The sequence below is a fragment of the Python bivittatus genome, unplaced genomic scaffold (assembly GCF_059951505.1).
Source record: "Python bivittatus isolate LINGU-HERP-01145 unplaced genomic scaffold, Pbiv_v1 ctg000850_np1212, whole genome shotgun sequence".
Classification (NCBI taxonomy): Eukaryota; Metazoa; Chordata; class Lepidosauria; order Squamata; family Pythonidae; genus Python; species Python bivittatus.
This window is the reverse complement of record NW_028277112.1, coordinates 38,880,671-39,169,028: the sequence shown is the minus strand read 5'-3', so window position 1 is coordinate 39,169,028 and position 288,358 is coordinate 38,880,671. Positions and strand designations below refer to the sequence as shown.

Here is a 288,358-nt window from a genome sequence, read left to right as displayed (position 1 = left end):
CAGTAAAAATTTCTTTAAAATATAAAAAGCAAACATAACTATTTAGTTTATATGGGGAAAATCATTAGTGATACTCTTTTTTAAGACTGATCAAATCAATCAAAAGTTAAACACAAGGTTTCACATATCCAGGAAACTTAAGCAGACGATGCAGTTGCTATAACAAGCAAAGTGGGAATTAAAAAAAAATCTAAAGCCATTGTGTCTTTGCTGGTAAATGAGCAAAATAAAGAGACTTGACTTGACTTCATTGTGTCAATCCCAAAATGGAGCCAGAGGACTTCTTGCCGGAAATATAGCTGCTGTAAGTATCTGATGCCACCAATTCATAAGAGACAAAGGAAACAGGTTTCCAGCTCTGATAACTTAAATGAGCATAAAGTGTCAAGTTATGGTCAGACATTCAGTCTAGTTCTCTGCAAAATTACCCATTTAAATGAATGGAGGTATGGTTTAAGATTATGGCCTTTTGACAGCTAAGATTTTTATGTGGTCCACCCTTTTTTATTTATGGTTTACAATAAAATAATAGACTAAAATGCCCAGTTGCTATCCTTTTATCCTAGGTAGGAGTTTAAATGTAGCATGAAATGTACCTTTGCAACCAAAACAATTTTCTTCTTAGCAAGATTTCCAGTTTGCTTTTTTTTTTGCTTTGCCCTTCCTTCCTTCCTTCCTTCCTTCCTTCCTTCCTTCCTGCCTGCCTGCCTGCCTGCCTGCCTGCCTGCCTGCCTGCCTTCCTTCCTTCCTTCCTTCCTTCCTTCCTTCCTTCCTTCCTTCCTTCCTTCCTTCCTTCCTTCCTTCCTTCCTTCCCAAATGGCCACATAAATGTACACAATAAATACTGAAATTGTGGATAGGGAAGCACTTTTGTTACCCTTTTGCATGGAGTTGAGATGGGAGGCTATTGTTACTCCACACTGCTTAGGTAATATTTTTTCCTTCACTGTCTTAATGATGAGCTAAACGTAAGCATTGATTCCTCTTAGTAAACCCTGTATATTCTCAGTTTCAAGGTCAGTAGGAATGAACATGAACAGGTTGGGTTCAAACATGCTTTGCCGGGGAACGGAGAAGGAAGTAGGGTGGATATGCTTTGGCCTGATCAATATAGAGCCAGCAGCTCTCTGTGAAAGGAAAACTTCTTGAAGTCCAGTTCTAATCAGTCGAGACAGCCTGGTCCTTGGTCAGGGATGATGGGTGATGATATCCCACAACTTCTGGAGAACTACAAGTTCCCACTTCCACCTAGTCCATAAAACCATCATCTGTCTCTGGCTGGAGGACCCCAGCCTGAAGAACACACTGGGGGAACAAAAGCATCTGTGGTTTCATCATTATAATTTCTATATTTCAGGCCTGGTTGACACTAAACCTGTATTTCTGAGATGAGCCCAGGAAGCCCCTGAATCAGGACCATCTCCTCTTACATTACCTTTTTGTAATAACTTGTATTCCTTATCAGCACTTATAGAGAATGTTGTGAATTATTCTTCTATAAGAGGAATTCCATCTAGGAGAAACGATAAAACAGTCTGGAGAAATTTCAGTACATCAATCTCTCTAAATGTGGTGGTTATTCAGCCCCAGGCATCCAGTATAAGCCATGAGGATGTCATGAGGATGTCACAAATTAAATTTGTGTGATTATGCACATCATGTCATTTGCGTTATTACTCCATGGGATGGGAAATGAAACAAGGATGAATAGATAGATAGATAGATAGATAGATAGATAGATAGATAGATAGATAGATAGATAGACATATTAAAGATAGACATTAAAAAAATAATGCCAGAAAAGTTTCGTTTTTTTTTTAAGTTCTAAGAGGCAGTTTTAGGTTTCATTTCTCTCACATGTTCTTTTTTTCAAATCTTTTCTCTCAGAGCAGGAGACTTTTCTATTATTAAGCAATATTTCACAGACACTATTGCAGAATGGCCTTTGTGTTATTTCCTTCAAATTCACACCTCAACTAAAAGCGCAGTATTACCAACTTGCTTCTTTGGAGTGAAAATGTGTGAAGAGAAAACAATACAGCTGACAGTAGCAGCAGGTGTTGGACTTCCGTTCCTGGGTTTGGGGCAAAGGGGTGTCTCTGATGCAGATTATGCAAGGGATCAGTCTTGCCTGAGCTGAGTACCAGTTGTACTTCAATGGTGGAGTATGCTCACTTGCACTAGATCTTGCCTTAGGAGTGGACAGTCATATCAGCACATTTTTATTCGGGCCCAAATCCCACTGAGTTCAATGGATCCTTCACCCAAGCTGGCAAGCAGAGGTTCTGTCCCCTTACTTGTCATGGCAACCATACTACCAGTTCTTCAGCTGTTGTGAATTATTCAGACCAAGCTAAAGGTGTTATCTCACACATGAAAAGGGAAGGAAGGAAGGAAGGAAGGAAGGAAGGAAGGAAGGAAGGAAGGAAGGAAGGAAGGAAGGAAGGAAGGAAGGAAGGAAGGAAGGAAGGAAGGAAGGAGTTGCTATTCTCCTCTGTGTCAAAGAGATTATTGATGCTCACAAATATAATTCTGATGTACTATTTCATGAATGAGGTTTAGTTAGACAAGCCTTTTCTGCCATGGCACCCACCTTTTGGAACTTCATTCCCCCAAAAGTGAGATTAGCCCCGACCCTATTAGCATTTAGGAAATCCCTGAAAACTTGTTTTTTTTCAGCAGGCTGGCAGATCCCAGAGAAATGGGGAGCCCGTGAGATGGTTACACTGTATGTAAGATGCTGGTCTGTTCTCCCACGGTTTTATTTTTACCTTATTTTTATTTTTATTTGTGTAACTGTTCTTCACTGTTGTTTTAATTGTTTTAACTGGTTGTTTACTATACACCAACCAGAGTTATATTTGTGAAATGGGCAGCTATATAAATCTGATAAATAAAATAAAAATAAAAGAAAACTACTTCATGAAAACATGAAGAGGAAATTATTTCATTTTAAGGTAAATATAGTTATGTTCAAACCTAGAAAATTACAGTCTAGTCTAGAGGTTTAGACCCTATGATCACTAACCATATGTGGTCCATGCACAGTCTTTGATACAACCTCCAAAGTAAATCCAAACTGTATTTTAAAGGAAGAAAATCCTGGCTTCTTTCTTAAAACATCATTCATGTCAGCTCCACTAGACCAAACCAGGAAATAAACTCCACAGGAAGGCTAAAATGACTTTTATTGAGATTGACTATAATAACAGGATATTGCAAGTCTGATTGTGCTGTACCTCTTCCCCCTTCTTATAGTCCGGTAAATTAGGGAAGCATCTGCCTGTTTCCAAATGTTATTTCATCCTGGACTTAAAAAATGCTTCAGCCCCTTTTGCTTAGGTAACAGTTCCTGCATATCTCCATCAAGGTCATCTTTCAGATAGTTTAGGTTCAGATAGGAGATAGAAAGATGTATAAGTACACAGATTGTGCACCTAATTATATACCGAAGCTTGCTGTGATTGTGAACTAGATTGTTTTCTTCTTCCACTCTGAGTTTACATTAACTACCTGCAGAAATCATGTGAATAAATTTGACCCTGTCACCTGGACTATCTCTAAAATGGAGTGGTTTTAGGTAGTTTCAGATGAAAGTTACCTGAATCCTAAATCAGAACATATTTATCATACTTGAAAAGACAGTAATTTATTTTGTAAAAAGAACATCTATCTAAAATCATAGAAAACAAGAGAAATGTAAACACACACACACACACACAGAGGCACATATTTTATAGAAATACATGAACTACATATGGTAGATATGATTCCTGCAAAAATGAGTCTTCTGTAAAAACTATTTGTCTACCGAAGATCTCAATGAAATATTTACTCCAGGAAACTCATTATTTATTAAAATAGCTTTGTGCAACCAAACAACTGGTTCTTCAAGTTCCTTTCTTGTATGCTGTGGAAAAATACATTTTGTGGCTCAGGTTGATGGTCATACTGTTTGGAAGTCCAAATGGATTGGCCAGTGAATTGAGAGGCCAGGGTGCCTGGGCAAGACCACAAGTTAATGAAAGCTGCTGGTTGTCTATCAACAGAACTGCTTGCTAACATAGATGATTTAAAATATTCCAAACACCTTTTTTTGCAACAAAATGCAGGCAATTGACTAGGAATAAATGGCATAATAATTCATTGGCTGACTTTTTTAGTTTAGAAGTCCTTGTCAATTAATATTTTTAAAGGACCAAATATACAGAACATGCCTCTAATCCATTACATTTCAAAGCAGATTTTTTGAGTTTGATACAAAATATAAAATATATAGTGTGGTATATTTTTCTATGCAATAAGACATGACTAGCATGCTTCAGGCTTTAGTACTAGGGCATGGTAGCAATTTAGTGGTAGGTCTAACTATTAAAGCAGAGTACAGTACATATTTAGTTGTGCTACCAGACAGTCAAGATGATTAAGTGAGAAGGATTTTGTGCACGTATTCCCTTTTCATATCCTAAGCAAATGCCCCATGTCCATGGATTCAGAGGTAGATGTTACTCTGCCTTTCCTCAGACTGCAGATTGGTTTAGCAGTAGTTCACTATCAGCATAAGCAAGTAAAAAAGGCTGCTCTAAGTATCAATTTTTCCCTTTGGAACCACTGTTGATTATGGATCTTAAAGGAATAGAATTCAGCAGATTCATGGTACAAGCAGTTTCCATAACTGACCTGTATGGTGAATACGGCCCTCTATTCTTTTAAAATCTACAAATTGCATGCTTCCCACTGTGCAGTAAACCCTAACTGCCATCCATTGCATCAGAAATTAGAAACTGCAGCATGAACTTAAAAGGCCTCTGATTATAATATGATGAGAATCTGATTTTTCCCAAAGCCTCAGAATCTGAGCTCTAGCCAATCTTGTTCAGAGATTTTCAATAAACTCTAAATGCAGCCAGTTTTCCACTCATTTTTTATATCTGCAATTCTTCTTCATTTTTTCATCATAAATGTGAGGTTCAAAGGGATTTTTTTTCAAAGGATAGGCTAAAAATTAATTTATGTTAGTTTATCTGGAATTATATTTGCATTAGTTACTGTTTTATCCATGTTGTAGCTGTCAGTGATGAAAAGGTAAATCTGAATGAATCCAATGTTTATATTTATTTATGGGTCCTAAGTTGTTGAGAGAATGTCAGATATCTCTGTGACAGGCCCAAGCAGTGTATTTTTATATTTGGATATCATGTTAGTTGAAAAATATGTACAATTTTATATCAACTGGCAGCTCTCTATTAAGAATGCATTTGATAAACATATAGACTTTACACCATTCAGGCATCTGCTGGTGAAACAGTAATTTAAAAAGGCAATAGTTGGATATAGTTCATTTACTGTATCTCTTCAAAGACATCAGTAACACACCTGCAGTTTTTGCCTAATATCCCTGTATAAGTGAATAAATATGCCTTTACCTAGCCATACATACAGGGACACATTATAGTGCAATTTAGGCATATTTGCATTCATGAGATAAAAAATATATAATGTAAAGAGTATCTGTCTGCTCAATATGCCATCCTTGTGGCTAGGTGCAATCTGTAACTACCTATCTAACAATAAGCCCCTTGAACTGGAAGTAAACGTTGCCTATGAATACACCATTATGGAACTAAAAATATAATGACTTCAGTGGAATAGCTTAAACTTTATTAATTTTTAAGTGACTGATTAAAGAGTGGAACAATGCAGCTGAAAATACATGGCTTGATAAATAAGGTAGGGAAGACACAACTAGCGTGCCTTTTGGAATGCTGTCCATTCCCTTAACAGCAGCCCTGCTCTCGGTCATGTGACCAGGAAGGATGCAGGTTTAAAATGGAGAAGTTGGCAACATTCTGAGTTGGCAGGGGTGGGGAGAGGTGGTCCCCCCCCCCTAATCTGGTCCATTTGCAAACTCATATTTTCTTTTGCCAGCTTCTCTTCCCATAGCAAATTTGGCTCCATTCTGTGTAATGAGAGACAGCAGAGAGTCTCCGCCCCATTACAATAATTTCTTTTCAACATCCTGTTGACTTGGAAAAAATAAAAAAGACTAGTAAACTTCCTTTGGTGTATAAGTGAAAAATCTCAATAATAAAGAATCTAACTGTGGTAAGTAGTTCTTGAAATTGAATTTAAATCATACTTCTCTATCTTAGTTTCAAGCCTTTTTAATTGATGTTAACTTATTTTTTAAAACAACAAATATTTATCAAGAAGCATTTTATGACAGTATTATCAGCTACCATAGCTGATAATACACAGCTACCAAGCAATGGAAGGGGGCATAACAAATATTTGAAGACCTGTTGTCCTCCTGAAAGTGACTATTTTAAAGTGACTTTCTAATTCTTCATTTTATCAAAACATCCAGACTTACTACTATTCTAGTATGGTCGCATTTCAGATGGGTAAATGTGTAGATAGATGCCATCTTCATGCATTCTAAAGCATAATGAGGGGGAAGCAAGAAGAAGCATACTCTCTAGAATATTTTCACTCATTTTCAGGCCATCTGTCTACAGGAGTTTGCTGTGCGAGGCTGAGCCTTAGAAAATCATGCATCTTCTTTCTAGTGAGACATGCATATTCTTATTGTGAACATTTACATTCATCCACTTCCAGTGTCCATAATTTCTCTCATTTAGCATGCATCTCTACAATTCTGACTCTTTTCCATAGTTTTTCATTGCCTTCCTATGGATCTTTTGCTGTCTTGCTATAGCCAGTGACTCCGTCTCTGAACTTTATCTCTGGACTGTTGCAGTCTTAAAAGTCAGTTCCTAGACTAAAACCATGGCCTCAGATTTCTTTATCTTTCTGTTTTTGCTGTCACCAATGGGACTCTATTTCTTCCTACAATGCTTTCAGCTATTCTTTTGTCCCATTTTTCATCACTAGATGATGCTATTTTAATGTAAAGCAAATGGCATTACAAAGCCAAATGTCCTTAATTCATGTCACTCATGCTGTTATGCAAAAGAAGATTTTGCAATTTCCATTTTGTACATATAGTGAGCCTAATGGTATGGCCTTGTATGTGTATCCTCTGAAAGTATTACCGCATTCTCTGTGAATTTCAATGGTTTTGCTTGGTGAAAAATGTCAAAGTTAAGTGCATATTTGAAGTATCAAGTTTTCTAAAGGTTATACAGTTCCAGGTTTAAAGTAAAATTTCACAGTTGTTAAAGTACTATACATGGATGTTTAATAAATATCTAGTGCAATGTGTTTCTAAATTTGCACAAACATAATGAAATGATCCAGAATGAAATGTTTGAACTGGACTTCTAAAACTTGCAGAAAAACTTGCAGACCTTATTTATGAGAATGTATCATAAGTATCTCTGATGCAACAGTTGTTAGAGAAGTATTGTCAGATCTCATTTACATGTAGACAGTTGAACAGTGGTGGCAAGCTAAAACATTTGCCTTTCTTCATCACTGAATTAGTTTTCCCCAAAGTTCTGTTTCTGGAAGTGTTGAGATTACAAATGCCAGAACCTCCAGTCAACATGGACTCCATGCTATGCTTCAAAACGTTCAAAGGATATCAAGAGAGGAAAGGCTAATGTTGAGTTCTCCAGCTGAAAAGATAATCTATAATACCTTGCATCTGGATTTTTCAGTTCTGAATAGGGTGCAACCAGGGGCTGGGGAAACCTGGACTGTAGATTTGCAAAGAATGCTATAAGCTGCCAGTTATCTTTGCGAACAAATAGTAGCTCCACATATCAATGGGGACAAGCTTAAATGTAGGTATACTGAAATGTGTTCATGCTATTAATTAAATAAAAGGCAAGGATATTGTAAGAGAATCTGGCAGTTTGAATCTGCTATGAAATAAGCTTCTGTGGCAAAGCATTTATTAATCTTGTTAATAAATAGGTGTAATGTGAAGCATTGGTTAAACACTGGAAGTGATGCACTTTGAACATCACATTTTGCAAACCTTATCTGAAAAAAAAAAGAAAAAAAAAGAAATTGCTTATGGAGGCAGATAATTTTTCCCCAGAATTAGAAGAAAGAAAAGGACATAATGACTCAAAAAGTTTAGATCTGAAGTCTTCAGTTATACTTCTAAGTTATAAAAACACTCTGTATGGCAAGGAAAATGATCAATACAAAATGCAATTGGTTTGTGCAGATTCTTCACAGTTGTTCAGCTGATGCCCTCCAAAAGTGTTGTCCCAGAACATTTGGAGGGCACTAAGTTTGAGGAGGTTGCTGGGTTTGATCTATAAAGCCCTAGAGGGCTGTTTTCTCTGAACGGAATCTGTCCTGTGCACGCTTTGGATCGTCTCCCCCCAAAAGGTATATGGCAGATCTTCTCGGCTGCTGCCCCACCCTTAGGGAACAGCCTCTCCCCAGTGGTTCAGGCTGCTCAGATGAATTGTCTTTAAGGAGGGCAGTTAAAACTGTGCCGTTGCTCTGTAACTTTGGGGATTCAGGGTTAGTTCCTTTGGTTGTTGCAATTCATTGGAATTATGAGGGCTCTTGTTGTTTTAAGATTTTTTTTAATCTGCTTTTTAATATGAATGTCCTTGCTGTGGGTTTTATGGAATGGTTTTATGATTTTTACGTTGATTATGGTTTATTCAGTTTTATTACTGTCATCTGAACTTGGCATGCATAAGCACCATAATAAAGAAAGAAAGAAAGAAAGAAAGAAAGAAAGAAAGAAAGAAAGAAAGAAAGAAAGAAAGAAAGAAAGTCTGTAATATGGATACCAGAGAATTGCAGAAATAGTCTAGAGTGTAAGATATTGGTTAGAGACCTGGAAAAGCTTCTCCTTGTTTTCATGAAGTCTTCCACTGATTTGCCTGATGCTATTGACTGTGCTCCCTTCGATAATGTGAAACTGGTTTTTTATGTGAATATTTTAGTTCCTATCGAGCAGACAAATATTCCTTCTTTTCTACTTTTCAGGATTCCCTCCCCCCCCCCCAAATCACTACCACTGGAGAATTGTTCCAGGAACTGGATTCATGAGCATTTGTACATAATGCTCAGAGAGACGGGAAGCATTTGATTCTTTTAGAGGCAAATCATTATGCACAAATTTGGAGATCTGTGTAAAGAATGGAATTTAAAAGGCCAGTAGAGAAACTGTCAAACATTGGCAAGCACTATATCCATGACAGACAAAGGTGTTTAAAGCTTTTAACAATTCTACCCTTATAATGAAGGTGAATTATGAAAGAAGCTTTCTTGACTTGTTTAAGATGAAGAGAAAGTTAAATACACCATTGCTTTTTACCAGTTCTAAGCACCCATCTTTGAATTTGTGCAAGATGTTACTTATCATCACTCATCTTTTTTTTAAAGTAGCATGTGCAAAAGCTTGCACAGTTAGCCCCTGATCATTTTTCTCTGACATAAGAAGAGTCCAGGATATTTGTCTGCTGCAGCAGAACTATAAATATCTATGTCAGAAATTGAATCTTGCAGATGACCACAGCCTTGCTATCATGAGCCAGTAATTTTGTCATCAGCAGTATATCATCTGAGCAAGCGCCTGAAGAATCCACATGAACAGAATGATCCAATGTAACAATTCCCATCCTTCCCTCTTATTTTATTTTGCTTGTTTCTGTTTATGCTTTCTCAACATTGGCTTTTCAGAGAGAACCATTTCCCAAGCCAACAGGTTTTCATGCTAGGTTGTCGACATTTCAGAGTGGTGGGCAAAAGGGAAATCTTGAAATCCACACTAACAAGTTAGTGGTGGCATTTGACATACATTCCAAGTAAAAACACTGCTGTTCCTAGTAATAATCCCCTTTTGCTGGGTGGAGAATCGGAGTCACTTGAAGACAACTGCAGTTTCTTCACAGACATATCCTTTTTCTGTACACACACTTTAAAGATTAAACTGTATAAAGCAGAATTGACATGATGTCATTACTTGGCTTTTACACTGTGCTAACTTAATTTGCTTTTCATTTCCAGGTATTTAAAAGACTATTATTTTCACTTCAGACTTTACTAACTGCCAATTAAATGATTAGATTGTTGAAACAGAGATAGAAAAGAGAGAATCTTGTTACAGATTTTCCAGGTAGTTGCAGTGCTATGAAAAAAAAAGGGGGGGGGATTCTCCCTTGTGCAACTCCATATCATATATATGTGTTTCATAAATATATTTCATATCATAAATTTCATAAATAAATATATGTTCCACATTGCCCAAGTAAGATGTCTCCATTGGATAGGAATGGAGGATACTTTGTTGTCCAGCAGGTACTAATGGAAAAGTAGTAAGAACTGAGTCAAATAGCTATAGATTTTTAAAAAGTTCCCTTGCCCTTTTGGATGTATCAGTAAAAATTGCACCAAGTAAGATTGCATTATCACACACTGCCAAAATGCCACTGCTTGACATGGGTTCAGTGGTAATCTTGAATTTCCAGTGGCTGGTGAGGTTATTCTTACAAGGACTCATATTATCACATCCTCTGAATCTTTTCAGCTGCTTTATAAGAAATCATTAGCGTCCAAGGAAATATGAGGCTACAAATGGATAATAAGCTATAGCCAAAGAAGATGAAAAAGCAGGCACAGTCTCTTGCCATTCACTATTATTTTAAGTAATAATATAGAACTAAGTACTAAGATCTGCCTGTGATGTATAGTACTTTGAATTAAGGCTCCCTCACCCTACCTCAGTGAATAGTTGTTACGGAAGATGTTTGCACTTTGGAGATGCAGAAAGTTAGTAACAGAAATGGGATCTTGTTGTTTTTTTTCCCCCTTCTATGCAAACATTGCATTAAAGGACATTACAAGAAGACCACTAAGGTATTTCGTTGGATCTAATATTTCTGAAAACTGTAATGGTGAGTATAATAGAAGGTCCCAGAACTTTGATGGTAGTCTCCAGAGCCTTCCAGAAATTGTCATCAAATTATTGTTTATAATGTGTAGAAGTGGAAAATTAATAAATACGCAGAGGATAATCCATGAGACTGTGAGTTCTAGTCCCACCTTAGGCACAGAGCCAGCTGGGTGACCTTGGGCCAGTCTCTCTCTCTCAGCCCTAGGAAGGAGGCAACAGCAAACCACTTCTGAAATCTTGCAAAGAAAACTGCAGGGACTAGTCCAGGCAATTGCTAGGAGTCAAAAATTGACTCAAAGGCACCAAAAAAAAAAAAAAAAAAATTCCTGCTAACCAGATTAACTAATTACAGTGTAAACGAAACTGTCATTATTATTATTATTTACATTATTATTGTTTTGTTTCTTTATTTTTCTATACATTACAGACCATAGCTTCAACATTAAACAGGCCAATTTATATTTCCATACATCATGATAGGTATTAATTTTATCATGTATAAAACAAATGAAATCCTGCCAATATAATGCATCCTTTGCTTAAGGTTTAATTAAATTTATTCCATTTTATTTTGCTTCCCCCCCCCCTTGGCTGAGCTTTCTTTTTGGAGTGTGGCCCCTGGACATGCAAAGGCTAAGCACAGCCTCTGGCCTTAAGAAAACTGTCCACCCTTAGTCTGGATCCAAAGAAATACAATAGATCCTGGTTTCAGATTGACAGGTTACTTTAAAGCACTTTTAATGTGACTTGGACTATACCATCCAAAGGAAGAAGAAACAGCTCTTTGAATCCTGGTCTTTTCTTCTTACCTGTCATATTTTATTTCAGCAGCACTTCACCAGCTGTCACCCTCTTATATTTTGATCTGCTTTTCAAAATAATGATATATATGATGATCCTACAGGATGTGGTTTTCCAGCATGTTTACGTTGTGGGCTGGATGCTAGAAAGTATGGGACTTACGTGAGTTATGGATGCATTTTCAAACTGATTTCAGTGGGACCCAAATGTAACTATCATCGAGTGGTAAAGATCCAGCCTATGTAGTACTGCCATGTATTACTTCAAATGCATGACAGCCAGATAGAATTCTATAAATACATAAGTTAATTCTCTGTAGTTTTTGTCAAAGGGGATATGCTCTTTTTCATGCTGGAAGCTATTATTCAGTTTCATTTCCAAAAAGAAAAAAAAAATCCCAACTCCTACCTAAAAACTCTATACAGAGGGTGTCCACACACTGATTATTTTTGTGATACGAAAGTGAGCTATTCTTTTAAACAAGCAATTAGTTTTCAATGTTGCACCACTGTTTAATTCCACCAATTGTATCTACAATGACAATTTTAAATACACAGATATTTGAATCCCTGCATTGCATATTATCAACCATTCTGTTTCCATTCTGCTTTGTAAAGTGTCTTCCTTTCTGTTATACAGAAATATGTAAAGCCCATTACAGACTTTTCATAAAAATCAAATAAGGTTATTACTGATACTTTGGCTTTTTCTTTTTTCTTTTTTTTACAATACTGTAAATCACATTTAGCAATTGCTTAATTTGAGAACTTGGAATGGTAAGCCATTATTAGACAAACTCCCAGAGAAGGCCTGATAATCAGTGCCACAGATGAGTATTTCTGTTTCTACAATTATAGCATCTAGTCAGCTTAACAAATTTAGATCTGCCTGTCCTGTAGAATAATCTAAATACCCTCTTACTCTGCAAAGTTCCCTTCATTTCACCACGTTAAGAACATAAACAGAGCCTGCTGGATTAAATCACCAGCTGCTAACCAAATATCTATCCAAAGCTCACATGAAAGATTCAGGAAATAAGGTCTATGTTGCCTTTAAACCTGTAGGTAACACCATGATAAGTAGCTTTGATAACATTGTCCTTCATAAATCTACCAAATATCATTTCTCATCCATCATTCACTTCGTCCCAGATTCTAGAATTCTGAGAAAGGGAAAAACCCTTTCTATATGCATTCTCTGCACCATGCATAATCTTATATATATTTATCATGTCAACTTTTATTCAGCCATTTCCCCTAAACTAAATATTGCAACCTTCCCTTGCAGGGCAGTTTTTCCAGTCCCCTGATAATCTGATTGCCCTTTCTTGTATCCTTTCTAGTCTGTGCTTTTCTTTTTGAGATAAAGTGACTGCAACTGAGCCTGCTACATAAAAAGACTTCACAAGGAAGGCAGTCTCCCACAGTGATAACAAATGCTGAAGGAGAAGCATCCCATTACAAGCTAAATGTGATATAAAGATGGTTCCTGTTGTGTGTATCAAAATACTATGTACTAACTTGTCATGATATTTTCAAAATCTGTATTTTTACAAAGCAATCAGTAGTGCTGAGAGACCTGAACTAACAGGACTTGAATGCTCTTGAATCTTATTTTTAAGGGTTTTACCACCAGATATTCTAAGAATTGATTGGGAGACCTATTCGTGTTATCATCACATCCAAACCCTTGCCTGTTAATAACATGCTAGAACAAAAGATGAGGTTATTTTTTTCTTCTTCTGATCGTCCTGATGTGTCATTGAAGTGTCCTTTGAAAATGAATGGAATTATTAAGTCTCTTGCTGAATGCATCTATCAGTCAATGTTCTTGGAGCAAGGAAGATCAATGAAGCAAGAAAGAAGAATTCACTGGGACTTCCTAATTCAGTCCATGCTAGAGCTGATCAGTGTACAGTAGATTATCTTTAGGCCAGTCGTCCTCCATGTGCTGTCCTTCAAATATGAGAGGATAAGATAGATGTTGATAAGATAAGATAAGATAAGATAAGATAAGATAAGATAAGATAAGATAAGATAAGATAAGATAAGATAAGATGATAAGATGCTGGCTGAGACTTCTAGGAACAGTAGTTCCAACACTTCTGGAAGTGTGGTTTGGGGAAAGATGATTTAGGTATTTGGTCTTCATAGGGGATTAAGGCAAAATTGTTTTTGCCACTAGTTCTATTTAACATTATTTTCTTTAATCTGAGAAATTATTTTCCCTTGATTTTATTCCAGGAATGATTTTAAAGATACATTCTACATTAGGCAATTAGCTATACTGAAGCCATGCATATTAAATACATACTTTCAGGTACTCAGGGACATCATGGACTGTAATAAACTACTGTATTGCTATTCTTGTTCCCTATCTCCAGTTAAATTTATTTCCCAGATCACAACAGTGAACTTTCAAACACTAAAATATTTTCCTTTCTTCCTTACATTAACAGAAGTCACATTTTGCCTGCATTATTTACTCAGAAACAGAAACCTTTGACGGGTTTAGAAGAATGACTTAAAATGTGGATTATTATTTTTTTTAGCTAAGCACAGTCTTTGTCTCTGACAAGGAAAAAGTGCTGATTAAAGTAAAGTTCTTGGCCTGTTGTTTTAGAAAGGACTGATGTTGTATTTTGTCTTATTAATGAGCAAAAGGCCTAAGATGAGGAACCAACAGAGAAGGTTTTTGTTTGCAGCTACCTTGCAACTTGCTGATTTTTCCAAAGCTCCATTCACTACCTTTGGGGGAGGATTCATTGACCACTAGGGCATGACATTCTTCCCCCACCTTCCCCAAATTCCTTGCACTCCATCTCTATGTACCTTAGATCAGCATTTCCCAAAATGCTGACTGGAAATTCTGGAAATTGCAGTCCCAACAATTGAAGGTCACCAGATTTGGGATCAACTCTATTTCTTGTGTCATTTTATTTCTATTTATTTCCTAGAATCATAGATCAGAAGCACCCATTAGCCCATTGAATCCAACTCTCAGTTGGGGCAAGCTAAACTGGAAACTACCCACAGTCATTTTCCCACAAATTCAAAGGGTTTCTAATATGTCTTGGACATTACTTTGACCTGTCTTTTTATCAGAAAGGACTGTCTGCTTAATATGAAATTACAGGATAAGATAATTTTCTCTTATCAGAATAAAATGTTTAACACAAAGAAATTAAACACCAATTATTTTTCAAGTCAGTAAGATTTATGTCCCATAACATCAAAGCCTTCTGTTTTATAACATAAAAGGCCATCCCTGTGCCATTTTGTTTCTGCTTATTTCCTAGAATCATAGAGTGGAAGCAGCCATTAGTCCTCCCAAATGCCTTTTGCCTCAAACCTGGTTCTTCCCCCAGGCCTTTAGCAAGAGTGATTGAAGTCCCCTTCTGGGTAATGGGGTTTGGCTTTGGTTGTTGCCCACTTTGTGTCATTTTTTGTTCTTTGTTTTTTATCATTGTATAACTTTATTGCTCTGTATGGGTGTGTCATGTGGCGTAAAAAATTATTAAATAAATACCTAATGTGAATACATGTGTATGCTGAAGTAGCTATAAATTCAATCTGTCAAATTTACACTACATGTTTTGACAATGTTTCCTATCTGCATTCAATTATTTTTGAATGTTAATGCTTTGAAATGCCAGACTGATGATAGATTGAACAAAAAGAGGTGAGTTCAGAAAAGCGGAGTAAGTATTCCACAAGTGCCTTCAGACTTTCCCCCAACTATCACCACAGACCGTTTCTTCCTTCTGTGGCATCGTGAGCTGCCCAGAGTTTTTTTTTATTAAGAAAAGCATACCATTAAAAAGCAGAAAATGAAACACTGGGGCAAAGTTCTTGTGTGTTCTGTTACTTTCCAAAACAGAGACAAGTAATCTAAGTTATATAAATGTGACTTTAATTCTTTTCAAGTGAATGGTTGGAAAACTAATTTGTATTTTTGATTACTGATATTTGTGCTATTAATAAGGGAAGTCATGTTTTGACATATTAAAAGTGTGTTTTAAAATTACTGGGAAATTCTTCCTAGATCCATATCAGGACAATATCTACAGTATATCTTATAACTGATAAAATCTGCTCCTTACTTATATAGTCATGAACTTTATCATTCAGAGGGACCAAGAATGTCTTTCAGTTTTGGTCTTTTTTGTCAATCTCTCAGATAATAACTGTCTTGCATCAGCCAAGTTCATTCTCTATATATATTTGTATGATTGTTCATTTAATGCAGGAGGGGATGTCCCAATTTTTATAATGTAATCCATACTGAAAGCACAAATATGACTCATTTGCCTAGAAGTCCCAGGAGCCAAAGCAACTTAAATGTCTCAGTGTAAGACTTACCATGGGATTTTCAGTTACACTCACAACAAAGGCATCAAATGTGTACTTAGAGGATACACAGGCACTTTTTTGGCTGAAAGAATATAGAATAGAGATCAATATAGGCTATAAGTTCAACGGATGGCATTCTTCAGAAATAAGACTTGCTTCCTATTGTACATGCATTTACCTTTTAAAATTGCATATGCTTCCATTTACCACTATTGGATTTCCTTTGGCAGACTCAAGTCAGTCAAGGTGTACTTCAAATGGAAGTTCTGCACTTAAACAGAGTTATCTTTTGTGAAGACCTGTGATATGGGGCTATGTGTTTAAAATCTATTCTACCAGCTGATAAAGGTATGATTGAGAAGAAAAGTCCACTTGCTGGTGTAAATTGACATCTTTCCTTGCTTCAAGAAGAGCTATACCAGATCTATATAGCAAGCATTGGGACCATGCTCAAAAAGAGACTAATATTCTTTATTTCCTTCAAAAAAAAAAGCTGTATCATGGAAAAGTCACCCAAGCACGTATGGAATCAAATTAGATCTATATCCTGCTACGGCTACAGATTACTTTTTATCTGGAAAAGTTATACCTTTCTTTAAGGTCTATATTTATTATTTAAAATGAGTCATCTCTATGTGCATGTTGGATTGACACAGATATTAGCCCAACTATTTCTTTTCTGAATCAATCATTCCATTTCTTATTGAACCAATCTGGTTTCGGTGTCCTGCTAGCCTAGCATCTAATTCCATGATTCTCCCAGGCTTCCTCCTCAAATTCTTCCAAGCAATGGTAGCATCGGAACCATAGAAAGAGATAAAGGACATCCTCCTTCCCCCTTTCCTTCCTTTCCATTCCTGAGAACTCATGGTTCAGGCAGGAAAACTCTTTGGAAAACTACAAGAAAGGGAGAGGAACACCTCCTGAAGAGGAAAGAGAGAACACTGTCTCATTCTTCTCACCCCACATGGAACACTGTTTTGGCAGACAGGCATAGGCTGCCTTGGACATGTAAACTTGGATTTTATTCTGAGCCAGAGAAGAATTAGGGGGTGGGAGAGTTTATAATGCTTGCATTTTCTTTGTAGTGTGCATTATGTGCTCCTAAGTCTGAAGTTTACCTGAATATAAAGTATCTCTGTGCTTTATGTTGCAGCAAAGTATGTAAAGCATTGGTTGCATTGTTCAGCTTTGTTCATTTTTCCATAACTTGTTTTCTGCTTGAAATACAGTGGAAGGCATTTTACTATCAAACATCCTCTGCTGGTGCCAGAAGAAGGCATATGATGAAAGACACAGGAATCCAGACCATGAAGCCCTCCTCAAGGTCCATGAAGGAGGATTGTTCATAGTTCATATTTGCGTTGACCTACCAGATTTACCTAATTTTTCTACAAATAATTTTCAAGCAGAAAAAATGTAACAAAGCTGTTGGAGATTCTTTAACCTGCTATTCATACTTTGTTTTGAAACTAATTATTTGATTCATTTTATACTGTACCTGTATGATTAAGATGTATGAACAATTTAGTTGAGAACTCTTTCTGGATCTATTTGGATTTTTTAAATGGCTTTCATTATTTAATTCTTTTTCAAAAGTTGAATTTTGCCATTTTTTCAACATTATCTGTTTTGCTTTAGCAGATCTGTATTTTAGCTGGCCAATTATTAGATATTTTGACTGTATCTGGCCTAAGAGCTCTAATAAACTTGACTGATTGAATGGCTAATGTTAGAAGCATTATCCCTGTCCCCAAATTGTTTCTTTAATGGTGAGAATAGAGGGAGGAATCACCCAATGTCCTACTTTCCATCTCTACTGAGCTGCCATTACATACATAAAAGAGTTAAGGATGGAAAAACTAAAGGCCATTCCCTTGGGGACTGTCCATGCTGATGTAATGATATGTAGGAAAGACCTTGGGAGAATGGGCCAAGAAACATTGCCTAGGGAACAATCAGATAAGAGACAGCATAGCCCACAGCTGGATAGTGGGTGGGGCAAGAGACTCAGAAGAGCTAATTATACACAGTTCTGTGTATAAAGGGCTCTGGAAAGTTCTGTTCCTTGTGATATAGATAGAATTATATCGATAATGTAAATTGTTGCCTGATGTTTATGTCTTTTTCTCTTTATCCCTGCTTTTGCCTACATTTTGTCCTGTTTTGCCAGTTAATTGGTTTTGATGTGTGCTGATGTTTAATAAATAAACATCAATCTATATTTTTTGCCAACTGTACAGAGTGATGTGAATGCTTGTTCTGATCTTGATATAGGGATTGACTGGGAATGGGCAGGGGCAAGCTAAACTGGAAACTACCCACAGCCATTTCCCCACAAATTCAAAGGGTTTCTAATATGTCTTGGACATTACTTTGACCTGTCTTTTTATCAAAAAGGAATATCTGCTTAATATGAAATTACAGGATAAGATAATTTTCTCTTACCAGAATAAAATGTTTCAACAGAAAGAAATCAAATACCAATTTTTTTTCAAGTCAGTAAGATTTATATTCAATAACATCAAAGCCTTCTGTTTTATAAAACAAACAGCCATCCCTATCCTCTTACACACTTTGCACCATCCATTCTTGTGATTAAAAAAAAAAAATCTAGCTTTCATTGTGATTCTAAGTACCCTTGGATTATATACCAATAAGATGAACCATTTCAGTCCAGTTTTCAGTTAAGATACACGATTATTTAACTACCTTAATCAACAGCCAGGCTATGGAACTGGTTTAATAATATACTAGGAATTATATGGGAAAATGTTGCCCTTTTAACTATAATGTGCCTCTCAATGGCTATTAATAACATCAATCATGGCATTCTTCTGGACTGCTAGATGCAGTTGGACATAAGGGTGCTATAATGCAGTGTTTACAGTCTTCTCTGTCTAATTGTTACCAGAAGAACGCAGCTTTCAAGCTAATGGTCTCACATGGGATTCAATTTTGTCCCTTTGGTTATTTAATATCTACCTGAAATTCCTGGAAGAACTCATTCAGAAATTTGGAATTAGTTAATGTTTATTTCAGAAATAGACCTGCATCTTGAAATAAAAATGTCAAAAAAGGAATACACACACACACACACACACACCACATATATACATACACACACACACATACACATCCAAAAAGGAGTAGCTGTCTGTCTGTCTGTCTATTTATCTATCTTTGGAGTATGGTGCCACCAATATGGTATTGTTCTTTGTCATTTAATACTAGGTTGTGCCTGGTTTACACAAGTTTGATAATGGAGGGGTGATGAGCTGGAGATTGATTACATACAAAATAGAAATGCTGTTGATCAGTACACAGTCTGGCTCAAAGGTTGGGATTCAATTTACAGTGAAACAGTCATACTCCTTCTAAAAGATCAGCTTTTGAATTTGGAAGTACTGCTTGATCCCATACTGGTTCTAGATTATTAACAGTGATGATGGCGTGGATTATATTTGCACAACTACATTTTGTTCTGTTTGGGTCTGATTTATCACACCTGGTTACATCCAATTTAGATACTGCAATGATTATATATGGTGTTACTCTTGGATAATTCATAAGCTTCCATTGGTACAAAAAGCAGAACCTAGGCTGCTAATTACCGGATGGTAGAAAGGTCATATTTTGCCAGTACTGAAGGATGAGCACTGATTACAACTTATTTTTCAGGATGAATTTAAGATGTTGGTTTTGATATCAAATGGTACGGCTCATACATTGAGAATTTATCATTAGGTAAACACAATGTGAATTTATTTGAGGAATTCATTCTGTGACAGAACTAGTCTACATAAGGGAGTTGACAAAGTACCCAATCTCAAATTAGTCACATGTAAGAATGATCAGTTTCAGTAGAAAAAACTTAACATATATTTAATTGTTGAAATAAAGCCAATAATAGTAAGCAGTAATAATCTTTGCTGTTGTTGTTGTTGACCAATATAACAAAACCAATAAGGCTTTAAATGATTATAGCTGAAATTAACCTCTGTAACTCTGGGAAAAATTAGCTCATTCCAAACCACTTCCTGTTATAAAATATATCTAAAGTGTTACAGGGCATATTAGCTCAGTTTTGTTAAGCATTTAAATTGCAGCTACATGAAGTGTAAGAGTACTCTGCAATCCTATCCTTGTTTACTAGAAAATAAATCTCCCTGTATTTAACAGAGCTTGCTCCTAGGAAGCAGAATGTTCAGGATTGCAGATTAGGGCTGTTTGAATAAAACAGAAATTTCTGGCAGAACCATTTAATCCCAAACAGTTAACATCTGCTTGTCTGCAAACATTTCTGGTTAGATCCCCCCTCCCCCTGCCTCCCCGAACAAATCATGCTATATTAAATGAAAAAGAAATATGTACCAAAAACATTCAAAGTGCTGCTTGTGAACAATTCTGGTGTTCACATATGTTCAGCAGACTCCGGCAGCCGATATGTTTTTTCCTCTTGCTTCTTCATTTTACAAAATATGATCCACCATCCCACCCACTTTTATTTTGCAATCCTTTGCTGAAGTGATTCCTATCAAGAAGTCTTTGCACGAAACCTTAAATGGTGATATTGTATCAAGTAGTGTTCTCTTCTGTTGTTAGAATTGCATTCTAACTATCCAGAATAAGAAAAGTTTATCAGTTACTTTGATTCAAGAAAGTGCTGAGTGTTTGCTTTGAACCTGAACTTTTTTTTTATTTGATTGCCTTAGCTTGCATTATTAAACAAAGACTTAATTAATGAGAGATTGTCATTGCATTTCTATTTTGGAATGACAAATCAGCCCTACACGTCCCAAAACTAGGGTGAATAGCTTTCTCAGTTAAAAAAAGCATACTAGTCAGATTCTGAATATAAGAAAACGCATTAAGAATTAGATGACATATTAGAAACACAGGTATGAGTTTCCCAACTGTTTTACATTTACTCAAAAATAAAATGTCTGAAGGAAGAGACACTTCCTTCTGCTCCCCAAAATGGCCCCTGCATGGGAGATCTGCTTTTTAAAAAGGTTCCCAATAAAAAGAATCTGGCCAGCTGCAGTCTGCAACCTTTACTCACTCCAGAAATATTACTAAATTGTATCACAATGATTTAGACCACATACACATGCTGAATTCAAAAAAGTGTGTTTCCTTCATCACTTTCTTGCCTTGTTTAATGAAATAGAGCAGGCTATTTAATCTTAGTGCAGTCTAATAAGATGCCAGATTTGGATCAGTTCAGGTGCAGCTTCCCATACATGGAGCAGCAATGGGAAAAGAAAAAAGCCTTCTAAACCCAGAGTTCATTTTTTAAAACATACCTTTTACTTTGTGGAAATGTGCAACAATCAGCTGTGCCAAAAGCAAAAGCAAGTGGTGGGATTGTCAGATTGAAAAAAGTGGCACCACCACGCCAAGGAACCGATGAAGAAAAAATAAATAAAGGACTTTGGTGTGTTTTTCCCCACATGGTAAAGCATCTTTTTACACTGTTCTTCTAATCTTTGTCTCTTTCTCTTTGGGTATGTGTGATTTTTAATGGAAGTTGCAAACATTAGAAAAACTATTAGCTATACTTTGATTTTACAACTATAATATGGTAAATCAAATTGACCAGAAGCCATTTGTTTCCAATGGTTAGATGTATACAGATCAAGGACAATTCTCTTGAGAATTCCAATACAACCAGCTGGATTAAGAAGTGATAACATAATAGAAAATAAAGAAGCTGTAAATAGGTATACTACTCTCAAAATTCTCCCCTGTATTTAATATTAGGAATATTGATGTTAAAATTCTAAAGAACATACAGGATTTTTGAGGCATGTATGCAAATAGTTGTATCACATAATTTGCTTATAAAGTTACAAAATATTACAACATTGAGTCCTTCTCTTTCAAGGAAATGAACTTTGTAACATACTATTATATTTAAAATATAATAGGAAAAAGCTAAATTTAGGTTTGAGGAGAATTCTGAATTTTGTTCAAAACTATACTCTGAAATGTTCATTCCTCTCTCCCACTCAGAAAGGGATAGCAAATTTTGATTAAGTTTTTAAAGTTACTAAGAGCTGATATGGAAATTTACAATAATAAGATTTTCAGATCCATGTTGTATTTGGACCTGCATTTATGATTATTGTACCTTGTGGCTCACAAACAGCTTTAATTTTTAAAAAGGTACTTTGGAGCATTAATTTCTATTCCATTTTAGGGAAGTTTCACTCTTTGCAGAATTGTATCATTTTGTGTATTTTGGAATAGAAGACAACCTGTGCTTGATTGACATTGCAGGGAGCCATACAGCTTAACTTCTTGGACATGCCAATAATGTGTATCAGCTGGAAATCCTGTGCAGTTGCTCAAATCTGCAGAAGGCCTGTTTGCATACTTTTCCCTATTTACATGTGATGCTCTCAGCAAATGACATTATTCATTTGCTGGAGAGGACTGATATTCACATCTTTCCTCTATGTAAAGCTCATCACTAGTCCAGACAGGCAAGACAAAGATTGAATTTCCTTATTCCCTAATGTGAGGCAAACACATGCTTTACCACTTCTACACTGAATGCTTATGCGGTAAAAACTAATTATAGATCTGATTCACACATCACACTAACTAGTGATCTGCTTAATCGTGGTTCATTGAATAAGTCACAATCACCTAGTTCATACAATTCATTAAGCCATAAACTATGGTTTTCCAACCACAGGCTAGATTTCCCCACCTACCCACCCCAAAGTACACCCCAACAACTCATAACGCTCATTTATATGCATCTACTTAACAGAAGCATTTTCATTTGTATCAGTTCAGCTGTACTGTGGAATTGTGGGAACAGATATAAAAACAGTCTTTTGAAAGTTAATTCTATATTCTATCATCCATAGTTAGGATGGCAGTTGTAGGCCAAATACTTTTGGAAAGCTCCAGGTTAGGAAAGACTACTGTATAATGACACTGTTTTAGAAGCTAAAGATTTAAGATAGAGGATGTTTGATGGAATAGGTTGCTGCTTTAGAACTGACCTGAAGCTAGTGCCCTCCAACTTCCAGAATTCCCAGGCAACATAGCCACAGAACCCCCTGGCGAGTTATTATGGAAAACATCTGGAAGGCATTCAATGGGGACTATGATTTTTAATGGCATGGACAGCAACATACAAGTTTCCATTTATCAGATAATATACATAATAGTATAAAAACAGTATAGACTATACTTTAATATAGTATAATGTAAATTGGCCCTTTCTGTGTTATGATACACATGAAAGTATAAAAAGGAAATTTCTAAGGACTCTAGATCTACCAGTCTCTCCACAGAAGCATCCACAGTAAGGAGCAAGGGGAGCAAGTGAAGAAACATGCATTGTAATGTCATGATGCATACCTGTGACTTAGGTTACTTGCATCCAAACTGTATGATGTTCTGCTGCCATTTTTTATAGCTGCAGTTTGATCAACATGGCTTAATTCAGTTCTGGATTCTGGATTTTGTTATGTATCTTTGCTTTCCATTTTTCCTATCATAAGCTACAATAGAGGGACATCTGGACATTGCATAAAATGATGCAGAAGACAACAGTAAGAAAATTAGGAAAATGTCATTCCTTCTCTATTATTCCAGAGATAAAAAGATCCCTTCTGATTATCCCTTCTTTAGAATCCAAGCCATTGTTCCACAAAACTTTTACAACATTCCAAATTTGTGTCTTTGGATAAATCTGGAAGAAGGTGTTCACTTTTCATCTAAGCTGAATGGAAAGAAGCATAGGCTAAACTAATTTATTAATTATCTGCCTACTTCCATGAGGGAAAGATGAGTATAAGAAAGAGGAGGGAAACCTCATTCTCAATTGTCAAACAAAGCTGCAGTGTCAACAAGATGTAGGAGATGCTGGCCATCATTAAATCTGCAAAGGAAACCTGGTACACTGTGTGTTAATTACAGTAATTCAAGATGTTTCAGGGAATACACTCACTTCTTTTTCTTTCAGCTGTTAATAGATTCAAGTTTCTGTTACGAGTCCTTAAACTGTGTTGCTGTCTTCTAGAAGAAAAGGCTAATGCCGCTGTCTGCATTTCCTAGCATATGTTTGCTATTGCAAAACCTGAAGCCTGCCTCTTTCTCCTTCCCCTTTTGGGTTAGTTGTCCCATATATTATTAGGAATATCCTGTAAAGATGCAGAACATGACAATTGTAACATTTCCAGTCACTACTGTCAAGAACAATATAAGACATTTCAACCAACCATTGGCTCTTAATTCATGTGACTCTCTGTGCTGAGGCTTGAAGTTTGAATAGATAATGAAGTTCAGATGTTATGGTGTCTCAAAAAGAAAGAATGGAAGTGGTGGTACCAGTGTGACCATGGCCTATGTTTGGTGTAGGAGCTGAAGATAACAGACTCGAGAACTTTTTAGTTCCTCTCTGGAAGGAAATAGCCTTGCTAACCATAGATCTCCATACATTAGGGCTTATTTCAAAAAAAAAAAAAAGCACAATACTCTGTAAAAGTGCTTTGAATATGTATTATATAAGCTTAACAAAAAGTTACTTCGTTCCTGAAGAACCTGTGTCTTGTCATATTCCAGATTCCAGTTTGTAATGCATTTGTTCGTAATGAATGCATTCATGTATATACAATATGTGCATATAAATCATTTATGGCTCTGGCTTATGAGTTAGCCCAAAAGCAATCATTGCTATACTCTATCATTTTATATAGTAATAAGCCTTCTCCATACATCCTGATTGTCATGCAATGTATTTGCATAATTATAGTATTTTTTTAATAGGCATTATTTCTTGAGTAGTCTATTAGGTAGCTGTGAAGCATAGTACCATGAGATTCCTTCTTTATGTAGGATGTACACAAAGGGCCTTGATCCATAGTACCTTTGAATGTCTTTGATTGAAGTCCTTAGGGCTGACTCATAAATGACTTTTTAACAGGGTAGAATTCTCATGTGGTGAGCTTTATCACCTAATTATGCATGTTTGTACAAAATGGTCCCCAAATGGAAAAAATCAAAAGTTAACAGCAGAAAAAGCTAGCTTCCAGCTATTTTCTCTAACACAGTATTTAATTTTTCTTATTGGAAACAATTTCAGATAGGGATACACAGACCACTTGAAATCCACTGATTATTCTATACCTTCTGATAAATCTTCATTTGCTGTTGTTCAAAACTTTCACTAATATACATTATTTTGTGCACATTGGTTCCTAATATATTGAGTTTTGCATACAATTTCTGAATTCAAGTAGTGTAGATAAATAGTGTCTTTTGGGATGCATGTACTGTATACATTTCTTTACAAGAATATTTGAGTGCTGAATAACTATATTCATTACTGTAAGTCTAAATCACATATTTATTTTACATCCTGAACTTCATTCAGACACCTCATAAAGGTGTCCTGAACCTGCTTTAGAGTAAATATGTTGCTGTTGCCATGGCATTTAGGCTTCTGTGAGTAATTTTATGTCTATATGGACAATACTTGTAATGCCAGGGTAAAATAAAGATTTATTCCATTAAAACCAATGCATGTCTTAAGGTCACCAAATGACTTAGGGCAATCATACACAGAATGGCTGCTCAGTGCTAGCCCTAGTCAGGTTTAAAAAGAGCTACAAGAAAATAGAATGTGAATCTGAAGTGTCCGATCAACAGTTTCCAACTGGAAAGCAGATTAAGAGACATACAGTACTGTAGTGACCTCTTAGACAACTTCATTCCCATTATTCACTTCTTACACATATCCCAACTTCCCTCCAAAAAGCTGAAGACAGTTGATACGGAACCACCCCTCATTTAATCCTCAGATCAACTTTGTGAGGTAGTTTGGACTGAAAGATGCTGACTGGCCCAAAGTCCCTGAGTGAGACCCATAGACAGGTAGGAGCCTGAAGATGGTCACCCAGAACTAAGCCTAACAGTCTAATGATTATATCATATCATGCTGAAATCTATACCAAACAGATAGATTATCATAGGCTGGTTTTAATGCAAACCTGCATCCTTTGTCTTGATAATGCTTAGATGGCCATTCTAATCCATATTAGTATATATGGAGAGAAGGAAGTGTGGGGAAATAGAATTTCACTAGTTTTCCATATACAAAGAATTGCAGTTTGGGTAAAAATCCATATATGCTTATAAATAGATTGGTGTCTTCGATGACCTGGATATCACTATTATAATATTTCATGGGGAAACTGTAGATCAGTAATGTTTGTAATGTGATCATGATATGAACTGTACCATATCAAGTGCAAGTGAGAGGAGTTGTTATTGCTCCACACATTATCCAGGGTTGTAGGAAAAATCAAGATCTCTGCCTGAAAAATTATTAGAAGATTGATGAGAAGTGAGAGGCTAATTTATAGAGAAGAATAGATTTCCATAAGAGTAATTATCAAAGGACGAATTTGGACTTACTGTCAAGATAAGTAAATGCAGGAAGAAATCTATGGAGCATGCTCTCTAGAGTGATGGGAGTTGTTTGAAAGGAGGAATTGGAGATTATTTAAAGTGAAGTGGGTGTTTGAGAATTCATAGCACTATAGAATAGAATTCCATAGTCACAACTGATGCAAAATCTAGGGAAAGAGAAAATGCATGCAGCAAACATGCACCAAATCTTTCTTTCTTTTCCAGCACAAATTGAAGTGATACCATGCAAAATTTGTGGTGACAAGTCCTCTGGAATACACTATGGAGTCATCACATGTGAAGGCTGCAAGGTATGAGATGTTTATATGTCTGTGTCATCACTGCATTCTATGACAGCTTCCATCATATCTGGATTAAACAAGAGCCTCCCATAAGTCATTTCAACAAGGATTTCCAGAATGGTACAAAAATGTCAGGTTTTCTCCATGGTCTCAGACTACACATGCAATTTTTCCAAAATGTTTTAGGACATGAATGAGTAGTGCAAAAAGAATACATTCCCTGTAAATATAAAATAGCCTGTCAACAAATATCAATACACACATCATTCTGGCTCAGTTTTCTTCTAACTCCTATTTCAAATGGGTGAGAGAAAATTTTGATATTTCAGTTAAAAAGACTTGGGTTTTTTAAGCAGGGTTAATCGGGGGAAATAAAAACTGTCGGTGCAGCAGGACTTCCAGTTTGCCACACTTGCCACGGATTGCAGGGTGGGGAGAGGGAAAACGTGTTTTAAAAAAATGGCACAGAAGCATCTATTTAAACCAAGAATGCATTGTATAGCATGCAGTGTCAAACTTTACATATCTGTTCTGAAATATCACTGCATTGAATAGGGTTTACTCCCAGGTAAGTATTTGTAAGATTACAAAAATTAAGATTTGAACGGTACTTCAGGAAGCTTAACAAACCTGTCCTCCCCTTCATATTCAGGGCACACTACTTCTTTTTTTCTTCTTTTTTTTAAGGACATCACTTTTCTAGAACCTCTGAAAATACAGTTAATAAAAGTCTTCCCTTTATCTATAGGAGTAGCTTCATCATTTTTATAGATTGTACAGCTGAGCACTGCCAGTCAAGAGGTTTTGGAGTGAAATCTTGACTTAAATCCAGTTACTCTACATCCGTGTTTCTCAACCTCAGCACCTTTAAGATGTGTGGACTTCAATTCCCAGAATTCCTCAGCCAGCATGCTGGCTGGGGAAATCTGGGAGTTAAAGTCCACACAGCTTAAAGGTGCTGTGGTTGAGAAACACTGCTCTACATGACATCATTAATTTATCACTTTTGCATCCTGCCAATCCCTCCAAACTCTTTGGAGCTGTTGGGGGAAAGGGGGAGCGGGTGTGTGGAAAATTCGATCTTTACAACAACTATGAGAGAAACTTTCAGTTGAGAATGCAGGCAGACTAGCATTACCCAGAGTACTGTAGCTGAGTAGGGGCTTGTGTTCAGGTACGGAGGCTAACGCTCATTATTATCCCAGCTTCATTTGTACCTGGCAAAAGCGGCTTTCAAAAATTATAGCACATTCAGAAACTATTTTAATTGCAAGGATGGTGCTGAGATGCTGCCTTAAATACAGAGATCTAGCTGTCTTTCTTTTTTCCCCTCGCTAGGGATTCTTCAGGAGGAGTCAGCAGAACAATGCCACATATTCCTGCCCAAGGCAGAGAAACTGTTTAATTGACAGAACCAACAGAAATCGTTGCCAACACTGTCGACTGCAGAAGTGTCTTGCCCTGGGAATGTCTCGAGATGGTAAAGACCTTGCTTTCTGATTCACAGATCAATCCTTTGAAACTGTTCTTCCTTGCAGTCTGTTTTCCCTTCCCCAAAGTAAAGCATCGCTCTGCTCTGTCACATGGATCCCTGCTGTTCCCAAAACATAAGGCTTTTTAACTAGGGGTTATAATGTCAAACAGAGAATAAAATTAATCCAAGTACAAGATGTCACAATGGAAATTTGGAACAGAATTGCTGATCAGCATTATACCAAATTTCTCAACAACTGTAATGTGATTTACTAGACTTTGGTTAAACGGACTTTGGAATGCAATAGACACATACAGCATTTGCTATTTTATGCATATGTAAAGCGGCATTATGCATTTAAGAGACTTTCAGATCTGTTAGGTCCCTTTCCCCCCATTTGTGTGTTAAATTGAGAGAATACTTTAATTTCAAAACTCAGGCATTGCTCACAACAGGCCCCAGAGCAGCCTATTATGATGAATGCTTTTGCAAGCCCCTAGACAATTATTATTCTTTAGATTTATAAGGCCACCAAGTCAAAAAAGACTCAAGACAGCATACAAAGTTAAAAACACCATAAGAAAACACAACCAGACACAGAAATACTAGTGCATTGAGTAAATACACAAAAAAGAAAATTTCAGCCACAATCATTATCAATTATCATTGATAATGTGGGCAAATCCCTGCACTGTCTCTGCATGTTCAGGGGACAAATGCTGGAAATATTTATTTATTTGCTTCTTGTTTTTATGAAAGAAAGGGGGAAGGACCAGAAGCATTACTAACTGGGAGACAGAGCATTTAGCAACTGGCAAATTTAAAGAGGAGAAAGCAAGCCAGGTTGGTCGTGTTCTCTGCACTCAGCTGTTCACTAGCACGGGCTGAGCAATGAATGGCTGAAAGTGCGCCAGTCAGAAGCAGTTTCCAGGACTCGTCAACCCTGAGCAGTATCATAATCAGCTTGAACGTTTTGGGAAGGAGGCAAAAGCAGCTTTATGTGAGACTGCCCCTAAAGAACACTCGGAAGTGTAGCTGTTCCACACTGTAGTAGCACAAGCGGTAATGGGCATTCCTTAGTATGCCCAGGTAATCCCTCTGCTTTGCAAGCTGCACTGGCTGCCAGTAAGATTCTGGGCACAATTCAAGGTGCTGCTTATTATCTATAAAGCCCTATAGTGTGTTTGAGTGTGTGCGCACATGCGTGCGTACACATACCTTTGAGTCAATCCATGCAGTTTTCTTGGCAAGATTTTCTAGAAGTGGTTTGTCATTGCTGCCTTCTTCCTAGGACTGAGAGAGGAGGACTGGCCCAAGGTCACCCAGCTGGCTCTGTGCCTAAGGCAGAACTAGAACTCAATATCCAGACTAGTGCCTTAACCACTAGACCAAACTGCCTCTCTATGCATGCCTACATGGCACGGGGCTTAGTTATTTGAAGGACTGTCTGTCTCCCATGGTTTCTGCCCATCCTGTCCATTCAGACAGAGTCAGCATGTTCCAGGTCCATCCATTAAGCAATGTCATCTGAAGCTTTCTCTGTGACAATGCTTGTCATTTGGAATAGCATTCCCCCAGAGGTTTGAACAGTCCCTACCTTGTTCTTCTTCAAGCAAGCCTTAAAGACTCAGCTATTCCCCCAGGCCTTGGACTAGAGTGAGCAGAGGGCTCCTCTGGGAAGCTGGGTACACAAGGCAGGTAGTGGGGTGTTCCTTCCTGGTTAACCATTGCTTTTTCATTGATTAATTGTTTCCATACTTTGTTTTTATTGTTGTTCAGCACCCAGAGTCAGCCTTACAAATATGGGGGAGAGAGAGGGAGGGGCAGAAAGGGATTGATTGACTGATTTCTGTTCAAGTACACTGTAGCTGAAAGCAAAATGATAACATGAAAATCAGTATGGTTAAATGCCCTTTGTGAAGGCAACTTAGGTGGACTTACTAGCTTGTTTTGGGGCTTTCTTTTTTTAAGGAGACAGGGCTAGAATCCAGTGTATATGATAAGGGAGCCTACCCCAGTTAATACCTTTTGCCTTGAAAATAAATGCAACTTCTTGAATGTTTTCAGCAACCTTTTAGGAAGAATGAAGGAAGAATGAAGGATAAGATTGAGGAAGGCTGGCATGTTAACATACAAGAAGCTGCATTTATTTTTTTGATGGAATTTGTGTTGATGTTAAAGGATTATCTCCATTATGTTCTTAAGGGTTTCAATGCAGCAAGCATCAAAAGATCTTGGGGTACAACTGCTAGTGGTGTGTCCTTGCTGTGTTCCATTTTTTTCCAATTTGAAAACATTTATCATGCATATTTTATTTATTTTATTTTAATTAAGAAGACCAAATCTCTGATCCCATAAAATTTTCCAGTCCTCATCTTGCAGCTGGTCAAAAAGGGATGATGAAATGAAGGATTCCAGAACATTTGAAATATTCCCTTTTCAGTAGTAACATGCTACTTCTTGAGTGCTTTCCAGAGAAAGGATATTATTTCCTACCAGATGTAATGTCACTTTTGGGGGGCCAAATATTATCTCAAGCTAGAAAGCAATGTCTATTCATACAGGGGTCTCCTATAGTACATATTGTAGACCAGAGGTGATGTCTCCAGATGTTTCTGGATTACAGATCAAATGAGTCCCAGTCAAGATAGCTAAAGGTTTGGATTGATAGGAGTTGCAATCCAGCAACTTCTATAGGGCTACATTTTCCATGGTCAATGGTATCCCAGATGTGTGTGTGAGAGAGAGACCAAAGGGGTTCAGAAGGATGAAAGCAATGTTGTGGCACCACAACATGAGTTCTGCCCCTTTGGTATGTGGGTCATGATGTCACTCACATGTAAGAAGGCAGCAAAACTTGCAATGCTCGACATTGCTTTCATCATTCTGACAAAAACAGCAAGCTTTCCCAGATGAGGCTGTCCCCAGCCCTGTTGAAAAAATAGCTAATGAAGATGGTGATATTCCTTTGCTTTGCCTAATACAAATGACAAAGATTTAGCTTTGCAGTATGACTGACAGTTTTCTCCCTTTTCTTCTCAGGAGAAATGAACCCTTTAATTATTTTAAGGTTATATGTGACAAATCTATTCTGGAATGTAATCCATGAAATGTGCTTCTTTAGAGGAAGTGAGATTCCTGTAGAGTGTTTTCCTTAGTCTGTTATTTCCCTTCATTGTAACCTGTAACATTCTCCCCCTTCCCCAAAAAGTGTGTGAAGATAACAGCCCCGTTGACAGATTGTGATAATAGGGATTTAGGGCTTGTTATCTTCCGAAAGTACTAATCCTGTTAGTGCACAGATTAAAGGTTTGGGGGAAATTGATAAATCACACAGGATACAAATCTGAAGCCTGTACATTTTTAGAGAGCCCTGGTTTGCTGTACAGTGAACACAGAGAAATGAAAAAGCAATTGCAAGCCTGCTCATTATGCACAGCAGGATGTTGGTTGCCTGGCACTCTTGGAAGAATATTCTCTTGATTTCAGTAGAACTTAGTCTAGGGTGAGCGATTGGCATGAGTGAGCATGGGAGCCTAGGCCAGGAAAAGGCAGCCGGCAAAAGAGTATATGTACAAGGACAACAGGTTGTCACTTTGTGTGACAATATCCTATGGTCTAACTGTCCCTGTCAGAGTCTATCTTTACGTGCTTTAAAAAAATAATACTTAAAATATTCTGCTTTTCATAAAAAAAAACTCAAGTTCAATTAAAAAGAATTTTTAATTTAAAGGACATCCTTATGACTTTTAAATAATTTGGAATAGTCTCTTGCAGAGGAAAATATCACATCATCATCTTCTACTGTATCATCAACAGGCCAATAAAGTAAGAATTAAAATACTCTCTTGACAATATAATGTCAGTAATGTTACAGTATAATACAGTATACAGTATAATACAATAATACTCTATTGTCAAGGATGAACATTAGCTGATAATGTTACAGTATAAAACAACCAACAGGTTAATTTAGAAAAAAAATATCCTATGGTCTAACTGTCCCTGTCAGAGTCTATCTTTACGTGCTTTAAAAAAATAATACTTAAAATATTCTGCTTTTCATAAAAAAAAACTCAAGTTCAATTAAAAAGAATTTTTAATTTAAAGGACATCCTTATGACTTTTAAATAATTTGGAATAGTCTCTTGCAGAGGAAAATATCACATCATCATCTTCTACTGTATCATCAACAGGCCAATAAAGTAAGAATTAAAATACTCTCTTGACAATATAATGTCAGTAATGTTACAGTATAATACAGTATACAGTATAATACAATAATACTCTATTGTCAAGGATGAACATTAGCTGATAATGTTACAGTATAAAACAACCAACAGGTTAATTTAGAAAAAAAATAATCAATTGCTTTACTAAACTTTTTTTAATGGAAGTATATCTCATCTATCAATTGAATTTGTAGGAGGATTAGACAGGGCAGACTACTTTGGCTGAAATTTCCAGGGCTTTAAAAGAGAAATCAACTGTAAAACAATCCCGATAACCTTGATATGTGAGTCTATGAGAGTAATGAGTTTGGAGGGTCATCTGTTAAATACAAATATCCATTAAATCCAAATTACATAATTTGCATCCATTTATATAATATCTGTAATTATGCAATAAATTATACAGTAAATGGCATCATTTTCAGTAAAACTTCGATTTAATGGACAGACCATTAATTTAACTAACAAACTATTTATTAAATGGAACAAAGTTCAAGCTAAGAAATGTCCTGTTTTATCAGAAATCAGTTAAACTTAGTTCCATTAAACTTAGCTTTTACTCTCTAGTAAATTAATGTCATGATTACCAATCTTAGGGTAAAATTGCTGGGATTTCCAGGGGACTGATGTGGAGACACCTTGACTCTGTACTTTAATAGGTATATGATGAGCAAAGCTTTTCCCACCATGGAGCTAAATGGACGGAAACAATACTGAATTACTTGAAGTATTAAATGAACAGATTTTCTCTCCCATTAAAAAAATGGATAAGATCACAATTGTTCAATATTAATTCTCTTTGAGTTCCTGCCCAGGTCATTTCCTTTCAGCCTCTGTGCAGTAAGGATCAAATATATACGACTGTGTTCCTACGTTGGTCTAATTGGGACAAAAGAATAGATTCAGTTGCAATGATTTTCAGGAAGATTGCATGCTAAAAGCAATCTCCCATGTGCCATGGAGCTTCTTGTACAAAAAAAACAAAAAAAAAAGACATGAGGAGTTCCAGTGATGGACATCTTATACCATATCAGTCATGAGCTTAATAATATCAACAAGTTCTGTCAAGAGATATGGCTTCTTAAGTTCCTTAGCTTTCTTATACATGGCATAAATCCAGTCAATTGTGCTTTATCCAATAACCATTGTTAAATCAGAGATTGTCATAGTCTTTAAAGATTAATGATCTCTAACCAGTTTGAAGCACTTTGTACTCTACACCTTGCATATAACTCAAACTGGTATTTTAAAATACCAATGCGTTTTTAAATTGTTATTGTTTCAGCTGTAAAGTTTGGAAGAATGTCCAAAAAACAGAGGGACAGTCTCTATGCTGAGGTACAGAAACATCAGCAGCGGCTGCAGGAGCAGCGCCAGCAGCAGAGCGGCGAGGCCGAAGCCTTAGCCCGAGTCTACAGCAGTAGCATCAGCAATGGCTTAAGCAACCTGAACAATGAAACTGATGGCACTTATTCAAACGGGCACGTCATTGACCTGCCGAAGTCAGAGGGTTATTACAGTGTGGATTCTGCTCAGCCCTCCCCAGATCAGTCTGGCTTAGACATGACCGGAATCAAACAGATCAAGCAAGAACCTATTTATGACCTCACTTCTGTACCAAACTTGTTTACCTATAGCTTTTGCAACAACGGACAATTAGCTCCAGGGATAACCATGGCAGAAATAGGTAAGACAATCCTGTCTTTAGTGGTCAACATAATTTTCACAATGGTTGTGTATCCATACCTCAAGCTGCAAGGTTTCATTTGAAATGGGTTGATCCTGAACATATGTCTGACTTGGGTTGTAGAGTCAGTTTACAGAATTCTAAAATGTTTACATTACTTAAATGGAGCAATTCATGATCTGTTTATGAAGCTGAACACCACAGTCAGTGATAAATCAATCAAATGATAATTACTAAATAGAGAGCTTGTATCAAAAGAGCTCATTATCAGGAGGGTTTAATGATCTTTTTGACAACTATACACATTCTTGTCAACAAATCGCTCTGAAAGTGGATCATTAATAGGACTGGCATAGAAATTAATTATAATGCAGAACTTTGTGCTCCTGTATTGAACACTCAAGATTTACATCAGTAAATCTCTACTCAGCATTTGGAATAGATGACTTCACACTGTCCCTGTTAATTCTCTGGAGAGTTTTATTTCATGTGTTAGGCATAATTTCTTCAGCTGTGACTCTGATAATTGGCAGTGTAACCTCGTTGTTAGGTGTCTTGCATAGCAAGAAAGGTGATGTCTTTATGGTGACCAACATTTTCTACTTGCAGCTACATTCAAAAGCCATAATTAGTTTTCAACCAATGATTGCTGTATTTATTATAATAATAATTTATTAAACTTGTATACTACCCCATAGAATGTGCTTTCTAAAAACTCTTCTACCCAGGCCAAACAGTTGACTCTCTAGCTAGAAAAATACAGCCACAATTATCTGTTCTGCTAGTATTTAAATAAATTTATGAAGAAGAATAAAATAGGCTATCTCTGGGCAATTAGTCTTGGTTTGATTTGGAGATGTACATTTGCAATTTGAGGGCAAACCAGTGTGATCCAAGCTACTTCAAAATTCAATTCAAAACAGATTTGTATATATTCAGTAATGGGAAAGCATCAAAATGCCTGCAGCTGCTTTTCTTCCTTCCTTCCTTCGGCAGAATAAAATGGTAGACCTTGTAGAAGGAATTGACCCTGCCACATTTCAGCCAGATGCAGTCAAGGGCTCCACTAAATGTCTGAAATATTTCTCTGGTGCCTCTTTTAAGGCAGAGATTAACAGGGATGAAAAAAGGAGAGCACAGCAAACTACAAATTGTCCCCCAAGGGGCCTGTAGAGATGTGTTTGAATCGATGCAGAAAGTATCCTACCTCCAAATGAAATATATTATTTTTCAGAAGCCATTTAAACAGTATGCCCTTAATTTTCTGAGATGCCAGGCTTCACATCATAGTGAAGAATTCCCATTGACCTGCCCTTCTGGTCAATGAATTTTCTGAAGGACCAGGTGGATTGGAATAGCTTGTGGCAAACTTGACTGCCCCTGGAGAGGGAAAAAAAACAACAACTCTCAGGATGGGATACCAGGCTGGAAAAGCATGTTGACAAGCTTGACCTCATAGAGCTTGGTTGCCTCAGGATTGTGGCTTGCTGGCACCACTCTGTCAATTCATTAGAACAAGTAGGCTAGTGCATTGTAGTTAAAAGCCATAGAGGTATGCAGGCCATGAATAGGTTGGCCCAAAGAAAATGGCCTTTGTAGGCTTGCTGCCCTCTTATTCTTAAAAACAATGAACATTCGGGCCAGCACTTGCGAATCTTGTCTGTTTCTTGATGTTAAATTTATATGCTGCCCTTAGTCATTGAAAGAAGCTGGGCAGCTTTAGAAATGTGAAAAATAAGTAAATAAATGTTAATCCATTCACTCATAACTGAGAGACTTAAACCTGCATGGATCATGCAGAATTTAAAAGTAAGACATTGCCCCAAAGGGCTCCTGGACTGGTCAGCTGTGAAACCATATTCAAAATGCTAAGAAATGAAGAGTGCTTCAAAGTGGCTGACAGGATCATCACAGACGTGTAGAATTCTGTTTGCACAGGAGAGAGCAAAGTTAAGCCTTCTTGCTGGCCACATTAATGAGCATTGAGTACTAAGAAAATGAATGAAGCCTGAAGCACTGCTAACCTTACCACCCCAACAGAGTTCTGATAGGCAGAGAATTTAATGAGGTGATAAACTCATTGGCTAGTCACTTACTAAATGTCAGGGAAAATGCTGACCCCCCCCCCCTCTTTTCCATATATGGAAATATAGAGGCAACATTGCATTTTCTCTGTAATAACCTCAAAAGCATCAGAAAAGCCACTGAGTCTGTAAACCACTTTGGAGCCATCTGATTCCGTTTGTTACATCAAAGCAGGTCCCCACTTCATTTTGTGAATCTGCTTCCATGGGAATTTAACTGAATCTTTGTCAGACTGAAGCACCCCTTTGAAGCTTTATATAGCCTTAAGCTCTAGAGCTTTCCTAAAACCACAGACTAATTAGAACAAAGCAATAGCTCTTCTGGGTCTGTCAGATCAGCTGGATGTTAGCTGATTACACTACACAGACTATACCTATCACTCTCTGGATGACCACTAGCTGGCATCAAAGAGATGGTTAACACTTTTAGTCTTTGCTGCCATGTGATAATCATCTGATTTTTTGTAACCTGAATCTGGCAGGGCTAGCAAAACCCTTAAGCTAACATTTCCCTTACTTCCATCCCTTGAAACACAGGAGTCAAAAGTAGGGAATTGGCAAGAGTTCCTTCCAGAGCAGCCCCAGCATCTCAAGGCTGCCATTCTAATGGTCATCTGGAGCTTTTCAACCCAGATATGGTAGCCCAAGCTTAGCAGTGATGTGATAATCCAGTCCTCGTGGTTTATAAACATAGTCTTTTAGTGTGAGGTAGCTGTGATAAATCTGATAAATACAAATACATGCATACATACATGATGTATGATATAGCATATTGTGTGAATTCAACCAATTTGCTTGAATTTATCATCATATTATAGGTAAGTGCAGTGTTTTTCAAACTTGGCAACTTTAAGATGTGTGGACTTCAACTCCCAGAATTCCCCAGCCAGTACTGGGCTAGCACAATGTACAAATCAGATCAGTGAATAAGAGATTGTATAGTCACCCATATGCATCTATCATAAGAATTATTTGGTAGGTACAGGAGATAGAGGAAGATTCTACCTCTGTCAACAGTATTTTTCTTAATGGAATGTTGGGATTTCCATATCCCCTAAATCCTAGGACTTCTACTCCCTCACCCAAGGAATCTTTAATGTAGGGCCAATGCAGATAAACTTATACAGGTAGCCCCCAGTTTAAGAACGAGTTCCGTTCCCAAGGTTGTTCTTAAGTTGAATTTGTATGTAAGCCAGAACAGTATTATTGTATAATACTGTATTATTGTGTAATTAACTCGAACCATTGTGTATTTAACTCGAATTTTGCTACAATAGGCTTCCTTCTGAACTATGAGTCATCTATGCACAGGGCATTCTTAACCCGGGGACTGACTGTGGACACATGGATACTGCTTTAGCAGCACAATCTTATTTACAAATTGTTTTTTCAGAAGCCCTGCTTTTTGATAACTGTATAAGACTGCAGTGTAACTTTATTACATAAGGCCAGTGGTTTGAATATTTTTAAAAATGACTTCAGGTTGTAGACATAAGTCTACCTCAGATTCTGATGGGGTTGACATATGCTAAGCCATAGTTTGGTTAACATCGTTTACTAAATAAACCATGCCTCTTCTCTTGCAGAATTAATTAGCTGAGGTCTACAGTATTAGCAAAGCTTAAGGTAACAGCTAAGTAACTGAATCCAAGAAACAGTTTCTGAATTTAGTCAGCAAATATTTTTCCTCTGTGTAACACCCAACCTGATGAAGAATTCTGGAGATTTCAAAATATTGCACAGTAGTTTTTTGGTTGGTCCTAATAAAGGTATTATTGTTAACCTGCAATTGTGGGAATATAATAACATATTGAGAATATATAAAATACATATGGCTGGCAGAATAATTTAAATATCCCATTCCTTAACAGCATACCAGAATTAAGAGTTATAATCAAAATGTTTCAAGAAAGATTATTGATCTTTAACTTATCACTGTAAAATTAATCATGAGAAATGAGAGGAAGCCAAGCATTGTGCTATTTTTCAATCTTACATTACAGCAGCTTAGAATGGAAAACAAAGTAGGAAAGATGGTTCCAGCATGGGAACAGAGTTACTGAGAATGCTTTTCATGTACTGAATTCTTCTTTGTCCGGCAGTTTGCTAATACCTCACAAATGGGACCAGCATTAAAAAAAGGAGTAAAAACGGTAGAAAGCATGGTCCCTGAAAACTGCAATTCCAAATAGAACATCAAAGAATGGCAAGCTTCTTAAAATGGAATAGTTATATTAATTTTTTGGTTTCTGGTTGCACTAGTGATAAACAAAGAATGACTCAGTAATTAAGGGAAGAGAGTGTACACAATGGCAACCCTGTTAGGTTGTAGGCTCTCCCATGAGAAAGACATGATCAAGAGTTTAAAAGGTTCTAACCACATTTTCCAGAGTGGGATCATAGCACTCAGATCCTTAAAGATCTAAACAAAGCTTCCTTATGCTTTAAAGCTGCAGAAAAGCCTTGACTACTCAGCTCACTATGCAAATTACCGCCTTTTAAGCAAGCCCAATAACTAAAGGATGTGCTACAGGATTGCTGAAACACAGAGCAACCAAGGACCCTGGTGCCTTGTTTTGTCATCCCTAAATGTTTGCAGCTACCCTTTTCAAAGAGGAGATGTTGGAAACATTGGTGCTTATTTAGCCGTACATGTATTTTTACTGAACATAAGTTGTTTTTCTGAATTTTTAATCTGAATGATTAAAAAGTTCTTAAATGCACTGAACCTAACTTAAACTATTTTCATTTTTCCTGCATGTATGTTTGCCCTGGCTGGGTGACTTGCACTCACAAGGAAACCTGAGAATTGCTGCTAGCTTCCTAAAATGCCAACATTAGAGATCCTGTAGCTGTTCACAGAAACAGACCTGGATTCTCACAGGAGGGGGAAGTGGAAGGGGGACAGAATGAGTGTTTTAACCATTTACATTTGTTGAACACAGAACAGAGAAGCTTGTGGAATTCTATACCAATATCAGTGATCCAGACTGGATATTCGCTGATTCACGGTCCTTTACAGAACTTTCCCAAAGCACAATCTGTCCCAACTTTGGATTTATTTACTAAGTGTCATTGAGCTCCAAAACATCTCTCTCTAATACAATTACTCTTATCCTAGACCTCTTCCCCATACACAAAAGGATTTGCCTAGGGACTTCTTATGGCACTGTCCTCTTTTATCTTCCTTACCCACAACCCATTTTAAGATCCCTCTTAGAGACTTGTATTTAATTATTCTGGCTTTAAAGATTTCTTGTATCTATCTCAGTTATACTTATGTAGATCAAGGTTGCCATCTAGTGAGTATTTAAGTCATCCGGTTCTTCACAGATGCAGTTGAAATACTGCTTCATATGTGGAATATATTGCAAAGATTGAAAATATGTAGGGGTTAATGCAGTGCTGTGCCTGAATCTGGTACTGAGGGCAGATGGGCAACCGCTGAGAACGCTGCTGATGGCCTCAGTCTGAGCATACCTCCCTCCTTTCTCCTGGTCACTTGGTTTCTGCTCCAGAGATTGCTGCCTGCCCAGTGCAGACATGCATCCCAACACATATGGGCACATAAGAATCTTCCTATGGCCGCTCCCGATAAGAGGCTTGGAAAGAATTCCAGAAGCCATGTTATTCCTACCTTGTTTTTAATAGTTATTTTAATTAAAATACTAATATGAGATGCTTACATTCTAAAGCACCATGTGTAAGGGTCTAGCGCCATTCTTATCTATAGAAATGGCTCTGGGCCTCTAAGTTCTTTAGGCAGTTATTTATTTATTTTTTATTCCAATATATAGAGTCGCCCATCTCAAAAACATGACTCTGGGCAATGTTTAGAAAAATGCAACCTAGTTTTTGTCCAGAGCTGCACTCACCCTGGTTCCAAACATCAAAGACTGAGAATACATTGCAGGGAAGGCTAAAGTGAGAGGGGCAAAGTAACTTTGTGAATTTATCTTCTAGTAAATTGGCTGGTGGAAAGATGTGTGAAGGGGACCACAACTAAGGCTCACAATCCTATGCATGCCTTCTCAGGAGTAAATCCCACAGAGTTCAGTGGAATTTACTACTAGGTAAGCAAGCTGAGGATTGTAGCCTAAATAATGAATCACAGAAGATGGGGCTCGTTAGCACATTAGTGCATTGGCAGTTAAAATCACCATAACTGCATTCAACTTTATTTGAAGGCTTGTGAAATAAAGTTCTTTAAAAGTTATTTCACTGCTTTTCGTTTTTCAGTAACTATTGCTATTTTAGATATTAAAGGTTACTTAAAACTTTATTTAGATATAAACGTAGATGAACATTCCTCAGAATATTACGATAATCTTCAAAAACTGTACTGTTTAAAATATTCAGATGAATAACTATTTTGACTTTTTGGAAGAAGGAAGATATTTTATGTAACCCGCAGTTTTAGCCATGTTTTGTTTTTGTTTTTGTTTTTTGTTTTTATTTGTCTTTATATCACATCCTGAGGCTATCATATCTGAGCTGAAAAAATCAGATGGCCATCAGATGACAGCAAACAGACACACACACACACACACACACACATATTTGTGTGTATGTATGTGTCTGCTGTCATCTAATGGCCATCTGATTTTTGTATTGTGTTTATACATACAGTATAAATTTTGAAAGAAAGAAAAGAAAGAAAAGTAATAAGGAAATGAAAAAAGTGCAAAGAAAGAGAGAGATTAAACAGACACTCTTAAGTCTTTCCTGCCATCTAGTGCTTGTCCAGAGATTTGCAGACAATATCAGATCAGGTAGCCCTGTCGTATCTATTACTCCTGGTCATGAGTGAAACGTTCCCCTGAGAAATAAGAGGGACATATTAGGATTCCATAAAGTATTTTGAAATGCACCAAGCTCAAAAGTTGCAAAAAGAAACTTTATACTTTTGGAGGAGTTTAAGAGAGAAGTAAAAATGAATCTGGTTAATTCCTTACATATTTGGGGAATGGAGATTTGCTCTTTCCTTCCTTCCTTCCTTCCTTCCTTCCTCTAAAGAAATGCAGATGTAATAAACCTCCTCCAATCAAGGACCATTCCCCCACAAAGACTCAGCTAGAGCACTGCGCATCCTTACCAGCATAGTATTGGATGTGGGTGCATGTTTGCTTACAAAAGAAGCATTCCAAGAGAGATTTTACTTCTCTTTAAAGACAAGTTTTTTTCCTTTCCCAAAACTAAAATGAAGAAGAGGAAGAAAATAAAACTTTGTATCATTTTAGCAGGCCTAATGAGCATTCTCAGCACAATTCTCCCTCCATGTGTTTGTAATGTCTCAGTATTGGAGTATTTTTCTATTCTAGAAATAGAAAAAAAAGGGGGTGGGTGGGAGCACACTGAGCCAAGCTTCTGGGAGAATCAACAATAGTAGGTGATCACACAGAAGCATGGCTAGGAGTAATAGGTTGATTTTACTTCTTCTCTAGCTTAAGATACTTGTGGAGCTTAGTTACAAATAGACATAGCCAAGACCAATTTATGGCAGATGTTAGCCCTGCATGAGCTAAAATCCTAGGCACTCCCAAGTAAATATGTAAGAAATATTGCATACTCTTCCGAGATTTATTGACAGGCATGTTCAGAATGAGTATGTGCAGGAAAAATTATCCAAAAGAAATCAGTTTTAAAATTATTATTTTAAAGGGGTTTTTTTCTTTTATTTAGATCAGTGTTTCTCAACTTTGGCTACTTTCAAATGTGTGGACTTCAGCTCCCAGAATTCCCCAGCCAGCAAGGGGAAACCCTGATTTAGACAATGGAACTATAAACTACAAGAGCTATGCAAGTTTCAAAGGAGCTTCATTTGATTAAGTTTAAAACAAAACACACCTTCAAAGCAGCTTCATGAAGCAATGGAGTCTTCTTCCATCTAAGAGTGAAGTGACAGTATTTTTTCATTTCACTGTGCTTCATGGCCCCTGTCAGCCTTTTCCCATAGAGCTTGCAGTACAAAAGGCCAAGAAGAGCCCTCTACTAAAGCATTAATCAAAGTTCTTCCAGTTTGAGGGCTTCTGTGCAGCGTAGAATTGCCCACAATGAGTTTTAAGGTGGCCAGCCTCAAATCCTTTCACGTTCTGAGGGCACTCCAAGCTGACTTCCTTCTGTGGAGAATGCAGACAGTTCTGAGGTCCTCATCAAAGTGCTTGGAAGCCCTTGGGTCAGCATTGCAGGAGACGAGCCTTCTCCATAACACTGACCCAAAACTGTTTGAGGTCTCATGAATTAATTTATTGAGGTTGATCACCTCATCTTTTCACTTAAATGAAGTGTCACTTCCAGGGGTCCACACACTACTTTATTTGAAGGTCATTCTCACATTTTTGTGGCAATATCAAACACTGGCGATGGGTCAAGGAAAATATATATTTGCACAGGGCAGGGATAGAAAGAGAAGAACAAAACTGAAGATGAGGTGAGGGAAACATGTAACTGAATAGAAAGGGAAAGAAAAAAGAGAGAAGCCCTGTTTAGTCATTATTAAGGGTGAAATTCAATAGGTAAGCAACACTTTACAAACAATTGCTAATGCTCAGGTCAGTTGTCAAAGGCATCCATGTTTTTCAGCAAGTGTCCATAGTGAATGCACTTCTTACTACTTTGTTTGTTTTCAACAATTTATTATGTTTTTATTCAGGAATGTAAGAATGTAATTGTTAAATTCCTGGTTAAAATATAAGACAGACAACTCCTCAATTCATAGGCAATTATTTGTGAAAAAATGCTTGTCTTCCTATATGTAAATACAATATTGAAGACCCTATTCAAGCAAATAATTGGTCCTGAATGAATAACATGTGGAATGGGACTGAAAGAGTAGGCCTAGCCCTTAACCTCTGTTTGTTATAACAGACACACTGCATATATAAATATGATAAATATGATATGATATGATATGATATGATATGATATGATATGATATGATATGATATGCAGCCTTGTCAAATATTTACAGAACGCATTAGATCAGGAACAAGGGCTCAACATTACTAAGCCATGGGAGGTGACTGCTTTGAGGCCTGCAGATAGAGTGGGCCTGAAAGTACTTTTTGCCCCACACCTGGTCATATGGGGCCCACACTTGATTACTACAGCTTGGGAAGGCAACTCAGCTTTTGATCTCTCCCACCATTGTGGGAGCCATCTAAAATGTTTGACAGGTCTTAAGAGTACTCTCCTTACATACCTGATCAGGAACATATCCTTCAGTTCAATCTTACTTCTTCTAACTCATTGATTTGTTTATTGTTGTAGGTATAAGCCATCTAATTCTTTAGATTCAGGGGCATCCAAAGAGGGGAGGGCTGGAAAAGGCAAAATAGCGGCCATAATCAAGTGGCAGGGCTTGATTTTTTTAACACTTCCCCCCATCCCCACCCTCACATTGCAGAGATCCATGAAAAGTTTTCAGACACCCTATATGAAAAATCCCAACAGCAAAAAGAACCATAAGAGAGAAGCAGAGTTATCAGTGAACTTAATTAAAATTCACTAAAAATAGTCCGAAAACAAAAATTAAGCCCCAAAGACATGGTGCAACAGATACTTTCTTAAAAGTCACCAGGACCTCAGGGGACAAAATATTCCATAGAGTTGGGGCAGCCACATATATTAACTCGTAAAGAGCCTGGAAGGGAAAAAATGCCTACGTTGCTATAATAGAATTTTTCTCCTATCCTGAATTCAGTAGGGCATTGTGGCAGTTTTTTGACATGTCTTGGCATGGCATTCTGAAGACCAACCATCCTTCACTGGCAGGAATCAATAGGAAAAGTAAAAAATCTGTCAGGCTTTCCTAGACTGATACTTGAATCAGAAGCCTTGCAGGCAGGGATTAAAAGGCACAATTCTGATCAGATTGTTCTTTTATAACAGCTACTAGAAAAGCTGTTAATGCAAAGAAAACCAGCAACTGCAAACTGTAAGGCTCCAGCCATATACACAGCAGGAGACTCAAGATTCAAACTTTATGCTTCTTTTCCCCCATGGGTTTTATAACAGGCCAAAAGCCACTTGGGAGGAGCATCTGGCATCTATGCAATGTTAACGTGATAGATCTCAGCCTGTTCTCAGGACCTTTCTTGCTGACCTTGCTCGATAGAGCCCTTAATCTTTGATAAGATTATGACCAAAGCCAGTGATGGATAGAAGAAGGGAGGAAGAGCAGAAAATAAAGCTTTATCCATACACCCAGCTGTCTTGTCACCAGAGTGAGACAGCAACCATTTTTTAAGTGCAGAGATGGAGGATGACAACCTTCACTCCCCTCCCTTCCATTGCAAATTCAGCCTCTGTTGTGCTTTGAAGGTGGGCTTTTTTCATCTTATGTCACATCAAGTGGACTTGTGCAAATTGGCTAGAGCACTTTACTTCTATACAGACTTTGTAGAGAAAGAAATACCCCATTGACTGAGGCTCTTTTCTTTACTATCTGCATCATAATTGCATGTATGTATGTATGTATATGTATATGTGTGTGTGTGTGTGTGTAATATAAATTTATATGAGTGTAGTTATAAATATAGGATTGATTCTTTCAGAAACAGATGATAAATGTGAATGTGCCCTAAGAAAAAGAATTGAAATGGGGTGGTGTAGAGCAAACTCTAAGTAGTGAAAGAAGAATGGTGCAGAGAGGTGCATATAAAAGCAAAAGTATTTGGCCTTGGGGCATAAAGAGAATAATAAAATTGACAGATGAGTTTAAAAATAACACAGTTAAAATTATAGTAAAATTATTTCTATATGGTTAATAATGCAATGCCCACTCTTATGTAGGTATAATTTTAAAAAACATTATACAACATAGAATGATTTTAAATTGCATATACTTGCTGTAAATAAATCCAGTTCATTATATTACATGGCCATCACATAAGGTCAATGTAAAATTGGGAAATAATGACTTTTGGCAGTATTCCCAATTGCGGGCTTACCAGTTTATGCTAGCATCAAAGCCCTTCAAATACCCTCCTTTTCATTTTGAACAATAATGACTGTTCCAAGGAGGAGTGGATCAACCATATCCTTACTGTGAGATGGATTTTTTTTCCTTTAATCGTTTTTTGTTTTTTATGCTGAATCACCCTGAGGGCAAAACATTTAGGGGGAAAAAATTCTTATGACAGTATTTTTGGGAAGCAATCAGAATAATTAACCATTATTTGGCATGACATGCATATGTGTGTGTATATTTGTGCGTGTATGTGTGTGTGTACATTTCTACCCCACTGCAATCAAAATGACTTCTCAGCAGCTTACACGGAATATAAATAGAACAATTTAAAACTTCCACAGTCATATATAAAACAAACAAAAACTAAGAAAGAATAATGGTTAAAAACAACAATCAGCCCTAAGGCCATAAAAAGGAAAGAGAAGGTAAACACTGCAGAAAGCCTTCGGAGAGATTTCCAAAAAGACAGTAAGGGGGTGACCACCCGATATCCACCTGTTTCATAGCATTGGCCCTGCCACAGAAAAGCAGGTTCTTTTTGTTTCAGCCCTCCAAACTTCTAAAATATGTGGGATTTGCAGCAGTTTTTCTAAAAGATTTCTAACAGCCAGTAGTGGTTGGAGTAGGCAGTCCTACAAAGGGGGGGAGATGCATTTGTCATGATTAGGCAGTACAGTTGCCAATCAAAGGAACCTCCTCCCATGTTATATTCCAGCAGAAAGTGTGGAGTGTAGCAGGGGGATCGGGGAGGAGAACAACTCTGAAGAAGAGTCAAGGTCCAAGCCTGGGAACACATCCCCCTGCCTGGAACACAGGATTGGGAATATTTTTAGTATTGAAGTAGACTAGTATTATTGGGATAAGTAAGCCTGTTTTTTTAAAAAAAAAATTATTTAATAAAAGTCAATTTGTTTGTTTAGTTCTACGGTAGCCAGGTCTCTATGATATCTTATGTCTTTCTCACATTCTACCCAATTACATTAGATTAGAGATTTAAAGAATTACTAATCCAGAAAAAGGGTTTAATGGAGCAACAGAATTAAAAGGTAATAAAAGGAAGACGCACCCTCCAAGAAGGAGGTTACGTGCAGCAGTGTACCAAATACCACATGGCATAACTGCATCTACTGTAGATGCCATCTATTTTTTGACTCTGCTGTTCCAAAACATTTCCTGTCTTTCAAGCCTGATAAAACCTATCAGGCTGGCATAGGAGATTTAAAAGAGGGTGTCATTGCAAAATCAGTATGTTTTTCAGCAGCAGCATTAAACTTTTGGAAAGGGCTTGAAGCTAGTGTTTAACAAGTGGCAGAAGACTGCTAATTTCAGAAATCTATAATTTGGCAAATGGCTGTATTTGTTTTTTTGATACCTGATGGCTTCTACAACATGACTTTTTTTTTTCCTTGCTAGCTGTCAGTAATTGATATTGACTCTCAACAGTATATATTATTTGATTTTCAGTACTTTCTGGTCTGTCAGTATCTGTTGCTCCAAGGACCCTTGTAGGACGGATGGGATATATGTGGCTTTCAAAAACAAAAACAAAAAAAGTTTCAACATTTAAGCCATTTTAAAGAAAGTTGATTGTTTTGCAAACTAAGGATAAAGATATCTTCTTTGGATAGTCAAATTGAGAGACATTCTTTACCCTAAAAAAAGAACTTAGACAATGTTGAGAAAAAATGAACAAATATAACATGTGAGTTTTATAACAAAGCCAGTTTTATTGGAAAGAGAAAGGAAATTTGTCTAAGGGATTAGATTGTTTGGGTTGAAGCACAGAAGCATAATCTCTGGAGATCAGAAGAAAACAGAATCACCCTAGATAATCAAGAGGAAGGACCTGGGTCGCTTCACTCTATATTTAAATACTTAAGAAAATTCAAGTGCTCATGATGAGAATGTGGTGTTCTTGCACTCAGTAACAAAATAGCTGAGTGGTAAATGTAGCTTCTGATACTTCAGACATAAACCCCGAGGGAAGACATCATGAGGATCCTCCTCTTATGGGTCTTTTTCAGTTTGAGAAATGTAGGAAGAAAACTTCAGAGTGGTGGAAGGATGTGCAATAGAAAGCAACATAACAATAGCACATTCATCATTTGTAACAATAAACTTAGCTCAAACTACCATCAGAAGAAAATCTTAAATAGTCAGATGGAAACACAGAAGCTTCAATTCACCAGGGCAGAAGACTTCTAAGAAACTGCAAAGCAGATTTTAGCAGAATATTGATTTAAAAACATTCTAGAAAGCATATGAAGAGATTCTGTATGTATGGAGTTTAAACAAGTACCTTTTTGAAAGTACATTTATGTGCATCAGAAGTGGTTTTAGAGGGCTGAGAGAGAATGAGCGGCCCAAAGTCATCTGGCTGGCTTTGCATTTAAGGCAGGAGTAGAAATCACAGACTCCTAGTTTCTAGCCTGATGCTGTTAGTCACTACACCAAACTGGCTCTCCTTTTTGAAATTAGTTTCTCAGTATGGTACTTTTTTTTACCAAATCTTTAAAAAATAGTCTTGGTGGTCACCATCATGATGATATGATGTGATATGATATGACACACATGCAGAGACTTGTACAGCTGGACTAGATGGCATGGTATACACATACCCAACTACTTTAGAGTGTTCCCCAATAAATAGATAAATTCAAGAGCTACCACCACAAGCTAATCCTGGACCATCTAGTTTAAAGCTTACTGAAAGCTCTAGAAATATTAAAGAACATAGAATTTTGCATTATTTCCCCTAACCTAAGGCATGCCTATGAGACAGATTTTATTTTTTAAAAAACACTATTTATTGCAAAATCCTTTTGAAAACTAAGTTAGATGTACATGCGTTTAAAGCAATTTAGATTATTATCTATTATTTAGAGAGGGAAAAAAGAAAGAGAAAGAAAGAGTCACATGCGCAAATGAATAAAATCATTAAAATAAATCTGATTTATTTTACTTTCTTGAATGTCTTATTTATTTATATTTCAAATTTGTCACTGCCCATCTCTCTGTGGGGCGACTCTGGGCGGTTTACAGTAAAAACAGAATAAGCATGAATTAAAATAGATAAATATTAATTAATTAATTAATTAATTAAAATATACTAAAAACATAGTCTCAGATATATATGCATTATTCTTTGTGGAGAAGTGAAGCTAAGAAAAAGCATCCTCAGATTTCTGGAGACAAAATGCTAAAGTGATGCTTTGCCTACTTACGGGAATTTCAAATTAAGTAAAACCTGGGCTTTTAATAGAGATTGTCTATTACTTTGTCAAATGGTAAAAGCAGCTAGATTTCTATGAGATAGAATGACAGTCTAAAATCTGAGTTTTGACTTTCTGTTTCCATCTTCCCATGAATTATGGAGTTATATTATAAGAGTATGTGCCAGTTTCGACAAACAGATGTATTCTAAAGAAACAAACTAAACGTATATAAGTTTTCTCTTTCTTTCTTTTGTATGTAATTTCTCTCTCCCCCTCTCTTATACACATATGAACATGCGCGCATACGAACCTTGAAAAATATTAAAGACTGCTTTTCTCCCAAGCAGAGAGTGGGACCTGTATTCACTTTATACTATTTGCATCTTTTCCGCATAGCCCCACAGTAATGACGTTCCCAAAGCCAAATTCATCTATTACCACTTTAGAAGTTGGTGTCTTCTGCTCTGCAGACTGTGGGGATATTTTCTTTCCTTTTGTGAGATGGAGAAGGGCTTGAGAGGTCCAATATTAAATTAAAATTAAAAATTAAGTTGAAATGAAATTGCAAGTGTATTAGAAAGATAGAATTCATGCATAGTATAGAATGCTATGATACTGTATAATACGAGCATACAATAAATTCCTTTTCATTCTACGGGTTTTTCCACCCTGCAGCTTTCAGCTACTTGATTCTAAGGCATAAAATAGCTGGACATGAAGGTGACTTAATAAATCCCTTTCCAAATTTTCAATCCTTTCCTCCACTTTGGCCACAGTAATGTTCAAGTAATGCATTTCAAATTTCTCTTGGTGAACCTGTTAAAACAAAAGAGCGCAAAAAACAGCCACATTTTAGCATTCCACTGCTAAAGGTGGCCATGAGTGGGCAGGGGGCAGGAACGGGGGAGGGGTGTCCACCAGAGCACTCATCAGCCAACTGGAGCAGGGATATTTGTGTCAGGAGGAATGAAGCACAGCAAGTGCACTAGACTGCCTTGCTTGCACTAGCAGAGATGGAAAAATACCACTTCTGATGTGGAGCAAAACAACTCAGGGGAGATTACCTTCCCAGCAGCCTAGGTGCCAGCTGATGACATCATCCATCCCCCCTCCCCCACACAATGATGGGTGGCCTGTCTTTATGCTGAGGTAATCAGAAAGTGTGGATTACCCCATCTCCTTTCCTCTTCACATGTTCCACAAGGTTGGTAAACTCAGGAAACAAGGGCCACAGCCTGGAAGGCCAGCACCATCAATTTAAACTGAGGGTGCTCCCCAAGATCCAACCACTGTAGAGACTGATGAAAAGAAGAAATAAGGATAAAGTTGGAGAAATCTAGGATCACCGGACCGCACTATTCTGCAAGCAGTGGCTGGAGAACAGAATCAAGAGGGCCTACCTACCACACTAATGCAGGCAGAAAACCACTATGGTGTGAACTAGCTGCTTAGCCATTTCTGAAGGCAGATATGAATGAATACCCCAGATATTCAGAAAGTAAACATTACAAGTTCTTGAAGTCTTCTCAGTGAAAGGCTTTTGAAGTAAGCTTCTCATTGATAGTAACTTCCAAATTATATATCACAGAAGGCACCTATCCATGATGTTCCTGAAAAATAAAAGGAACAAGGGAAACAGACTATCAGGATGAAAAAAAAAAAAAAACTTAAGCTCAGTCTTTTTGAGATTTAATAAGGCACTGGGAATGCATCCAATTGGAGATCCCAGTTAGGCAGTTAGAGAGTGTAGACCACAGAGATCATAATTGCATTTCTCCTAATACAGTCCTCCTTTTCCCTCCTGAAAAAGATGTTCACTAGCTTTTTTATTGATTCAGAAACATGCCGTTTGTAACAAAGAACCCAGATGTCAGTACTAGAAAATGCAGCAAAGGCAGAAGGTGTGTGAATTCAAAATGGATTCCTAAAAGAGCTTGGGCCAGGACAGTGTTTCTCACCCTTGGCAATTTTAAGATGTGTGGTCTTCAACCCCGAGCATGCTGGGTGGGCAATTCTGGGAGTTGAAGTCCATACCTCTTAAAGTTGCCAAGGTTGAGAAACACTGGGTTAAGATATAAACTGAAATGAGCTCTTAGCAATGTAACTATATCCTATGGGTAAGTACCAAATTAAAATTCATTACTAATTTTAATTGAGGATGATTATCAGTGTTTTAGGAGACATACTTCAAAGTTCTGCTATTCCCTGTGGATATGAAGTGGATGCTAAGAAGGCAAGATTCTCTCGAGAGAAAAACAAAACCAATTAAAGAAAAGGTGCTTTAGAGGAACATTTAGCATACTACTGGTGTGATCTGTTTATTCTTTAGTTGGACAAAAAGAAATGATTAAAAGACATCATGATCCTATGGTGAACTTCATTATGCAGACAAATATATCCTACATGCCTAATTCTTGGAGTCAGTTATCTTTTTCCTCTCCTGAAGCTCCTACTAGTGACATGTGAGAGGAAAACAAAGGACCCTTTCAAACCACTTCCATTTTGGGGATGCATCATTCCTGTGCCCCAAATTGTTTCCTGCATGGTGCAGAATACAGGACGTATCATCTACCATCTCTATTCAGCTGCCATTACATACCTAAAAGAGTTAAGGGTGGAATAATCCAAGGCCACTCCCTTGGAGACTGTCCATACTAATTATCCATAGTTCTGTTTCCGGTGGTTCTGGAAAGTTCTGTGTCTTTTGATATAGATACAGATATAAAATAATGTAAATTGTTGTCTGTTGTTCAGGTCTCCCTCTCTCTTCCTGATTTTGCCTGCCTTTTGTCCTGTTTTGTCAGTTAGCTGTTTTTGATATAATTAATAAACATCAAGCCATGTTTTTGCTAGTAGATCTGAGTGGCATGTGGGCTTGCTCTGATCTGGATATAGGGGTTGACTGGGAGTGTGCTGGGCACAAACTAAACTGGAAATTATCCACAGTGATTTTCTAACAAAAGGGTTATGGGCCCAGCAGGGAGACAGAGCACCCAGACCACCAAGTCACAAAACATCCCAATTTATGGCTGGTGTGGGTCTTCTGGGCTGTGTGGCCGTGTTCTTGAAGTTTTGTTTCCTAACATTTCGCCAGCACCTGTGACCGGCATCTTCAGAGTGCAGGAGCACAGACAGGAGCAGTTCTCTCTGTGCCCAGGGTGATGTGACCCTTCTGTGGGTATTTATAGAGATCTGAGGGGGGAAAGGGGGATTGGGGATGTGTGTGGGGGTTGAGTTACTGAGTGGCTGCTTGTTTTGGTGTCAGAATCTGTGTGTATCTTCCTGGGGATTAGGCAGGGTTTTTTCTTCTATTGAATTGTTAACGAGGGGCTGCAAAAGGTCAACGAACTCAGCTCAACCACCAGGACATGTGAACAGTTCACACAATGAACTTGCTAATCACCCCCAGCAGCCCCTCGTTAACAATTCAATAGAAGAAAAAATCCTGCCTAATCCCCAGGAAGATACACACAGATTCTGACACCAAAACAAGCAGCCACTCAGTAACCCAACCCCCCACACACCCCCAATCCCCCTCCCCCCTCATATCTCTATAAATACCCACAGAAGGGTCACATCACCCTGGGCACAGAGAGAACTGCTCCTGTCTGTGCTCCTGCACTCTGAAGATGCCGGTCACAGGTGCTGGCAAAACGTTAGGAAACAAAACTTCAAGAACACGGCCACACAGCCCGGAAGACCCACCCCAGCCATCGGATGCCGGCCGTGAAAACCTTCGACAATACATCCCAATTTATGTCCAGCATACCAGTGGACCAGCACTCAAAGCCTACACATTATGGATATTCATCAGGACTTAAAGCATACTAACTGAGGAACACTTGGTTCACACCTACAAAGCTGGCATAAAGGGTTTGAAAAAGGCAATGACATTGGGACCAGAAAATCTTGTGCTTAAAGATGGGAATGAATAATAGCATCTGAAATATGAAGTTGAAGGCACGGTTTGAAAAGTGGGACCTCTCAATTTTAGAGATGCCATGTCTAGAGCAAGCCCAGACCAGGATAGCTTAGATGAAAAAGGATAAATTACTTAATCTGAAATAATTCTGCAGTTGGACTTGACAAACTATAAATTGATTCAAAATTGTGCTTCAGGGAAAAAAATCTGGGGCAAGCTAAGACAGACATGCTCACATAGGAATGAACTTGGTTCTGGAAAGTTCTGTGCTTTTTGACAGATATAAATGTTAATTTTTGACAGTTGTGTTTCTCTCTCATGCTTTTGCCTGTCTTTTATCCCAGTTTCACCAGTTAACAGTTTTGGCATTTACTGGTGTTTAATAAATAAATATCAGCTATATTTTTGCTAGCTAAACTGAAGGCAGTGTGTGCTTGCTCTGATCTGTATATAAGGATTGACTGCTGGGTGCAAACTCAATTGGAAATTACTTACAGTAATTTTCCAACATAGTTGACTCCCTGCCTTCTCCACAAAAAACAATGTGAATCTGACCCACAATTGTGTTTCCTGAAATGTGGAGTTTAAAAGAGAAAGAGTAAGTGAGAGAAAGAGTTGCTGCTAGTGGGAAAGTCAGAGGTGGGATAACCTCAGAATTTCTAGCATTCAGGTTTCTAGATTGTAGACCTTCAGTGCTTTAGAAAAAGAAATCAGTGATCTAACTTTGTTACAGTTTCACCTACCCCACACCTGAATGAGTATTGAATTGATTTTTTCCCCCAGACTCTGCAAGACTATGAGAATGGGTAGATCCAGAGCTGATTTCTAGCTGCTAAAATGTTGCAGTGTTTTAAAGACTTTCCAATTTTCTTTAATTGTAATGTTTGTAAAGGAAAATGTAAGAAAGGGGAAGCAACACAGATTGCCCAGTTTTCTAGATCCCATCAAAAAAGTTTCATGTGTCCTTTCTCAATTTTTAAAATATTATTTAAGCTTTTACTTTTTTTGTGCTCTACTCTGTAAAGGGAGGTGGGGTAATACCATTCACTTCAGAAGAGGCAGATCCATGGCCAGTTGGCTGAGAAAACCATCACCGTTAAAAAATTATAATCCCAGCACTTATTGTACTTATAACTGCTGTAAAGAAGATTGAAAACTACTTCTTTGTCTTTCTTTTCTTTTTTTTCTTTTACTTTTTTTCCTTTATTGCACTTTTAGCTTTCTCTTTGATTTCTTTCTTTCTCTTACTTTATATTAGTTTGCATCAAAAAATCTTTATATATACATATTTATTATGTGTATGTATGTATTCATACATACACATAATAAAATCCCAGCATTATAAATCATCTTTTTCTCACCAAATGTTTCTTGGAGTTCAGTTCTGTGTTTTCCCCAAATGACTGTATTCTGGCATGTCAGAAATTTCATTTAATTTACTTCAAAGTTAGTCATGGCTAAATCTCCTCCCCATATTTCATGATTATCAATTTAAAATGGGAAGTATCAGATTGAACTGAATTGCCTAATAATAACAACAATAATTAAGAAGAAAATAGACCAAAATGTGTGAAAAATCAGTACTATTTTACCTTTTTTTTGTTCAAAAGCCTACATTCCCTTAATTTAGAAACTATCTAGACCTCTTAATTTAGGAAGTTTCTACATCAGTGAATAAGGAAAAAAAAAAGATAAATGAAAGGCTTTGGACAAAATGTTAGGGAAGTCTGTGACAGGAAATGGGATAGGCATACTCTGAAATAATGACTCCAACATACATTTGTACAACATTCTGTTCTCATCTATTTCAATCTTAGACTATTTTCACAATCTAAAACTCAGACTACATATTGTACAAACCACATACATTTTGAGATCAGTCAAGATCATACTATGCAGGCTGATAGTCGGTAAGACAGAAAGCAGATAATGAGAGACTATAGCATTTTTTTTTCCTCTATTCATCTTCAGCTGGAAATTTTTCACCTGCATGACTCAATTCCCTGCATTCTCACAGCAGCCAGAAAAAAAGCAGAAAAATATCAGGAACAAAAAAAATGTGCATCCTTTCTCCATTCAGCCTCCTTCTTCCCATTTCAAAATCTGACTAAGCTAATGTTGTCTTTGGAATAAATGTGAAAGAAGAAATATGTAGCTCTGTTTAATGTGGATTTTCCATCCATACTATGTGCTCATGTTTGTTTCCTATTTCAAGATTGTAGAAGAGGTATTATTGCTTATATAAGAAAAGCATATCAGTTATTTCCTAGGCTTGTAAGAAACAAACTATCTTTGGCAAAAGCATTCACACTTTCCAAGAGTTAAAAAATGAGAGAGTTGAGAAATGAGCAGCTGGTACTTCATAAAGCCAATAAAAGACAGAAGTGAAGTGTAAAAAAGAGAAATAAAGAATATTATGGATCAAGATTCCCCTACTGAACTAAGCAATAGTCCATTTTACAAAAGTCTAACTGGTTCTATCTCTCCAATATCTCCAAGTTCCAAGTATTTATTTAAACCTTCAGCAATATTCATAACTTAGTCATAAACCACTTTTGAAGATACTCTTGCCTTGAAAAGTATGCCATGGCTTAAAAATAAGATGTTGTAGTATCAGAAAAAGAAAATATGGAAATCAAAGGAAAGGCAAGTTGTTATTTTGAAAGTTATGTGCTACCTAATTCAACTTTTGTGCTATCAGCACTGTAAATGACACACTGCCATTTTCCCCAGCAAGTTATTTCATTATTAATACAAAGCAGATTTTAACTATCATTGGAAATCTAATAAATCACAAAGTGAATTGGACCATAGACTCGTTTTACTATTGTAAAGTGACATTTGCTGTATGATTGCATTGTGTGATCCCTATCAAACTGGAAGAGAACATTTTTCAATGAAGTCACTTCCATGACACAATCTTAATACAAGTAGGATATATGCTAAATCTACCTGCAGTTCAAGCAACAACCAGTGTACCAAGTGAGAGGTATGTCAAAAGCTCTAGTTACCCCTACTGCTATCATAATACAGAGATCTAGTTAATATGTATTTCACATGACATGGAAACACTCCTGCAGATCTGTATATTCTTAGTGTCAACTGACACTTACTTGAGGAACTTCCTTATAATGCAGAAGCATCTGTGGACTCCACACCATTATGCGTGTGTACTTTAAGCACTGAGAGCCAGTTTGGTGTAGTGGTTAAGGCACCAGGCTAGAAACTAGGTGGCTGAATTCCAGCCCTGCCTTAGGCATGAAGCCAGCTGGGTGATTCTGAGCCAGTCACTCTCTTTCAACCCTAAGAAGAAAGCAATAGAAAGCCACTTCGAAAAATGTTGCCAAGAAAACTGCAGGGATTTGTCCAGGCAGCCACCAGGAATCAAGAATGACTTGAAGAAACAAACAAAACCACTTTAAGCATTGGCCACATGCTAACTATAGCAGACCAAGTTATCTTGACTCACAAGTAGATGGAAGTACTAACTTTTGTATCTTGTTATTTAATATGTACACTTCTAAAGGGAAATCATAATGAAGGACTGATGTGGGGCTGAACTTTGAAAAAAAATGACACTTTCATTGACGTATGCCCTGTGAAAAAGACCACATTTATTTGTCCTATGCATCTTTAGCTTTTTCATTAAAACAAAACAAAGCTGATTTTCTGGAGACTTGCAGCCCATGGTTTTCTAGTCTCACACTAATCCCTCTTTCTCTACTTCATCAATGCATCTAAGGAAGCAAATAGTTTCTGATGCTTATGTTATCTGATTAGACTGCAGATGGGTCTCTCAGATTCTGGTTTCTAGAGCCTAAGAACAGCCTTTCTCCATGGGCTTGCAGCACAGCAAACTCAGATCTATCTGAGATAAATATCAGCATGGAGGACCTTCTCAGATGGCTGCTTCTGCCGGCCATCTCAAGGCATTGTACAGGAACATGAAAGGTTGCCATCTTTTTGAAAAACTCTGGGCATTTTGTGAAAAAAAGTGATGGTAGTTTCAACTGTGACTTCAAACATATCAGAACACAGAAATGTTTCTGAACCAACTTATTTATCCCGAATGCTGTAACACAATAGAATTGGCAGTGCTCTGAATCTGTTAACAAAATATTAGTGGTATCACTCTAGGGTATGACAAAACTGCTGAAGTAAATGGATGTTATACTGAAATGTCTAGTCCTCAAGTATCTTTCTTAGCCAATTTAGTTATTTTGGCTAGATTGTACAGACAGCTTAAAATGCAGTATTTATTACTGCTTGAAAATGTGTTTTCAGTGTGATAGCTTGGAGAATTGCTTCCTGGCCAGGATTTTAGAGGCCCGGTTAGAATTTTAACCTCTTTGCTTGCTTATTTATTTTATGTTGATTGCACCTTTATTTTTGGTCAGCTCAAGGCATACCTAATGCCCCCACCTACTTTCCCCACAGCAACAAACCTGTGAGATGGGTTGGGCTGAGACAGAATGACTGGCCCAAGGCCACTCACAGTCTCCTGGTTTCTAGCCCAGCACTTTAGCCACTACACTCTTAGTACACCAACAATTCTTGCAGCCAAAATTCAATAAGTAAATAAAATTCATTTTATTTATTTTTATATTTGAAGAAAAATCAGTTGAATTATTTGTGAAGCTAGTGAATGTGAAAACTGGGGTGTTGTCCTGCACTCTAGGGTTCTTCCATTTTACAGGAGGCACAGGATATAATCGATACCATGTTGCACAAGTAGACAATGTACATCTTAGCCTCCCACTGAAATGCCCAGGTTAAGAGAATTTCTTAAAAACACCTCTTGGTTTGCTTTGTGTATGGAGGAGGAGGAGGAGGAGGAGGAGAAGGAGAAGGAGAAGGAGGAGGAGGAGGAGGAGGAGGAGAAGAAGGAGAAGGAGAAGGAGAAGGAGAAGGAGAAGGAGAAGGAGAAGGAGAAGGAGAAGAAGAAGAAGAAGAAGAAGAAGAAGAAGAAGAAGAAGAAGAAGAAGAAGAAGAAGAAGAAGAAGAAGAAGAAGAAGAAGAAGAAGAAGAAGAAGAAGAAGAAGAGCCTATTCTGAAGCAACCAGACATGGTCTGCCAAAATCCAGAGGACCAGAGGATGGCAGCATAGAGTTATTTCTGTACCTGGATTTGGGCAGCCCAGATGTGGTAGCCATACTATGTAGTCAGAGAAGAGAGCAAAATCATAATATAAATACAGAGGGTCCAGGATGTTAGTGCTCAGGTTGACATATGGACACTTGCTAACATCAAATCCTTAAAATGGCTGGCCTAGGACAAAAAGACTTTTCAGCTAGAAAAATATCGAATTCTGGGTCTGACATAGGGCCAAAGAACCTCCCTAACAAGAGTGAGGTTTGAGCTCCTGGATTCTATGGTAAAACATGGGCGAGTTCATAAAATACCTTATTCAGAGAGGATGTGTACCTGCGGCGCACCCCAGCTACAGGACATCAGTCATATCCTCTTTGACTGCCAACTATATGCTTCAGCCAGAGCACAGCATTTAATATCACTAATTGACAGGACAGCCCATTGGGACCTCATCAACAGGCAGTCTTACCTCCTCCAAGGTACAAACACAAAAGGGCAGTAAGAAGGACTGCCAAGTTTATAACCAAAGTCACCCAACTGAGAGCTTCCTACCTATATCATAGTGGGTCAACTGCCAAGGGGATGTTATCTGATTATTCATTGAATATATTTATATATTTTGATACACTCTATTATTTTACCCTATTTTATTTAATATGGTCATTTGACTAATCAATAAACAAATAAAGCAAACAAAATTATAATTGATGCAGAAGCTAACTTGAGTTGATGAAAAAATCAATTGACTATAATCATAATTAAACATTTAAGAACAAACATCAGTGATTACATTGATATCTGTCTTGAGCAAAACTGTCTTGAGCAAAGCCTTGTTTTGCCCTGCAGAGGTTAAATTGACAGATTTATTGTTCCAGGATTACTTGCTTCACACTACATGCCCTATAAAGACCTCTCCAATTCTATAATTCTGTGTTGAATGCACAACGTATATCTCAGTTATCATACTGAATGGCTAATTCACTGTCATCTGTTTTATCAAGTTTAATAAAAAGGAAGTAAATTGCCTTTCAAATGCAGATGAGAAGACAACATCTTTACCTTTCTGGCACCAAAAGCTAGAATTCTATTATCATGAATAGTAAAAACCCTAGCAGTAATTCACCATGCAAAGAAGTCAAATATTGATACATCTGCCCCATCTACACATGATATACGTAATAATAATGCAAATTATTGGATCATTTGAATCATTGCTGTTGCACCCAAATATTCAGTAGAGAATATTATGTGACTTTTATCATATCTTACTGCTTACTCAGCAGTGCCATTACTTAACCCAGAAATAAGATATTCTGCCATAATTAAAAATGGCTGAAAAAGCAAGGTTATGTTATAGGCAACTCAGCATCCCAGGTCCTACTATTTGTGTGCAGCACTTGCCTTCTCTATCTGCAGCTCCAGGCAAGGTTTGGTGCAGTGCCTCCATCCTCTCATAATCCCTGAATTTATAATCTAAGCCCAAAGAAATTTCAAAGATTAATAATCACATTGTCCAATGATTGTAAAATTGTACGTTCCCCTGAATGTCTCCAAAAACGTATAAAATAAATGAATGGATAGCACAGTTAACCAACTTCAAAATCTTATATCACTTTAGACAGCCAATGTAATATCCCACTAAATGCAGTCATTGCAATGAACTACTGCTAGAAGCATCCAGGTGAAGGACAGTGATTCATGCCATCAGTTTTAGCTTATGATACTGTCACTGCCATGAAAAAATGGCCATAACAGATTGGGGCAGCCCATAGATTTCATAATATTATGATTTATTATTCTTATTTGATTTTTATCCTGTGTTTCTAAACACACACACACAAAAAAAACCCAATGTATATTATGACATGATTATTTATAAATCAAATGTTATAAGTTTCATCCTTTTTGTTCCTGTCTCTTAGATCGAATTGCACAGAATATAATTAAGTCCCATTTGGAGACGTGTCAGTATACAATGGAGGAGCTACACCAGCTAGCCTGGCAAACCCACACATATGAAGAAATCAAAATATACCAGAGCAAGGTACAAAAATCTAATAAAATGTCTTGTTTCTTTCTTTCTTACCACAAAGAACCATTCTCTGTATTACCTCTCTCAGTTCATGACTAAACCTACAGTGATTGCAAAATTGAATAATGATGTTTTAAAACAGAGGGCAAACTTTCCAATCTCCACATAATTTTTTGCGGTAACCTGTTGTGTCTATCACTCTGAATACCTACCCTCAGTTCTGTTTCTGCATTTTATTTATGCACTGTGGGGAAAAAATCCTTCCCCTTATATTTCCTGAATTTAATTTACTGGATGATCTGAGATTCTAACATTCTTCACACAATGCATGGTTTAGGTATATCTGTCATCCCTTTCTTTCTCTCCTTTTACTGTAAGGAAGAAGAATAAAGCCCCAGTACTACAACTCTTCCTTATAATAGAGTTGTCTCTTTCCCTTCTCTGAAAATAAACCCGCTTCAAGCAGAGTGGGAAGAAAGAGGTTTTCCAACAATCCTAAATCCCTGTCATATGGTTATGGCCTAAATCATTCTTTGAGTTGTTGAAAGCGGTTTTATTTCTGTTACTACAAGATTTCTGTACGCAGTTTGTATATTTGTTACCATGTATTTAATCATTCAAGTTTCCAGATGAATGTGCACTTAGAACAATTAATAAAGTGTGCACTACTGAACTTCTAATTCTCTATTCTTTTGTGACTTTCCATCTGTAATTAAAGAAATATCAAAAGTGAATTCAGATAATTTGGTTGTATTAGGAATTTGCAGGAGTAAGAGATGATTAGCATATTCAAAAACTCAGACTTGTTCATATTACATAGACCAAAAGACATTCCTGGGTTTAATTAATGAGGGGTATTTAAGATCCAAAGGGACAAATAATTTCATGATGATCATAATCTAAATCAAGGGTGGACAACTTTTATGGACCTAGGGGTTGCCCATTTGGGGACTGAGAATATCTTTTTAAGTGACCAAGAGCTACAGTGAATGGGACAATGACATTATTTATTTATTTATTTTATTTATACATAGACTTATCCCCGCCCATCTCCCTGCAATGGGGGACTCTGGGCGGTTTACATCAATTTAAAACAATAAATACATAATTAAAATTTATAAAAGACATAATTATGTTATGCAAGTGGGTAGGTAAAGCCAAGATTTTCTAACAGGATAGGTGTGGGAGTGAGTGTGAATGCATGGGGGTGGTGAGGGGAACTGGGTTTTTAAAAAACTTACCCAGATGCATTAAACATGAGATGTTTGGCAATTTGCTACCAAATTTCAACAGCACAATCTCTGCCTATCCCTGATCTAAAGGACATTCTCACTTTGGACTCCTTCTTTTTCATGTGATTTCTTCCTGAAGTCAAGAGAAGCATTATGGCAGCAGTGTGCAATCCAGATCACACATGCTATTCAATATGTCGTGGAATTCGCAAAACGGATAACAGGCTTCATGGAACTCTGTCAAAATGATCAGATTCTACTTCTCAAATCAGGTTTGTGGAGGAGATTATAATAAAGTCTAAAATACTGTACAGTTAATCTAGCATCAATATTCGATGAATAAAAGTAGAACAACACACAGGACCTGTTAGGCTCAGTAAAATTAAAAATTCTTAACATCATTTCTTTTTCTATATGAGTACACAAAATAGAAAAATGCACAGTGGCTGTCATATGGAAACACCAACAGTATATGTTTAGCTGTGTATAAATGTGATTGAAAGTATATATTAAACAATCACCATCACAGTGGGACAAAGTTCAAAAAATTATGTGACTCAACATCCTGCCAGAATAAAGATTTACTCTATCATTTGTTACAACATTCGCCAAATATCAGGCAGAGTGCGTCTGCAATATAGAGCTACAGAACTGGCTATACCGTCTTGTTGGGTTATTTCTGTGTAATACCTCATGCCTTTCTACCATTCCAGGCTGCTTGGAAGTTGTCCTAGTGAGAATGTGTCGTGCCTTCAATCCACTCAACAACACCGTTTTGTTTGAAGGAAAATACGGAGGAATGCAAATGTTCAAGGCTTTGGGTAGGCGGGTTGTTTTGTTTATTCAAACTGAACACTTTGTAAATAATTTGGATAAAGAGCTACATTTCACCTCATCACCACTTGCAAAATTTAGGGGAACAGGAATCTGCTAGATCCATTCTCTCAGATGAGTACTAAAATCCAGTTCCTATCAGAATTTTCTGCTTATCTCCCATATAACAGCAGTAAATCACAGCCCCTTATTTTTGAATCCTGTTTATTCAGTAATAAAGTTACGTGCTTTTGCCATGCCATCTGGGTAAGCAGAACTGAATTCCACTTCATTACTAGATTGATTAGCCACTACCAAATTATTATAAAATATCACAGGCTGAAAAATGTATACTAGGTTTGGAGAAAGTACAAGTTTGGATTTTAGATCAGAATAGGATTAATGTATAGAGTAGTATACATTAATACATACATACAGATGGAGGAGTCTAAAGATTCAGAGTGCCTAGGCATTCACATCAGGGAAAAGGAGGGGAGGTCGATCACACATGTGACTTCAAAAACCTGACTTCAGCTTTTATGTCTGACATCAGGATACAAGTATGAAAGGCCAGGGGTTGTTTCATGAGGTCACAAATTCTACTGTAGTCAGAAAGTTTTAAAAACATTCGGCCTTTTTCTGGACAGCTAACCTGAAAGGAGAAACTACTTCTGTATCAATTATATTAGTTGAATGAGTACATTAGATTTATAGTAAGAACTTCAGTGACAGGTCACAATTTGTCTCTATAGCCCTAAGTGGTTCAGATATGTGAATGACTGGCAGCTCCATTACAAACCTGGTTGATAACTGGTTCACTAAAGTTCCTCTTTCAGGTATTCCATCTCTAAAGGCGAGGTGGGTATTTAAGGTAGCAGCATACAGAATTGATGGGCAAATGATAGGTAGAGCCACCATGATTGTTCCCATAGTTGATGTGACTCCCTTGAGGGGAGCAGGGACTGAGAGTGATGGAAGGCTAGATCTCTTCAACCATAAAGTATACTGGTTTAACCACACTGGGAAATTGAAGCACGTGAGTGTGAGATCCATTCCCTGCTGCTCAAACCCACGCCCAGAAACTGCATGTAGGAGGTTGGGTAATAACTTGGCAGTAGTGCTTAATAGCTGAGCTGTACAAATCCTATACCCACCTAGAAGATATTTCCAGAACTTGCCTTTGTTATCTGTGCTGCCTACAGGTTCTGACGACCTTGTGAATGAAGCATTTGACTTTGCAAAGAATTTATGTTCACTGCAGCTGACTGAGGAAGAAATTGCCTTGTTTTCATCTGCTGTTCTGATATCACCAGGTAGCTTTCTTCAACTGATTTTCCTTTTTTACTCCCACATTCAAACCGACCACTGTCAGTCTTTCTCATCCTGTAGCTGCTATGCACATCATCCATGTAGGCATATTAACTTAATGAAGGAAGGTTGAATGGATTTGATCTGCTTTGTGTTTTATCTTTAATGGGGTATAAGTTATAAATTCAGAAGCTAGGCACAGAAAAGCATCATTTCTGACACACACACACACACACAGATCTCTCCTCTTGTAGCTCAAATGTTGAACCATCAACATCCCTCACTGAGATGAGTAAACTGGACAGATAGATGGTTACCTGGAGGAAGTGGTTTGCAAGTACTTCCTTTTCTTTGGAGAGTTCTTTAAATTCAGTGTCCTTTAAATTTATAGATCCACTTCTCAATCATAAAGTAAAGCTATGTTCCTTTGGGTTGGATGCCATTGCATGGCACAGCTATGGCATTAGTAGGTTGGTCCCTTTGGGAAGTGCATTGAGGATTTGCCTACAGGAGAAGGAAAGCCATAATTTGTTTAATTCGAAGTAATTAGATTTTGATTTGAAACTGAAATAGTGTATTTCCTCCACAAACTACAGTTACTATGTTGCTGAAAATTAAACCAATTACCATGAATCTTCTTTCCACCCACTAATGACTTAAGTTTATGCTTATTTTAATTTTCTGTTATTTTGTTTGGCCAGATCGAGCTTGGCTCTTAGAACCAAGGAAGGTTCAAAAACTTCAGGAAAAGATTTATTTTGCACTTCAACATGTGATTCAGAAGAATCATCTTGATGATGAGACTTTGGCAAAGGTAGATCATCAATACAAACTGACATTCACAGAGAAGCCAATGTCTAGAAATACAACTGCCTTAGGATATTTGTTTTTCCCCATTTGTAATTGCTCAGACCTAATGATTCCCAAACTTGGAAATGTTTCGTCAATTACATCAAAGGAAAGAACAGGCACATAGACATCCATGGGGAAGTTTGTTTAAACAACAGCTTAATTTATACATAATACCCTAACCAGGTTTTGGGCCCAATTCTGGCAGAAGCTACTTGTTCTTGAAACACTGTTCCCCATTTCTAACAAGCTATTTCCCTTTAACACTATATTTGTGGAACTCCAGTAGGTTTATGTAGAAGAGCAGGTGATATAGCTAAAAATGTGTTGCTGGAATTCCTCTGCAGCTTAGAAACACCATTGGAGTCAAACTGCAAGTTGCAGGGGATCTTCTCTGCAAGGCCCTTCTCACTCCAGTGCCCTCGTTGGCTCTACACTACCAGAGGCAGTGTTTGATTGGTTTTGCTTATGACTAAACTTTGGAGGGAAAGTTACTTTGAACGGCTGCTTGAAAAAGCAGCCTTGACTGTACTATAGTACAGTGGAACCTCGGTTTACGAACTTAATTCGTTCCGTGACTCTGGTCGCACCCCGAATTGGTCGCACCCCAAAGCAAATTTCCCCATAAAGTTAAATGTAATTACCGTTAATCCGTTCTGGCATGGAGGACAGGGAGACAGCTATTGCTTGGAGGGAGAGTCCCCCTCCCTACGACCACGTGTCAGGGGTGGAAAATGGCCGCGGACCACGTGTCAGGGGCGGAAAATGGCCGCGGACCACGTGTCAGGGACGGAAAATGGCCACGGACCACATGTCAGGGGCGGAAAAATGGCCGCGGACCACTTGTCAGGGGCGGAAAATGGCCGCGGACCACGTGTCAGGGGCAGAAAAATGGCCGCGGACCACGTGTCAGGGGCGGAAAATGGCCGCGGACCACGTGTCAGGGGCGGAAAATGGCCGCAGACCACGTGTCAGGGGCGGAAAAATGGCCGCGGACCACTTGTCAGGGGCGGAAAATGGCCGCGGACCACGTGTCAGGGGCGGAAAAATGGCCACGGACCACGTGTCAGGGGCGGAAAATGGCCGCGGACCACATGTCAGGGGCGGAAAAATGGCCGCGGACCACTTGTCAGGGGCGGAAAAATGGCCGCGGACCACGTGTCAGGGGCGGGAAATGGCCGCGGACCACGTGTCAGGGACGGAAAATGGCCGCAGACCACGTGTCAGGGGTGGAAAAATGGCCGCGGACCACGTGTCAGGGGCGGAAAAATGGCCGCGGACCGTGTCACAGGAGGGAAAATGGCTGCGTATCCTGTTTGTACCCCGATGCAGAGTTTGCAAACTAAAGCAAAATTTTGCGGCCGGAGCTGGTCGTAACCCAAAAAGTTCGTTAACAGAAGTGTTCGTAACCCGAGGTTCCACTGTACATTCTTCTGTACCAGCCTTGAGATTAGCTGGTAGGCTGAATGGCAGACAGGTGTCAAGGAGGTGAGGAAAACAAAGAGGAAGAGGAAGAGATTTTGCAAGGAAAAAAAAAGACAAAGATTGAAAGTTGAGTAACAGATTGTTGGCACAGCCAGGGAAGTGGGTCCCCAAAAGCCATCTTGCTTCTGGTTCCCCTCAGAACTGATGATGTCAGTGTTGCAAATTTTCTCCTGCTGTGCCCTCTCTAAGCAGCTGATCATGGGAGAGACAGACAGACAGACATTTACCATAAAATAAGATGTTTCCGTTTGAGCTTTCACACTTACACTTTCTCAAGTGTATTAATAAGGCCTTAACTGATTAATCTAGTTGACAGGATGTCTGTCACAGAAGTTCTGATTTTGTCTTTATAGCGAGTCACTTTTTGTTTCCTAAAATTGATTTTAGCTACTCTTTTGTTCTCTAAACTTTAGTTCAGTGATTTGAACCTTTAAAGCAGCATTTCTTTTGTTTTATGAACTTTTTAATGCACTGCTTTAGCTTTAGTTTGCAAAGAAGAGTCAGCAATTTTATTAAGCAGTACCAAATTAAATTCTACTGCAGTGCTTTTAAAAGTAAAAAAGAATGATGTTGGAAGAATTTGAAAGTATGCATTTATGCACCCTTTTATTTGGAATAAAATTTCTCTTGGTTTATATCTTTCTCTGTCTGCCTTCCAGTTAGTAGCCAAGATACCAACTATTACTGCACTTTGCAACCTGCATGGAGAAAAACTGCAGGTATTTAAACAATCTCATCCTGATATAGTGAACACACTTTTCCCTCCATTATACAAGGAACTCTTCAATCCAGATTCTACCACTGGTTGCAAGTGAAGGGAAAGCTATAGCTCCTGGAATGCATCACTGATCAGACAAAGGAATTGTTTTCATGAAGACTTTCTTTAAAACTTGTCACTACTGCAACACTAGGAATGTCCTGCACTTAATAGAATTATTTTTCACCGCTACAGTTTGAAGAATGTAAATATGCACTCCTGAGTGGAGCCTCTTTGGTTTCTCTTCTTTTTGTTAATTTTTCCTTTTTAATTTTTAACTGACCAGAAAATTGCAAGTATAGAGTACTGGGTGTTATCTTTATTTTTTATTTTATTTTATTTTATTTTATTGGGGCTATGTTCTGGGAGACAACTGTTTATAGATGTTTATTGTAGATATAAATGAAAGCAGAGGAGTAATTTACAATATTACTCTGTTTAGTCAAATATAATTTAAGGAAAATCCACTAAGCTAGGCTTACCTATTTCTATGTTTTAGCTAGTTAAATGCATGTGGCAATTTGTAGCTGTCTTGGAAACAGGTGTGTGTGTGTATGCAAAAAGTCATGGACTTTCCCTTTGTGTGTGCAGCATCAATACATTGAGGGTTTCATACAGACTTCAAAATGCCCTGCTTTCCCTGAACTATTGGCAGAAGAATGGGCAAAGCACATTTCAAAGCAGTAGAGTTGAGTATCCCAAAACTCTCCCTATTGCTTTTTCTCTACTCAGTCAGTTTACAGAGATGGTTGGGAACTGTCCATTACCATATGTGTTAACTGGGGGTGGGGGGAGGGGGAGAAGGGAAAGGCTGGGACCCAGAAGTCCCTTATGGATTCTCTGACACATGGGGAAACTTCATGTCCTGTCTCTATTTGAGCAGTATATATCAGGGAGGGCCAATGTTCATACTCTTGAAGCTGTTCTATCCTTCAGTCAGAGCCAGGAAAATATGTGTACGCACCATTCAATCTTCTCTCCATTGTAAATTCTAATAAAACCGAATCATCTAGGGCATTATGTAGAAAATCCAAAAAGAGATGCAATGTTAAATCTCTCATACACAGAGAGGCACAAACCTAGACATCTTTTGAAAAACAATTTTCTTTTCCTCCTTGAATAAAATTGCAGGAAATGTTTTAACCAAGAGTTGATTCAAATTTGACAATACCACTGGAGAGAGGATAAAATTGCTTTATGAGTCAACTGTTAGTCATCCCTGAAATGTACCAAATACAATACACTTATATACATATACATATATATATCTATATAAGGAATGTACACACACACACACATGCACACTTGTAGCATAAAATAAAATCCCTATTTTTAAGGATGTTCTCCTGCATTTTTAAATTCTCTTTGTAATGTGTTAAGTTTATGTTGGGCAAGTATGATTTTGCTCTGCCATCCATATATAATGACAAGATGGTACCATTTCTGATCAATTTGTATATAATGTTTATGCATACTCAGCCAGTGAATGAAAAGTCAGATTTGTGTAATTGGTGCCAAAGCCTTGTCTGGATAATTCAAATGGACAGAGAGAAAATTAATGGGAGAGTTTTCATTTCATCAACGATAGCGCTAAAGCCTATACTAAACATACTATTATCAGATATATTGCCAATAAAGTGTTTAAATTGCAGAGTAAACATACAACATCCCAAACGGTACATTTGTTTTATGGACCAGATAATTTATTTAACCTTTCCCAAAACAAAAACAATTAGAAGTTCAGTTTGTTCTGATATTCTTCAAGGGCCAACAGAGCAGGTCCAGCGATAAATAGCTTTGAAGAATGAAGTAAAAGTCACAAGGCCATCCAGTCATCAGCTAGAATCTTTTGTGAGAGTGGAGACTTCCCATATGCATAGCCACTATGTAACGATACTCCAATGTCTGGATCAACAGCTGTTTTCATTGGTTCATTTCATATCCAGAGCTCTGGTTGCTTAGCTTCTGTCTTGCAATAAAGTTGAAGAAGTACATCAATCTTCAGATTTTTTTCCCTACAGATGATCCTCAGTTAAAAGGAAAATGATTATACTATAAAATTTTACCCACTAGCCCCAGAAGACTTTGTATTAAAATTATTCTGCCATCCCCAAGGATTATAAAGGTGGAAAAATGCTCATAGGGACAGTTAATAAAACTGTCTTCTACCTATCATCACCCCTCTTTCTCTTAGGTTCTTCAAACCTATATTTTTGAATTACACCTTTAGGATTGTGTGATTCTTCAAAGGTATGCACTATATAGTTATTGAAGACCTTACAAAGACACAAGGTCTCCCATCCTCTCATAACTGGCCCTACATTATTGCTCTGTCTCACTTCTTGGAAATTCAGAGAACTATGGAATACTTCCATTCTTTTGCATTCCACCTGCAGTCAGATGTCTGCCAACCTGTAAAGTCATTCTTTTTAGCTTCTGACATTAACTTCCCTTATGGATTACAATGTTGAACACTATTCTTTTTAAACTGCATTATACACACAGTGTTCTGCACTCAGGTTTTCTTCTAGAAAATATATGACACAGCTGTGGTACAAGTACCATTTTTTAAAAAAGTTATTCAACATCTCTACCTCTAATTTTCCAAACCAGAAATACATTATCTTATAGTCCCCTTGAAGCTATCCTCTCCTAAAGTGTTAAATTAATCCACTGAGCTCTGAACAGTATAATGAGAGATCTAAAGAAGTTGAAACTCAAAACTACATAAGCAGACTCCCACTCATGTAAGACAGCTTCTTATCCCTCATACAATTCCTCAGGATTTGCTAGTTGGTCCCCAAGTCCTCCATTACAGATTTTGAAGGTGCTCCAAGTGTCAGTGGGGACTGAAAATTGCAATCATTGTTTCTGCTAACAAAAGCTTATTGCTGGAAGGGGTTAATTAGCTACTACCCATAATTTAGAGATGCCTGTCATCTGTTACAAATGGATGAAATGAAGAACAAAATATTATTTCCCCGTCTCACACACACCCACATATCACTACCATATTTCCAACTGTTTACTTTTGACACCTGTTTTTTTTTCTTGTAAGGCTCCTGTGCCTTTTAGAGACAGGCAGAAGCTGCCCACTAGCCATGCCACAGTGTTGTTGCACTGAAATATCACCATTCTTGCAAAAGAAATGTGTGAACTGCAACTAATTTTTTTTTTAAAAAAAAAAATTCTTGGGTCAATATGAACCACATCCTATTTTGTTTTATTTTAAATTCTACTGCTTTTCTTCTTCAAGTAACAGGAGAGACAAGAGAAACTGTCCCAGTAAACGATACCCTTCTTTTCTTTAGTTGATTTTTCTGTTCTGGAACCAACACAGCAATAACACTTTATATTGTATTCTGATAATGTACGAGCACTGGGCCACTTTATTCTCAGTGTCTGAGCAGACAGATGTAGACTGCTTGTTACACTTCTACAGGGACTTAATTTTGTATAAATGTCACTCCTGCTGGCTCTCTGTATAAAGAATTAATTCCAAGAGTCATATTTCCTTCTAATGGAAAGATTACTTTACTGATTGCTAGGAAAACAGGGTAATAGAAGACACTCAATTAAACCAGGCTGTTTCCAAATGCAATATATATTTGATGATTGGTTTGCATTAGGGACCTTGCAGGATTTGAGGCTGGGAGGTCTTGAGCTCTTTCAACTCTCATTTAACACAATCTTCTTGATTTCCTTCTTTGTACTCCATCTTGATTCTATATTGTGGGAAGATTGGACAACTTCCAAGCGGTAGGATTTAGACTGAATTTGTTTTATTCTCAGAGTTACATATACACAGACAGCTACTCAAGTTCATCACTCCTTTAATTCCATTTCTGTGCATGCTGTCAATATTTTTTAAGAGAAAGAAAGAAAACAATAACAGTATGATTTTTTAATTAGTAAAATTGGAGAACGCCTGGGGCCCAGATCAAGTATAAGGTCCGTTAAGTGTTTGCCTTCTTTCAGAAAGTCTTCACAGAGAATCAGATCTATGATACAAAGGGAGATTCGTGTCATGATTTCTTTGCACAATAGGATTTATTCTCTCCGTTTCAAATAACAGGAGAGCCCATTCAGCCAAGAATCCCATGTATACCATGGAGCAAATGTGGAGCTGTAGATTGGGATGCAATTATAGTCCCCAAAATGGCAATATGGGAGCAGTGGTGAAATGCATATGGACTTGAAACATTGAAACATGAGATTTCAATTTTTTTCCTTTACACTTAAAAGTTGTATGTATGACTGTGATGACCCAGCCATTTTGCCTCATTTCTGTAAGCTAACTAGTATATGCTACACCACAAACACGAGCGCCATCCTCTTCTTCTTTTGAAACCTTCACTCTTTGTAATTGACAATCACTGCTTAAAGCAGATGTTGCACTGTATGCCACTCAGGGATATTATTACCTTATTAAAAATAATAATATATAATATGACATTAATATGAAAGAAAAAATATTAGAAATGTGTTGAAAGGCACAAATTGAGATGCCAAAATGTGGAAAACCCAGACAAGGCTTTCAAGCCAGCTTTAGAAATGAATGGTTAGAAACTGAATTCACTGTTGTTATTCTTCAGCATTATTCACCACTGATTTTACATTTTCATTTGGAGCACAAAATCCATATTTTGAACTTATAGTACATCCTTTGGAATCAAACTTTTGTGCATATAAGCAAAATTTCAAACCATTGGCAAAAAAAATTGATTTGAAAGATTGACAAAGATGGATTTATTGCACTGCAGTTGTATATGCACTTACTTGAATATACATCCTCTGTAAATCAGTGAGACTTGGGATTTAATCTAGATAAATGGGTTAAGATCAAGGTCTGGGACTCTGAACATTTCAGTCTATTGGCAGTTAACTGTTATAGTTTTGCTGATTTACCACATGGAGAAATATGTAGGATAATGCTAGAAAAAGTGAGGAGGGGGGGAGTATCCATAGTCTCTTCTTATTTTAAAAGAGCCCTTTCATGGATTCTATGTGTTGGCAAACCAAAGTTTTCCATGGGCTACAGCACTCTTAACAAACTTATAGCCAGTTCACACAGTCACTTTTAGTACCAAATATTTTCTGGGGCTATCTACAGTAATGTAAATTACTGACATAGTTTTGGTACAATTATATGATTTGTGTGTGTGTGTGTGTGTGTGTGTGTGTGTGTTCAGCTGCCATTGCAAAACTGCTGTATAGTGTACCTTTGTGTTTTTACTTCTCATGATACGTTTTACTACCCAAGATCTGCTCATGCAGCAAAATGTATACCCAAGCTTCAAACTGGCTGAAGGATTGGTCCTTTGGAACAGCATACTGAAGCATTTTTTCACAGTTTGCAGTAGAGAAATCTGAAATGCAGCCTCTGGTATCTCACATTTAAAAAGGAATATTGTAACTGGTGACATTAAAGATCCCTGTGCTGGATCTGGAGATGTTTCCTGTCAGAGCAGACAATACTAGAGCAAATATACAATAGTTGGACTTGGTTAATAAACACTTTCTATGCTCCTTTTTTTCCATGTAGGGCCATAGTTCAGTGACAGAGCATAAACTTTGAATGAAAAAGCCCCAATTTTTTAGCTCTTAAGATCAAACAATCCAGCAATCAAAAAATTATTTACAGTCCAAGACCAAACATCTCTTAGGATTACCAGGGAGAGATTGAGAAACTATTGTCTGTAGCCATAAGGACTATTTAAAAAGCCAGTAAGTGTTCATAATGCTGGGATATATGAATCGGTGATGTCCCTTTTAACTTCCTATATTCCAGTGTATTCCTTTTTCCTTTCTACAGCCAAGAATTTAATGTGGGCTGGTTGACAAACAACTATTGCTATGTTTACTCGCCAAAATCCTTTAAGCCATCTTTTCACTGTGAAGTTTTACAAACAGCCTGTGAAAGATGAAAAGTGAATGTACCTTCAGTACTGAATGGCTATCCAATGCCATTCACCCACTACTTTAAGTAGTCACTCATGATTAATAACTTTCAAGAAGCCAATATGGTATACTCATTAATTTGTTGGACCAGAATCAAACAAACCCAGGTTCAAGGCCACCCTCAGCATTGGAAATTCACTGGGGTAATTGTTCTCTCTTAGTCTGGCCAAGCTCCTTGGTTCAGGTCTGAATTCCTGGAGAAGATGTGGGATATAAATATAACAAACAAATACAATAAATGACAGTAGATTTTAAAACAGGCAATAGAAACTCAGTAGGGAAATAAAAAGTGTCTTAAATGTGGAATTTTACATATCATATAAAAATTGTAAGCATAATACTACTCATTATTTTAAAATTTGCTCCTTATTTTAATAGCTTACCATGCCTTCTATGTGGATAAAATAAAGCTTTAACACACACACACCCAAATCTATTTAGTACACTCCTCTTGCAAACTAACCCTGTTCTAAAAAAATAAATTCTACATGAAGGAAAGATAAAGAGGAAAACAAATTCAAAGTATTTATTTAGTAGTAGTCAGTTTGGGATTTGAACTATTCAAATATAGAGCAAGAGTGACATGGAATTATTAAGTATTTTTGAAGTCCTTGATTGTAGAAGAAGAAGGAAGGGAGGGGCGGATGGAGGATGGATTTAGAATTATTTGCTGCATGGAGTCACTTGGTTGAGATGGGCAGTGATAGAAAATAAATAAATAAATAAATAAATAAATAAATAAATAAATAAATAAATAAATCTCCTTAACTCACTGCAACTGAAATATGTGGTAGAAAGTGCTTGCCCACATCACTCCCATTTAGAGAATGGGCAAAAACTGGAATTAAAAGGCCTTCTTACTCTTTCTTGGTTCTGGTTCTTCAGCAATGACGTTCCCTAAGAAGTTTGTTCTAGGCAATTATGGCTTTAATGTACTGCCTCCAACCTTAGTAGTCAGTCATAAGAGCTTTTGGATTAGAGGTCACAAGAGCTCTGTCAATACGTAGGGAGGACCTTATTTAAAGCATAGCCCAGGGATACAATTTATGCAAGATTTCCATTTTCAATCATCAGTCACCCTCAGTTACATTCTTTTTCCTTACTTTTGGTCAAATTCAGTCAGCAAGCCACAATTTCATAGACTTCTTTAGCAAAGTCCAATAATAGCAGGGTTAAATGTGCATAAATTTAATCCACTGAAATGACTGACATGTAAGAAGGGGCACACAGAAACAGCACTGCATTGCCTCATGTAGTTCCACTAGCCCAATATTGACTCACCACAGTCTCATGCAGAGGCCTTTCCTGTTGCGTAGTTGCAATCGGACCACTACTTATCCTAGTCTGATTGCAACAGTCAGTCTGGGCTGTGACAAACTTGTCCAACAGCGGACTTTCCCTTTTCGCAATGGCATTTGATGCAAGCAGCAAGCATTTGCCCCTTTCTATGGTACTTGCTGCAGAACCATAAGGAGAAAAAAAAATCTAGCAGGATCTTGAATCGGAAGAGGGCTGGTTAAGAGAGCTGTTCTCCCTCATGTAAACAACAGTTGTCCAGAACTGTACTGATACACTTCAAAATTCACACTTACTCTGAATCCACTGCATGCCCCTTTCTGCATCACATGAAAATATTATGATTGTACAAAGCATTCACAAGAGGTGCTTCCCAAAGTGTCTTTTCACAAGTAGGAAGATTATACCACAGTTTCATGCACAGGTATTTCACTTCTCTGGCAGTCGTCTGAGGGACAGTTTTCATAGCAGCAGTGAATGCTGTCCAAAAGACATAGTGGCTTTAAGCCTTCAAAGAGGATGTTCAGCATGCAAAGCTATAAAGGTATTCACAAAAAGGCACAATAGAGATTCATTTCTTGCAACTTATATGAGGGATACATCTATGTAATCTAATCTTTAGCCCTGATAAGACTAAAAATAGGAAAGGATTCTACCATCTGCTTGAATTGATTGTTTCATTATCCAAATATTCTTACACCTGGAAAACTCTTCCAGACACCTAATTCTGGACCATGTTTTGCCCTCAAAATAGTTGTTTCCCCTTACTTAAAGGATTCCTAATATTTCTCCAGTGGTAACTTCCAGAACTTTCTAAAAAATGCCCCAGCAATCTGAATGTATAGTGACATGGACTGATTGTGCTCATACACTAATGTTTTGTAGACAAACAAAAACATCCATCCTTTCAGTTTACATCAAAAGACTAAAGAAACGCACAAATATTTTTGAGGACTGCGATGTGGTGATCCAAAAATTTTCCCAGCATCACTACAGACCATGAGGTTAGAACTGCATACAGTGAGTTTAGTACCCTGAAATGTAATAGTTGTTTATTTTCCTCACCCCAGTGGTACAACCACTCATAGGATGAGTAAAAGATTGGATATAGCAGCAATAAAATCTGAAATTTCTTTTTTGTAAGAATATTTGCAGAAAATGTTTGTTTTGCATGTTGTCTTCTGTAAACTTTCAGAGAAAAAAAATCTACTGTAGTTATAATCGTATTGGTTTGTTGTTATTTTGGCATTCTCTTAGGTTATTTTTGAAAGATGGAACTGTTAATATGACGGAAGATACTGCTGTTGGTTGAGGGGGAATGTATGCTTCTTTCTAGAAAGACAGAGAACTTTTATGTAGGTAAAAATTGGCAGTTCAAACATGTTCAGTAGGAAAAGGAATTCAGACATAATTTAAGAAGAAAGTTATTATCTTGGATATTTTAAAATTATATTGCCTCATTGGATTCTTTGTTATTCAAGCAGCAGAAATCCAAATGGATGATAAAGTTAGGTTGCTGTAAAGAACAGATTTTATCCTGAAGATAAAATTCAAAAATGTTATCTTATTAAAACAGCTTATTTTTTAGAAAAGCACTTATATTTGTCTTTGATTAAATTCCTGACATAAAGAATCAAAGCAAAATAGATTAGTTTGCCAGCTTCTTCTAAGGATCAAATGCACTATGATTGTGTTCTTTTCAATGTATTACTTCAATGTCTGAATCAGGCAAAAACTATTTAATAAGATGTTCTACAATCTTTTGAAGTTCCATCATACAAACCAAGCATTCCTCTTCTGGTGATGGGAATCTGCTCCTGCGCTTATTTTGGAAAGCCATCAAATGGCATAACAGATATACTTCTCTTTATCTCATAGCATGACCTATAAGTCTACACGAGACATAGAGATGCAATTATTGCACTTGTGGCCATTATAAATAAAGCACAACTGAAATATATGGAGCTTTCCAAACCCCATTTAAAATACTGTGGATAGGAATGCTGTGATATTTTAGAATATTTTTTTTTCCTAGGATTGCTTCTTGCATTATTTTTCTGGTGTGTTAATATTTGCCCTAGGCCATCTCCTCTATTGCACAGAAAAGGAATAATTAACAGTCAAATATTCCTAGAGCAGTGGACTCTGTCAGGGCTAGTAAGCATAGTTGGCTTGGGTTCATTGTCCAGGTTAGAGGGATTCAGAAGTCACATAGTATTAAAAAAGTAAGTTGTCTTGCCTTCTGTTAGCCTTGCATGAGACACGCCTAAGTCTGAAGGCTATATCTATTTCTTATTGAAAGGCCATGCATTCTTTCAGTGCATACTGAAATATACAAGTTGAGATGGTAAGCAAAAGGAAGTTATTATGGGTTATACTTTGCTCTGTGAAAATAGACTTGAATCCACCAGTGCTTGGAGACCCTGCCTAGTGTCCTATTATGATTTCTGTGATTCACCAAAGGAACCACTTAATGAAGACATATAACTTGGATTCATTGGCTGTCCTGAAGTGGTGTGACCCACTTCTTTCTAATTCAGATTACAAACAACAAGCATAATATCATTCAGGGACAATCTCTTTTATTGCTTTTGGCAGTGATATTATGCCATCTCTTTGTCTGGGTCAGAATCTCCCTTTTCACAGTCATAAAGCATGACAATTCATTACTGGACTTCCTTTGAAATGTGGCTGAACCAGGATTTATGATGGATTGTTGGCCACATGAGAGCATTCACATCAAAACCATTGATCACTAAAAATTATTCCAAGATGGCTTTGCTGTTTCAGATGGTTGTTTTATTGAGCTTTTCCTAATTTTTTTCAGACATGAGCATGACCTGGAAGGGAACACTGTTCAAAAAATAATGCAAAAAGCTATTTTATGTGACTACCTTTCAAAAATAACTTATTCTGGCTGTACGTGAGAGTCAATTTACATACATCAGGAATTTAAATATCTGCAGAAACTCTGTGCTTATCACCCAACTTTCTAATATCTGCCTCATTTGATAAACACTGAAAAAAAAATCACACACATATACAAGAATAAAGCCTGAGTATGTATTGTAGAAATGTAGAAGACAAATGCAATATTTTTTCAAATGGAATTACTTTTAATATATACTGGCAGAAGATCTAATACTATGTATGCTGTTTCTGTAATTCTGTAAATACACTGTTGGTCTTTTTTTTTCTTTTTTTTTTTATGTCTGTGTTTAAGCATAAGACTTTGTAATGCTTTTTTAAAGAGAAATAACATCAAAGAGCAAATTATGTACTTGCTTCCTAAAAGTGTAATGTACTTCTCAGTTTTTTATGGAAACTGATTGTAATAGATAAAGCCTTTTGAACAGCCTTGGTGTTTAGTGTCATATTCCTGTTTTATAACAGGGAGGGGGGAAGAGTTGTCAGTAAATCATTTTTCAAGTAAGAGTGCAAATTGGAAAATACCTAGTGGAATAGAAATCCTATTTGCAAAATAATTGCTCAAATTATATTTCTAGACAGTATACTGTTTGGGCAGATCCTTTGGGAAGTTTTCCTGCAGAGATCCAACTGACCCAAAATTTGAACACCCAATACCTGGGCCACTCTGTATTCAGTTCAGTGGCATTTGGACAGGAAAACATTCTGATGGATGGCATTTCATGTCTTCTGACAAACCCTTCCAATGTAAATTAACAAAAATGAAGTTTTCTCTCAAATGAACAAAATATTTTTGTACATTTTTCATTTGTTATTTCAATTTGAGGTCAGATCACTCTATAGCTACAAGATGAAGCCATAACTGACCTTCTCCAAATAATATTTGAAGGATCCTAATAGGGGAAAATATCTTAATAGGGAAAAATATCTCTGGTATATAAACAGCTATGAAAGAAAAGCAGATGGGATCAAAAATACAAGTACAAATGATTTAGGCTGCCTTTGCAGGTTACCTAAATTGAATTTTCATGGGTAGTATTTTATGATGACCAATTTATTTTAAAAAATATATTTAGATTTAAATAAAACTTTCTAATATTTTTTGGAAAAATAAATCCCTTGAAATGCTTCCTTGCTTTTAGAATTATGAGATAAACTGATTTTCATATACTTCCAAGTTTCAGAACTTTAATATTTTTATTCTATTTCCAGTAACTTTTATTAAAGTGAAGTGAGATATAACATCTCTGACTGTGCCGTTGGAGCCAAAAATTATTTGGTGCCTGGCTGTAGCTGTTATTGTTGTAGGTTTAAGTTATCTCTCTGTACGGATAGTTCTCAGTTTTGATCAGACATTAATTGCCACTCTTGGAAAAAAAGAATCATCAGGTTTATGTTGTTGCCTGAAAATTGACATAGGAAAAATAAAACTATTTTCTAGAGGAATGCACTTCATAATCTCAAGATTAATTTTGCCCATGAAGTTTAATTGTATAATACTGATAATAATTATTGGCCTGTAGATGCTGAAGAAACAGGTGTCATAACATTTGTTTGATATCTGCAGTTTCCTTCTGACCTCTTTCTCTCTCTCTCTGCTCTTTCTCCCTTGTTTAATATTTATGTGAACGTGAGTTAAACAAAAAACAAAAAAACCCTACAGCCTGATTCATTTAGAAAGTGACCATTTTTTCTTACAAATATCTTAGGACCAGCATCCCCAACCCTCTCCCATTAAAGTTTTTAAAAGATTTTATATTTCTTTAGAATGTACTAGCTTTTTGTCTTATTTTATGTCCTGTAAGTTATTAGTTCAATACTGTTAGCATTCCATAATAATGCACACATGATTTTTGAATGTTTTCTGTAAATGACAATCAATGTTGATGAAGTTCCTTTCTTTAATGCTGAACAAAATTAAAAAAAAATATATAAGAAAACAGTACGCTGGCATGAGTGTCTTTTTTGATTAAATCGAGCCCTGTCCTTCAGGTAAAACAGTTCATGCCTCCCTGCAGATCTAAAACCCAGTTCCCATAATTCTGACACTGTTGCATGATCGATAAATGGAAGTGGGTAAGCTCCCTCTGCAAATGAAAGGGCAACTACAGCTAGATTTGTAAAAGGGTATTATTATAAAGACAATTTTGTTTTCAATCCCATTCCTGTCCTAATGATTCCTAGCTTGAAATTCACATTTCATATGAGAGAAAGAAACAGTTCTGAGAAAAAAATTACAGTTATAAGAATCTTAAGGAATAGTGACAGAGGAGGAACGTTGGAAAGCCATTTGGGCTGGTCACTTGCTCATTTTTATAAAGCCACTGTATAGCTGGACCTAATTATGTATTTAAAATGTATGGTAAGAAAAAGCTACAGTATTACACAGTAACACGGTATGCAGAATACCAGCTGTGACAGAAAACCAAATCAATATATGTGAACTGCTTTAAAACTACATTTTGGCAATTTCTGGGAAGTCAGTCAAGCTCACAGCTGCCCGCCCTTTGGTTTTAGTGAATCTCCTCTCCTTAAAAGTAGTTTTGTGGGGCGAGGCCTATTCCATTCCCACTCACCCCAGCTTCCCTCCCATGTCAAATAGCGGTTTCAAGGGGAAAAGAATTTCTTGGGACTAAAGTCCCTCTCAAATGCAGTAGCTGCTTCTTTATTTAAAAACAAACACAACTGAAAAAAGCCACACACTCTTAAACACAACTACAAAGCTTTGTTCAGTGTTCAGCCATTCAGTATCTTTGTGTGCACTTACTCTGGCTTTTCTGCATTGAGCAGCAAGTTCTGAAGGAGAGTTTTGTCTACATTTGTTTGAATGTGATTAAATCTCACCACGTTATCAGGGACTTTGCCTTAAATACCCCTTTTGGATACAACTGAAGAGGACTCTTTGAGTCATTTCAATCAGCTTAGGGACACTGAAATCAGAAGGATGTAAGCACTGCTGGCATGTTACTGGGGAAGTATCACAGGGGAACACTTTCAGATGATGAACCCATACAAAAGCCTATTCAAAGAATGATGCTTCATCTGTACAAGCTTATTTTCTGTTTTGAATTAATGATGTTTTACTTTATTAACTCCAGCTATAATCCTCAGTCATTTTCATCAAGATTCAAGTGGGAAGAATAAGTAAGAGTTAAGTTGCACATGAAATTCAATTAATTCAATGCATTTTAATCCAGAGAAACAAATAAAAAAAACCCAACAATAAAATGACATTTAAATACTAAAAATTGCAAAGAGAGAGAGGGGGGAGGGGGCCCATATGAGCATATTATTCAATATTTATTTATTTATTTATTTATTTATTTATATTTATTTATATTTATTTATTTATTTATATTTATTTATTTATTTATAGGGCCGCTCATCTCCCAAAAGGGACTCTGGGCACCATACAAGGATTAAAAACAGCAATTTGACAAACCAATCATAATATCCAATGTCACAAACAATCCTAACTCATAAGAAGACAACATTAATTAGCAGAACTCACCTACCCATCTAGCCCAAACACCAAGTTTTTTTTTTAATACATTACAGAAGGCTGACAGGGTTGGGGCCATCTGGATCTCCGGAGAGATATGGTTACAAGGGTACTCATTCCCACAGAGAAGGTATGACTCCAGGGTCCAATAAGATGACATTGTTTAATGGAAAGGACCCAGAACATGAGCTCCCAGCTAGTCTTGGTGGAATGAGCAGAAACAATGGGAGACAGGCATCCCTGCAAATAGCCTAGCCTTCTGCCATGCTTTATGGGTGACAACCAGCATCATAAATTACACCTGGAAGCCCTCTGGGAGCCATTGCAGCTCACAATGTTATATGGGCTTAACAAGAAACACAAAACCTCCCACACCGCTGCATTCTTGACTAGCTGCAACTTCTGCATGCTCTTCAAGGGCAGCCCCATGTAGATTGCATATAAGTAATCCAACCAAGAGCTGACAAAGGCATAAATTACTGTGAGCAGGGCTCCCCAGTCCAAAAATGGGCACAATTGACACACAAGATTAACCTATGCAAAGGCCCTCTTCAAGCAGAAGTCATGAGTCCAGAAGAACCCTCAAATTATGCAGCCACTCTCACTGGGAAAGTGCCACCACATAGAGAGTTAAGAATGTAAACTCTGTGGCCCCAGGGGGCGTTAAAACCCACAGTTATTCAATCTTGAGCTGAAGCCTGTTCTCCCCCATCCAAATCCACACAGTCTCCAAGCAGTGGGAAAAAACTTAATGGCATCCCTTGTTGACCCAGGTGTAATGGGCTATAAGAGTATCCTTGAGGAACAGGAGGAAGAGCCACAACCAAAATCTGACAAGAGTCAGATAAAAAAAATCTGAGTCCAAAGCAGAAAAGTAATTTGAAAAACCATCTCAGACTTAATCCTCCCTAGTTCTCATGAAGAAAAAGAAAGGGAGGGAGGAAGCATATTCAGACTTGCAGGATTGTGTTACTGTAACCATGTAATAAAAGTGGAATTAGAATTCATAACTTTAGTTTCCTACTCTGGTCTACCTCTACATTAGGGCAGAGATATATGACTGGGTACCATCAGCACATTGGTGATACTATATCCCGTGCTGGCAGATGAGCTCATCCAGCAGCTTCATATAGATGTTAAATAGGAATGGGAGGAGAGGAGAGCCCTGAGGTACTGCCAGACACTATGAAGACTGAAAGACAGGAAAAGAGGGATCAGTCCTGGGAGGAAATAAGGGCATTTATGTCAGTAACTGAATATTTCAGCAGTTATGCTTTTGCTTCAATTAATTTAAAGGATGAGGAGTGGATTTTGGCCCTCTAGATGTTGCTAGGTACGAGCTCACATAATTCTTGACCATCAGCCACAATGGCTGGAGCTGAGGGAGAGAAGAAGTGGAGGAGGAGGGGGGGAAGGGAAGGGAAGGGAAGGGAAGGGAAGGGAAGGGAAGGGAAGGGAAGGGAAGGGAAGGGAAGGGAAGGGAAGGGAAGGGAAGGGAAGGGAAGGGAAGGGAAGGGAAGGGAAGGGAAGGGGCCTGTGTACTTTAAATAACATGCAATTTGATTCTTGAAAGCAATTAAAGCAGATAGGTACTTTTATGTCATAAGTATATGGTACTATGTGTTATATAAACATATATAATCACATAGTAAATGTGATCCTTTTCTTTGTATCAGACTCTGTTGTAACTGGATAGAATAGAAATGCAGTTCTTATTCTTTAAAGAAGTGGAAAAAAATGGCTGGATATGGAAGGGGAAGAAAAAAAAAAATCCTGAAACAGAATGTGTCCTGAAGCCGCAAAAATTATTATCACACTCTGTATAATTTATAGATATTCAATTTACTTAAGCCAAGCTGTTCAGGATTTAAAATTCAATCATTGCTTTTCTAGCTATGGTTGATTACCATAGCAACCAATATAAAACTCCACAACACCTCACTGAGCACGTGCAACTTAAAGCATGTGTCCCTTACATTGTTCCATCCCAATGCTACAATGCCACAAAATTATAACAGCGACTTTTTGTACTGTTAAGACAAATACCTTTTTCAAGTATATTCAATTTGTGTATATAATTTTTTATTAAGGAGTTTGATTACAATAGAAAAAAGTAATACAAACTAAAGTTAAAGAAAGAAAAAAGATTAGTAAGAAAGAATAAAAGTGCAAGAAAAAAGAAAAAGAGAAAAGAGAAAAGAAAGAATATGATAAATAAAAAGAAAAGAAATATATAAAGCAGTGACTTCCAACCTTCATTACAACAAGTACAGATAAATTTAGTAACTTTTCATCCCTTTTAAGATTACAAACAAATTTCTCTTCATCCCATATTGCATCCCTTATCTATAAGCAAATCCATAACACATTAACTTTTCAGTCTTGGTGTCAGCAAAAAGTTTGTAAAGGATTTCCAGAACTTTGTATATAAATGACTTATTTTAATCTTGATCAAATAAACCAACTTTATATTCCTTACTTTTACTTCTAACAGCCTTAATCTTTAGTTCATTCAAATATTACAATCAAATATTATAGAATTTGATTTTTCTTCAATTCTTCTTTATCCCATCGCACAGACTTCTTCAAGGGTTTAACAAGCCTCTTTTGTAGATCCAGTAAGAAAATATTTTCCAAATCATTCTCTTGGTTTGTCATTTGTATTTCCCTTTTAATTTTTAAAACTTCAACCAGTTTCTTTTGTATATCCACCTTTTCCAAATCATTATCTTGTCTGTCATTTGTAATTCCAGTTTTGGTACTTTCTCTGTCTTGTCAGACAAAATTTGCTCCACATCTGTCATTCTCTCATTAACATCTTTTGGTCACAATCTATCCATAGAATCAGACATTTATTACTGACACTGTTGATATTGTAGCTATTAATTTCTGGCTCCATTCTTCAAAGATCTCCTTTAATATTTCCAATGTTATGAAGTTTTGTGTCATTTTGTATGTCCCAGGTACCTGACACCAAAAGCAGGCTTGTATTCTTTTTCTTTCTACTTGGAATCTTTAGTTCCCTCTAGTGTCCAGTTTCTACAACATAAAGTCACTTATCTTTGTTATGAGCCAAGATAGGTGCTATCCTGCAGTCTCCTTGCAAGCAGTAGCCATCTGGACAGTTGTTCAGGACTTCTGGGGAAGATGGAGGACTGAAGACAGATCCACGAAAAGCAGAGGTTATTTGCAGCCACAAATAGGGAGCCAACAAGTAGATTGACCCTCTCTGGATAAAAGAGGATGCGAGATCACCCAAGCTGTTCTCCTTATGGTCGCTCCTCATGAGGAGACCACATGACAGCCATATCCAGAGGGGAGAAGAATCGGGTGACAAAGGAATTAGTCATAATTGCTCCATCTGCAAACGGAGCATTTTTAAAGGATGCTAAGTTTGCACTTCCCTTGCTAACCACTTTCAGAAACTGCCTATTAACTGCTTCAAAGAAATGACAAGACTGCAGACACTAGGTGACTACCTTCAATCCTTAATATAAGAAAATGAAGATCTATCCTTACAATCTTTAAGAATTCAAAATAAACAGCAAAAAGGAAGACAACATTTTGGCTATAGAAAGTTTTAAATGGATTACGGGTTCAGAAAATGTTGCAATATTGGATTTTGAATATTAAGACTTTGAAATTAATCTTAAGGAATAAATGCACATTTGTAGGAAAGAAAAAATGTTTTTGATATTGGAGACATAACAAGACAAGTAACTTATAATGGTGTTCAAACTTATGTTTGAGGAACTGCAACAGGACTTTCAGTCAATTGTGTCAGCTATGTTGTGTCTTCTTGGGAGCTGTTACAGAAAAAGTTATGCAACAAATCTACCCGTCAACAACATAAAAGAGACTTTGAGTAAGAATTTGTCATCAGATATAAAGAAAAAATTGGATGAGGCTTTAAAAATTAAGAAGAAAATAAAAATGACAATACCAGGGAGCAATTGGAACAATTTCTTTTTGCTGGATTTACAAAAGAGGCTGTTTAAAGTATTGAAGACACTTGTAACTAAGAGCAACAACCATCTGAATGGATTACAGAGAAAGATTGTTCTGTATAAAAAAAGGAATACAAAGTTGGTTTATTTGACCAGGGTTAAAATGGGACATGTTGTCATTCTGGGTGGTTCTTTTTGGATGCTGATATCTGGACTGGAAAAATGTGTCATATTGGATTTGCTTACATTTAATATGGCGTTTAAGCTTTTTCCCCTATAGTTAATTTATGTATCCAAATTTGGTAGCATTTAAACTGGCTCTGTATCTGTCTTTTTACTTAAAGTAAGGAAGTGTTGTGAATTTGTTCTTTTTAAAGGAGAAATTATCCCACTTTGTTATGTTAAACTTTAATCTTTTGTTTATATTAGGGTACTGGGATTACTTTATATTTGCTAAATGTGGATTTGTTTATAGTTTATAGTTGAGATATGGAAATTTTATTTGAATGGGATATGTTGTTGTTTGTGGTGGGTTCTGTTGGAATTGTTGACATTTGGTATGGTAAAATGTTGTGTAATGGAGCTTGTCTTTTTTAAAGGAGAGATGGTCCTTCTTTGTCATGTTAAACTTTAGGTTTTTTTGTTTACACTAGGATATTGGATCATTTTATGCCTTTTAAATAAGGTTTTGCTTATAGCTAAGAGTTGAGATGTGGAATGTTGAGTTTTATATATATTAATTAATACTATTTTAGCGCTCTGGACTTTTTGCTGATAACTAGATTGGAGAAGACGTTACTTATTTGATTTGCTTATTGTTAAGAGATGAGTTATGGGATAAAGAGTTTTATATTTGTTAATTAAGAAGAGGTGAAGAGATTATGAAATTGTTTATACTTGTGATGAGGGTGGGAAGTTCCTCTCGGGGGGGGTTCTTTTTACTTTTTTGCTTTCTTACACTTTTTTCTTTTTTCTTTTTTAGTTTGTATTATCTTTTGTTTTTGTAACTAAAACTTTTAGTAAAATTATTACCAAAAAAAAAAAAAAAAAGGAGCAGCCACCTGGAGCACATGTGGGTGATCTCCTGTCCTCTCCTTATCCAGAGAGGTTCTGAAGAACAGTCTACTTACCAGGTCTTTGGCCGTGATCGTTGGTTCTGTTTTTGTGGAAATGTCTTCAGTTTGCTATGCCTCCCCTGGAAGTCCTCAAAAGCCACAATTTGTGAAGCAAGCTCGACTTGCTATATTTTTATATCTGAAAATGAGACTGTTTCACATTGTACATCTTTCAGCTGCTGAGATTATTGTCCATTTGAGGCAAAGTGTTAACATTCTGATATTCCATTTATTACTCATCAGTTCAGTATCTCCTCTGCAATTGTAATTCTGAAGTTTAAATTATAGCCATACCACCCTTGCAGTACAGTATCTGATTTCTGCTATGGATTCATTACATATTCTTCCAAAGTACTGTAATTACTTGAAAAGAAAATAAGAGGCTCCCATCCTTTCCCTCAAAAGTTTGCCTTTTAAAAATGGAAGGGTCTATTAGATTCACTGAGAATGTAGTAGTGGGAGCTGATAAGATTTTTCTGCCTAACCTTCTGTCTGGAGAGGGGGTTTGTTTGTTTGTTTATTTGTTTTTTTAATCAGGGTCATCTTCCTTTCTGTTAAATTAGGTGTTTTATTTGCCCAAATTTCCCAAGTGATGAGAAGTTCCAGAGGCAATAGCATGTTACTTGAGACTTAACATGTATGTGGGTTTTGCTGTAATACTTGTTATATTTACAAATATAAATGCAGAACCTAATTGAGGGAACGAGTGAGCATTCTTGTAAGGTAGCAGGTTCTTATTACATCAAGCAGATTCACGGAGAAAGCCCAAAGCAATATCCTCTTTCTTCACCAAGAAAATAGAAAGTAATGTCTTGGAGATGCCTTCACTGCATGAGCATCCTGATCTCAACATGAACAGGAACCAAGAGTCTGCACAGTGTGCACACACACCTAAGCTTAGCAAATGAATGAATCTCCATAAATGAAAGAGCACAAGAGAATGCAATGTACAGATTGCAAGAGGCTGAATGAATAGCACCAAAGTAAAAAGAACTGGAAGAGCTAATCAGTCAGAAGTACTCTTAAACCAATACCTTAATAGCACACCAACCAAGCCACCATATGCTAGCACTTTTTGCATGTATGTCACTTGTGTGTGCTTGGGTACTCACAAACACACACTTCCAATGTTACCTCCTGCTTTCTACCTGCTTTTCATTTGAAGGCCACATTAGCCCACCACTGAGGAGTCCAGTTTCCCCACAAAAATCTGTACAAAAAAAAATAGCACTAACTTACCTTCCAGACAGTCAGGCAATGGCATGACAGAAGAAAGAATAGACCTCTTTGGACTGGGTGGTGTGCCACTGGCTACCCTCCATGCTGTATATGTGTGTAGCCTAAAATCATCATTGTCATGTTCCTTTCAGTCCCCAGCTCTTGATATCCTAATTCTCCGTGACCCCTGCTTCTTCTCCTCCAGGTTCAAGACACAACAATCCTATAACCAACACAATACAATGAACACTACCAATCCATATTCTCCCTTAATAGGTTGATCAATTACCCCAGGACACATCTTACTGCCACTCAGCATCCTTTGCATGAATCATACCACCAACTTCGCCCTTCCAATGTCATCCACCCTCCCAACCCCTCTCCTCACCAGGAAGGCAGAGGTAAAATATAAAATACTATCAAAGGTAGGACAAGCCCCTACCCCATTCTATTTCTCACCAGGGCTAAGGGGAATAGACAGACAAAGCTGCAGTTGCTCATAAGCCATGCTAAAATCCACCCAAACCAAGTTTGTACTAAGAACTTCAATCCAAGAATCCATTCAGTCATTACCTGACATTTCAGGAGGTGGGACTGAAAAACCTCAAAGCTGCCACAAGATGTTATCTCCGGTGCCTGTTCTGGCTGCTCTGACACTGCTATGTCCCACCTCAGCATGAAACAGGTGAAACATCTGCTTTCCCCTTCCAGGGATTGGGTCACAACAAAGGCAAGGTGGCTACTGTTCTCATGACATCTCATCTCAGCCATAGGACACTGACTGGTTGTAGAGAGCAAGGGAGATGACCTTGTCAGACACAGGCCAGATTTGTTATGAAAGTGACCAAAAATAAAAATAAAAAATGGCTTAAGCCCAAAATAAACAGAAAGCATGCATAAGCAGTTCAGACAGACACATCCCTAATTCACAAGTGTATAAAAAAGGAGAGGAGGTACAACACAATCAGACTTGTAAGATTCTGTTATTATAGCCACTCTCAATAAAAGTAGTTTTAGCCTTCCTATGGAGTTGATTTTTGGTTTGGTCTACCTGGTGGGGCTGACTCTGGTTCTCTTTTAAGACCAGCAATGATCTCCCACTCCTGCCAAGACTTGATGCCAAAGATCAACCATATCAACTTGCCAGAACACTGAGGGCTGGTGAAGACAGACCCCCTAATTCACCCTCTGGACACCTAGAGAACAAAACACACAGGGCCCATTGGCACCATCACTGCCAGGAGGATAATCTTCTACAGCACTGCCATGACAGACATACCATCAAACAGCTGAGTCACAGCATTAGCAACAGTTGCTTGGCAGTTCCAGTGATGTTGTTGCCACTGTCACCATCATTGTCATTGTTATTACCTCTCTTTATTGCTGTGGCTTCCAGTACAGATTACTCAGTATAGATTAACTCAGCCAGGATACCAGCCAAAGGCCCCATTGCCATCACAGTTTTGCTGACCAGGAACTTCAAAAACTGGGCCAGCCAAAGCCACATTTGTCTGCTGATGATCAAGGAACTTTTTCTTAAGGCTTCCAAAACCTTCACACCTACCAGGCATTCCCACAATCACTGTCACAGACTCGGTCCACCTTAGAAAAATCCTGTCCTAACAAAACCTCTGCAGATCCATTGCCATGATAGAAGGGGGGGGGGGAATCTGATGGCACTTTTGGCACTTCAGTGCCAGTTGGGAAGATCCTGGTGCTTGCAAAATCCTTTATGCCCATGTGAGCAATGTAGCAAATGCCAGTAACTTGCCAATGGGTTGCCTTTGCATGATTGGTGAAAGCCATGATCATGAAACCACCATTGCAGTTTAGCTGCCGGCTCTTAAGCATGTAGGTTCATGGCTGCATTCTTCTCATCTGCCCTGTGAACCAGTCTGAAGCAGCACCCCATTTGCCTGGATCCTACATGCAAAGTGCTGGAGCCTACAGCAGGAGACATCACCCCAACCTCACCCAGTGTGCTATGTGAGAGAAGGGCCAGAATGAGTTAGAGTAAATGTTGGGGCCAGCTGTTCACACTAGTTCCAATCATTCTTTCTTGAATCAGTGATGCAGGGAAGGTACTATCTGCTTGCTTACATGAAGGTACATGAGGAGATCTGATCATCAGGGGCAACAGAATCAGACATTCTCCATAAGGCTGAATGGGCCATCATCCAAAGCCATTATCTGTGCCATTGAGTTTGACAGGTGGTGCCTTTGGACCACCCTGCCACTTCCTGCCTCTTGCTTGGTACAGCTATTGCACAGACATCTTGCTCTGCTTGAGAGTAGGTATCTTGCTGCCAGCCTAGTTGACAATGCAGGCTGCCTAATGCTGCAAGAATTGGGAAGGACACCTGGACAATGCCTAAATGGATGCTTCAGCTTCCCTGAAATCAAAAGATACCTGGTGTCCTCCTCCCTGCTGATCCATGCCTTGCAGTGGTTGCAGGCAGCATAGCATGAGTCTTCAAATGTATGATGGAGAAACTTCCCTACCACACTATCCTTGGGTGTACTGGCACAGCTGGGTCACCACTACTCTATATGCCATGGAATTTGACTCAGGAGGGGCAGCTAATGAACAAGTGTTTATTCCTTAAACTTAATGCAACTCTTAAAGAAGAAGCAGTTTCTGTTTAGGTTCAGGTGGAAACCTGATAAAAGACAGGCTATTTTAAGGAGTAGCAGACTGTGCTTGTGTTTATGCAAAGTCTGAAGCACTACTCTTCTTCAAAGCAGAGGTATCCACGGGGGTGTAAAAAATATTAAGATGGCACTGCACTTTTTGTGTGTGTGTGTGCAAGTAGCACCTTCCCACTGATGCCCCAATGCACAACTTTTGTATATCGTGACTCAACATCTATGGTCTTCACTGATCCCTCAAACAGTAGCCCAGGTCTATTCCCACAGCTGAACCCCACCCCACCCCGCCAATGACCAGGAAGTTTCAGGCAATCGGACATCCATAAAAGTGCTGGCCATTACAGTATTGGTTCATTCTTCTTTTCAAAAAGAACAGCTTTTTTGGTCAGGAATACAGGCAGTTTCATTATTTATTTATGGAATATGTACTATGCTTTCCTACAACAGCATGGATTTTATTTATATCCCATCTTTCATTCAGGACCTCAAGGCAGTATGTATAGCTTTGCTGCACCTGTTTTTCTCCACAACAACCCTCTGGAATGGGCTGGCCTCTCTGAGAGAAAATAACTAGCCCAAAGTCACTGGATGAACTTATGTGGCTGAGGGCTAATTAGACCTGGGCCTCTCCATTCAGAGCCCAACACCTTAACCCTAACAGCAATGTTTCTCAACCTTAGCTCAACCTTGAAGTCCATGCATGTTAAAGTTGTTAGGTTCAGAAACGTTGCCCTATACTATGCTGGCTGTATTTACTCCCAAATTAGTTCTCTGCATTACAGTTGAAGTAATGCCTAAAAAAGGAGAGAGGAAGTTTGAATCTATGAAGTCCAGAGCCAGCAAATATTGAGTTACACCACTACTTGCAAAATGTTATTTTTTTTTTTCCTAGACAGCACTTCTTCCATCTTGATATTCATGATCTCAGCACGAGCCTGACTGATTTATCACTGAAAAAGCTTATCAACCTCTTGTGGAGGAGTCAGTCTATCTCTTTAAAACTCTGACAATGTTTCTCTGATTCCTTTCAACAATGGCCACATGTTTTCAACCACAATTTATTCCATCACAGTTCCACATCAGTTGGCACATTAAAAAAAAAAAGTTGTATGAAAACTTGTATTTCTGCATACAAGAAACCTTGGATGATTTTTGCATGCTTTCCTCAAGTATACATATTTTTACAAGTGATTTCTTCTTAGGTTGGTTGCCCTTAATAGACACATTTTTGTATCCCTTTTTCCCTAATGTACACTTTTTTTTAAATCAGAGAACGGCTCATAAAATTCAAGGAATTGTAAAATTCACAGAAGTGCAAAGGCTAATTGTATTTCAGTTAGTTTGGGAAGTGTGAATTAGGTCAGTTCTTATTAAAATGCAAACCAAACTCATTCCTTCTCCAGCCTTATGGGTCAATTTCCCCATTCCCTACATGAGCTCCTTAGGACATGAGCCCTTTCCCAAAATATGAATAACGATGTTCATCTACCATATACTATACCAGCTCCCAGACTGAATGGTTGATCCCCAGAGTTGAAGACTTTCAAAATAAACTCACCTTGTAATGAATAAACAATTAAAGGAGATAATCAGGAGATTTCCAACCTCCAGGACCCTTAAAGGAACTAAGCTCCATTTCCAGGGTACGTTAATCAGGCTCAGACTATTTCCCCTCTTGCTGCAAATCACCGGAGTTTTCAACTAACAAGAATGGGTTGCCCTACTTGATCTGACAACCCCCATAAGAGAGGCACTTAGCATAACATTACCATCATTACATCCCCAGGTTAAAGGCAATGAAACTCCAGGAGCGGCAAAGTCAAATCAGTTCAATTGTCTGATTGTTCACGCTCACCAAGTAGGAAGGCCGGCAGGGTTCCGGCATAAAACTTAGGGGTTTTATAGAAGAGCTCCTTTAAGGTAATTCATTGCCCTCTGCAGTCACTTTAAATCAGACAGAATGTAAGGGTCACACTGAACATGGCTCTTCCTGTTCTTGGAAAGCTGTGGAGCAGATAGCCAGCTGCTAGGCCAGATGTCAAAGGTGCATTCAGAGCACTTAGTTTTGATCTAGCCCGCTCTGGAGAAGCACGTTGGGTTTGGCTCGAAGCCCTCCAATAATAAAAGATGGTGATTAATGAAGCAGTGCAACTTAATACAGCAAGTTGACTCCCGCTCCTTCTCCCAGGCATTTTCCCTGTCCACAAAGCAGTTCTTTTACTTACCAGCAGGGACGTGTAAAATGTTAATCATCAATCTGTGGGCCATTAAAGAAGTTGCTTTCCCTCTCACAACTTGAAAAACCAGGGGGAGAAAAGATAATAGGTTTGGTTAACAGAGCTCTTCAGATAATGGAAGATGTGCAGAGGGAGGCCCTGATGGAGTCAACAAGGGAGGAGGGCACATTTATCCAGCTTTCCCAGAGGATCTGTGAATTCAAAACTCTGGGCCTTGAAACTCAAGCCCGAGATTCAATACAGTCCATTTTGGTCACTTGATAAAAGCCTGGATTTTCTATACATGGAATGGAGAGAATTCTGTTGATGCCATCTGGCATTAACTGGCTTTACTAATGGCTATTACTTGGCTGTATAGGCGCCATCATTTTATATGGAGTCCATATAATCTTCTCTTCTAAGCAGCAGCAGTCCTCTGGTTTTTCTTCCAGCCTAGCTGCTGAGGACCTTTAACTGAAGATGAGAGGCATTAAAACGCTGGACAGATATGTGGCCAAGTATGACCTTTGGCTGTTCTCTTGAAATAGTAAAGATGCAACCTTATAGCACACTAGCCTTTTTTTCCCCCCTTTTTGATACATCAGCTTCCTAAGTATTTTCACAATCCTCTCCTAGTTTTAATCATCGGGTGATAAGCCTGAATTCAACCATTCATATTTTCTTTCCAATATCAGAGAAGGAATAGCTTCAGAATGGCAGAATCCAGTGAAATGAAATTGTCTGAAGGATTTTGCTCCCAGTCCTGATCTTACTCTCTTAATCTGATCTCTGACCTGAAACATATCTAGTGACCCTGGGATGCTGATCATAAGGAAGATCCACACATAGATTTACAAAATCTTGTTGGTTTATTTGCCTTATATAGCTTGTCCAGATAATGGAATAATGATTTGGATAATCTACAGCAATTTGATGACACTACAGAGGGACAGTAAAAGACAGTATTCACTAAAGAAAAAGTGTTTTCAAGAGTAAAGTGAAGTTCTGTTTTTATTTATTTGTCATATATATATATATATATACACACACACACACACACACACACACACCCATCTCACACAAAGTGACTCTGGTTCTATTGATTTCAATGAAATTAAAACTTAGCATGATTTTATGCAAATACAGAATCCCTCCCCAGATCTCTCCTGACTGATTCATCATCTTACAGGCATTTTATCTGACTTATATGTACTTCTTTAAAATAGATATGTATGGTATATGTAGTATATTATATTAGCATATTGGTTAACTAAGTACTGCATTAAATGTTAACCCTGGGCGTTAAAAATATAGCCAGGAAAAGTTTTAGGACAAGTTCTTTCACTCATTTTTTTTTTTAAAAAACTCCTCATGTTCTTAAGATCCATGAGACAAATAGGGTGGCAATGAAGCACCATATATGAAAGACTGCGCTATTTGGATGTCTTCCATTGACAGAATGACACTATGCAATTTATGATTATTTAAATGTTTATAAATCATATGGAGGAAGTACAATGCCCTTGTAATTGCTATTTCCAAGGAGATGGGAACAGTTGCCAGTAACACGGAAGCCGCACACACCCGAAAAAGGCCAAGCAATGGAAACCCCGCCTCCTGCGCTTGCCAGCTGGGCTCTGCTCTAGGAAGGAGGCAATGGCAAACCACTTCCAAAACACCTTGCCTTGAAAACTGCGGGGACTCGTCCAGGCAGTCACCGCAGAATCAGTCATGATTGAGTGCGGATAAAAAAATAAAAAATCCAGACAGCAAACAAATCTCCCGTTCATCACTGTACTGTATATGTGTTTGAACTGATAGCAATCACTTTTAAATAGGCATGATATAGATATATGAGCATATCCTAATTTTATGCACATTATTGTCCTTTTTCCTCTTTTCGGATGATATGTAAGTCACCACCCTTACTATTTTATTTATTTATTTATTAAATTTGTATGCCGCCCATCTCACCATAGTACCTCGAGTGACAGATACAGAAGAACTGTAATTTGATTTTCCCCTTTAGGCACCAGAATATCTAGATCCCCTATTCTCTGTCCAAACAGAATAAAATATTATGCAGTAACATGATGTATGAAAGTGATAATGAGGATATTTATTAGGTGTCACACAGTTGACATGCACCATACTGAAATTCCAACTTCCTTGAAGCAGGAGGATTTTTTTGATATCACTGCCAGGTCTTAAGCAACAATGCTGGGATGACTTTCATCCCCCTGTAGTCAAAGGCAGGCAAGTCCTACCCTTTATTCACTGACAGCCAGCCATGTCTCAGTTTCGATCCACGTTCAGAGCGACTGAGGGATTAGCTTGGAATCATGTAGATAGAGAGATATCCAATTTTTTCTTTTCTATTTAATCCCTTTATAACAAAGGCAGAAGTGGGTACCTGAGCCTAGTAAAGGAAAAAAGTAATATCCTTCTGAGCCCCTCATTAAAGGTTGGAATCTATAAAAAGCTGGAAAACCCAGACAAGCAAACTAATACTTGCTTCAGAAATCCATTTACTCAAAGGAAAAGGTAAACAAGACTAGGCAGAAAAGGATGTTAGGAATTTACTGTTTATTTGCTGTGTGTTACTATTTAAGCTTCATTGTCTTCAGCATTATTGTTTCTGTTCATGCTCTGTAGTTGTGTATTTTATGCAACTTGGAGTCTCTTTATGGCAGAGTTGCCTCTAAATAAGAAACAGGCCAACGTCATCTTATGATTTGCCCCAAACTTTGTATTTTTTTTTTAATGGGAGTCCCTGGTAGTTGCAGTTTGTGATTTGAACAATTCTATATTTCTATCTCCTTTTTCACTGAATAGTTATGCATGTGACTACTTAAAGCTTAAAAAAAAAAAAAAAAGAGGGGGCAGTTTACATTCTCTCTTTCCCCTTTTTTAAAAAATAAAGTGACTATATTTGCATCTTGTGAGATTGTTCTATCTGCCCAAGTGGAAGAAGGAAGAATGGCTGACTCCCATAGTTTCATGCCTCAGAATTACAAGGCCAGGAGGTTCTGCTATAGAATTTACTTCATTTTTTTTCAATTTCCCAGAAAAGGGTCACCATTTGTGGAAAGCCAGGAAGAGGGGGAGGACAGCAAGTGAAATGCTCCCCTGGCAGTGAGAACTACCAAGCCAATACCCCAGAGGGCAGGAAGGGGGACCAGGATGGGAAGATCCACAAGGCTATAAGAAAGGAGATTGGAGATCTGCATCCTTCTAACCTTTGGGCTTAGCTATGGGAAGATGCTCTTCAAAGAGACAAATTTGTGCCAAATTCTATGATTATGTTATTTTATAATGCTACTCTAAAGCTCTTCTTATCACATTGTAAAATGCTATGAATGGTTTCTCTGATCTTGCTGAAGCTGCTGGGGAAAAAAATGCTTAGAGACCCTTGTTAAAAATCTGGGTACAATATTTACCGTTGTATTAGTTCCTATTAAAATGGTTGTTCTGTAACACATTGTACAGGGGGAATCTATTTATGTGCTCCTGAAAGTTAATAGACTGTCAAATCTGAAGTCAAAGATAGTGCAACACCTCAGCTATATGGCAAAGCGTGGGTAAAGTGACCTCGAGCACGGCTGTTTAAAGGCAGGCAGGCTGAAATAATTAGAATCACACAGAGAGAGAATCTTAAGTGGTAACAATCAAAGGAGCACAATGGGGCTAAGAAAATCAAGGACCCTGACAAAAAGCTAGCAGTTCAGCTGGGATTTTGAATTGGAATCTGGATCTAAACTTCTCTGAAGTTCCCTGCATTAACTTTGACTCTTCGTTCAAACCTGTTGTGCTCAGAAAAGTACTCAGGCTTTCAGAATGACCTTTGCTTCCCCCGTACAGCTGGTTTACTAACTCTTTCAGCTTCTTTTCTTTGTATAATTTGCAGTTATTTACAATAACTTTTGTCAAGCTGGAGAAATAGGAAAGCAAAAGATGAATCATAAAATACTCCTTACGAACTATAGCTCAGGGTCTTACAACTCTGTCAAACCTTTTAATCAAAAAAAGTCTTCTCACATTCAGGTGTTGTGCCAATCCACAACCTGGAAAAATACAGATATATAAGTGTTCAGGAAAATTGAAAAGTGCGATGGCAACAGGTCCTGTCTTTCCCACTGACTCTATTTTTGCTTTTCTTCCATACTGAATTCTACAGCTGATTATAAGCTAAAATGAGCTCTCAATATTTATCTATCTTATTACAGAATTCAAACACAGGACCATAGCTGAAAGTACTGAAAAATGTACAACAATAGTTTAAATCTTAAGGTAATTATGGTGAAAGCATATTTATAATAAGTATAATTTTCAACATTCCAGAGAAAAAGTGGAGTATGAATGCCTAAATAAATAAATAAAGTTGGATTTGGGTTCTTCATCTCCTTTTAAAATGAAAAAATTCACCCACAGCTAGGATTTGCAATGATACCTAGTAAATGTCAAGTACAAATAATAAATAATGCTCAGATAGAAACTATTAGAGATAAGGGCAGATAGTTTAAATTTTTAAAAATACAAGTTTGCCCCAATGTGATACAAAGAACATTGCTGGAAAATCCATACTACAAGTAGATAAGAATTAAATAACTTCAGAAGTAATCTTATAGGCTTAGCATTTAGAACTAATAAACTTAACTTAAAAAATCTGAAAATGTATTGAAAAATTTTGTCTCTGCTTTTCTTTTTACATTTGACTGCATCAAAACACCTCCAAACACAAAGATACATAAATTATCAAAATAAAAAACAATTACATAACATGCTTAAAAATATGTGGAAAAAATACAACAGAAAAAAATAATAATAAAAAATAAACTGTACTCAACGGATTGAAGATGTGATTACACTTGCCACCTATGAGCAGATTACCTACAGAGGTAGATTTTGTTTGGATAAGTATAATGAAATATGGGACTTATTTATACAAAATACAGTGGGTTTAAAAAAAAAGCACAATAGTTATACAAATGTCTTAGAAATATATATTTTATTTATTAAAGCAATTTATATGGCCGCCCAACTCACTCAGAGTGACTCCGGGAGGCTTACAGAATAAATACATATATATTTGCATACTATTTGCATTAGATAAATATATATAGAATAGTTAGTTTATTGTTGTAACGACATATAATACTTTATCCTTCACTTCATCTTTTCTCTGCCCCATCATGCCTTGTTCTTTCCCTTCCTTAACCAACGATATTTTCAGCAAACCACAATGATGTCAAAATGATGACATACACATGGTGGTGTCAACACATAAATGATACCCTTATGTGGTAGTGTCTAGTTGTGTGAGGCAAATAAGTAAGCCATGGGATTTCCTTGAAGATGTCATCATGCATATTTCATTTGTCCATCTTGCCTCCTGCAGAGACCCATGATTCCTTACTGCTAGAACTCTTGAGCTTTCAAAATGGATGCCTCTTTACTGTCATAAAGGCAGGCTCTGCTAATTTCTAATGCATTTCTGACTGTCTGATGTTTAGTGGATCAAGATCATTATAAAGAATGCCCTTTTATTATTAGATTGATTTCCTTACTCCGTTTGGGCCATATTAATTTACAAGAACATCAGAATCAATGTCATAAACTAATGAAGGTTATCTAATTATGTAAAATGTTTTTGAGAACAATTGAGTACTGCTTGACACATAGACTTTGCTTCATCACAAGACATAAATAGGCCAAATGATGCATGAGACTAATCATTGGCATAGCTCTATTATCTAGCACTATGTGGTAGACTATAACACTTCACACAGCTTTGCAGAAGAAGCAATAATATCAGCAGTCTTGACCACAGCCAGTAGGCTTCTTGGAAATCTATCATCTTAAATGGAATGGAATGAATCATTCCACAGTAGTGAAACCCTGCAACTTTCAGTATTTAGGGAAGGGGGAGGCAGTGTGGTCCCTGAAGTCACCAATATGGCTGTGGGCAGCCCCTTGATGCCTATTGGGATCCTTATCTCACCTGACTTTTAATGGGAAGATGGCATGTACAGCAAAGCATCCACCTCCTACAGTATATCACCTTTATTTCTATGAATGTATCTGGGCCCTCCTGGGACAAAGTCCTTGGAAGGATTCATCTAAGTGCCTCTATGTGAATGGCTGTCAATAGCAGATGAGGCTCACTTGAACAGTGCTGCCATCTCATCCCTTCCTTCACGCAATTGTATATCTTCCTGAGCCCATGCAGGAAGGTCAGAAGAAGGTGCAGCTTCTTTAAGGAGCAGCCAATAGATAGAAAGAGGGTGCTCATACTGGAGGTGAACCACCCTTGTCCGCTTTAGATCCAAACACTGCACACCACTATTACATCCAGCCTTCCTGAGTGGCTCTTGGAATTCAGGGAGTTTTCTTGGCCAACTAACTTATTACTAGGAAAATCCTTATTTATTTCTTAGTTTAATTATTTTACTCCTTCAGACGATCCCTTTACTTGGTACTTCTACGCATTTTGCAGAACTAATGCTTGTATTTATGGATTGATTTTTATATTAGTTTATTGTAAACTGTCTTGATGAAAATATAATTGAAGAGTAGGACATTGATTTTTAAAATATTTTTAAGAAATATAAATTGCTTATTTAGGATCAACAATGTTGGTATCCACTAGGCCTGTATGAAGCTTCAAAGGGAAGGTCTGGTCTGAAGAAAGGTCAGCTGAATCTTGAGATGACAAAATTGACAGCTTTGATTAGAGAAAAGACATTGACTAATTTTAATGCTAATTGGAAGACCCTTTTGGACTTTTTGTGGGAAACAGAACAAAAAATGAAATTATGATATATGGATTTGATGATTAGTAAAATTAATAGATTATACAAAAAATGAATGTTAAGTTATAATCCTAGAGTAAGAGTTTAATGTAAGTTTTACTTATATCTGCTGTAAAAGAAGTTGGAAGTCATTCTTTTTGTATTTCGGTTTCTTTCTTTTCTTTATCTTTCTGCACTTCTGTTCTCCTTTTTCTTTATTCTTTCTTTTCTTCTACTCTTTTTCTTGATTATAAGTTCTTGTTAGTTTTCGTCTTTCTGTTTTTAAAATTTAATAAAGTTATTATATAAAAAAAGAAAGTTTACCTGAATCTTCTCTTCAAAGCAGGTTTATGAATCAAATTGGGACCTTCTGTCAAAGCAACAATCTGATAGCTCCAAACCCTTCTGTTCTGTTCTGTTCTGTTCTGTTCTGTTCTGTCTGTTCTACTCTACTCTACTCTATTCGCTTCTCACTGGTGTGTTCTTGAATATGTCCTCAAATCCATATACATTTAAAATCTTATTTGTCTGTAACCTGTCTGTGTGTCTGTCTAGTTTTGGTTCTTTTATTCTCTCTATTCATCACCTTTACACTATTCATCTCTCCCTGTCATGGGTGAGTCCTGAGTGAGTGAATCCAAAAAAGTGTTTTTGGATGTGGTACCTCAAAATACTTGAGGTTTGCATAGGTGGTCAAGCAGCAATAGACAATCTATGGGGTAACTTTGTATGGCACCTTTTATTTCCCAAGTCTCAATAAAGCCGAATAAAAAGACTTGAGACGAGGCTTCTTTAAGATAACAGATGTATTTTGATCAAGACACAGCTGGGTGACCCCAATCAACACATTCACAAGAGATGTTGATGAAATCACACCTCACAAAACAAACATCAAAGGCTTTATAGACATGTAAATCTGTAATCAGATAGTACATCCCCTCATACCCATACAAGGGATTTTTGGGACGGTCTGAGCAAGTGAAAGGTGGTTCTTTGGGAAGGTAAACTTAAATGTAACTTTTTCTTCTGGTTACCAAGAGAATGGCATACAAGATTTTTCTTATCTCTCTCTGGAATGCAGGGCCCCACAACTGTTGCAAAAGCTTGGTAAAACAAACAGCTTGTACTCAGCTAATTGCTTATTCGAAGCAAAGAGATAAGGGGGGGAGAAGAAACCAGTGCTCTTTACAAAGCAAAAGCAAGTTAACCCTTTAGAAATAAAATAGAGTGCACTGTTACAGGTATGGTTAAACATTATGTGAAGCATATATATACTGTATATATATAAAATATAAAATTGTGTATATATAGAATATAAAATTGTGTATCAAAATAATGCCCTTCACCTTCAATCAGGAAGATGCCAGTAGGTCACTGAACAGATAGGTGGGGACACTATCTTTCAGGTTCTGTTGGTTTTTCAAGTCATTCCTTCTGGCCACAATCTAACTGTGGGCACTCCGTCCTCAAACAGATTCTTCCCTTTGCAAAGTCTCTCAGCAGCAGATGGAAATCTTCCTTATGCCCCATTGTTCCAAGGCTGGGAACACCACTCGTGTCACCTCTACAAGGTGTAGTGAACACCCTAAGGAAGTAATCAAGAGGCAGTACAGATTCTTTTCAGGGAAAGATCATGTATCTTGGCAGGCATATGCATCCCTTGCCTGAATTAGCATGGGTAAAGCAAAAGCAATACCTCTCTGAAGAAGTGGAAAGATAGGTGGTCATCACTGTTTGGGAGGCACAGAATTAGTAACAGGCATGAGTGGAAAGGCAGGATCCACTGTTATCATTCAGCAGTCCTGAAAACAGGCTCTCAATTGCAACCAAACAGTAGACAAAGGCAGGCAGGGTACTTTAGGGCAGTAGCCATGAACTCTTCTACCAATGTCCTCACTATGAGCAAAGGGGGTGGCATCCTTGATTGGGGTTCAGGGCACCCAAACAAGGATAGTGGACATTAGTTGTCACCTGTTTATTGAAAGAATAAGACAGAGCCACAGTTACTTGGGAAGGCCTGTTACCTACGAGCATTACAAAAAAGGCCAGGTTCAGTATGGCAGATAAGCTTGTGGCATCCCATTACACTTCCTCAGTTGGTAGAGCAACAGATGTTCTTGAAAGTAAACCTCCCAATCAAGCCAGACCTGCATTAAAAATAAATGCTACACTCACACTGTTGCATGCTGTTGCTGCTTCTTTTATTTATACACACACACACACACACAAATTAATTAATTAATTGGCTTGCTTTGCATCTTTTTAATGTAAATCCTCAGCTCCAACTATGCAGGCTGTCCCGTTCTGGAGCAGACATCACTGTCACAGGTCTTTTAATTAATTAGAGGCCATGAAATTTCCTCCAAATTCTCAATCTTATTAATTGTAGGGTGGCTTGCATCCCTCCCCCCCTTCCCCTGCGGCAAAGATCAATTGTTCTGGGAATGAGGCAGGTGTAGAGACTAATTCACGATTTGTCAAAATAGCATTTCCTCTGTTGGAGACCACCATTTGGAGCTGTCTTCCTCATCCACGCTACACTGATTCTCCACCTTAAAAGAGGCTCAGTAAGCTGTTTAAAAGTTAAACATAGAGAAGAAGGGCTTCTCTTTGGTTTACCAGGGCAGATATAAAAATTGACACTGAGTGAATGGATTGCCCCCCAATGTGTGTTGTAGCTGTTAAGCAGGAAAGGGAGCAAGCTGTGTGAACTGTGAATGGCTCTTAATTGCTAATGCTAATGGTTGGCTTACTTTTAAGGAACAAGGCAATGGTGCTTATCTTGCCAAAGGTGCTCCAGTTAGGGCAGACTCTTGTCAAGTGTGTGGCTTTTAAAAAGACAAAAGTTATTGCTTTGGAAAAGGAGGCCAAGCTTGGTTAAAGTTTGCTTTCCTTCTTCTATTTCTATGGCAGCTTTTCCCTGCCTGCCTCCCTTTCTCTGTGCCCACAGTGCCATGAGGACTTTGGGGGGGTTGTTGACTGCTTGGGACCAGGAAATGAGTGTGTCACTTTCTGCTTCTTCAATGCTGGCCAGCCTGCCAGGCTTTCACAAACCTACTCTATCTGGGCATATTATTTCACCTTGGTAGATTGGCTCTGCTTCTCCCTCTCTCAGACTGACCGCACTGCCAAAGCCTGCTGACCTGCTAGAAACCAGATCAGCATTTCTGCAATCCTCTCTTGGAAAGGGAGCCTTGAAAATCACCAACATGGACTATTGTCAGCCAGTCATACCCTCTGAAGTTTCTCTTCTGCTGGGACTTGTAATGTAGTGTCCTTCAGGGTCATTCCCATAAGGTGTTGGGCTAAGAAACTAAGCACAGCTTAGTTTTATGCTACTTATTTATGCATATATAGGCATACAATGTTATACTATTCATATGATTTATAAAGGCAGGCTTTCAATGCTTCATTTGGAAATCCTGAGTTGCATAAGGCCAAGGAGCTATGTAAAGCTGCCTGCCTGCCCATAGAAAGCACTGATCTTAGGATGCCAACTCAGGACTTGGGCAGGTTTAAATCTCAGGTCAATGTGAATTGAACAGGGAGGCAAAGAAGCTCAACAAGTGGGCTTTCCACAACCATGATTATGGTTAGAGCAATGAATGGAGAGGTTATCTCCAGGTGAGGCTGCTGCTGACTGTTGGCTAATGCTATTTCTTCTATTGATTAGTGGAGACTTGTGCTATTCTCCAAATGAGCAAGACTGCAAATGGAGTGGTAGTAGAGCTAATGTTGCTTGGGCTTCATTCACTGTCTGAGTTTTTTTTTAAATTTATTTATTTTTAGATATAGAAATGAAGATGAAGGTTGAGTGGTATGGAGGCAACACTGATGTTGATGGGTAGTGGGTAGCCAGAAAGTTTTGTTGTTTTCATTAAACTCTGCCAACAGGATTCTGTTAGAGTGGTAAGGTTTATACTGCTTTGGACTTCATTCCTAAGTTTTCAACTTGCTTGATATGACAAACCAACAACTTTTAACTTTGTCTGCTCTTGTACTAATGGAATGTTACAGTTGTATCTGTTCTGCCATTACAAGTGGGAAGTTCAATTGGGCTCTCGGTGCTTTGAAAGTGGGCTCAAGGCTGACCAGTGCATTGTATCTCATCTGTTTCTGTAGCCTCTGCTAAACATTTAACTTAGAATATTGCTAGCAAGCTGCCCTTCTGATACAACTGACAGCATTGAGAAGTCATCAAGGTTTGCCAATGTGCCCTATTTCACCTAGCAGCACACCTAGGCCAACGTTGAAAAGATCTTCCTGGGACAGTTTCTGCTTTTCCTCCAGAAAACCCCATTTATTATCATGACCCCCCCCCAAAAAAATCACAGTACTTATAATAGGGCCCCATATGAAGTATAAGCAACTGAATCCAGAATCACCGTGGTGGATCCATGAAGGGATCAATATCAAAGAGTTATGACCTAAACTCCTGCTCAGACTAGTTATCTTAGATCAGTGTTGTCCAAACGTGTCCACTTTAAGATGAGTGGACTTCAACTCCCAGAATTCCCCAGCCAGCATGGCTGGCTGGGGAATTCTGGGAGTTGAAGTCCACTCATCTTAAAGTGGACAAGTTTGGACAACACTGTCTTAGATCAAAGGAAGGTTTGAATTGCAGCACATCAACTGTAACATCTCCACTATGTCACTGTTGACATGGCTACAATTTGTAGCATTTATGGCCACCCAGTGTAAGAAATGAATTAAAATTCTCCACGGTGCCTTTACTGGCACAGTGTATATTAAGACTAAAAGGCTACTTATGTAAAGAGTTACATCATGGTTATTTATTTGCCTGCTGCTGAGTTGCATCCAAGGTAACAAAGTGGTCACAAAATGTGTAATTTCACATGAGGCAGTTATCCAGTGGTGCTAAGGGGGCCTTCCTGGCATGTCTTTGTAACAGCAGATGCAAACGAAGTATGCAATACATACATACACACACACACACACCAAAAGTACTCTTGAAGATTATATACCTGGTTCCAAAATCCATGGTAATAAAACCCAGCCTTACTGATTTCAATAATTTTAAAAATGCTAGAAAATGTCTGGGGTTACAAATGATCCCCTCTCTTCCCCAAAACCCCTCCTATTCTCTAATGTACTAAATAACCAATCTGTTTTTTCTTGGCTTTTGAGCACACAGATTACTTCTATAAAGACAGTCACTTCCACATAATATATTTATTTCCATGTGCTTATAAGAAGAGAATAAATGCCAGCACAATTCATGTTAAATAGATCCATGCTTCCTCTCTCCTAAAATACACATAAAGATAGAGAGATCTTACACATTGTTTAAATACTGAGTAGAAGAACAGATTTATTCTTGGTTTGAGATTTTCCTTCCTTGCGCAGGTTTGTAAAAGTTGGAGGACTGAAGTGAAATTGAAGTAGAACCATTCAAACCGCTAAATTATACTGGCTCTTCAGGCAAGAAGGCAGGTTGGATAAATGCTGACAGTTACCATTGACAAGAGGGTTAAATTTGCATGCCATACAGTGTGTATTTTTTCTTCTTCTTTAGTTACCCCAACCCTCATTATGAAGATTGAGGAAAACATCTGTCAGATACATTCTTGTAGAAATTTTAGCTATCTTTCCTCTTTAATTTTATATCAGGGCAGCGCCATGCAGCACTGCTCAGAGCTGCATCTACTGCCTATTAATTTACACATTTTGACAAACAGGAGGAAAGCTTGTGGCTCTATCTGAAATGTTATCTCACACTTTTTCAGTACTAATATTCCACTCTTTTTTTTTTTTTTTTGCTAGGAAGGGCTGTAGCTCAGTGGGAGCTTCCATGTTTTTGTAAGGAAAGAGTTCTGTTCAGTCTGCTGTGTGTCTGTAGGACAGGGATAATCTATGTTTCAAGCCCTGGGAATCCAATTCCGGCTCAGTATAGAAAACATTAAACTAGCTGAGCCAGAAATGTGATTTGTAATAAGATCCTATGCCACAGTATTTCCAAGTTAAGTGATCACATGGATATCTTTCCTCAATCCTCCTAATTTTAATGTTTTATATTGTCCCAAGTGATTTACCGTACATTTATACATAAGATGATGTTCATTTACACGCACTCTTAAACACTCAATGAAAATCTAGATACTAAAAATGCTAGGAACAGGTCTGATGGGGAGCCAGGAAAAAAAAAAAAGGACATTCTCATTACAGTGGATTCAAATGTTAACAGATATCCACCAAATCAATGTTTAATAACTTGAAGCACTTTCCATGTGTGTGATCAGAACTCATTTGAAGTAAACCAAAACACCCAAAACTTTATTAAAATTGCCAGCCATAATTATAGGATACACTGTTAAAATAAAAAGATGAATAAAACATCCATGAAATATATATGCAGGAGGCCTTTTCTGTTGCAGCTCCTGGACTTTGAATCTCCTTGTCTTGGAAAATTTGAGCTTCACCTGTTATCTGGCCATTTTGTCAAGTACTTAACACTATTGGATTTTTGACCAGGATTGAATATTTCTGGTTGCCATCTGGGGGATTTCTGTGAGTCAAATTGTTTCTAGAAAATCTTCCAATTTCGCATAACCATTTGTTATTTTCCCATTTTAAGTGACATTTTTAAATATTCATAATTTGAAGCACTGTCACTAGCATCTCCATTATTCCAGTGAGCTTGGTGAATAACTTATACAAACCAAGGACACTCCTTGTTTTAGAAGAAATTTATTTGCAAACACTTTCACGTTAATGGTTTTTATTTTTATTTTTTTCTAGAAAAGTACAGACAGGAGAGGTAGTAGAACTCCTAGCAGTTGGCCCTTCAGAAAAAAATTCTAAGGATAAAATTAGGAACTCCTGTATCACAGTCGAGTATCATATTCCAGCGGTTCATCATTTCTATTGTTTGCAGTCTCATCTTCTGCTGCAGTTGGTATTTCAGCTTCAACTTCATAAGCTGGATTGACCCTCCCAGGCGCATAATAATTTCTTTTCAAATCTATGAAGAAAACAGGCAAAAGCTTTAACTTAGATAATACATATTTATTGCATTTGCATGCTGCTGTGATCTCCAAGGACTCCAACAGCAACAAACATCCAAGCAACATGCAACGTTAAAACATCCACCACCACCACCACCACTGATAATAATAATAATAATAATAATAACAACAACAACAACAACAACAACAACACAGAGCTGTAAACCATGGACAGTGTCATCCCAGGCTATCCCCAAATGCTGTCTATACAAGCTCTGTTTTAACTAAATTCTAGAAAACCTTAAGAGAGGGACCGAGTCTTGTTTCAGTGCATAGGTGCCATCACTGAGAAACAATATCTCCAGTCATCAGTCTACACCTCATCACAAATCCCCTATCACCACTTCACATGGTCCATGAAAAATGAAGATTTCACTGAAACAAAACTTGATCATCAACATGCTGAACAACAACAGCAGCAACAACAACAATCACAGCTGCCTGCTGGAAGATTCACCTTCCTCAAAACAGGAGTTGGCCACCCTCTACAGAGCTGCCAGCATGGTAAGATAAGTACTGGTACTTTGCTATACTCATCACCACAGTATAGGCTTGAACTTGAGCATGCTCAGTCAAGTTGATTGTCTGCCACCCCCAGTACTTCAGGCACCATGTCTGCTGCTTCATCTCCAGTAACTCCTTAGAGCCCCTTAAAATCAACCAATAGAAAAAGGCCACTTGAGAACATCAAGATCTCAAGTCACTTCCTGTTACCAGAAGTTGACTACCCAAATCAAAAGAACTGTCCACCAGATTATTGGAAAACTTCCCAAGCACCCTCTAGACTCCCTCCAGATCCATCAGTTACTCAGGACTGCCTCAGGAAAGTCCGGGTGGCAATCAATCTAATCTAAACTAAGATGTGATCAAACCACAGCAAAGGACTAAAGGGTAATGTTCTCCATATCCAGGTCACAGCAAGCAAATGCTAAAAGGAAAAATAAGATCTAACCTATGTTGTCCATGTGTATGAGCCAGAGATTATCTGGGACAAACCCATGATTGCCATCGAAGCCATGAATCTCTGACCCCACCCATAGGACATGAAGAGTGAAGTCCTCTAATATGAAAAGGCAAGGGTATTCCAACATCTGCCCAAAGACAAAGTCTAGGGGAAAAGGCAGGGTTTCTACCAGGCAAAAAGCAGATGATACACCATGAAAATTCCTAGCTTGTACCTGCAATCCAACTCAACACTCTGTAACCTTAACAGCAGGAATCCTAGTCATAAGAAAGATGTATTTTAAGATCAACACTATCATTCTGAAGTTTGCTGCAGATCCAAAATCTAGGTAGGCATATCTCCAAAAGAGTGACATCACAGCTATCCAAAGGGGTTTTTGTAATACACATCAATATTACTAAATGAAGAGACATCTCTTCAACTAAGCAGTGAGTCTGCATAAAAATACAGTAATTATCCAGAACAAAAATAAATACTTTCATTATTATTTCCTTCCTATAATCCATTAGGTTGTTAAAAAAAAAAGTTAAAAGCTCCTTACTTAACCTTTAAATATACTACTTTATTCACTCTACTAAAAAAACTAATCTAATATCCTGTTTAGGGAAGGGACATAATTGCATGTTTAATAAGACATTTTAATGCCCAAGTCCAAAACCTGAGGCCCCAAGGCCACATATGATCCCCATGTTTTTAAGTCCAGCCCTATGCCTCCTACAAAAATGGCCAATAAAGTGTAATTTCAATGTGATAATAGGGAATTTAATGTAATTTAAATTAAATTATGTTTTGTTTTTATCCATTTCTTTTCTTGTCCCTTCCATCCTTGAATGGATCATGAAAAGCCAAGTGGGATTCTTGGAATTAAAAAAAGTGCACCCTATATTTAAAGAGTTTGCCACATCAAGATTTGAAATATAGAACCAATAAATAAGGTTTAGTACTGCTCTTTCCTAGACATATGTTAGTATTATGTGGACCCTCAAAACATTTATGGAAAATCTTCATTTGTACACGTCCTTCTCAGAATTCTTTGTTACCAGGGTCAATACGATGAGCTCAGTCCTAGATTCAGAGATAGGCTCTAAGGCCAGATTTGTTCAAAAACATGCAGCTTTCCGAATGCATACCAGGAAGTTTGAGTTTCCTGCAACAAGAATTGCAGCGATGCTTTGAAATGAAGTTCTGAATGGCTTCTTCCCCAAGATTTGCTGGTCCAAATGCCATCCCTCTAAAGTTTGAAAATAATAAAGGACTAATTAATGTGACAATATTTGTACACACCAAAAAAATTAAAGCAATCTCCGTCAGGTACATATGTATATATGCATTCTCCTGAATTCTTCTACATAATTCAACCAGAAGTATTCCAATTCAGCAATGATTACATTCTATATCTTTATATGCTGCTCATTACATATAAATATATGTAAATTTGCTGAGATCCTCAAACGATAACATATTTATGAATTATTTGTGATTAACAAAAGATTTGTGACTAATAAAATATTGGCTAGCAGTCCTAAATTTACACTGAAATTCCTACATTTACACTGAAATGCAGGTCTACCTGCAGCCATCAGGATGCATTTTTGTGTAACTGGAACTGGTTGTGAATTTGGGAGTGGGAGAAACTGATAAACAACCTATTAAAAAAAAAAAATGCAGCAGCAAAATGTCTTCTCAATAGAACCCTGTTTTGTGGGCCTGCATTTTTTGGATAAGACTTCAAGATCTTCATTCTTCCTCCTTAGAAAGTTTAAGAAACTGTAACTACAAAATCATTTTTTAATTCATAATGTGATTCCATCGTACTTAAAGATGCTTCATAGTCAAGCAAAGGCATCTCTCATCTGTTCAATTTAGGACAGACATTTCTTATGTATACAGAACTGTACTTGTTCCATGGATTGTTCATAGGCAAGATCTAGAATCCAATAATCTTAATAAAAGTTACAGTACAGGTTGCCTATTTAAATGCATCCTTGAATTGCTGCAGCATGACACTCTTACAATAGCAATGTAACAAACAGAGAACTGATGAATTTATCTTCAGCTACCCAACTGACAGAATATCTGGATATGTTGCAGTACTGGTAAAATCCACACACACACACATACATGTTAAGGTGAATGCCTATTAATTTCTTTACTACAGAATTGATAATTTCCTGAAAACTGAATTAGAACTTGTACATATTAAAGAAAAGACTGCACAAAAAATATGCTGAGTGTACTATATTTATATGACATGTACTACATCTGAAAAAAAAAGCAGAGTGTAAAAATCTCCCCATGTATGCATTGCCATCAGAGAAAAATATGTCAATACTTGGATCCTCTGATCAAAATCTATACATTTTCTGGAAAGTGCTTTTTGAATCATTGTGAGGACTTTCTGGATTACATATTACATATTAAGAGATCAACCTTATTTGTACGCAATAAAAAATTCAAAGTCTAGCTAAATTGTTATGAGCAGAAAAATTGATATAATTACATTTATCTATCATATCTATCTATCTATCTATCTATCACATGGTATCTATCTGAGGCATTGAGAGTTGGGTGGCATACAAGTTGTTGTGATTTTTGTTGTTATTATTATTATCTATGAATTTGCAGAAATGCAATTACTCCAAAGCCTTCCCTGAGTATGCATCAATATAGTGTATGGAACTCCAAGTTGATGGAATGTGGGCAACAGTATGTTGGCTTAAAAGATAGTCTCAAGATTTAAGGCCCAGCCTTGCAAAGAGTAGCATGGTTGAGATAAAACAGCTTTGATTGGACTTGTGGCATAATGGCCAAAATGTGCCAGATTGACAGTACTGTGTCCTTACCATTAGCACAAAATGCTGTATATGGCACAGGTATGGCTAAGATTGGTAGCCCAGTATATACTTTCTCCATCTCACTAAAAAGCCAAGTGTCACTCGACCAAAACCATGAAGAATAGTGGAGGTCACTACTCGATCTGGTGATGACCATACCATATGGAAATATGTGCCTTGGAGTGAATAGTAAGGAGTGAATTGTTTACTAAAGGTTGGAAAATGGATGGAGAAATGTTAAAATGTTAAGACATTCAAATGCTGGTAGAAAATGAATAGGTACCTTACCTGCTGTAAGAAATGAATGTTGGCTGAAAGAATTGAAAATGGATGTGGAAAGGCCATGCTTTTTCCCCATCTGTTATGTGGAAGTGAGAGTTGGATATATCAGGAGAAACAAAAGTAAGTTGAATGCATGGGATACCGAAGTATATGGTAAAGCAAGAGGAAATGGTAGTCAAGAATGAATGTTTACTGAAGGAATGAGGATTGATACAAACGTGAGTAATCACCATGAGAGTTTGATCAGACAGAGAGAACTGAATTGCAGAACAAGTGTATATGCAGGAAAAATAAATGGGTTGAAAGGAGGGAAAAACCAAGAAGGTTTTGGTTGAATGTCGTTGATGAGATCCTCAAAAAGAAATAGGAAAGAAGTTCAGAGAACAAAACACAATATATGACAGCAATGTTTGGATGAGGTGGAAGCCAGGATGGTTTGCAAAGATAGGAAGGGATGGAGAGGTGCCATGAATGGTATGGCTGTAAACTAATTTTATCTATGTTTCCTTTTCTTCTTATCTCATGCTTTTAATTTCATTGTTTTGCTATTTATTAGAACTTTTCCACTCTGCATAATGTTGCTTACTCCAAAAGAAATTAATATAGTGCAGGCCTCCACAACAGAAGGCCTGCCAAGAGGCCTTGTGCAGCCCGCTGGCGTTTTTTATAAGTAATAAATTCATCACCACCATCACCCTGAAAGTCGTGCTGCTGAGCACCTCCAAGCCTGTCTGCTGCTGCCAGCTCCAGGGCTACTGCTGCTTTGCTAGCCACTGAGCAGCTGATCAGCATGCCAGGAATTACTTTGCAGCCCATGATGATTTTTAATTTATCAATGTGGCCCTTTTCCCTCTGCAGATTGTGTAGGCCTGGCATAGCGGCTACGTATGCATGTATATTATTGATGAAACACATATATGAATATGTATGTATAATATTTATGGAAACAACAGAGGAACAGCATCCACAGTGCTTGAATTCCTTTTCCACCTGCATATCACAGATATACTTAACTGGATGCCCAGTTTTGGGGGGACCTGCCTAAACAGGTTGAGTGCAGGAGGAATGGAGCAAGAAATGCTTCATTGTGTGAGCTCCTGTTAGCCCAGAGGATGTAATGCTTGTTAAAAAATTAACTTTCTAAACTCATAGCCAGAATCTAGTTTGACCCAGATATCACTTTGCAAAGTAGCTGGAGGGTAAACCTTAAAGTGATCTGCCAGACAATCCTTCAACTAGTGTCACGAACATTACTTACAAGAAACTGTGGTTAGATAGCATTTCATTAACTGTAGTCTATTTCTTGTGCATTCCTAAGATAAAATGGCCTATTTAATCTACAAGGTACTATATATTAAATTCAGCACCATCTTTTTTTTCTGAAATGACCTTGGAAATTAGATATGACCATTCAATATAGGTCAAATATTTGTCTCTTCTATTGCCAATCAGTAAATATTTGTATTCATAGCCTTATTAAGTTTTCTTCAGTGACCTTTATGTCAATGCATTACATTATTAATCAGTCGCTTAAAAAGATACAGATACAAAACTGCAATGATGACCAAAAACAGCATCACTCTCAGCAATGTGTAAAAATATGCACATGTACATTACAGTTAATATTGAAGATTAATTGAATCATGCAATACATGTCACATTTTATATGATAAATTTACATAAGATATTTACTGTTTGTCTTCAGGTTTAATAACAGATGGATCTGTAAGGTTTTCTCCAACACCTGCAGAAGTCAAATTTACAAAGGTTATTAGAAGGTAATTGTCTTCTTAAAAACCATTTGTGACATTATAACATATGCAATTATTATATAGTTATCTAATCTTTTGGTTTATAGAGTAGAAACGAAAAGGCAATATTAAAATTATAAAATGCATTAGACTTTGACAAACAAATGTTGCATATTCAACTGTTTTTTAAGCCATTTTTCCATTTTAATATAATGCAAAAAACTCAAAGGCTATAATTCAAAATATGTTGTGGATCCAAATGTATGTTGCTGGAACTATATATAAATATAGTTTATATATAAATATATATAAATATATATTTCAATATCAGAGAGAACTAAGATAACATTTTCCATACGGTGCAAGGAAACCTCCCTATCCTGAATAAAATAGATCAACAGACATATTCCACATATGTTCTAAAACCTTCATATGCTCAAGAACATCTAGTTCAAGGCAGAAAGATGGATCCTCGCACTTAGTCTACTGCTTAAGCTTGTTTTGCTGTCCTGAATTAATAGTTTACATGGAGCATATTAAAACGACTTTTTGGTTTGTTTATTTATGTCAAAGTTGGATAACCTTTATGGGCCAATTTGGAATTGTGAAAGCATTATGTCAGGCACACTCACAAAATGGCTGCCATAGAAAACTTCCCTAGTCACAAAATGGCTACTGTAGTAAGTGTAGCCAGTCACAAAACATCCATTTATCACAAGGCAAACTAGTTTTCAAGGATGCCTCCCATCATCTCTGTGGGACCTCATGGCATTCATGAAGTGCTTGAGGCTGGTGCTTTGCTTTAGAACAAGTCAGTTTCCTTTAAAATAGTATTTATTTTTTTTAAAAAAGAGGTATAAATCTGAAGCTGTTAATTAGGAAGACTGAACAGTTAGGTAAACATGGATCAGAAATCTCTGACTCTATTACATGATATATAAGTGATATATTTAGATGCTCAGTATTGTTTCTTATTCTGGTTTTTTTTTAAATTATTATTTATTCTGTTAACCAAATTGTGACACAGCTGGACCAGTTATTCCTGACAGTCAACCAGCTAGACGAGCATATGGATCAGAATCTATAACAACTCATGGTTTCCATAGCTGTTCTGGCCCTAAATCTGGCCCCTTCTCTCCTACACTAGCACTCCCCTCCTGGCAAATTTACTATTTTCCTCGCTCATTGTGAATTATGCATTTTGTTGAGGCCTGAGGATTTTCTGACAAACCAATTTCGTGTAGAATTTATTATCAGCTAATGTTAGAGGGAGCTGCAAGATAGGTAATCTTGGTCTTGAATAACTATGCCAATTCTGTGACACTCAAAAATGAAGCGGAGCCCAGATGTGTACAGCTAATCATCAACACTTAGTCCTTCCTGTTAATCTACAGATCCAGACAAGTACAGAAATACACATGCAAGTCCTAATATATTAATAATACAATATGAGACAGGAAAGACTTGAAACCAACCAGAATAATAGAAGCAGCTAGAAGCATATAACTGTACAATTCCATTAAAGAAAGGTAGCATGAAAACAAAAATATTATAGATGCATCTAACCTGTGCTTTTTATAAACATATTCTATACTAAGCAACCACACTTTTATTTTCCAGAAAGGTAAGTAATGGTAGTATGCTGTAGCAAAACAAAGAGCGTTGTAGTACCCTAAAGACTAATAAATATAGTATGAGCTTGCCAGGTTAACACAAGTGCTCCAAACATTTACTACTTTATGAATACAGGAGTGGCAAGGCTATGTTTGCTACCTCTCTCTGTGTCATCATAACTCCCCATATCAGCAAGAGGTCAAGCTTGTCAACCCAACCTCATCCCACCTCACCAGAGCCAGCAATGAGGCAGTCCTTAAGGGTAAAGCTTTCCAACCAGTTATGCCAACCTTAATGGCACCCCTAAAAACCAGTGATCAGAGGCAGCAAAGCTTCACTATCCCTTAAGGGCAACTCAGTGATTATTCCTCAGTATTATGCCAAGTCCAGCACTCCAGGAAAGCAAGTGAAAAATTACTTTGTATAGATTTTGGAGGTTTTTATTTTTTACTTGCAGCATGATCTTTGTGCTTTAGTTCAATGATCACAACTTCCTTCCTTCTTAAATATATATATATATATATTAGGAGCTATCCTTTCCTCATACCTTCTAAGATAAAGATGCCCTTTTGATGATCACTAGGCAATACTTGGTGACTCATTCTTGGAGCACTTCTGATCAGTTTGCTTGGCATCACCATGGAAGCGGTTTGTGATTCCCTTCTTCTGGGAAGAAAGAAGCTTTTTCAACTTCCAGTCTAGCCTACATCCAAGTACTAATCAGGCCCAATCCTACCTAGCTTTTATGCTAAGATAAATTCAGACAAGTGCTGATGCTTGCTGAGTCTCATAACTGTCAACTCAAAGAGATGCAGGGGGAATATTTCAAAAATTTATTGTGATGAAACCCTTGAACATCCAGCAGAACCTTCAAAGGGCTAATGCCCTCTGACAAGTCAATAAACGCTGTATTTTTACCTCATTCTGCCAAAAAATGAAGTAGCCACAGGGATTTTGAGACATTTTAATCTAAAGAAACAGCCAAGATCAAATTGATTGTCTTCAAATCTCTAAGCCCAACCTTAAAACAAATCACGCTTATTCTGAATCTCAAATATTCAGAGTGAATCAGAACTAATTCACCCAGGCCCAGTGGCATTCACGGTGTTGGGAGAATAGAGGGAAGGAGAGGAGAATGACAAAAGCAGAACTGCAACTTCATGTTGCTCACACGCTGAAAAAGGGACAGAACTTGTGGCATGACTGCCCAATCTTCTGTAGATGCCCACGAAGTCACTGTTAATCATTCACCCACCTAACAATAGATGGTTGTATGTATATGTATGTGGGTGTGGGTGTATACACACACACATAAGCATATGCATATGCATATGTATATTATATACTGTATGCATAGAACTCTTCTTATATCTGATAAAAGTATACTATAGTCCACAAATATTGACAACCAAATAAATGTGTTAGCCGTTCAAGTGTCACAAGCCATTTTCCTAGCTTTCATTTTCCTAACTTTCATGGCACAGTCTTTATTACTCACCTTGCAAATCTAGTACAAGAAGTTCTCCTCGAGTATATTCATAACTCCAGTGAGAAAAAGCCAGCATAACTTCTTCCAGCAAATTGCTAGGTATGATTTCATCCCCATTGTTGTTATTGTACTTGCGGAATTCTCCTGTCATGTACTTTTCTATTGTCAGCCACTGATTGGCTGAATGGCAATAAATTAAAAAGACTTCAAGGAATCTGAAAAGAAGGGATAATATCTTTTCAGGAAGTGTTTTTCACACTGCTATTGGTGAATAAAGATAATCTCATGCAAAACTTTCCTCTAACATCATAATTTTTAACAACATTTGAAAGCATAAGTGTGTGTACTGTATGTATGTAAATCACAGTGTAATCCTATTCATGTCTATGGAGAAATAAACCTAATTGAATTAAATGGAATTTATTCCCAAATAAGTAGGTACAGGACTATAGCCAAAAAAGATGGCCTGAGATAATTAACATAAGAGTCAATGAGGATCTAATCTTCAGACTGGGCTTCATAACATCTCCAAGCTTGATGGAAAAATTGGGCAAAACTCTTGAGAAAATCCATTCTCAAAATCCTGGCAAACAAATGGCAGAGGGCAATCACCACCTGCAGTTTAACAACAGAATAAAAGTATAATAATCAGCAAATAAGATTCATTAGTGATTCCAAGGTAGCTTGCTTGCAAAACTATACAAAACTACTGGCTCACACAAAGCTATTAATGTATCTCCCCCCCCTTTTTTTTTAAATTTTACAGTAATCAACAGTTTTCTGATATTTTTGTTATTTCTTACATATCTACTTTCTAGAGTGCTTGATCTAATGTAATCTTTTCTGCTATTTCTGAAGTTGGATATTCCAAATCATTGTTCATGGAATTAAATGCATGTCATTGTTTTTCTTCTTGTTAACTTGTAAATCAAATAATAAAATTTCATTTCAAATACTCAAAACAAAGTTTTGATCTTGCTCATCAAATGAATACAGATGAATGGAGAAGCTTGAAGTAGTGTCAGAATAAAATAATGTATACACTTTAAAAAATTTTCTATCCTGCTACATAATTATCTGACTTGAGCAACTTTATCAGCACTGAACTAAATAAAGGGCTTTAAAACAAAACATAAGGGTAGTTGAAACAAGCCCAGATTTAACTGTGCTATACTCCCTGAATAAGTAGAAACAGATGCCACTTTCAACAGCCCATGCAAGGAAATGTTTTGTGATTCAGTAAGGATATATTTCAATGCTAACAGAAGCAAAAAATAAGTCTCAGTGGCAATTATTCACTACTGGATTAGAACTCAAAGCCATGCTCTCATGAAATAAGGCTTAAGTGCAACTTGATGTGAGAAATCAGGACATAAGATGAAGAAAAGCAAATTTTGAATTTCCCTAAAATTTGAATTTCCCTAAAATTTGAATTTCCCTAAAATTGTTAATTCTTATATAGTGGTGAGCAGCAGTAAAACAAAATCAAAAACTGATTGGTCCTGTTGCTCCTATTGGACAACTGTTAAAAAGAACTGGCTGGCTCTGCCACATTTGAACCATGGTTTCCATGACTGTTCAGAAACATGAAGTCATTGGAAAGCTTAACATTAGTCATTGAAGACCACTGGGAAACAGATTATATGGTAAGACTCTCCCTTGAATTCTTCATCTAAATCAGTTTTTTTCCAACTTAGTGTCTTCTGGATGCACTGATGCACTGAAATTCAACTCCTATTACTTCCAGTCAGCCTCGAGAAGATCACATTGGCTAGGAATTATGAGAGCTAATCTTCAATACATCTGGAAGGTACCAAATAAGAGAAGGCCAGTCAATGTTATGATAAAAGTGCTTTCCCCCATTTTATAGCAATGTAAATGTCCATCTTCCAGAAGACTCTGTTGGATCTTGCTGAACTGGAGCAAATACTTCTTCCTCCCCACTACCTATTATGTATTTTGGGAGGGGGGGGAGGCAGGGGCTACAGTGTTGATTGCCAAAGAAGAATTCACAAATTATAATGATTGTATGATACTCGTATTCATTGATTATTAATTAAATTTCCTGGGCTCCTTCAGGAGGAAGAATATCATAAAATAAAACAAAAATCATCCCACTTTTCCCAGATATTAAGGTAGCTCAAAACAGAAACAGTCAATTAGAATTACCATTTGACAACTTAAACATGGAAGAACTGCTGATTTATCTATGAAATGATTACACATTAGGAATGATTGTTGGGTATTATATAGAACAGCCAGCAATAGGAACCCAGCCTTTAAGGAAATATTATATATTCCATATTTATTTACTTATTTATTTGATGTAGGCACTGCCCAACTCCAAACCAACTCTGGGTGGCTCACAATGTAACAAACAGGATAAAAATACAATATAAATTTTAAAAGCAAGATAAATAATGAACAGAAGGTAAATTCAGCCAACAACACAAGACATAAGCAAATTGGCGACCAGTGCAGCTTGTGGAGCAAAAATGTCACTTGGGCATACTGAAGTAAGCCCACCACTACTCAAGCTGCTGCATTCTGGACCACTTAAAGCTTCTGAGTGGTCTTCAAGGGCAGCCCTATGTAGAGCACATTGCAGCAGTCAAGCCATAAGATGACTAGGGCATGAATAAATAATTAATTTCATGCATAGCATATACTCTTATTTAAACCGAATGCATGAATTTATGCAGAGATACATGGATGCATGAGCATGAAACTGAGCAAACTCAGGGAGGCAGCGAAGGACAGGAAGGCCTGGCGCGATATGGTTCATGGGGTCACAAAGAGTCGGACACGACTTAACGACTGAACAACAACAACAACAACAACAACAACAACAACAACATGGATGCAAAGAGGTTTCAGTTCAGTTCAACTATCTAATGTTTGTTCTACAACAGATAGACGTCTCACGTAGGCCTACTTAGCATTTGAGTTGGTAAGTTTAAAGGCTATTTGCTTGAAACTGTCAACAGTTGTATGATATACATTTGTATTTAATATCTTATGTGAATAAAGCCTGCAGCCAGAACTGAGGTTAAGAGAAGGCCTCAACCATAATCAGAAACATTTGACAAGCAATGGGGCACAGAAGCCATTGTAAAATGGAGCTGCATCCATACCCTCTCGTTTGCCACCATCTCCTTCCTTCTTCTGAAAGGGCCACCATTCAGCAGCAGAATGTTGTTGTACAGACACATAAACAACAATGGAATTGTCAAATTTATTTCTGAAGAGTTGCCTATATGGCAAAACTAAATTATGAAGTGGCAAAATTTCTTCCAAGTTTATTTTAGGATAAATAAATGTAGTTTAAAATCTCTCTGACATCACTCCAAACTGATAGACTTGGCATCCTTGTGCTGACGTTGCATCCTCTCTTATTAGGACAGTAGCACAATATGGGGGAGGCATTTAGAATATTCTCTCTCTTGTAGATTCAGAGGACCAATTGGTTATGAACATTTATACACTTAACTAACTAAATTATATGGACAATTAGTGTAAGATATATGTTGTTTCTATTTAGAAGTTCAGAATTCCATGCTTATTTACAAAATAATAGTTTATTTTTCCATAAGGTCCACTAGTGCTTCTCTTTTCTTCTATTCATAGGGATGACCTTTTTCATTTCTTTTTCCACTCTCAGCTGCCTGACTCTGTTCTTTTTATCCTTCTCCCCCATTCTTAGCTTTCTCCCTTGTTTCCTTAATAAGTATCTACTTAACCCCAAACTCATATTCCATTATAACAACAATCTATCATTTTATCACAGCCTATTTTTAAAAAAAATTGCTGTGCAAAAACCTTTTACATACTGCATTACAGCAGTAGAAACAGATGTCTACTCCTAAGCTTTTCTTTCTAAAGTTCCTGCTGACCCTTATGTGAATAAAAAGTTGAAAGCTGTAATCACTAGGAGTTACTAATACTATACCTTAGTATTATCCCCAAATCTATTCTCTTCTTATTATACATCTAAGGTTTAAATGGTAACATTGTCAATACAGCATGGCAACACCCTAAATATCTCAGATAACATTAAAATTGGAGGACCTCTTGTAAAGGCATCTGCACTTCCTAGTCCCCAGGATGTTTATTTGGATTTCCACGAGTTCAGTAATTCCATGAAATAATATTTATTTGGCTTCCATGTTGTATACAGCTGTTTAAAGGACTGACAGGACATGTAAGACTGAAGTGGCAGACCATATTGCTTAAATCCATACTGTCTCCACTGCATATAAGAGGAAAATTGGGGAACCATGCATTATCTCCTGCTCTTTGGTCAATGAAGCTCTTAGCAACATGTCATCTGGTTCATCTCCCTACCTAATATGATGGATCAACCCCTTAGGATTTAACAGGGTTCTAAAAGGGGACATCTTGCTTGTAACGTCAGGTTTGGGTGATTACTATATATGGGGCGGGGGGGGGATGATGTAATATAAACTAAATTTAAAAATATGTGAATAAATAGTTGTCTGCTTCGCTAATAACTGTTGGAATTCTAGCCCAGGACTGAATCTGCCTGTCTTTTAATCACAGATATTAATATTCATTCAACCAGTACATAACTATATAGAATGAATAGGTTTAGTCTTTTAGATTTTATTCCTAAAAGAGCACAGTGAGATGGGCAGTGACAAATTTGAAATATAAATACATCTAAATAATTTTTTCATACCTTGGAGTATATGGAATGGTATGGGGCTTCATTTGATTGAAGGTATATATCAATTTCTGAGCTGCTCTTTGCTGTTGTATTTCCTAAAAATATTAACAGCAGATTTCACAAAAATAGTAGCAAAAAACCAAAAACCCTCTAGGTATATAATTCCAGTAATGTTTACAATAACACTTTAACAAGATAGTACTACTTCCAACCAAGTTATCCTTTTTAAGATTGTGATGAGAGAATATTATTTGACTAAGTCTACCCAATGACTCTTTCAGGGATGAAGCAAGAACTGAGTTCTGAAATTTCAGCTCAGAGATCATATCAGAAACTACTAATTGGCTTGGGTGGGGAAAACGTAAAAGCACTTATAAGCATCATTCAAAGGATATGAAGAAAAGATAATCTTCTTAGAAAATAAAATCACAAAATAACTTACAAAATAAGAGTGATCTGTTCACATTTATTTCCCTGACAAATAAGAAATACACTCTTTCTGATCCGTCCAGTCCCTACTACAAAGATATTAACAACTTTGTGATGCCTACTATCCAGAATAGACTGTAATATCTATCTGAGAATACAAGTACTGTAGTTACTGGTATTAGCTATTGGTATTAGCTATCAGTAATTAGCTATTAACAAGTGTATGGTACAATAAATCCATGTTAGCCATTGATCTATTCTCATGAATAGACCTACTGTTGGAGCACATGAGGAGGCAGGGCTGGGGCAGTGAGGGGGTTCTCACCTGCTAGCTGTTGGCAGAGTTGGGGCTGAGGTGACAAGCAGCTTTTGGCAGACCTAATGGTCGATTACCATGGAAGACACTGTGACAGTTTTTGTTGTACAGTCTTGCTAACCTCCTGTTGTTAGTATGTATTGCTGATCAGATTATACTCACTCTGAGACAGAGATGGAGGACTGTGCCTTCGTGGAAGATCTTCTGCCAAGTCTGAACTACTTCAGGAAGGAAAGATTTTACAATGAAAACTTCACCTAACTTTAGCACATTATTTTCAGACCAGGTGCAGACAGCTTTCATAGCTCTCCTCAGCCCTCCATCCATTTCCTCCTGAGACAAAACTTGAATCATGGCAGCCATGCCATGCTGTGACCAAGAGGACATGCTTTTATCAAGGTTCAAAGGTGAACTTTCTTCCAATCTATAGATTGTTACTTCTTCTCCAGCTAAATTAGAAATATTGTGAAAAACACAATGAGATTGATTAACAATAAAAGAAAAATGTAAACTTTTTTTTACAATAATGTTTTTCAGTTATTTCTTGGTATTATACAAAATAATATATAAGATAGATAGACAGACAGACAGACAGACAGACAGACAGACAGACAGACAGACAGACAGATAGATAGATAGATAGATAGATAGATAGATAGATAGATAGATAGATAGATAGATAGATATGCATCGTGACTTCATACAAATAACCAGGCAATAGCATAATTGTATATAAGTCTATCAGAAGACTTAAATAAAAAGTGGGACTACATTTGAAACCTAAATTATTATCAATTTTCTTAATGACTAAAATGTTTTTATACATCAGTATGAAATCTGGTACTCACCAAAAAACTGCACTGGTGTGAAAGGGATTGTTTGAGCCAGCCTCATTAAATTGTTTCTTTCAACAGCTGCAAAGAAGCAGGTTAATCATATGATCAGTAATTTTCATCCAGAAACATTTGAAAATATTTGTCCATTTTAAAAAAGAAAAGAGGAAAAAAGCTGCTACTCCTATATGGGTGGGAAACATAAAATATGGTAATTATTTGAAGTGATCAGAAGAATGTATTATTTTCATTCATGGAAGTAAAGCTAATTAGTTAGAACATCATCTTAAGAGTTATTTCAGCATTTTTAGTTTCCTTACTCTCCTATTTTCTGGGCCACTGGCTTGAATGGACAACAAATAATGGAGGAATAAATATGCTGGACCAAGATGCAATCAGAAGATGGGAAGGAACTCAAATAAACATTCTATCACTGGAAGACCCTTTAAAAAGGCCATTGAGATCAATTATTCAACCCTCAAATGCTACCCTCTGAATTCATTCTTCTGATTTAAATGGAATGGTTGATGACATAGTTGATGACATAATTTCAACCCTGCAACTGGTAAGACTTTAGGATCTCAGCATCCACTGGAGCTAATAAATAAAGTGAGGTACTGCCTTTTTTAGCAGATGACGCTGAAATCAGAAACTTTGAGGACAGGTGTTCTATTTGCAGTATTTTCTCTAGATAGGAATGTGAGAGGATACTCACTTTTAGAAAGTACTGATAAGAGTTTATCAAGATTCAAAGATGAGCTTCCTTCAAATCTTTGGCAAATTACTGAAACAATGTCTGAACTCAAAGATATCACCTCCTATATTTCCTCTCAAATATCAGGGCAGACCATATCATGGAATTTGTTTATTGCAGGATATTAATCAAAATGGGTTACAGGTAGTCCTTGACTTATGACCTCAATAGGGACCGGAAAATTCATTGTTAAGTGGTGCGGTCATTAAGTGAGGCATCACATGACTGCACCTACTTTTACGACATTTTTTGCAGTGGTCATTAAGTGAATCACAGTTTGCCATTGATTTTGCTTGTTGGAAGCCAGCTTGGAAGGTTGCAAATGGTGATCACATGACCCTGGGATGCTACAACTGTTGTAAATACATGCTGGTTGCCAAGTGCCCAAGTTTTGATCACATGAATGCAGGGACACTGCAACAGTCATAAGTGTGAGGTCCAGTCATATGTCACTTTTTTCAGTGCTGTCATAACTTCGAAAGGTCACTAAATGAATTATCATAAATCAAGGACTACCTGTAGTGGCATTCAGAAATTTCAGTATGTATTTTTATCACCAGGCATGATAAAATGATCCTTCATGTTGCCCACATTTCTAATAAATTTAAAGCCCCTTATACATTCTAGGCAATTTTTCTGGAACCATATACCAACGGTACATCATTTTATAAAAAAACTCTTTTAGATTAGAACATAATAGCTTATAACATAATTTCAATCCTTTTAACCCCATATTTTCCCACTGTTCCATCAGTATATTGTGTCCAAGTTCTTAGCCCATTTTATTATAGAGTCTTTCACTTGTTCTTCCATTTCAAATTGCAATAAAACTTTATACATTTTAGCAATTACATGTTCATCATTTGTACATAGTTCAACTTCAAATTCCGTCTCGTGCTGCTCAATTCCAAATGTCCTATTATCTACCTTAAATCTTTGTCTTAACTGTGCATACAAACACCATTGAAAACTAAATCACTCTGCAGACAATTGCTCTTTTGATTTCATCTGATATTCTCCATGTTCTTGTTCTAACAACTCTCAATAAATTAACCATTTTTCTTTACCTTCTGGTTCTTTCCTGTAAAATGCTTCTTGTACTGAGACCCATAAAGGCATTTTCAGGCACAATCTTGGTTTATATCTGTTCCATATTCTCAATATGGCACTTCTAATGTAATGATTCTTAAAATGTACATTAACCTTAACTTTATCGTACCATAGAAAACCATGCCATCTGAACCTCAGATCATGCTCTTCTAATTCTAAAATACTTTTATTTCTCAGCAAAATCCAAATTTCTTAGCAAAATCTCATCCAAACTAAGCAGCAGGCTGCAAAATACAATTTCAAATCAGGCAGTCCCAATCCTCCTCATTCCTTTGCATCTGGAAGTATTTTATATTTAAGTCTTGGTTTTTTCCCTTCCTATACAGACTTAGATATATCTTTCTGCCACTGTTTAAAAGGTACATCAATTGTCAGAATAGGTATTGTTTAAAACAAAAACATCATCTTGGCAAAACATTCATTTTTATTACAGAAATTCTCCACAATAATGACAATGTAATTTTTCCCATCTTAACATTTCCTTCTTAATTTCATTCCATGTCTTAACATAATTATTCTGGTATAACATACAATTCATAGTAGTCATAGTAGTATTTCACTTTTTTCTTAATCTTAAAACCAGTTTTCTATCAATTCCATTTGTTTTTCATTGCTCATATTGTTAACATCTTCACCTTTTGTTTATTAATTTTAAAGCCAACTAATACCCCAAAATCCATTAGTTTTTCCATTAATATTTCTATTCCTTCCAGAGGATCTGCCAAAATTATCACCAGGTTGTCAGCAAACACCCATAATTTATGAGTTTCTATTTTAATCTTCACTTCAGCAATTCTCTCATTTCACCTTTTATCTCAATTCAATACTTCCAAAACTAAAATAAATAGCAATGATGACATGTGGCATCCTTGTGTAGTCCCTTTCTGTATCTCACAAGGTTTGGTTAATTACCCAGTTACAATTATCTGCGTCTTTTGTGAAGTGTAATCAATTTTACCCATTTTATAAAATTCTCACCAAAGTCCATATCCTCCAAAATTTTAAACAAAAAAGTCCAGTTCAAATTGTCAAAAGCCTTTTCTGCTCAAGAAAATTCGGTGCTGCATGTTTTTCATTATGTTGTTCTAAGTATTCCAAAGTATCCAATATATTTCTAATATTGTCCCTCAGCTGTCTCTTAAGTAAAAACCCACACTGATCTTCATGCATAAAGTCCTATAAAACCATTTTTATTCTCTCAGCTAAAATTATTGTAAATATCTTATATATAATCTTTATTCAGTACAGTAATGATACAGGGTGGTAATATTTTGGTGAGGTGAAATCTTAATCTTCTTTAGGTATTAATGCTATATTAGCCTCTATCCAACTGTCCGGTATCTTTCCAGTCTGTAAAATAGTTCATCATGTGTTGCAATGGTTGTAGTAGTTCATCTTCAAAATGAAGATTTATAATAAGAGGCTGGTAAACCATCTGGTCCAGGCACTTTCCTTATTTTTACTTTTTTTTTTTTTTTAGATTTTTTATCCTGCCTTTATTATTTTTATGAATTACTCAAGGCGGCGAACATACCTAATACTCCTTCCTCCTCCTATTTTCCTCACAACAATAACTCTGTGAGGTAAGTTGGACTGAGAGAGAGTGACTGGTCCAAAGTCACCCAGCTGGTTTTCTTGCTTAAGGCGGGGCTAGAATTCAAGTCTCCTGCTTTCTAGCCTGGTACCTTAACCACTTTTTTATAGCTTCACAAACTTCCCTTATTGTTATAGGTCTATTCATTCATTGTTTCTGTTTTTCTGTGATCTTCAGTAAATGTTGCTTCTTTAAGTATCCATCAACCTTTGCCAGGGAAATTTCTTCTCCTTTATATAAAATACAGTAATATTGATTTTTTTTTTTTTTTTGCATCTTTAAATTATCAGTTGTTATGTTATTTCCATCTTGTAGTTTTAATATCATTTTCTCTCTCTCTCTCTCTCTTTATTTCCTCAGTTTATATGTTAACCATTTCCCTGGCTTATTTGCAAATTCAAAATTATTTTGTTTTTCATAATTCATTTTTACCTCCATTTTTCTTACTGTTAACAAAGACAATTATCATTGTAAAAGTTTTATTTGCTGTGAAATAATTTTCTCTTTTGGGAATTTCTTTAATTCTTTCATTTTTATCTGATCTAAAATTGTCTATGTTTTCTCTTCTCTCTTTTTTTTTAAGTTTGCTATGATGCTGTATGAAGTATGTCCTCATTAAAATTTTACTTGCGTCCCAAACCATTCTTATATCTGTATCTTCTTTTTACAGTCTTCCATTACTATTTCTTTTTGCAACAATGTTTCATTTAATCTCCATCTGAAGGAACTTGTTTTCCTTTGAAATACAAAAGTCACTGGATTGGGGGTTCAAATACATATATTGATTCAAAGAATTTTAAAGATCAACCCTCAATTGAAACCAGAACTTTTCTTGCTGGGATTAATGGACAGCCAATTAGAAAAGAGCCATGGGAGATTATTTTTATATATGATTGCTGTGGCGAAACTATTATATGCACAAAAATGGAAAGACTGTGAAATACCCACAAGGGAGGAATGGTTGGTGAAGATGACAGAACTAGCAGAGATGGCAAAATTAACTTGTTTGATTAGAGAAAGATCAACAATTACATTTATGAGTGACTGGAAACACCTTACGGACTTTTTGCTGAAAAAAAGAGGAAAATGAACTTGTGAATTATGGTTTGAAGATTAGAAAGTGTAGCTTACGGAAAGAAGGAAATTATGATGTAACTTTAGAGAGTTAACTGGTTATAGCTAGTATATATTATATAATATTATATATTATAATAAGTATGACAGCTATTCTATCATAATTGTCATATAATTGTTACCTACTGCAAACATTTTATTTAGCAATCTTATCCTGAACAATATTTGCAAAGACTGTACATATGTTCTTAAATGTGTGGACTGGAAGGACATCTGCTGGTAGGTTTCACAAATTTCATCATCTTGCAGAGAGGTAAAATCAGCTTTCAATGAAATATATGTAACAGAGCTTGGCATGTTCATATGTGTTCACTGATTCCAATACAGTGTGAAATCATTTTTAGGATGTAATTCATTAGGGATTGATACTGAAAACAGATTAATTTGATCAGAAACTGAATTAGATGATCTTCAATCTCCTCCATCTCCTTTTATTACATTTCCTAAATATTTTTCTTTCTGTGGCTTTTGATAATGGAACTATTATTATTCTTTCCGGTACCCAGTTTATTTTACCAACAACTAGTTGGCATGCAGAAAGCAGTGCTAACATAATAAATAATCTTAATCTTCCCAAGACACTCTCTTAGGAATTATTTTAATATACTGCTCTTGACAATGAGCTACTTCAAAGTAAGATAATTAGAAAATGATAGAGAGAAAGAATTAATATACTAAGCATACTCACTTAAATACTTAAATACTCACTACTTACCTGAGTAATGATGTTGCAAATCTTGAGGGGGTTTTAAGGAGTGTGAGATTTCTGAAATATTTTTAAAACATTATTTTAAATATGGAAAGAAAATATACTGTTGTGAGCACCATGTAGTCAAGACTGTCATAAAGGTGATCAGCTTAGCATTATATGAAAAAGAATGCATTTCAACAAGCTACAAAGCCCCTCATTGGGCTAATTAATAATAAATTTAAATACATTTTATTACATTATCAGTAAAAAAGCATATAATTATACTGGGGACCACAATATTTATTTGTTTATTTTACAATACCTATATCTTGCCCTATTCCTTGGACACTCTGGGCAGGATACAACAGGGTTAAAGCAATTTTTTTTTAAGTATATAAAATTAAAATATTATTTTAAAAAGTCAGTGATCAGTGTTGTAGGTGCCAATAAAACTAAACTAATGGCCAAACATACACCGAAATAAGATTACTTTCAATTCAATTTAAAATCTGTTCAATTGAAAGACGCTCTGTTTCCCTGCACCTGAACTTTTATCGTAGGTTTTATAAACAGATTTGCTTTCTCATAGCCAAATGCCAGCAGCTTAAAATAACATACTGGGACAAAGTGTCCAGGTGCAGTTCAAAATAAAAACACTCATTAATATAAGTAAAAAGGAAAAAAAAAGATGGGAGTTGAATAAAATAACTGAAGATGATCGAATACTGTATAACTTTTACAATAGGTAAATTCTAAGTGCATCCAGCGGTTACTGACAGCGTTAGCTACAGTGTAAAAGTTTGACACTTTCCTGGAAACTTCACTAATCACTTAATGAACTTCACTTTGTCGGAGGGTCTGTAAAGTATAAAAACAGGAATGCTTTACAGTTGGAAAACAGAAATATATAAGCAGATCCCTGTCATGCTTTCTTTATATGTTTGGAAGCTCATTCAGTGAATTGGGATGAAACAATAGTGCAAAATATATTAAGCTGTGTAAGATTTAAATATAAATTTAATAATAAAATAAATAATAAATAAGTAAGATTTTGATCAAATGTTACATCTGTCTGCAACTGCCATTCCAGGCTTTCTTTTAAAATAAGATTAATTATAGCTAAAATGATTGCCTGTATTCTATTTTCATGGTCTGGCAAATGTACTTTGTCAGAGTTATCATCATGATAAATAAATATATCTTTAATGATCATACAAATATTTTCATATTTTGGAGAGGAGACACACACTAATGCATACTGAACATTTTAATTTTTTCTGAATATTTTACAAATATGTTTATTGTTAAAATAATGATATACAAAGGGGGGAAAAGGTCCCCTGGATAGTAACAGTTGAATAACATGAAAAGAAACAACTGCTAAGCATAAATAAAACATAAATAAACACATTATGGGAAAACTTTCTAATAACACATTGTCCTTTTCCTTTCACTACTGAAGAATTTAAACCTGCTATACTAGTAGTAGGATTTCATTGCTCTCATTTAACATCAGTTGTGTGCTAGCTACTAAACAGAACACTGAACAGACTATTTGCATCAAAGGGACTTTCAAGCTAGGAAAAAAGACCAGTAAAAGAGTCATTATTAATAAGTAGATGCTCATTTGATACTAAGAAAAGAATAAGAAACACAAAAGTGTGCAAAATTCCCTTAAGACATTTTGCTATATTTCTTATGTATTTTTGTTTGTTTCCCTAAAATGTGCTTTTATAAATACATTATATATGTTGGGGGGGGGGGGTTGTGCGCTTCTTAAACTACCATATGTGATTCTACAGAATAATTTAATGGCCGCTCTTCGGAGAAGTTTAATTTATTTTTGGGTGCTCATGGAAACAGCACTTTCTTGAAGAAAAGATAGAAGATGCTGCTTCAAGTACAGGACCTATCAAAAGATGCAGCATGAGAAGTAGAGAGGAAAGTTAAACTGGGTGGAATAAAGGGAGTAAGAAAAGGTTACATGAAGGTCAAGTATAACAGGACAAAAAAAAATGAAAGTGAAAAGGCTAATGATATGAAATATGGATATGGAGAACAAAGGAAGCAAAGTTCTGACATTTGGGTTCTGAATTAAATGTAGGAAGTGTACTAAATAGATCTGTCAAGAAGCAAAACCCTTTTTTTAAAAAATAAAATTCATACATATGCATTATAGGCCTTCAACATGTTAATTTTTGAATTATTACAGAGCCCTTCAGATATATAATGAAGCACTAACGCCTGATTCATACTTTTTTTCTTTTTCAATCCCAATCTATTTTCCATATATTATATAATGTTTAAATGGTAAGACTAAGCAAAACACCTCAACAATCTCTATGAACGTATCTGGGAAATTATAGGTTATAGTAAATTTCCATATAGGAAAGTCTAAAAAAATTGTGGATTAGCATTGAGAGGCCCTTTTAGACTAACTTTGCTCTAAACATGCATTTCACTGTTTACAAATGAAATCAAAAACTTACTGCCATCTCCATCTAAACTTCTCAACCTATTTGAAACAAAAAATGGAGTTAGATTTTTATAATTGTCTCAGTTAATACACACACACACACACACACAGTATGTTTAATTGTATTGGAAAACTTACATAAATTTTCATTCATTTTAATTTTGCAAATGATAATACAGTAGCTGCAATAAGGACTGGGTTCATTCACCATTCATACCCTGACTTACATTTCTTAATATCTCATGATTACTGATAGAAAAACTGTTTTTCCAATAATTTGTACCCAGCATTTATCTGTTTTATGCTTGATGTATTGTAAGTGGTTCATGTAATGATACTTCTGTGCATTTTGGTACTAGTTTCAATGAGGACCACATGCAGATAGAATTCATATTTATATTAACTTATAAATATAATTAATATAACTCACAGTCCTTTGTGGTAATCTTTTAGAATGGGACATCTCAATGAGGTTATCAGCTAAAAATGATTAAAGGCCACAGAGGCATGGCAGATAATAGGAATAATATGGCCAAAAACCATCAAAAAAGCCATCTGCGATAAACCAGACAAGGGTACTTACGAATGGCTTCTGCTCAGATTATTCTTTCTATTTTTCCTAGTCCAAGCAATGCTGTTATTTAAATCCTGAAAAAAAGTTGTTTTTATTATTTTTTCTGAATAGGCATTTTAAATAAAACGATGTCCTTAGTTCATATTACAAGGTGCACATATTACACAAAATCATGACTTCTTTTAACTACAGTTTATTGAAACCACTCATAATACTAAACCATACTTGTGACTCATGAGCTACACTAGCTGGATACTTTGATCACGTTAAAACAAAATCAACCACTTCATGCAATCTGCAAACACAAATATTAATAGTTTCTCACTAAGGATGCTGGAAAGTCTGAGGGAAGGATATATACCATCCTTAAAGCTACAATTTTAGTTTTCATCTCAAAACTTTGTTAAAATACAGCTTTGTTATTAATACTTGATCATTATGGATTTGTACAATGGGCCAGAAAACAAAACTTAGCTTTCCACAACTGGAAATTATTCCTTGAGGCTTTTCATTTAGCTGTTCAACATGATTGGAATTTTTAATCAACATCAAAATATTTCTCTGGATCTAGTACAATAGTTTAGCAAAGTCAGTGGTATCAGGAAAGGAAAGGGGATTTTGGTCAGAAAAGCCCCAAAGTTCTAATTGCAAAATTCTTTCATCAGCAGTCTATAGTAGGGCTATGCAAGTTCTTCAAAAATGTTCATCAAAACATTCTGGAGTGTGTATTAAGCTTTTTTTTTTTTTTTTTTTGAATAAATAAAGCCATGTCTTTTTCCAGCTTCCACAACTGCTTCAGAAGTTATTTCTGGGAACAACCATGGAAACTGGCTTCCAAAATAGCAGTATGAGCCTGGGAAAAAAGGTAGCTGCTTTAACAGTTTGAAAAGATGTGCTCTCTAAATTCCCAAGGATCTCTTTTGAAAGATTGCACACCACAAATCTATATTACTCACTTATGTTATTTTCTTAACAGCCAACAATCATATAAAGCCTCAACTTTTAAAGTTATTCTCTTCATGCATCCTTTACTTTATGTTTTGATAAGTTCAAGTTTTTAATCATTAATCTTTTAAAAATATAAGTGATCAATAACTTATTTCTTCACCAGCATCTTCTGTGCTTGCTGCATAAAAAAGAAGTATCAAGAAAAGTCTCTTTATTGTACTCACTATAGGTTCAGTCTGAAATAATTGAAGAACTAATATAAATTACAGACCATAAAAAGCTGCCTTGTGCATCTTACCTCTTGCGATTGTCTCAAGTAGTCACAAATTTGTACTGTGTGCCTCACCAGTTCTTGATTTTTCATTTCCTGATGCATACAACTGATATGATCCAAATCTAGTCAAGTAAACAAATACAATAGCAGCATATCTGAAGTTATCGCAAGCATGTTGTTTCCAAAGAAGTGAAAGAGTCTTCACATAAATCCATTTAAAGCCAGATGGTTCTTATCTTCTACCTTTGGGAAATGTGACTTTCATAAGGGTTATGCAATGTCAACACAGGGCTATGACATGGTAGACTTGTTTCATCATGATAGACAGCCTTTCTGCTTCATCCTTTATTTGGCTGTCACTAGGATATTGTTGTCAGCCAAGGGACTGAAGGGAATGGTAAAGGAAATTTGCATAATTATGATTAATGATAAAGGATTTGTATAATCAAATAATTAATATGATCTGGGTAAAGTAGGTGAAAATCAAAGAATGTTGAGCATGGGAGTGAAGTATGCTAAATATTTTTCAGGTTTGGGGGTAAATTGCACACTGGAGAAAGGACATGGGTCCACCCCTGTCTTTCTCTACTACAGGAATGGGTAATCTACAGGTCGCATCATCTCACCAGCTTTATTTTTATAGTCCTGAGTGCCTTGCAGAACTGCATTGTCCAAGTTCACCAGCAAAATACTGATTTTTAGTGGTATGTTTTTGTGATTTCGTGATAAAATAGTGGTAAAATGCTTGTGTTAACTCTCTGCAATACTTAAGGCACCTATTTTGCATTAAAAAAAAACTTCCACAAATAAACATGGGCTAAAAATACCAGCTATTTGCCTTCTAGTCATATCACTACTTGGCCCCTGCAACACTCATAGGGAGGAGGAGGAAAAAAATATAGTTTTTGGCAAAATATAGTTAACTAATCCTGTTCTTCAGAAGTCATGAAAATTTTGCTAGTTCTGGGCAATTTCATATTCTCTTAGGCTCCTGACATCACAATATCTACAACAGAAACAACTCTATTACTCAAATGCCGCTGCCAAGAGGTAAAAAGAAATCTCCTACAGAAATAGACAAAAATGCCTAGTAATGGGCTTCTTACTGTACCACAAATGGAAATTAATATACTGATGATCAAGCCAACATGCATTATAATAGTAAACACTGTTAACTCTGTAGAACAGTTGCATGTTCCCCAGTGGTTCAAGATTTCCTGTAGGCTGTGCATCTGTAATGTGTTACTTATGATTTGAAAACATTAACATTCTATCCATCAGGGCAGACCTATAACTCTCCCCACCCTTGAAATAAGATTAGTGTATTCCTTTTCTTCAGATTCACAGTATTGTAATTTTTCACAAGAAATTTCTTAGCCTATCTTTATAACTTGTTCTTCTTAAAGAGGTTATTTTCAACAGTATGGATGGTTTTCTTAAAGTATGTGCATCTTCATGGGCCTAATGTGACATACTTAGTTGCTTGAAGTGAGACACAGTTAGCCATTTGGCTCCGTGTTCCTGTTTGTCTTCCACAGGTTTACTGTCAAGTGGCTCCAAATTAATGTGGGTGCTCTGAGGACAACTGTCTACTGTAATCAGCTGCCAAGAGAGAACAGAAAACAATAATCAGCAGAAGATCCAGAAAATAGGCTTTTGAATATCACCAGAACTGCTGTCATATTTTCAAGCACTCTGAAGCAATGTCTGTTATCCCCAATACAAACAGGGATTACAGAGTTATTGGAAAATATTGGATGAATCAATTAGAGCAATAATAAGGTACCAAAAACAAACAAACAAACAACCCACCATAGCCCCAGTTTAAATCCAAAGTCAAATCAAGATGTTTAAACAAAAGTATTTGGATGCTTCATGCATTATATTCATTATGCAATGCAAGTAGTAGACAGAGGGGAAGAAGTGATTTAGCTTACATAACAATCAGTTGCACTGGGGGAAAAAAATCAGATGTCATCAAATCTAAGGGGAAATTATGTTCATAGGATGAATGATTAAGCACATAGTCGTATAGATTTCAAACAGACTTAAAATATGCCTTTTTCCTGTGGATTGTATCCTAAAATTCCAGATGACTCATTTCTTCAAACATTTGAAAATTCAGAATATGGTTCAAAGAACAAAAAAGTATCTCTATGGATTTACTCCTCCAAAACCTGCTGCTCTGAAAGAATCTTCAGCAGAGATGAACAGCTTTTCTTTGAAAACATCTTAACCAATAGGTTATCCATGTGTTCTAATTTACAGATGAGCACCCTCTATTGGAGGACTATCTTCTATTTTTGGTGGATCTTGGTCCTCTATTTTGATTATGCATTGTCCATAAACAAACAGTTAATTGATCCCATCAGCATTTTTAATCATGCTGAATTCTGAATAACACTAGAATATTAGGCTTTTTGTTTAAATACATACACACATACATACACACATACAAAGTCCAACAACATGATTCTAATTCTATCGATACCTACCGGAACCTGAAGAGTTTTTCGCTTTTTCCTTAAAGACTTCCTTTCTTTGTTTCCAAGTTTTGCCTTGGCCCATACTGACTGACATAGCTGAGTAGATTTTGAAAATTCTAAGAATAAAAGTGGGGGGGACAAATTCATACTTCAAATAAATCTACAAGTTTCACATTGAAGATTCTATTTAGAGGTAAGACATATTGTGTTCAATGGGGTTTATTTATTTGTTTGTTTGTTTATTAAATTTATCTCTGCCCATCTCCCCTGATGGGGGACTCTGGGCAGCTCATATAACCCAGGCAGGCAACTTTTAACAGCTTGCAACACCATGGTATCATCTTTAATACAATGGAATATGTAAAAATTAAAGACACCATGAAGCTGAGTTATAGAATTGGCTTACCACAGACTTCTTGCAGAATGTTTTCTAGCAATATTTTTGAAAACCCACTGATTATACAAATTTATCTAGCATCTATCTATTCTGCAACTGAACAAGTTCAATTTATTATTTAGGAATAGAATAATACATATTTTTATTTATGGCATGCTGAGAGTGAACAAAATACCTAGTATAATTCAACATATTTTCCCCTTCTCCATTAGATTATATGTCATCATATTTGTGGCACTGTTGACCATTTATTTAATTTCAAAGATTTACATATATGCTTCCCAACTTAACTCCAAGTGGTTTAAAATTTATTTCCCTATTTTCATGCTACTGTGTTCCAAATACTACCTCTCCCATCATCTGCATTGGAAGGGCTGACCATGGATGATGTAGATGTAGACCATCATATATGGAGGATACTACCTTGGGGAAGGCTGGATCATCACAATTCTGTGACCTGGTCCTCACATTATGCTAAACTAAGGGTTAGCTAAGGATTGGCAACTTTTTTTCTTTTGTAGACAAAAGTATGAGTGAAGAGAAAGGGAAGGGAAGGGAAGGGAAGGGAAGGGAAGGGAAGGGAAGGGAAGGGAAGGAAAGGAAAGGAAAGGAAAGGAAAGGAAAGGAAAGGAAAGGAAAGGAAAGGAAAGGAAAGGAAAGGAAAGGAAAGGAAAGGAAAGGAAAGGAAAGGAAAGGAAAGGAAAGGAAAGGAGGGTCAAAATCTCCCAGCCAAAATGTAATAGCATAGCTTTATGGGGAAGTGGGGCAAAGGGAGGAGTGTCAAGTGATATCCCATATGTCATGATAGTACTGCATAAATTATATGTGTCATTTGCCCTATGAGGTCATAAAATGTGTGACATCATTATAACTTCTATTGGATACTATTCTAAGATACTGCTAATGTCATGGTGTCTGTGGTTGCCATCTTGCTGATCCTTGCACTAAGATGGCTGTATTCATACAACATGCCTAACTAAAATCACATGACACACATTATTGCTTAGTGTATAGCTTGAACCCAGCCACTGGGTAATACTGATTTAACCTATTTGTATCCTGTCTTACACACACACACACACACACACACACACACCGAGGCATCTAAAAGAAAGCAGAAAATTGCAAATACAGTAAACATGTTTTTTTTAAAAAATAAATGCAATAGTGTGTGCTCTCTCTCTTCCTCTCTCTCTCTCTCTTTGTACACACACACACACTCACACACACACACACAGAGCAACTGAAAATTTGAACATGAAAGCATAAGAAGAGCAGAAAGCTCAAGTTGGTGTTGTTATTGCCTTTTATTTTGCAGGTTTTTCCTGTTTTCCCAGCACCATGGGCGCAAGAGCTGCTTCCTTTGCAGAAAGGCCAATTTCTCTTAAGTGGATTGATCCAGACAGACATGCTGCGCTGAAAAGTGAGGTGAGACTGTGAGCTGTCACTACTGTATCCTGAGATGTCAGAGCTGTAAGAGAACGATTTGGATTCCTTTATCTGCACATGCGGAGGACTGTAACTGCAGTCTTTGTCATGGAGCGAATGTAGGCATGCTTGCTGTCTTGCCTGATTGCCACAATCTCTCTTTTCATCGTCTTCCAAGAACCCCCAATTTACATAACCTTTTCCTGGTCCCTCACAGTGATAATGAGAAGGTTGAGAGATCTCACTGATGCTGTTAACTGCCTGGATGGACAAATGGTGTTCAGCAGCAGTTTCATTTTCTTCCTTAGCAAGTGAAATGTTTAGTTCCTGCACTTGGCTGACAACCGGCATTGTTTCTGCATCATCATTAGCATTGTATACATTACACTGAGGGGCAGTGTCACTCTGCTTAGTTTGGTATTTAGCTTTTAAGTCATCATCCTTAAGCTCATTCAGAGTGCTTGAAAAGGCCAAACTTAAACCAGCATCTTCAGAAGCTCCTTTCTGATCATAGGGCACAAGAAGAAACTGTCCATATCTAGAGCTTGATTTATTCCCTGAAGATAACTCCGATCTTAGAATGCCATTTTCAACTTCCTGTTCCTGATCTTTCTTGATTAATTGGATTTCACTATAGTTTAGGGCATCAAGAACGGGATGCTTCCCCCCCAGTGACCAATGGCTCCTTGCTAGGTTCCTCTGAAGGGAAGGTGGCATGCTGTAGTAATTGTACTTAACACTCCCACTTTCCATACAACTCAAGGCCTTTGAACATAGGGTGTTGCTCCAACTATGTGGAAGCTTCCTATAGGTGTGATGCTTCTGTTCAGACAGAAAGGCCTCCCCTTCTTGCAAAGTATCCACAGCTGAAATGACTTTGAGAGTATCAACCGTTAAAACTGAGAGGTCCTGTAAGTGACCCAGTTGGCTGTCCAAGGCAAGCAAAGCGTCTTTGATATAAAATACTTTCTCATGTACTTCCTTCAGCTGTGAAAACATTTCTTCAACTCTAGGGGAAGAACATCCAAAAATTATATTCCTATGCATGTTTCACTATTTTAAAGGAATGTATTTACTGTTTTTTCCAACTGGTAAATTAAAGCACTCCTTAGATATGAGGTCAAATTGTATAATAGATCACTATTTGCATTCTCCACCTGATAACCTTTTGTAACAAATTAAACCTTAATACTGCAAGCTATTTATGATCCATAGAATAGCTTGGCATAAATGTGAAACATCTGAGAGAAACAGTACAATCACTAGTGCAAATAGGTTTGGTTCTGACCACCTATTTGGTCTGAAGAATGTTCAAATCTAAAATACACATCTTTGAGTTTTGTAAAAGGAAAGGAAGATACAGATGTAACAAGTCAATCCTATATTCTATACAGATGGGAAAAAATCCAAAAATCTCTTCCTACTCCCTTGTAATTTCAGCATGTCAGGTGCTCTGGATTCAACACTAAGTGGACTCTCTTTTTGCTAGATCTTATGGAAAAAGGGCTTTTCAATTCTTCAGGAGCAACTGCAACATTGGGAAGTTCTGTTTTAAATGACAGTGAAATATTGCCAACATTTTATTCTTTTCTTACTGAAAATTTACAAGAAAATGTAAGAAGCAGAGATTTTACTATTAGCCCTGCTTTAATTTCTTCACATGTAAAGATACATTTAAATGGGTTGCAGTTTGCTAAAGCAATTTCCCTGTCCAAAATTTGGTCAGTATAATCTATTTGAGTAACAGAATACTATTTGTTAAATATAATTCAGCATAACCCAAAATTTAGCTGAATAAATCTTTGCTTTCTGCAGTAAACTGGGGGATGCCTGAAGTGTCTACTGGGATATGGAAGCTTAAGGAATTTAGTTATTAGTTTTTTTCAGAATGGCTGTAGCACAACCTTACATATTATACCCTTATTCTTTCCTCTACTGTATTATGCAGTACAATAATGAAAATATTTAGTTTAATATTTAAATATTTAAGACTTAGGTTCTGAACTTCAACATACTTTTTTATTGCTAGTCAGTAGCTTCCACTGGGGGAGCAGGGGGGCAGTTCAAAATCTGCAAGATGGTAGATGCAAGATTGAGATGCAAGCCATGGCTCTTTTGCATATGTGCACAAAAGGGGTGGGGCTTACATTGTGGTGTTGTGACTGCCATCTTGTAGATTTTGAAACCCCCTGTCAATACCACTGTTGCTAGGTATTAAAGGAAGTATTATTATGGAAAAAGTTCTCCTACCTTTCATTTGTAACACGGATCTGTTCACTATCACTGAAATGAAGGCTTTCCTTCTTTTCATGTAAGTACTGTTCCACACACTGCTCTTCAAAATCATGAAGTTTTTTTAATTCTTCATCACTCAGGTACAGTTCTAGATGAAGCAATAACAAATCAATTTTACCTTTACTGGTTTTAAATAACCGCAGTGATCAAACATGTGACAGAAATGTGTCAGTTACAGGTGGGTGAATCTTTAAAACAGCGTTAATTTACTGCTGATAGAGAGTGGCAAAATGAAAATTGAGACAATGACATGTGAAGACGTAAGTTGTTCTTCTAGGCCTTGGGTTAAGATGGAGGGATATGTTTTGTCTATATTTTTGCATAGAGCGACTGGATCCCATCTTGTTTTGTTCTGTGTCATGTTTTTATTGTTTATTATATTGTGAGTTGCCCAGAATTAAATTGAATTAAATAAAATAAATAAAATCCTTTTCTCCTCCACTGTAGTTCCATCCCTGTTAGTTAATGTTAAAATAACACTTATGCACACACATCATGTCTGGTGTCACATGTAGTCTGTCCCTTATGTTGTATTAAATAAAGGATGATATTGAAAAAAGCTGCTTTTCTTCATACATACAAAAGATAGCCCTCCTTAAAGGAGGCAACAGTGAAGTTACTTTGGGGGGGAAAAGACAGTATGAGAGTATTAGCAGTGGGTAGTTTGCTTGAACAAGCATTGTTCAACATATCCTGGATGCAGTAGCAATTCCCTTCTAAACAATCTAGTTCATGCTAGGAGATTATGATAAATCTAGCTTTGTCATTACAGAGCCTCTCTGGAATGCAACATCTTTTACCAACTGGATGGTACAGCTACAACCCCACTAGAATAGTAGAAAATGTGGCACTGGGGTACTGACTGTAACCAGGAATTATGATCATAATATGCCGATATAGATTAGTTTCTACTTATGTCCTACTCCAAGGGCTTGGGAAAAGATCTCTGAAGTTAGTGGGACCACTGGTCCAAGATAACACTATTGCTCTGCTGATATACACACAGCAATTGGACAGCAGGCCTTTTAAATAGTAATGCCCTTGTTATAGAATACCTTACATTCCAAGGTCCACTGTACCTACTTTGTTAATCATTTTGGCATCAGGGAAACCCTTTTAATTTTCTGACTGTCAAATTCTCTTATGTGTCTGTTACCATGTTGTGTCTTTACGTAATTAAGCATGCTGAGGCAAACCCACCATTGTCTACACCACTGCTTCAACTGAATGCAGCTACACTGGATGCCAGCATACTTCTAGTGCAGTTCAGGTGCTAGTTATTACTTATAAAGCCATACGTGGCACAGGACCAGACATTTGAGGAGCCATCTGTCTCCTGCGGTTTCTGCCAAACTGGTATAAGATGACAGAGTGGGCACACTCTGGATCCTGGCTTCAGGTAAACAGTGTCACCTATCATGACCCAGGAAGCATGCTTCTCTCTCGCAGCACCTGCCTTCTGCAATGAGGTTCCACCTGAGATCTTATTATATGCTGCCTTGAGAACTATTCATTCTTGAGAAACCAATAATTTGAGAAACAATAACTAACATTTATCAATTACTTTGTTGTTGTTGTTATGAAATGAGTTATCACACTGTTTACAGAAATCAACTTTCTCAAAATACCCAAACTACCAATATGCTGAAAGTGCTAGTAGTCTTCACTTAACAATTGCAATTGGGAAAGGTAACCCTATTGCTAAGTTATGCAGTCATTAAGTGAAACATGTGACCACACCCAACTTACAACGTCAGTTCTGCTGTGGTCATTACGCAAATCACTCACATTCATTAAGCGCAACATCACGTGACCTTGACTTGCAACTTCCAGCTGGCTTCTTGCTTGTCGGAAGCCAGTGTGAAGCTCTCAAATGGTGATCATGTGACCATGGGATGCTGTGACTGTAATAAATGTGCGCTGGTTGCAAAGCGCCCAAATGAGGACCACAGGAACACTGCAACAGTCGTAAGTTTGAGGACTGGTCGTAAAACTACTTTTTCAGCACCGTGTTAAGTTTGAACAGTTGCTAAACAGGGAAGTAATTAACCAAGGACTATCTGTAATGGCATTAATAACTATTTATAGTCCATTTCCCCTGAGTGATGCTATCTTCTTGTTCATTCCAGAAAATGTACTAAGATGCTACAATTCTGCTGCTAAAATATAAACAGCTATGAACATCTTCTCCAGATGGTCAGTAGAATGCTGAAATCAGTTTTGGGACATTCAAGGAAGAATGTGTAAGAAGAAGAGCAGCAGGACTCCCCAGTGTCTGAATTGAAAAACAACTGCTTAGGGAGAATTTAGGATCTTACTTTTATGATATTTATAACCACAGCGTTAGCAGTAGGAATGTCATTATAATTTTTTTTTTTAAGTGACATATATATTTGGTTCTTGTATAGGAAATCCAAGAATATATAGACTCTGCTTACTCAGTTCAACATGCTCTTCCTCCTCTTGATCCAGTTCATTTGACAGCCGACGGTTGCAAAGGCAATTTAGCACAATACCAATGTGGCTCAATATGATGAAAGGTGGTGGCAGCCATGGTTTTTCATGGTAGGTCATGATATAGCGGTAACGGTTGTATTTCCAGAGTTTGTTTGACATAGACTTCATATCAAAATAAACATTACTGTGGATTGAGAGGGAAAGGAGAGAGGGTGGATCATATGACAACTCTGTAAATAACCATAGAAGTGTTACATAATATTTATGTTAGGTAGCATTTAAATTAGCTTTCTATAGAACCAGAAGACATATTCCTTTAAAAAAATCAGAAATGGTGATTATATTCATGACATTTGTACTAACAAATTATACATGTTAATTCAGCCAGTGGTGACCTGTTTGTTTGACTGCTTCATTGTAATTGAACCTTATATAACTTGGAGAATATATTGCATAACTCTGATAAGGAAGAAACCTTTGGATCTTAAGAATCCAACAGTTTGGATTCTTAAGTGTCTGCTTCCTTTTACGTCAAAGGTCGCCACTGCTTTTCACCCAATGGTAATTAAATAGCATAAAGCCTATAAAACTAAGAAAGAATTCCTAGACATACATACAAAGGCAACATATAAGCAAGACTCTGCTGAAAAAAATTTCAGTATTGAACTAATTTGTCAGGCATAGATAGCATCTAGTAAGAAAAGTCATGTTCATAACCTTGAACTGATTATGCTTTTTTTCCCTGAGATTTGCCTTGGACATCTATATATTATAGCTCCAGTAAGCTGATTTTTACTTCTGTAAAATTTGTAAGCTAGATATACAACCAATAATAACAACAAAATATCCAAGGATTGAGGTTTCTCCAAGTCGATACCTTACCGATGTGTTTGGACTATAACTCCCAAATTTTCCTTGGGAAAAAGTTCCAAAATGTCTTAAGGTCATTACGATAGGGATAGTTGATTCTGGGTACTTACTTGAAGAAAGCAATAAGTAGATTGACCATGATGATGTATTGTACAAAGAGGTACACTGCTTGAAGAAATGGTGTGAGGAATGAACCAGGAGGACAGTCTGGATTTAATTCACAAGCTGAAAAAAAACCACCTCTATAAACCTGGCATGTGAATACTAACATAATTAATGACATATCAATTCATAGACTAAGTGCTCCAGCCAGTTTAAACCAAATAATAAAGTTTAACCAATTTGATATTCGTAAATCAGCCATAAATGAACCATTTAAAATTATTTCTTTTACATTCCTTAATGAAAGAGAAATTATGTATTTACAGAATTAAAATTTAATGACACCTAGCAAGAGAACAGAGTTTTTTGAAAAACACATATAATCTCACAATGTTTATTCTATTCTATAATAAAAACATTTTAAAGTCAGAGCAGTGGGTGGAAACATCTGAAAAATTATTGAACAATGACCTCATTAGAGAATATAATATAATAAAATAAAATTTAGGGTGTAGTACAATTTAAGATATCTAACCTTCAAGTGCTTCAAAGATGTCTCAGGATAATCTAGTTATTATTATATATTTGTATAGCACTCATTCTGTGTGATACACATTTTTAAATAAATAAATAAATAAATATTGATTATAATCCTTTGGTATATTAATTTTATAGATAAGGGTTAATTTGCAATTAATTAATACTTATATTTTTCTATTTTCACTGATATAGAATTTCATAGGATCAATTCAATTTTATGTACGTATGTTTATTCAAAAGTAAGTCCGATTGTGTTTAGAAGGCTTATATTTAAGACAGAGATGCACAGAGCTGATCTCAGAGTGGCTGTGGCTATGGAAATTTTAAATTATGTTTTGTGGCAATTTTAGGATGGATGAGAACAAACAAGGTGAAGCTGCAGACAAAACAAAATTGCTATTAATAGGAAAATCAACAATTTTGGCTGAAGGTTTACAACTTGTCTTAGATGGAGTTGTAGTATCCCTAAGAGACCAAGGAGACTACTTTAGAGTACTTTAGGACTCATTGTTAATTACCACAGTTCAGTTGGTGGCAGTGATCAGGATTACTTAGACTAGTATGCAAAGACTTAACCTGAAAATGTATTATACTTTCTCTGTTAACCATGCAAATCACATGCAGAATATAGAACTTTATTGAACTCTCCATGGAGTTGCCTTTAAAGACTGTTGGAAGTGGCTGTCAGGTCATGTGATATCTATATTGCTTGAGCTGAGTTAGTTGTCTATGTGTTTTTGGAAGCCAGTTACATGAAGGCGCATTAAAACTGCAAATTTATTGTTCATCATTCTGGATACTGGTATTGGTGGTTGTGGAGAACAGGCCTTTCATACAATGGCCTTGTGTCTCTGAAATACATTACCAACCAAAGTTCATCAAGTCTAATTTATAGAAACCTGTATGAATGCCCTCCTATGATCTTTTGAGCTACGTTTTAAGAATACTGCAATCATTCTTTTTTTTTTTCTTTTTTGGTATGTGTGTGTTAATGTTTTAAATAAAAACAAACAAGTAAACAAAAAGATAATGATTTGCCCAAGCCATTCTGTCAACTGAGGGCTAAAGATTTGCACCTTTGTTTCCTGAATTTATCCATCCATGGATTGCTGTGGGTAACCACAAAACAAAGGTTCAGACATGTGCCTCCATATTTTATGGATCATTCACCTAGCCATGATATAAAGGCTCTTGTGTAGAAAGATTTAAGACAGAAAAACCGCTGCTGTCTAAATTTTTCAGAACTGCTATATTTATATTCTCCATCATAAACATCGATATAATATTTTTGAGAATTTTAAGAATGCCACAACTTTTCATTAACTTTAAACATTAAACTCTTCGCTGGAAAAAATAATCTCACTATTGCCAATTGATTGCTTATCCTACAACCACTTGTTAATTCCTCTCTTCTGAAACTACTCACTTACAGTATAACAGCTATGCACATTCTTTCTTCTGCCCTAGAAAGGCTGGGTGAAAGAGCAGCGCACAACATTGTGTCATAGCACAATCTGTTGTGTATTGCAGTATGGTATACTATGCTTCTGGCCTTTCCTGGATATTCTATTCAAAAGTCTTTGTCATCTAGCTTATCTTTGTTTCTCCCCCAGACTTTAAAAGCCTGAGACAGATAGTAATAAAATGACCATAGTGCTCCAGTTGGGAAAGTCAATCATCAAATTGTCAGAAAGGATGGGAGAAAGGAGTTTGGGGGGTTTTTTGGTTTTGTTTGCTTGTTTTTTGCTTTTTGTTATTTTCCTGTTTATCCAGATATCATAGCTTCTCATTGTGGTAAAATTGGAAAACTATGAAATTATGCTTCATTTGCATCTCAGGTTATACAGCACAATTGAGACAAACTTTTTCCACTGTTTATCATTAATAATCCATATAATAAGAGACTGTGTTAAGAAATAAGCTATGTAATTATTTATTTATTTTATTTGTCAAATTTATATGGCCACCCATCTCACATGAAGTGACTCTGGGCAGCATGCAATAAAATCTACTATAAAACATACAACAGACCCATTAAAAACAATTAAAACAATAAACATAAATAGTTTTACATGAATGTGGCATGCAACATTTCAACAATAGCAGACATACCATCAATTTCTCCTGCATACACTTCACCAAATATCATCCAATAAGGTTGAAATACAATATCTCGTGCAAGAGTCCATGATGGCTGCTCATTTGGAGAAAGTATTGCTTTTCGTGCAACGCCAAAACTTAACAGTACTATGGCCATCATAATGACAATATAGAACATGTTTGCTGTCTGTATGAAAAACAAAATTAAGTAATCAGAGTAGTACAAATTTTAAAGCAAAGACACAGTCTCTGTAGTTGGCTTTTAATAAACTTGATTGTGCAATCTATTAAGAAATAATGTAAAAGCATCTTACAAGATACAGTGATGCTAATTATTCAAAAACCCAAATAATAATACTAATAATATAACTTATTAATTGATGAGCTCCAATCAAGACAATGGGCTGTTCATAAGCCCTTCTCCCAATGTATTGGTACATTTAACCCATTCATACCCTCAAATGACTAAATAAATCAGGAACTGTTTGCTTAACATATTGTTCAAACTGGGAAACCTGGTTTATTACTCTCAAAGAATCCAAGGTCTAAGTCAAGAACGAAGTGTAGATTATGGTTCTGGTTTATAATGGGAAGGGGACAGAGTGACAGGGTGAAAGAGATTACCAAGATCTTTGTTCAAATATGTTGCACAAATCATTCTTCATTTATTCAGTCTTATGTATTAGCAAAAGGGGCCAAGTGGGAGCAACATCCACCAATACACACTTGTGCACAGTAAGTCAAATGTCCTTCAGGATCACATTTTATTATTCCATTGAATATCTGGTCCAGCAATGCAGTTCTACTGAGTTTATGTAACTACAACAGGAAGCAAGAGTTATTAACTTTTTTCTGGCATGGCTACTTGTACATAATAGGCAAGATTTAAACTTTAATTGTTATAATTCTGCCACTTGGACAGCTATTAAAGCCACGCCTCATTAAGAAAAGGTGCTCTGTAGCTAAATACTCACCATTTTGCCAATCATTGTCAGATAGGGGCCAGCATGCTGATTCACAGCAAAAAAATCAAGAAGTCGAGCATACCAGAATATTATGTCCAGACAATAAATTAACCTTCCTGCTGTTTGAAGTGGAGGATTAGCCCAGCGCAAACAAAAACCAGTCATGAACAGGATGATAGCAATAAAATCTGTAAAATTCCAGTACTCATAAATCCACACTTTCACCTTTTGGATGAACTTGCTTGGCTCTGAAATAAAAATCTAAAGGCAGAATGATTTGTTATAAAATTAACATATAAACAAAATTATGTATTTCAACTGAGTGACATAAGGCACCAGGAAAAGTTATTCCCTGTTTGACTTCTGGGTTACCACAATGCAAATGCCCAACACTTCTGCTAAACTGACACATTAAATTATTTCTTTTCTATACAAATGAAATAATAATGTAACTATTGTCAGCATTTTCCAAAATTCATTACAAAATGTCACTGAACACACTTTCTTGAAGATGGAAGAAACTTACAAATTATTACCCTAGAAAACACAGCATATTAAGTTTTTAAAGTCTTTATAAGAAATGGAAATTAAATAGTAAGTACAAATATCCTTATTGATACATTCAATGAATCATCTGTATGTTGCCATTTGTTATAATTATTTTCTCATCCATAAAACACAAATGACAGTGCCTTCATGACCGTGAATAGTGAGATTGAAATAGATATGTTTTTACATTTTATGTAAGCTAAATTGTAATGACTATTTTGAAAGAAGCCAATTTCAAAGTAAAAAAATTTAACCTCTCCTTTTAATTTCTTTCCAATGTTAAGGATTTATTAAATATAGTTATTACTGATAACAAGACATTTTATTCTGACTCAGATTTGCTTCAGATCAGGGAATGGTGTCTTCTCAGAGAGCTACAATACACAGAAATGGCACATACTGACACATCTCTTCAACCTGACATATTCTATTTTTCTGCTGCCTTGATTTTCTATTGTAGAATAGTATTTATATTATTTATATTTCAAATTTGTCACTGCCCATCTCACTGCGGGGATGTTTAATTACTTTGTATGTTCTTTATGTTTCAAATAGTAGGGGAAATGTCACATCTAATTTATTCATGAATTCTTCTCAAGTTATGTAGATTTTGTCTATGTTCCTTTCTTGGAATTCTTGAAATTTGGAGTTTTCTTTATGGTAGATATGATAATTCATCATTCATGTCTTATTTTTCCCAGTTAATTTCTTAACAAGATCTCTCTTCATAGCTTCTTTGAGGGCTTATGAGTTATTCATCACTGCACCAGAGCAATGGAAACCCTTTATGAAGAGTAATTTTTATATGTAAAATAATGACACCCAAATATCATGACATGTTCACTTGCACATAGCTCATGTTTCTCCCAGAAATTCCACCCCTAGATAATAATGTCTTCATTTCCACTTTGGAATGTTTGAAATGCCTTGAGGTCTCCCCAGTACACCAGGGGGGTGACATCAGGGTTATTATCAACCTCACATCAAGATCACAAAATTAATATTGTACAACTCTGTTCCTCAGTCTATGTGATGAGAATAAAATATCTGCAGTCAGAAACCTTATGCCTAAATAGCTTCACAGGTAAGTTGGAAATTGAAAGTATAAGGTATAGGCTATTTGGAAAGCTCTGGGGTTCAGTAAGGGCACACATGAAGGTTACAGATGAAAGATACTATTAAGATCTTTGGACTGGAAATCCTTCAGATCCAGGCTATGCAAAAAAAAAAAAAAAAGCTAATGAAATTTATGTTCTTATTGCTTTAAATATTTTTAGTCAGTCTCTTCATTTTGTTTGTAGTCTCTAATTCCTGAAAGTCATTACAATCCCTGCTCAGGCCTGATTGCCTTGATGGTTAATAGATATTTGGGAGGTGTTTTTACAACTTTTGAAATGATTTGAAGGGGAAAATTAACTGGCAGAATGGTGGCAAAGAATCACTCCCTGAAACTTTGGAAAAATGGTTGGGTGCCATGGCAGAAGGAACAATTTTGTAGTTCAAATGTGAAATTACCCATTCAACTGTTGTTCAAAAACACTGAATCACAGATTCTTGTCTGTTCTTCCAACTGAAACGTATTCCTATTTCTATGTCTATTTGTTCTCTATTTCATTAGAGTGAGCATAGAGATGCAAATATTAAACTTGTGTTTAAAAAATAGCTAGCAGTTTGGCACAATAAAAAGGTAATAAACATCATATAAAACCCAGGAAGCAAGGGGGAAATGAAAGGAATTCTGGTAAGTGAAATATGAATTAAGAAATTAGTTTGATACAAAAAGAAGAAAACAAATTGTTGCCATTTATAAAATGCATGCCAATCCTGAAAGGAGAAGTTTTTTAAATTACAAAAAGAGAAAATGGCATGGAACAATAAGAATGCCCTCCAGGGCTTTTTCAGTGAGGCAAATTATGAACTGGAATCTTTGGAAGGTCATTAAAAAGATTTCTTAACACATTATACAGTACAACCCAATTATACACTGCTATGATCATGCTGATAAGCTGCAAAGTGAAAGAGTGATGTTAAAATGTTTGCCTCCAAGCTTTAAAAAAAGAGAAAGAAACATATAAATAACTCTAGGTGTATGAGTCCCATTATGCTGAAGGATAGTATTAGGAAGTAAACTAATATTTAAAGAAATGTTGGTCAGGAGTTAGCAATTACTTGATACAATCTAAGAGGCAAATATCTCCAGCACTGCATATAGCAAATGCTTGTGAAGTTAATTAAGCATATGGAAACACAATGTTCTGCAAAATTGTACTGAGTAAACCAGAACCAGGAATAGTTTCACAATTACTTGGTCCAGTTCATCAAAGCTTAATCTCTAGCATACACATAGACAAAATTTAATTAATTTGTACACTGGGACTGAATTTTTCTTGTGCAGGGATGCATAGCATTTCTTGGACAAAACTTGATCTCTGAATGGCATGGCAGGGATTGCACCCTGAAAAGTAGGAGGCAGGAGCAGGACAAAAAATACATTTGATTTCTATTTGATATATGTTTACCGATTACATTTCAAATTATAATTTGGTAACAATTTTTGGTTTTGGGGGCCAAATGTATCAGCAGAGAGCTGCATGGCCAAAATGACCCTTCCACCTCTGAGTCTATGAAACTGGTGAAAAGGGAGAAAGTGCAGAACCAAAATGCTGCCCAGAATTGTTAACTGCTGTTTTCAAATGTGTTTGATATATCCCCTACACCCCCCCACTCCAAAAAAAAGAGATTGTTGAAAGGCTGAATGTCCAATGCACATTTTCAGACTCTTGTTTTTGCAAAAAATGTAATACTAATATTTTCAGGAAAAAAAATAAGTGGATAAAATTCCTGGAGATTTATTTCATCTTTCATATAATTGTACCTATACCGTACATGTGTGTGTATATAAGAATGACTACAGCAATAACTTTAGCATTAAATAAAGGGCATACCTCTCTGACTTTCTCAATGGAGGTAGTAAAAATGTAGATGATCACAAGCCATTCCTGGACACTGGGGGTTGGTTTCATCTTCACCAAGATTGTGTAAGTGAACAGCATGAGAAAGGCTAAATAGGCCATCTAGGGAATACATAATAGACATTTTATAACAGATAGCTGTGACAAAAATGAGCAACTAATAGTTTACACAATCACAAAGCATTGTTATTCAGCATCCATAATTCCTTCACTTACCTGCCCTGGATATTGTGAACAGTAGGCCCGTAGAGCCAATGCTGATATTTTGAAGGACTGAATCATAAATATAATACCAGTCAGTTAAAATAAGTATGCAGATGCATATTTACTAATCTCATTGTCTTATTGCTGCAACATTCTCAGGAAAATAAAGTCAATATCGTTTCAAATAAGTTTATTTTAAAATTTATTTGGCTATTAGAAAATCTAAATAAATATATACATACATACATACATACATACATACATACATACATACATACATAAATAAAACCAGATATTTAAAGTAACTACTTAAAATACCAAAATTCTCATTCTCTTTCATGACTAGCTCTATTTCGTGATGCAAAGAGATTTGGTTATTTATATTTTAATGAACATTTTGGTAAAATATTCAGTGTAACATCAATAACTTACTGTGTGGAACCAGAACTTGACAATAGGGGCATTGTAGAATTCATAGATTTTCCTAGTTCCAGGAAGGCTTTGTTGTTCATTGTTGTTCGGGAAAGTCTGCTTTTCAACTTGCTTCTCAACCCCTTTGTCAAAATCATAATTACTCTTTAGAAAAAATGAAATGTTTATATTAGTTGCCATCCAACTAAATAATTGGATTCCAGTATATGTAGATAAGCATATATTCTCAATGTGTCAGTCCACTGTAATTACTTCTGAATTGATGGGATGCAACAGTATGGTGGCTTGCAAAGTAGTCTCTACAGATCCAACTTGCATAGACTAGCATTAACATGTTTTGGTTGGGACTTCTGGGGAAGAAATAACGAACTGAAGACGGCTCCACTAAAAGTGGAGCCAACAACCATGGCAGAATGAAGAGCTGGCGAGTAGACTGGCTCTGTGTAATTTTTCTCTGGACAAGGAGAGGACCTGAGATCACCCACAAGTGCTCCAGACAGTTACTGGTCCTCACAAGAAGACCTCAAGACAGTGGTCTCCAACAGTTTAGAGCTCTGGGACACAAGGGAATAGTATCTTACTCAAATCACAGTTGGCACCTTTAAAAGGACACTGGGTTTGCATACTTCCTTTTCTAATCACTTTTGGAAATTGCTTGTTAACTGCCTTTCAGCTATTACAAACCTTTGGATCGACAAGTCTGAAAACACTGGGTGAGTTTCCTTCAATCCTTAGTGAAAGAAATTTCAAATACAAGTTTAAGGACTTATTTTTTAAACAAAAATAAGGGCAATTAAAACTTTGATTTTAGAAAGTTACAAACAATAAGGGTCCAGATAAATTTGAAATAAAATTTTGGAATTAATTATAAAGAATCCTTCCTATGGGAAAATGCTTTTGTTTTGAATTCTTTAAAAAAAATTAATAAGATAAGGCTTTAAAAACTGGACACTAGAGGGAACTAGAAGGAACTAAAGATTACAATTAAAGAAGAACACTTAAATTTGACTTACAAATACAGAATGAAGCATAATATTTTAACACTGGACATACTGAAGGATATCTTTGAACAATGGACGCAGAAGTTAATTTCAAGAGTGTCTGCCTCTATAGATAGACTGTGTTTAAAAGAAAAGGAACAGGTTTTACCTGATAAGATTGAGACTAACCTGAAAGTGGATTTTAAATGACAGGCTACAAGAATGACATGGAAAACTCAAAAGAAAAGGGCTATAATTGGGGAAAGGTTGTAGCTCAATATTAAAATATATGTTTTGCAGAAGAACTCAGTCTGTTGCATCTCAAAGTAAAGCCAAAATGTATCTCCTTTCTAAAAATTTTGGAGCTACTTTGAGTTACTGTAGGCAACAGAAATGTAGAATTGAATATAGAAATTGCCATAATAATTTGAAATAGCCACAAACTCTCAGAATAGCACAATTCAGACCTGCTTTAAAGAAGTAAGCTTTTTCAGATCTCATAGTCTGAGGACAGTACATTATCTCCATTATCCCATATGAATGACGTATCAACAGTACATTGTTAAGTAGGCATGAATGATTGGAAGAGAGAAAATGGGATAAAGGATGAGAATATACTGGAGGACACCTGAAAGTGCTAGAGCCCAGTCAAATGATATACTAAAGGTACACAAATAACCCAACCCCCCCCCCCCCCCCCAGCATATCAAACTTTCTAAGCTTTGGGTTTTTCTTGTGATACAACATTTAGAACAAAACATTTCCTAACAAAAATAATGCTTTTACTTCATTCAATAAAATGAAATCAAAACCTGGCTTACATACTGACCAATGATAGGTCATCTTTTCCACTGGAGGTGTTGGGATCACCATGATACCATGTGAATTGATGGGACTCCGACTGAGGCACATGTGACATTTCAGCCTTGCTTTTAAACTCCAGCATCAAGATGGTGGGAGGTAGAAGAATACTTAGAATCACCTAAAAGAGCATCAAACTTTTACTACAAAAGAGTTCTTTGCTCTTACTTAATATCAATTATTAACTAGACAGCAGTCTTTAAAAGGCAAGTCCCATCCATCCTGACAGTCTACTCTTGGCATCTAAAACTTGCCAAAGATCCTCCTGGCTATTCTAACCCAGTATTTTCCACAGAAGCTAGTCTGATCACAGCTAAACTAGATTCACCTGATTAAGCAGTTGCACAAATAACATTTAAAACTACCAATAACAGGGAGCCATCCTTCTGGGTTATAGCCATGGTTGGAGGGACTGCAGAGCTTCAATCTTTTGCCCTCCTTGCAATCCTGATTTGGACTGGAGGCTAGAATTTCCTACTTGGATTGGAAGAAAAGCTTTGTTCATATGACAGGCTTTCTCTGCAACAATCAACACCTTATGGAAAACTCTCCCCCCAGAAACTACAACAAGTGCCCATCTTGTTGCAGTTCCATAAACAGGTTAAACCTGTTTTATCTCAATATACTTTGGTTCCAACTGATTGACTTATGGGTGCCTGTCTTGAGTTTTATTTGTGGTTTATCTATTATTAAGGTTGGTCACAGTCAGCCAGATTTGGCATTTTTATCCACCTAAAGGTATTGCCACAGGATATAAGCTGTTCCAAGTAAAGCTGCCTTTTGCAATTGACTGATAGTGATTCTGTCAATGTTGATAGTGTTCAAGTGGTGCTCCAGATGTTTGGAATTGCACCTAAGGCGCCTATAACTATTGGTACTATCTTTGCTTTCTTTTGCCACAGTCATTCTACTTCTGTTTGAAGTCTTTATATTTTATGATTTTCTCCAGTTCTTTCTGTTCAGTTCTGCTATCTCCAGGTATTGCAGTGTCCACTATCCAGACTTTTTTGTCTTGCTTATTGTTGATATTGTTAAGTCTGGGGTGTTGTGTGGAAGGTGCTTGTCTGCTTGAATTCTAAAGTCCCAGAGCACTTTAGCTTCTTCATTTTCTATGACTTTGTTTGTTTTGTGGTCCCACCAGTTCTTGCTTGCAGGCAAATGGTATTTCTTGCAGATATTCCAATGTACCATTGTTGCTACTTTGGAGTCCTTGGGGTTCTCTGAGCTTGGTTCTTTTCTTGCAAACATTTCATTGGTTAAGTCTGTCCATGTGTTGTGAGATTAAGGATATGTAGGACAGACAGGCAGAAGGCTGGCAGGCACATCCATGAACACCAACTAACAGAAGACATGATGAAAACTCCTTAATCTCACAACACATGGACTTAACCATAGTTTTAACTGGGAAACTGTCAGCATTTTAGACCAAGCTAAATCCAAAAATGCAAGGGAATTCTTGGAAGCTTGGTATTCAGACAAGGCAGCAATCAACAGACACATGGAGATAAACAGCATCTACACACTATTCAAAAGAGACAATAGAAAAGAAAACAAAAGACCAGAACATCTCCTCACCACCAATCATCAGCCAGATAAGCAGAAATTACCACCAGGCACACAATCAAGCAGTAAACAATACCCTAATCAAGGAACTACCAGAGGAACAAAACAAAACTTCCACCCCCACCCACACTGGCAGGGCATGCCACAGCATATAAACAGAGAGCAAACCCCATCCCATTCTAGCACGGAAGATGTTACCTAGCCGGGTAATGAAACATTTGCAAGAAAAGAACCAAGCTCAGAGAACCCCAAGGATTCCACAGTTCAACCCTAAGCTACACATATTCGCCTATATTGCTGTTGCTATTTTGTCATGCTGTTGTTTGCAATCAGTCTGTGCAATCTTCTTGCAGCAGCTGACTAGGTAGTCCACTGTTTCTTCAGCTTCTTTGTAGAGGCAGCATTTCCTGTCTGCTGCTGTCTTCTCAGTTCTGGCTTTATATGCATTTGTTCTTAAGGCTTGGTCTTGTGCAGCCAGAATTAGCCCCTCTGTCTCTTTCTTCAACTTTCCTGCTCTTAGCCATTGCCAGGTCTTGTTGTTACCTGCTTTGCCTGCTAGGGTTGTTGTTTTTTTTTTTTTTTGGTATACTGGCCATGTAATAGTTTGCCTTGCCGTGTCTCTTTTCCATTCTTCATTTGGTATTTCTTATAGGTCAGTTTAGTCTCCTCCTCCTCCTCCTCCTCCTCCTCCTCCTCCTCCTCCTCCTCCAGCATTGATCTGATTCATTTATTTTTGGCTTTCTTTTTGCTGATATTATAAACCTCCTAAGTCCTTTGAAATTGGGGTGCAATATAAATACTGTGAAAGGTAGGAAGATTTTCTTTTAGAGACAAAAGCAAATACTGGAACTTAAATATTCAGATCAGAAATGCAATAAAAGACAAGCCACTCATATTCTCCCATGCCAAAATTCCAATCTGAATCAGGTTCTTAGTCCTAAAACAAATAAAACTATTTATTTTAGTTTTGTGAAATTTGATACACATGAAGTTGGGGCACTCACACCAGCAGTCTATCTATTGTAGATTGTTTGAAATGTGACCAAGATATGACTGTTTAAACATATCAATGTTTTCAAATACTGATAATCATTGTTTTTGGGGGGGGGGTGTTAATGACATTTCAGCTCTTGTTCCTTTTTTGGAAGGCAAAAGGCTTTTACCTGCTAGTGAGTTTCACACATTAATCAATTGCGTCTGTCTTGTGTTCTTTTTCCTGCCAAATGGGTTAGGGTTAGGGTTATTGATTGATGATTGGCAGTTACATCTGAAAATTTATTTACCCATACTGTAATCAGAACAAGGATATCACACCAATCAATTACTTCTGCAGTGGGTAAAAACTTTTCAGACATGAGATTTTAACACTAATGGTGGGCAAAAAGGAACAAGAGCTGACATTTTTTTTAAAAAAAATATCAGGATAGCCCTGAAACATTTTCCCATCAACATTAAAAGTCCCTCAACCTTGTAATGGCAATTAAAGCAGAAAAGTTCCATTTTAAGGGAATTAAAATCTAACATCCAAAAAGTTTTTGCCCATTGAGGATGTAATTGATTGGTGCAATATCTTTGTTTTCTGACATGGGTGCATGAATTTACAGAGGTAATTATCAACCATCCATCAATAACCCTAATCCATCTGGCATGGCGAAAAGTGCAAGACAAATGAAATAAGTGCATGTAATCAATTAGTGTGTGAAACTTACTGGTGGGCAAAAACTTTTTTTCAGGGTGCAAAAAAGGAACAAGAGTCAGCATCTCTATCAAGGGAGTGGGGAAACAGCACTTGTTCAATATCTGCCTTGACCTATCCCAAAGTTGACCTGAAAGATCAAGATGCACGTGGGTATAGGATTCCTGGCTTCAGTCATCATAGCCTATAAGATTTTATATGTTTTGTATTCCACTTTTCTGGGATTCTGAAGCACAAATGGAAACTGAAACTTTTCATATTGTCACCTTAAGTGTACCTTCAGTTCCTCTCCTCCCCCAGCCCAAGTTCTCCTTTGATGCATTTAGTTTTGATTCTGCAAGCTCTATGCTCAATTTTTCTCTTCAAGTAAACCAAATAGCCTGCATTTAGAATTGTTTCCATTTTTCCCTTCTAGATATGCAATAACTTCATGCTGTAAAACAAAACAAGTAGAACCAGCATTAACAAAAATAGACCCGGTAGATGTACTCCCTGATTGGGAAAGAAAACTGATTTATATCCATGTCTCCTTACTACACATGAGGATAAGTAAGCAGAATTCAGTGGCCATTACTGACTTTGAAAGTTATTATGAAACAATCAAATGTAGGAGTGTTATGGTCTATGTTTATTTTGGCAGACAGAAGCGAAGTTCCGTGGGACTACAAAGTATAAATGAGTTTTATGTTACAAGAATGCAGAGTACATTGCCTTCCCCACAATAGTCCAAGGAGGAAATGCTTTCGAAGAGATAACGAAGAGCTCAGTATTTGAGAAACAGGAAGGAGTGCCTTATAAGAGTACAACTGAGTTTACCAATTTCATCACTTCCCAGATAATCCTTGCTCATTTGTTTGCTGTGGCATAGGAACTACGTGCAGTTTCTCTCCTGCCATTTTTGTCACATTGTCAGACACTGACATTTTACCCATACGGTGCCACAAGAATCTGAAAAAGTATGTATAGATGTTTCAGGCAGTTCACCTGGATACACTCCATGTGGACATCTAGTTTCTGTTTTTCACCTGCTGTCCAGAACTCATTCACTTCCCCAAACCACTAATTATATCTGACCATGAATTAAAACAGCCATTGATTTAATGTGCTACTGGATTTGTGGTTGTCCTGGAGCCCAACTTTGCTACATTACTCACATGAACAAAATTATGAAACTGACAGAAACTTTCCTTATCCTGCTTTGGTACAAATGTATCTTGGAAACATTTTTTTTTTGTTTTTTTGTTTTTGCCTGCTCTGTCCCATGATGTTGCTTTCATTTCATCCCTAGCCCATGAATGAAACAGGCTTAAGTCATTCATAGCTGTACTGGTGTTAAAGTAATATTTTTCCCCATATTCTGACACTGACCAACAGAAGCCGCAAGAAGTATGAAATTGGTTAGGCTTTGGCAGTCATTATCTTGGAGGGAAGTTAGGTGACTGACAGTGACCAAAAAGAGGGGTAACCCGGATAGAAATAGGTAATGAGGGTGGTTGTGTGGCAAGTCAAGAACAGGACAGTGCTATAATTGGATAGTACAGAGTACCTCAGCACTTAGGGCCTTCTCTCTCAAAACTAAAACCACTGAGCTGAACTAAAATGAAGGAAGCCTTCATATAATTCCAGTTGGAGAAATGCCTTTTGTTTGGACAAAGAGCAACATAGAAATTATTTACCTTAAACCAGGAATTCTTTCTCATTTTCAGGCGTCCCATCCACATATCAGTCAACAGCATCTGGGTACATGTGTGAGACACAAAAGGTCGCAAACCCACTGACACAGCCAGTTTCAGACATGTTGAGTTACTCCAGTTCGTCAGCTCATACGTCAACAGCTTCATGGCCATCTGCTCATTTTGTTTGAATGCATTATCTAACACATCTAGAGCAAGCTTCCCAAACTCACTATGACAGCAAAAGAAAATAGGGTGGGGGTAGGAGAGTTATGAATTTTGGTATACAGTTAATCATGATAGCCAAGTCGTTTTGCCTAGAGCTCATATCACATGTACAAGCTGACCCTAAACATTGACTCGAATGAGAATTATGCAGACAAAATCCAGAAATCCTTCTATAACTTATTCTACAAATCACAGGCTCAGATGTTTTATTTTTTACTAGCATCAATATACATATATGAAAGCTACAGTGTAACTAGTCAAGGCAAGTGGAAGGGGCCATGGTCTTCCAGAATTTGAAATTTTGTTTTAGGTATAAAATATAGATTTTGTGTTTTCTGCTTCAAAATGGCAGGAAGATCTTGGTGGTCTTGGTCAAAGGGGGGATATAAAGGGGGCTTAGGGCTTATATACATTCCTGGGGCACAGGTTGCTCATTCCTGATTTGTGGCAAAATTCTCATCGGCTTCAATGGATTCCAGCTATATTTTTTTGAAACCCATTGTACTGCACTTGTAGACATAATTACTCAGCTGTTAATTCCATTATGCCCAATGAAACTTATTCTTTCATACCTCCTATCAGACTCTATTACAGCAATCAGATAAAGTGAAGATGAATCACTGAGAGAGAGTGAAAGAAGAGGTAAGCTTCACACTGGTGCTTATAAAATAATAATTCATTTTATGAATTATGCCAAAATGCCAATAGATTTTAACATGGGCCTCATTCAAAGGCATGAAATAAAATAATTAAAATACTGAAATTATACATATATGACCCTCAGCTGAAAAATATAAATAAAATACAGTGCATAACTAAACCTATATATATATATATATATTTATCAGCTTTTATATAACATTACGTACTGTAGTATCATAAAATTTAAAGATACACATAAAATAAAGAATTCTAGACAAATTTTGAATTAGTGTATTGGGATGATTAATTACATTTCAAGCCAGTTCTTTGCGTGCTGAGCCAAAAGATTTTCAGACCAGATTTCACCCACCATAACATTAAACAGTCTTAAGCAACCGAGAGAAAAGTATCTAACCATTCTAAGTACCGTAGATCATTATTATCTGAAGTGAAGGGAGAATCCCTACTTTGAATACTTTTTCATCTCCTCTGATGTATCATCCTCCATGTTGCATTGTTTGGCTTCACGCGCCATGGCTCTATAGAGTTTGCAGGCTACCACAGCCTTGACCATCGCTTCTTTTCCATGCTGCCAGAAGAACATAGCCATCTTCTGTCTTTTCATCAAAACTGCCCAAACCAAGAGATCATTGTAGGGATAAATAAAGCCAACCGACTCTTGATCATCAGATACTGTGAATTCATCTTTGATCTTCTTCTTGGACTTATGGAGATTTGCTGATTTTTCCTGCAAGTTAATGAATAAAAAGTCAAGTTAAGTCACTAAACATTTTGTATTTTGATCCTATACTTCTTTTCTCTGTGTCTTGGAGCTACAAAGCAGAATTAGGAACATGTAATACTTAAAAGATAAAAACAATATACAGAAAATTACAAGTTCACAGATGGAACTGCAATACATGAAACAGTTTTCAGAAAATTGTATGCAATGATTAATATCTATATTTATTTTGTAGTTAGCCTGTATTTAATCTAGGCAATTATACACATAGTGTATGTTGGAAACAAGTAATATATCAAATCACATAAATAGAAAGTCCACAGCCCAAACCACAATTTCCAACAACTAAGCTACAATTAAAGACTAGGGAAATATGCCAAATCTCACTAAAGTGGTGAGGACTAATAGCTGGCTGTATTTAATCTGTTGCCTTTATGGCAGAGCCCTATTCTGTCTCAGTTATAAGGCCAGTGAATAGTGCTATCTTTACAGATTTAACCTTAACCTAAGACAGGTTAAGGAAACCAACTAGCAGATTCCCCTAGCTTTGTTTTTCTGTCAGTGAGGAAAAAAGCCCATAATCACTCTCTTTGACATGTGGTGGGGCAGAAATGGGAGAATACAGGGAAATGCTTTGAATGGCAGCTTTAAGCATCTGTCAGATTGCCTGACTAAAAGGTTGCAAGCCCAGTAATACTCTGTGTGATCTATCACTTGGATTATTTCTGAACTCAGGTGTAGCAATCTTTTGAAAAAGCACTAAACTTATGTCCAAAAACAGCCAGGCTGAGAGGTTGCAGACACAGAGGAAGTGTGTGCACTTCCACCACATCTGTGACCTGCCAGTTGGACTATGGATGAAAACAAGGGATGTGGGGTAAAGTGGATAGAGTAATTGATAAAGAGACAGAATGCTAAAAAAAAAATGCTGAAGGTTACATAAGAAGCCCACATAAGACTTGCAAGTTCTTCAGAAAGTAATAATCTGGTATTATATGGGCAGATGCCTCTGCAAAAATCATGTGTCTGGTCTCTTTTGCAGCCAAAGGCAAAATGGCCATGGAGAGCAGCGCACAGAGAATGGAGCAGAAGGGCTGTGCCCACAGTAGCTAAATGTGGCCAATAGGAACTGAGCAAATCTAGCCCTGTCAATTATATTGTCAGTAAAGTATGCTAGATCATGTCCATGACAAAAATTGTGTTGGGAGAAGTGGGTAAGCACCACTTTAAAACTAGAGCAGTTTAAAAGACCAGCTAATGATGCTTTTAAGCTGCCGCAGCTGTGGCCTGAGAATGAGATGAAAGCAATGTCATGAGGACGTGTCATAAAACAATCATTTCTGGAACATGTTCAAGCTGCAGTTACTGAGATATAGAGAAGAAACATCAGATAGGAAATTGTCTAAAGAAATATTTATTTTGCATTAGAAAACCATTACCATTCAATGGTCAAGCCATAAATTGTAGTATAATTTATAATCAGCCATAATTCTTAACTCTATAATCTAACTCTATAATTAGACAAAATTCTAATTCTGTGATCAGCCATATCTAACAGAAAAATAAATGAGTGAAGTTATTATTTCTAAAAGACTCAGGGGAGTTGAGAATTATTGGTTCACTTAGCAAAATCCTACAATGACAAGAACTGTGCAAGCATAGTCAGGTGCTGGGCAAGATCCGTTCAGGCCATCCCTTAGGTTAGGTTGGCTCGAACAGCTTAAAGCGTCTCCGACTGATCTCTGTCTGTTGTCTGACTTCAGCAAATACCTGAAATATTTCTCTGCCTCTCACCACACAGAATAAACCAAGAAGAATATAAAAAGCCAATAGTATTTCTAGTTCTTATCTGATTCAACCTTGCCTCAATTACTAAAGAGGATTTTTTTAAAGCCAATATGCCTGCCTCTTTCATCTTGTTGAGTGAACAAACAGGATCTCCAGTCTAGTGCTTTTTAAGGAACTGCACAAGTAAGCAAAAATCACAGTACTTTGTATTTGTATGGCTGTGCTGTTCTGATAAACTGGGAATGCAAAGTATTTTCAGCAGATCCACTTCGACTCCCAGTCTGATTAAGCTGATGAAGAGAGAGGTTCTGTGCCAATCTGGAGACAACTTCCTGGTTCTAAAGATACATTATGAAAGAGAAAAAAAGAGTTTAATTAAGACTAGGTTGCACAACCATTATATCCTGGCCATGACGATGCTGATTAAAATGCACCCATACATGCAGAATTTTTCTTTCCCACTCAGTGAATTACATAATGAACTTCAAAACTATAGAGTATGTCCCCACCATTTGCTTTACAAAATGCATGTGTCAAGGTTGCAAGCTAAGCAGAAAACAAGTATAGGAACCCTTCCACTGTTCTTGGGTATCAAGGAAGTACACTCTAAACCAAATTCAATTACATGCTTACACCTAGCTTTTAAAATAGCCCTATTTTATTTCTTTATTAGATTTATATCTCAGTTTTGGTACAGGAGCTCAAGGCGGCATACTTAGTGCTCCCTCCTCCTATTTTCCCCACAGCAGCAAATCGGTGATGTAGGTTGAATCAATATTTTAAAAGAAATAGGCACACATCTGCCCAACAGTTTATTCTCTATGTGAAATTTACCCTTAAAGCAAAAAAGTGGAATTTTCTGGGTTCTTCCATCCCTCTCAAAAATAGTTGAGCGTCCTTTGGTAAGTTAAATTACAGAATCAACATGGGGAAAGCATTGGGAGGTAAGAAATGGATGATGATATTAAATGAATGAGGGTGCTCCCCAAACAATGTAAGAAAATGTGTTATAGAACTACATGCTTGTTTACCTTATGTTTCCTGTAAATGTTATTGTATAAAATTCTGAAATGTTTTCTTGTGTAGCTGCTCTGATAAGCTCCACCAATCAGGTATTCTATAACCAGCCCAATATCAATCAATGATATTTTATAGTCCACTGGAAGAGTACTCTGTAACACAAATATTTAATCTTTTACGTTGCAATAAATACTTGTTTTGGAATGTATTTAGGAAATTGTTTTTGCATCTCAGAAAAACTTTCAACAGCATTATTCTTCCCATCTTGTGAATGAAGTTTGAATTCAAAAGACGTTAGCTTTGTCAAAATCACCTGTCATGATCTTGGTTAAATTGTGATTAATATAAAACTTTTCTAGCTCACAGTTCATTCATTAAACCAAATTATTATTATTTCCTGAGCCAAAATTGAAGCCAGCTAGCCATCAAACACTGTAGTCTAATATGGCATCAATATAAGCCAATGAAATAATAATTTGGCAAAATTTTTAAAGTAGAGAAAATTGCCAGTCAATTAAATCAAGAGATAAAACACAAATATCTAGCTGATGGCCAAACAGAGTGCCTGAAATAAAATAAAATAAAATAAAATAAAATAAAATAAAATAAAATAAAATATGTATTAAAGCAACAATGCTTTTACAGAAAGTTAACTTGAATATTGAATATAAAAATAATCTTTGTTGTTACCTTAGGAACCAAAGAACACTTAGCTAGAATTACATGTACATTCATAATGGTAATAACCTATGGGCAGTTAATCGTTTTTACCATTTTAGTCAATACCATATTCCTCAAATTGTTACATCTCTAATTAGAAGATATCTAGGTATCTTCCTCAGTAACAATAGCTCAAGACAGAAAGGGCAACATCTTCTGTGAAAAAAGTTTTCATTAGAATGTCTTTCTTAGTACCATCTTTTTTACTGCAGTTATTGCTACAGACCAATAGGATTATCACACTTCTGAAAAAGATTATATATACATTTGCCAATAGCAAATAGTGATAAATTACTACATATAAGAGCCCTTGCTCTTCATACTTTAGAATTAAATTACCTGTTTCACATCACAAACAAGATGATGTAAAAGAAGATTTGTTGGCCCTTGTTTCTGGAATTTTAAAACAAAAATAACACAAATGCATTGAATAAATAAATATCACAAAGAAAACAAATAACATTTAATTGTACTTAAAAAGGAAGATATAGCAATACCAATTCAGTTTCCTTGGATAATCGTATACATCAACTTTCATCAACAACTGTTGAAAATTTTTAAGATTTTACCTGAATATAGTTATAATAAAAGAAGAATGAATTTACAGTACATACTTTAACTATACTTTCTATCGAGGTACACAACAGAAGAATCAATGTTATACATAATCTCATATATTAAAGGAACACAAGGCTGTATGTTCTCTTTGAGTGAAACAACAGACTTTAAACTAGGAGGAGTGGAGGAGTAGAGAAAATGGATGTTTCTATACCCATAATGCTATCAGTCTAGATTCAGCTTTTTTTGTGAATAGCATCACCTAGCTGTTCAACTTTTTTAATATAAAGCCTATGATATTTCTTTATCTTTGATTAAAGCCTGATAAAGCAGGAGACAGATCTCAGTAACTGCCAGTCACAATTAAAACTGTGGCCAATGATTGATTCCAGAATTTTAGGTATAAGCTACATTTTGCAGCACCTACCAGAAACCAGTCATCATCTTCATTTCCAGAATGTATGGCTACAGAGAGGTCAGCCACATAGTACAAACAGGAAAAAGGGCTATATCTCTCTTGAAAGCATTACCTATCATTTTAATTACTTAAATCATGTAAGATCACTGAAATATCAATATAGTTCATGAGTTTTCATAAGATTTTGAAAGACTTTCATAAAAAAAATTGTGTGAAAACAATGAGACCTCAAATTTCTTTTACAAGAACTTGCAAAGTCTGAGGGTGAGATGACCAAAAAGCACTCAGTCTTTAGTCATTTATTGCTTTTAGTCAAACTGAAAGCAATTTTTGGAACTAAGATCCCACTCTGGTCCACAGGGCCTGAAAAATGCCAAGCTAGAAATACATACAGGAAGACTATTTGACTTTGATTTCTAAAGCAAGGGGGGTGGGGGAGAAGAAGGATCTAAAATGTAGGAGTTTTTTTGTCTCTCTTTTATTTAAAATATGCAAAATTTATCTCAATCTTTTTTCAGATAAATGGCTTATTTATATCATGTGTATTTTTTGAAGTTTTTTATTATTGTTGTGGGTCTCACAATCTGCAAGTGGGCTGTGCCTCTTTCAATCTCTGAAAAGAAAAAAGGCTGCTAAAAGCATCAGTTTTTTCTTCTTTGTTTTTCCCCAATTCTTCCTATCCTTTTACATAACATCAAACCAGACAAAGAATTTTCCAAAATCTTGCTTGTTATTTTGTAACTTCTGATTTAGTCTTAATGATGACTTTGTTCCATTGTCATTTTTTTCCTTAATGGACAGCTGTACTTTGTTTTATGTGACATTTCTGCCAATACTAGCCATGAGGGTTGCCAAAAGCATTATACTGAGAAAATGGAAAAGTGATATTACTCCAGGAATTAAGGATTGGTTTTTGGAAATGCAGTTATTTTTCTCTATTTGATAATAACATAGTATTATAAGGTACTTTCTGTAAACTAGTGATTTCTACACATTTAATATATATATATATTTTAGATGTTTAGTATTTGTTTGCTTTTAATTTTCCCTGTTTTTTTTAAATTTTGCTTTTTTTCCCCTATTCCTTGTTCTGCTTAAGTTATCTTGCAGTTCATTGACTGTCTTTAGTATTTCGTTGCTTGTTTCACTGTTTCCCTTTTGTATTTTTACATTCTGTTTATTTTTTATAATCTTATATAAAATATAATAAAATGGATGATTTTAAATAAAAAAATAATTACTGTAACTCTCTGTACAAGGGCTGTCTATGAAGACCAGCTGGAACCTTCAGCTGGCACAGAATGCAGTGGTGTATGTGCTTAGTGGTCAGTCTAAATACTGCCACATTACATCTTTGTTGTGCAAGCATCACTGGCTACTGGTAGGTCTCCAAGGGCAATACAAGGTGCTGGTCATTATCTATAAAGCCTTAGATGCCTCACAGCCTGGGTACTTTAGAGACTGCCTTTCCCCAAGTTTCTACTCATCCAACTGGGACAAATAGGGAGCACCCTCTGAGCAAGTTGGTGCAGATGAGGGGACTAACTGTCAGCCTTACCAGGTAGACCAGACAACAAGCCTTACCAGGAAACACAACCAGATCAACATGACCAGATAAACGTTTATTGTAAAGCTACATGAACAGAATCTTGCAAGTCTGAAAGTTCAATTCTCTCACCTTCACCTTTACAGCCGAGAACTTAAGGAGGGTCCCTTCTAAGCCTCTTGCTCCATCCACCGTGCAGCTGCAGGCTATGCTGTCTCTAATCTGGCGTTCCCTAGGCAGCATCTCTTCCCTCTGTATCCCAAGGTCTTTCCCACACACCATTACACTGACAGCAAGCATTATCTGTAACATTCCCCCATCACTGGAACAGCTTGTCCCATGAAGTGCATATGAACCCCACTCTCACGGCCTTCCAAAAACTGATGAAAACATGACTCTTCTGGAGGGCCTTTGGGGACTGATATATTATAATGCCACTTCTTAATTTTATATTGTAATCATATTTTCTTATTTCTATCTTCTTTTTAACCCTTAATTTCTGTAATACACCTAGATTTCAGGTTTCAGGTTGTTAGATGAATTTTGTAAATAAATAAGTAAATAAATAAATTTCAAGAACCTAACATTTTCAGAGGTCTTTATATTTATCCTGAAATACATTTATAATTACCAAAGGCTGTGGTACTATTTTGTTTCTTTGATCCTAACATTTAAAAGCCATTTTTCATTATTAAAAACAAATCAGAATTTCAGGCACTCACAGTATTGTACAGTTCTTCCAATCGGGATATTGTAAGGAAGCGGTGCAGATTCACGCCATGTTCTATAAGCAACTTCACAAATTCCACCCGATCCATTACCAGAGCATCCTGCATTGCTTGTTCAAGGGATCCAACCTTCAGACAATATGGGGAAGGCAAATTACTATCATCATCATCATCATCATCTCAATGCTGATGATGATTCAGATATAAGATGCTCCACAGGCAATATAAGAGAAGTAAAGAAATGCAGAAAGCAGGACTGCTAATAGTCACATGCAGAAAAAAAAAATAAATGTTAAGTTTACCTTCCAGTGTTGTCCATAAACCAATATATGTTTCTTAGCAATGTCCAATCTGTTCCAAGCCAGAGCCAGATTTAGCTGATCTGGAGCAGATATATGTGTGCCTATGAACAAACACATTCTGTTAGATTTTATACACAGAATAATTTAACTTCTACTTCCTGATTTGATTTTGGAGGAACTTGAGAAAAGAGGATATGAAGTACCTTTCAAGAGTGCAGTTAGGATTGCCAAATCCATGTCCTGGTGTTCCTCTGACTCTGCATCAAATATGGTTATCTGTCAAAGAGTAACATAAGTTACCAGAGGAAAGAAAAGTGAAAACCATTAGACAATTTCTAAGGTCTGCTAAGTGGTAGAGAAAAGATTGACAGGAAGGAAGGGAATAAATGCCATGAAAAATATGAAATTAAGATCAAAAGAAATAAATTAAAGCTGGAGTGTCAGAGAGATATCTATGACAGGGATGTTAAACAGCTTCTGTAAGCGTGAACAATAGGAAGCAGATACTACATACAGTTGGAATCTGGATACATGAGGGAAGAGTTCAAATCATTTCAGGATTCCAGGAAAAGGGTGGTGGAAACTCAATCATTTCATATTTTAAGCCACATTTACATAATTTGTGGTTCCAAGACCAATACTTGAACTGATATACAAATTATAGCAATCAAAAAAAATTTCCCAAGGTATCCAGATCAAGAAAAAGTGTAAGAATGGGCATTACTACAAAAATGCATAAGTTAGGGGGAAAACTGTGCATAAAACTGTGCATATTAGAAAAACATTGTATAAAAATGTATTACATGAGAGGAATTATTTGCAGAATGAACTTACTGGGAAAACTGGATAGACAAAATATGGGCACAAATATGCAAACTGAGGACAAACTGGGATAGGACATATCTATGATTGACTAAATGATAAATGAAGGAAAATTGAATTCAACAAATTTCTTCATATGTATTCCAAATAAAGATCCTAGTGCAATTGATCAAAACACTCTGTGAAACTACATTTTTTTTCTTTTGTGGAAGATGACAGAAAGAAGAATATAAAGGGTGATAACTAACAGAAGATGATGATCTTCTCTAAAATTATATGAATGGGAAGAGAAATTGCATAAGAAACATATCTGGAAACATACCTACTATATTAACAGCAGTTTTTCTGACTAAAAATGGATAGGCAAGCATATCTAAAACAATTCTAAATCCAAGGCTGAGAACATTAAAAGTGGGAATAGGTAGATTTATGAGTACCAAAAAAAAAAAAAAGAGCTCTAGGAGTTGAAATTATCTCTATCAGGTCAACAGGAAGATATTCCTAAGCAAAATTTCTTCCCAACTTAAATTTAAGAAAAGTCTTTTAAAAATTATTTCGACATATTAGCATCTAATCCTCTCTAAAGTAGTCAGACTGAAGAGTGGTGAATAACTAAAAACTCTAGCATCACTTTTATTCCTTCATCAAATTAGAGAGTTTTGGGTTTTTTTAGATAGCTAATTTTCAGAATTTAACATCAATAATTTACAGGCAACCTGTTGATCACTCACATAGCAATATATTTTATCAAGGTTTCACAAAATTGAGAAGGTGAAAGTCTATCATACTTGGAATGGACTGCATATTGCAAGGTATAACAAATTACAGGCATTTTATGTATTTGCAGTACTAATTACTTACTGACTCACATTACTGGTGCAAAAATGTCCTCAGCTTATCTTGAAGTATACAATTCTCACATTAAAAAAAACTGTACAAATGAACTTTGCCCTTAATTATTATTTTCCAACTGATAATGTTAATGAAACAGTATCTGCATATTAGTAACAATTCAGTGGCAGAGAAGAGGATGGGATAACAAAAAAGGTTCCATGAAATCATTATACTTACAGAATCTCTATATTCCATACATTCCATTAAAATTTTAAACAAGTGATGGGACTGCTTCTGCCCAAAACTGAAGCTGTTCTGAATCATTAATAATATCTCTTCTTTAAGTTGAGAGTTCCAATTTCTGAGAGGGAAATGTATGTTCAAAAAGATATTATTTCACTACATACATCTTGTCATGTTCTCTACCAGTGTAAACATTTTCCAAGAACTCCAGCAATGCTTATTATACTGTACTCTCCTAAATAGCCAAACACAAGGTTTTAGATACAGAGGTAATCTTATGACATACCATTTAAAGAAAGACTAGATTTGAACTGTTTACTTTGGTGAGCTACCTTTTCATTCCATATTTGAAGGAATCTTATGGAAGTACTCACGTGTCATCTGCAGTGTGTTTATGGGTAAAAGCAAGGAGGTCGGCAGCTCTTCCGGTTCCTTCACATATTACTACAGGAACAGCAGGTTTGTCCCTAACATATTCCCATACTGTCAGGATTTCATTTGGACCGCCTTCTACCACCAGCCCAACTAAGGGCACTCCTTGTCCCATTCCTATTTCAAATCACACAGAAATTGTAACCAGTAATTCAGGGCATTCGGTACTTAGTGACATCCACTGTTGCCATTATGGAGGAAAAATCTTACAGTTTTTCATAATGTGAAATGTTAGAAGAGCTGTAAACTGAAGACTTCTTACTTGATAAAAATGGCATATTTTAATAAGTGATTGATTTCATTTGTTAAGATGGATGGATTTGTGTAAGAATGACAGCAACTTTCAGAATCAACAATCATATTTTCCTTGTTTTTTATGAGTTTCTTATCAGAAGATGTTTTTCCTTCCAGTGTGAAAGAAAAGGAAGAAAACCTTTAAATGTGTAGTTTTTAATGACTACTTTGACAATGATATACTCAGTAATGGTCTGTTAATTAAAAAAGAACAGAAATATTAAGACATTACCATTAAAGAATATGGTAAGATCAATAAAACAAACCACTTTATGGAAAATATGCTACGTTGTTACTAAAAGACATTTTCCCCTGTACCCTACAAGAGCAATGTAATTATTTAGAGAAGTGCATCACTGAAATAGCTTCTTACAGAAGAAGCATAGAATAAGGATTTCTTACTGGTATGTATTTTTTGAAGCGACAGATACTTTTCCAGATTTCTCCTGAGTTTCATCTCACTGCCATACTTGCCCACTGTGCCATCATCAACCAGTATGAAATGGGAATGCATGCTGTTGAGGGTGCTCAGCTTGCTGAGGGGGTTGCCCAGTGTCTGATACAGGCAGACTACCTGAGAAGAAACAAAATTTTAAAAAACAGCCCCTCCAAACTATATTGCACTGCCATTAAGATGGACTACAAACATTTGAGAAGGTTTGGGAAGACCATGGAACATTGACCATGCTTGATATCACACCCCAATACCTAGCAGAGAAACAAAGAGTTATCATCCTTGAATTATGATCCTTGATACAACTGATACAATTAGCAAACTAGCAGGTAATGAGAAATTCCATATAGGCAAAATGAGAGAGAGAGAGAGAGAGAGAGAGGGAGGGAGGGAGGGAGGGAGGGAGAGGTTTTGTGGAGGAACCATGGAACAATCTGCTCCTCTTCTACTATCCTGCTCTGTTTCTATAACTTTTGTAGAATAGTGGGGAGGGTTTTTTTACTGGATTGGTTGAGAAGGAAAAGGGCATTTTATTTTTCATTATTCCTCATTAAAATCTTTTTAAAATGAAATAACAATGATTTTGCTAACAGGATAGCTTATAGCAAGATTCTTGCCTCATAAGAAGCTACTTAATTTGTGGGGTTTATCATGATTGATTAATTTTCAATACATAAATTTAAAAATTCAAACGGTATTTTATGTGGTATAATGAAAAATAATACGATTTACTTACATAAAACCTGGAATGAATCATTCATAAATAGTTCCAAATATTTTTCCTATGCTTTGAGATTCTACTAAACACCTTAATTGTAAATTCCACAGTAAACCATATAAAAGGAAAAACAGTATGTATTTCTGTATGGAAATGTATTTGCCTACTAAAGTGAAAGATAAAACTCTCAACTGAGTATACAAATAAAAAGACAAATCTCAACTGATATTCACCTAGCTTTAAAATATATCATTATACTATTTAAAGAACAAAATTAAAATTAAGAGTTTTCATTTTGAAAACTGTTCAGATGTAATGAAGAAAGTACTCTCCATCCTATAAACATTAAAATCTGTGTTATACAGACTTTCAAAACCTTAGATTCATTTCTAAAAGAAGTATGTTTATAGCTGCAAAAATGTGTAACAGGTGTAACTGTTACTTTCCAGATTGTAAGGGACTGGGACTCTGATTAGTTGAGACTCTGTGTGGCGTAGGGGATGGAGTGAAATTGGCTCAAAAGACTGGGGGGCCCTCAGACTTATATTTCTCTGTCCAAACTATTTCACAATGGGAGGTAAAAACAGAGATAAAGTTTTAGAAGATGAAGATACATGTGATAAATATATAACAAGATATTGTAAATGACCAGTAGTACCCAGGGTATATTTCTAAACAGTAAACTTCGCAGCTGTATCAACAGGTAAATAGAAACATTTATCTTCACATATACTATACATAGGAAAATAGTAGTATTCAACAATCTATACCTTGTCCCTAATATTATGCAACTAAAACATATTTTCACCTATTACTAGATAGATGATAGTTAGATATAGACAGTCAACTGATGCTAAATGGATGTTGAAGAAAGCCTTATTTATTTATTTATGCAAGTATGTGCATGTGATACTGAAACTACTGTAGTGCAGAATAGTGCAAAGAGTGCATTTAGAAAAATAAAAAACATTTGGAAACTCACATCTTTCCCAATAAGTTCTCTCTGATTCTCAATGATGCCCCAAGGGGCAATTCCAATAGCACAGATCTTTCTTAAATATTGAGAAGCATGGCATTTCAATGCATCTCCCACATGCTTAGATACTCCTAGACAAAGAAATAATAATTACACTGAAATAGTTAACATACTGTCATCATTACACATTTATAATATGACCAGATTACACAAATGAAATGTCTTGTAACCCTTCCAGATGTAAACAAGAATCAGGGCAACAATGAACCCGATGGAGTTACTACAGCTTAATTATGTTACATCTGTGAAATGTCTACACAACAATGTGCTTTGGTTCTTCAGTTATGCTACATGATCTGAATGTTTTTTTCTGAAGAATGGGATGATACAATATTTTCCCACATGCTGTATCTTAAATGTGACAAAGAATGCTGGGTGGAACATAGATGCACAAGCTGTTTACAGTAGTGGTATATTTGGGGTGGGGAGCAAGGGGGAGAAACCAGTTGCCAGATTTATTGGCTGAGTTTCCAGTATTACATTTAGAAAAACTGTGTTTCTATAAGTTAATATTATCCTCCAAGAGTGCTTGGAGGAAGATATTACAGGGAGGTAAGCAATACATTTAAAAGCACACATGCTTTAAAACAGGGAATCTTGTTTGGCTCTTTTGTGTCATTATGACAGACTCAAGCAGGTCTCCTGCTACCTGATTTAATCTCTTGAAGTTGCCTCTCCCTATGAAAAGTGATATGCCTAAGATGGATCCCTTAGTGAGGAAAGGTTGGTGCCTTGACCTCTAGCAAGACTACTCCAGTGTTCACAGATCCAAGAAATATTTGCCCACCAAATGTTAAAGAGAGATAAGTTTACCAGTGTTAATGCCTTCTGTTAATATCCAAGCTCCTGTAGTTTCAGCAGCTTTGACCAAACCTTTGCTGAAAATCTGCACTACTTTAGATGGAAGTTTGAAGTTTTGGATGCCACCATGAACAGAGATGACCAGTCTGGGAAATTCCATTTGCCATTCTTTAATCATGAGCTGCAACACCTGGTCTAGCTTTGTGTCATAAGAAGTTCTGATATACTATGAGACAAAAAAAATATACAGCTGTGATTGCCCAAACACAAAAGCAACAGGGATAAATATACATTTACAGGAATAATATTTAATTCTAGCTTCCTCAATCATTGTCTTGCTTTCTGTCAGCCCTTCAAGGTAGGCCAGGTCAAGAAAAAGACTCTACAAGTTTGACTGGAACTATACTTTATTGATATAGGCTGTAATAGTAGAATCTTGAAAGCCTGTATTTTCCCTTTTCTCCTTTTTATAACCCAGTAAATCAGGGTGGAGCCAGTCTTAGTTTCTTTCTCATGTTTTCTGTTTCCCAGGCTTAACACATGCTTTTGTTTTCATAATCATTTCTGCATATTTTCTCCAAGGTCATCTCTGCAGCCTTCCACGTCTTCAAACATTTTAAACTCTGTAACATTGCTTGCAATTTTCAATTTCATGCTTCTAACAGCATTTACAACCTTAAATCTGCATCTGATGTAAAGCGCCTCTTTTCCTTTCCCAATATGACAACATCAACAGGAAAAGAAATCTACTGATTAATATGATTTCAGTAATATTTTAATGTTTTCCAATTCCTGGTTGGGACATGTATATTTATCACAAAGGAGTGAATAACTTCACTGCTTTAATTAAATTATTGTCAAGCCAACTAGATGGAGCAGGCCAGGAAATCAACTGAACAAGAAGGCAAAAACTACTTTTATTAAGACTGGCTATTATAATAAAATCTTGCAAGCCTGATTGTGCTGTACCTCCTCCTCCTCCTTCTTATAGTTCAGAGAATTAGAGAGGTCTCTCTGAGTCACTTCTGAATGATATCTGGTTGTTCTGAACTTAAAAAATGCTTTAGTCTCTTTTGCCTAGGTAACAGCTCCTGAATATCTCCATCAAGGTAATCTTCCTTATTCTCTACAATTATTGTGATTGAAATGTTAAGACTGCTGTTTCCACAGTGTTATATGTGTATGTTTTCTTCTGATATTCAGCTCAACAAGTTATGAGAAAGCATTTAAACAAATTCGCGTTTATATCAGTTCTCTTTATTCAATGTCAGCAGTTTTATGTTTAGCACTATTTGTTTTCTGAAGTTCACAGCTGTACTTCTACAGAATTCTGTAATAAACCCAATAATGGTTACAAATCCAGTTTTAAAATTGTACAAACCTTGGCATGGTATGTGTGATCACTGTCTTGGAAATTGATTGTACCAAATGCATCAGTTGGACTAATCTTTGTGTCCTTTTCAACAGACCACTCCACATTATCTTTCTCTTTTGCAGACTGAAATACAGGGCAATCATAATCTATCCCATGATGATCACCAATTAGCCGACCACAGCAACATCTCAAATAGAAAGATTAAAAAAAAAAAAACTATAACAGCACTAGTTCAATTAAAGTTGCTGCTCTTCTTCTGACATTGAACCACCATACTAGCTACTTTACCTCAAAGTTTATTATTAGAAATCTGTTACATAATTCTCATGTTTTCTGGGGACTAAAACATAACCACATCTTCTGATATATGAAAAAATATGTTCAAATTGCAAAGTGCATGAAAAGGCCTCTGTTAAGAGCTATTTTAAATGTCCAACACAGAGAAAAGTTTAGACTGAATTAAAGGTAAAGATGGAGCAAAGGGGATGCTTGATTTGATGGAGAACCACAGTGGAAATGGACTATCACTTATTAGTTTCCTGATTAAAATATTCCCTCAAAACTCCTACTTATCTCATGACAAGGAAAGTCAGATTAGAAAAGTCCTTAAATACCCCTTCCCCAGTATTGCAGCCTTGATCTGAACCCCTCCAGAGAAAAGAAAAGAAGGGAAGGGAAGGGAAGGGAAGGGAAGGGAAGGGAAGGGAAGGGAAGGGAAGGGAAGGGAAGAGAAGAGAAGAGAAGAGAAGAGAAGAGAAGAGAAGAGAAGAGAAGAGAAGAGAAGAGAAGAGAAGAGAAGAGAAGAGAAGAGAAATCAGACATGCTGCTTACAAATTTTTTATCTCTCATTTAGTTTTACTGTAAGAAAAAAAAAATATTCCCCAAGGCATTTAATTATTAATTGTTATCCATGAATATATAATTAATTATCCACACCACCCTATTGTCCTTGGAAGGACAGACTACCTGAGCAGATTAAAAGCACCTGGGCTCCTTCCTGCCCCTCCCTTCTTGGCCTTCCCCCATCATCAGGAGGACCCAGCTGCCTATCAAATAGGAACTCCTAATCAAGCAGCAGCGTTGGGCAGGAGGAGGAGGATGGAAGAGAAGATGGCTACTGGGAGCTCTGAAGCCACTGGCCTCATGAAGAAGATGCTGAATAGGTATAGCCAAAGCCAGGAGTCAAAGTAAACAGGCAAACTAGAGGTAGTCCTCGCTTAATAACAGTAATTGGGACCAGGAATTCCATTGCTAAGCAACGTGGTCATAAAGCATCACATAACTATGCTGGCTTACGACAGCAGTTCCGACAGTGGTTATTAGGCACAACATCATGTGAGCACCATTTGCGACTTCCTGCCGGCTTCCCCATTGATTTTGCTTGTCAGAAGCTGGCACTGAAGGTCACAGTGGTGATCACGTGGCTGCAGGATGCTGCAATGTCGTAATTGCGAGCTGGTTGCCAAGCACCCAAATCTCAATCATGTAACTGTGGGAATGCTGTAACTGATGCAACTACAAGGACCCATTGTAAATCTCCTCATTCAGCGCCATTGTAACTTTGAATAATCGTTGAACGAGCGGTTGCTGAACAAGGACTACCTGAAAAAAAAAAGATAGCCCTGATGAGAAGAAGCAACAGGAAAGGAGGCAGCAGCTGAGAGAACTGGGGAGAGAGGTGTTTTTCATTCCCTCAGACTGGCGTGAGATAAACGTTCTTCGAGCCATTTCCACAGAGGGAGCAAAGATTTGGAAGAAGAGAACAGCCAAGAAGCTCTTGACTCACACAAACAAACAAGCAGAAAAGTTGAAGAAAAAATAAAGACTTTGACAGAACATAAATAGAAAATAGAAACTGAAAAAGCTAAAAGACAGACTGAACTCTAGAAAAAGAAGTATGGTTCTGTAGAGAGTGACAGTAAACAAATATTAAGCAACAGAAATATGAAGTCAGCAATAAATAAATATATTGGAGATATAGAATAGAATGATGTGGTGATTCTGGTTATTGGTAGTGCAAAAAAAGAATCCATGACATACCCCTTTGCCAAAATAGGCAAATAACTACTTTTCTTAATTTAATTTTTTAAATATTTCTGATACATAACTGGACAAAGGAATTACCAGGATTGTACAATTGGTGCTCAGTGTATCTTTGATTAGAAGTTAACCATAAAACCATTAAATTACATTTTAATAGTACATTACATTATTTTAACAATTTAAGTACAAATTCATTCATTCTCTGAGCTAAATGCTAAAATCTCCTCTATTTGTTAAGAATACAAAAAGAAAAAGAAGAAAGAAAAGAAGAAAAAACTACTAAGAACATAATAGATAAATTTAAGTTTCTAACTTCTCCTTTGTTATACTTGACTAATGTACAATATACATAGACATTTAATTTTTTCTGTGTGTCTCTGATTTCAATTCTTACTCGAGAATTGAAGTATCAGAGATAGAGTATCAAAGACAAAGTATCAAAACCATACTCTAGATACCTATATTTGGCTTGCTGCATAATATATAGTATGTATTGCAGCCATTCTATATGCTGCTAGTTTTGCCATTACTGCACACAGTATTCTCCAAGTTTAAGTTCCAAGTCTGATATCTTCAGTAACATCTCTCTTTTCTGATGTTGTCCTAAATTAATCCTTCCCTCTGTAAACATGTATCTTAGTAAATTGTGATATTTGCAAGTAACCTTGGTGGACAATTTCACTCTATATTCACTCTCTACTCACCATGAAAGCAATCTCTAAGAGTCTTTTCCTGATGCAATTTTAAAGTATTGTTTTCTCCTTATGTCAATTTGAGTGATCTTGCCCATTCTGACAGCAGTGTTTTACTTCCTTACAGGCTAACTCCAGCAGCTCACTGCTTGCTTCACAGAGGAAAGAATGCCCTTTCAACTAAGTCAATTGTTGCCCTGATCTTTAATGTCTTCTACAGTTTCCTTTTAACAGTAATCTGAAATTGCACAGAGGCCATGACCTCTGCCTAGCATAAAGAAGGTTGCCAATTGGAAACTTGGCAGACTTTTTTTTTAATTACTATTGTTCTTTTCTTGCACTAGCTAGTTTTTCCCAAGGATTTTTTTTTCTTTTTCAAATAAGTTGTGGGGAGCACAGTTACATCATGTCTCTGAAGTATTTTTGTAACTGTGTTCTATATCTAAGACAAGCTATGATGGTCTTTGGAATACAATTTGTAGGTCATCACTGTAACATGATCACTGGGAAGTCAATTATTGGTTCCTTTCTTCATTTATTTATTATAATTGAAGAATGCTTAAATAGTAACTGCATCATCCATTAAGAATACTCCATTCTTTGTTTTTGCAGATGTACAGATTTTAGGTGGTCTTACCGAATTAGATTCTGGCATACTTGACATCCTGCAGAACCTCTGAAAAAAAGTTTCCATAAAAAATACTGGTATGTGCATGAAATATTTTAAACAGTTAAAACAAACAGTTCTGTTGTACCTTAAAGACTTAACACATTGATTATGGCATATGGTTCCATGGACTTATGTGCCATAAGGTTCCATGTGCCATAAGGTATATTTTTGTTGCAACTAACCTGTTGGAATCATGCATAACAATGTCAGTTATAAAATCGATTACTTATAAAGATATCTGAAACTGTGTGAATTTTTGTGGCGCATGGCATTCCTTAGGATTTAGATCCCACTCTTCTAATATTAGACTATAAAGGGATGGGTATCTTAAGACCATTGGTAACAAATTGGTAAGTAATGGACTGAAGACAGCAGCAAAGTGAAGTGTAGTTTAACAAATGAACAAACCACATGAAATACAGGCATAAAGGAAAAAAGAAAACTGAACAGAAGGAGTCTAACATTACCTTAAATATTTCTTTATAAATGCCATTGTATCCAATATTACCTTTGGATAACAAGCAAGATGAGCTACAAGTTATTGGACACAAAGGCAAATATGATATTGTATAAGAATTATTATTAGTAGTAGTAGTAGATTTTTATCCCATTTTTTTTTTATAGATAACTCAAGGTGGCGAACATACTTAATACTCCTGCCTCCTATTTTCCCCACCAAGCCCTGTGAGGTGGGTTGGGCTGAGACAGAGGATCGGCCTAAAGTCACCCAGCCAGCTTTCATGCCTAAGGGAGTCCTAGAACTCCTGGTTTCTAGGCCAGCACCTTAACCACTACATTAAACTGGCTCTATAAGGATTAGAGAAACACAGTGGAATGAACCACACTAGTGAAACTTTGGGCTTGATTAGTACATCTTGTTTCAGGGGAATGGGCAATGCAAGAGAATAAAAGAGTGGTGTAGGATATAGCAGGAATAAACTTACCTGTACAATGGTCCACTGGACTGATGGTAACGTGAATGTTGAAAACATCTGGGTTAAAATAAAAGGGCAGGTTAACAGAAATGATATCTTACTAGGAGTCTGCTACAGCTCACCAAACCAGTCAAAAGGGGCAGATGGAGTTGTATTAAAGCAGTTCGCTTAAGCCGAAAAAGATCACGAAGTCACTGAGACTCTAAATAAGGATGTGTATTAGGAATATAAGGGAGGGTTAATAGCCAAGGAAGTTTACAAAACTCAAAAATGCAACAATGAGGCCAGGAAGGTAGAAAATGTGCTAAGGCTAGCAAGAGAGACAAAAAGCAATAAAGAGGGTTTGTTCAGATATGCCAACAGCAGGAGGAAAGGAGGTCTTGGGCTCACTGCTTATTCCAAACTGGGCAATCTTAACAGTTGACCAAGAAAGCGGAAAACTCAATTCCAATGTTTTCTCTGCCTTTACAAAAGAAATGGTGATTTTAATAGTGTAGACTGAACAAGCCAGTAATGATGTAGTAAAGGATCTCTTAGCTAATATGAGTGTTTTCAGGCCCCAGGCCCCAATGAAATACAACCTACAGTACTGAAGAAACTGGCTGAAGACCTTTTGGGACTTCTGCCAGTTACCTGAAGAACAAATGTGGTCTTTTATTTGAGAAATAGAAAAAAGAGAATTATCCCAGGAATTATCAACCACTCAGCCTAACAATGCTTAAAATATCTTAGAGCATATAATGAAGCAGGCCATTTATAATCCTCTTGAAGGCAATGTTGTGTATGCATACGTTTGTCCAAACAGGTCATATGAAACAAATCTCATTTCTTTCTTTGACAAAATTACTACTTGAGTGGGCAAGAACAATGTTTTGAATATAATCTACCTTGATTTCAGCCAAACTTTTGACATGGTTCCATATAACATTCTTCCCTGCTTCTGTCCCCCATCCCCACCCTCACCCTTCCCAGAACAAAAACCAACTCCTTCTTCCCATGAAAGATGAGTTTTACCACAGGGTACAACTAACCTCCTGTGCTCCACAGCTATAGTATCTAAGAGGTTCTTTATACATATCCAGCAATTTTCCATAAGACCACTAGATGCGGCAAGAATGCCACCTCCTTCAGCAGCTGAGGAGTGAGCAGGTTCACTGCAGGGTTGTCCCATGGGAAAGCTCATTTTCCATTGGCCCCATGATGAAGAAGGCAATCCTCCCTCAAATTTCCTTGCAACCTTGAAGGGTATCATGACCCCACAATTGGAGAAACCCTGAGTTAATGTATTCATTAAGTAGTTGAAGTAGCTATCCTATCTATTGGTTCAACTTAGGTATTTATCTTTACAATACAGGTAGTCCTCATTTAGTGACTGCCTCAGACAGTGACCATTCACAGTTACAATGGTGATGAAAAAGCAACTTTGAGACCAATGCCCGCATTTACAACCTTCATGGTGTCTCCCTCTCTCAGTCACCATTACAGTCAGTTAATACACGTTGTCCTGTGCCTGACCTGTTTCTTTTCTTTCCCCTGCCCCTATCCCACAGAGGGGAGAGATTGTTTAAACAAGTGATATCTTCCTGAGCTGTTTTTCTCCACAGCGCAACTGTCCCTAAGCTTCCACTGCTGCTTGACACTGACAAGACCCTAATCAGTTTCACACTTAAGGCTTTTGTTAGTATCCTAAGCAAACTATCACATTCCTTTCAATGTGTATTCCCCATTGTGTGCCTACTTACTATCTTGCAATCCCTTAATTTCCAATGAATGCAAATACAAACATCAGTTCTCTTCTTGCTAATTATGCAGTGTGGGGTGAGCATTCCAAAGGGTTGGGGAGTGGGGAACAAAGGCTATAAGATTTGCCCTTTTACTCAGCTTCCCCATGAGTTAAATTCCAGAACCTTCCCCACCATTTGGGCTCACCTGGCTATTTGGGGTCATATCCTTCTAATGCTGTAAAGCAAAGAAAAGTTGAAGTAAAGTCATAAGCACAGTCACTGTCATGTGATTTTTCACTTAGTGACTACTTCACTTAACCAGAACCACAAAATGAGGACTACCTGTATCTGATGATTATATGCTCATTATGTTGACTTTATTTCAACTCAGCCAAATTAATCTTTCTAGTTTATAGCTGTCATTCATTACAATAAATGCATTAACTTGTTGGACATTCCATCATCTTTCATGCCACTTGGAATTCATTTTACTTTTACTTCTTTGTATTAATTCCTTTGTATTAATATAGACCAATCCAGATGTACAGAACACTGAAGTAATATGTGATTGGCATTTAATCCATGATATTTTCTCAAATGCCATCTAGTTTGTGGGTATGTCACTCTTAAGAGAAAAAACAGGGAGTGCTGAATTAAAACATGGCTGCAATTTTTAAACTAAATTTACTTACAGAAATGAAAATGACAGTATTCAACCTTGTGGTTTAAGTGTAAGCTTCTCCCCTACACCATCCACTGTTATTGAAGAGCTCTGTCTGAAAAGTTTGTACACAGTTTTATTGTTTGGCATTAGCTTAATAGTGCTAATAAAATTTTGGGATTTTTCTTTTATCAACATAACTAACTTTGTTCTTTATTCATTGAACACTGACATTATTAAGTATAAATTTATACAAAATACATTATACTCGTACCATTCAAATGAAAGACAAAAAGAAGTAAAGTACCTGTGGGAATCTTTTGAACTTGGTACAATTTTTGCACATTCTCTTTTACTGAAGGCACCTTCAATCCAAGATTTCTGGGATTGAACAGAAATATTACATCTCAAAGAGATTTTCTAAAAATCTTTGGTACACAAAAATAAGTAACAATTCTATAGTCTCATGAATAAAGTGATACCATATTGAAAATATAAATACAGAACTGAAAAAACATAGAAGTTTGTGCATAAGACCATTGATTTACACAGTTCTTGGCTTTACCATGTAAGAAAACTGTTGATCCTTTTTTTATTCGCCCAGGCCTAAGGATAAGAAGAAAGCTGGCAGACCACTGAATAAAATAAGGTAAGAAATAATGATAGAGAATTCCTGCCTCCCCAAGAGGAAAAAATATTAAGGTCCAACAACTATTCTATATTTGAATAATGACATAATGGGACTAGCCATTGTTTGCTGAGATCAATATGCTGTTCTAAATGACTAGCTATTCCTTTATCAATGATGGCCATATAGAGAAATGTGTAGAAGAAATTTCGATCTATCAAGATTTTAGAATGCCCATGGATATCTTCTTGTATCCATTAGACAAGCTGCATTGCCTGCTTTAATATTTTAAATGTTTTAAAATATAAATGGAAAATTGTGATGCTGCAAAGCATTAGTATCCTGAAAAGTTTAAATGTGGGTGGCTACACTGCAGTGCTATATGCCCACTTGCTCAGAAAAAAGCAAAGGTGGGGAGTCCCTAAAGTCTAGGAGTCTAGGACTTGGTGAGGAACAACCTCACCAGGTTGCTTTCTGGTAAATGGCGGTTCTGTGACAAGCAGTAAAATTGAAAATAGCAATCATTGTGTGAATATATAGGCCTATCCAACTCCATGGTAGCCAGTTTCTGAAAGCATTTGTGACATGTTGATAAAGTTCCAAATGTACCTACTGGTTCAAAACATTTTGAGATGCCTAGTGTAGACATTTGTTTAAACTGAAATTTGTGTTCTATAGTTGAAACTTTTTTTTAACCCACAGGTAACCCACAGGGGTCTTCCAATGAACCTCCTCAAATTCGTAATAAATGACCAATGGCCATTTATCAGAAGGCCAAATCATCTATTGCAGTGTTGCTGTCTAGTAGAATCAGTGCCTATCTATTGAAAGCATACATCCTTTCATCCATGCAAGAATCCTCTAAGAAACCATTCTCTCAATCAAGCTACTGAATTTTGCTAGAGCAGGGAAAAGAGCAGAATGCCCAATAATTTGTTCTCTGTTATCAGTTTATCCATCAAAATTGCTCTAGAATACATTGAGGAATCTGTAATTTTGTAGATGTTGCTAAACTGCAGTTCTGCTCCTCTTGGAGCTGCTGAGAGCTACATACAAACCCATCTAAAAGATCACGAACTTCCTTACTCCTGTTAAACCAAAGGTTTTGAATCCTTCAGCAATTGCAACTCCATGGTTGGAGGGGGATAGTGGCAATCAGCTGAAGAGATTTGCCTGTGACCAAGAGCCCTTTCTTGAGGTGACAGAGTATGCATGAAGTTGGACTATGGGGATCTTGGTTATGTACCATCCTTGTTGCTGCCAAGCAGGAGCCTTTCCTGAGCTCCTGGATGTCATTGCTAGGCTGGTGTTGGAGAAGTTCAATATGGCTACAAAGTCTGGGTAGGCTCAGGAGTTCATGGCCTCCATGGTGAAGATAGGGTCGTGCCAGGTAATGTTGGGCCCAACACACAAAGGTAGGTATATGCTGACCTTGTGCTTGCCTCAGAACAGTTAGTGTATGATGTTGATAGGGACATTAGTTTACTGGTCAGATCATTTCCTGGTTGAAATGAAATTCATCACAGCCTGCAATCTCCAAGAAACCAATTAAAATGGTCAGTGGGTTCTTGTTGAACAGCATTATTTAGGATGGTCATCTCTTAGAAATGGGCAGGAAGCTCTGCCATCAGGGTGCTATGACATTTTTGATCAATATTTTGCAAGATAAAGTCATTCACATTCACCAAAGTCTCAATTCTGAAATGTTGATTGGATCATGTTGTAATATTGTGTGGGATTCCTTTTGGTCTGTGGACTCCAGTGAAATGGATACAGTAGTCTCTGATGCAAACTCTGCCATCTATGGTTTAGATCCATTTGCTCTCTTTCAGTGGGCTGGGGGCTGGGATCTAAATGGGTTTAGATCCATTTGCTTTCTTTCAGTGGGCTGGGGTGTATGATTGACTGAGGTCAAACATTTCTTTAGGGGAGAGGGTAATGCTACCTACCTTCCTTGGAATGTTATTGAGAAGGTGCTGTGGTGTCCATTATAAAGTGCTATGCAGGACACAGATTATTTGGATCACTTTTAGTCAGGATACTGGCCTGGCACTGAATGGAAACAACAGTAGTCACCCTGGAGGAGAATCTATGCCAGATTTAGGAATGGGTGAACTCTTCCTGGTGCTACTAGACCTTTTGTTGGCATTCTATACCACTATCCGTGATATCTGTGATGGTTGGAGTTGGGGGCACTATTCTAGTGTTTCCATTCTTTCTCAGCAGGGAGTTTCAGTTGTGGGATTGAGGGAGAGGTTGGCCAGCAGGATGCTCACTTGTGGGATATCCAGGGTTTGGTCCTCTCCCTTTTTTGCACTGATGTGAAAATGCTGGAAGGTCATCCATTGATGCCAGTATGATATACATGCATTCTATATCTTCACCCCAGGCCAAGTTGAAGATGCTTCGAATCTTAACCCAGTATCTGGAAGATATTGGGGTCTGGATAGCACACATAAGCTGAATGTGAACCTCAGGAGGATGTAAGTACTTTTTGTTCAGGAAGGCCATCAGTTTGTGCTAGCCCTGGTTTGAGTGGCACCTGCAAAGCTGTTACTTAGGGATTGTCCTGGACTCACAGATATGCTGGATGAGCAAGAAGCCATGGCTGGTAACCCAGCAGGAAGCAGGAAGCTCTGATAATGGTAACTTATGCTTATGTTGTATATGGAGTTCATCTGAAGACCACTTGGAAATTGCAGTTGTTCAAAATGCAGCTGGCCATTTATGGGCAAGTGAAAGCCAATGGAGCCTATTTTAAAGGTCCTGCTCTTGCTCCCAATAGGTTTCTGAGTACAGTTGAAACTGCTAGCTTTAACCTATAAAACCCAATATGACTTGGCTCCTAGGTATCTTGACGACTGTCACCTTCAAGTGGAATTAACCCATCGGGTATGTTCTTCCTGTAAAGCTGGTAGTAGTTCTCAATTTTCAGATGAGCAGCACTGAGGCCCAGAAAAGGTACTTTCTTTTGTAATGGCCCCTATTTTATGGCATAGTGTCCCCCCCACCCACCCCCAAGCTAGATGGGTGCCACTCCAATCACTTTCCAGAAATTGGTTAGAACTTCAATTTTCTAAAGAGCTTTTGGATGCCATCTAGTTTATTGTTTTATTGCTTGTATTATAAGCTTTATATGTTTTTGTTGTTTTATGTTTTTATGATGTTAGTTACATGTCTGTTATTGATTACAGTGGTACATTACACAAGTAATTATTCTCTATTTCTTCTTGTGAGATAGATTGTGTAAGATATGACAATTAACTAATGTCATTCAGTAAGACTGGTAGCTAACTGCAGATTTGAATCTCCCTGGCCTAAGGCTGCCATGATCACCCTGTATCTTATATCATACAAGTTATAAGACTAAGGAAGCATCCTTCCCTGATTTCAGAACGTTCTCTGCTGCAATTTTCATTTTTTAAAACGTTCCCCATCCCCCCTCTCTACACTGATTCTTTTGCTTTTTCCACCAGTTTTATGGGTCATCATGGCAACTGCAATCTAGTAGCTAACCCACTTCACTGGCCAAACTGTCTCTCATTGTATTTCTTCTAGTAGGATAGGAGCTTACAAATTCTCGCAATTAAAGGATACTTATGTCCCTCTTTTTTTGAAAAATAGCTGATTTAGGTTCCTGAAAAGACAGTAAAGTCTAACTGCTTTGTAAGGATCTGACTTGCTACATCCATAACTCAACTTTCACTATTTTTGTTTTCAATTTCCATTTCTTTCTTACAGTCTAAAGAATCAAGAACATATAGAATAGCTATTCTTCCTTTGCTTTTAAAGTTCAGCTTTCCGAATTTTCAGACCTGGTTCTTGATCTACAACCAGTTAGGTTTGTCTGACTGGCTATTATGTATGCATATCCACTCTGAAAGATAGGTTCAGAGCATTCAGTGGAGACTTGGCTGAGAAAGGAAACTAGTAGTTATCAGAAGTCGTGCTATTTCTACATAAAAGCTCATTTTTATGGAAAACTCAAATGAGACATTAATAAGTAACTGTTAGAATTGGAAATCTTGCCTATATGCCTGGTCTGCATATTAGATACATTTACAGTAGCCTTGATTTAAAGCTCTAAATACATTCGTGTTTTAAGGCAATGTTGCACTGAATCTATTACAGTACATACATGGCAGAGCAGAGCACCATCTCAGTCAGGAGATCCCCCTTTATGACTGGTTCTCTTATATTTTAGGAAAAAGAATGTTAAGACTGGACTTTAACTTTGGGGTGGGTATTTTGTAAACAATATTCTATTTTTTAAAGTGTTATTATTTCAACACAATAAAATATTACACTCAACAAGACCATAAAATCTTAGAACAGCTGTAGTAATACTCTATACAGAACATTTTGATTCTCTTGATGGCTTTTGAAGGTTATTGCATAGATTGTATTTAAGGAAAGACAGTGCAGAAATAGTCTAAATAAATAAATATTCCTCAGTTTGTTGCACAATTAGCTAATATTAGATTTATGAAAAGTAGCTGAGTCTAAAAACAGTTGCACTGAATCACAGGAGTCCTACAAAATATTTCATAAATCCAGCTGTGTAGTTTGTAGCTTCAGTGGTGTAGTTCGTAAACAATTGAAGCATATTGTAGAAGTCTCCAGTCTAAATTAATGAGATTTCAAGTCCCTTACTTTAACTGTTTATCTGAGGATAAATTATGAGCAGTTGTTTGATAAATTGAAGCTTTGTACTGAGGTACAATAATTGTCCTCTGCAAATATTCAAATTGTTTTAATGGAAGGTTAAATATCATAGACTGGCCATTTCATAACTGTATTTTCATATGGTCTTTATTATTTTTCAGGTTTCTGGCAAGTTTTCTATTTTAAAATACAACTGCAATACCAGCTAGCTTAATGTGAACTAAGACTTTTCACAAGCGCTGTGCATTTAATCATGTTCTTCCTTTCACTGTTAAAAAGATTTTTCAGCAGCCTGTTCTATAGTTCCTTTTCCCATAATCACTGGCATTCCTTCAGGTATCCTTTAACAGCACATTAGGCTAAGACTCTGCTCCAAATATTTGATTAGTAAGAATCTGGAAAACATGGAATTATTAAACCTTACCTGTTGACTTAAGAAACAACTGGGTAAGGAAATATAACATTAAAATCTTAGTGAATGAGACGTCTAGGAAAAAGAGAGAAGTCTTGAAATATTTAATAGTAGTTGAAATAAGATCATGTCATTAATTATGAGGCTTTCTCATTTTGATTTTCAGTCTTACAAGCTACCAGTAGCTACACGTTTATCACCTCAGTTGCTGATTATGTGAATGTTTATTTCCCAGAAGCTGCCGTGGCAGAAGAAAAAGAAGTTGCTACAAACAGGTAATGTGCACCAGACATTAGTATTTTTTCTGCCTTTACTTGGTTTCATCGTTTGGATTTTCTATCTTAAACCATACTTTTAGCAATTAACACAAAGTTGATCTTGATGGGAAGGTCACAGCTTCTTAATGAAAAGTGTACTAAAATGCTGATAACAAGTTCTTAGGGGCCTCTATAATTAATATTGCTAAATTCAAGTTATTGCACGTATATAAAAACGCTGGGTTTTCATAAAATCCAGCATTCAGAAATTAGTGAATTGGAACAACCTAAGCTCCAATATATTTATATATATTGTGTGTGTGTGTGTGTGTGTGTGAGAGAGAGAGAGAGAGAGAGAGAGAGAGAGAGAGAGAAAGAAAAGGATCACTAACTGATTGGCTTTAAAGCCAGCCATTTCCAGATTTCTTGGTTCCAGATGAGTTTATTTTACATTTTCTCTTCTCTATGGAAAAAGAAAAGTGTATACATAGAGCAAAATCAAATGTTCTCTTGGCATCTATAATAAAAAGTATTACTATGCCTTAGAAACTAACATTTAGTGTGGGATGTACTTGTACGGACCAAGTTCACCTAATCAAATAAAGCATTATTCTCAGCTGGGAAGCCTGTCCTTTCATATATACAAATATACGTATGCAGGCATATTTGAGCATACAAACACACTATGGACAGGGAAAGTGCCTTGACATGTAAAATGTATATATAATGTTCAACATAAAGAAAATGATCATTCACACAAATACAATTTGGACAATTCTACAAAAGCAAACTTCAAAGAGTTAAATTTCTTGGTAAGTTATAATTGAATGATTTCACATTTGTGTCTTTCCTTGAATCCCTTTTTCTAACAGAAAATTTTAGGTCAGCAGTAAATGTCCTAAATGACAGCATAGAGCTTTTTGGAGGTATAAGTTATAAGGTTTGATTTGTGCTATTATTTTGTGTGGTAAAGAACTGTAACAGGTACTATATCACAAAAGTTAATAAGCTGAATGAGTCCCTGATGTTCAGACCGATGTAATTAAGAATTATAATTACGTCACCTAATTCAATATGAGATGATCATTTGGATTTATTGCAGTGTTAGTAATTTTTTCTGTTATCTGGTTTCTTACTAGCAATTAGCAGTCTGAAATTAGTAGTCTGCCTATATGAAAGTGAACTGTATATAGAGTTCCTCCTTCAACTTCTGGCACTCATTATATTGCTGAACTGCAATTCCCAGCTTTCCTAAGAAGATTGGTGAATAATAATGGATGCTAGGAGCCTTCTCCTGGTTTAGGATATAAGAAGCTTAATAATGTTGTCACTTTCTCTCCTGTGTACCCAGAACCAGATTCTGAGTACATATCTGAAACCTTTTTTCCGTCTTTCCCCCCAAAAGGATTGTTCCTTCCTACAACGCCATACATTCGTTTTCCAACTCAGTAACAAAGTAGTCTGACAACCCCTGAATATACTTCTAAGCCATGATATGCATTGCATGTCTCTCCTCACATTGTGTCTCTCCTCACCTTAGAGCTACAAATAAGAGAAATAACTTTTGAAAACTTAAGAGCCAAATAAGTAACTTATCCACCCCAAGCATAGTACCCATGTTCATAAGCATATGCTACGTAGCTTTTGCATTTTCTTCCAGCAAGAGAATTGTGAAAATAAGATCAGTAGGATGCCTGAAACAATGTGCATAAAGATAAAAAGTAACCGCAGTAGAAGGTTTCAGACATACTTTCAGTTAGAACGATCATTAACTGCCTAGATGTACTGTATTAAAATGACTAGCAAAAAACCTCAGTCCAACCTCATCTAACTGCCCAATTCTAGGTAGATTTTTTTTTACCTTCATTTGAACTTTCATCCTGTCCTGGTGTTTCTCCCTTACTTCATAAATTGGAGCTTCTCAAGCCGGAATTGTACTCATAAATCAGTGCTGCACTCTCTTTTCCAGTCCCTGAAAGCTGCTTCAAGTATCGCAGATACACAGAAAGAAAGTCCATTCAAAACTCAAAGAACACTTGGCTTGATCCTTGGACTACACCACTGGTTAATGTTCCACTTTCCCCTATCAGAGATTGGCAGCTGTCTTTATGACCCAAGTTCTTTTGAGGATTCTCTAAGTTACATACTAAGGCTTTCTTGCAAAATACATAAACAACAGAAAGGCCAAGGGGCATGGTCAGACTATCCAGTTTGGTCTGTTATGAATACCAGCAGGTGCTTTTCCACCTCAAATGAAACACTGCATGGTTCCTCCCTTCCCATAAGTTAAAATAATATATGTGAAAGAGTAGAGTTTCAAACTTTTTGGAACCTTCCTACTTTTGGGAGGAACCAATCAGGCACAGCAGACTAGCCAAACTTGATTTTTTAGTCCGAAAGAACACTGGGGAAAGATAGAGTAACTGCAGTCACATTGATAAGACTCTCTGAAACAGAGCCTGTAGTCAAACTTATTTTACCTTGATGTCATGAACTATGAAGTGGCTAGGCTTACACTTTCCAAAGGGTAGATATTTTTTCAAGGTAAATCCTAGTATTTATGAAAGAGGAAAAGAAACCTGAAAATAGTAAGTTACTTTGGCACTGTTGTTCTCACTGATAAGAATTCTGTAATTTCCACACAGGAAAAAACAGCTAATGCTTGACTTTTTGGGCCTAAATTATTTGCACATACAAAGAAGACAGATCAACTCACATCTTGATCTTCAGAATCTAACTCAATGTGATAATCGGTCATCTATCTCTTCTCTCAACATTTTAACAAGGGATGCACAAAACAAAAAAGATTTTGAACTCTGAACAAAACTTCCCCAACTGAGACAAGCTCTAATGGAACAAAACTTAAAATATACTGACTGTTCTGCTATAGGAATAAAGGGAAATTGAGACAAGTTTGGGGTTCCCCTGCTGGGAGGGAGGGAGGAAAGGGTAAGGCAGGCCAATAGTCCACGTTATGTAGAGAGCCAGAGATGACTCTGAAGAAAATATGCATTAACAGTCACAGAAACAAAAGCCTGCATTAATTCCAGGAAACAGAGGTGTGAGAAAACACAGACTGAATACACCCTAATTCACTGAAGTATAAGACGAGGGACTAGAACAGTCAAGCTTCACTTCCAGATTGTTACTATAGCCTATATCAATACAATATCAAATATAGTGCTAGTCCAACTTATAGAGTCTGTTTCCTGATCTGAAGGGTTGACACCCTGAAGGGTTGACACTCAATCTACAGAAAAATGGCCAAGAGGATATTATTTTCTTGGATTCTTAGTCTGCCCTTATACAAAAAAATCAGACTGACTTTCTGCTCAGATTAAGCACAGCAAAGAAGCAACTGAAATAGCTTACTTAAAAACAGAGCCTATTGGGCGGGGGGGGGGGGGACCTTAGGGCTAATGCACATGCGTTTTGCACACTTTTTGCATTGATAACTGTTTTTAATCCTCAGCATAAACTCACTGTTTTGCATCTGACAACCTAAAACTCAATAGGGCAAAACTATCTGCCATGTACACACATCATGTACTTTTGCTTTTGCAGATTACAGGCAGTCCCCGGGTTAAGAACGTCTGACTTACGGACAACTCATACCTATTACTAAAAATAGTGGACAGTATTCTCCTTCCTTGAGCCGACAAACTGCTGAAGCCCTGCAATGTTTTCATGAACTACTGAAGCTGCATGTTTTTAATATATGGTCCCAACTGTAAGTCCCAACGTAAGTGAGACATGCAGCTAGACTATTTTGAAGACCCAGGAAACATTTCTTCACATGCTGTTTTATCCAGATTTGTCTTTTGCTGAGAGGTATATGCCAAAAGATCAAGAATATGCAGGGGAAAAAATGGTCAGTGAAACTGATTTCAACCTCTTCTCTGGTTCTTAATTTTCATTATGCTAAAAAAGTTTACTCATTCCACACCAAAGCCAATAAAAACACTTTACATAATTTTATTCAAAGTTTTTCCATATCAAATCTGTCTATATCACAATAGAAAAGTCAGCTTACTTACCTTCTTCATTCTCATCACTACAATGAACTTTTTGCAGCCTTCAGCCACTGGATTTCATACTGAAGTTTCCATCTACATCACAATCAGATAAAACCTGCTTAGCCCTAGCAGCTAATGGAAACAATGCTGGAAAGTAATGATTACAATTGTCCATGTGCTTGCAATTAAAAGCTTTAATGGGAACGGGAAAAAGATGAACTCTGAAAACTCTGGTGACATACTTGTACTGCAGTTAAACTGAAGAGACTACAACTTATAATCAAGACATGTGATTTGATCAGGTTTCAAGTTTATATACCACATTAGGGAAATGATTAACATTCAGAATGTTGCTTGTTTGATGTTTTAGTAGCAGCTGAGTTCAGAATAGAAGTTTTCCAGTGGAAAAAAATCCAGATTTTCAACTGTTCACTGAGCATCTCTTTTACCAATATAAGCTATGATTTGTTCACTCTGAAGTCACCAAAAGACCATTTTTATTATTTTTCTTGTTAATCTCAATACTACTAAACAAATAAGACTGTTCCTTGTTAGTAGTTGTTGCAATAAAATAGTGATGCAACAATTACCACCAAAAACCTTGTTGTTTGTATATAGCCAAGTGAGCCTTATAAGTATCTTTTTGTTCAAGTAGAACGTGTGTATTGCAGAAACCAATTTTTCTAATCACTCCAGGTAAATCTGCAGAGAGATCAAGAAAAAAGTCAAATGCCTGAATTACAATGCACATTTTTAATGATTAAAATATAGTAATATGGCTATCCAAGAATGTGTTTATTTTTTACACTAAAGTAGATGACCTTATGCATTTTTCAAATAATAGTTCCTTCTACAAAGGTAGCTTCTTTTTGTCACTTCTGTTCTTTGTCTTATTCTCCCAAACCAGTTTCTTTGGTGTATGATCTACAATAAAGAACTAATGCAGGACAGAAATGTTTAGGCTGATGAAATCTTCTAAGATTTTTTAGAAGAAAAGATTTTTCTTCTAAAATCTTCTAAATCTTCCATTCTATAGCAAACAGATAAATGGAGAAGAATGGAGAGAAAAAGAGATTGTACTTGCTTTTTCTTCTGCATCTAAAAGAACAATACTGAATTCTTATGAAACACAGCAGCCAAGATACCTAATTCAAATAAAAAACTAGAAAGAGGCTGCCTATATAGCATGTTTTTTTTTACATGGAAAAAAACTGAAATCACTAACCAAGACTATACTCCTTCAGACTCTTAGTTAGAACAAAGCCTACTAGTTCAACAAGCATTACTTTTTGAATAAGCATGCAAAACTAACTTTAAAGCTATATACAGTTATACTTTAACATGGAATGAACTGTACATTTGTTGGAAAAATATGGAAAGTCTGAAAATATCTTACAGATAACCAATTTATGAGTCTTATTACAGTGGGGCGAAAAAGTATTTAGTCAGCCACCAATTGTGCAAGTTCTCCCACTTAAAAAGATGAGAGAGGCCTGTAATTTTCATCATAGGTATACCTCAACTATGAGAGACAAAATGGGGGAAAAAATCCAGAAAATCACATTGTCTGATTTTTAAAGAATTTATTTGCAAATCATGGTGGAAAATAAGTATTTGGTCACCTACAAACAAGCAAGATGTCTGGCTCTCACAGACCTGTAACTACTTCTTTAAGAGGCTCCTCTGTCCTCCACTCGTTACCTGTAGTAATGGCATCTGTTTGACCTTGTTATCAGTATAAAAGACACCTGCCCACAACCTCAAATAGTCACACTCCAAACTCCACTATGGCCAAGACCAAAGAGCTGTTGAAGGACACCAGAAGCAAAATTGTAGACCTGCACCAGGCTGGGAAGACTGAATCTGCAATAGGCAAGCAGCTTGGTGTGAAGAAATCAACTGTGGGAGCAATAATTAGAAAATGGAAGACATACAAGACCACTGATAATCTCCCTTGATCTGGGGCTCCATGCAAGATCTCACCCTGTGGGGTCAAAATGATCACAAGAATGGTGAGCAAAAATCCCAGAACCACATGGGGGGACCTAATGAATGACCTGCAGAGAGCTGGGACCAAAGTAACAAAGGCTACCATCAGTAACACACTACGCTGCCAGGGACTCAAATCCTGCAGTGCCAGACGTGTCCCCCTGCTTAAGCCAGTACATGTCTGGGCCTGTCTGAAGTTTGCTAGAGAGCATTTGGATGATCCAGAAGAGGATTGGGAGAATGTCATATGGTCAGATGAAACCAAAGTAGAATGTTTTGGTCTAAACTCAACTCATGGTGTTTGGAGGAGAGAGAATGCTGAGTTGCATCCAAAGAACACACCTACTGTGAAGCATGGGGGTGGAAACATCATGCTTTGGGGCTGTTTTTCTGCAAAGGGACCAGGATGACTGATCTGTGTAAAGGAAAGATTGAATGGGGCCATGTATCGTGAGATTTTGAGTGAACACCTCCTCCCATCAGCAAGGGCATTGAAGATGAAACGTGGCTGGGTCTTTCAGCATGACAATGATCCCAAACACACCGCCCGGGCAACGAAGGAGTGGCTTTGTAAGAAGCATTTCAAGGTCCTGGAGTGGCCTAGCCAGTCTCCAGATCTCAACCCCATGGAAAACCTTTGGAGGGAGTTGAAAGTCCGTGTTGCCCAGCGACAGCCCCAAAACATCACTGCTCTAGAGATCTGCATGGAGGAATGGGCCAAAATACCAGCAACAGTGTGTGAAAACCTTGTGAAGACTTACAGAAAACGTTTGACCTCTGTCATTGCCAACAAAGGATATATAACAAAGTATTGAGATGAACTTTTGATATTGACCAAATACTTATTTTCCACCATGATTTGCAAATAAATTCTTTAAAAATCAGACAATGTGATTTTCTGGATTTTTTCCCCCATTTTGTCTCTCATAGTTGAGGTATACCTATGATGAAAATTACAGGCCTCTCTCATCTTTTTAAGTGGGAGAACTTGCACAATTGGTGGCTGACTAAATACTTTTTTGCCCCACTGTATTTTACTTTCTACAAGGAAGATATTTCAATGTACCCTATTAAAGAAATCTACAAACTTTGCCCATGCTTGTTTATTGACCCAGCAGATTGTTTACTGACATAGCATCTACGTAGACAGTGAAAATACCATTATTAGAATAAGAAATCATTTACATGAATTATTTCATTGTATAAACAGTAATTTCTTCATTGTTTTAAGAAGTCAGTAGAAATTTTATTAGACAACGAAGAATGACTTTATTCAACATGCCCAAGTTTTGGTATATTATTAAAAAAAAAAAATCTGTAATCTGAGTAAAAACTAACAATCGTCAGAAATCTACTGAGGAGCTCTGTGGTTTCAAGCAACCATTGTTAGGAAAGTGAGACCAAAGTCAGTATTTAAAAAAGAATCAAACTTTTATAATATGAACTTTTTAAATGTACAGTACAGATGGGTAAAATATTCAGTGCATGGAACAGGTAGTTCTGAATAGTCTATGTCAGATTGAAACTCCTATGTTTGGTCTGGGTATAGATCTGGAATCATTGTTTGGTCTGAACACAGAACACACGTTCTAGGTAGAGGTGTTCCAGGGTGGGTGGGTGACAAAAGGGAAAGGTCCTTAGAGGTAGTGCTACATAGCGGAAATTAAAGGAAGACAAAGGCAAGAAAGGATGGGAAGATTGGGGGGGCAGGTTGAGTGATTGGGAAACCACTGATGGCAGTGAGCAGCTAAGGGAAAATGTGAGGCGACGAAGGTAGGCAGGCTACTTGGGCATGGGCAATTGGGATGACACCAGTATGCAGCTAAAGGAACATAATGGAGGAGGGTAAGCACAAGAGGATGGAGAGGAGTGGACTAGTTGAATATGCATGGAAGTGGTGACTCAAGAGAAAGTATAGGAAGACCGGGGTAATGAGCAAACTGGGTATGCTGACTTGTATTTGAACATGGTGGAGGCAACAGTGGGGTACAAAGCACGATAGGTGGGGTAAAGAAAAATGGGAAGATTAGGGGGGCAATGGGGGCACAAACCACATGAACAAGGAGAGAAAGAGGGTCAACGTGTACCAGCTTTACTCTACTCATCCTGTAAGACTCTTCTAGATTTTTTTCAGCCCAAACCTGGAACAACCAAGATGTTCCAAGCTGACTACAACACCCCTCCTGAAACAGTCCAGCTGAAATTCCAAGTCGCTTTTTGTAAATATGTCCAGAATCTGCATTAGTTGGTCCAGAGAAATATGGGCATGTTTCCTGTCATTATCCATCATGATTCTCCAATTTGGCTGCAAACTGCCAGACGTTCTTAAAATCATTAACCAATTAACCAGTTACAATAAAAATAACTGATTTAAATTATACCCAGCAATAAACTTTATTACTATGAAAATTCCTGGAAGAAAGTGTTGGCCATAGTAATTTCAGTTTTGCAGAGACGTGGGATTTTATTTTGTTGTTACTCTTTTCTAGCCATAATGAAAATACAGATATAACTTGTACTCTTTTCCATGGCAGCAAAGTAGCACACATCCCTTTTTAGAACTTTGCACACTTTTCATTTATACTGGCAATGATTTAAAGCCATTTTGTTTGTATGTATCAGTTTTATAACTCCTTTAATCCTCTAAGTTTCACATTCCACTTGCTCTATACACTGTCAGCTTTTCTAGTCAGTCTTTGATGAATTCTACAGTATATGACTCTCTCAGAAGAATTTAGGAGGAGTTATCCTTTCTTCAAATTATATACCTTCATAGTATCAACTCTGCTTACATTTTCAAGCAACAACAGTACAAAACAGAGACCACATTCCACAATCTATACCGACAGATTACTCTTCAGGTTTCCATTTCTGATAGTGTGGTGCTGCTGGACGATGTTGTTTCTGTTATGGTGTCTTTTTCTAATTCCTGAATATCAGACAGATCAATGGTAGGTAATGGTAACCTCCAGAACTGGAAGGAGTTGTAGTGCCAAACATCATCTTCAGGCTATGAAAACAAAATGTTCAAATAGATTTCACTGTAGCAAAAAACAAAACAAAACTTACCACCAACAAAACCTAACTAAAATAAAGCTAGAAATTAACACCCCATTGTCAAAGAATACGGTATGAAGAAATATTCACACAAATATCCAAATGTTGTCTAGTTACCATCATTGCAGCAAACTCAGGGAGGCAGCGAAGGACAGGAAGGCCTGGCGCGATATGGTTCATGGGGTCACAAAGAGTCGGACACAACTTAACGACTAAACAACAACAGCTCAATCAAATTAAAAATGATTTACAATGAGAACTGCATTCTTCTGTGCGTACTTCCTTTTAAAGGCCCTTCCTTGGATTTGAATGTGATACATTACATGTTAGCAATCAAAGACAGAAGTTGCCTAACACAGAACTTAGAAAGAAAATTTAACGTGCATGCCCTCTGGTGGCTTAAAGTGAAAAAACAGCATTTCATGGAAGTACTGTTCTGAATTCTCAATAGTTCATAATCAGCCAAAACTTGTGGTTGCCTAGAAGGCTAAGGGATTAAAATTATGCCACTCCCTTAAATTTCTACCTAATTTTTGGAACTGGGAGGAGACAAAAAACATTATGCATATAAAAAGGAATATTTAAATACATTAACCAGAACCTGGCTGATCATTCACCATTAAAAACTACCATTGTAGTTTTAACTTTTTAATTTTTTAGCTTAATTTTAACCTTTTGTCATTTTTAACTTATACATTTTTTTCTAGGATCTTCTAGTTTTTTATGTGTCATGCCACCTAGAGTCACTTGTATAGTGAGATGGGTGGCATATATAAATTCAAACAAATAAATAAGTGAATAAATAAATAAGGAATGAAAAGTTCTATGTACCATCTACTTCACTCTTACATTCTGACTGTTTGAGAGACTGACAATGTACATGTATAACAACCTGAGTTTGTGAAAATGACATTATACACAATATAAGTCCTAGTTTAGATTATAAATGTACAAACTACAAATAAATAAATGTACAAAATACAAATGGAGCAAATATCCCAATTTTAGTTATGCATTGATGAGGCAGAAATGGTAGTGACAAATAGGGAAGAAATCCTGGGTTAAATCCTGTAACTCAGTGGAATCTACAAAACTGTCTCATACTAAGCCAGATCATTTGCCCATCCAGCTCATTGTTATCCACAAGGACTCAAAAGAATTCATCCACGATATTTTTCCTGTCTCATCTGGTGATACCAGGAATTTATATAAACCTAGAAAAGTCTAGATTTATGTACACACATACACAATGTGTGCATGTGTGTGTGTAAAACAAATTTTATAATAAAATTACAGAGTTAGAGATTATTTACAAAGAGATTGAAAATAATATATTACTAATTCATGGAAAAAATTGAGAAAGGCACAATTAAACTTGATAAACTCACATATGCTCAAGCAATCAGTGTAAAGCTATAACAAATTATTTAAGATAAAGTAAAGTACTTCACAAATCTATAGCACGTTTACAGAATTTGCTATGACAAGTTATGGAGATGGTCATTAATGCAGGAAAAAGGAAGACTTAACTGGAAGAAAACAAGTGGGGCAAAATATGGCAATTAACCATGCTATCCAAATTAAATTAAGCTTCTGTCCTGGCTTCACCAATTCTCCTAGGGTTCCAGAAAGCTTTGAAAACCTAGTTTTGGTCCCAGGCCTGGGGTTCATCTTTATCATTTGTTTAAGGCCCCCATTTTGTTTTGTTGACTTTGTTGTTTATTGGATTATTTTAGCCTGGGCTGTCTGATTTTATGTTTTTAACTGTTTTTGTTTTTCTAGTTCTGTACACCACCCAGAGTCAACTGGAGTTGGGCAGCCAATAAATTTAAATAAATAAATAAATAAATAATACATACATATATACATACATACATTTGGATTTACAAAAGAGACTTGTTAAAGCTTTGAAGAATTTTGTGAGAAGGGGCAAAGAAAAAAATGAAAAGAAATCAAGTTCTAGGACATTATTAGAAAGGACTAAAGATCAAAACTGTTAAAAGTAAAAGGAAGGAATATGAAGTTGGTTTATGATCAAGGTTAAAATGGATATGTTGTTGTTTCTGGTATTTATTAAGGTAACCCTTAATGGAATTTTGCTGATCAGGACTGAACAAGAGGATTTAAGGATTTGTTTATAGACCAGAGATGGGATATGGGAAGAAGAGATCATTTGTAATACAAGAGAAGGTGATAAATTACCAAAATAGTTTATACTTGTTGTGATGAAGGGAGAAGTCATTTCTTTATATATTTCTTTTTCTTTACTATATTCTTTTTTCCTATTTCTTTTCTATTTTCTTTCTTTCTGCACCTTCTATTTTTTTCTTTTATTCTTTTAGTTTGTATTAGTTTTTATCTTTTTAATTGTAATTTTTAATCAAATTACTGTTAAAAAAATAAATAATCCCACTTAAAAGGCCAAGTGTGACCTTTCACCCAAGATTTGAAACAGAAATGACATTCATTTTATCTAGTTGGCCTTGGTCAATCACAAAAGAAGTTAAACAGGGTTGGAGCTGGTTGGGAGACCATTAGGAGGACTCAAAGCCATAGCCCTACAAAATGCAGCCACAAAGGAATTATTTACATCCAACATGCTTCCGAATCAGCAATTGTACAGTCATCTCCACGCAAAGTACATTCAAAGAAATGTTTTCTGCAAGTTAATTTACTTATCAAATCTATATAGCCGCCTATCTCACAAATGTGACTAGACAGCATACAATAAAACAGTTAACTAAAAGCAGAGTTCATTACAGAATTGTGTACTCCTTTCCACGCTCGGTCTTTTAACAACTTTGTGGCAGCAAAGCCTCAGACGGCTTTACTGCCTTTGTACCTATCCTGCCAATTTAGGATTTTTTTTTTCTTTCAAAAGCCCTTAACAAACAAAAATAAAAATAAAAAAATAAAAAAAGAACCCCTTAACAAACTGATATTCCCTTTCTGTTTTTGCAATGTTTGGGCCGAAATGTCAGTGCCTCGCCGTTATTCCTTTATTTGTTAACAGGAACCTATGAAGATTCCGATTTCAAAAGTGGAAAAGGAGCCACAAGAGAGCCCCAGCGACTGTGCCTTTCCCCAGCAAGGCTAGGCAGCCCAGTCACAAGAGCCCAAACGGATCCATTACCCAAGGCCATCGCCGTCCTCCACTACGGAACTTCTCCCGCATGATGCTCAGCTTCACCTGCCCGCCCCGCCCCTGGAAGAGACGGACGGACCCCAGCAGTCACTCAGAAGCTCCTAAGCGCAGCTTCGCTTCTTTACCTCCTCGGGCCGTTCCTGACTGGCGGTTGCATCTCCTCCCGCTAGGGCCGCCGGTTCGGTCGCCATTCCAACGAGCAGCGAACGGCGTTGCCCAGACTCCCGCCGCGCTGTTCCTTCCGCGGGAACGGAGCCCCACGCCTTCGGAGATCCGCGCTCTTTCAGCCCCATGGGCCTCTTCCCGCTGGCCCCCGCCTCGTCGCCTTCCTCCGCCCCCATCCATTTGCGCTTCTTCTCACTGCCGCTTTCACGCCAGACCGCTTCGCCTCGCGACTCCCACCGTTCGAGATCGCTCCGCGACCGCTTCGAAGAAGGCGCGTGCGGATGATAGTGCTGGCAGGGCGCGCAACAGGCCACCGCCTCCGCTCTGCGCTTAGCCATCAAGGCTGGTTTGGCACGCTCCGAGGGCTGCTTAGCTAACTGCGCACGCGTAACCGCTGCAAACGGGGCGGAGCTAGCGGGAAGAGCGTATAGCACGGTGCTTTCGTTTAAACTCGAGGTTGCCTGCGCCCTCTGCCGGGGCCTAATGAGTGTCTGTGTACACGCTGCATCCTTTTTCTCTTACTTGCTAGGAAAGGAAGCGCGAACTGAATGCTTTTCTGCCAGTGCCAGAATTAACGCGCGCGTATAGGCTCATAGTCAAATCCTGCATTAATGAAATTAATTGCTCTAATTTGAAAACATGATTGCATATAATAAAATAACCTCTAGGGGTTGCGTACCTCAATTTGTGACTTGTGAGTCTCAATGATAGCAGACCTCGACTTGTAGATGGGGGTGTGTAGGCTGAAGACTGGGAATGAGCGTGTTGGTGGAGCTGTTGGCGCTCTTGAGTTTGGTTGTTTGCTTGCAGACGTTTCGTTAGCCAAGTAGGTGACATCATCAATGCTCATTGTTTGAATTATCTGCTGGGACTGGGAAGGAGCTGGTGAGTGCTGGTCAGAAGCAGCTTCTTCAGGGTACCTATGAATTGGAAGATTGGTTGTGTGAAGTATGTGGAGATGTCTGCGAATGTTGGGGCTCTAGAGCATAGACGTGGGGCTGAGAGGACAGGTAGGAACATTGCAGTGATGAAGGGCAGAGGAAGATATGGAGGAGAAAGGACTGTTCTTGGGGATGGCCAATTTGATACTTTACTATAACAGGTCTATAACCTTGGTGATTTTAAGATGTGTGGACTTCAGCTTCCAGAATCTCCCACCCAATATGCTCAGATAGAACCTCCCTAATTCACAGAACCTTAAGAAGGGGAGGAGGTGCAGCACAATCAGACTTGCAAGATAGTCCAGACAAGAAGCACACCCAGGAGTACTAGCTCTATCTTTATTGTAAAGTTACATTAACAGAATCTTGCAAGTCTGAAAATACATCTCTTCCCCCCCTGCCCCCACCAACACCTTTACAATTCAAAAAAGTGCAAAATTTCCCTCCTGTAAACTGTAAAGGATCCCTTCTAAGATGTTTGCCACACTCCCATTCTTTCTGTGGGCTAAGCTGCCTCTTACTCGCCAGTCGCCTAGTCTGTGGCTCTTCCTCCTGACTCCCAAGGTCATTCCCACATACCATTACAGGTATGGAACTAAAATACCTGCAGGTGTATGTGTATGTGTGCATCGAGGAATGGAAACAAGACTAATGAATGCTGTCAGAACTCTTCACAAATGGAGGAAGTGGAGCAGAGTCATGTATATCAAAACACTTTTTTAAATTTTTCCCCATCTATAATATAGATAGTATATAGAGGTATCTATAATATACCATCTATAAGACAGTTTACATTAATTTTCCCTTAAATTGTAGCTTGGAGTAAATGATATTGATTTTTTCCCCCTAGTTCTTCCCATTGTTGTACCTGTACTGGGATTTCTTCTTCGAAGTTTTGGAAACAGGCATTCTCTGTAGGAACTGTCCACTTATGGAACAGCTTGCCCTTTCCTTTTTGTTTTTACAGAAAACTGCTAAAAAGCCACCCAGAGTCACCCATTGGGGGAGATGGGCAGCATACAAATTTGAAAAATAAATAATAAATAAATAAATAAATGTTATTTTTCCAGAAGGCCTTCAAGGAACAGAGTACAGTAACAGTATGTTGTTTACTAAATTGTGGCACCTTCTAATGTATTATTATATCTATTGTATTGCATCTATTGTATTATTGTTATTGTAGTTTATTATATATTACTATATCATATGGTATAATATACTATATACTATATTGTTGTGTATTTTGGAAAAAAATGATACTTACAATTAGCGTTAATCATTATGCCATTCCAGTATTTTCTCTTTTTCATTTAAAGAGAGGTATAATCTGTTCACAAAAGGAACAGGAATCTGTCTATATTCTTATTTATAGTGGTGCTCAAAAGTTTGTGAACTCTTTTGAATTTTCAGTATTTCTGCATAAATATTATGTAAAATATGATCTGTTCTCCACACAAGTTTTAAAACTAGATAAAGAGTGCCAAATTAAACTAATCAGTCCAAAACATTATACTTGTACATTTATTCATTGAGGAAAATGATCCAAAGCTATATATTTGTGTGGCAAAAGTATGTGAACCTTTGCTTTCAGTAAAGGGTGTGCCCCCTTGGGCAGCAATAACTGTTTCCAATAACTGTTGATCAGACCTGTACATCAGCCTGGAAGAATTTTAGCCCATCCCTCTTTAAAGAACAGTTTCAACTCAGGGACATTGGTGGGCTTCCTTGCATGAACTGGCTGCTTCAGGTCTTTCCACATTTCTATAGGATTAAGGTCAAGACTTTGATTTGACCATTCAAAAACATTAACTTTCTTCTGCTTTAACTATTCTTTGGTCATATGACTTGTTTCGAGTCGTTATCTTGCAGCATGACTACAGTGACCATATGTCCTTTATTATAAAGGACAGTCCTTTATTTCAGAAAGCTGTCCTTTATTAGAATATGCGTTTTTGTAAAGTTTGTCTTGGTTTTGCTCTTGAATATTCCTTTGTAAAACAAAGTTATAAACAACTCAGCATTTATTATGTTATCTAGTTACGTACTGAAACATCTGCAAGCAAACAACCAAGCTTAGAGAGCACCAAGGACTCCATAAACAATTACAATTTTTATCCTTATGAACCTCTTTCAGATTTGCTTTTTTTAGGTTTGTCCTTTATTTTTTCCAAGAAAATATGGTCACTATATGCATGACCACTTTCTCTTGAACTATAGTTCACTGACAGAAAGGCTGACGTTTTCCTGTAGAATTTATTGGTACAATTTAGAATTCTTAGTTCTATCAATAATGGCAAGCCATCCTGGTCCACAGGTAGCACAGCAGGCCCAAACCATGATACTGCCACTACATTTCACAGATGGGATAAGATTCTTATGCTGAAATGCAGGGTTTGCCTTTTGCTAAACTTAACACTTTTCATTCAAGCCAAAAAGTTCTATTTTGGTCTCATCCATCCACAGAACTTTCTTCTAATAGCCCTCTGGCTTATCCACATGGACTTTTGCAAACTGCAGACAGGCAGCAATATTCTTTTTGGAGAGAAGTGGCTTTCTCCTTGCAACCCTGTCATGTACACCATTGTTGTTCAATGTTCTCCTGGTGGTGGTCTCACAAACACTGCCATTCGCCAACACAAGAGAGGTCTTTAGTTCCTTAGACATTGCCCTGTGAGATTTCCCAAAGTATTACATGCCTTGCTCTTGATGTGATCGTGGCTGACCACTCCTAGGGAGGGTAACAATGGTGTTGAATTGCCTTCATTTGTACATAATCTACCCGGTAGAGTCCAACTCTTTGGAAATAATTTTGAAATCTTTTCTAGCCTGGTGAGCATCAACACCTGTTTTTCGGAGGTCCTCAGAAATCTCCTTTGTTCAAGCCATGACACATTTCCACATACTTATGTTGTAAAGATCAGACTTTGATAGTGAATACTCAGAATTCTATTATTTAAATAAGGCAGGATCTCCCACACTCACACCTGATTATCACCCCTTTGACTGAAATGCCTGACTCTAATTTTCCCTTCAAATGAAAATCCTAGAGGTTCACATACTTTTGCCGTGCACAAACATGTAGTTTTGGATCATTTTCCTCAATAAATCAATGAACAAGTATAATGTTTTTGACTCATTTGTTTAATTGGGTTCTCTTTATCTAGTTTTAGGACTTGTGTGGAGAACAGATCATGTTTTATGTCATATTTATGCAGAAATATTGAAAATTCAAAAGGGTTCACAAACCTTTAAGCACCACTGTATGTCATTTTCAGCTAATAAAAAGATGATAAAAGGTATTCAGAGATAATTTACACAATGGAAAGCCAGGTCAGTAGTACAGAAAAAACAGAAAAATAGTGGTCATAGCTGGAGCACAGACCAATAGAAGAAAAATAAACTTTACTTGCTACATTAGTTGGAAGTAATGTGGCAATAATATATAGACAGATGGTTGCAAAGTCGTTATTTGAAATACAGAATACTTTACATTTTTTAATTTACTTTCATTTAATGGGGCTGTATATGTACCTTTAAATGTTATATATCACATGACCATAAAACGATCACTACTGCCAGCCTCCTTTGACCAAAATAGATAATTTTCTGTTGTATGCAAATATACAAGGAATATGCAAACATACATATAAGAAGTAACAAAGATTAATCCATGATTAGTTCTATTGTAAGATATAGAATATGAAGTCTACAAATCAGTGTTGGAGAGTGAATCCTAATTTTCAGAAATTATTACCATGTTCATATTCTGAAAGTATTGTATATGTAGAAGAAAAAAATCTTAATATTCCTCAAAAATTAGTTATTGCTGAATTTCAAAATATACACACAAATACTTCACATGAAAACTGGAGTTTGAATGGGGAGTGGAAAAAAAATTGGAAAGACAAAACATGTTCATTTAAAGAGCTAAAGGGTTAACGCTTGCAATTTTAACAAAAAATGTAAAAAATAAATCTGATGAATTTAAGAACTTGAAGTACAGTAAAATTATTTGACCACTGATGCATAAAATACAACAGTTTCAAAGTAGTTCCAGACAATAGTAATTTGTTGTGAAAGAGCATTTTCTAGGACTGAAAAGCAGCCACAGGTGTTGTTCCTACACTTAGCAAAGAGAGGAGGCAAATATTAACAGAACAATCCGATACCCACTGAGAAGTGAGTCCCACTTACGTCAATGGAACTTACTTCCAGGTAAGTTTGCACTGAAAGCAACCTGCTTTGAATGTGTATCTACAGATGTTACTGGGATATAACAGAATAAGTTCAGCTTGCTCTAATAGAGGAATTCAATTTTCCTTAAAAGGTCAAGGAAAAAAAAGTTCAAAGGCTTCATATTCTGCAGTTTGTACAGACCCAAGCAACTTAACAAGCAAATTTGAATTCTGAGTTTAAATAGCTAACAACTTTGCTCACAGAGCAATACTTTCCATTTTTAGTTAAAGCACAGTAGGAAACAAGAATTATTTTCTTTAAACTTGAAAAAGGACACATAATAGTTAACTAGGCCTTACTAGCATATGAAACACCATAAATTTTGACTCTCTTGTATTATTTGGCATCCCAAAGCCATTCATGTACCCTAGATTATATCTTCTTAGCTCCACTCACTGGAAGCATTTTGGATTGTATTTGCCAGCTAAGTCGATAGATTCAGTGTACAAAAGAGTGCCTGACATCTTTGAAATGGCATATTCATTTCCATAGCAGATTTACCTAGGATTAATTTTAAAGAAACCTTGCATACTTGCATACTTAAATAGCTAGAATTCATGGCAATGAAGGATGCATAAATCCAAACAGAGCTAGAAGCTTATGTTATGCCTAGTAAAGAGTAAGGATGTGGGTGATTAGTGCAAAATTATAACAGACTACAGGTTACATCATGAGACCTAGGACTGATAGTACATTTATCAAAACATAATTATCCGGTTTGTTCATACATACAGTATATCACAATGTGGGGCAGTTCAGCACAATTGCCAGTAACACTGTCTTAAAAGAATTGTAGACAGAATTTGGTTTTGCTACATATGAATCCATTCCATCAAAAAATAATGTCTTAAAATTATGGATCAATTCTAAATATTTTTTAGGAATACTTAAGAACATTCATTTTGGGATTTGTGACAAATTACTTTACAAACTTTACTAGTCTCATTTAGACAAGTAGTAACTTTATAGTGGTTGCTGCCACATATCAGTATTTCAAATTATTTATCCATATGCTTAACATAGCATGGGCAAAAGCGACATTATTATGGATTGCAGCTCCATGTATCAATCAGTTTTGTATGAAAAATACTTCTGAGGACAAATGTGAGGTTTTTACAAACTGTTCTTATTTTTTCTAAGGCTCTGAGATATAAACAGCCAAATTCACATGATGCTGTTTGCAGAATTTGCAAATCAAATTAAAAAAAAAATCTTTTGGAAAAATCATCAAAATACTGACTTTTAAGTGAAATTTGTATTTGTTTTCTATACAATGTGGGGGAGGAGGGGGAATCCAGTTTTGTATCCAGTAGTGTTTCTTTCAGACAAATGTAGAAGATATTTCTGTATATTATGGAGAATTATGTATGTCAGTAATGCTGTATTAAAATATCAATCTTTCAGAAATTACCAATTAAATAAAACTGAAAGAGAAAATACATAGATATTTGAACTCCATATTCATAACCCAAATATAAGTAACGCAGAAGTGCATGTCTGGATACCATAAGGAAAGAGTAAGAAAATAAAGAGAGTTACATTCTGTTAGGAATAAGAAGGCACCACTGATAAGAGGCTGTGTCCAATCATCCCTTATAGGCCACTTCATGTTCTGCTAACATTATTAAGAAAAATGCCAGCAACATTCCTTTTGGATAGTCTGTTTCAGATACTGCTTTCTGGTTTCCTAACCACAAACATCACACATTCGTAATAGTATTTCATCATGGATAATTCATTCACAGTGTATGTTGTCAAAACAGATTCATTCTCCACCTGAAAAATAAACAATATGTTCTTTAGTTATCTGCATTTCATTTCAAACATGAAATGCTATTATAATGCTACCTACTGAAATCTGTCAACAAAAAAAAAGGATGAAAAATGATTTGATCTTATGTGTCCTTCCCAGCTGTAGTTCTCTTCCTTTAGAACCTGTCTGTAAACAATTAGGGATCAAGTACTGACACCCAACTTGAACTTTTACTCTCTCCTTCTCCCCAATAACACCTCCATGTTCCATTTATCCTGGAAGTTTACCTCTTATGCCATTTTGTTTTTGTTTAAACTCATAATCTGTACATATATATACCTTTGCATATTTAGGCAGCTCTAAATATACAAAAATCATGTTTTAATGGTCTGATTTAAGAAAGAAAAAAAGAAATATTTCTCATTTCTGCCCAAAGGGCACTTTGCCCCTAAGCTTCATTGCTGAGTATTGACAAATTAGTAACTTTGTTATTATCATAGTAACTAATCATGTGATGGAAAATGAAGAGGATGAGGAACTATATATTAAAATTATTACTGGTGTGTGAAAATACATTTCTTACCTCAATATGGAATCCATATTGTAATATAACATTTTTTATATCCTCATAGCTCAATTCAATAGATAATTCATTTGCTAAATTTTCAAAATGATAAAGAAGAGGACCTAGAACACATAGAAAAAGCAATAATCTTATCAAATCCTTCTGAATAATTTATTTTATTAATTTTTTTAAAAAACTGCCCAGTAGCTGAAGCTCTTCAGGCAGTTTACAATACAGCACACCAAAAAATTCAGTCTGAATAAAAACATATAAAATAAAATGCAAAATAAAAACACCATATAAACAAGGCAGCTGCACTGTGGTCAAACACTAAAACAATGTAAATATAAAGAATATAAAAAGCCTGGCAAAATAGAAAGGTCTTCACTTGGTACTGAAATGATGCTAGTATGGTCACCAGTCAAGCCTCTCCAGGGAAGGAATTCCGTAAATGGGATGCCACCATAGAAGTTCTCCCTCCCACCTTACCTCCTCTCATGAAAGGAGTTGGCGGAGGGCCTCATTAGATGATCTTAAGGTCTGGGTAAGTATATAGGTAGATAGTGCCTGAAGCATGTTTGTGCATTTTCTTCCAATTTAAAGGTAGATTTTGTTGTTCTAAAATGTTTTGTAAGATCCTTACTGGCAATCTACTTTGAATTGTAATCAAATATTGAAGGTTCTTTCCCCCCAAAATGAATTGAAATAAAAGAAGACTGCCAAATACCTGTAACATATAAACTGACAATGCTCTTAATTCAAAGGGTTTAGAGCAAGCTGGAATTCCCACCCCATCACATTTAAATGACATTGCACAAATATTACAGCCCTTTCTATTAAATTCAAAAGATATAACAAATTACCTAAATTGATCCATATTCCTCCCGGTTTAAGTATTTTCCATATTGTATCAATGTAATCAATGACATTATGTGCTGTATCTATGAAGAAACAGGTTGCTATGCAGTCCCATATATCTGTATATAAAAACAGGAACAGAGAATAATTTATCTGTACAGCTTGTAGGTTACTATAATTAAGAAGACTTAAGAGTGATAGCTGTCTGTCCTGAACTGAGTATCTTAATTTCCACCAACTCTCCATGGCTGCAACCTGTGCAGTGTAAAGAGTAAATTCCAAATAGTTTACTTATGCAGAAAAATCTAATATATAATTTGTAGAACCGAACCATTTGACTTTAGCCATTGTTAGCCTTAATGTAACTAGAGGGAATCATTCTGTAGTAATAATACAAATCATTTTGTAGTAATAGCACTTAATTAAACATTACTAGTAATGGAGAAAACTAAAAACAGAAGATTCTCCCTCAAGAAGCTTGTAACTATGTATTTCTTAATGAAAGAGGCAACAATAGTATGTCTCTTGCTTCCAAAAGATAAGCCCGTGTAAAACTTTCTTAGAAGATTTACCAGTTCAGCTGATTGGTTTGTCTCTCTGTCACATACACACAGCCATGTAAAAGTAAAAAAGAGCCATCAAACCAAGAAAGCAACATGCGACTGAAGAAGAAAAACAGCCACCCACCAACAAAGTATTTCTGCCCTATATCAAAGGGGTCACAGACCGCATGGGAAAACTCATGGGAAAGCACAATTTCCAAACAAACTTCAGACCCACCAGAAAAGTACAAGAAGTGCTAAAATCAGCAAAAGACAAAAGGGATCCCCTCACCGCCACAAGAGTATACCGCATACCATGCAGTTGCGGGCAAGTATACATCGGGACCACAAAACGCAGCATCCATACCAGGATAAAAGAACACGAAAGACACTGCAGACTACAGCAACCAGAAAAATCTGCAGTAGCTGAACATGCTCTCAAGCACACTGGACACAAAATCCTATTTGAAAACACAGAGATACTGGACAACACCAACAGCCACTATACCAGGCTATACCGGGAAGCCATTGAGATTCACAAACACCAGCATAGCTTCAATAAAAAAGAGGAGAGTCTAAAAATCAACAAAACCTGGCTACCAATCCTGAAAAATACAGCCTCCAAAAGGTCAATGAACTCAGCTCAACCACCAGGACATGTGAACAGTTCACACAATGAACTTGCTAATCACCCCCAGCAGCCCCTCGTTAACAATTCAATAGAAGAAAAAACCCTGCCTAATCCCCAGGAAGATACACACAGATTCTGACACCAAAACAAGCAGCCACTCAGTAACCCAACCCCACCCACACACCCCCAATCCCCCCTTCCCCCCCCCTCAGATCTCTATAAATACCCACAAAAGGGTCACATCACCCTGGGCACAGAGAGAACTGCTCCTGTCTGTGCTCCTGCACTCTGAAGATGCCGGTCACAGGTGCTGGCGAAACGTTAGGAAACAAAACTTCAAGACCACGGCCACACAGCCCGGAAGACCCACACCAGCCATCAAAAGTAAAATTAATTCTAGTCAAATGCTAAACAAGATCACTTCAACTACTGTGCTCTGCATTTATGTTTTTTGTTAAGTTTTTAAAATAAAAAAACTAGAATCTATTTTAAACCAATATTTGTTCTGCACATCATACTGTTAAAGTGATTCTGGTTTACAGGTAGTCTTTGATTTACAACAGCTATTGGGATCAGAATTTCTGTCACTAAGCGATGCAGTTGTAAAGTGGAAATGCACTGCTTAGCAACGGCAATCCCTGCAGTCCTGGTTGCTGCCATTAACTGAATTCCCCAGTTGTTAGGCAAGGCAACTTCCTGCCAGCTTCCCACAACCAAGTCAGTGGGGAATCCAGCAGGAATTTGCAAGTACCAGGCGGCTCACAAGCAGCCCAGCAGGCAGGTAAGTGGCTGCTGCCAGGGAGAATGGCATGAGGGGTGTGCATGGGTGTGAGAGAGGTAGAGCAAGGCTCAGGTGCACAAGAGTGTGCGGGGTGTGTGAGGGTGGCATGGCGAGGGTGCAAGAGAGGCACGGAGAGGGTGAATGAAGGTGCAGTGTGGATTGGGGAGGCTGCACAAGGATGCAAGGGAGGAGCAACGAGGCTCAGGGAGGATGTGCGGGGATGCAAGGGAGGCATGACAAAACTTGGGGAGGGTGTGCAAGGGTGCAAGGGAATGCAGCAAGGCTCAGGGAGGGTGTGAGAGTGGCAGGGGAGGCATGGTGAGACTTAGGGTACATGGCGGTGTGCAGGTAGCCAGTGCTGTGCGAGCATAGGGGCTCAGGGAGTGTGTGCGGGTGGGAGAGATTTATTTCAGCAACTTGCAACCTTCCCTGCCAGCCTCCCCATTGACCTTCTGGGGAAGCCAGCAGGGAAGGTCTCAAATGGCGATCATGTGATCACAGGATGATGCAACCGGTTGTAAGTGCAAGCCAGTTGCCAAGGGCCCAGATCGTGATCATATGACTGGACTCTGAAGACCAGTTGTAACCACGACTCGTTCAGTGCCATTGTAACAAATGGTCATAAGTCAAGGACTACCTGTATTCCTTTTCCATCTGGGAGAAAAGGAAAAAGAGGCTGATCAAACCTGATTATTTTATGCAAACACTTTCCTGCTCTTTATTATAATGCTAAAGCATGATCAAGTCTTATTTGCTAACTGGAAAAAGAAACAGGTGAGATCAGAGTTTTGTCCCTCTAATAACTAAATATCTTCCAGTTAAATTATAAGGCACTTTAATAGACAAACTGAGATGTATTCATTTTTTAAACTTAACAACTGAAGCTTTTTTAAAAAATAAAGGCTTTAAAAACATAATTTGAATTATCTAATATAGTCTTGTTTTTGAGGATTGGACGAATTTTATTTTCCAAGTCTCGTTCCTGCTCCTCCCCACTTACTACTCTCAGAGTAGATTTCTTGAAAATCGCCTGCTGTCATAGAAAAGTTGGCACCAGGAGGAAGACTGTGAGGGTCAACATCTGGGAAATAAATTGGCTGTATCTGATCAGCAGATCGTTTGTTATTGCTGAACTGATGAATCCAGGGATATAATTTACACGAATTAGTTTCACAGCATCTGTAACATATAATTATCAAAAAGTTATTATTTAGCCTTATAAATATTACAAAGTTTAATTATTTTTATTCTATATTATTTAAAACACAAGATGGTAATTAACACCAACATTTCTTTCTTAAAAGTAATTGCTTGAATATTTCATTATTATTTGTAACCTACTACAAAGAAGCAACTAGAAAAACCATCTGCTGTTTTAAAAGTTGTTCTACTTAAGAAAACAGACTCTTAAAGAAATAAATGGAGTTCAGTTTTGTATTCTCTTTAATCAACCTTAGTATTAAAAATAATATTAAATCTTTAAAATTAAAGCATTAATTTCTTACAGACAGCTCAAATTTCTAACTTCTTGTAATAATTCTTACATTGTGCAAGCTAAACTGCAAGAGAGATATCCTCCGAATCTTCTGGGGGGGTGGGGGGGGCTGCTGGAGGTGATCCAGAAAGGGCAAGCCCATTTTTTTCCCCAGGGTCTTCAGGAACTTACAAGTGAAAGCAGTTTGCCTCTCAGAGTTTCCCACTCCTATTTTCATTCTTATAATGCAAAAAGGGGTCTGCAATCAGGCAAAGACATGGCAATTTAGTGACAAGGGTTCAGTGTTTAAGGGTGGGAGGAAGAAACGTTTTAGCCATTTTGAAGATGAATTTTGGTGGCACAATCTTGATGTGCTGAGAAGCATCACATAGCCCATGGACTGCCCACAATTACTATATAATTTCCTATTATATATAAACGGAAAAACTGTGGATTATATCCTTCTTGCTAACAAGGGTACGAAGAATCATAAAGTGTAAATAACTAACTATTAAGTAGTGTTTCGTGGTTCAACTATAACAGGAAACAAGGGTTTATTTAATCCATTTTAATACTATTTGCCTCACTGAAAATTGCATCTGAAAGCAATTAGTATAACCAATTAAAATGAGCATATATGAAATACAATAAAATCCCCCTATATAAAATGCAGAAGAAATAAGAGTTTAGCATTTAAATAATTCAAAGAAGCATTTGAAATATTAAACACCCATATATTCAACAATCAGTTAAAGAACCTGAGTTTGATGAAATAACAGTATCAGTGCTGGCCAGGTCAAAGATACAAGTGTAGAACCAGATGTACAAGACAGTATATATACCTGTTGAGAACAAAATTAGAAGAAAAAAGCATAAAGAGGCTCCATTCATTTCCTTGGCAAGTGTAACCAAGCATAGCTATTTCCCAGGCCAATCTACCTAGCCCAGCACCAGGTACCAGGATATTAACTTTGGAGAGATCCCTGAAACAACAAAAATGGTTAACCTTTAATTAAATATATTTAAGAAAAATAATTCCAGTTAATTTTGGATAATGTTTTCTATTTCCCAAGCTTGGTTTATTCTAGCAAAAAGCAATCTTCAACTTGTCGATTGACTCTATTCATAGAATATTATTCACATTTATAATCCTCAAATTTGCCAATCTAAGTTTTACAATATTTTTTTTTCTGTTCTCTGTGCTGAAAGTGGCCTGATTCTTTTAAATACTGGAAAGCTACTAATAATAATTTCAAAAGGAAAGTATCTTTTTTTTAAATCACAGGATGCATTTAAGAATACTGTGACTTTTGACTGCACTTTGCACGAACTTGAAATGTAATCTTATCCTTGTCTTTTCACATTTTAATTCCACTTTGTTTAATGGGATTTCCTTCCAGGTAAAGTTGTAAACAATAAGTAAACATGGATAAGACTACTATCTAGACAGTAACTTCTTTGTCTTTAAGATAGTGATTTATTTTCAAGTTTATACATACAGCACTGAATTATTAGCTTGCTGAGTATTTTTTGAAAGTCTGTAACATACTGAAGACCAGTCTTAACCATATACATTACCAAAAGGATCTATTCTATTACTCTGACATCCATACCATTCTATGGAACCTGAACACTAGCTCACTACTTGGCAATTTCAGTGGGTCTTAATAAACATTATTACTGCTATTCAAATTCTGAATACATGTTTTATTTTGCATTTCATTCTGTTAACAGAATGAAGGAGGTTAACAGATGTTTTATGATTCTCAGTCTGTAAGGTTTGAGGAATATCTTTAATTATAAATCTTGACATACTGTAACATTGCCAGCCCATTGTACAGAATGCTACTTTACTTTACATAATGGTACAAATTAAAACCCTGAGAGCCTTGAGAATTAACCATGCTTTTGGAGGCATGCTTCAAATCAGCCTTCCCCAGCTTCTGGCATCTCCAGACATGTGGAGTTCAATTTCCAGAATTCTCAGCAATAGTTATGTTGTCTAAGAGCTGAAGGTCAGACATAGAGGATACCTAGTTTAGGAAGGTTGTTCTAAGCCAAATACAGACATCAAGCCTTTTCTTTTACCAGAATTATTCCAAGCATTAAAACAGGCAGCTGATTTTTCCGTGGCAAAATAACTTCCTCTCTCTGCCTATGAAAAATATGCCATGTAAACTTAATAAACTTTAGACAATTGCTAACAGCCCTGAAATAGTTAAGTAAAAATGATACAAGTTGTATTAACGTAGGGAAAAAAAAATCCCTTCTATTCAGCAAAATGGATATCGGATAGAACTGGATATTCTAAAAAATAAAATAAAAATCAATCAGACATACGGTCATCAATTAATCTGTATCCCAGTTAACTCATCAAAATGGCTCAGTGGATGTACCTTGATTCATTTTAATGCTACATGAAAGATACTACAGGTAGTCCTCATTATCTGACCACAACAGGGACCAGAATTTAGGTTGCTAGGCAATTTGGTTGTTAAGTGAATTGTCACATGACCAGTGCTGATTTTGCGACCTTTTTTCCCAATTGTCATTAAGTGAATCACATGGTTATTAAGCGAATCCAGCTTCCCCATGGATTTTTTTGCTGGAATTCACTTAATGACCATGTGATTCGCTTTATGACTATGTGATTTGCTTAATGACTATTGTAAAAAAGGTCGCAAATCACAATCACAGGACCACAGGGTGGTGCAACAGTTTGCAATGGTCATAAGTGCAAGTACAGGTCGTAAAGTGCTTTTTACAAGGCCACTGTAACTCTGAACCATCGTTAAATGAACAGTTGTTAAGTGAGGACTATCTGTAAAACTTAAAGCATTATTGCTCCTGACAGATTTTTCAATGCAAAAGCAGGGACCAATTTGTTTATACTGTTCTTTGCCCATCCACAAGAGAGATCTCTATCCACCTCTGAATAAGAGAAGCATACTATGAAAGTAAACTAATGAGACTTAGTAAAACCAAACTACTATGCATAGTGATTCAATCTTTAATCAAATGAAACATATTAACATAATATTATAAACAAATAATATTGACTTTTTTCAGACGCACAGCACTAAGACTTAAGCTATGTAAGCTCATCAGCATTTTGTAGAACTATTTAAATATTAGTATCAATACTCGAATGTAATATCTACTTTATTTGTGAAACCTAAACCAGTTTTCATTTCACCAAAGCTTATTATTACTGAGTGCATCCACAAATATTGGACTGTATCCAGTATCATTCCACTGACAGATTCTGTTCCAACCGGTAGATTAGATTGTTAATCTCAACCTATGTTTCTGTGTACAGGTTCTGCGTATAGGTGTTGTGTAATCTAACATTCAGGTTTTTCAGAAACCAGTGTTAGGCTGTTTAACATAGCATAAGTATCTCTGAAAATAAAAGAGTCAAGAAATTGCTCAATCAATTGCTCGAATAAGAATTTTGGAGGCAGAAAATGTTTTCAAGCATGTGGAAAGATGAAAGCCACAACTTTGTACCCATTCCTTGCCCATTCTCATTAAGCAAGCTAGACCAGGGGTTAAGGGAACCATCATCTCTCCTGCATAAAAGAGGCAGTAATAAGAAATCTACTGAAGAAACCCTTCATAGAACTGGGTCTTTGGGACATTTACCCTGGTTCTTGTGCTACCTGTTGGGCCATGTCCTGAAAGGGATGATGAGGAACTACTTTTGACTGCTAGATCACTGACTGATGGTATCCCAAAAGAGTCCATGTGGTTCTCCATGCTGTTCGATATTTGCACACAACCGCTAGGGGAGAGTTTTGGTGTGGGATGCTATCAATATGCTCCTTACCATCTAATTCCAAGAAAGCAATGTTGAATGTTGCCCAAGTCTGATACTAATCTGAATGAGAAAGATGCTAAAATTAAATCCAGACAAGGTAAAGCTGTTATTGGTAAGAGGAAACTGGACTTGGGAATTCAGTTTCAGCGTGATTTTGATGGGGTTGCACTCCTCATGAAAGAGCAAGTTTGTAGTCATGGTATCCACAGATGGCAGCTATGGCGAGGAGCACCTTCACACGATGTATTGTCCAGCTATGCCCCTTCCTTAGCTAGTCAGATCTGGCGAAATTATTCACTCTTGATTACATTTCAGATTGCTAATGGAATGTACTCTTAAGAAGTGGAAGCTGCAGTTGGTGCAAAATGTGACCACTATTTACTAACCAGTGCAAAGTACAGGGATCGTATGTAGGCCATATTGAAAGATCTGCACTGGCTGCTAATTACTTACTAGGCACAATTTAAAGTGTTGATACTGACCTTTGAAATCTAAATGGATTACTGCCTGACTACCTAAAGAACTGCCTCTTCCATTACAAATCTGCCAGTTAAGATAGGCAGGAGAGCCCTCTTGAAGATTTCCTTGCTGTCAAGAGTTTTATCTTTCTGGCACAAAGGAGAAGGCTTTTGCCGGTGCTACTTCCAGGCTATGGGATGAACTCTCTCAGGTGTTGCATTTGGTTCCCGTTCTCAGCATTTAGGAAATATAGAAGAATGCATCTATTTTTGATGATTTAAACATTTCATTGTTCATATTAATCTAAAAGTATTCTAAACTTTTTATATTGTTTTAAATTTTAAAGCTGCCCTGAGTTCCCAATAGAGCAGAAAAGTAAAGTATAAATCAGATAAATAAGCAAATACAGGTAATCCTTGACTTACGAACATTCGAAGTTACAGCAACACTGAACAGACTTACGACCCATGCCCAAAGTTACAGCTGTTGCAGCATCCCCACGGTCACGTGATCAAAATTCGGATTCTTAGTCGCACTTACGATCACAGGGGTTCTTCAACTACCCCACCTGCCACCCTGCACTCTGCTGCCCCAGCTGAACTTTGCCATCTTCTTGCTCCCACTGTTGACGAGGCATGCCTGGCCTGGCTGTGGCACCAGAACTGAAGTACTGCTTTTTACTTTTGGGGGGGGGGCTGCTTTTTACTTTACTCCCCCCATCTATGCCCTTTCGGCCCCTTGCTGCCCTGCGCTCTGCCACCCCAGCTGACCTTTGCCGTCTTCTTGCTCCCACTGTTGACAAGGCATGCCCAACCTGGCTGCTGGGCCAGGCGGGGGCTGGGCCCCACACTGTGAAAAAAAAAAAAAGTAAAAAGCAGCCCCAGAGCTGTGGCATACCAAAAAGTCCCTTTGCACCGTACTCCTGGACCAGGCTGGGGCAGTCCCAGCTTAGCAGCCAGGCCAGGCACAATTCATCAGTACCAGGAGCAAGAAGATGGTGAAGGTTAGCTGCAGTGGCAAAGGTCTCTGAGTGCAGGGGGGACTGGGACTGGGTTGGGGTGGCTGCGGCTTCCTGGGGTGTGGCAAGCAGCCCCAGAGCCGTGCAGCAAAGCAGGGTGCAGTGCGGCCAAAAAGAGCAGAGATGGGGGGAAACAGGCAGGTGGGGGGAGTTGGAGGTTGTCCCTTACCTTACTGAGGCTCGGGACTAGAAAGGACCAAGCCTGGAATGGCTTGGATTGGGGCGGGTACTTGCTTAATGACCCACGATTCTGTTAATGACAGCAACTGGACTGCCATCGCTAAGCGATGTGGTCATGTGATGTCTCGCTTTATGACTGCATTGTTTAGTGACAGAAATTCCGGTCCCAATTGTGTTCGTAAGTCGAGGACTATCTGTATATACTTGAAAACTCAGAATTTTTTTCCGATTGAACAAATGATTACGCTTGTTTAGACTAGCCAAACTCTTTAAGAAAGGGATTTTCAAAATGTGGAGCACAAAGAAATCTCAGGGGGTTATAAATTTGGGGGGGCTCATTCTGCCTGGACAACTGTCAGGATTTTTTATAACTGTTTCTATAAAGAGTAACTCTTGATTCAAAATAAATGAGACACAAAAAGTGAAATTAGCTTTCTCAAAAATAAAACCCACATCAAGAATTTTGCAAAACTAAGCAAGCTCATTCTTCCCATTAAAAATATAATTTGATTCTTTTATTACTTCCAATGAAAAGTAATAAATAAATGTGAAATAAATGTTAACTTTTATAAGTCACAAGATTCTATCATTTTACTTGCTATAGAGATTTAAATTAATTAAAAAGTAAATGGTATATTTTACTTGTCCAACCCTAACCACGCTATTTACCATTAATTTGTATTATTTAAGAAATATTCACCTGACTAGAGTGTCTTGATAGTGTTCAAAAAAGGAGTAAACATTCAGAACATTCTGGGATGTTTTTATTTATTAATGTATTGCTTCAATATGTACACTAAGGAATGACAATTTATTCCTTAACTTTCCAAAAAAATAAGCCACATTACATTTGAATGTCCACACAGAATGTCTGTTTTTTCTGGTTCTTACAGATGTAACATTGTTATCCTTTACTTTTACTGTGCAGAGCAGCAGCCACTTTTAGTACAACAGTGCTTAACTGAATTGGACTGGGAACACTATAACTTTGCTGAGGTGGAATGTGTCTCTTACATGGCAAAATACTTCAAGGTGGATCACAGATGACCCACATTTCCCCTAGCATAGATGCCACTACCTAGTAAAAAAATAACTTACTACAGGTAGTCCTTGCTTAACGACCATTCATTTAGCGACCGTTCAAAGTTACAACAGAGCTAAAAGGTACTTATAACTGGTCCTCACCCTTACGACCGTCACAACACCCCCACAGTCATGTGATTGCGATCCAGGTGCTTGGCAACCAGCTCGCACTTACAACAGTTGCAGCATCCCAGTCATGTGATCGCCATTTGCGACCTTCCCAGCTGGCTTCCAGCCAGAAAAATCAATGGGGAACTATGTGATTTGCTTAATGAGCATGCAATTTGCTTAACGACCACTGCAAAAAATGACATAAGATCGGGTGCAGTCATGTGATGCCTCACTTAACAACTGCCCCACTTAATGACAAATTTTCTGGTCCCTATTGTGGTCGTTAAGTGAGAACTACCTGTATACAGAAGGAAAATACTGGGAAAAAAAGAATATTATATTTCAAAAGAAGGAAAAAAACAAGAAAAATGCTAATTCTTAACATTTATTAGTATTCCTACACAGTTAAAAATTCACACACATATTTTTTCCACCAAGCTAGGTGAGGAAGTGGGGATTCTTGAGAAAGTCAAGCCCTTTTATTGAAATATATAAAAACTTACCGTAAGTTTTTTCTATATTTGAAGACATTCTTGAATGCCTTGAATCTAACAAGGGAAGGGTATTCATGTTATATTATGAATGAGCTTTTTACCTTTTTTTTTCTTCAGTAATGCAGTAGCAATTACAAGCTGTGTTAAAGTGAGATTAAAAAAGACTTCATTTTTCACATTAGCCCACCATAGTTATCAACTGAATTCTTTCAACACGGACAAGGGAAACATTAGACTGTGGGTCGAGACTGCCATGCTATATCCATTATATAAAGAATCTTGAATAACCAAATGTTTGAATATGTTAGGTCTTTTAGCTCCATACGCTGACTATACAATGAGTGTATGTAATTTTTTTTTTCTGATTTTGATTGTAGAATTTCTTTCCACCTCTTCTTTATTGTGGCTTTATTCCCTGTATGATTAATTAGAGATACTGACTCTATAAGTACCTTCTTGAATGTTATGCTACGCTGATCAATGACCAATAAAAAGATACTATTACCTTCCAATGGTTTATTTGCTCTCTGCCTGAGATAAAATATGTTTATTAGGCTTCACAAAAGAACTGTGGTACCAGAGAGTCTTTTCATTCCTTTCATCTCTGGCGCTTAAAAAAATCAAAAGGAAGATACAGCCAAATCACCTTTGGTCTTCTCAACATATACTTCGAAATGATAAAATGCTGCTACAGCTAATACAAAGAGTTAGCTTATCAGAATTAAGTGCTATGTTATCCCTGCAACTATAAATTTTAGCCCCTTTGCTGATCTGTTCAGTAATAACCATAACATTTTAAGCAAAGCCATTTAAAAAAGATAGCTAAAATTCATGATAATTTTTCCTTATGATCTAAACAAATTTTCAAAGATCAGTTCCAATAACATTTAAGTAGACCTTCACCATGAGTACATTGTTGTGCATATCGTCTCTTTAAATAAATATTTTAAAAAGGTATTTACCATCTGTCTTTTGGAAAGTTCTTTACAATTTCATTAATGATAGGCTGATAGCAAGAATCTCTCTCAGGTTTCCCAGTTTCACTCCAATCTCTTACAAATTGTTTCAGAGTGGATTTTAATTTATCCATGTCAAAAGTTGAAGCTGGTGTAATCTTTCCATTTCCCTAATTAAAAAAAAAAGTTAGCTACAGATTAATCTGATACATTAGCATAACATCTTGGTTAATATAAAAATTTAGGGCTAATAACTGGAACCTGAATGAATTAAAATGGATAACCTAAATCAACTCTTAACATATTAATAAACGTTATGTGATACTGTCATACAATATATGCAATACAACAAAAAATGGGCATTCATTACTCAGAATAAAAGTTGTGTGATGAGCCTTTCCTCAGCAACAGTTTCTCACTAGTGCTCCACATATCCATTCATCCCTGTAGATACCCAAATATAAGTCAATACTTGCTTTGTTGATAAGAAGCTGAGAGTAGGTATTACAGTAGTTTATATTTAGAAAGATGGGTGACAAATATGGAATAGCAAAGGGGGAAGTCACAGGAAGACTGAGAAGAAGCTTAGAAATGGAGGTGATGGCTGGCAACTAAAATGGTGAACGTGTACTTAGTTCTGTTGAAGACAAACTGTTAGTTTAAAACCAGTGAAAAAGGGCTGGTGATCCTAAAATGAATTAGGCAGTAATTGTGCTACTGGAAGTTCATTAGGTCATGAATCATCTAAAGTCCATTAAGTGATCCAGGAGAATTCAGAGTGCTAAAGAGGCAGAGGACTGGCACAGGATCTTATTTACTCTTTAAATAGGATCCACACTGGGATTCAGAATGATGGGAAAGAAAGAGATGAAAAGTTTTACTAGTCAAAGCATCTCTAGTTAGATCAAGACCAGTAGGTCTGCCTGAGAGAAAATTTGGAAAAAATACTAATACCCCGTTCTTTCTTAATTCTAGAATTAAATAGGGGTTGAATTAGAATAGAGCACACATGTTAAACCTGTACAATTATCAGCATACATATCCATGCTTAGTTGACTAGAGCTGAAAGTGGGTGTTAAAAAAATTATATCACTTGTACTTCTGAAACATTATCTTATCTGAAGAGGGGACAGAAACGATTCATGCTGATATGAAGAGCAATTAGAGCCTGTAAATCACATTTGCAAAGTTTAAGGCTAAAGAAAGGAACCACTATTGTTGTCTTTATCAGTAGTTTAAATGTAAAAGGAAAAATAAAAACTGGAATACTGTTTTGTACTATCTTGTTCAGTCAAAGCCTTCAATATACCCCATGACATAGGGATAAACTAAAGATTATAAATAGTGGTCACCTGTGGAAAATAAGGATCAGCTTCAAGCAAACAACCAGACTAGAACTGAAAAGATGTAATGATTTTTATTTCAAAAGTCTGAATGTCACATTCAAGATCAAATTTGAAGGGATGGGTATAGCTTTTGTTGAAATATAAATTATATATCTTCTATTTGTGGAAGCATTCCTCCATATCACTAATGAGAGAGAATCATGTTTTACTAGAATGGAATAGAATTATATTTCATTTGTAAAATCTGAGAGAAGCTTTATCAATTTTCCTAGAATTTTCTTAATTTAGTACAAGCAATATGAAAACTATTCCCATGTGTAAAAGCTAATCTGTAAATTGCTAAAGAAAAAATATTTGATTCTTTGAAAACAACTTTTTATTTACACAAAATGACACTAAAGTCTTGTATCATTTTGTAATAAAAGTCTTAATTATTAATCTCAAACATATTACACTTTATTATAAGTTTGCATATTATATACATATTATATAAACATGGTTACATTTTTTTTACTATTGTTTTGTTTTTTATTGTATGCCACCCAGAGTCACACTCAGTGAGATGAGCAGCTATATAAATATAATGAATATAGACAGATCAATTATTTATAAGCTGAGAACAAGCAGCAGCTTGTTACCTGACTTGTAATAGTTATAATTACATACCTTATAGAAATTATATATTAAAAAATTTAAATAAGTTGAATGCAACAAAAGAATAGCTCTTTAAAAATAAGATGTTAAACATACATCACCACCATATTCTTTATTTTCAAACATGCGGGTACAGTCATTCACAATTGACTGCAAGATCCCTTGATTGTGGTCAACACATTTTCGAATCTTGTCAAGGTGAGGGAGAAACTGAGGTAACAATTTCTGTTGCATAGCTGGAAGGGATCTAAATTGTCTTTCTGCACGATTCACTCTTTCATGCATATTAATTCTAGAAATTTTAAAAAAATGAATATCAGAAACAATGAATAAAACAAAGTTCTCTTGATATCAGTCTTGTAAATTTTCAGTGGATTCCCATTTGGAATCAGTTTTTAATCACATACATAGATTTATCAGAACAGATATCATTTCACCCCGAAGTCAACATGCCAGTAACTAAGAGTAAACATATGGTTAGAATCCTGTCAAAATTAACAATTTAAGATCCCATGAATTTTAGTGCTAGATGTAACAATATTCTAAAATCTATATTAAGAATACCAAATGTGTTTCATTTTAATTGGATCATGCTGTTTTAGAAGAAAGTTTAAGTAATGAGCAATGCATATGCTTGTCACCAGTAGCCAATTAGATTTGTACACTTTGCAAAATAGCACACAGATATTCTTTCAGAAAACTCTAAGCAGAAGATAAATGTATTTTAAAACCTTTGCAGTATTGTTGACTTCATTCTGCGGTAGTTTTGCTTTAGGTTTATTCTGTGGCTCTTTCAAATTGTTTTAACAAATAGACACAATGCGTTTTACAGTTTAAATCTTAGGCAGAGAACTGCCCAGAGAGATGTGGTTACTGGCCACTGTAGAAATGCAATTAACAAACATAACGCTTTTATTTAAAAAACAGTTAAACAAGCACATAAGGCCTGATCTATACTGGGGTGATCTGCAGATCTGGCAGTTCCATTACCTTCGCAGACACAATTGGCTACTAGCTAAAAAGTGCTGAAAAGGGGGTCCTGTTGAAATTTGTCCTCCAAAGTCCAACCTCAAACTAAAATACTAAATCAATGAGTATGGACATGGCACTGAATTTGGAAGTGATAATTTACAAAACTTTACATGCTGTGTAATTGACACTGGTACCTTCAATTGCACTTTCTATGATTCTGGAAACAGTAGTGAAAACATAAGCATTTAAACAATCCTGTGCACACCTACTCAGAACCTCACTATATATAGTAGGTCTTATTGCCAGGAATCCTTAGCTTGTGGTGTTTGTTGTTGTTCAGTCACTTCTGACTCTTCATGACCCAATGTACCTTATTTCACCAGGTTTATCTGCCAGTAACAGCATTTTTAAGTTCTTGGAAACTCATGCACAAATGATCAGTGTTATTATCTAGCCTTTCTATCTTCTTTTGGCCTCCTTTTTAATTGCTTTGATATTTCCAAGCATCAGGATATTCTCTAGTGACTCTTGCCTTCACATTATGTGTCCAGAGTTTTTAAATTTTAGATTTTTTTATCAGTGCTTCCACAAGTAGTCCAGTTTTACTTTCTCTAATATTAAATAATTTGTTCTTCTTGTAGTCCAAGACATTCTCAACCATTTTTCCAGTGGTACAACTCAGAGAGGTCAATTTTTCTTCATTCAGACTTTTTGATGATCCAGTTTTCAACTGGGAAAACCATGGCCTTGACAATGCATACATTTACTGTCAGTGTGATGCCTCTGCAATTTAATCAGTTATCTAAATTTACCATAATAATTCTCTTAAACAGGAGATAACACTTCATTTCATGGCTTATGGAATAGATATGCCCTACAACAGCATTCCAAAATGCTTCCAAGCTAGACCTCTTATAATTCCCACCCACAAAGGCCAAGATCAATGGGAATCCTAAGAGTTACACTCCAAGGCATCTGGATCACAACAGATTGCATCTTACTTACTTGAGAGTAAGTCCCACTGTACTCAGTAGGGCCAATTTCTGAGTAAATATGTATTAAATGTATATCCCACCTTTTCTCCTAGAGCTCAAGGTTGATTGTGAGGCAGACTGGGCTGAAAGAAAGTGACTGGCCCCAAGTCTCTCAATGAGTTTCCATGGCTGAGTATGGGCTTGAACTGGGTGTTCCCAGCCCCTTGATCATCAAGCCCCCTTGGCTCTCCATAGGTAGATTCCGCTATGAATGGGGGGGTTCAGAGGCAGGGCTCCTATGCTCTACATAGGTATGGGCTGAAGGCTATCAGAATAAGTGGGGAGGGAATCGGTTACCCATAGTAACGGAAGGCGTTGATAATTCTCCGGAAGTGCTCCCTTTCCAGCTTCTCCTCCTCTTTTCCGTCCGCCTTCGTGGTCGCCAATTGCTGCAGCGAGTCCCGCTCGCACCGGTCTTTCCCTAATACCGCTTCTCCATCCCACCTCCGCGGCTCCGACTGTTCTTCGTCTTCCTCGCTCTCCCGACTGTCCCCGCGCACCGCCTTGACCCGCGGTTCTGACTGCCCTTGCCGCGACAGAGCGCACGCGGCGGGCACCGACATCCCGGTCCGCTTCCCTCGACGCCGAAAGCGAACGGCTGCTCCGGCTCCTCGCGCTCTCTTCCGCGCTTGCTGACGCGCTTCCGGCTTCATAGAGAAGACCTTATATCGGCGCGCCAGCCAACCATCTTTTGCCGAACGCGACTATCGCTCTTGCCCGGGCACGGCTACCAATGCGCAAGCGCGTGACACGGAAAAGCGGGCGACCCGCTACGCATGCGCTCTTGCGCTCCCGGCTTGAGGTGCTGGGGTTGGGGCGGTGGGCGAGGATGCTCGTCAAGGCTTGAAGCGCCCATGTGCTGAATGCGTTAGCTTGCCTTTATGTCCTCCCTGCCTTGGACTACAAGATTGTCTTGCCCAATACAGGGGGCTAAAAGTGATGCCCACGTGCATTCCTCCTTGAAAATCGAACGGCGCAAACCCGTTTCACTCAGAAAGCAAGCTGAATTAAGGCTGAGGCTATCCTCGCTAGAGTTGTGGCTCACTTCCCGTTTATGGCACGTGACTTCACAGCACTTTTTTTTCCGACGTGACTCAGCGCTGCAGTTTGTCTTCTTTGTTCCTAGCCCAGAGATGAGGGGCTTTGCATTTCAAAGTCCTACATAAACCGATACGGATCCATGTAGGCATAATTTACACAGCTGCTCAATGCAGCTGGGCTTTTTTTTTTTTTTTTTATCTGCGCTCAGTCGTTACCGACTCTGCAGTGACTGCTTGGACGAGTCCTTGCAGTTTTCAAGGCAATTGTTTCGGAAGTGGTTTGCCATGGCCTCCTTCCTAGGGCAGAGCCCAGCTGGCAAACGCAGGAGGCGGGGTTTCCGTTGCTTCGCGCCCTTTTTGGGCATGCACAGTTTTTTGCGCTTACCGGCAACTGCTCCCGACTCCTTTTTTGCAAGGCGCCGCCAGCATTTTTCCTCCCACCGGCGTGAGAGTACCCATTTATCTACTCACGTGAGTTTTTGAACTGTTGGGTTTACAGGAACTGGGGAGGAAACAGGAGCTCACCCTGCTAACGCGAAGGCTGGACTCGAACCACTGAAGCGTCGACCATTTCTGGCCGGCAACTTTCAGCGTCATTAAGCCGCTGCGCCACCGCGTCCCCCTTGCAGCTGGGCTACTCACCATGAACTCTCACCCGATCCTGTGTTGAATACCTGCAGAGGTTCCTTTTAACTGCGATACTAGTTCTAGCCTACAATGTCTCTGAGATTCCCATTTGGAGCGCTTGATAACGAAGGATTACTATCCTTTTGGAAAAAAATAGCCTGGTGCAAATTTGCATATTAAAGTGCATTCGGAAAGTATTCAGACCCCTTTCACTTTTTTTGATTTTGTTATGTTGCAGCCTGATACTACAATCATTCAAATTCATTTTTTTCTCATTAATCTACACTCAGTACCTCATAATGACAAAGTGAAAATAGAATTTTAGAAATGTCTGTAAATTTATTAAAAAGGAAAAACTGAAATATCACATTGGCATAAGAATTCAGACCCTTTGCAACAACACTTGGAATTTAGCTCAGGTGCCTCCCATTTCTCTTGATTGTTGCTGAGCTGTTTCTACACCCTGATTGGAGTCCACCTGTGGTAAATTAAATTGACATGATTTGGAAAGGCACATACCTCTCTATAGAAGGCCTCACAGCTGACAATGCATACTGTATCAGAGCAAAAGCCATGAGATCAAAGGAACTGCCTGCAGAGCTTAGAGACAAGATTATTACAAGGCACAGATCTGGGGAAGGCTACAAAAAAATGTCTGCTGCATTGAAGGTTCCCAAGAGCACAGTGGCCTCCATAATTCTCAAATGGAAGAAGTTTGGCACAACCAGGACTCTTCCAAGAGCTGGTCGCCCGGCCAAACTGAGCAATCGGGGGAGAAGAGCCTTAGTAAGAGAGGTGACCAAGAACCCGATGGTCACTCTGACTGAGCTCTAGAGATCCTGTGTGGAGATGGGACAAAGTTCCAGAAGGACAACCATCACTGCAGCCCTCCACTGATCTGGGCTTTATGGCAGAGTGGCTAGACAGAAGCCTCTCCTCAGTGCAAAATGCAGGAAAGCCCATTTGGAGTTTGCAAAAAAGCACCTGAAGGACTCTCAGACTATGAGGAACAAGATTCTCTGGTCTGATGAAACCAAGATTGAACTGTTTGGCCTCAGTTCTAAACATCATGTCTGGAGGAAACCAGGCACTGCTCATCACCTGCCCAATACCATCCCAACAGTGAAACATGGTGGTGGCAGCATCATGCTGTGGGGGTATTCTTCAGCAGCAGGGACTGGGAGACTGGTCAGAGTTGAGGGAAAGCTGAATGGAGCAAAGTACAGAGATATTCTGAATGAAAACCTGTTCCACAGCGCTCAGGACCTCAGATTGAGCCAAAGGTTCACCTTCCAACATGACAAAGATCCTTAGCACACAGGCAAGACAACACAGGAATGGCTTAGGGACAACTCTGTGAATGTCCTAGAGTGGCCCAGCCAGAGCGCTGATGTGAACCCTATTGAACATCTCTGAAGAGACCTGAAAATGGCTGTCCACCGACAGTCCCCATCCAACCTGATTGAGCTTGAGAGGATTTGCAAAGAAGAATGGCAGCAAATCCCCCAATCTAGGTGTGCAAAGCTTGTGTCACACCAAAAAAGACTCGAGGCTGTAATTGCTGCCAAAGGTGCTTCAATGAAGTACTGAGTAAAGGGTCTGAATACTTAAGTACATGTGATATTTCATTTTTTTCTTTTTAATAAATTTACAGACATTTCTAAAATTCTGTTTTTACTTTGTCATTATGGAGTACTGAGTGTAGATTAATGAGGGGAAAAAATGAATTTGAACGATTGTAGTATCAGGCTGCAACATAACAAAATTGAAAAAAGTGAAGGGGGTCTGAATACTTTCTGAATGCACTGTATACCTGTCAGAAAAAGGACTGGTTTGAAAATTTCATGTTAGGGATTCACTCAGAATTCTGCATGGGTCACGGGAAAATTTTCAAACTATTTTAAGTTCACCGCAGAGTTTAGTAGTTAAGGAACCAAAGATACATTAGTAAACAACACTCCTATTTTTTTTCCTGAAAACGTCAATTGAAAACATAAGTTTTTATTTTTTTTCTCTTAGAGAAACAGAAAAATAAGCATCAACAATAGCAAGCACACATTATAAAATACTAGCCAAGTGCCAAATATTTCTTCCTTGAAATCTCAATATATTATGTAACAAGTGAGAAAATTAGATTTCTTAATAGTGCACTCAACAGTAATTAGCATATGGTAGATATGACATTCATGGAGCAATATGTTAGAGGTACTATGTAATTGATAATCCTACAGGCCCCCCCTTTTATCTACGCTTCTGTTCAAATGGTTTCTTAAAACATTCTTTTAAGTACAATTTATATTTAAATCTTGTAATGGTCAGCTATTGTCATTAAGAAGAAAGACACTTTAGCACTTGCCTAAAACTGACAATAATCCATTTTCCAAACATGATTCTCAGAGTCTTTTTGACAAGATTTATTAAGAAGAAAGAAATGGGGTTACAGGAATTCCAACAACTGTTCTGAACCACAACCAATATATCCCAAACTATAGTAGAGCTGAGTTTTCCTCGTTGAATTTTTACTGCCTTTCTGTGAACTGGCAAGTGGGAATGGGATGTTCTTCAATGATTAATGAAGGAACTTACAGGTGGTTGTTATGAAACTGTCCAGGCTGGGAACCAACCATCACATATTTTATGCATGCATAATAATGCCTTGTTCACCTGTAGAAAAAAGAACCAAGCCTACATTACTTCAAAGATGCACTGTAACTTTTCTTAGTCAATCTGTTTCCAATGTTAACCTCATTTCCTTAAATTATCCTTTTGATTTTAGGACAAACTATGGAAGATATAGTATGAATCATACTACTATTTCACTTTCCTAGAAGACCTCTAATATAAGACTTCATTCTTATATACCTAAAGTAGAAAATGATTCAATGGGATTTATTTTAGGCAGGTATTGCAAGTTTAATTAACCCAATGTTGGTATACCTTGTTAGTCAAATACATGCGTTTTGGAAACTAATTCTGCAAAATTAATGCCTTTGGCAATCATTTCTCCCCATAAGTAACACATAAAGAACTTTATGGATACACACTGGATACAAGTTTTAGCCATAAAAGGTACTTTGCAAAGGGAAAATTAACTGCTCTGGGAGGAGCTTAGTAAACCTGTGTTTACTGCAAGAGGCATTTTTCAAAACCACTGGCATCAGAAGTACCAGAGATAAAGCTTCATTACCTCAACTGGGGGAGGGATAAGGACAAAGTACCTGTTGTAAGGCCTCTCTGATGAAACTTGTTTCCTCACACTGATGGGCCTTCTCCAGCAAGTTTACTAATGGACGGCAATTAGTGTCATGATATGTATGCAGCATCTGCAAATTACTGACCATTTTATTACCTGAATGACCTGGTAGTTCTGGACACTGGAAATTTCTAAAAAGGTGAACATTTAACAGCCACCAATTGGTGCCCCCAGTCTGCCTGTACCTGCAGTGGGATTTAGTGGAGAGGAATGGTCTTAGACAAGGCATCAATGCCAGGGGTCTCTGCCAAAACACTGAAGCCCTAGCAGCTGTCCAAGGATACCAAGAGTTGAATTGTGCTTCTGTAGAACTACAGGACCAGCTTATGTTTCTCAGGAAGCTTTCATATGATTTCAAATGTACTGGGAAACACATATATACAAATCTAATGATGCATATGGCATCATCTGCAATTCTCTTAATGCAAACTATCTTAACCCAGACTAGCTACTTACTTGACTTTTCCAATTCCTGCATTATATCATTATATATCTTTGAACAGAGGTCTTCCTGTGGTTTTGTTCCATCTAAATATACTGCAAAAGGAGGAATACAAACTCAAATCACTTTCAGCAGAGGAAAACAATTATAAATATAAGCTATCCACCAGTGCAACACATTGAGAGAAATATAACTGAGGCCCCACAGCCACATGCAATCCAACCAACAGTTTGAACACTAACAGTGTGAGCTTATAAATGTCTATTCAGCTTCTATTAAGAAAACACTGTGGAACTAGAGACTCTCTTATCACACTCATAGCTATTCACCTTGGATATATCACAAAAATGCAAAAAAGTACTCAATGGTTTTAAAAAAAGAATATGGGAACTGCATAAATGTCACAATCTATGCAATATTTATGCAAATATCACATGCACCTGGGAGAACTATAAGAATGTTAGCTATACCGATGCTTGTTTCATTTTCTTCCATTTCTTTCCTGTGTTTCTGATACATGGGCCACACGTGACCATCAAAGTATCCAGGTGGGTCTGGTGGATTGTATATTCTGTTGCTACATTAAACAAAACAACAAAAAATAGTTCTTATTAGTTTAATAATTTTTAAATGGCTTCTTCATTCTGTATTTCGCTCCTAGATTTTATAGTCCCACAAAGAACCACATTTCATATTGTTCAACACTACTACTTTTAAGCCATTTTCATAATTTTGTCATATTCCTTCAAGGATATTGGGCCAGAAATTTAGCATAATGCTTCAAAATGTTTCTTCTTCAAAGCACCTATGACTTTTTGAATATAGCTGAACTACAAGTCCCTAAAAGCCCCAACTAGCATGAATCAAATTCTACCATCAAGAACATCTGTAGAATCACAGATTACCCATCCTCAAATCAAACTTTTATTACAGCCGTCAGGCCAGCAGTATGCCCACCCTGAATTCAGAGATAATCTTGGTAATGACATACCTCAAGCTTTATTAGCAAATAGCAAATAATAGAACTCTCATAATGAAAGATCTGTCACACTGATCTAACTAGGTTCCATGATGTCATAGATTCTATGACAGATCTACGCAAAAGTCCTACTGTTTCCTGAAACTCTAACCACGTAAGGAGAGAGGAATCTGATTTCCTCCGATGAAAAAGATGCTGGGAATTATCACTCTATTGCCTTTCTCCATGGAGAAAAAGGAAAAGCTTTTCTGTGAAGGAAAGCTTCCTCTTCCAGAAAAAAGTGAAGAACAGAGACATAATCACTCCCTTTATCTTTTTGAGTGAAGGACAGATAGCAGTGGCTTCCCCTTTCCAAATGCCATTTCCAAATGGCACCTGACCAAAGGGGAATCCAGCCTATAAGCCGAATATAGTTCTCCCAACATTCGCACCCTAAAAATTGAGGTTATTTGTCTTAAGAAGAGATGCTTGAGATGCAGTTTTACAGAGAAAGAAGAAACAGTGGACAAAGACGAAAATGCCTTACCTTCTTCGCCTTTTACACTCTTCATAAGGAATTGTTAAGAAATATTTTTTATCCCATATACCACAAAGGGGCCTGCAAGAATAAAACAACAAGTAAGGCATGCTTGTTTGCCATATTCCAGTTCTTGTAAATGTTAAACAACTGCTTACTTGTAGTTATACAGAAGGAAACCTTCAATAATTAAGATACGAATATCTTTTGCTCCTGTCTGATCATCATGTGTGTTATTGGGTGGTCTTGGCAATGCAGATTCTTCTGGTTTTGTCATCCAAGAGCGTATGCTTGCCACCATTGTCTCCATGTACAAGGCATCAAGTACTAAAAGAGACACTTAAATCTTAAAATGTAAGGCAACACTCCAGGTCTGCACTCATTCTATCCATGAGATACTCAAGAGACAAAGCTTGAAATATATGCTGAATAGAATGAGAAAGTTAGGAATTGTTTTAAACAGCAGCAGATTTTGTTAGGTTGAGGGTTCAGCACTATCTCAGAAAATGCAAAGCATGTTTACTGTTGATTAATCAAGACTGGAAACAGGAAAATTTATAAACTGATAGCAAAGTATAGGAGCAACAGACCCAGTTATCCCATTATGGTTCTCAAATCTGTGAAATTCTTTGCAAATAGCAGAAAAATGAGGTTGAATATTAAAGGATAAATTAAAAAAACAGAGCAGATTAATAATTTCCAAACAATAGCAAAGGAAGAAACAATAACTTCAGTTTCTCACAGATAGTTTGGATTACACTAAAGTTTAAATCTATATAATTTAGTATATAAAGTGAAATATTACATCATCCTTTAAGCAAAATGAATTAACTCAAAATAGTTATATCAGTTATTTTAAAATAGTAGAGTGTCATACATAAAACACTTGATTACTTCTTTCATATAGTTTTGAAGAATTAAATGTAAACTACACATTGATTTATTTAAGTATCAGAAGACATTACAGGGGTTCCCTAACTTAAAAAATCGGAAAAAAAATTGGAAAATGTGGGCAAGTTTCTCTTCTTGGAAAAGTATGGAACCAAATTATTATTTCCCTAATGATCAAGTTTTAAAATCAACTGTCATACGGTTTAAGCAGTCAAATTGGGGCAAATACCTGTTGAATTTCATTCACTAATACTGTTTATAAAGTTACTTACTGTATTTTTATGATTAACAGTTTTCCATTTCACTACTTAATGAAAAATATTTAGATTCCAAAAATAAACTGAATTTTGTAGGCACTCAAGTCCTCATGCCAAACCCCGAAAGCTTTGAGAAAATCCTAAAGCTCTTACATAAAGTTATATTTATCCTAGAAAGAGATTCATTCCCCTGTCTTTTCCTTTCTGATATCTATTTTTTTTTTCCTGCTGGTTCAGATTTCTGAACTTAGGTGAAAATGGGATTCACCTCATTCACATGTGATGGCCCTGAACAATCCCAAAAAGTTGATTATGCTTTCTTAAGCCAATTAAATTTAAGGTGAACTCTTATTATTACTTTACAATTCACAAATTTAATAATTGCCTGTATTCCACAACAATCAGCACTGTCTGAGTCTGAACAAGTTGATCCCATACTCATTTATTGCCAAATATCTAACATTAAAAGCTTTTAAAGCCAGGGACTTGTTTTTGAAGGCAGAAACAATACATTTGGATTTCAAGAGAAGACCATTTCCATAACAGAACAAGCTTTATAAGTAGCTGAACAGAGTGAAGAGCAAATTTCTTTTAGGTATGCTTGAAATGAACACTTGGCTGCTGATACACTTAGGGAAGAGGGAACCAGAATGAGCAGAGAAGAGTTTCACTGGCTAGGAACAAAAAACCTCCCCTCTTCTCATTTATAAATAGGATGCCTTTGTGCTATGGAATACAGACAAAGATAATTGAAAGCATCTGTTGAAAATTGTATATTTCAGTATTATAATTTTTAATTTATTTATACATATACACATACATATATACATACATACAATTTAGAGGCCACTCAATTTCTGATAACTCTAGGTGGCTTACAGTTAAAAAGAGCAATACGAAACACAGAAGAGAAATTATGAGTGGTCCAAAGGCAAACATTAAGCAAGAAGCCCATCCAAAAGGGGCACAACCATCACCCTGTCCAAACCCTGAGAGAACAGCCAAGTCTTTAATAGCTTCCTGAGTATCATCAGGGTGGCAGCCATCCAAATCTCTCTTTTGAGTTTTTTTTTTAAATAGCAAAACAGTATATTTACCATCATATTGCAGAAATCCATGATCATCTATGGCCACTTCAGATTCTGGCTAAAAAAACCCCAAACATATTAATATTATGGAGAGTAGGGTGCACACCCACAGAAGAAGTGGCTGTGAATCTTAACACAGGGAGGGAGTTTATAGCCAGAATTAGCAATATTACCCTATCATTCTGTACTAAATAAGTCCAATTCCTGTACATTAATAAAAAAACAAAATGACACCCTGCACAAACCACGTTCTTTTATTTAAAAACTAGTATTTGTCAAGCTCATTTGAGGCTAATGTTCAGAACAATAAAAATCAAAGATTGAAATGAAAGGCAAACAATACAGCAAAAAAGTGAAGGATATGGTCTTCTCCCATAACTTTTGAGATAATTTAACAAGGTCAATTTGGCTGATTCTCTAGAGACTCATCAGCCATTCTAACAGGCACATGATTAAAACTGACTAGAGTTTCACATGCTGCCATACTTCTGCACTGTATTTGAGGAGAAATTCTGCTACTAAGCACCATTTTTACACACCTGAATTTCCTACATCAATGTTCCTCGGCAACTTTAAGATGTTGCCTATAATAGCTGGGGAATCCTGGGAGTTGAAGTTCACATACAGGTAGTCCTCGCATAACGACTGCTGTTTCATGACTGAAGTTACAACGGCATGAAAAAGTAACTTTACAGTCTGTTCTTGCACTTACAACCATTGCAGCATCCCCCGCAGTCATGATTGCCATTTGGGCGCTTCACAACCAGTGGGCATTTATGACTGTTGCAGCATTCCACGGTCATGTTACTGTCATTTGCGTGCTTCACATACAGCTCCTGACAAGCAGAGTCAATAGAGAACCCAGCAGTAAAATTGCAAGTCGCAGTCATGTGACATCTTGCTTAATGACCATGTCACTTAGCGATGGAGTTACCGGTCCCAAATGTGGTCATCAAGCGAGGACTACCTGTATCTTAAAGATACCGAGGTTGAGAAACACTGCCCTACTTGATTGAGAACTCTGATCACACTGGGTGAGTCTCTCCATATAGGCTTCTGATCTCCGACACTATGCAGACTTATTGTAGGGTGAACCAAAGCAGAGGGATGCTTTGGAGGCAATGGAGCCAACAAACTTGAATCCACTTCTGCACTGAACCAAAACATTAACTCAAACTGTAAAGTCTTTTAAACTTGTTACCTTAAAAAAGTCATCTTGAGAAATTATAGTACAATTGGGAAGCAGTTTCTTCAGCTTTCTTGCCAGAGTTGTTTTGCCTCCATTTGTAACACTGAATTGGAAATTTGAAGAAGGGTGTTTAGAAGAGCAAACTGTACAGTACATAGCACTATTGACAGCTTTGTTTACTATGCAATTGCATTGTATCCAATCAAATATAATGTTTGGGTTTTTTAGCTTAAATAGCCAGAAGGTTATTTATTGCAGCTGCATAAGGGCTTTCTCTGTCAATTATCTTCTACATGATAAATGCACAATGATTACTCAGTGTTTTTGTCAGGTTCAGCCCAAAGAACTCCCCGAGACAGTGCAGATACAGTTCTGTTGCGTTTATTAGCTTCCACCTCAAGACAGAAATCTCTCCAGACTGAAGCTAACTTCCCAAGCCAGCAAGCCAAAACACCGTGAATTCCTTAGGGTGGTGCCAGTCTCATCTTCTTAAACTTCCCATGCTCCTGTTGAAGGCTAAGGGAATGCTTATCTCCTCGAGCGTGGCCTTCATCCAACCATTCCTTCACAGTTTTGTCTGTTAAAAAAAGCATGTTTCTTCCTATCCTCCCTGAAAGAGCGGGGTTCTTACAAGTATTTGGATGATTGCAACAGCAAAAATACTAGGACTAGAGTTGCAACAGCAGTGGAAACCAGAGTTTCATATACATGGAATATTTGCACAATACAATACAGGCATAGATTTAGATACTCAGCAAACTTATTATTATATAATCATAGAATGCCATAACTTTTAAAGGTATTTTACTGGTTTTAATTGTACGCTGACCAGAGCCAGTGTGGAGTAGGGTGGCCTTTATAAATCTAATTTATAAATAAATAGAAGTAAAATGAAAAGAGTCCTTGAGTTTCCAGAAGGGGCAAAAAGTAAAATCTAACATAAACATATGCAAAGTGAAATGTTCAACTAATATTTCAAACTTAGCCTCAGGTAGTCCTTGCTTAATGACAGTAATTAGGACTGGAATTTCCATCGCTAAGCAATGCCGTTATAAAGCGTGATGTCATGTGACCGTGCTGCTTAGCAACCACAGTTCCGGCAGTCTCCGGTTACAGTAGTTAAGCAAGGACTGCACGTGATCACAACTTCCGACTTCCCCATTGACTTTGCTTGTGGGAAGCTGGCAGGGAAGGTCACAAATTGCGATCATGTGACCATGGGACACTGTGATGTTCAGAAATCCAGGCTGGTTGCTGAGCGCCCGGATCACAATCACATGACCGTGGGGGCACTACAAAGGCTGGAGGTTTGAGGACTGGTCCTAAGTACTACTCATTCAGCACCATCACAAGTTCAAATGGTCACTGAAAAAGTGGTTGTTAAACAAGGACCACCTGTATTTGGATGCGTAAAGTAAAAAAGAGGATTTTAAATACTTGTTTACACTTACCCTCCAAGTCCAATGACCAACATTTTCATTGTTCCGTTACAACCTAAACATTAAATTGAAAGAGTAAAATCAAGAGCAAATAATGTTGTCCATGAGCTATTTTTCTTCAGCGTATGGAACACTTATGTATTTTTAATTTGAGCAATACCAATGAGTGACTCAGTTTGAAACTGGACCAGGCTGGCCACTCTGTGAAAACCACACAACAAGCAGTAAAACTTACCTAGCCCAACAGTGTCAGCAACCAATGAGAGCACAGCTGAGACATAAAGTAAAAGAACTATAAAAAGAAGGATTTGACAGAGATCTGGTGGGGAGACACTCTGTGTACATGCAATCATCTGGATCACAATCCATCTTTGCCATTTCCATATGGTTTGGCGAGTATGTATGCTAAATTGTGATAAATAAAACTAGGATGTTAACAAAAAAATATATTTGTGTGCTATCTGTCATTTAGTGAGAATGATTCACCTATCCAAGATCCTGGAAGAGTTAATATCTCTTTTTCAAGGCAAACATACAGGTTCCCACGGTCTCTTCCCCTAAACCTTGGTTTCTAATCCCTTAATCATCCTCATGGCTTTTAATGCCCCTTCTAGTTTTTCTGAATCCTTACTCTGCATATGACACAGGGTCTGGTTACTTGAGGGACCATCTACCTTCCATAGTATCTTCCCAGCCAATTTGATCCAGCAGGGTGGGCACACTCCAAGTTCCTTCAATTAAATAATGCCATTTACCAGGTCCCAGGAAGTGCGCCTTCTCTGCCATAGTGCCTCCTCTTTGGAATGAGGTTCCCCCTAAGATCTGGATGGCCCCCACTCTGCTGGTATTATCTAAATTGCCCAGAGTCGCTGGGAATCAGGGGATGTAAAAATTTAATAAATAAAATATTATATGACCGGCGCAAACCAAGTTAAATTATTACTTCCTGTGATTTAGACATTATTCTTCTACTGATGTAGCATAAAACTGCATTGGGCTTTTTAATATTTATGTCACACTACAGATTCATAGTCAATTTATGTTCAACTACAATTCCAGGATTCTTTCCACAATATCAAAGCAGATATCCCCCATTTTATATCTATACCATTTGAAGCACCATTTTGGAATGAAATCTGAAATACTGCATAGCCATAATGCACATGTACATAAAAATAAGTCATTTAGTTAAAATCAAACTTTTCAGAATGTGGTATTTTGGGTTTAGGTGATTTTATAATACAGGCAAAAATTATGACTACAAATACTAATAACCATGAATGTATCTGGTTTATTTGTTGTTAATTATCTAGTATGGCACAACTGCTCCCAAGTCATTTACCAGTTACATAAAGGTGAAAGCTTTGAACTCTTTGGGATGCAAACAGAATTTCAAAACAGTAGAGCATGGGTCCAAGATAAACATTAAAGAGCTACATAGACAAAAAGAGCTGCATGAATAGCATTCCACACTGTCATCTATAGAACACAAAGTATATATTCAAATCATCACTGAACCCTGCAAAAAATAAGATTCATGTTTACATCAAAATGATTGTCAGTACAAGACAATCCTATTCCAATTACAGCCTTCATAAGTAAGAGCTCTGTGGTTATTGAATAAGACTGCAGTTCTAATGTAAGTAAACTCAAATGGAACAGGAAAGGAAGCTACAATCAGGATGGAACATGGTGTGATGGACTTGCTCCAAGTCAGCAAAGGAGTGAAACAAGGCTATGCAACTCTTTCCTTCTTTATAGATTTGGAGAGACTAGATTGGAAGAAGATGCACATGATTTTTAAATTGGAGGAAGAAACCTGTGCTATGCTGTTGGCACTACTCTGAAAGGTGAGCATGCAAATGATCTACTAGCTCTAATAATGAAAGTCAAGGGGCCAAGTGAAAAAAAGTCTAAGATTAAATATAAAAAAGGCCAAATTAATGGCAACAAATATAGCAACAGCCTTAGACTTGCCAATGAACACACTGAAGTGGTGGGTAGTTCCTGCTTTTTACGACTGAATATCAACAGTAACGGAACACAAAAACTTTGGAAAAAATAATCAGTTACTGTGACGTGTCTATACCTGAAAAGGCAGAATCATGCAGACAATGATTTTCCCTGCGACACGCTAAAGAAAGGAAAGTTGGACTTTGAAGACGGAAATAATATTGATGCTTCTGAACCCTGGTATTGGAGAAGACACCTGAAAATACCATGGATAGCCCAATGGATCATGAAACAAGTCAATCTAGAGGCACAAATGACCAAGGTCAAATTATCATATTTTAGACACATGTAAAGACTCAGTTCTGTGGAGCAGTCTATAATGCTAGGAAAGGTGGAAAGAAAGAGAAGAAGAGGATGATGAGCAGCAAGGTGAATGGAAATTACAGCGACAATGGGTGCACTATTGAGTGATCTGAAGGGCCAGGTTGGGGTCAGTTCATCCTGAAAAATATCTATCTATATGGCCACCAAGAGTCAACGCCGACTTAATGGCACATAACCAATCAATCAATCAATCAGTTACATGGAACAACTCCCACTCAGTTCAGTGTGAATTTATTTCCTGTTTATCTTCTTATTTATATTGTATATATCTCCTTACTTCATTCCCAGAATCTTACAGAAGACAAGATTACATTGATTTCCAGTTGTAAATGTTTAGTGTTTTCATTGGTTCCTCCAAACCATGAAAAATCAGTATGAAGGAAAGATGGAATAATTACAAATGCTTTTTAATGTGTGGCACTAGAACCCTTCTGTCTGGAAGCATTACAGAAACAAATTGTTATCAACTGGATTTTTACCCTGTAGTTCCTTGGATTTCTACAGTTCTTAATTATACTTGTAACCCCCCATCCTTCCCCACTTATTCCATCTTTTTCTTGCCACAAGGTCCTAGTCTGAAAGCACGCACAGAAGAACCACAGTAACTCCCTCTAGAAGCGTTTCTCAACCTTGGCAACTTGAAGATGTGTGGACTTCAATTCCCAGAATTCAAGCGCATTCAAAATACATGCATTATTATCTGGCCAAGTACAGGTTGTCCAAGAACGTCCTGTTCCCGCAATCACACGCTACAGAGAACAAGGGCAGATTTTTGCTCTTAGAAAAGTTAATTATAAAAGGGCTTCTGTTCAGATTAACTATAAAGAAGCAAAATCAGGCTCTTTAAAGCAACGTAACAAAGAAACTCACACTTTTCCTCTTCTGAGCAAAGCAGCCCTGCAGGAAAGCACAGCGAAGGCAGCGTCCAGCATGCAGAGGCGTCCCGCCTGCAGGCCCCTCCCCTCTGTCACCCCGTTAGAGGCGACTACGCCGTACCTCGAAAAGGGGGTGGAGGCGGGCAGAGGCTAACCGCGCTGTATGCAAAAAGAGCGGGCAGGGAAATCCCACTGCTGCGCGCCAATTGGTCAGCACTCGCAGTCCGTCCCGGCGCCTTAGCCCAAGGAACTGCCCCTTCTCCCTCGGAGCTGCGCGCGCTGTGACTGGCCGGCCTCTGTCGGCCCCTCCTTCCCACGCGGGCCGCCTCGCCTTGCCTGGTCCCCTCGCTCTTCCTGCCGTGCGGCTTCTTAGCCACTAGGGGGAGCCACGCCTGCGACAATCCGCACTTCCTCATCGTTGCAAAAGCACCTTTCGTGCCCTCGCCAAGCGCTCAGCTGGGACGTCCACCAACCCAGCTGCTTCGGCGGTCGCTCTCGATCCGCGCTGCTCCAGAAATCGTTGGCGGGGGAGGGGCCCCGGCGATCTGGAGGTCGCGAGCGAGCCAGCTCAGCGCTAGATCAGCGGTCAGGGAGGCTTTGCTTGCAACTTGGACGCAGCGATGTCCAAGCCGCCGCCTAAGCCAGCTAAGCCAGGTAAGGGAAGCGCTGGTCTCCTAGCCCGAGTCCTTTCCTTCCTGGTAGCCGTCATCTTGACGTTGCTGCTGCCGTCTCGCCTCTAGTTGGAAGGGGGAGGGGGCCGCTGGGAAAAGGGGCAAACGGCGCAACTTGAGAGCCGCCCGGCGGCAATGGGTCGAGGGCGAGAAGGGGCTCCTCCCTGACACGTGAGGCGGCAATTGCAGCGGCTCAGCCAGGGCAGCCGCGCAGGACGTGGTGCATTTCACGCCCTAAACTGAGATTTAACCCCCGTTCTGTAGCTTTGGCTGCCTTGAGTCTTGCTGACTGGTTCCTTTTTCTGCCCCTTCTCTCCTCGGTTGTCTGCCGCTACGACGCGCCGGAGATGGAGAGGAAGAGGCTCGTTTGGAGAGGAGGAAGAGCTTCTCTCTGGGCCGGGTGGGGCTCGCAGGGAGGCTGTCACTGTCAAAAGTCAGGCCAGGAAGTTGAGCCGAGCCCGCGAGGCTCCCGGCGGTGCCACCTGGGGGCGGGCGGCGGCTGCTCCGGGAGAGCGGAGGCCGGGGCGAAACTGATCGATCGCTGAGGTCTCTTTGCAGCCGCTGCTGCTGCTGCTGATGCCGAAAGCGGGGGGGCCGGACCCAGCTCTGGTGCATTAATGCAGTTTGCGAAATCGGCAGCAACGGAAAAAGACTTCCCCGGCGTCGCCTTCAGGCATGTCAGAGGCTTAGAAAGTGGCGGGTTTACTGATCCGGGAGGTGGGGAGAGAAAGATGTCCTGACACGCAGCCCTCCTGGCAAAAAGCGTCCGACGTGCATTAACGCGCACGGCAGATAAGCAAGCCTTTTTCATACACTGGATTTCTCTTGATCACTTGCAAGACAAAATAAGACATACTCGTTTGAAAAAAAGAGGAGTTGGGTAGCATAAAATCACTCCATACAATCAGTGAGTTTGCATTGTTGCATTCATAGGAGTCAGGCCATTCCCCTCTACTGGACAAATAACCCATTTGCCCCTGGAGAGGGATTCTGATTCGATGAAAGGATACTAAGCTGTTGAGACCTATAGCACAGATGTTTCCTGATATGTAACATACAATGTAATAGAGCATTTTCCTGGCACAAGAGAATGTGAGAGGGAAGTTCTAGACATGTTGAAATACTCCAGAACTTGAGGGTTTCTTTCTCCAAACAGGATGAATTGATTGTGGGGGTCAGGGTGGGATGGGACAGATGGTGCACTGCAGGACCCCAAACTTTAAACTGCAGCAGGAATTCCCAAAGTGAAATGAGTTTGATGTCAGTGACCAAAAGTGTCTAAAAGAAAAATAAAAGGCTTCCAGAGCAGCGCAACACTGAAAAACCTAGATTAATTCCTACAGCAGGAAGTCGTGTAATGTTAGACCACATTACAAAATGTGGTAAGTTACAAAACTGTAACCTTTAAAATTATTTTTAACCCAGCGAGTGCACATTATTTATTCAGTCTGAAGATTAAAATAAATATTGTGCGTCTTTATAAAAATATTGCATCCTAAATAGATTCTGGGGCATCTTACATTTGCACCAATACTAATACCAATTAAAATAACAAAGTGGAGAATCATTAAGAATAATTCAGTCAACAGAAAGAGATTCAAGTCACATCAATTGTGACTACTCCCAAGTCTTAATCATTTCCTGAATAGCCATAGGGAAAGGGGCCTGCCAAGCTTATTTATGGGGGAGAGGGGCGAGGGAGAACCACAGGCGAGCAGCCAGGGAGGAAAGGCCGGTTCCATATCTCAGCCAATTATAGCTTTTTAGGCAACAGGGCCTAGCAAGGCATAAAAGAAACCCTCAGATGATGGCAAAGCAAGTTCATAAATTTTTTTTAAAAAAATCCCCTCTCATCCCTATGGGTGGTACGTGTCTTCCTCAATCTCGGGTCCTCTACCAGAGGCCTGGGAGTTTGAGGGTTCTGCGCTCTGTGTGTGTGTGTGTGTGTGTGTAATGTGTTTTACATGAGCCTTCCTCAACCCACAGCCCATCATGTTTCTTGAACTACAGTTCTTCCCAGCCAGCACATTTATCTCTCTGGATAACAAAGGGCAGAGATTTTTTTTTTCTTTTCTCTTCCTGAATCATTTTCATTTTCTGTATTTCTCTCTGAAGTATATGTGCAGTAACAGGCCAGATAGCATGATGGCATCAGGATCCCCTGCCTGACTGGAAGAAAGGGAGATTATGCTTGTCTCACTTTAGCCTCTTACTTTTGGGAAGAAAACGTAGTATAACCTATCTGTTTTCTCCTTGCGGCAGTCCATTTTGACAGCATTTCAGTATTCAAAGAACAATAGGGAAGAGTTCCTAGGCACCAGAGTCCTGATCTCTATTACAAACACACCATTTAATTTTTAAAATACATATAAATTTGGGAACCCTGTCCATGTCCATGCAACTATGTAACATCTAGTCTGGCCCTAGAATCCAAGTGTGATTTTAAACTTTGTAACAGACATGGGTCTTTGTCTCATGCTTTGTTACTGAACAAATCCATTGCCATGCTTCAGTTGTTTTGCAAGTATTTTCCATGAAGCGTATGTAATTCTTGTTTTTAAATTGAGATACAAAAAATCTATCTAGGGAAATATCTTGGCTAAATTAAATTAGTCTAGTCCTTGGGAATAACCTAGTCTCAGAACCATATCTTGATAGTCTCACAACATTAAAAAGTATTTCACCTAATCCACATAATCAAGGCAATTTACAATAAAAGTAAAATTGTGGAGGCAGGGGAAATTAAAACCAGCAATTAATTAAAAAGCTACTGATGTAACAACATATGTGGCAGCCTTGGAAATTGATGTCCCATATTCTCCCATCCAAAATGGGGCTTGGGGAAGTAATGTAATACATACTGGGAGCATGCAATTGAGAAACGCTGATACTGGACCCTATCTTTAAAACAATATTTATTGTTAGTCACCTTGAGCAATATTTTGTCAGAAAGGTGGGATATATTATGAAAATGCTTGCTGAAATAATATTTTGTTGTTGTTTTGGTGCCTTCAAGTCAGTGTTGGCTCCTAGTGACTGCCTGGACTAGTCCTGCATTTTTCTTGGCAAGATTTCAGAAGTGGCTTGCCATGTCCTTCTTCCTTAGGCTGAGAGAGAGTGACTAGCCCGAGGTCCCCCAGCTGGCTTTGTGCCTGAGGCAGGACTAGAACTCATGGTCTCCAGCGTGACACCTTAACCAGTACACCAAACTGGCTCTCTAACAATAAAAATAATAATATTTTGTTTGTGCCTGAAAGTGAACAGCCAAGAAGCCAGTATACTTCCTCTGACAGTTTTTTCCCAAACTGAGGGTCCCATGGTCCAAAGGTGATGCCAATCTCTTGTGCCCAGTCACTCTTCTAGTCTTCCTGAATCACAGTATCTTCCTCAGCTGCCTTTCTCAGAATGGAATCTGCAGACCCACTTCAAAGTTGCTTGCCGATCAGTTGCAAGATTCAGACTGTGATTGTGGCTAAAATAACTATTATTTCTGCTTCATCTGTGCTGACTGAGTTCATTTCTTTAAAACATAAATAGCTATTCTCAGTCATGGCATTCTGCCCAGTTAATAAGACTTTTGTTAACACAATACAGACTGCAACATGTGGGGTAGAGTCAGGGAGCCAACTCTGTATCTACACAGTATACTAGCGTTGAGGTCATTTGCTATACAATGAATGTATCTCATACTACTGTAGCCCAGTTAAAATAGTAAGTGCCAAATGTGGCCAAGTGAAAATGTGTGTTTCTCTGTGTTTGCTAATTCTGCCAACTGACCCCCGCGTAACAGCTACATTCCTCACAAAAAGTGCATTCTGATGGATCCCCTCCTTAAATAGGACTCTAAGAACTAAAGAAAAACTAAGTTCCCATTCCTGGAAGGAAGACCCTTTCAAATTGACTTATCTTGTACAGTACAGTATTTACACATTCCTATATTCCTTCATACAATCAAACTGAACTCAAAGAAAACAAAGTCCTATCACATAGAAGAGTCCAGCAGTTTAACTTGGGGCGGGGGTGGGTGGGGAGAATGGAGAAAAAAAAATCTTAGTGCAATAATAGGAGATTTGACCCCCCCCCCATACCTCTTGTTTTGCTTTTGCAAGTCTTCGGGATCTAATGGGCACAAACTGTATTGTTTTGTACTATTTCCTGGCAGAGAACAAAAATAAACATTCCCCACAGGTTTAGGGAATCTGGTTAATACACTGATAATGTCAGTTAAATGCAGCTAATGTGAACCTAGTAGTTGGAGGGAATTGGGGCCTCAAAATGTATAGATATTTTTTAGATTTGTATAAAATACTCTTCCTCTAGAGTTATAGGCCAGCCTGGGTACCTAAGTCTAGTATCTTTCAAGACACTTCATGTTGGATTCCATACCAGAAACATAGCTATGATTGATTTCTTTATGTGCCTGCTTCCTCAATGTGATTCTTGGGAAGTCAACATTAGATCTGGGCAAACCTGCTCTTCCTTTCCCTTAGAAATAGAGGAGATGTTCTCTAAATACCAAGAATTTTGATTCAGTTGCTGGTACTGGATCTAATATACTGAGGTTGCAAAGATGAGAAATGAGTTGCAGACACTCAGAACAGACAGTTGTGGCTTAGCTGGGTCATGATCTGGCTACGTCAAAATAAAATAGGGACATAGATTTGTCCTTTTAGTAGAGTGGCATGCACTAGAGGAGAAGAGGATTTTTTTTTCCTTCTGGGCCCATACAACTCTCATCTGCTGCTCAGCAGTAGCCTTCTTCTGCCTTTGGGACTCTAGCACCTATACCCAGGCCTTTCTGAAGCATCAGCAATTATGGCTCTAGGTTCTGATTCACCAACATGGCAACCACAAATGCCTCTCTTGGAACTCCATGCCTCACCTGCTCGCTTACTCGCTTATTTATTTATATGCTTTTAATTAAAAGGAATAGAAGGGGAGCTGGCCTACAGAAAAGCAAAAACACAGCCTTGAATATAAGCTATATTTCTGGGACTGATTTTGTGCTCTGCAAATACCCCAAAGATTTTCTTAGAAAATAAAAATGACCGCAGGGAGAGGGGGCTGCTGCCCAGTGCTCTGATCAGAAAAGAAGCATAAAAGCCTTCCTCCACTGGTTCTGTCCTGCTATGCACCAAAAGTAGGGTTTTCCAACTTGTGCTGGCACATGTAATGCAGTCTGAGTCACTTGCTACACTTCATTTCATTGCATGGAAACACCTTTGCTCCAGTTAGCTACTGTACACTACAGCAGGAATGCCTCTTCCCTCCAGTGTCTACTCACTGCCTTCCATGGCCACTTTTTTAAACAAGTTCGCTGATAGAACAGTGACGTGTGAACTGGACCAACCTCCTGCCTGCCTTCCTTTTTTTCTAACTCTTGTTGAAATGAGGACCCTTTCTTTAACAGTAGGTGAAACTGACAAGAGTTTTGCCCCTTTCTAGCCAAGTGACAGGAAAAGAATGGCAAAACTATGTTCCTCCCCTTTCCCTTTCCTTCCTTCCTCCTATGAATGCAGGAAAGTGTGAAGTCCGAAGGGGGGGTGAGTGGGGGGAGGCTCATACGAAAGGTCCATCAGTAGAGTCCATACGTCCTGAAATACCTGCTCATGGAAAGGAAAGCAGTTGGCACTTGCTTGGCCTGGCAGAGGTAGGCAAGTGAAAAAGCAAGGGAATCCACTAATGGTCAGCCATAGTAAATGCAATCCAGGCAGACCCCCAGGCCATCCCTATGATCAAAATCCAGGCAGGGATTGAAATCTGGAATGGCATTTCTTAGGCTGGCATCTTTTCAGCTGATTTCCGTGTGCAAGACAAGCAGCTGAAGGTTGTGGGGCAGAAGTTCATATTGCAAGCAGAAATGACAAGATAAATATTTTAAATACCTGAAAAAGCCTCATAACACCAGATATCATTTCTAAATCACATCAGCCCTACGTATTCCAGTTAGGCTGCTCTGTAGTATGGTTTGAGGACATTTTGAATTCCACATTTCGAACTTTAAATGCAGTATTTAGAGTCTTGTTTTCAGGAGCAAATGTGGTATGTAGGGCCTGGCTGCAATGGAGCAAGAATAGGGCTGTGCTAGTTCCACTTCTGAAGTCTGTGCAGCAAGCCCACTCATCTGCATAGGGAACATCTATGCACAAGTAGTACTAGTCAAGTCACAGTTTCCCTTTTGAGAAAAAGGAAATGATTACATTTTTTTCTACCACAGAGCTAGAAGGCTATCTGTTGAGGGAGTATCATTTGAAGTAGAAAACTGGAAACACCCCCATGCTCTTAAATCTGTTCCCTTTCTGTTCATAACCTGCTCTAAACATCTGACCTTAAATGCTTGCTCTCCTTTTAAAATTGATGTCATTAAGTTGTAATTAAGTTATTTGGGACTATTTTGAAACATCCCTTCTGTCTGCCACTTTAATGGCTGCTTTATTGTGTCTACCACTGTTGTTAGACTTTTTCAAACATTTTTTTATTACTTATGATGGAAAGCCAGGGTGTGAACTTCTACTGAACAGAACCCTTAAAAATGTCTTGGCACATTCTTCCCTCTACATGAACACATGAGCAGAACTACCACAGCAACAAAGCAGTACAACTTTGTTGTGATAAGTGACCAGAATTCCACAAGTAAACAACAAAATAAATACTAAATATAAGCAAAAATGAAATAGGTCCAACTGTATTATCACTGCAGTGAGGTCACAGCCAGTTCTACGAATAATAAAATAGGATTTTGCCACATTCAAAGAAACAGAATTGTACTGGTTAGATGGCAACAGCTGTACATAAAATAGATCTGAATGGTATGGAACATTTATTTAAAAGGAAACTATAAAATTTAACTGCACAGCTTTATAAAAAATTTTTTTTTATTTTTTGTCTGCGCTCAGTCATTGCTGACCCTGCAGTGACTGCTTGGACGAGTCCTTGCAGTTTTCAAGGCAATTGTTTTTTGGAAGTGGTTTGCCAGAGCCTCCTTCCTAGGGCAGAGCCCAGCTGGCGAGCTCAGGAGGCGGGTTTTCCGTTGCTTCGCGCCCTTTTCGGGCGCGCGCGGTTTTTCGCGCTTACCGGCAACTGCTCCCAACTCCTTTTTGCAAGGCGCCGCCAGCATTTTTCCTCCCACCGGAGTGAGAGTACTCATTTGTCTACTCACGTGAGTTTTCCACCTGTTGGGTTGACAGGAACTGGGGAGGAAACAGGAGCTTAACTTAAAAAGTTAACTTTTTAACTTAAAACTTTTTAACTTAAAAAGGAGCTGTTTAACGCGAAGGCTGGACTCGAACCGCTGAAGCGTCGACCATTTCTGGCCGGCAACTTTCAGTGTCATTAAGCCGCTGCGCCACACCTAAATATGGGCCCTAGATTCAACAACTACTTTGCCACAACAGAGTCAGATGAACGACTGTGTTGTCAATTGCAGTAGTTCTAATGTATTTCTTAATGAAAAGACATTCTTCACAATGAGATTTGTTTTGATTTTTGTTTTTAACTTATAATGGAAAGGCAATTTCAGTTATAATAATGAACTACAATAATTTCCACTACTGAGTATTGGAAACTTGTCTTCCTTAGAAGTTAAAAATGTGTAAGCATGCTTGTTTTGATGTGCAAGGGAGGGAAGGAAAGTAGATAGGTGACAACAACATTTTAATAAATGAAAACCATATAAAAATACTGATAGGAATTTTTTATAGTTGGTGACATTGGTTCAGGATTATGGGAGTAGCAGTCCAGTACATTTGATGATTGCTAGAGAATGTGATGTTATACAATGGATAAGTTATTATAAAGGGCAGGGTTGAAAAAAATGAATGAGTTGAAGAAAAGCTCTAGTGTTCAAAAACAGTAGCCTATTATTGAGAAAGCTTTAGTGTTTAGTTGAAAGTGGTCATCATAAAATTCTTCCATTGAAATAATCTCGGATCATTTTAAAGGGCTATTTTCTCTTATACTATAAATAAAAATATTTTATTTTTGATGCAAAAATAATGTGTTTACTTTTGCCAGAAATTGTTTAAGAGAATATAGAAATTGATTTTGGAGAAATTGCTATGATTCCCATCTCTGCTGGTGATTTCTAAAAGCTGTTGTTTTTTTTAATGAAATTTGCACAGCAGTTATATTTTCAAGCAAAGCAAGCTGTAAAGAAATGGTTTGAAAATCTGTATAACCATTTTTAGCTTGGGCATGCCCTTTTTAAGAATTCTGCACTATAGCAAAATCCCAAAGAAAAGTGTCTGTATCATTTGTGGTTCCTGTTGACATAAGCAGAAGAAAACACAGAAATAATTGGAGTATAATTTTGTCCCTTATGAATTTGCTATGGTGATGAAAGGAGTGAAAATAGTAGTACACTTTACAGATTAACACTTGATCACACGTATACTAGTATTTCAAGAAATTTGCTGCCAGATAAGGGTGGCTTCCTTGTTCTCATGTTGCATGGTGTAGCTTTATTCTCTAAACTGTTTGTACACCTCTGTTGTTTGTATTATTGGAGCAAAACAAACATTGAGATTTGTAATAGTCCAATTTAGTTTGTCCCTAGGACCCACTGAAATCAATAAAACATATTGTTTTTGCTCATTAAAATGTAATGTTATTTCACTGTGGGAGGAACTAGTAGTAAAACCTAATCATTAGATGTTGTACCATCTCAACTGGGCAGAATTACCCAGACAGATTGCTACCCATCTCTTTGTGACTTGGGTAGACTAGATCCCCATCAAGTACAAATTACTTATAATTAGAGGCTAAAGCAATTGGGGCAATTATATTTATCATAGTTTTATCCAAGAACCCAGATAGAGGAAATAGAAGGTCCCAAGGAAAGAAAATACATGGATTTGGCATACGATTGCTATTTTTTTTTAATCAAATGTTCTTCTTGCAGTCCAAGGTACTTTCAACAATTTTTTTCCAGTACCATAATTCAAAGATATCAATATTTCTTTCTGGTGGTCCAGCTTTCACAGCCATATGTAACAATTGGGAAAACCATAGCCTTGACAATATGTATCATATAGAGTCACATATATGTAGATAGGCCAACTGTTGAATTTTTAACCAAAATACCATGAAAAATGAACCACCCACAGATAAGCCAAACCTCAAAATGTTCATGTTTTAATTTTCACAGTTGGCTTATCCATTGGTAATCCACAGGTTACCTATTTTTCATGGTATTTTGGTTAAAAATTTGAGGGTCAGCTTAACCGCAGATAGGCTTATACATGAGTATATATGGGATATATGGGTACTTTTAAAAAGTATTACTGTATATACTCATGGAGAAAAATTGGGTTTGGCTTATCCGTGGATGGGCTTATCCACAGATAAGCCGAACCCAATTTTTGGAGTGTATTTTAGCACCTAAAATTCTCAGCTTATCTGTGATAGTACCTATAGTACCTTTATTGTCTGTGTGATGCCTCTGTATTTTAATATTTATCTAGATCTGTCATATTCTTTCTTTCAAGTAACAGACATCTCTTTATATCACTGCTACAGTTACTGTCCCTGTGAATTTTTTAGCCTAGGCAGATCAAGTTTGTTAACTCCTCCAACTTTATATCTGCCTATTTGCATCGGGTTGGTTTTGCCTGTTGACATAAAATTAGGTTTCTATATCTATTTCTTGTTCTCTAGCATTTCTCATGATACATTTTGCATATATTAAATACGTAAGGGGACAATATACAATTTTGTTACATACTTTCCCAATTTTGAATCTTTTAGTAGCTTCTTGTTCTATTCCAGTGTTGTCCAAACTTGGCCACTTTAAGATGAGTGGACTTCAACTCCCAGAATTCCCCAGCCAGCATGGCTGGCTGGGGGAATTCTGGGAGTTGAAGTCCATTCATCTTAAAGTGGTCAAGCTTGGACAACACTGTTCTATTCTGTTACTTCCTGGTCACGAGACAGATGTATACATTGTATATGTATATATACACTTGGCAGATAAGGTGGTGGTAACACCCATGTTTTTAAGAAGGTGATAACTATGAGCCATCAGGTCAGTGTTAACTCATAGCGACCACATAGATTTTCTCCATGTTTTTAAGGGCTACCCACAATTTGTTGTCCTGTATATACAATATGTATGTATGTATGTATGTATACACACACACACATACATATATACATATACATATTTTTCTTCCTAGCATTTTTCCTCCAGCTGCAGGGTCCGCTTTTTTTGGATAAACTGAAAATTGATCCATTTGGTTGCAACAGGAATTGACTGACTGGCTTGTAGCCCAAGCCTGACGTTGTGGGCTGAGAGAGAGGGACTGGCCCAAAATTACCCAGCTGGCTTTCGTGCCTAAGGCAGGGCTAGAAGTCTCAGTCTCCTGGTTTCTAGCCTGGGGCCTTAACCATTACACCAAATTGGCTCTCTTGTTGTCATTGTATATATGCCACTAATGTTATAACATGCTGAATAACTATAGGATTCCTGCAGTTAAACTGGTATTGTTGATTTGGGGGCCGTTCTGACCAATCAGAAGTGCTCAGTAATAAATGCTCCAAATACTATTTTTCTAGCTCCCAGAGCTTCCAGATTCATGTTGTCAAATTTTGGTAGCAAACTGATGAGAATCAGCACAATTTTCTGTTATTTTTTTTCTCTAGGAAAAAAAGAAAGGAAAGTTGTATAAGTACTTTAATACTACAAGGCAAAAGAAAGAAAATAGACATAAAAAAAAAAAACAGAAATCCAGTCTCTGCTTACTTCAGGGACTTCTAGGACACTAAAAAACTGCCCTTCCCAATATAGTTGCTTGAGTAGCTTTAGGAAAAGGAGAAATATTCTCTGGTTAATGCTTATTTCTTTCTGTATTTTAGGGCAGGTGAAAGTTTTTCGAGCCCTATATACATTTGAACCCAGAACAGTAAGTACGTTTCTACTTTTTAAAAATAAGTAAATAAGGAAAACTTTATTTTGGTATATGAAGTGGTAACTTAGTCCAGTATTTTTTATGAACATGAAACACCGGAAGGAGTATGTGTATGTCACTTGTGAAGATGAAATATCATTCGATTTTTATTTTTTAGATTAAAGCTGCCGTTTGTTCATCCACACAGTTGCTGAGAACTTCGTCACATGGCCTTCTGATTGTGGGTTGACAAATAAAATAAAAATGGATGCAACGTGTAGTTTAAAGTAGACAACTCAGCTTTTTCATTGCTAAATCACATTCTGGTATGTAGTGGGGTAAAAATCATCGTACGTAACACGTTCAGGCCTTGATTGTGTAAATCCCACCAACTGGCCCACTCATTCCTGAGCAAGCAGTTCAAAACGGCTGAGAGAAGTGTAACAGGAAGTGGCGCATGATTGCAAGTGGTGTTTGTAACCACTAAGAGTTAAGGAGGAATTCTTTTAAAACAAGGTTGTGTCTACCTCCTCGTTATGTACTCATCTGCTTATTTTATACAAAGTTTTGAGGTATGCTTTCCTCAGTTATTTTAACCTACCATTTTCATGGTTGGAATTTTATGGTAACCCCACTGAAATTTTGTAATGATGGATATATGCAAATGTTTTAAATCAATCACTTTCTGTAACCTTCCAGCTCAGTCTGCTATTGTGCTGAGTTACACCATGTCTTGGAACTTGTTTTTCCCAATGTCTGCCTTTTCTCAGTGTCACTGAGCTTAACCCATGACATTTGGAGAATTGGAATTTAGAAGATTATGAAATAATGTAAGCCTCATTGCTCATTTTTGATGCACCTTAGGGAGGCCAGGGATAGTCTAGCTTCTGTTTGCTTATCCTGATCAATTGGAGAGCCAGTTTGGTCTAGTGGTTAAGGCCCCAGGCTGGAAACCAGGAGACCGTGAGTTCGAATCCCGACTTAGGCAGGAAAGCTAGCTGGGTGACTTGGGGCCAGTCAACTCACCTCACAGGGTTGTTGTTGTGGGGAAAGTAGGAGGAGGAAGGAGTATTAGGTATGTTCTCCTCCTTGAGTTATTTATAAAAATAATAAAGGCGGGCTAAACATTCTAAAAAAAATTACAGAAAAAGTATTCATCCAACGGTGGTGAAAGATGCAACTCTTGCGTGCAAGATGTTTGGATCTTTTATTGTACTCTCTCAAACACATTTTCTAACCATTTGTTATAACTTGGCTAAATTTTAGAGATAATATTCACTTAGCTGTTATTTCATCATTTCACCTCAGCATGTAGCTGACATTGTCTGGGATCAGCAGCTAAGTAGGATTAGGCCTAGTCAGTACTTGGATGGGAGCCTCTCAATACCAGGGCTGAAGCTGCACCAGGAATAAAGCTAAAAGGGAGACAGGGGCATCCACAAAATTTAACTATTTCATCAAAATTACAAAATGTGTATTGCAACACAAGTTCTGCTCCTTCCATGTGTGTGCATGTGATGAGACATCACAACACCCATACAAAAGGGGCAGAGCTTGCAGTGAGAGAGCAGAATTGTTTTGTTATTTTTCTATGGTACTCTCCCTTGTGGATACCTCTGATAGAAGGGTCCTTGTTCCTGGGTGTCGAGCTTGACTCAAAGGAGATTTTATCCTTTTCTAAGATTGGTGGAATAACCAAATGGGCAGAATTTCTACTTATGGTTGTGAATGAAGCATATTTTTTCCCAAATGACTTTAAAGCAAATTTATAAAGGCTTTCATTAAGCTTTAAGCTAAGCAAGTGATCCTTAAGTGCCCCTAAGCCCCCCATTTCTTCATTACGCTGGCTATATGGGCCTCCCCTTAACAGCCTTTCCTGTACCCTGAAATTCAGAAAGGGCTAGTAACTCAAAGGCAGTAGCCTTCAAGAAGAGGTCATGGTTGGGCTTTATCTCAGGTTTCGCCGGTCTGTACATGGTACACACTGTACACATTGGTACGTTAAATATAAACTGCTTCATCTTTCTCCATTTTACTTCTCTAAAACACATACACCAAAATCTGATCAAGTGAAATGAATGAATGAGCTCTCTAGAAAGACAGTTACTCTAGTTCAGCTCACAAGTTCCCCATTGTGATGGAATGGAATTATGAAGGCCACACTCAGGGAGGGAAACATCCTCTTTCGTCTCCTGAGGGGCGAGGAAGAGATAAGAGGATGAGGCTGGCACCTCCCTGAGGAATTCACTCTGTTTTCACTGGCTGACTGTGGGAACTAAGTCTCAGTCTGGGAAGATTCTTGCTAGAGGTCATAGCTAATAAACATTGCTGAACTGAATCTGCATGGTCTCCTGGAGTTCCTTGGGCTAGGCCTGACACCCATAAAGCTTTCACTAAGCTTTAGGCTAACTTAGAAACAAGACAGGGAACTTTGAATAATAAACTCCTTGGTAATGTTCCAGTTTAGAGTAAATTTGTAAATAAGATCATTTGGGTGATTGCCTGTCTCATCGACCATCCCTCTTAAAGTGCTCTGCTCCCATGCTCTATTTTCCACTGTTTTTCTTTCCTTCCTTTTCACATCCTTACAAGACCAAGGAACCAATGCATTTAAAACACACACACACACATAGATATGTTCAAAACCATACTTCTACACTGCTATTATTTTTACTCCCTGCAAATACTCTGATTCAGTAACCTGGCTTTTGCATGCAGAGCTCCCTTGTTTTCTCTAGGATCCTGAGGGAGAACTGCAAAACGAACAAGCATTTCTGACCTGAAGCTCAGGAGCTGGGTGGAAGGGATGAGGCAAGCGTTCTTCCACATTACTGATGTTGTGAGAACACAGAAGTCCAAACTATGTTCAGACTGGAATACATTGTTATGTGGAAGTGTCCTGGTGCATGTTCTCTTCCTATATCTCAGAAATTGGCTAAGGATGAATGATAAATTTCCATGGATTTACTTAACTGTGAGACCATGTTGGAATCTGAAGATTTTCCTGATTATGGCTTGTTTGGTACTACTACTTAAAAAAAAAAAAAACGGAAGTGGGGAAAGAGGAGGAGAGAAAAATAGCAGACAGAGATTGGCTGATCACTTGGAGGTGGTCTTTATATATTCTGATTTCTTTCCAGATCATATAAAACTTCCCCCCATATGTAATAAATATTAGAGGTGAGCAGGTATATATGGGTTTTGCAAATCCCAATTTAGAATGTCTGCCTAATTTGCATTGGTTTAAAAAACAGCTCGCTCTCTCTCATCACAAAATCAGGGAACTAGGGCCATATTTCCTAGTCTAGGGAAATGCAGATCATCCCTGGCCCCTATACATTCCTTTCCTATGTATCTACAATGCAAGACTTTGCAACAGACCTGCAAATAGCGAATGGAAAGCCATTGGCCACTTCTGTATCTCATTATATGGCTGCTTTGGGGTTTGTTACTGGCTGTATGTGAATGATAGTGAAGAGAGGGATGGTGAAAGAGTGGCGGGGGGTGGGAGACTGTATGTGGCTCAAAGGCAGAGGGAGAAGATACAGGAGTTGTCAGTAGCAGCCCAACCCCCCAAATGTTTTCACTCAGATGCATGTGAGAGTTGCAGACCGATTAGCACATGACAGAGGCCTGTGGGCTCTCGTTCTGATTACAACAGTGCAGCAGATGTTCCATCCTTGCTTATGCACGCTTTCCCTGCTCTAAATTACCTTCTTCCCAGGGTTGCTGTTTGCTCTGCAGCAAAATTGCCATCATCATCAACATCATCCTTGCACTTGTTCCAGCTTCAGCACAATGACACAGACATTCTTCAGCATCAATATATCAATAAAATTAAGGAGCAGTTGCTATTTCAGTTTGATTCAGTTGCTGATCTACTGCACCATATGAAGTTTGACTCTTCTACTGTGCATGTACTGTATTTATGTTTCCATCAATAGCCAGTAGGTGGCAGCAGGAGACAACAAAACTCTTACTTCCTTTGCTCCTCAGAGATATTTAATACAGGACAGTGTTTCTCAACTTCAAGATGTATGGACTTCAGTTCCCAGAATTCTGGCTAGGGAATTCTGGGAGTTGAAGTCAACACTTCTTAAAATTGTCAAGGTTGAGAAATACTGGTATAGCATATAATATTTTTATTTGGCATACACTTACATCTGAGTGCAGTTTAAAGTATATTTTTTTATTCTTTTTACCCACATTTTACTAACCTTAGGGGCAGAGATGTTAATCCAGCTTGTGTGAATCAGGCAAAAATCTAATATGAATCTTTTCAGTTCTGAAAATCAGTTTAATTTGATTTGATTGAAGTGATTCAGAAAATCAAACCAATTTGGATATTCAAATCAAATAGTTGACTCAGAATGCTTAGAAAGCATACCTTTTTTTTTTTGCAAGAAGTACAATTAATTACTTTAATTACTACTTTAATTGTATTAAAATTGATTTGATTTTTCAGGCCCGGTGCTTCTCTTCAGTACCCTACATCTTCAGAGAGCTGCCAGAGGGTCATTAGGGCAGATAAACCTGCAGATTGAGGCCATCAACTTCTCTGGTTCTGTTTTTTATTTCCCAGCCCATAGCTACAAGTCCCTTATCATGTAAAAGATCTCACAATGCTTTGGTACAATACTTTGTGGGTCATTGTGGGAAAAATTGTTAGCTTACCACGATCTGGAGTTCAGTAGAGAAGATACCATGTCAGTAAATGTCTTAAATCTGCCACCGTCTTCTCCTTGCATGCATGAAGGAATAATGAAATGGACAAGTGATGAATAGAATGAACAATAAAGTTTTCCTATTAGCTTTAGATTATTTTTTTGAAATGCTTCTGAATATCCATACAGTTTTGAACTTTGGACTCAAAGCAAGCCATATTATCATTTGTGAAAGAAAATCATAGTTCATGTCAGTCTGTGGAGTCTAAATGAAACACTCCTAAGAAATCAGGTGGATCCATATGTTCTGCTTGCCTTGAATCAAAGATGCCTCACTAATCATCTGATGAGGACATAAATGCAGAATCCATGATCTGCTGTGAGGGTAGCCTCTGCCCATCGTTCTTTACTGTGCCTCAAAAGTACTGTTTTCTACCTCTGCGTGGGCAGGTGGTTCTGTGTGGTCTGCCTGGGGTGTTTCAATGTATTGAAAGCAATGTCTTCGCTCTTATTCACTAATGTATGTTGTTGCTCTCTTCCTGTTGCTGGCAGCTGCCCTCTGTGGCCATTTCAATTTGGACCATTGGGTTGCCTACCCCCCTTCAGAATGAACCTACCCATGTAACTTACCTACAATAACACCCCACCAAGCCTTTCACTTCGCAATGCACATCTCAGGCCTTACATGAGTCAGCCTTTCATTGCATTAATTTGATATATTTGGCAACCAGCATGAAATTAACCAGAGAATTGTCATTCAAACCTAGTCTATCGGTAAGATAGAAGCTAAGGACAAGTGCCTTATTTGCAATGTGTAGGCAGAAAGCTGTCCGGATCCAGATCAATGGCTGCCTAATAATTATGAAGTCTTTGGTCCACCTGGAAAGTAGTCTGGAGAGGAGAGTCTTGCAAGGGAAGAAAGATGAGAAGGAATACATTTATTATTTGTTTATTAATTTATATGATTTATATTTATATATCATGCAAGTGATTCTGGGTGGCTTACAAGATTAAAACAAACAAACCCATCAAACATACCGCCGACCCAAATGTCTGGGGAAACAGCCAGGTCTTCAATGCCTTGTGAAATCTAATAAAATTGGGACCATATGAATCTCTGAGTGGGGGCGGGGGGGGTCTTTTTGCCCCATACCTCAGCACAGTGACTCCAAGTAATCCCAAGTGGAAGTAATTACAATATGAGTACAGTATATGTCTTGCCTCGGTGTGTGGGGTGTGTGGGCGTGTGTGTGTTTCTGGGAAGATCTGATTGGGTTGGGTACATATGTGTTGAGTGGGTATGTTTGCGCACACTTGGAATCAAAGGGTAGGTAGGCTTTTACAGTTATTTTGGTTTTTACTCTATACTACCATGAGTTCATGTGAAATGTGGCAATACATAAAATAATGAATAGAATAAAATAAAGTAAAATAAAATAAAATAAAATAAAATAAAATAGCACCCCTCTGGGTCTTGTAACTTGGAGGAAGGAGGGATAACATTTTAGAATGGAGGAGTCACCTGCACTCCAAGCACTGGGGGAATGTTTTTCTCTGCAGTCCCCAGCCATTTCTAATCTATTTTGGAACTCAGTATTTCATTTGCTGGCTTCTCCCCCCACAGATAATTTGTTCCTGTTTAGTTTTCAGAGAATTATCCTGCCAACAGGCAGACAGGCAGACAAGTGGAGTCCCCAGCCCCTTTGCACAATTTCTTTCCAAGACTCTGTTGGGTTGGAAAAAATCCAAGGAGGAAGTACCAGCTAGCAGATGGATTGTAGGGATATTGCCCTCTGAAAGGACAGGGCTAATAAACAGTCACAAGCCACGATGTCTCTTAAACATGCTTAGTATGATGCGCAAATACAATTTTTGATTTGGAATGGAAGGATTGGAGTTGGATATCAATGAAAAAAGGTCATGCTTTCCAAAATAGTTTAAATCAATTCTTTGACTAAATGCAGTCTATTTATTGTTCCAGCCAGATGAACTGTATTTTGAAGAAGGAGATATTATCTACATATCTGATATGGTGAGTTCACAAACAAAGCCACTGAACCAATCCCACCTTAAGAGAATAAAATGCACATTGAACTCCCAGTTGCCTTTTTCAACACTGCTTTCTTTTCCTCCAGAGTGATACAAATTGGTGGAAAGGAACCTGTAAAGGAAGAACTGGACTAATCCCAAGCAATTATGGTAATTTTGTGAATTGTGTTCCAAGAGATATTTGTGGATGATGATGATGATGATGATGATGATGATGATGCACTTTTCAGGTACATCTGTGAATAGAATTAAAGCTGGGATTCCAAGAGATAAGATACATTAAGAATATTATATTTTATTTATTTTTATTTATTTTCAAACTTGTATGCCGCCCATCTCCCCCAACGGGTGACTCTGGGCAGCTCACAATAATAAAAAAGAAGAAAAAACACAGGTCTCTCCAGACATGAATACAATCTATAAATAATTAAAAAACATATATTAAAAATGCCCTAAAACCTCCTATGATTTTAGCCCTAAAAAACCTGTAAGATGCTGGGGGGGGGGAGAACAACCCATCACCCCACCAGCCATCTCCACAGGTGCGGGCCCCCCTCTGGCCCCCAGGCCTTCTGGCAGAGCCAGGATTTGATCCCTTTCCTGAAGGCCATGAGGGAGGGGGCACACCGCACCTCAGGAGGCAGGATGTTCCATAGTGCGGGCGCTACAGCAGAAAAGGCTCTCTGCCTAGACCCCACCAATCGAAATTCCTTGACTGGTGGGGTCTGCAACCTGCCCCTTCTGCTGGACCAAGTGGGGCGGGCTGAAATGACCGGGGCGAGGCGGTTCCTCAGATACAGTGGTACCTCTACTTACGAACTTAATCCGTTCCGTGACTCTGATCGCAAGTCGAGTTGGTCGCAAGTCGAGGTAAATTTTCCCATAAGGTTCAATGTAAATACAGTTAATCCGTTCCGCCCTCCAAATTTGGTCGCACCCCGAAGCAAATTTTCCCATAAGGTTCAATGTAATTACCGTTAATCCGTTCTGGTGTCTGCAGACCACGCGTCAGGGGCGGAAAAGCGCCCGCGTGCGGCGGGGCGGCAAAACGCCCGCGCGCCACACAGCAGGGCGGCAAAACACCTGCGCGCTGCATGTCAGGGGCGGAAAAGCGCCCGCGCGCCACGCGGCAGGCCGCCAAAACACCCACGCACTGCGCAGCGGGGCAGAAAAACGCCCGCGGACCACGTGTCAGGGGTGGAAAAATGGCCGCAGACCACATGTCAGGACGGAAAAATGGCCGCGGACCACGTGTCAGGGTGGAAAAATGGCCATACCTCGAGGCGGAGTTCACACATCGAGGTAAATTTTTGGGGCCGGAGCTGGTCGTATCTCGAAAATTTCGTAAGTAAGGGCGTTCGTAAGTAGAGGTACCACTGTATATATTATGTTGGCCAAGTTTTCTGGCCTTTGCTTTGCTTAGCTTTTTCCTTGAATTTAGGTTAATTGAACAAGTTCCCTTTTTTAGTTCAACAATTTATCTTTCAGAAAAATTGTTTTCTGACTGTGCTAACCATTTTGTTATGGCACCCTTGGCTCTCTCTCAGAACTATAGAAATCCCTAAGGATGTCCTGTTCTCTAGAGTCAGAGCTGTGCATTATTAAAAGTCAAGATTCACAATCAGACCAGAAAGAGGAACTGTTGAAAAGTTGAATATAGAGACATTTTGTTTTGAGATTACCAGTCCAGGATGTCTTTATGCACAGGCTTAAGCTCTGAATCAGTTAATAGGGCTTCTCAAAAGAGGCCTGGTAGACTATAGCTCTGAATGGGAACTTCTGAGAAATCAAGATTCCTGGCCTGTTCACAGCCTGTTGAATTCCTTGGCTGGGATCCAAAAGTTAGATAACGAACTCTGCTTGTGCAGCAAGATACTCATATTTCTCTTATTCTCAGCAACTACAAACCATCTCCCAAACTCAGAATATTCAGAAACAAGCTCGGACAGATTATGAGGAACTACTTCAAGAATGACTCTGCTGTGTATCTATTCAAGCTCTCTCATAAAGGGTCTTTGTTGATTTGGCTCTTGAACCCATCACAACTAAACAAGTTTGGGTTTATAGTAAAGAATGTAGCTGCTGCTGTGCTTCTTAAGCATTAAATTATCATATGATACAGTTTCATACTAGAAACACTTTGAGAATTCTTATTTGAAATGTTTTAACCTACACAAGTCAAAATGCTCTTACTTTTAGGAACTAAAAAGTAGGACCTTCTATCATTACCAGCACTCTTGAAAGCCTTCTGTATGGCAATCCCTCAGGTGCCTGAAAAGTGCTATGATATCCCCACTTCAGTTGTCTTATTTCTAAAGCTAAATATACACGACAGTCTCAGTCTCACCTCATAAAACTCAGGTTTCTAACCTTGGGATCATTCCTGTGGACCTAATTGGCCCTTCTGGTTTCTCTGAATTTTTCTTGAAACACAGTGCAGAGAATTGAACACAGTACTCATGTGGGGTCTGACCAGCATAGACCATGTGAAGTTATTTCCTGTGATTCAGAAAATCTACTTGATGTAATCTGAACATGCATTTGCCTTTTAAGCAGTTATGTTACCCTGCTGACACATATTCAGCTTGTGTTGAGCTCCTATTCCAAGATTTTTTTTGTAAGCATTATTACCAAACCAGGTGTCCCATGTCCTATACCTGTGTTACCTATGTGAAGAATTTAGCATTTGTGTCTGTTAAATTTCATTGCTATTTTTCAACCCATTTCTCTAATGCATCCAGATAGTATTGAATGTCTTCTGCACTATCAGCTATCCTACTCAGTTTTGTGTCATTTTCAAATTTGGTGAGAGATGGGGTGAGGGCAAAGACTTTTGCATTTTGTAACATATTTGTCTGGTATCAGAAAAATATGTATTTCTTTTTCTTTTTTCTTTTGCTGCAAAAGTGCAGTCTGAAACTGCAAGCCCTTGCAGATGCGTTCTTGTCCAAAAATGTTCTTCCTAATAAAACGACATATCAATCTGTCCTGGCTCCTGGTGCAGATCCCTATAAAACTCCATGGTTTAAAAGCCTCATTTCTGCACTAAATGAGCTAGAACTACTTTCATCCTTTTGAACTACAGAAACAAATGCTCAAAACATGGAACTTATTTTCCATATTGAGAACCCTATAACCATAATTGAACTGAATCCCACAATTCTGTCATCTTTGTGTTCTTATTATCCCTGCAAGGAGAATTTTATGTTAAATGACTGTTGTAGGAACAAGAGACAATATGAGATCCTAAAACCCCTTGTGGCCCACAAATGCCTTGGGTGTGACCCCCCACAAACTTGTTATCCAGTTACAGTGTGAAGGTGACAAAAAGGGAACATTCTCAAATGATAATGGATGAAGAAATCAGATTAACTATATTTAATTTAAACTAAATGTAAGTTGTGGAGTCTTGGTGTTCTCTGAGCTTGGTTGTTTTCTTGCAGACATTTTGTTACCCGATTAGGTAACATCTTCAGTGCTAGAAGAGAGTGGGGTTTGTTCTCTGTTTATATACAGTAGCTTGCCCTGTCAGTGTTGGTGGGAATGTTGTTTTCTCCTTGATTAGGGTATTATTTACAAGCAGTAAACAAACCCTAATCAAGGAACTACCAACTCAGACAAACAATCAAGCAGTAAACAACAGCCTAATCAAGGAACTACCAAGGAGAAAGCAACACCTCTACTAACACTGACAGGGCAAGGTACTGTATATAAACTGAGAGCAAACTCCACTCCCTTCTAGTACTGAAGATGATATCTAGTTGGGTAATGAAATGTCTGCAAGAAAACAACCGAGCTCAGAGAACACCAAGGACTCCACAGTTCAACTCTGTGTTACATATAGTCTCTATTGGTAAATGCAAATCAAATCAAATCAAATTTGATGTTTTTCCTGGCTGTAGTAGTAGTAGTAGTATTTGAGAGTGGGGGAATACCACTCCTGGCACAACACTCAGAAACCAAATAGACCATTAGTTCAAAGAATTTCTGCTTTTAACACAAGTATATTCCCTTTTATTGTAGCATACTGACTACATATCACTGATATAAAATTTTAGCTTTATCCCAGAATATTTAGAGGTAGCAGTACAATTGTGTGTGTGTGTTTCTTTTTAATTTGTCATAGCAAATGGTAAATTCTTAGATAAATTGATAAGCTACATACCAGAAGCTTCTGTGTGCACATGGGCAAATTACTATGTACCAAAAGTTCTGGATTGGTCCTTCCCAGTTTTCTTCAATATCAGAGAAACTTTGGGTGTGCAGTTCCACTGCAGACATAGTTCATTTTCTGTTACTGAAATGAATAGGTAGTTTTCACTTACAAGGAGCTCCATTCAAGATATCCAAGTTCAGTGGAGCTTTGGGGCATAACGGTAGAAGTTTCAAGTTTATTGATAAACTTTAAATACATTAATGCTATTGTCTTCAGCCCATCAAGAGACAGATTAATACAACTGGCTACAATGGCATGTATTTTTCCTTTTGTTTTAGTGGCTGAACAAGCAGAATCCATTGACAATCCATTACATGAAGCTGCCAAGAGAGGTAGGTGTAGGGTCAATACTGAACAAGGACTTCATCTAGTCTCTTCTCGTTGATGTCTGGCCTGAAACAGATCAATCTCTTGGAGTCTGTTAAAAGTATACATTCTTTTGGTGAGCTTCCTCTTAACAACAGAGGTTTTTGCTTCTTTCCTCTTCATCTGCTGCTTTAGAGGATGCTTCAACATTTGGGGACTGAGTTGAAACAAAAGCATTTTTTTTCCTCCAATTTATGCTGTCCCATGGAGATGAACAGTGGTGGATAGTATAAGAATGAGAAGTGTTTGATTGTGGGAAGTGGGAGGGAGATTGGATTATCTGAGTCACTTTAATTCTTTTCTGTCTTCGAAAAGAAAAATGTGCAAGGTATTTTGTTTTTTGGGTTTGTTTTTTTTTTTACTTTCTTAGATACTTCTGTATTTTGAGGCAAGTCATTTGGCTCCCATGTTATGACACACCTTTGTCCAACTTGATGCTGTCCAGTTGGGTGGGATTATAACTCCTTTCATCACCATCTAGAAATGTGCACAGGATTGGAGGTTTTTGTCAAAATGACAAAAGAAGCTTCATGTGTCACAACTCAGTTTCCACCCCTCTTGTACATGGATGTGACATCATGATGTACTTACAAAAGGGGTGGTGCTTGTGTTGCAGTGATGTGATGGTGCTCTTGTTGGTTGACACACTTACCCATCCCAGGGATGCCTTTGACCTACTATAGTCAAAAGTGAGGGAAATATATTCTGTAGTTTTATTTTACCTGATAAATGTAATTTTCTCTTTTTATAAATATATTTCTTGAAACAAGTACAGATCATATACTATGCTGACATTAATTTGCAGTATTGAATAATTCATTACTATAATGAATTGATATGGTAACTGATATGATATAATAGAATTTGTCTTAATGGTTTTTTTTAACATGAACACACACATACATAATAAAAATAAACTAGTGAGACAACATAAGGACTATATTATGCATTGCATTTATTTAAAAATCTTATTCATTGAATTAATTTGAAAGTGCCAGTGCTTTAATTGTATTTGGAACCAGCTCCAAGAAACTTATTTCCAGATACATTTGTAGAGATGTTGATTAATACTGTAGTCCTTTGGTATATGACCATTTCATATCTCAATACTTTTCATCTTGGGAAGATATGGAAGTTCTCTTGTGATGTCTGCCCTCAGTGGCAACTTTCTTTTGCCATGACATAATGCCTGGTTGGCAGGTAGTCTGAACCTGGGACACATACCAGGAACACCGCTTTTTTCTCTGACATACACAGTGATGGATGTAACCATGTATGTTTCAGTCACTGGCATCAAGGAAGAAGAAAAATAGCTGCCCTCCCTTTCTGTCCTGCTGATATGTGCTGGCAAGGCTGAGAAGGTTATGATTTTCCACTATAGACCTCTTCTCCATTAGCATTATTCTATCCATATTCTGCTGATTATATGGACAATTCATAATACATAGATTCCATTAGTTAAACTCTTTTGTTTTCAAACACAGAATATTTCTTATTTTATCTATATGATTTATCTCCTTCTAGAAGAATGTTTGTGTGTGGGGGTGGGATGTGTGTGTGTATGTAGATAGATTAGATTAGATTAGATTAGATTAGATTAGATTAGATTAGATTAGATTAGATTAGGATTGCTTTATATGTCAATGGAAAGATGTAGTCTCCAAGTGGTTTTCTGCCAGTTTCTTGGTATATTACATGTAATATTTAATACATATTTTCTTTTTTTTCAGGAAACTTGAGCTGGTTGAGAGAATGTTTGGATAACAGAGTTGGTGTCAACAGCTTAGATAAAGCTGGAAGCACTGCCTTGTATTGGGCATGTCATGGTGGACACAAAGGTATAGTGAAACTCAGTTTCAATTTTAGATCCTCATTGTTTTCAACATTAAAGCCAATCTTATCCTTCATTGATTTGCATTTTTTAAAAATGGTTTTGCACACATTTTGTATTCATTTTTCTAATGTTTCTACTTATATATGTATTTTTATCTCTTATACACATTTTTTCAAGCATATTTCCCTATTCGCTATTGCATGCCATTTTCATTTTTTTGCAAAGAATTTTTTAAAATAATATAATAGTAACATATACCAGACAGAGAGAGATTTTTAATATAAAATATACCCACATATTTTGGATGTCTTTTTTGACTGGACTGCAAAATTTAGAGAAAACACCATATGAAAATGTTGTTCATGTATTGGATTTGGCTTTCTTACCCTTTTCTTCACAAACATATAGTATATTATACTTTAAGTCAAAGGATGATCTTCCTAGATATTTCATTTACTGAGTTGGTGAGTCCAGTTATTACAGTTTTTTCCAGTCAGGGGCAATCTAAATATATCAGGATTACAATCTGGAGAATTTGCAATAGTCTGCCAATTATGAATTCTGGGAGTTGTAGTCTCTGTCTTTGTGGGAGGTACAGCTTGGAGAAATAAAAAAGGGAGCATATGATCCAGTTGTACATGATGATTCTATTCTATTCTAGCTGTTTGTCCAATTAGTTTTCCCAAATTTAAAAATAATAAAATTGGCTTTTTGCTGGTTAATTCAAAGTCTTGGCTTTCCTTCTTTTCTCACGAAGTTTTCCCTTTTTTCTTCCTTTGGTGTAGACATCGTGGAAGTGTTATTGACACAGCCAAAGGTAGAACTAAACCAACAGGTAGGGAATGATACACTGAATGGCTTTCAAGAATTGCCTTGCAGTAACATAATGGGTTGCAGTTGAAATGAATGAAGTTGTTCCCTTTGAACCCTTAAGGTTAGTTTTGTTCTCCTTCCACAGAATAAACTGGGAGACACAGCTCTGCACGCTGCTGCATGGAAAGGTTATGAAGACATTGTGGAAATTTTGCTGGGAAAAGGTACTGCATTTATCAATGTACCCAAATTTTGGGTTATATGTCTCTGTTTACCAAGAAATTTGTGTTCTTAACTCACAAACTCTGTCCTCATAACTGTTTCTATTGGCCCAGAGCAGTTCAGTATGTTCTGAATAATGAACCTTAGTTTTCTGCTATATCCAAATGGGAAACTGTAATTTTCAGTATGGAATAAGATAACATATTAAGCCATAGTTTGAAAGATAGTTTGTACTGTTCTAAAAAGAAATTCTTGTTGATTATTTACTAAAGGAGAAGGTTATCAAAAGTTGTTGTTGTTGAATAGACTTATATGGCTACCAATCTGGAAGGACTCAAGTTTAGTACAAGATTCACATATAACTTTATTAAATCAAGATGCTAAGCCAAAATTAGGCAGACCCCATTATGGCTTAACATACATAAATGACACCAGTCTGAGTCTGAACTTCAGTTAAACAGTAAAAATACCATTAGTCATGCTTCTTTATTGATTAGCAGGGTTTCATTCTATATCTTTGCATTTGGTGGTGAAAGCCCTACATACTTCACATTAGATGGGAAACTAGTTCAGTTTTTAGATAAGAGTTGGAAATAAGATAAGAGGAATTTAGTTTCTCTGTCCAAACAGTGTTGTCCTGTATTCTGTTTTCATCAAGGTGCCAGAACAGACTTAAGAAACAATGAGAAAAAATTGGCTTTGGACATGGCCACCAATGCTGCCTGTGCTTCCTTGCTTAAAAAGAAACAAGGGCAAGGTAAGATTTAACTTTTTCTCCACTTGTGGTTCTCATAGGACAATTGGACCACTTCAAGTGACAAAAGGCTTCAGTAGATAGGTGGCTACCCAAACAGAAGATACATTTTCAAACAATTTCTACTCTTAATTAGGTTTAGCATGTCATGGGAATACCCAATTCCAGACAGTAATGGGATAGGAAATAACTAGTCTTATTCCAAAAAAACCCTGGGGTTTGGGGGAGTTAAACTACCTTCCCCCAGTCAGGCCCATCATGTGAACCCCAAAGCCCAGTCAACTGTTAGGCAGTTTCCAAACTCCACCCAGTCTATTGTCCACCCAAGAAGAACTGGAGACTGTGAGAACCCTCTCCATTACAGCCCCTCACTACCAAACCCTGCCGCACATCGCCCAGTTTCCAAATTCAGATGGATACTGACTGCTGTTTTCCTGCCCAATGGGAAAAGAGCCAACAATGTAACAACAGAGTGCTAATAATATCCTGGCACAGGGACACATGGGACACCAAGCAGGACTGGAGAAAGCAGGTGAAGATCCTCCATTCCCCAAAATGGAGGGTTTTGACTCTGTGCAGGTGATCGTGGTTGTGTGCTGCTACAGCTACCATAAGGAGGTATGGCTGGGTTAGTGACTGACTGAGTTAACCTGTTCTGCAAATACAGGACCAGATCCCCTTTCTTTTTCCCCCAGAAATATATGAAATGCTCTGAGAGGGAAAAAAGAACCAAACCACAAAAACTCTTAATAGGCTTGCAAATTGCCAACTTATTTATTTATTTGTTCATTCAATTTGTATAACTGCCCATCTTAAATACATACCTCTGAGTGGCTTACAATTAAAAACAGCACAAAAAAAAACAGAATACAGTCTAAAACATATAAAAAGTTTATAAAACCATATAAAAACCATGTAACAATCTCCAGCTAAGGTATAAAAAATAGTCAACAGTGATATTGAAATATAATTATAGTGCTTGAAATATAATTATTTTAAGAATATAGAGATACATTTGAAATGTGGGAAAATTAGCTTATCAGAAGTTGGAGTAATAGGAGATAAATTTTAATACACTGGCCTAGCTCAAAACTGACCATTTTATATTTATTTCCTTTTTTTTGTAGACATAATGCGAACATTAAGCAACGCAGAAGAGTATATTGATGATGAAGACTCTGACTGAACCGCCTTAATTTTGCCTTGAAAATCTATAGCCTCTTTCTTTCATCTTTCTCAGATCCTTTTTCTCCGCAGTGACAAAATATTTTTTACTCACAATGTGTGCTACTATAATTTAAATATGGGGAGACATTCCTTCCATAGGGTAAAAAAGCTCTCCCCCATTAAGGCTATAAATTCCCTAATTGCTTTTAAATTATTTGTCTAGAAGAGGGCTGAATTGAAATAGGTTTTACCCTTTAATAACAGGTACAGCATTTATAGATATCAGCCATTTCTGGTGGGTGGGGAATAAATATCCATCTTAAAATATATCTGGCATGATTTGTGCTATTTTATGGAGGAAAGCTTCTCAGGAAATTGGATTCTCCACAGAACATTTTCACCATCACTGCTTCTCCTCTCTCTTTCCTCCATATATATTTACATGTAGTCTCTACATTAACTTGATCTACTGTACACTAGAACTCCTAATGGCAGGTTACATAAGGAAAACTCAGGCCAGGGGGCTAGAATTAAATGATTCCTTTCATCTTTCCCTTGAGAACTGGCTGTGATTACAATTATTGTAAGTTCATTATCATGGCACCAAAAAAGAGGTTTAGCACCAGATGAGGACAGGGAGGGAATAATATTGGGGGAGAGAGAGAAAAGGAAAGAAGGATTGCTTGGTCAGTTAAAATACAGCCATTTTACCTTGCCTGTTGTTCACAGCAGTCTTTCACAATCTGGTGCCCTCTAGGAGTCTTGTAAATACAATTGCATCTGGAGGGCCCCAGGCTAGGAGAAGCTGCTAAAAGGGTAAAAGGAAGCCTAATTTTGTCTTCCACTCTGGAAGAACTGTAGGAAAATTTGATCTTAGAGACAAGGAATGTACCTCTAAGCCCAAACCCATCCTCCATGATAGTAATTTTGGAGATAAAAGAGGCTGAGCCTTCTCTTCCTCTCCAGTTTTGTATATGTGAGAGTTTTCCTCAATGGTTCATCTTCTCGCCCCTGTATTTCACAGAATCCCTGCTCTGGGTGTATGTTTGTGTATGTGTAGATGTGCTTGTACATGTCTAAATCCTAATTTTTAAGGGGAGGGAAAACTAGGTAAGATATCCTCAACTGTCTTGCTTTACGACTTTATGGGTTAATAAGTCAAGAACTGTGACTTCTGTCCAACTGAGCATGTGCAGAATCCTGTCAGTTAATCTGTAGCCATTTCTACCAGCTGTTAAGCAAACAATGGAATGGCAGAATCCTATTCAGTCCGGTCTTCTGTTTCATCTGAATGTCTGGTTGAAGCTATTGCTACAAACAGACCCAGCAGCTGGATTAAGAGAGGATGCAGTCTGCCAATCAATTACTGTCCTTTATTATATCCATAGATTACAACACAGAGGTGGCACTAAATCAGTCTTCCCAAAGTGTATTCCTGGCCAGGAATAATGGGAGTTGTATTGAAATACTGGAATATATAGTACTGGGGACAGCTGCACTAAGTCTTCATGCATTTATACTAGATCTCATTCATTGAGAAACATGGAATATAACCTTCTGTTTGTACAGGTTGCCCACTTAACTTTGGGAAAATTTACCTAGAGAAACAAGTTATTCTACTGTAATTTAGAAAGTATTTGTGTGTGTAACAGGAAGGTGATGACTTTTTTCACCATATGCTCTTATACTTTCCTCTTTCTTTTCACCTCTAAAGTATTTCATCTCAGAACAGATATGTTTCTGAACTCATTTGTGATATAAAAAAGCATACAAACCAAAAGTATCTTTAGAAAAAGATTCAGTATGAATAAATATTTTTAAATGCTTTGAAACTTAATTGTAGTTCTTCCTTAGACTGACAAGAATTTGCCAATATCAGAATAAGTAGCAATCCTGTAGACCACCCCTGACTTCAGAATGAGACTGGATTTTGGTTGCCATGAAAGAACAGCAAATGTTATATTATTTACCTTTTGGTCGCGTGCTTGTTGCCAGAGAGGGTGAGATTTTTATCTCAAGCGCCAGAATGACTTCCACAGTCTTAGGTACTTTTTACTTTAACTAGTAGAGAATGACAGAATTGTTGCTCTGCCTAAAGGAACAGCATATCTTGGCCTGATACAGAGGATGTGCATCAGAAATGCTTAGTGGATTACCACTGCATTTTAACCAACTTACTCAAATGGGAGTGAAGAAGCTGCAACCATAAATCCATTTTAAAAATGTGCATATATTGTAGATTGGATGCAAGCTTTACTGCAAAGCTAATTATTGTTTCACATTAATTTACATCCAACACGGTGCCTTGGAATGAACTCTTTCCTCCCTCTTGCACATATAATTAAGTTCTTCAGATGTTTGTCTTATTTTATAGGGCTCTTACAACTCCAGACATGTTTACAGCACAAATACTTCTGTGGATTAGTAATTTACTTGGGTTTTTATGAGGTTTTCACTTTATGTTCTTGTCCTATCTGCATATAGAAGATAAAGTTTGTGGCAAGAGTTGTAAACAGCTCATACAAGTAATTCCATTTCATTGCACTCAGTCTGGTTTACTGTTATATAAACTAATAGATCTTTCCTAAAGAATATTTATTATGTGTTTATTTGCATAGCATACATTCACCATAAACAAATGTGACTTTCAATAAAAGATTCTAAGCAAATGAAGGAAACTTTTTATCTGTTTAAAAGTCAACATTTCATCTTGACCCACCTCTGAAAAACCATTACTAAGGGAATGGAGATTGAGTTACAAATTTCTGCATAATTTCTAATTATTCTAATTATAAGACATCCAAGTAAGCCTTAAGGAGTAATCTACTTTGCATTAAAACCATAGTTCAGAAGTAAAAACCCTATAGCTCTCCAGATGATGGTGAACCCAAAGTCCCATCTACAACAGCTAACATGATCAATAATTAGGAATCACGGGAGATATAATTAGACTAATTCTGATAAGCTACAGGTTTCTTATTCCCATTATGTAAAAAATATAGAGCAGTATGCTAAGCAATAGAAACTTTAATACAGATTTAAGAAACCAACAAGAAGACACTGGAAAAACTGTCACAGAATCACATTTGGAAAACAAAATACAGATACTCTAGCTTTTGTTTTGTCTTTTCATTGGGTAATGATGGAATCTGAAATGGCCCTGAATCAGTTCAGACAAAGTCAGGAGTGATGGCAAAATCAAATATATGAAATACAACCTTTGAGGAGCATTTTTTAAAAACCCTATAAAGTTCTACTGTGAAAATTCCCCTGGAGAAATATTATAAAATATAACATCAATAAAGCAATAATAATACTGTTAAAAGCAATCACAACTTATTTATTGTCCTATATTCTAAGATATTTTGTAGACAGTAGGCAAAGCTCTTAATGGATAAATAATTTACAATCTTCCAGAGCTACAATGCCCTCCTCCAAAGCCTTGCGTGTGGCTTCAGAGGTTTTCCAAAAGTTGCTGCCAAACTAATTTTATTAGGTCTGAATGGGACCAGGATCCATATGGAACAATACTTTAATTAATTTAACTGAAGTTACATTTTGTTTGTTTTATAGTCCTTCTACTTTCTAGCTGCAATTATTCTCAGCTAACAAACTGAAAAAAAAACCCCAAATGATTTAATGTTAAGTGTATAGTACTTAATTAACACTAGGCATAAAACAATTTAATGATTAAAAGCCCAGTGAAAAAGATGCATCCAGTTTAAGGAGAAATCAAACCCAACTTCCAAGGGAGTGCATTGGAAGCCTGGAAGCAATGCAGGAAAAGGCCTTCTCTCCTGTTGCAGAGACGGACCTGTGACTACAGCAAAACCTTTAAAAAGGCTTATTCTGCAGATTTTAACTCCCCAACAGGTTTCATAACAGAAGAGGCAGTCCCTTAAAGGCCTTAAATCGTTTAGGGTGTTAAAATTGCACTAAAGTTAGATGTTGTCTTGCTCCGTCACCATCTAATTCCTTTGTCATGGGATTGGAGAAAAACTTCCAAACGTTAGAACACAGAATTCCTACATACCCCAAGCCATACAGCACATGAAAGAGAAGCACCAGTTCTTCAAATTGTGCTTGGCAGTAGGCCATTTCCAGTGAAGACTTCTAAAACCTGATGAGTATATCTCCACCAGCTAATAGTTTAAAAATACACTTTTAGCAAGTGTAGTTTTAAAAGAACAGTGGTTTCTTGTCATTTTTCAGAGGTGGTCCTACATGTGGCACATTGCAGGTGGCTAATCAGAAAGTTACTAGGCCGTGAAGAGTTATCTTCCAGAGCTACAATACCCTCACCCAAAGAGGTCTCTGTCCAAGGCAGCACATAGCTGGTGAGACAGCTTTAGCCACTGCAAAGTTCCCTGTGCTCGAAATAGCTTTCTGTTGGGAACGGTTTAATGGATTCCTGCACTGAACGGGAGCTTGGACCAGATGACTCAGATCCCTTCTTCCAGTTCATACATTCTACAGTTTTATGAATGCCAATCTGTCCCCAAGTGGTAAAGCAATCTCGCTGTGAATCTTATTCAGAAGAGGTTGTGCACTGCTTCACCATACAAACTGTGCACCTTCAGCCATGCCTGTGTTTAGCCAGGATTAAGTTGAACAAGGAAGGGAAATCTTTTGTGGTTATTACGGAAAGCCACATTTCTTCAGGGATAATTCAATGCCCCCACATGATGGTGGAGCTAAAGCAGGCACTCATTAGAACTGGAAGCAGGAGGAGACGAGGAGATCAATTTTCCCTGCAAAGGAGCAGACTGGACAACTCTTACCAGAAGACTGATCTGATCTCTTGTGGAAGGACTTTGGAATCAGACTAAGGCAAATACTGTGTAGGATCCACCTTCAGCTCTTACTGCAATGGAACTACTCAGCATAGGGATGTAGGTGGGAAGTAACTCATGTACACAGTCCCAAGCTATTATAAGTTTGAAAACATTTTCAGTACATTCCATCCATAATCCATCTACACTTAGTCATGTAGTCAGCAGCCTATAAGCTTTTAACCGGAATAAGTTCCATGGGGCCCATTTCCTTCCAGGCAAAAGGTTATCGACAAGTGCACACATGCACACACGCGCGTGCACACACGCACTATACATGCACATCTAACTTAAATAAACCAAAGAAAAAAAGTTAAAGCTTGTGGCCATGTGCTTTGCAGGACACCCTCATAGCAACTGGTAAGTTTTTATTTTTTTGTTTGGTTTTTTTGCTTTATGTTTATTTTAATCCCAGAAAATGCAGCATGGCCTAAGGATGATGATGTGGGAGGGCTGCATGCCAAGTTTTGCACTCTTCCATTAATCAGCTGATCAGCTCACCGGGAATTCTTGTTGTTTTCTGGAAGAGAAATAAAAAGTCTGGTACTGAGTCATTCTGAAAATAATTCAGAGACATGTTGGGAAGGTGAAAATGATGGTTCCATGAAGTTCTATTCCTCCTTACTGTGAAGTAAGGCAAAAACTATATGCAAATATTCCACTCTGAAATGAATTAACCTAGAATAAATGTTATGGGTGAGCACCTCCATATATTGCCCTAGAAAGTTAACAACATTGTCTATGTAGTGTACGATGTAGACATTTATTTCTGATGCAATACTAGTTCCACTGGAATTCCACCCCTTTAAGTCTAGCATTATTATTATATCATATACAACTGGCAAATTAGCTGCTTGTGGTCTACCGGAAAAAAAGATCTTGCATGTCTCCACTTTCTCCGCAAAAATTTAATTGCAGGATATAAATGGAAATCTGTGACCAGCTAGCATATAAATAAACTGCAATGCCAGTCATAAACAAAACCATTATTTTTTTTCTTTTTTGTTGTCAGAGATTGCTGCTTATCTTTTTAGTGTGATTCCATATAGCCTAAGGGCTGAACTATAGTGAATTCTTTCTATGTGTGTGTATGTGTGTGCGTGTGTGTGTGTGTGTGTTACAGAAGGCCTTAAAAAGCTGGTTTTTCCCTCAGGGATTAGGATAGGGTGAGGCCAGAGCCTAATGGTTGTGGTTTTCTATGTACTGGGGATTGTTAGTTTAGAGTGCCAGGAGTTGTTCTTCTCTGGGAGATGTAGATTATTGTTGGCTTGTTGGTTTGTATTTACTGTTGCTTTGAGTCATGCAGAGTTATGGTTCATAAGATGGGCAGCCATATAGGATAGATAGATCAGATGATGACGATGGGAGGGAGGGACGATGGGAGGGAGGGAGGGACGATGGGAGGGAGGGAGGGAGGGAGGGATGGATGGATAGATAGATAGATAGATAGATAGATAGATAGATAGATAGATAGATAGATAGATAGAATAAGGCAATGGAAATAATTTGAACTACAGCTGTGGGGGAGACATATTACTCCTTTCCCTAAGACCTTCCCCAGTTAGCCCCAACCCACCCATCCAGGTTGCTGTTTGCTTCACCAGAATCCATTTTATTTCCTGCGTGGTCCTCCTATGGTATGAATAGCTCTGGGACACAGGGAAGACACTTTAATTGAGAAGTGACTCTAGAAGGTGCACTACAACATCATTATTTAGATGATACAGAAATCCATTCAAAATTACAATTCCTAATTAAACAACATGTATTTAAAAAAAATGTATTTACAGTTTTGGAAATAAAGACTTAGCTCAAGAATGATATAAATTTAAGCAATTGCCATTATAGGAATGTGTTTTTTTTAATCTACTGGGTAATATCTTGTTCTGGCCATTCTGCCTTGAAATTTTGATTATTATAGTAATAATATATCTGGAAGGCAGCCCACTAGGGGTAGTTGAATTGCTCCAGCAAAATGTGAGTCTGTGGGAGGAAAATGATTTTTATGGTTGGCCATCAAATATTATTTTAACCATTAGAGATCACTCACTGTACCCGAATAGAGTTCACCTTTTATCAAACTTCACTATTTTTAACTTCAGTTCTTGCACTAGATCAAAAAACTTCTGCACAGTTTTAGCAATTGATGAATTAATATTTTAATACTATTATATAATTTATCGGTTCTTATGACTCCACAGATTTTAAAATGCTGAAAGAGCTAGCATTTAGTATTTGTTGTTATTTAAGAGAACATTACTTCAAACACTAGAGGTCACTATCGATAGCAGCAACATCAAAAGCTCACCTTGCGTTAATTGCTGCATTGACACAATATTCCTCTTCAGACACTGAAATATGTTAGCTTTGAATTAGTGAAGATTTTAATGTTGTAACAACCTGATTCGTTCATAATGTTGGAGGGAGACAGGATGAATTTAGAAAAGTTGACATTGATTTCCTTTTTCTCAATGCACAGAAAATGAAATGCAAGAAAGTCAGTGATCCAGAAAGAAAGAGACTTGCCTCTGGTTTACCAGCTTGCTGTATTTCCCAGCTAGGAAAAAGCTGACGAGTAGGACAGGACCAATCATGAGGTGAGAACTAGTAATACTGCCCTCCCTGTGATCTCCTCATACCCTTCACAATTCCCATTTTCATATAAAGCATCAGGCCATTCATAGCCTGACTACAGCATGACTAATGCGCTTTTTTAACACTCTCACAAACAGAAGCACACCCATTATAAAGAAAAAAAAATACATGGAGCAGGAGCATACTATTTCTAGCATGCTATCTGTAGAAAGACAGAAACTGGGACAATAATCTGAGCTAAACAACTTCCAGAAGTGGGCAATTTTTTTAGGCTTCAAGGCCTGAACCAGCTGCTGGTGCAGATTTGGGGGACCACAACTGCATGTGTATGCACAAACATGCCCATCATATATACACTTCTAAGTGAGGAAGAAGTAAATATTGCATTGGTAGGGGTCTGTCTGTCTGTCTATCTACCCTTCCTTCCTTCCATCCATCCATCTATCCATCCTGGAATAAATATTAGGGAAACCTAATCCAGAACACTGAGCTAGGTACTAGCCAAGTACAAACATTCAATTACATTTTGTGATTCAGCATTTACCAAATTTGTTTGACTGAAAGATTCAGTGTTTCAATACAGAATGTACAGATGTGCAAAAGCTCATCACATCTTCTAATCATTTCAGAATGATTTGATTGCACTTGATGCATCAAATCGATTCAGAGGCTGATTTGCAATTTTAGTGTGAGGTAGTGACTTTATCAATTACTATCAAAGTTTCAGATTACAGTTTCCCACATTCTACTGAGCATCAGAGTAGAGCTGATATTAAAGTAAGAAGGATTAAAAAGATTTCTTTTGGATATTAAGTGAATCCTGATTGCATCTGAAGTGAAAACCACAAACACGCTGTGAATTTAGGCAATAAAACAAGAATTACTCGATTGCATAGCAATTATAAAATACAAAATAAAAAAAAATAGAAAAGATTCAGCCTGTGCTTAGGGTCAGGGTAGAGGACTAGTTTCTAGTTTCAACCTAAAGAATGAAAGGAAACTAAATGAAGTTCCCTGGCTATTAAAGCTAGTTTACTGGATAACACAGAAGCCATGCTCTCTTGGCATGCAAAAGTCTAGGTGCCAGAAAGGGTGCCCAGATGACACTCTAATCAATGAATCTGTCCCAGGAAGGTATCAGCCCTTCAGGGTAGATCAGATTAGGAACCCAATGTCATGTAGGTCAGTGCTACTTTTATTGTAAAGCTATAGTAACAGAACCTTGCAAGTCTGAATGGGCTTCCCCCTTCCCTCCCTTTTTCTTCATGAAAACTATGGAGGGGCTTGTCTGAGATGTTTACTCAGGTTACATTCCTGCTCCTGACTCAGTCCTCTTTTATCTGACTTTTTTTTTTTTTTTTGGTAGCAGCCCTTCCTCCTGTCCCTCAAGGGCTTTCCCTCTGTCCTCTACAGAAGGGCATGCTCCAGGAGTGGGCCATCTTTCCTGCCAAAGCTATGTATTCTTCATTTGACAGATATCCTCATGGGTAGATGACGATTTGCCAATCAGATAAACAGTGGTAGTTTTGAGGACTACCTTTAATTTAACTGCTGGAGGAACCACATATCGGCAACAAGGGTCTAACCCTTCTACAGCCCATAGAGAAGTTACTATTCAGTCTCACAAGTTTCTGACTTTGCATCTTTCTTAGGAACACAATTCTTGAGTCAAGCTTTCAGTTGGATGTTCATGAAAAAGGCATAACTACATATGAACAGGGAATGAATATGGGAATGGTGCCTGTCAAAGATGTGTAGGAAGAAGACTACTGCTGCCTGTGTGAGCTCCAACACATCCATTTTTGCCCTGCAGTTCTTGACATGTTTCTCCAGAGCCAATCCAGCTTTCACTGTGAACAAGATTCCCTGTCCCTCATCTTTGTCAACAGATAGCAAAGCATCATTTTCACATTGCTGGCAGTGGCCCCATTTGCTCAGTTGTATTAGTCTCTGTATTCTTTGTGCAACTCGCTCACACCTACCCCTCTCCCACAGAGAAAGCCTTGTCAAAGAAAATGATCCACCTATATAACAGGAATGAACTTTTCTCTATTTATTACTTTCCAGGGTTGAATCCAAATTCGTCTCTTTTCAAGGAAATAAGCTTTCCAACTCAGGCAAATGGAAAATCAATCTGCCTTACCAGCTGAAAACTATACTGACAAAATTTATAGCTTTGCTACTGCATCCTTCCTCTGCAAGATGGATAAATTGGGTGAATATGCATTATATTCTCCTCAGCTGAAGAGAAAAACAGAGCTACTAGAATTCAGACGGATTGGTATCCATTGCAGGATTTGCACCTGAAATGAGATAGTCTCTTCAATCAGCAGTTACTAAGACTCCATAAAGGAAAAGCCAAGCAGAACCATTTTAAGTTCTGGAAAGTACGGTAGACTTCATTGCAACCAGATGAGTGCCCTCCAGAATCCATGTTTGCTGGGTATTTATTACAGATTATAGAAGTGAAAACACAACATATTTGAAGAGCACCAGTTTAAAGCTGAGTGGTTTACTGTAATCATCAGATAAACATCTCTGTTGATCTGTTACAAGATACATCTATGGCTGATTTAATTATGATTAATTCAATTATTCATTTATATGAGACCCTAGTTCATCCTGGAAAATAGCTATTCTCAGGAAATTGGCCAAAGGTGTTCTAATAATTAGGAATATTGTAAAATCCTGTAAACCCAACAGTTCGAAAACTCACATGAGTAGACAAATGGGTACTCTCACTCCGGTGGGAGGAAAAATGCTGGCAGCGCCTTGCAAAAAGGAGTCGGGAGCAGTTGCCGGTAAGCGCGAAAAACCGCACGCGCCCGAAAAGGGCACGAAGCAACGGAAACCCCGCCTCCTGCGCTCGCCAGCTGGGCTCTGCCCTAGGAAGGAGGCTCTGGCAAACCACTTCTGAAACAATTGCCTTGAAAACTGTAAGGACTCGTCCAAGCAGTCACTGCAGAGTCGGTAACGACTGAGCGCAGATAAAAAAAAAAAAAAATCACACATGTAACATATAGGCTGAGTTTGCTAGGCTAAAAGTGGTTAGCAAGTTTGTGGTTCAATGTGTTGCATCAATACAATCTAATTTAGTCACATTCCAGTTATTGTACTGGTTTTAATTAATTCCCTGAAAATAATAATTTTTCCAATAGACATCACCATCTTCAGAAATGGTGAAAATGGCCCCTAGACTCATGTTTCCCAAAAGTTTAGCTAAGACTAGCCATAGATTTTTGGTGTAGCCATGACTACTCTTCATTTGTCTGTCATATTCACCTAAAAAGTAAGGTAGGCAAAACTAATTGTCACTATCACTAAAAATGAAGGAAGGAAGTTAGCTCTACTCCTTCTTCCTATTTATTATGTTGGGAATGCAACAGCATGCAAGTTACATACAAGTTTTATAGAAGTCTGTATTTATGTATATGCCTGTTGTTTGTGAGCACAGGCTATCTTGTGGTTTCCAGGGTAACCAATTAAAATCATTCCATCAGATAATCTGTGATACAGTTACAAAAGACGGTTTGTACTTAGGCAAATAGCTTGATTATAGGCCTCACATAGTTCAGCTTGATTCACAACTCTTGATGTTTTACCCCCCCTTCAGTAACTGGCTAACAGCAGAACTTCTGAAGACATAACATGGTTAGAGAAAAAGCATTATGGCTATAAGAAGAACTCATATCTACACAGAAGAACAACTATAACAAAATATAGGAATCCATATGCATGCATGCGTACAGGGCCAGCTTTAGGCTACAACCAAGTAGGCATTGCCCTAGGGCACCAAAGCTTAAGGAGCACCAACACCACTCCTCCTTCCAGAAACAAAGGCCACAAGCAAAATTGTTTACATTTCATCTACCTTTCAAGAATCAAACTTTTGTATTATTAATGCAAGATTTTAGGTATTTTTGCACTGAGGCTTAGCAATTTTCAGTTGACTATAGTTGGCAACTCTGCTCCAGCATGACAGTGGACCAAGCTGTAGTTGCCAAGGTCACATCATGCAGAACAGATGTTAATCATTTTAAAAATGCAAATCTTTATCTCAGTGGGAGGTGGCGCCATTAGTCAATGTGGCCTAAAGGCACCATATAACCTTAAGCTGGCACTACATGCACATGTGCGTGTAAGCTTCCCAGGGTTAAATATATCCTAAGTCTCTTTGTTGCACTCTTTTGTGGTACCACGTTCTGCTATTCTTTTCTAAGGCTGGAATGTGGAGAATGCTTGCACTGTCTTGCCATAATGGTCTTGTCTGAGGGTCTTTGCTGTCCACTTTGCCATCTTCAGCCATCACATGTGTTTTCTTCTTTCTCCATTTCCTTTGGAGTATTTTTTTTCCTATTCACTTTGGTTAAATATTTAAATAATTGTAGTAAAAGAACACTCTGCCAATAGACATGAGCTCAGACAGTACAGAAAAAAATACATCAGATATGAAGTATGTCTATATAGGGTCTTTGTAGCAGTTCAGCTCCAGGCCTGTTCAACTTCATGACATTCTAACTGTAAAATAAAACTAATATTTTAAAATAGGAAATGGCAAATAAAATGAAAAGACTGGCTGGTTTGAAAAGTTGGATATTTCTGGCTTTGTACCAGCTTATCTGAAACTTGAGCAATTTTCACTTTGCAGTGATTTTTGGTCAGTCGTTAAGTCATGTCCGACTTTTCGTGACCCCATGAACCATATTGCGCCAAGTGATGCAGCTTTATAAAGTTTGTGTTTCTCATTAACACACATTCTTGCTTCACCCCTTCTCCCATTACTGTTCTGTCATAGAGGTTCTGCATCCTTGTTTCCCTCTTCCACACATCATGACAACAAGCTGTTATTTCACAGGCTTGTTTCAATTACGAGAGGAATGGAGGCTTGGCAACTTAGCAGCTCCCTCTTGTAGCAACCTATTTTATTTTGTTTTATTTTATTTGACCAGACAAATGAGAAGAACATGGATTAAAAAATGTGGATGGGGAAAGATAGCATCGGGCTTTCTTTCTCTTTTCTTTGTTGTGAGGATGAAAGAATTTTATTCTGTAACCAGAGGTAACACAAGATGGGGCACTGATACCATTCTTTGCATCTACTGATTGGTCTAAAGCTGGATTTCCAGTTTAAGATGTTATGTTCATGTTCCAATTTTTCAAGGTCTACTGCCTGTAGGTCAATTTTAAATTGTTTTGAGAGACTGGGGATTAGAAAGACCCCTGTATAGAGCCCATAGACTTCTGGAAAGTGCAAATGGTATACATCTACAGAATGTGAGGAAATGTTTTTTTTAAAAAAAGGAAAAATCTTAATTTAGGGCTACTAACTGTGATCTGAAACATTATGTGGCTAAATTAAACAATGGAAATGAAATTAGGAATGTCCAAATGCACAGGTTAGGATTGTCCAAAGATACTTGTGGGAAATTACAAACACAAAAGATCAACGGATCACCCAGGCTATAATATGATAAAAATAAACAGGTTATAGCCATATTAAGTTTTTGAGTGTAGCATGGTCAAATAATCTACCTTAAAATTAATGTACAGCAAAAGGAATGTGGAATTAATTCCAAATGCAAATAGTGCGTGAACATGCTAATCGGAGTAACAAGCTATTCTTCTGAGAAAGCTGTAGTAAATGAAATTACAGAAAGACAAAGCTATGCAGAAATACATTATTGCCATGATAAAGATTGTGGAACAGCTCCTGTAGTATTGGAGACGAAAAGTATGCAGCAGCACTATTGCTGTGCTTTCATTAATGTTGTAGAAATCAGACCCAAAGCAGATAAGTTGCTGGCTTTGCCAAAGAGCAGGCTAATTGATGAACATAAATGCAGTAAGCATTTCACAAGTGTTAGAGAATCAAAATCACAAGTGAATGTGAAGTATTCAAGCTATGCAAGGTAACACTTTTCAAGGATATTTCCTTGATTTTAGAGTCCAAGTAACTGACAAGTGATAAGACATTTTTCACAGAGTTAAATCCGAATGTAAAAGTGAAAATACTCCTTGCCATTGAAAGAACTGTGTAAGCAGAAGGAATTGAGCATGAATTCCCAAAGGCACACAGAGAGAGAGATCTGTGAAAAATGTTTTGTATGTACCTCAGTAAGGAACAAGTTTTCTGTCTGTTAAGTGTATCACCAGTGATGGTCTCACAGATCAGTTCAAGAAAAAATGATGCATAACTCAGAAACAGAAAACAAATTTAGCTTGGGGTGAAGTAGATAAGCTTTACCTTATTGTAAAAGAGGAACAAGCGAAAACCAACTTTCAAGGCTAGCACACAGAAAGTACTCATCTTTGGCATAGATATCTGGGGCACAGACATCCTGAAAGCATCAAAGAATTAGAAAGATGGAAGTTCACTGAATACATCAAACTGTCCACATGTCCAGTTACAATTAACTGTGAATGTTGTGTCAGGGTCAAAACAACAACAGTGAATTTATTAAGGAAAGAAAGTCAACCTAGAGCTGAAAAAACACTTGACCTTGTGCACAGCGTGTGTGGTCTAATGATCGTACCTACACTTGGAGGCAACAGTTCCAAGTGTATTTCGTAACATTTAAAGAATATTATTATAATATATTCACATACACTATGAAACACAAGGATAAAGTGTTAGAGAAATTAAGGACAATATGTTTATGATTCTTAATAGGTTTCACTAAGGTTCTTTTTTTTTTACAGTTTTTTATAGGGTTTTTTTTTTTGACAGATAATTGAGGCAAAGCACTAGCAGAGAAGTAGACTGTTTCAGAGTTCAAGGAATTGAACACCAGAAAAAAAAATGAAGCATGTTTCAAAATAACAGTAATAAAAATAATATTGTTTCATTTCAGATTGCATAATCTCATTTCCTTCAAGTAACCTCAACTCCTGGTGGCCACATCAACTCCTGGTCCACATAGTTTTCTTGGCAGCAATATAAAAGTGGTTTGCCAGTTCTTTCTTCTATCATGTTTTTTCAACTTAATCTACGAGCCTTGGTATTGCCTGTTCTACCAGTTACTAACCAGGTCTAACCTGAAGCCCAGGCAAAGTTGGCCAGCTGCTGCAAAACACACACACAGCTTTTGCATATATTTCAAAAGGAAAATGTATTAGGCTATCAAACAAAGTAGTGGAAGGCCTTCTGGTCGGATACAGCATAAAGCCTTGGGCTGAAAAAACTCCAGTCCTCAATCCAAGTACTAATAGTCAGTAACAGCATTTAATGCAAACCCAAAAAGCAACGTTAATTCATTTTCAAGAAATCGCAGAAAATCCAAATGAAAGAAAGATAGAGATCTAAATGAAATTTCAAAGATGATAGATCCTCAAAGCAAGAGAATGAGTTGAGCATTGGGTCAGTTGTGATTCAGGGAGAAGGACAACCTAGTACAACTCAAAATGCTGATATCCATAAGCCACCTCACCTTCTGCAAATACATCAGTATTTTAGCTATAACTTCCTATCAGTTATAGATATAGAACCTTCTTTCCATACTTGATTTCTATGTCTTGTGGAGTTAATTTATGAAATTTTTGTACTATGTATTTTGATAAAACTGAGTGATGTGTATAAGAAATAAGATTACCATATCTGGTTCCCAAAAACCTAGGTGACTACTGGGTGATAGCAGAGAGATACAAAATTTTCTGTTTACTACCATCTTCTGGCTACCTGAATTTGTGTGGTTCAGATCTGATAGCTATAATCTGTAAGCATTGTACGCTTATCAAAATAAACAAATTAAGCCAATAGCTGTGCATCATGGGGAGATTAGATACATATTCAGAAATATTGGTAGTCCTGTGCATATATCTGCATAGACATCTCAGTCATATTCAAGCAGAATGATGAGACTGAGTTGGCAAAGATACTGAAGACAATTGCCACAAAGGACTATTAGGTCTTTCACCATTGCCATATTTTTGCTCAACAAATCCATATTCTAAAATCTCTTTCAAAGGTCAAGAGTACAGAGGTTAAGAGTGCAGCTACAGTTTCCGTTAGGATAAAAGTGTATCACTGGGAGGTCAGAGGTGCAACTCATTTTGGCTAAGGTTGGGGTCCAGCTAGGGACAATGGAGTCAAAAGGGCAACTGACATGTGTCTAGTTGGATTGATACATAACCACCTCTTGACAAAACTTGCCTCAGGAATTATCAGAAGTGAAAGAGGGAGGAGCTTGACCCAGAGATTAAAAGACACCAATGTTTTAAAGTTGGGGAAAGAAGCAGTAATAAAATCACTAAAACAAGAGACAGTGGTCTGGAAACTTTGAAAGCAGAATGAAAGAAGGGCTGGCACTAATAGAAAAGAGAGAGAGAGAGAGAGACAGCGCGCATCTTTCCAGGTCCTCCACCCCAGTGGCAGTACCACTATTCCTCCTGTTCTAGTATAGTTATAAAAAGTTCTCTTACATGACTAAATTTGCACAAAATACTGAATCATAAACTAGCAAACTACATTGTAGCCTAGTGTGTTGTGTGAATGAGTTCATGTAGTTAGTTTATAGTTCAGTGTTGGGTGAACATTGGATTCATACAGCAAATGATAGATTACTCATGGGTAAGCACATCCTAACAGTATTTTTTGTATTTACTATGCCTATCTCACCTAGTTCTGTCCATTCTGAATGGCAGTAGTTCCACAGGGTCTTCAGCTACAGCCTTTTCCTATCAACTGGAGACCATTCCTTTCAACCAAGAATACCTAGCATTTGAAAAACGTGTGCTGCAATTCTTTTTGGGAGTAATTAAATGCTATAATTAACAGGACTTCTATTTTTTTTAATAATTGTGTAGAAGGGAGATTTTCAGCAAATGGAGCTAGTGAAGAGACAGGTTTGGTTTGGTTTGGTTTGGTTTGGTTTGGTTAAAGTGCTGCAAAAATGTCTTATCTGACATCTGAATTACTAGGAACACAAATATGGACCCATCTATCCATAGCCTTTCCATGCTACATGCTTACTCTAAAGTGTACTATGCTAAACAGGAATTTGTAGAATCAACACTGAATTTCTGCAGTTTGCCATCTGGAGACTAATATGGGGAACAAGCTGTTTAGATGGGCCCTGCACTAATCATCTCAATCATGTGAATACTGGTGAGGTGTAATGTGAAATAAGAACAAGGTCTGCATAGTAGGGATGGGCAGTCTGTAGGACTATTTGTCTGCCAGCTGACATACTGCATATTTGGGGGATTGGCAGTTAATAGCAACCTATGGGGCCAGGTGGTCCCTATGAGGCCTTTTGCAGATCCCCTGCTCCTTAAGATGGGTGTCGTGAAGGTAGCTTGTAGATTCACCCTAGGAGTGAGGGATGGCTCTTTGTCACATGCAAGTCAGATCACCGAAGCTCCTCTCTCTGCTGTCTGTTGAACAGATTTTGTCTTTTGTTTAAAAAGGTACAGGCCTGTAGAAAGAAGCTAAATCAATAATGGGGCTAACATCTCTCCAGCAGTTTTTGATTTTAGAATGAAGTGGAAAATTGAAACAGAGGACCTTTGCTTTAAAAGCCTGCTATTTTTATAGAAATAGGTAACACATACAGCCAGGAATTTCTGCTAGGTTTTTAAAAAAATTATTTGTGGTTTCTGGATTGTTGTGCCGTCTCATTATCTGTCTGTACAAGTTATGGCATTCTGACTTTTTAATTGCCAGAAAATCAACACAGGGTATGAGTAATTAAATATGTTTGGTATCTCCAGCCCGCTCCATAGGCATCAACATTCACTGCTGAAATGCAGTACCCAAATGTGTGTGGCGTTTGTTTTTAACTTCAAAATTCCTCAGAACTCATATCTTGAGTCTACCCTGACAGTTACGCTGCATATCTCTCTTAGTTGGTGGGATGATGGACAGTAGTATGTTCACATGCAAGATACTCACTAGAATCAGATTCTAGCTTGCATAGAACCGCATGACTGTGCTTGGAGCCTAATTGGACTCTGCTTGCACTTTGTGGTAAGAGAGTCCAGAAAAAGTGGAGTACTTAGAATGAATGAATATCTGCTTAGAAAAAGTTCATTTTGTTTTGTATATATGGTTTAAGCATAACTCTGTTGATAGAAATATGTGGCAGAGAAAATGCATAGTGATTAGGATGGAAATAAAGGATTGTTTTGGAAGCGGGTGAATAGGGCTAAACCTTTTTGTGTGAATATGAAGTTGTAGATTGGTTGCTAAATATGATAAGAATAGTATTTGATGTTTTTCAGCTTTCCTGAAAATAAATGGCATGTTTGGTGACTGGTTCAACATTAAGCAAGGAGTAAAACAAAGATCTGTGATGTCCTCTTGGTTGTTTAACATATCTATGAAAACATGTATAAACAATGCTTGTGGTGACATGAAAGATGTGTTGGTTAAGGATGCGTATCTACATGTGCTTTTCTTTACTAATGATGTTCTAATGCTGGTTAAGAACCCAAACAACTACACCAACTAGGCATTTTCACATTTTTGAATTTTGCTATCCATTTTCTAATTTTTAGTAGATGTTCTACCAACATAGAGAAATGTATTGACTTGATTTATTTATTTATGCATTAATGCAAAACTTGTAATTATTTTCTCTGTTTTCCCTGCAAGTACAGCTACCTTGGTCTTTGAAACGTTAATTTTCAGATCCATTCTCTTTGTTGTCTCCTACAATCTATCTAACATTTACTGCAAATAATTAGGTTCTCAGGCAACAATGTGATATCAGCATTCAAAAATACATATACCTTCATGTCCCAACCAACACATCTCGAATGTTCACCACAAGCTTTCCTTACCCATTTATCCATAAATACATTAAATAGCCAAGGGAACATCACACATCCTTGTCTTACTCCTTGCTAAGCAATTCCCTATGAATTCAACTTATTCTCTCTCATGTGTGCTTTACTTACATAGTAGATCCCTCTTATCGCATTCAGCATCCAATGATGATTCCATATTTTTGTAAAATGTTTCATAATTTAAGCCTATTCACTTTATCAAACAGTTTCTTTGAATTAATACAAGTACAATAAACTTTCTCACACTCATCCATTTCTCGTCCTAAGTATGTCAGAATATTGCATATGTAGATGTGGGCAACATTAGCTAGCTTTGCAAGACTTTTGTTAACAAGTTTGGGGTAAAAGTGAGTTTTGGTTCCCCTTGTGGCATCCTGGCCAAAATTTACCCTTATATTTTGTCCTTATGATCAGTAGAGAACACTATGTGTGACATAGGTACAGGTAAGGTTGGTAATCTACTTTTTCTCTAACTTATTAAAAGCATTATAATTATTTAATTACTTAAACATCTTATTCTGTTATATTAAATAACTGTTACTATTAAATAACTTGCTCAAATCAAATATTATTTTTATAGTTCAGAATGTATTTATATTTTATAGGTTTGACTCAGGCCTTTTTAGCTTTGACCTAGATCCTATTCTGTTATCTTTCGTCATGTTAATCTGTTACCAAATTCTCTTGCTAAGTTGCCTTTATTATAAAATGCTCTTCATAGTTTGTGTGACACAGAAGCAGCTGTTCTCCACATGAACATGGAAGAGTTAGGCCTATGAGGTCAAATAAACAGTTGTCAGCAATGCTGTGAACTGAGCTGAAGATCGATAGGTTGGTCTTTGATCCCTCCTCACTTTTTAGAATAAGAAAATATTGCCAGCTGTCCTAACACTGCCGCTGCAGAGGAGGATAAAGCTCATTCAAATATATCATTTGGGCTTAATCATTTGCTCACTGAAGTCAGTAAGAAAGTTCCTACTGATCTGGAAGACTATGTGACCTTCCTTTTGCCATAATAAGAACCCAGATGAAGAAAGTGCACTATGGAGTGGATGAATTTAGCCTCATTAGAAGACATCATTATATACAGATCAACTTGTTCAGTGCAATCTATAGCAGAATATTTCAATTCATTATATTTTACTATGGCTTTAATATGCAATTCAAAATATGGGAATAAACCCTATGGAACTCAGATTTAAAAAAAAAAAATCTAAGGTGATGCATAAGATTATGTCATTGCAAGTCATAGAATTAGAGATACAGTCATTAAAGGAAATGTGTGATAATTGAACATATTTTGCAAAACATACATAGTTACTCATCATGCTTTTCTTTTGAGGTAAGCCATTATAGAAGGTGCAACAATGGAATAGAAACCATTTCACTGTTGTTGAAAGTAGAGAGAGGGAAGGTGCAGGTAAGATCAGGGGAGACGGGCCAGTAGCATGTGGTGGGCTGGAATATCAGAGCAATTGTGGCTGAGGTAGGCAGGGATGAGAAGAAAGGCACTGGGAAGGTCCAATGCAAGCTTCTGAGAAGACGAGGGGGGCAATAGGCACTGTCTTGCCTACTTACCCTCTAAAATCACGCCAGGCTCCTGGCAGGGTATGTTTTGGCCAAACAACAGCCTATTCAGAATGATTTGGCAGACTTTTAGAATGTGATGTCTTTTCCAGATTTGAAGCAAAACAATATTTCCATTTCTTATACCCCCATAGTGTGGGAAAGTGCTCTTATTGAAAATTAGCATGAAATGTATTCAAATCTGGTCCCCCTTTCTTGCTTGTATTAATATTGCTTTTCCTTATGTGTTGCTCTATAAATGTTTGGGACAGAAATATTGAATATGAGTATTAACGGTGTTTATATTTCTCCTTAAAATCACATATGTAGGTGCACACACTTGCAAACACAGACACACTTTTTTCTTTAATTGCTTTTATTTTGGTCTTTGGTTTATGTTTTTCTTTTCAATTCTATATTTCTTTTTTTCTTAGTTTCCTCAGGATCCCAGGTATGATCTTATCACAGCAGCTTTGAGTGATTTCCCCTTTCCCTGCAGAAGATGGAGAAATTCTCTCCAATATCTGAGAGAAGGCGTTAAGGTGAGCGTGCAACCTTGTGGCCTTACTGATGTGTTGGAACTGCAAGGCCCAAAAGCTGCAGTCCTAAAGGATCTGAAGGGCCCCTGATTGACACGGAATGCATTTGGGGGGACAGAAAGCTACATTTGGACATGCAGAGGGATAATAAATGGCAACAATTTCCTCCCCCCTTGTCAGCCCTTCAAGGTAGTCCAGAGTACCAAGATAGTCCAGAGTACCAGAAAACCATGAGTACTAACACTACCTTTATTCTAAGTTGACAGAAGCTTGCAAATCTGAAAGCCCTTCTCCTCTCCCCTGCCTTTACTTTCCCAAGAACTAGAGAGGGTCTCTTCTGAGATGCTTTCTCCACCTCATCTCTTCTTTGGACTCAGATTGCTCTTATCAGACGGCCATCGAGGCTGTGGCATTTTCTCTTGTCTCTCAAGGTTGTTCTCACAGCCTGTTGCTCCCATCCCCCTTTAAATAGGGAAGCTGTGGTCAAGGAAACCCTGTGGCATAACTATAATTTTATAAATACTGTTAATACCTTCGCATCCAAATAACAGCGTTGGGCTGATTTTTTTCTGGAAAAGGAGATCAAGATTACTCATCCAGATTGCAAATGTGATAAAACTGATTTTTCAAAAGAAAGAGAGTTGGCTGGCTCAAACCATCTAATTTTCAGAGCTCATTTAAAGTATCATGCAGTTATTTATTTATTTTCTTTAATATTCAAAGCAACTCAGAATGCAACCCCTCCCAGAAAACAGCAAAAATAACAATTGTAAGACAGCAAAACAAATCTCCAGGATTTTGTTAAAAATTTCACAGAGATAAGCAAAGAGTCCTTTTTAGGAGAAAAGCCAGCTTGTCAAGAATCAATTTAGATGAGGGATTGTATTAAACATTCAATCTCCCGTTGTGTTTTTCTCCTTCTAAACTGCCATCACTGGAAGCAACTTTGTCTTATAAAAAGCCTTCTTAGAGATTGCTGCATTATATCTTTTAGCCAAATCAAGTATACTTGTTAGCTTCAGAAAGAGGGGTTTCTTTTTACAAAAGGAAAGTTGTAGATTTGCATGAAAATTGCTCTCTCTTTTTGGAGTGATAATGTTTATCAGGAATATACATAATCATTCCAGCTCTATGAAAATGGCTATTTTAAGAGATACTTTAAGATTTCAGTGTTACATTTCCAGAAGCAATTATTCCTTATGGCAGATTAAAACAAAAAAGAGCTGCAGGTTTTACCATGCATGATTTCCTAGGCAATATGAAAAGCACTATAATTACATTTATGAGGAGTGATAAAATACTCATTGAGGTCAAAAGTTTAAAAATCACACAAGGGCTGCATATAAAGCCTAAGTTGTAGAAATGTAATATTACGTTCAGATCACATTTCTTATTTTGCCTGGATTATATAAAGATTTATGCGCTCCTATTGCACTGTTTGTCCATGTGTGTGTGACATCTCAAATTGATTACTGCAGAGTTCTCTGGATAAGGTGCAGACTCTCAATTGGGCTGCTAAGTAGGGCAGGGTTAGGAGGCCATCCTGCCCATATTCACCAGTCCGTACTAGTTGCTAATTGTGTTGCAAGTGAAATTTACATGTTGGCTTTTAACATTTAAGTGTCACAACAGATGGCGACAATTTATAATCCTTGACTGATCTTAAAAAAAAAAAAACTAAGCAGGATTGAAGCTGGTTAGTACCTGGATAGGAGACCACCAGAAAAATCTTAAGGCTATAAACTAGACTTGGAAGTTGAAAGAAATTCCTGGTGGAAAGCCATGGCAAACCACTTCCATATTAGTCCTGAAGGGAACTATATGGATCTGCCTATATAATCCTCAAGAGTTGGACTTGAGTTTTTAACCTTATTGTTCAATGCCCTAAGAGCTTAACCTGCCTTTTTTGAGAAACATGTATCCAGGACTCTAAGATCCTCAAGGGAGTTTCTTAAAATACAGCCCCACTTTCAGAGGCCCCTTCAACAAGCTTCTGGGTAAGGTTTTCTGACCACCAGAGTGCAGAATACATTCATGAAGGAGATGCATTCCATTTGCAAGTTCTCAGCCTTTGGGAAAGGAATTGAGACATACCTTTTCAGAGAAATCTTTTAAATTATTTTAAGAAACGTTTTGGGCTGTGTTTTAATTATCCTTTTAAAATACTATTTTTTATCTTTTGAGCTTTTCATGGTGTTTGTGAACTTGATTATCCTAGTTGGACAAAAAGAGATATTAAACTGATAAACAATATTTAAGTCTGCACTAGAAAGCTAAGCAGAAAGTAGAAGTATACAAGATTGTAAATGCTAACTGTGAGTTGCATGATCTATATTTATTAATGTCATCCTATGGGCTATAATCTAATATCCGCTTCTTTGATTGAATACAGTAGGTCTCATTTCTTAGACATGCATAGGATTTTGCTGCAAAAAAAAAATGTCAATGTCTATAAATTGGTTGTTTTTACTTTTGGCTGACAAAGGGGATTTAATATATGACTACACCTGAGACTTCACTTTCATAGCTAGAAAATGCACATTTAGGATTTAGATAACCAAATAAGTGTGACTCTCCACTAGAAACAGAACTTCTCCTCCACATGCTCATCTCACATGAGGTGGAGGAGGACAGCAAGGGTCTTTAATATTAAATCCTGATTAAACATATTGTGAAATCCCAGCCAGTGCTGTGATCTGCTACTGCTATCATTGTCTATGGCTTTCTAATGCATGTAATTCCAGATCCATGTTGGAAAAACCCTATATCTGTAATTGTCACATATAAGGAGCCACAAGTGATTTTTGTGTGTGATTTTCTATCTGCCTTCCATTTACGACTTTTATGACATGTAAATAGGTTTTCTGAATTGGCATTGTTTGAAGGAAGAAAGGGCAGAACTTTCCCAGCATACATTTTAAAACAGCCATATCTCTCTGCTGTCAACTGTGGAATGTGAGAACATGTGAAGTAAGCTCATAAAGAAAGAGTAATTTGAGCATACGCTGAATGTTCCATCATCTCTGAATAACTATGACCTAGGAGAGAAGAGGAGAACTGCCAGTTCTAGGTAGCGTTAAGCTCCATTCTCTCATCCCAGAAATTAATCACTCTTCAACATTCTCTTGTAATTTGGATTCTTTTGCTCATCTCCTCTGTGAAGATGCAGCACAAATAATGGCATTAAAAAACACTTAGAATAAGGATTTCAATAGATCTTTAAAAAATTGTGCTGCTACCAGTCATTAAGAATGCATAAGAGTAAAAGGCTATTTATGTGATATTAAAGTTACAAGAATGACCTTTTAATGCATTTTAGAGCAAACTAGTATTTTTATTACAGCCTATCTCCTTCTGTTTGTAAAATAGCTTTTATCTTTACTTATGATAGCATTCGAGTCAGGTAAAGGATTATTCATCCATCACCATCAAATAAATAAATAAACAAATAAATAATCTTGAAGGCATGGTTTCTTGCATACTAAACCTAACTGCATGGGTAATAAAGTCATGTCCACGTAATCTTAAGAGGTTATTTATTAGGGCTTCTTATATTATTCTGTTAGTCCTTTGAGATCTTATGGAAAGGACTTTTTGGTTTATCATCACCAAAATTTAGACTTCTAGAACTCAAAACCACACTTTCTCAAGGGTTGTGAAGTCATTTTCCTCTGGAAATTAGACCAACATGACTGGTTTTTAATGCCAAGTAAACACAATGATCTTCTCACTGGGTCTGTACATCAGAACAAGATGAGTATTGGTTGAGAATCTTTTTTAATGTCTGTTCATTTAAATGATGACTCTGGGAAGTATTTATGATAACCATACTTCCCTCCACCAAAAAGCAGCCAGCTACATGCCTAATACAACACTCCAAGTATGCATCTTAGAGGAATTGTTTCTGTGCACATGTGACTATTTACAAGCAAATATAGGTCTGTCCAATGTGGATGAATATGAAAATCTTCCCACAAACAGCCCATGAATAGCATCAGCTACAGTGTTAGTATACATGCAACAAGCATCTTGTCACATGCACAGCTGTTTAAACAAAAGTACATGGTTGCAAACTGCACAGTAAGTCCATAAATTGTGAATTCTGAATTAATAGGCCACAATATGATTTAACACCTTTTTAAAATTACTAATGTAGTAAAGGCCATTTTTTGGATTTCCGGGCAGACAATGGCAGACTGAAGATGACTCTGCAGAGAGCCGAGCTGACAGTCGCAGCAGAAACAGGAGCCGGTAAATGGCTCCCTGAACTTCTCCCAGGATCAAGAAGAAGATCAGGATTGCTCAAAAGTGCTCCTTACAAAGGGTCCCCATGAGGAGATCATAAAACAACAGTTTCCAGTGGGTTTCAGAGCTCTGGGAGCTGGGAGAAAGTCATCTCACCTAAGCTGCGGTTCGGTGCCTTCAAATGGACACTGGGTTCACCCACTTCCTCTCTTAATCATTTCTGGAAATGGCTTAACTGATTTTTGCATATTAAGAACCTTTAGAAGAGCAAGTTTCATTACACCAGGTGATTCTCCTTCAATCCTCAGCAAAAGAAATTTTATGTAAGTTTAAGAACTTAAAGATTTTTTTTTTCTGAAATAAACAGCAAAAGGGTGATTAGAATGTTGATTTTGGAACGTTACAAATGGACTAAGAGGCCAGATTGACTGGAAATAAGATTTTGAAACTAATTATAAGAATCTTTCCTGTGGGATGTTTAAAATTGCATTAAAAATATATGAAGATTTTGAATCTAAGTGTAAGAAATCTTTCCATAGGAAAATGTTGTGGATTAGAGAAAAGCATAATAAGGGGAGACCTTGAAGACTGGTCAATAGAGGCAGCCAGAAAGAACTAAAGATTATATTTAAAGGGAAAGGAACTCACTAATACAGAATGGAGAAAACTATTTTAACTCTGGAAGAATCCAAGGATATTTGGCAACAATGTACTCCAAACTTTCTCTTAAGATTCTCTGGTACTATAAAAATGGATTTAAAAGAGGAGATAGAAGAGGATACAAGTGAGAATCAGACTGCTTTGGATATGGATTTTAAAATGACTGGCTACAAGAATGATATGGACAAAGTTTATACAGGACTTACAAATGAAACCAGCTGATGTTTTAATAGCTAAAAGGGACACATAAATAATATATCAGAAGAGTGACTTGGATATGTGGATTTCAGCTCAGAAGAATGACTTGGACAACTTTCTTATCTTGGACTTACAAAAGGGATGTGTTATATTTATGAAGGAGTTCCTGAGAAAAGAAAAGGAGAAAATGAAAAGAAATCAGCTTTTAGGACATTACTTAAAAGGAAAAAAACATCAAAATTTTTAAAGGTAAAAAGAAGGAATATAAAGTTGACTTATTCGATCAAGGTTAAAATATATATGATGTTTTTACTAGTAGCTTTTAATGGGTTTTCCTTGACCAGGACTGAAAGATGAGGTTTTAAAGATTTGTTTATAGATAAGATATGGAAAGAAGTTTTTTGTTGTTGTATTTTTAGAGAAAGTGATAAGCTGTGGTGTTAAAATTGAAGGAAAGTGTTAAACTTGCAAAGAAATTTCTGAGAGGAGCCGAAGAAAAAAATGATAAGAAATTAACTTGTGGGACACTATTTGAAGGGATTAAAGATCAATATTTTCAGTATGTTGTTTCTAGTAGATCTTAATGGAATTTTTCTTGATTAAACTTGAATGATGAAGCTTTCAAGTTTTTTTAATATATGAGAAGAACAGATTTTTTTTGTTGTATTTTTAGAGATAAATATATATAGTTATTTCTGGTAACTCTTAATGGACTTTTGCTGATTAAGATTGAATGATGAGGCTTTATTATTTGTTAATAGCTAAAAGATATGGGAAGAAGAGATCTTTTATTGCAGTATCAGAGAAGATAAGTTACTGAAATCGTTTGTACTTGTTTTGATGAAGGAGGAAGTCATTTCTTTATATATCTTTTTTTCCTTTATATTTTTCCCTTCCCCCCTTTTTTTTCTCTCTGCACTTTTTACTTATTTTTTCTTTTTCTTTTTTATATTTTTCTTAGTTCGTATTAGTTTTTATCTTTGTATTTTTAAACTTTAATCAAAATTATTATTAAAAAAAACAGTAAAGGCCATTTTTATACCCCATATTATCTTGAAAATAATCTTGAAAAGGAAAACATTGTCATCTGGATCAGTTTGTGTCTTTTCTGATTCTTAATGGAATCAGATTTAGAAAGGCAAAGAATGTTTTCCACTGTGAAGTGTGTACAAGTGTGTATAAAATTTATAAAAGGCATTTCCAAAAGCTTCCCACAGCCAATAGTTGTTTTCCTTATTTCAGATTATGGGAAATCTGCTTGTAAAACAAAAACGACAGAGAAGCAGTGGCATTGGGGAGCAGCACTAGGGTGGTCTGATTGATAAAAGCAATATAGTGGCAATTCAATACAAGCTCCATCCCTTTTGTATGTGCTTTGTGGTGATTCACACATGTCCTAAAGGTGTGATACTTATGGCCTGATATTGTAATCCTGTGGATATAGCCTTTAATAGTATTCTGCCATCTTTTCCCCCTGCAAGAAAAATGAATATATCACAGTATATTTTACCTTTTTTTATGGCCATCATTGTCTAATCAATAATGAAGGGGAATATTGAAAAATAGAATTCACTTGAAAGAAAAACTCGGGGTTGCCTAGTTGCACGTGGGCCTGTCAAAAGACACATATGCACCTGTGGCAGAAGAGGCAAGGGAGGCAAGTGATAAAATGCGCGTTGTGACATGGACATCCATGTTTCATCACGTCCCCATCATTACAGTGTGTAAAGGACACTTATGAAAACACACAGAACTGGAGACTGAAAGACAATGCTCTTAGTTCTGAACCCCTCCAGGTTTTCAAAGAAAATTGTCTTCCACATCAACAGTTTAGAGGACCAGGTAGGCAT

The 288,358-nt window shown here is 37.4% G+C and overlaps 6 protein-coding genes across 17 annotated transcripts; 2 read left to right on the top strand and 4 right to left on the bottom strand.

Moving 5' to 3' along the window:
• The first annotated feature begins 26,651 nt into the window (after nt 1–26,651).
• On the top strand, nt 26,652–65,933 carry RORB (RAR related orphan receptor B). Its single transcript, XM_007426387.2, has 9 exons — nt 26,652–26,732; nt 28,062–28,203; nt 33,715–34,116; nt 59,322–59,443; nt 60,803–60,935; nt 61,377–61,484; nt 62,679–62,789; nt 63,486–63,598; nt 65,778–65,933. Exons 2-9 carry the CDS (start codon nt 28,191–28,193, stop codon nt 65,931–65,933), a joined length of 1,158 nt encoding a protein of 385 aa, XP_007426449.2. The 5' UTR covers nt 26,652–26,732; nt 28,062–28,190.
• A 38,287-nt stretch (nt 65,934–104,220) lies between these two features.
• On the bottom strand, nt 104,221–187,757 carry TRPM6 (transient receptor potential cation channel subfamily M member 6). 10 transcript variants are annotated; one of them, XM_088130177.1, is made up of 40 exons: nt 186,273–187,757; nt 176,581–176,654; nt 173,898–173,945; nt 172,921–172,959; nt 169,555–169,735; nt 168,186–168,399; nt 167,319–167,443; nt 165,567–165,738; nt 164,813–164,987; nt 164,433–164,556; nt 162,743–162,815; nt 162,540–162,640; nt 162,232–162,366; nt 159,327–159,380; nt 158,279–158,419; nt 157,451–157,585; nt 155,185–155,465; nt 153,851–154,079; nt 148,884–149,036; nt 147,075–147,218; nt 146,412–146,540; nt 142,927–143,178; nt 141,965–142,139; nt 139,321–139,435; nt 138,322–138,524; nt 135,839–135,971; nt 133,465–134,597; nt 131,773–131,879; nt 130,753–130,879; nt 129,302–129,399; nt 128,065–128,129; nt 127,495–127,520; nt 125,030–125,080; nt 119,738–119,803; nt 119,052–119,338; nt 118,157–118,239; nt 113,467–113,672; nt 110,296–110,347; nt 106,618–106,718; nt 104,221–104,480 (listed from the first exon to the last, which is right to left on the bottom strand). In XM_088130177.1, exons 1-40 carry the CDS (start codon nt 186,285–186,287, stop codon nt 104,344–104,346), a joined length of 6,159 nt encoding a protein of 2,052 aa, XP_087986303.1. In that variant the 5' UTR covers nt 186,288–187,757; the 3' UTR covers nt 104,221–104,343. The 10 variants fall into 10 exon arrangements, 8 of the variants coding, with proteins under 8 accessions (XP_087986303.1, XP_087986305.1, XP_087986302.1 ...); XM_088130179.1 differs by having other exon boundaries at nt 169,555–169,671; XM_088130176.1 differs by lacking the exon at nt 186,273–187,757 and adding an exon at nt 184,097–184,265.
• A 1,440-nt stretch (nt 187,758–189,197) lies between these two features.
• On the bottom strand, nt 189,198–194,964 carry CUNH9orf40 (chromosome unknown C9orf40 homolog). The gene is made up of 2 exons (XM_088130184.1): nt 194,568–194,964; nt 189,198–191,250 (listed from the first exon to the last, which is right to left on the bottom strand). The coding sequence occupies exons 1-2, from the start codon at nt 194,943–194,945 to the stop codon at nt 191,098–191,100; spliced, it is 531 nt and encodes a 176-aa protein (XP_087986310.1). The 5' UTR covers nt 194,946–194,964; the 3' UTR covers nt 189,198–191,097.
• Nucleotides 194,965–197,072: 2,108 nt separating this feature from the next.
• Nucleotides 197,073–220,676, bottom strand: CARNMT1 (carnosine N-methyltransferase 1). Its single transcript, XM_007432966.3, has 8 exons — nt 218,813–220,676; nt 216,606–216,801; nt 214,516–214,679; nt 207,231–207,371; nt 205,915–206,093; nt 202,966–203,079; nt 202,121–202,224; nt 197,073–201,560 (listed from the first exon to the last, which is right to left on the bottom strand). Exons 1-8 carry the CDS (start codon nt 219,166–219,168, stop codon nt 201,450–201,452), a joined length of 1,365 nt encoding a protein of 454 aa, XP_007433028.1. The 5' UTR covers nt 219,169–220,676; the 3' UTR covers nt 197,073–201,449.
• Nucleotides 220,677–222,572: 1,896 nt separating this feature from the next.
• NMRK1 (nicotinamide riboside kinase 1) lies at nt 222,573–233,843 on the bottom strand. Of its 3 annotated transcripts, none has more exons than XM_025169617.2 (9): nt 233,445–233,843; nt 230,250–230,292; nt 228,811–228,901; nt 227,619–227,667; nt 225,532–225,700; nt 225,383–225,454; nt 224,318–224,454; nt 223,892–223,972; nt 222,573–222,846 (listed from the first exon to the last, which is right to left on the bottom strand). In XM_025169617.2, the coding sequence occupies exons 2-9, from the start codon at nt 230,276–230,278 to the stop codon at nt 222,818–222,820; spliced, it is 657 nt and encodes a 218-aa protein (XP_025025385.1). In that variant the 5' UTR covers nt 230,279–230,292; nt 233,445–233,843; the 3' UTR covers nt 222,573–222,817. The 3 variants fall into 3 exon arrangements, with proteins under 3 accessions (XP_025025385.1, XP_007433027.1, XP_087986344.1); XM_007432965.4 differs by having other exon boundaries at nt 224,348–224,454; nt 233,445–233,724; XM_088130218.1 differs by lacking the exon at nt 222,573–222,846 and having other exon boundaries at nt 223,884–223,972; nt 224,348–224,454.
• Nucleotides 233,844–233,879: 36 nt separating this feature from the next.
• On the top strand, nt 233,880–262,920 carry OSTF1 (osteoclast stimulating factor 1). Its single transcript, XM_007432964.3, has 10 exons — nt 233,880–234,103; nt 244,972–245,018; nt 251,649–251,699; nt 251,803–251,866; nt 256,211–256,264; nt 258,029–258,136; nt 258,918–258,967; nt 259,091–259,169; nt 259,826–259,924; nt 261,049–262,920. Exons 1-10 carry the CDS (start codon nt 234,070–234,072, stop codon nt 261,105–261,107), a joined length of 645 nt encoding a protein of 214 aa, XP_007433026.1. The 5' UTR covers nt 233,880–234,069; the 3' UTR covers nt 261,108–262,920.
• Nucleotides 262,921–288,358: the final 25,438 nt, after the last annotated feature.

What these genes read in the sequence shown, in the direction of transcription:
- RORB (XM_007426387.2), top strand. An exon ending in GATAACCATGGCAGAAATAG is followed by an intron (nt 34,117 to 59,321) that starts GTAAGACAATCC and finishes CCTGTCTCTTAG; the next exon opens with ATCGAATTGCACAGAATATA. An exon ending in GATTCTACTTCTCAAATCAG is followed by an intron (nt 60,936 to 61,376) that starts GTTTGTGGAGGA and finishes CTACCATTCCAG; the next exon opens with GCTGCTTGGAAGTTGTCCTA.
- TRPM6 (XM_088130176.1), bottom strand. An exon ending in ATCACACATACCATGCCAAG is followed by an intron (nt 168,400 to 169,554) that starts GTTTGTACAATT and finishes TTTGTCTCATAG; the next exon opens with TATATCAGAACTTCTTATGA. An exon ending in CACAGCCATACAAATACAAA is followed by an intron (nt 155,466 to 157,450) that starts GTACTGTGATTT and finishes ATTAACTTGCAG; the next exon opens with GAAAAATCAGCAAATCTCCA.
- CUNH9orf40 (XM_088130184.1), bottom strand. Translation starts at nt 194,945, where the DNA reads ATGGCTAAGCGCAGAGCGGAGGCGGTGGCCTGTTGCGCGCCCTGCCAG. An exon ending in GTCAGGAACGGCCCGAGGAG is followed by an intron (nt 191,251 to 194,567) that starts GTAAAGAAGCGA and finishes TTGTTTTCATAG; the next exon opens with CCTGAAGATGATGTTTGGCA.
- CARNMT1 (XM_007432966.3), bottom strand. Translation starts at nt 219,168, where the DNA reads ATGAAGCCGGAAGCGCGTCAGCAAGCGCGGAAGAGAGCGCGAGGAGCC. An exon ending in TCTAATTTTGTTCTCAACAG is followed by an intron (nt 206,094 to 207,230) that starts GTATATATACTG and finishes TATATGTTACAG; the next exon opens with ATGCTGTGAAACTAATTCGT. An exon ending in AGGAATATGGATCAATTTAG is followed by an intron (nt 202,225 to 202,965) that starts GTAATTTGTTAT and finishes TATGTGTTCTAG; the next exon opens with GTCCTCTTCTTTATCATTTT.
- NMRK1 (XM_025169617.2), bottom strand. Translation starts at nt 230,278, where the DNA reads ATGAAAATGTTGGTCATTGGACTTGGAGG. An exon ending in GAGTGTAAAAGGCGAAGAAG is followed by an intron (nt 224,455 to 225,382) that starts GTAAGGCATTTT and finishes TGTTTAATGTAG; the next exon opens with CAACAGAATATACAATCCAC. An exon ending in GCAGGAATTGGAAAAGTCAA is followed by an intron (nt 222,847 to 223,891) that starts GTAAGTAGCTAG and finishes TTTTTTCTACAG; the next exon opens with GTGAACAAGGCATTATTATG.
- OSTF1 (XM_007432964.3), top strand. Translation starts at nt 234,070, where the DNA reads ATGTCCAAGCCGCCGCCTAAGCCAGCTAAGCCAG. An exon ending in ATACATTTGAACCCAGAACA is followed by an intron (nt 245,019 to 251,648) that starts GTAAGTACGTTT and finishes TTATTGTTCCAG; the next exon opens with CCAGATGAACTGTATTTTGA. An exon ending in ATGTCATGGTGGACACAAAG is followed by an intron (nt 258,137 to 258,917) that starts GTATAGTGAAAC and finishes CCTTTGGTGTAG; the next exon opens with ACATCGTGGAAGTGTTATTG.